A 275074-nucleotide genomic window follows, 5' to 3' on the forward strand; every position below is an offset into this window, starting at 1 on the left:
GTTTCGTGCCAGACAGTGCAAAAAACAGTGTTACAGAAACAGCATTAATAACATCTTTATGTGAAAGACAGAGCTAATAAATAAAAAAAGAATCCAGAAAAAATACACATCTCCAGAGATAACAGAAAAAAACTCAACTTATTATGGCTTGACTGTTTGTGTCCCCCTAAAATTCCTATGTTAAAGCCCTAAGCCCCCCACTGTATTGGGATTTGGAGATGGGGCCTTTGGGAGTTAATTAGTTAGATGAGGCCATGAGGATGGGGCCTCACAATGGGATTAGAGTCCAGAGAAGAGAAGACACTAGAGAGACTGCTCTCTCCCCCAACACGCACATACACAGAAGGCACCCGGTGAGCACAAAGCAAGATGGTGGCCGCCGACAAGCCAAGAGGCCTCAGAATGAAATCTACCTTGCCGGTATCTTGATTTTACTTCTGAGCCTCTGGAACTATGAGAAATAATTTCTACTGTTTAAACCACTTAGTCTATGGTATTTTGTTATGGCAGCCTGAGCTAACAAAAACTCCTATAATTAATACTTCAGGAAAGATATTGAACTTATGAAATAAGAACAGAAGGCTATAAAAAGGGAGATCAGAAAAGAAGAATGAGCTTTCGGAAATTAAAAATGTGATAGCGGACATACGTTCAAAATGGTCACAGATAAAAATCAAGGAAAGTCTTGCAGAAAGCTAAAAAGGCAAAGAGATGGAAAGCAGGAGAGAAAGATAAGACAAAAAGAAGATTAATGCTGGAATTCCAGAAATAAATAAGAGAAAAAAAATAAGTGGCAATCATTAAAGAAATAATACAAGAATTTCCTAGAACTGAAGGAAATGAGTCTGTTATCAAGAAGGCCTGCCAAATGCCCAAAACTAATGAGAACATACACACCCTGACCAAGGCACTGCATGGTAAATTTTCAGAACAAAAGCTCCAGAGGGGCAGAGAAATGGATTACATATAAAGATGTTATCAGAAATGGCAGGTTATAAGACAACAAAACAGTGACTTCAAAATTCTCAAGGAAGGGGCTGGCCCTGTGACCGAATGGTTAAGTTCGTGCGCTCCACTTCGGCGGCCCAGGGGTTCGCCGGTTTGAATCCTGGGCACGGACATGGCACCGCTCCTCAGGCCACGCTGAGGCAGTGTCCGACATGCCACAGCTGGAAGGACCCACAAATAAAAATGTACAACTATGTACCGGGGGCTTTGGCGAGAAAAAGGGAAAGTAAAATCTTAAAAAAAAATTCTGAAGGAAGATAATTTCCAATCTAAAATCCCATACAATCAATTAAATATGAGACATTTTCAGACATGCAAGTTCTTAAAAAATCTTACCTCTATGTACCCTTTCTCAGGACACTAGCAAAAGAGGTACTTCTCCAAAATCAGGGGATAAATGAAGCCAGACGATGATATGGTGTTCAGGAAGCAAAGGATCTAACTCAGGAGAAAAGCGAGCTTGAGTTCAGACGCTAGAGGGGCAGGAGGCCTGGAGAGCAACAGTCCAAACTGGAGCCCCAGCAAAGTTTCAGGAAAGAAAAAGGAACTGTCATTATCTGAGACCAGAAAATAGTCTTCAAAGGGCCTTTGTAATTTGGCAGCAAACTTAGGAACATAAAAACTTTCAAAGGAAACAAAAAGACAAAAATTAACAGGAAAAGCAAAGAGTTGTAAAGAAATGACATGTAATGATAATAAATTACTTGACTCAAGTGAACAACACTCCCAAGTAGTCATAAGGTAAAAACTGACTGCTAATTGAATAAAAAAGTACCTTAATTGGCAGTCTAGAGGGAGTAGAAATGGGAGAATGGGATGGTATGACAGTACTCAAATTCTCAACTGTCATAATAGGAAGTTATTAGATAAAGCAAAATATAGAACTGTCAAGAAATAGCTGTGTAAATATATAACTTAGATGTGAAGATTAATGCATGCTAAAAACAGCTCAGAGCTGAAACAGATGCCTCTGTGGAGCAAGACTTGATTGTGGGAAAGTTCAGATTTTTTTTTTTTGAGGAAGATTAGCTCGAGCTGACTACTGCCAATCCTCCTCTTTTTGCTGAGGAAGACTGGCCCTGAGCTAACATCCGTGCCCATCTTCCTCTACTTTATACGTGGGACGCCTACCACAGCATGGCGTGCCAAGCAGTGCCATGTCCACACCCGGGATCCGAAGCAGCGAACCCCGGGCTGCCCAGAAGCAGAACATGCGTGCGTGCTTAACAGCTGAGCCACCAGGCCGGCCCCATTGATTGTGGGAAAGTTTAAAGCTGGGGACTGGCATTGTTTGTTATCACAGCTTCTTTAAGATTATTCCAGTTTTTAATCTATGTACATTACTTTGTTCAAAACCTAAAATAACCAGGCCCAGAAAGACCTTTCCCTTCATTGTTCTCCTCCTCCTCAAAAGACAAAACCTGCTAAATATTTTAGCATAAAAAATAATTCCCTAATTTAAAAAAAGCCACAAGTACCAAAGTAGTAAAGTATACATTAAGCTCTTACAAAAAGTGCTTTTCAAATCAATCATCCAGTCATTTTTTTAACTTTTTTTAGGCAAATATGTTGAGCATTTGCTATAGTTTACAGACATACAAATGTTAGAATAGCACTGACAGGTTTATAGTGTAACAAATCTTTTTTCTGTTTTGCTGAGAAAGATTAGCCCTGAGCTAACACCTGTGCCAAGCTTCCTCCACTTTATATGTGGGTTGCCGCCACCACACGGCCAACGAGTGACGTAGGTCCACACTCGGGATCCGAACCTGCAAACCTGGGCCACCAAAGCAGAGCACACCGTACTTAACCACTACACCACTTGGCCGGCCCTGTAAAAAATGTGTTTAAGCAGTCATTGCCTACACCCTCGATTCCAGGCTAACACATGTCTAGTTTTGTCTTTTTGATGGTGAACTCTCTATATTACAGCTGTTCTCCATGTCTGGGTATCCAACATTGCTAATGAAATGCATAAAATGAAGAGACACCCTGCAGTACTGCACTTTTAAAGATCTCTTGGTGCATTTAACACAGAAACTCTGGTAAGATTCTTATTCCACCTGCCAGGAAAGCACTAGAATTTCAGGCCAAGTTACTGGAAACATTCAAACAGATCAAAGTGTTTCCCTGGGTCTGATCAAAGCCGGAACATTTGTAAGAAATTTATTCTTAACATGGTTTAAAAGAGGGGAGGCTCATGCTTACTAGCCATAAATTTATGGAAACCTTTCTAATTTGGAGCTTTGCAATGCATTCAAAATAGCGCCATGACATGTTCAAAAAACATTTACCCTTAAAAATACTAGAATGCTCTTTGAAAACCTATTATGCTTATTCTTTTAAGCGACTCTGACCTAAAGAAAGAATTAAAGTTTAGGAAAGGGAGAAGTGAACATAAAAAAAAGTTTATTTCTAGCCCTGAAAGAACAAAATTATTGAACAAGGTCATCAAATACAGCAGTTAATGTCAATGTAACAATTAAATAATTGAATGGGATTAAATTAAAAATAAAAGTCAATATAAAATTTGAAGACAAAACAGTAGAGACAAGTTACTTTCACTTAATTCCATTTCTATCTAACCAGGAAAAAAAAAAAAAAAAGCAACACATTCTACCCATGATGTTCAATTTCAAATATATTCCTCTGCTTTTCTTAATACAGAATGAAAATTTGTTTGACAGAATTATCATACATTTCTTTCTCCCTCTCATTTGGCAACATTCTAGAATGGTGAATGAGAAAGACTTCAGTTCTCTCAAGGCCAGGCCAGTGCTTGATTTCTCCTTTGTAATTTCCACAGTGTCCACCACAGTGTCTTTGCCAAAGTGGTCAATAAGTGTGTTGTCGAGTGAGACCAAAAAAAGGTGTGTGTGTGTGCATATATTTTTCCTTTCTTATACACACACATATACGTGCACTGTGGAAAACTGATTTTAATTGTTTAAGTCTCTTTTGTGGGAGCAGTGGAAACAAGGAAGGTGATCTGCTTTGTATATTACTATGAAATTCCATTATAAAAACACGAGCATTAATCTAGATTTTAGCTATAATCTATATGATTTATTTCACCGGATATGGATCTCAGTATATCTTAAAACTTTTAGATTAAAAAACTGATGCAAATTCTTCAAGCATCCACTTTTTCTAACTATAGCTACTGCCTGATCGGATCTAAACTTCTTCTGGCTAGAATACAGTATATATAAACAAACATGTATTTATGTGAGCCCTACAAAGAAATACTCATAGGTAGTTTTAAATTGCTTATTAAAGGCACAGGTTCGTTTAGGACTGGTGGTAACTAGATACATTTTAAGCAGCTTAATATTTATATGTTGAAGGGAAGAGAGTTGATACTATGTGCCAGGCACTCAACACAGGGAGATGGAGTTGTGTTAGCCTTGGTTTCTTATGCCATCACACTCACACTACTCGTTTACTACTCTAGGTAGGATAAAATATTCATTATTTTCAGTTTCCCAGTTTTAACTGTACCTAAAAGCAGCAAAAGGAACAAGAGGAGGAGAAAACTTTAAGACCGTCAGAGAGTCTGAAATATAATAAATAAGTACTATAGCAATATTGTCCTAGAACACAAGAGGACTACTAAGGTAACTTTTAGATTTAAATGGGAATTTTCATTCTAAAGTGATGACAAAGAGGGTGATTACAAAAAGCAGCTATTAACAAAACATGAATCTTGATTCAGATATAATTTTTCTTTCAACAAGATCTGAACATTTTAATTTAAAATTAACTAATAAATCACAATTCCGTATTGCTTTTAAGATTATTTAAGATTATTTAAAAATGACACATTTCAGAATTAACCAAAGTATATTTCTATTACAAGTTAGTTTATCCAAGTAAGTAAAGAATAAACCACAGTGTAGCTCCCTTAACCTAGGAGTCAGGTTTCAATGACAAAGTCCGTTGCCAGCAATGGACGTGCAGGTAACCATCAAAGAAGTTGTAAATACAAATCCCAAACTGCTTCTATAAACTGAAAAGATCTCTTTGAGTCACAGGCATAAAAATGGGGCATTGGCACTGTATTCAGTGAATATGGTCTTTATGACTCATGTATGGAAGTGCCTTCGAGAGTGGTTATGACGATCACAGTCTTGGCATCTAGTTGGCTTTCTATTTCATCGATAGCATCTTCTTTATCATAATCCATCCAGAAAACTATTTACAATGTTCAAATCTGGAACTCAAGAGACACTGTAGCTTTCCACCAGAAATAAACAAGCTTGTTTCTGTAATTTAGTAATGGCTGTAGAAGGCCAATATAATCCAGAGAAAAATGAAATCAAGAATCAAATTGAAAACAGAGATCATTAAGTGCTCTAGATGTAAGTTTCATTAATTATTTTACTCCTTTTTGTAAAAACCTTCCTGCATTATCAATAAACAGCCATTTCTATCCTTATACCTGTATCTTAACACAGATGTGATGGGAATGATAGGAAATAAAACTCTATTAGTTCCCCTAATGTACTACAAAACATCAAAATTATTTTTATTCATGCTTTGTACTATTGCAGGATGGTGAGTAGATGTGAAGTTAATTAGGAGCAAACGGTGGGAACAAAATGCCGGAACCAAACCACAGAATCTTCTCCTTTATGTGGCTTTTGGTATGTCAGAAGGGACCATACTACCTCCAGAGGCAAAACAAAAAAAAAAATAAGGAGAGAAGAAGAGAGAAAGAAGAGAAGGGGATGGAAAGGGAGGAGAAAAGGACTCTAATAATTAATGCTACAGGTCACAGACCTTTTTTAAATCTTTAAAATAAAAAAAGTATTGCTATCAACAAGCACATTTCACTTTTCTTCCTTCCTCCAGTTTTTTTTTACATATTATTTATTTATTTGAAAAACATCTCAAATAATCCATGAATTTATCAAGGACTTTGTCATTTAAGTACTCACAGACAGTATAATGTTGGTAATGGGTTGGGAACAATGTTTATAACAAATCTCTACATTTTACTGGTCAGAAGCTGCATCTCGATGTAACTGACATTTCTCTTTCATGAATATAATCTCATCTAATTATTTTACAGCTCACCAAGGTTCAAGTCGGCCACTCTGTCTCTGCTAGCTCCAAATATTTCTCTCCTTTAAATGGGGAAAAAAGTTAACTTTTAAATTCTGAAAATTCAATGGTTATTACATTATTTACCATGGGGGGAGGGGAGGAGCCGGGTGAGAGTTAATTAAAAAACAAACAAACTAACTAAAATTACAACATATACAGAAACTTATTTCCAAAATCAAGGGAGAAAATGGGGAAGGAGAAAGTAGTGGCCCCAGCCCAAGTTGGAACAAGGACAAACCACTTCGGTTCCTGAAGCCAAATCTGAAGAGGAAACAGTCAGAAAGGAAAATGAAATTCTAAGGATGTAGAGTCAATGGGATTCTTTTTCTGTCTCAATGATTTAGTCATAAATATAGATCATTAGTCTTCTCTCTTTATACATGTAACAAATGGCAACCAACTCACTACCATGAAATTTCTAAAACTGACTCTTTCACATTTGTTAAAAAAGGTAAAAATCACATACTTTTCTTCCCTTCCTTTAAGTTCAAATTCTGAACTATTACATGTAACAACAGCTGGTCCTAACTTCTATACAAAGTTAAACCATATTGAGCTCCTTTGCCAATTTAAGGAGCCACATAATTTCTCTCACATTTGCCCCGAATTTAGGCATAAGAAAAATTTCTCAAAGCAACTCAAAAGAGCAAGGTCAAGGAAAAAGAAAGCTATGAAGGAGAGAGAAAAGAAGAGTAGCAGATGAAACAAATACTCTGAAAAACTCAAATCTGCATTCAAGTACTGAAAATACTCCAGAAGGGACAATGAATGGGATCTACTACAATGAAATCAGCAAAATAAAATGCAAATCTCAAGCATGATAAATGGCCCTGCTGGGCTGTCTGCTGAAAGAAGTAAGGCTCGTGATTCAGTCTACAATTCCTCTTGGACCCTACAGAAGGGATTCAATAGAAAGTTGTCATTCTGTTTTAGAATTTTCTCTTGGTTGTCTTCAGGAAGTAATAGCTTGCTTTTTTCCTCCATGTTATGCAGACCATTTCTTTAAACCCCGAAAGAGTAATAATTTTCATATATTAAAAGACTTCTTTTAGAAAATGGAAAAAACATGAGGCCACGGCAGTGATGCTAACGGTTACTCTTCATCGCTTCTTTGGCTGCCATGATCAGCGGCGTCAAGCTAGACAATGGTTTGGCCAGTTTCAGGAAGGGATGCTGTCAGAAAGAGGGGGAAAAACAAATGCACGAACGTTACCAGTCTAGAAGCTCAACATTTCCTTTCAACTAGGCCCCAAAGACTACTTTATGGATAATTTATTTAATAAAAACATATTTAAATATCTATACAAAATCAACATAATCAATCTATCACTTTTACAGTTGAAAGCATAGTCTTTTTAGTTTTTCAAATATTATAAAATCTCAGTTAAATGACCAAGGTATCCATGCCAGCAATGAATTGGTCTGAGAATTTATAATGTACAAAAACTCATATACTTATTATAATATTATGGGTAGTTTATTTCCAGCAGATGAAATCCTAAACTTCAGCAGCTGACCTGCTGATAGTGATGAATGAATAGTGAATTGTATTTATTAACCCTACATAACCAACTTTCTGTTGGTTACTCAAAAAAGTCAACTTTTTCTCAAAATAGTATAATTTCTAAATTTACCTGTAACAATTCTTTGGCTGAACCTCTTTTCTCCACATCCATCTCCAAACATCGATTTAAGAAATCCCGAAATATTGGAGAAAGCTTCTCTGGATTCTGAAGTTCTGGGGTTCCATTAGTTGCTATCAGATACAATGCCTAAAAGCAGAAGAACATCTGTGACATACTGAAGGTAGCTCAACAAAGTGGGAGAGCGCTCCATAAAGTGTAGGGATGTTTAACTTCTTATTTACTTATTTATTTTATTGAGGTAACACTGGTTTATAACGTTATATAGATTTCAGGTGTATATCATTATATTTCGATTTCTGTGTTGGATCTTTAACTTCTTTACAGACAATCACCATAAATACTAAAGTGAGGTTATCAGTGTTTCTACCCGTTTGGATTAGAAATTTCTCCTTTATTTTTAGATGTTACATTGCCCTAATTTCTTTTTCAAAAATTAGCTTCATCTTTTTTTTGGATTATAAATGCAATACATATTGGTAAAAGAACTATAATACATAAAGGTGTAAAGAAAAATGACAATTCTACCATCAACATATAATATCCCTTTTACCTTTCTTAACCTTTTTTCAAGTCACACCACATTTCAAAACAATGGGATTTGTTGAAACCTTCTTTACAAAACTAGCTGCATCTATATAGCTATAGATGAAGAGGTGGAGCACAGAGGATTTTTAGGACAGTGAAAATACTTGCATGATACTGTAATGATGGACACATGTTATTCGCTATACATTTGTTCAAACCTGCAGAATGTACAGCACCAAGAGTAAACTCTAATGTAAACTCTGGACTCTGGGTGACCATGATACATCAATGTAGTTCACTGATTGTTAAGAAATGTACCTTCTGGCGAGGGATGTTGATAATGCGAGAGGCTATGCATGTGTGGGGGAAGGGGGTATATGGGAAATCTCTGCACCTTCCTCTCAATTTTGCTGTGAACCTAAAACTGCTCTAAAAAATAAAGTCTTAAAAACAAAAACAAAAACAAACAGAGGCTGGCTGTGTGGCTCAGTGGTTAAGTTCGCACACTCTGCTTCGGCAGCCCAGGGTTTCGCCAGTTTGAATCCCGGGCGCGGCCATGGCACCACTCATCTAAGCCATGCTGAGGCGGCATCCCACATGCCACAACTAGAAGGATCCACAACTTAAAATACACAACTATGTACTGGGGAGCTTTGGGGAGAAAAAGGAAAACTAAAATCTTTAAAAAAAAAAACAAACCCATCTATATCCTGGCCTAATAAAAGATTAGATCTGCAAAATTATTTTAGTGGCTGAATTGAATGGTGCCTTATTATATGGATGTTTCATAATTTAGTTAATCCCCTTTGGAAAATTCTTGTATTCTTTATGTAGTTCGCTGATTATTTTCTTTAAATTCCTAGAAATGGAAATTAAAACACTTTATTTTTCAGAAGTTTTGGATTTACAGAAAATTGAGCAGATAGTACAGAAAGTTTCCATATAACTCCCTCCCACAGATTCCCCTATTATTAATACCTTACGTTAGTATGGTACGTTTATTACAAGTGATGAACCAATATTGATACACTGTCATTAAACAAAAGTCTATAGTTTACACTGGGGTTCACTCTTTGTATCGTATAGTTCTATGGGTTTTAACAAATGCACATTGTCATGTATCCACCATTCCAGTATCATACAAATACTTTTACTGCCCTAAAAATCCCCTCGCTCCACCTATTCATCTTCTCCACCTCCCTAAACGCCTGGCAACCACTGATCTTTTTCACACATTATTTGGAATTATATAGTATCTGGACTGGATTCTTTCACTAAACAATATGCATTTAAGATTCTACTGGGGCCGGCCCCATGGCCGAGCGCTCTGCTTTGGCCGCCCAGGGTTTCACCGGTTTGAATCCTGGACACGGACATGGCACTGCTCATCAAGCCATGCTGAGGCAGCATCCCGCATGCCACAACTAGAAGGACCCACGACCAAAAATATACAACTATGAAGGAGACCTGGCATGAAATGTGGTTGTTCTTGCACGCGAAGCAGCCACAAGACTGGCTGGACTTTTCGGCAAACAGAATGTTCTGCCTGGTGAACTCACAAGGCCCCAGGAAAAACACTGTTTTGCAAACAAGAATGTTTTATCAGCTCCTCAAAAGGAGCAAGCCTGGGACCTTGGGAGTTTGAAACATTATGAAGGAACCTGTTATGAACAGATGTGTAGGGGAAAGGTCATTATTGTGGGACGCTTGCGCAGGTTTAGGTCGCTGACTCACTGCTTTGGCAAAAGGCCGGCTTTGTTTAGGGGCTATAAGAATAAAGAGCCCGGCTACTCGGGGTATAGTATAGAATAGAGAGAAGACTACTGCACAGCAACCGGGGTTCGTGTATTCATTTCGTGGGCAGCACAACTATGTACCAGGGGGCTTTGGAGAGAAAAAGGAAAAATAAAATCTTTAAAAAAAAAAAAAAGATTCTTCCATGTCTTTTTATAGTTTGATAGTTCATTTCTTTTTATCCTTTTAATGTTATGGAATAACATTGCATTGTATGGATGTACCACAGTCTATTTATACATTCATTTTTTTTTTTTAAGATTTTATTTTTTCCTTTTTCTCCCCAAAGCCCCCCAGTACATAGTTGTATATTCTTCGTTGTGGGTCCTTCTAGTTGTGGCATGTGGGACGCCGCCTCAGCGTGGTTTGATGAGCAGTGCCATGTCCGCACCCAGGATTCGAACCAACGAAACACTGGGTCGCCTGCAGCGGAGTGCACGAACTTAACCGCACGGCCACGGGGCCAGCCCCTACATTCATATTTTTTATACAGCATCTTAGCTGCTTCCAATTTGGGTCAATTATGAATAAAAATGCTATAAACATTTGTATATAGGTTTTTGTGTGAATGTAAGTTTTCAATTCATTTGGGTAAACAGTGGGCACAATCTGTAACTGTCTTCCAAAGTGGCTGTACCATTTTGCACTCCCAGCAGCAATGAATGAGAGTTCCTGTTGCTCCATATCCTCACAGGCACTTGGTATTGTCAGCTTTTTGGATTTTAGGCCATTCTAACAGGTGTGTAGAGGTACCTCGTTGTTTTAATTGAGCAATTCCCTAATGACATGATGTTGAACATCTTTTTATATGCTTATTTGCCATCTGTGTATCTTCTTTGCTGAGTTGCCTGTTCAGATCTTGTGCCCATTTTTAAATTAGGTTGTTTGTTTTCTTATTGTTGAGTTTTAAGAGTTCTTTGGATGTTGGGTAACATTCCTTTATCATATAGGTGTTTTGCAAATATTTTCTCTGTGACTTGTCTTTTCATTTTCTTAATTGTATTTTTCTCAGAAAAGATTCTAACTTTAATGCTTTTGATGTTGTTTCTAAAAATTACCAAACCCAAGGTCTAGATTTTATACTGAATTATTAGAAGTTTCTGCTGTATTGCCAAAATGCCATCAAAAAAGGATATCAATTGGCACTCAAAACATCAGGATATGAGTGTGCCCATTTCCTTGTCACCTAAGTTCACTTCTCTATACATGACATTTCTCCTCAAATTTTCATTTAAAAATTCCATCCTAAAAAAATTATCTCTGAGATGGCAATTAATTTCAAGTTAAGATCATAAGATTGTTCTGAGCCTCCACACTTCCGCCAGAAGGGATTAAGAGGGAAGCCCACAAAAACAAGCACTCTTGTCAAGTACTCCTCTCCAAACACTTAGCAGTCTTTCCCCTGCTTTGGGATACATCTTATTACACTCATTCTATTATGTTAGTGATTCTAAGCAGCCATTCCCTCAGCTTCTCCATTCTGATGCCCGTGTGGCTCTGTACATTACCCTCTCTGGACTTAGTTTTTTCATACATGGTTTCCCCTCCCCATCTCAAATATTCTCCTTATCTACTGAGGCCTGACTCTCCCAAGAGGATTCTCATGGGCCTCACCAGCAGCGCTCTCTAGAGGTAGCTTTTTCTCTCCCCTACCTTTGTATCGCTGGGCCCGAAGATGGAGTGTCCTTTCAGCTCGTCATTGCTACTTTGAGATCTCCTTCTCTATAACTCCTGGGCTTTCAAACTCATATTGACCTTTCCTTGTCTCAAACATCTACCAAACACTGTTATCATCTCTAACATACTCATAATTCACAGTGATTTCAATAGCTACAAAGGTGCCTGTTAACGTTCCTTGACCTCCTCTTCTCTGATGTTCTTGTCCCTTAGGCTTCCTCAGCCACACACACCCATGGTCATGTCCTACATCTTATCAGTACCAATAAGAGCAACTCTTAAATCTCAGCTGCTCTCCACACCTCCTATGTTTTTCACTCCTAGTACCCCAATGCCAGCAATCCTTTGACTATCCTGGACCCAAATAAATCCCATTGATCTTCCAGTGTCCATCATTCCTTTCACATAATCACTTCTTTGACCCCCTCACACTTCACAGCATTCACTTGACTAGATGGGGTTAAAACTCTGCCTACTCCTTGCCTGTACCTATGCAGCTAAGGACGGTGGAAAAAGCAGCTAAATCCCTGGTGACTGGCATCACTAACCTCACATGAGCCCGTCGTCTGCAGCACTCCTACTGGATTCCCCTATTTCACTCGCTCTCCCACTCTCCTCTTTCTGTCTCAGGATACTAGACATCACATTTAGTTGTCATGTCTCCTTAGGCTCCTCTTGCCTATGACAATTTCTCAGACTTCCTTTCCTTTAGATGACTGTAACAGTTTAGAGGAGCACTAGTCAGGTGTTACACTGTAGGATGCCCCTCTGTTGCAGTCTGTCTGATGTTTTTCTCATGATTAGACTGAGATTATGGGTTTTAGGGAGCAAGATCAGAGTCAGAGTGCCATTTTCATCACATCCTACCAAGGGTAGATGATTTATCACTACTGATGTTGCCCTTATCACCTGGCGGAAGCAGTGTTTGCCAGGTTACTCCACTGTAAAGGTACTCTTCCCCCCCTTTCCACACCATGCTCTTTGGAAGGAAGTCACTATGTTCTCAAGGAGTGAGAAGTTAACGCTCCATCTCCTTTAGGGTGGAAAAAGGAAATAAATTATCTGGAATTATTCTGCATGGGAGATTTGTCTCTTCTGCCCTATTTATTTATTCAATCATTTACTTGTCTAATTACAGACTCATAAATATTATTTTACACTTTGGGATATAATTCCATACTACTTTATTTTGTTCAAATTGTTGCATCTTTAGCCACTGGCGCTCTTTCAGTTGGCCTCTGTGCCCCTTTGACATACCCCCCCATCAGTGTGGGCTTTTTTCTTTAACTCAGCATTATCTACGATTCCATTTTATCTCCTTAGTTGAGTTTTATTAGGTAAAACTCCTTCTTTCATGATTTAGTGTTTCCTTAAGGGTTTTATAGCATACATCTTTCAATTTTCACAATCATCATAATATTATATCACTTCACAGAGTGTATAAGAATCTCACAGTTCTCTCCCTCAGCCCTAGGCTTTTGTTGTCATTTTACTTATATATAAGTTCTTTTCCTCCCTCCATTGCTATTATTTTTATTTAAACTTTTATCATTTAAAGATATTTATATTTTTAAAAATCTGGTATATTTACCCAATAGTTTCTATTTCTCATGCTCTTCCTTTCGTGTGGAGCCCTATTACTTTCTTTCTGCTTGAAAGACTTACGTTACCATTTCCTGTAGTGTAGATTCGCTAGTGATAAATACCGTCAACTTCTGTATGTTTGAGAAATCTTTATTTCACCTTAGTTTTTAAAAGAAATTTGTTGGCTGCAGAATTCTCAGTTGACTGATTTTTTCTTTCAAAACTTGGTTACACATATATTAGAACATTTGAAGTTGTCTCACAGTTCACTGACGCTATTACATTTTTCAAAAAACTCATTTTAGTCCCTATGTTTCATTTTTGATAGTTTCTGTTACTGTGTCTATGATTATTAAATCATTAATTGTTTTTTCTGCAATGTATAACCTGCCACTAATCTAATCTTAAACACTATAGCTTCTATCTATAAATTTAATTTGGGTTTTTAAAAATATATATACTTTCCAAATATCTCTACTTAACTCTTTTAACCTCTGGAATGAAGTCATAAAAACTCTTTTAATGACCCTGTGTGCTAATTCTTTACCTGTATCAGTTCTGGGTGAGTTTCAATTGATTGATTTTCCTCCTCATTATGGGTTGTGTTTTCCTGCTCTTTAGCCTGCCCGGTAAACTTCGACAGGATATTTGGGTGCTTGTTGGGTGCTAGAAATATCTGTATTCCTATAAATATTCTTGAGCTTTGTTCTGGGACACAGTTATTTGGGAACATGACCTGTTGGGTCTTGTTTTAAGATCTGCTAGGTGGGACCACAGCAGCATGCGGTCTAGGGGTAATTATTTCCCATCACTGAGGCAAGACTCTCTTGAGCCTTCTATTCAATATCCTGAGAATTACAAGGTTTTCCACTGTGGCTGACAGAAGCAGGCACTGTTCCCAGCCTGTGTGAGCACCAGGCACTGTTCTCTGCAATCTTATCAGATGGTTACATCCTCAGCCTTGGGTAGATTCCTCACACAGGTGCGCCAATCTCTGTTAAATGCTCAAAGGGGACTCTCTGTAGATCTCCAGAGCCTTCTCTGAGAAGCTTTCTCCTCTCCCGTACTCTGTCTTGTGAACTCCAGCTGCCTTGGTCTCCCCACATTCTCAACTCCATCTCCTCAACTCAAGGAGTCTATTGTGCCCCATCTGGGTTCTCCCTCCCTGTACATGTCCGGGAAACTCTCAAAACATTAAGTTGGGGCAATCACAGGGCTCACTTCATGCCTTTTTGGCCTCTGAGATCACAGTTCTTCATTGTTTCATGTCTAGTGTCTTGAAAACCATAAACTCTGGTTTCATATGCTTTAGTGTGGGTTTTTTTTCTTTTTCTGCTTTTTCTCCCCCAATTCCCCCAGGATATAGTTGCATATTTTAGTTGTGGGTCCTTCTAGTTGTGGCATGTGGGACACCGTCTCAGCATGGCCTGATGAGTGGTGCCATGTCCATGCCCAGGATGTGAACTGGTGAAACCTTTGCCGCCAAAGCGGAGCAGGAGGACTTAACCACTCGGCCACAGGGCCGGCCCAAGTGTGGGGTTTTTCGTTTTTTCAAGATTGGCACCTGAGTTAATATCTATCTGTTGCCAATCTTCTTTTTCCCCCTTCTTCTCCTGGAAGCCTCCCAGTACACAGCTGTACACTGTAGTTGTGGGTCCTTCCGGTTGTGCTATGTGGGACGCCGCCTCAGCATGGCCTGATGAGTGGTGCCATGTCCACGCCCAGGATCCACACTGGCAAAATCCTGGGCTGCCAAGCAGAGCGTGCAAACTTAACCACTTGGCCACAGGGCTGACCCCCTTTTTTTTGTTATTTCAGGCAAGGAGGGTTAATCTAGTCCCTGTTATTCCATCTTGACAGGAAGCAGAAGTTCCCGCTTGTCAAGTTTTCACCAATTTCCTCCACATTGCCAACTCCAGCGATCAAGTCTCAGTCCTCATATCTTAGTGACATAACTGTAATTTCTGACAAGCTGATCTCTCCCTCACTTTTGGCATGTACATTCCAGGGCATGTGTTTATTTGGTTTTATCTACCTCTCTGGCCCTTCTTTTTCAGTCTATTTTCCTGGTCTGCCACACCAACTCTCAGCTATGGACTGCCTCAGGGAGCAAGCTGAATCTCTTCTCTTGTCTGTCCATGCCCACTTAACCTGGTGATTTTGTCTAGTCTCATAACTTTAAGTAATGTCTATAGTTTACAAGTCTCAATTTATATCTCTAGTCTGGATCCCAGACTTGCATACCCAACAGCCTATTCCACATATCCACTTTGATGTCTTAACAGGCACTGCAAACTTAACATGTCTAAAACATGTTAAAATGTTATCTCCTGATCTCCCACCTGCCACCCTACTCCACCTGCAGTCTTCCCCATTTCAGTTAAGACAAACTTCAATTTCATCATTCTAGCTACTTAGGCCAAACTCTTGGAGTCACCTCTCCCTCTCTCAAAATATATCCTTTCAAAATATATCCAGAATCCAACTCCTTTTTCCCACCTCACCGATACCATCCTGGTCTAAGCTACTATCATTTCTGGCCTGGATTATCGCACCAGCCTCCTAACTGGACTTCCTGCCTCTGCCTTTGCCTCCCTCAAGAATCTCTTCTCAACAAAGCAGCCAGAGTGATCTGCTGAAATGCAAGACCATTTTGCTTCTCTGTTCAAACTCTGCAATAGTTTCCTCATCTTACCTGTGTAGAAGCCAGAATCCTTACAAAGGCCTAATAAGGCACGACAGTTGGGCCTCATTTCTTCACTGATCTACCTGTTTTCTCCAGCTGTGTGCTCACTACATGCTAGCCTTAACGATCTTTGAATGTATCAGCAATGCTCCCGCTGGAGGGTCTCTGCATGTGCTGTTCTTTCCGAGAAATATTCTTCCCTTAGGTAACCTAGTATCACTTTCTTACCTCCTGTGTTCACAAGTCACCTCAGTGAAGCCTCTCCCAAGCTCTCTTGAAATGGAACACTCTTGACTCCCTCCCAACCAGTCTCAGCACTCAGAGTCCATCATTTAATATGTTACATATTATTCTTATTTATTTTGTTTACTGTCTCTCTCCTCCTTCTATGAGGGCAGGAATTCTGGTTGGTTCTTTTAGACAGCACCTTGAACAGTGCCTCACACAGAGCAGGTACTCAAATCAATGTTTGATGAACAAATGAATGAAACTAGAGGGTTTTAAAAATTATTCTGAACAGTGTTCTAAAATTAATCATCACTATACAAGTACTTTAATTGCTCACTTAAACTGGAATCTTTGCAAGGGGATGAAGAGCATCAGGAAAATCCAATGCCATGCAGACAGAGCATCTCCTGCACATACTCACTACCTTGGCATTCTCTAGCCCATTTTATAGCATGTCCAAGCTATTTTGAATAAAAATTTTAAAAAATTTCTGACAATAGTCAAATATGGTTATATGCAGTCAAATATGGTAATTTTAAAACTTTCTTTCAAATAACTGCTTGAGATATAATTCATATAGTATAAAAATCATCCTTTTAAAGTGCACAATTCAGTGTTTTTAGTATATTCACAGGTTATACAACCATCATCACTAAGTCCAGAGCATTCTTATCCCTCCAAAAGAACGCCAATGTACATTATTAGTTATTCCCCATGCCCTCCTCTCCTCAGTACCTGGAAACCCTTAATCTTCTGTCTCCATGTATTTACCTGTTCTAGAGATTTCATATGCAGTCGATCTTCATTATTTGCAGATTCCATTTTTGCAACTTCGCCTACTCGCTAAAATTTGTAACCCCCAAATCAGTACTCTCAGAGCTTTTGTGGTCGTTTGTGGATATGTGCCGAGAGGTGAAAAGCAGAGCGCTGAAGTGTTGTCTAGTGTTCCTAAGTGCAAGAAGGCAGTGATGTGCCTTATGGAGAAAATACACGTGTGTGATAAGCTTCTTTCAAAAGGCATGAGTTATAGTGCTGCTGGCTGTGAGTTCAATAACACTGAATCAACAATATATATTAAATAGTCTCTAAACAAACACACATAAAGCAAGGTTATGTACTGGTCAGTTGACACAGGCTTGCAGGAATCTAACCCTATATTTCCTCTAGAAGCAATGATTCAGTATTAATTCAGTGTATGTGGCTTTACAGAACCTAACTACCATGAACAACAGAACTGACCCTAAATAGAATCATACAATATGTGATCTTGTGTGTCTGACTCAGCATGTTTTCAAGGTTCAACGTTATATGAATCTGTACTTCATTCCTTTATTATGGCTAAATAATACTCCATGGTACAGATGTACCACTTTTATTCACTTATTCATCAAGTGACAGACATTTGGGTTGTTTCCACTGTTGGCTATTACGAATAAGGCTACTGTGAACATCCGTGCACAAGTTTTTGTGTGGATGTATGCTTTTAATTCTTTTGGGTAAATACCTAGCAGTGGAATTGCTAGGTTATAGGGTAACACAATGTTAACTTTTAGAAACTGTCAAATTGTTTTCCGAAGTGCTGCGCCACTTTACATTTCCACATGTATGAGGGTTCCAATTCCTCCACATTCCCATCAGCACTTACCATTGTCCATCTTTTTGACTATAGCCATTCTTATAGGTGTGAAGTGGTATCTTGTTGGGGTTTTAATTTGCATTTCCTTAATAACTAATGATATTGAGCTATCTATGGTAACTTAAAAGTAGAAGTTTAAGAGAATAAATGAACAAAAAACAAAACAACAAGAGACAGACAGACAGGGGCTGGCCCAGTGGCGTAGTGGTTAAGTTCATGCACTCTGCTTCAGAGGCCTGGGTTCATGGGTTTGGATTCTGGGTGTGGACCTAGACCACTCATCAAGCCATGCTGGGGCAGAAATCCACGTATAAAATAGAGAAAGATGGGCAACAGGTGTTAGCTCAGGGCCAACCTTCCTCAGTAAAAAAAAAAAAAAAAAAAAAAGACAGACAGAAAGTACAGACCCCAAACTCTCCACCTCAACTAAGGGCGTATTTAATGGTTCAAAGTCTACTGACCTCCTCTGTATCTCAGGACCCTGTCTTTTGAGTGAATCTGGGCTTTAACACTGTTATCTATACAGCTTTCTCACAGATGTGATCTTGTTTTAGCCTTCTCTGTACCTGGGGGTACAGAGGCCAAGGTTCAAGTTGATAACCTGAAGGGTATATCTAGGGACTCTTCACTCTGTAGAAAAGTGAGCAAATTCTTACTTAGGCACACGATTAGAAACCATATATCTTACTGAAGATCTATAGACTCTTTACCTAACACACTTAACTGAACAACCCAGAAGCAAATGATTTTAGATGCAGAGTGAGGGCAGAGATTAGGTTTTATCAACTTTGTATCCTAAATTCTTGGCCAGTGCCTGGCATAAGCAGGTTCTAAATGTTTTAAATGAAAGTATTTTTCTTAAAATAAGGCTTGTGTCTAATTGGTCTTACCCTCAAGGGATTTTCGTTGAGGTAAGGAGGCTCTCCTTCCACCATCTCAATAGCCATGATACCCAGAGACCATATGTCCACTTTAGGGCCATAAGCCTTCCGTGTGACCACCTCTGGTGCCATCCAGTATGGCGTTCCAACCATGGTACTTCGCTTGCTCTGCTCAGGGGTGATCTGGGCGCAGAAACCAAAGTCAGCTGTAAAACAAAACACCTAGAGTTAATGGTGTCCATAGATGGTTTTATCTAAGAGCTCACTTTGTATGACTTAATTAATTACATTTGACTATTCAGTCTCTTGTTTCTTAAGACTGTATTAATACAGCAGAACCAGAATGTGTTTACATACGTTTTGATGATGTTACATACTCTCACTGGTTTATTTTCACTTCCCACAAGCAGACAGTAAATTATCAGGATGTTTTTTCTTCTGAATAATTAATTCTATCCTAAAAATTGTAATACAAGGAGGCTGGCCCTGTGGCCGAGTGGTTAAGTTCGTGCGCTCTGCCGCAGGAGGCCCAGTGTTTCGTTGGTTCGAATCCTGGGCGCGGACATGGCACTGCTCATCAAACCACGCTAAGGCAGCGTCCCACATGCCACAACTAGAAGGACTCACAACCAAGAATATACAACTATGTACTGGGGGGCTTTGGGGAGAAAAAGGAAAAAAATAAAATCTAAAAAAAAAAAAAAAATTGTAATACAGTTGAAAAAGATCTAAAAGAAAAAGTTGACCAAAGGTGGACACCAAAACTAAAAGCTATGAATCAGGCAAAGGCCAGCAAGAGGTAACTACTTTTGAAGAAAATAAACAGAAACTAGAATTACAAAGCATCTAACTTAGCAGACAGCAGAGAAAAAGAACACATTTAACTCCAACTGTACCTACGAGGTGGTCACCAGCATCACTCTGCTCCAACCACCTCACTGTGCAACCGAGGAGCAGAAGACCCAGCTGAGCAGACAGCGTTAATTTAGTGGGAAAGTCAGGATGAGAATCTAGAGTTTCTTCCTCCATTCTACTGTTAAAATTCATTCTACTACATATGTAACTAGTGTTAACATTTAGGTTTGTAAGCCTCAGACTTGTTGTTACACATTTACATACATATATATAAGATTAATGAACTGCTTGGTCTACCTTACCTAATTAGGATATTTTGTAGACTGTTTTTTAAAATAACTTATTTTTAGAGATCTTTCCATATTAGTACATTGTTCTCTTTCATTATTATAATTATACATTACAGAATATTAAAATATCCTAACACTCAACCATTCCCATAGTGCTGGACATTAAATTTAAGAACTTTTTAATTTTTCTTCAGAATGTTGGAGAGAAAAATCTTTGTACTTATTGTTGTGCATATGCTCAGTAATACTATAAGAGAGAATCCTAAAAGAGCAATTGTTAGGTCAAATAATAATATTTATAGCTAAAATGGGTGGTTAGAATAAACCAGGCACTGTTCCAAGTACCTTATAAGAATTAACATACCTAATCCTCATCATAACTCTATGAGATAGGGTCATTATTACTACTCACATTTTACAAATGGGGAAACTGAGGCATACATATTTTTAGACAACTTACCCAAGATCATTCATCTAGTAAGTGGCAGAGCCAGGATAAAACATTATCCCCAAAAGTCTAATTCAGTTTACATGTGTATCCACCAAAAATGTATGAGAATACCCATTTCTAACTTGCTCATTAAGATTAGTAATCTTATATTTTGTGATCATCTGATAGAACCTAAACCCCCTTTCTTATGGTTGGATAACCTTTGGAAGATGTATCTTAAAAAAGAGATGCTGAAAAAGGAGCCCAACTCTCCAGCAGAACAGAAAAAAAGTTTTTGGTATCTTGATCCAAGAAATGCTTTGAATTTTCCATAGTTGGAGAAACCTCAGTAGAAGTTCTTCTTGAATCCTCCAGGGGGCAGGGTTGGAACTGACAGACTACAGCTGGCAGAGGAAAAGGAAGCTTAGGATTTTTTCCCCCATGACTTTACCATGTCTGATTCAGAAGATAATTAGTGAAAAAAGTTTACACGGGGTTTTTTTTCCTTGTCGTCTCTGAAGTCAGGGTCATACAGCCCTCCCCCAATCAGGCCATGCTCTACCAAATCCAAAGAAAGTTGAATAGCACAAGGAGAAGAATCTAACCTAACAGATGGCAGAGGCAAATTCAAGTTTATCTTTGGAAGACAGCACACACATTATGACAGTCCCAGGCACCGTTTCTCAGTGCTTTACATTTTTAATCCTCAGAAGAATTCTCTGAGACAGGTACTATTATTTTCCTTATCACACGAATGAGAAAATAGACACAAAGAGATTAAGTAACTTGCCCCAAATTATCAAGCAACTAGTAGCAGACCTGCTATTTACACTCAAGCTGTCCGGTTAAGAGTCCATACTCTTTATCACTCTTCTCCCTCCCCCTCCATATATGAAGTCATAAAAATATTAATAGCAGAAGAGATTATTTTACTTAAACAAAAGGCAGGAAGTTATAATAAACAACAATAAATGGTATTTGTTCATTTGTTACTCACTAAGTTTAACTGATCCTTCCATCCCCAATAGCACATTGTCACTTTTTATGTCTCTGTGGATCACTTGATTAGCATGTAAAAACTCCAATGCCTGTAAACACTGAACAGAAGAAAAACACCAATCAATGAAACAGTCCCTGAAAAGTCTAAAGGAGGCTCACATACAGTACTTAGGACCCGAGCACCGCCTCTGGTATCCAGAAGACATTCCAATACTTAGGTTTCAAAAGAAAAAACACCCTCTCATGTGCAAAGTTACGAAAATACGATACCTTAATTAATTAGCTGCCCCTCCTCCCACCCTTTGGTCTTTCCCAGAGACAATTATTAAATGATGTCTTATCTAGTCCTATCTCTGGCCAAGGATTATGTAAAATCCCACGAATATCACTCTGTCTTCAATGATCTCATCTATAAAATGACGGGTGGGTCTACACAATTTCCAGGCCTTTTCAGGTTTAAGTGCCTGGAGGTACGCAGCACTCAGTAAACATGCACAAGGCTCTTTAGAAATGATTTCAACAGTAAAGGATAAACTTGTGATCATTCCCGCTTGAATCTGAGACACTCAGAAGTCTAATCAACGCAAACCACTGAAAAGTGGGTAAGATCCTGGGTGTTTGGCTCCACTCAGCTGTTTGTCAACGTGACATAAGGTATTTTCTTCATTTCTTCTATGGTGGATTTCTCATAAAGCTATAGCTATGACCCAGACACCACTGATGAAAGATTAACTTTACTCTTATGCCATGTTTCAGAAAGGACTGAGTTAAAAGTGAGAAAAGACTCTTCCCCTTTCCTGAAATACAAGAACGAGATCAGATTTTTAAAATCTGCTTGCCTCTATGTTTTTTAACATAAACTGAGCATAAATTGTAAACATGGAAAAAGCTGTTTTTATTTCTTACCCTGATCAGAGAAGAACAACAAATACAGTCTGTATATCATTAATAACAACTAAAAATCTCATTTAAAATATTCTACTATTCATTCAAGGAATAAACCTATGTATTACTGCACTACATTTACCAAAAATTTAAGCCGATGATTGAAAAAAACAAATCCCAGGAAAATACTTGTACAAATAAATAGAAACAAAGTTTTCACAATTAGAAGAACTCCTAAAATAATTTTTACATCAATTATGAAAAAAAATTAGAAAAACAAAGTAAGTGTAAATTCTTAAGTTTTTATCAGCTTTTAAGCCATCAAACACTCTCTGATAAGGGCTGTCACATTATTAACCTATCGTATTCATAACTGTTAAGGAGTTCTTAGTTCCGTCTCTCCTCAAACGACCAAGGGCTCTCTCTTTAGGGGGAGCATTATTAACTCAGAACTAAAACTTTCAAAGAATATTTTGTTAACACCTTAATTAAAGCAGAAAAAGGAAAACATCAATGTACTATCTTTATATGAACAAAGTTTATAATTCACTTTTGTATCACTGTAAAAATGCTGAAAGCCAAACCATAGGAAACACAATAGTCTCAAGAATTTTTACAATTTTGCCCTTTGTGACAAAGATTCCTAGGAAAGTATCTCACACAACATAAATTACGCAAAAATCTTCCCTGCTCTTTACCTCCTGCTAACCAGACATCACCGTAACTTACCAAAAAGGGAGCCAACTCACCTCTCTGCATACGGCAGCGATCTGTGCTTCGTCCATGCAGGTTTCTGTTACAACATCAGTAAGCGATCCCCCAGCAAGGTATTCCATCACCACAAACAATTCATCTCCCATCAGGTAACTAAACAAAGAACAGGCAAGAGACACTCGCGTTTTTACTTTTTTTAAACACATGGCCTCTGTGTTGAAGAATTCAAATGTTAGGCGCCCTAATAACAAAACAAGAAAGCCGGCAGCTTTGAGAGCTAGGAAGAAAGTTGCTACATAACAGCACAGAAAAGTAACTGAGGATCACATTATGATTCTCCTGGATCACTCGTAACTTCAGTGTGTACACAGATTATTCCACTTAAAATAACCCTGCGAGGCAGGAATTACTCGTCCTGTTTTACAGATGAAGAGAGAGGCTTGAAGAGGTTAAGTAACTCATCCAAAGTGACATAGCTGGTAAGTGACAGAACCAGAACCTGAAGCCAAGTACAACTGATTCCAAAGTGTATGGCTTAACCACCATGCTATAGCAACTTGAAATACTATTTTAAAAAGTAGGGAAATGTACGTGGAAAGTTTATTTCTATGAACATGGTCCCTATAACTAGGGCTAAAGTCTAAAAATGTGTTATCTTTTTCCCATTCTAAACAAATTGAAATACGGAAGTAAGAAAATCGCCTATAGTCCTCTCTCTCTGAAACAATCACTATTACAATTTTCATTTATTTTTCCACTATTCTTCTTTCATTCACATAAATGTAATTACTTTAAAAAACCCACATACTTGCAAGATACAAAATTTTCTATTCTGCTTTTTATTCTGCTATTTAACATCAATTTCTAAATTAAAATAAGGTTTTGATAGACATACTATTTGCCCGTGAAAAATAGCATCTGAAATAAAAATTAATCCAAAAGTTTAAAAACCGTGTGGCCAGTAACCTCTATCATTCAAGACACGAATCACAGCCAACCTTTCCCTCATGTTTCTGCTTCTGATCATTTGTAACTAATAAGAGCACCAGCAGCAATGTCCTTCATTTAACTGCCTTCTCTCACTTGCCAAGTGATATCTACGTAGAAAAAGGGCCCGCTAAACTGTAATGTGCTATTTTTCTCTCTCCTCCTCCTGCAAGCTTCCATTTCAGCACTGACATTCTACTCTAGTCTAAGTAAAGCGGCTACCCCCAAAACCATGAGACTTAAAATTTCCACATCTGTCCCAGTGTTTACGAAATATTCATATTTACCTGTCCAAGAAGTTAACTATGTTGGGATTCTTTAATTCTTTCATTACCAGAATCTCATTAATGATCAATTCCTTCTTTGGCTGTTTCTGTAAATTAATTTGTTTGATAGCAACCTATGATGGAAACAGAATTAAAAAAAAATCAAAACAAGTTTCCCAATTCTCTTAGAAAATTACAAACACTAGTTAGTCATTTAATTTACTGCATATATATCACATATACAATGAGATAACCTACTCATAGGGAGTACTTTTACTTCCACGTGGCCTATGCACAATGCTGTGTAATACACAGAGCCTAATTATTTTTAGATTTCTCTTGAAGCTGACTAACCAACCCAAGGTCAGTCCAGTGCCAGGAATGAATCCTCTTTTCATTTCAAGCTGTAAAAATACTTTTTAAAATATTTGCTTATTTATGAAACAACACAAAGTTCCGTTCCTCCAGTTAATAAGAAAAGTGCTAGGACATTATGCAGAGTAATTCTTCCAGTTAATAAGATAAGTGCTAGGACATTATGCAGAGTAATTCTTTTGACATGTTCCATTGAAAAAGAGATTTCTATTGATTATTCACAGGTTTATCTAGTTTGTCCTATACTAAAATCTAATGGTAACACCCAGAAGTATGAAAAAGTAGCTACCTCCTGCCCCAATGCCACATCGGTAGCAGTGAAAACTGTACCAGAAGCCCTGGGGGGAAAAAGACACAACAAGATTTAAGGTTTATAAATCACTATCATTTAAAACATCCAAACACTTTATACTTAGAACTACTGAAAAAGAACTAAAGAACATTTAAGACCTAACATCTTTAACAGCAGTAAAAGTAAAAACAAGAGAGAAAAAAAAAATAAGAAAAAGAGGCAATTCTTGTGGCCAAAATTTAGGTTAGAAATTTGTCATAAATTTCCTTCCTAAAAAAGTAGGAAAAAGATAAAGGAAAGAAAAAAGTAACGTCTATTTATGGATCCACCTCCCTGCTCAAGAAACAAAGAACTGCAAATACATTCGAAGGTTCTTACGTGCCCTTTCCAAGGGCATCCTCCCTCCTCCCCAAAGTAAGCTGTATTTGGTGTTTATTCTGCATTTGATGCGCACTATTTCCATGTAGTTCTCCATACTTTAACTACAAGGGACACAGCTGTGTATCACTATAGAATATATTCAACATACTTTTTAAACTTCATATAAACTGTTTCATTTTACGTATTTTTCTTTTCTTTTCTTTTTTTGAGGAAGATTAGCCTTGAGCTAACTACTGCCCATCCTCCTCTTTTTGTTGAGGAAGACTGGCTCTGAGCTAACATCCACGCCCATCTTCCTCTACTGTATATGTGGGATGCCTACTATAGCATGGTTTTTGCCAAGTGGTGCCATGTCCGTACCCGGGATCTGAACCGGCAAACCCCGGGCCGCCGAGAAGCAGAACGTGCGAACTTAACCAATGCGCCACTGGGCCGGCCCCAATTTTATGTATTTTTCTGCAATTTGCTTTTTTTTTTTTTGGCACCTGGGCTAACAACTGTTGCCAATCTTCGTTTTTTTTTTTTAAGGATTGGAACCTAGGCTAACAACTGTTGCCAATCTTTTTTTCTTCTTTTCTGCTTTATCTCCCCAAACCCTCCCTGTACACAGTTGTATATCTTAGTTGCACGTCCTCCTAGTTGTGGGATGTGGGACACCGCCTCAACGTGGCCTGACGAGTGGTGCCATGTCCGCGCCCAGGATCCGAACCCTGGGCCGCTGCAGCAAAGCACGCGAACTTAACCACTCGGCCACGGAGCTGGCCCCCAATTTGCTTTTTTAATTCAACATTGGATTTTGGAAGGTTATCCATATGGATAGGTGTTATTCATTCATGACTATTATAATAATATATATTATTCAACATATTACAATTTATCCATTTCAAGTTCAAGACTATTAAGAAGATTTTCAATTTTTCGTTATTAAAAACCAGTGCTGCAACTGAATTTAGTTTTTAAAAAGAAAGAAAGTTTTCAAAAGAGACTTAAGCTCTCTTTCTAAATTCACGGAACACTTTCCAGAGATTAACAACATTAAAAACTCAAGATTTTCATTTGCTCCCAAGCAACAGAAAAAAAAGTTTAGTTAGTTAGTTTAAAAATACAAATTAGTGGACAAAAACAGAAGATCAGTAGATTCAGAGATCAATACTCAATCACATGACTAAAATGCATGTTTTTATTGCCTATAATCTTATAGTAAAAGTGTTCTTATTGTCTTTTAAATATATTTGATGGGCAATTTTTCCAGCCATCTAATCTCTTACCACGAATGAGAAATAACATTTAAGAAGAAATAACGTACAATCATTGCTAAGTAATACAGTTTTTAAAATAGCATCTAGAAATAAATGCATTACTTATTTACACAAATCCAAGGATATCACTCATAGGATAGTGTAAGTGCTCTATGTCAGCAGGCAAAGGAGATACCATGCTGTACACCTAAGTATTGAATATTGTGGTGATACAGTCACAAATACTTACCCTTGCCCAATTTTCTCATATCTTGTATATTTTTTCTTAGGGTCACCTATGCTCACGATAGTTCCTATTTTAAACAAAAACAACAAAAAGTTGGAAGCTCAGTCAAGCATTTTAAAATTGTAAGTTAATTCTAATATCATTATTCCTTATAATAAAACACTGATTTTAGAACTGTGGTTTTCAAATGTAACACTAAATTTCCAAAACAAAATACTAAAGAAACTTAAGGAATAAAAATAAACAGTATCAGAAGCAAAAAGACACATTATTGCCATAAGGTTAGACCTCCTAACTAATGTCTTGATTATCATTACTTTAAAAAGTGATCACGTTTTAAAAAGACCAACTGTAGAAGTTTGCCTGAAACTAAGGGGCTTCTCAGGATGTGGGATGCTCAGTCTTAAAACCGGGACATTTCTGGGGAAAGGATGAGCCGGTCATTCTACTTTTCATATTCCACTGAAATGTATTAAACCAATAATAAGTTATGAAACTACTTACTATCAAAAATAATATATAAATGATACCCAAACGAATAGCCCTAAATGGCTCTTCTGACTCTTTGCATATATCTTCTTTCAATGTATTTACGAAACCACTTATTACTACAAAGATGACTCTACTTTAACATGAACTAAGCATACATCTATTTTAGGAAAGTTCACAAAGTCACAGCTAAGAAACAGGTTTTAAAATTAGGATACTGAACATAAAACCATACCTTATATTCTTATTACTGGTAAATCAAAATATTAGAGACCATACTAAATTTTTACTTGCTCAAGGTAAAAGTAGACAGGGGCATATCAAGGAAACGCACATAAATAATCCAATTTTATCTAGGAATATCAAATCTACAGCCACTATAGTTAGAGTATTTTTCCTTGATTCCTCTGGGTCAGTGTTCTTTATAGTTGCTATAGACTTCTCATCAGACATTACTGCTATCCTCTTCCTGGCACTGTGTACATTATTTCCAATGGTTGATCCAGGCCAGTGAGAGTTGATGGATGAAAGGGGAGAAGAGGAAAAAAATACATTTTATGCCTACACATACATCTACACAGGAAGGCCATTTCGTTTAGTTATTTAGGGACATTTGGTATTCTCACACTGAGAGGCTACAGTTATACATAAACATATACAAACTTCCTTTGATAAAGTCTCCAACTATGACCCTGAGATTTGGCCCTTCAGGAAAAAGTACTGCTCCCAAAGGTACTGACTATTGCAAAGACACTGCTCACTAGTCAACACATAATAATATGCAAAGAAGAATATTGGCTTCACTAGATTTTAATTGAAGCTATTGCTCCTAGAAGAAAATAGTTTATTCTTTATGTGTTAAGCCAAAATATAAGGTATAAATTAAAATCCATCTGGGCCAAATGTTTCAAGAGCTGTTAACAATTTAAGAATAATATAAAAATGTAGCTAACATACTTAATTTCTCCATAATCTCTTCATCTGTCATTTTGGTCTTCTTTTTCTGTTTGTCAGAAGACTTAGGACCACCATCAACACTAGATTCACCAACTGGTGCAGGAATAGGGTCTATTACAGACCGTGTATAAATCTGCAGAGAGACAGTTAATTACTAAGATTTGAGGAAAAATATTTTTACGTATTCTTACTGGCACACTATGCAGTTTTTTGATTTTTAAAAAGAAGTACAAATTTAAAAATCATGCTTTTACAACAAAAGGGAAATAGAGAGCAAAATAATAGAAACCTTGATGCTGAAATAACTATTAATTCCCACAAAAATTTTTACACAAATACGATATCTACCATTTCATTTTGAACAGCCAGTTCTGGGAGATAAAGAAAGTAGAGACCTCTGTCATTCGATCAGGATCCTCAGAGTGTCACCTGCCAGTTGTGCCACCACTCCATCACACACACTGCAGAGCCTCCCCCACGCTCTACCTGTGTTAATACAGGCAGCAGGACAGGACTCTTTCTGTCTCTACCTGAGGTCACTGTTAAAATCCTCCCATGTTGGGTTAGGAATTTCACTCTCAGCAGCCTCCTGAATGACAGCAAGGCGTTGAGGGAAATGTAAAATGGGAGATAAAATACATAATTTGGGTAAAAAGGAAGGTCCAAGTTTTAGACATAGTAGTTATAGTTTTCTGCATTGAGATAACAGAAAAAGCCAGAGAAATAGATGAATTCTTGGGAAGAGAGGGTGTAACACAGAAGAAAAAACAATGAGATAAGTATTTTAACTTTTAAAGAAGCCACTTGATTTTAATTTTTCAAACACTAGGTTTTTTTGACGAGTAATCTTTAGGTAAAGGTCTCCTATTCAAATTTCCCGATACTAAAATATCTTAAGTCTGAGGCCTTTTTGAAATTAATCATTGGAAGTCAAATACAGATTGCTGTTTTTTAATAAAAAACACACAGGCACAGACACACACAGCCCAGTTCACGTACTGATTTTGTATGATCCGGTCGTGGGGCAATAACAGGGGGAGCAGCCTCTTCATCATCATCGTCCTCCTCTGTTACTACTGCTGGTGTCTCTGATCCCTTGGTATTCAGCTGCATTTATTACAGGAGCAAAGTAAAGAAGACAAGTCAAATATAGTAACACACTAAAATACGACACTCTCTTTTTTAACATACCTGAAAAAAATGTATTTCTTTAATACTTCATTTCAAGATGATAAAATCTCACTCCTAATCTAATCATTTAAAAAGTAACGGCAATTTTGTAAGTTATAAAAAGTAAGCTTATGAAATAAATGTATATGGTAAATACCAAGTATTTTTAAGAGAGAATTTATACCCTTTCTATAGAGAATTTTATACCCTTTAAACAAGCCCTAAAAGTAAACAATCACTTTATTTGTTAAGACCAAAAACAAAGATCCCGTAGGCTTTGTATAAGTCAGAGTCATTTTCAGTCATTTAAAACAGTCAGATTCACCAGAAAAAATGGTGGCTAACGAAACAAAAGAGGAAGGCAGTAACCTTTAGACAGAGCTTATGATATGCCAGGTGTGTGCTGGGGAGGTGCACTCTACATAGCGCGTTTAATCTTCATATAACTCCAGGGGATTATTTCCTCCCAACTGAGGAAACGAAAATAAAACAGTGACTGTCTGCAGGAGGTGACTGTGCTCACACAATAACTTAAAGTTTCAGACAACTCTGAAGACTCTGACAGGCTTCTCTTGTTCAGTATGTTCCCATATTCTATATTCAATAAAACAGCGCCAGGGGAAAATGCTAGCAAGTTCTTTGTATTCATGCTTGTATATGGCAACATTATCAAAAGTAGCTAAACTGCTCTAAAGCTCATAAGTTTTGGTTACTTTAAGTAATGTATCAAGGAAATTCTATTTGCTTAATATGGCTTCCTCAACTAATCAGATGGCCAGCTAAGAACGTACAATAAGTAGTTATTTATTTATGATGGCTGTAATTTATTTTAGAAAGCAAAATAAAAACAGGTTTGTTTTGGGTAACAAATTACAACAAGAGCTACAAGAAATAACATATTAACTTACTGCTGGTGTTCCAGAAGGGAAGCCATCCTTCTCTGAATATGAGACAAAAAATAACGCCAAGTTAACAATTCAAAAAATAAAACTTCTATATAATAAAAGGAAGAAAATAGAAAGCAGAGCAAAAAAATGTTTATAAATTGATTTCATTTTAAGCTAAATTAAGTCTTGAGGAAAATGACAACATCAGTATTCAAACTGGAATTCATACAACATTGAGCTAACAAATCTCAAATCTTAATGCAACTTTAAATTTACTACAAGTCACTGAATTGTATACCTCAAAAGGGTGAATTTTACAGCATGTAAATTATACCTTAATAAAGTTATTAAAATTTATTTGCAACTATACCTGTCAATCTGGGTTTATTAAAACAAAACAGAAGTTTATTTGTAACAATATTTTCTCCTGAAAAATCCCTGAAGGCAAAACAGTTTATGAAGACTCAACGTCAAAACGCTCACTCCGGAGTTCAGAAGAGCAAGTTTTGTTTTGTTTTATCTTTTAAGATGCCAAGAGACTTATTATATATATATGTAAAATGAAAAGAACATTCTGGTCGAACACGGATTTAAAAAAAGAGATGACTGACTGACAAAGATTTGCTAGTTGACACGAAAGTTCTAGGGGCAAGGCTGACCTTTTGCTAAGGATGGACTAGGCTAAGCAAAAAGTTCACATCTGCCAAGTTGTCTCTATCCATTCCTTGAGCACAACCCTTATTTCTGCAAGGATGCAATCAAATTAAGTACAATTAATTAAAACAACATGTATGATTTTAGCACAATCATATTGTTTTTAAAAACTACGTGTATGACTTTAGGGAACAGAGAAACATATTAATGACACCCTGAGGATGTAATCAGCAAAGTCTACACTGGGGGAAAGGGGACAAATGATCCTGTTTCTTTAACAAATAAACTGCAAGACAAAGAGAGCATGAAAGAGGGGAAGCCTAAATATCAAAAGGCATTGGACAGAGAGAGCAATTAACTGTAATGTATGGACTTTATTCCAATCCTCACTTGAATAAACTATTTTTTAAAAATACATTATTCTCCAATTCTTACCTGACGATATCCCAATTCTGAGGTAAAAATTCTTTTAGTTCTGTTTGCTTTATGTTTATATATTTGATGTTTCAATTTTTGAGTGGACTTAAACATTTTTTACTTCAAAGTCTGTGCATTTATATAGTGAAACAACCCTCCTCCTGTCCCACTAACAATAAATATGTTTCTAGTATGAACATGTCTATAAATCAGCACCTTTCTTTCCCTTCTATTGCTGGAAGTCACTCAAAAGCAGTGAAAAGAAAAGACAATATAAACCAAAGGCCAAAACATTCACTTTTGGCAAAACTAAGAGGTTAATATAATCTGGAGACTCCAAATCACGCGCAAGAGCTGTCCCAATCAGTTGACAAAAGGCAGATCCATGCAGGGGAATAAGTAGATACAAGAACCATAGCTTAGCTTCTTATTTTTCCAGAAGCAACCTTTTTATCTAGAAGTATAACTCTGCAATCCCATTTGAATCAGCCCTTTAACGTTGTCTGATGTCTTACCAGGAGGAGTAAAGCTCAGGTATTTCTGTTTCACTGTGTTGGAGTCATAGAACTTTAAGACATCCAGCACAGCCTGAGGATTCTTCTTTTGCTCTAGTTTGGTGATATTGGAGGTCTGTAATAATCGAGCCCACTGTTCTGGCATGCCCTAATGAAAGGATATTCAGGAAATTAGTTGTTTTGAGTTGCTCTAACAAAGTCAATTTCTAGAGGTAAATGACAAAATACATAAAACAAATCAGTGTACACAATTGTAGGTTTGACTAAATTCGAAAAAGTCTAGTTTTGTAAAGGTCTATTTTTCTAAACATATTTTGCATACTTATAATTAACGGGCTTAGCTCCCTAGGAAAAAGATACCCCCAACCAGAAACACTTTTATAAGAATATAGAGAAAAGCACTTAGAATTCACAGTTAACATGTGGATAGAAAAGCTAACTTCGAACTTAATACTGAAAGGAAAGGTTTAAGCGCTGACATAAGTAAGCCCCAATTCGGCAAACTTACTGTGAATTCTCCAGTAACAGCATCAAAGCCAACATGGATAGTGTGCTCAAAATCAGATGGAGGAGAAATTTCTGGCCGTTCCTTCTCTTTCTTCTTACTTCCTAGAGGGCATTAAAAAAAAAAAATCAGCCTATTTAAACAAGATTAATAAAAATACTCATAATTGTACGTTTGTATTTTTCCTAAAACAGATTAGGAACAAAGTTATTCTAGAAAAGAGATTTCCCCTAAAAACACTGGCTGATAGGAAACTGATACAGGAAGCACAGTGAGCTATCCTGTCATCAAGCAGGGGCGGAGACAAGCAGTGTCCTGATTAAAGAGGCGCACAGACTGAACCAGCTCCAGGCCTGAATAAAAGGACACAGCAGGACAGACAGCCCTTACAAGATGCTGGTTCTCTCATAAATAGAGGCCTACATCGCAGACACCAAGCAATTTGGAAAATAAAGCCTATCCAATCCTATTTCTATTTGGCCATGTTCATCCAGAAAGAACAATGTCCATTACTATGACCATGTAAATAATATGCACTGTACAGAAAAGTAGTACAAAGACCGCGTCACCTTCTTGTGCAACGCTAACCCTTCTTTCTACTGAAGTTAATAAGTGCTACATTTTAAAGTTTCCCAGTTTTTTTGTGGCTCCACCAATTACTTTTGCAACATTTCTGCCACACACCTATCAATAACATCCTCTGTAAATTCAAACACATTGGTTCCTTTTTTGCCCCTGGCCTCCTTGCTCTCAGATCCTCCTGCTCTCACCTGCAGTAGTTTATGTCCAGGCTGTGGAATGGCTACCATCCTAGAACCTTTCTTTCTTCACTTTTACCCTGTGCAGGAATCTATTTTTTGGATCCTATGTTTTCTTCTTCTTGGTTTACCCCTTGAAAATTCTTGACCATATATATATTTTGGTTGAAAAAGCTTTTTTCCCCCCCTTCAGAATTTCTTCTAATCTCCAGTGTTGCTATTTAGGAGGCCAATGCCATTTTGAACCACTGTTGAAAATCAACTGTCCATACATGCATGGGTCTATTTCCAGACACTCAACTTCGTTGCAATCATCTCTGATTTTTATGCCAATACCCGACTGCCTTGATTACTGTAATTGTAGAATAGGCATTGAAACTACAAAGTATAAGCCTTGTAACTTTTTTTCCCCCAAAACTCTTTGGCTAGTCTAGGTCCTTTGCACTTCCACGTGAATTTTAGAATAAGCTTGGTAACTTTTACAAAAAGCCTGCCGGGCTTTTGACTGGGATTGCATTGAATCCTCAGACCACTTTGGGGAGAACTGATTTCTGACCAATACTGAGTCTTTTAATGCATGAAAACAGTGAATTTCTTTGTTTATTTAGTCCTTTGTTTTCTCTCAGCAATGTCTTATAGTTATCAGTGTACAGATCTGTCACTGCTTTTGACAGATTTCTGCCTCAGTATCTCAAAATTTCTATTGCTATTGCAAATGGTACAGCTTTTAACGGCTACTTTCAATTACTAATTGATGGCATATAGTAACACAGTTGATTCTTGAATATCAATCTCACATCCTGAAATCTTACTGTAGCTACTTTTTAGTTCCAGTACCATTTTTGTAGCTATCATAGAATTTCCCTTAAAAATCTGGTTATGTTGTTGGTGAATTAAGACAGGTTTACTTCTTCTTTCTCACTCTGGATTCCTTTTACTTCTTTTTTTTGCCTTACTGCACTGACTATAACCTCTAGCACACTGTTGAATAAAAGTGGTGAGAAGGGAAATCTTTGCATTCTTCCTGATCTTAGCGGGAAAACAGCCATTTTTTTCACCATTAACTTTGATGCCAGCAGTAGGTTTTTCAAAGATGCCCTATATCAGGTCAAGGGCATTTTCTTCTATTGCAAGTATGCTTAACGATTTTATCAGAAATGGATATTGGATTTTGTCAAATGCTTTTTCTACATCCATTGAGGCGAACATGTGGTTTACCTTTTTCATTTTGTTAATAGAGTGCACTACACTGATTTTCAAATGTTACAGCAACCTTGCCCTCCTGAAATGAAATTCACTTGGTCATGATGCATTACTCTTATTAGACACTGTTGTATTCTAATGTTAAATTCTTCCTAAGATTTTGCATCTATGTTCATGAGCAATTTGGATATGCAGCATTCTTTTCTTGTAAAGACTTTAGTTGGGGTATCATAAAATGAGTTCGGAAGTATTCTTTCCTGTTCAGTTTTCTGAAAGTTTGTGTAGAACTGGTGATATTTCTTTCTTAAATGTTTGGTGGAATTCACCAGTGGTGCTATCTGGGTCTGATACTTTCTCTGTGGAAAGGCTAGTAACTACAAACTAAATTTTCCTAAGAGATACAGGGTTTTCAGGTTACCTATTTCTTCTCAAATGAGCTTTGAAAATTTGTGTCTTTTGAGAAATTTTTCCCCTTTATCTAACATGTTAAATTTGTGTATATTTGTTCATAATATTACTTTATCATTTTTTTAAGGAAGATTAGCCCTGAATTAACATCTGCTACCAATCCTCCTTTTTGCTGAGGAAAACTGGCCCTGAGCTAACATCCGTGCCCATCTTCCCCTACTTTATATGTGCGACGCCTGCCACAGCATGGCTTGCCACGCAGTGCCATGTCTGCACCCGAGATCCAAACGGGTGAACCCCAGGCCACCAAAGCAGAACGCGCGCACTTAACCGCTGTGCCACCGGGCCAGCTCCTTACTTTATCTTTTTAATATTTGTAAAATCTGTTAAGGATGGCACCTCTCTCATTCTCAATATTGGTAATTTGTGTCTTCTTTCTTTTATCCCCTCATCAGTCTGGCTAGAGGTTTATCCATTTCACTGATATTCTCAATGAATCAGCTTTTGGTTTCACTGATTTTTCTGTATTTTTCTTGTATTTCGTTAATCTCCACTTTGATTTTTATTATTTCTTTTATTCTACTGACTTTGGATCTCACCTGCTCTTCCCTTCTAGTTTATTAAGATGGCTTTGCTGAAGTCATTGATCTGAAATAATTTTTTTCTTTTCCAACACAGGTGTTTAATACTATAAATTTTCCTTTATGTATTGCTCTAGGAGCCTCATACAGATACTGACATTTTCAATTTTCATTTTCATTCATTTCATATACTTTACTTTCTAAATATTCTTTTGATTTCTTCATTTATTTGGAAGTGTTTTATTTACTTTCCAAATATTTCCGGAGATCTTTCCATTATTGATTTCTAATTTAGTTACACTGTAATCACAGAATATACTTTGTGTGATTTGAATCCTTCTAAATTTATTGAGACTTTTAAAAATGATCTTAGAATATGATTTATCTCAGTAAATGTTTCATTGTTTACTTAAAAAGAATGTGTATTCTGCTGTGTGGAATGTTCCACAAATGCTAGTCCATCCAGGTGGTTGTGGTTTTAGCAGTTTTCTGTCCATTTGTTCTACCAATTATTGAGAGAAGTGTACTAGAATCTCCAACTATAACTGAGTGTCTATTTCTCCTTGAAATTCTGTTTTTGCGTCATGTATTTTGAATACCTATTATTAAGTGTGTACGTGTTTAGTTCTATTATCTTGATGAATTAACCCACTACCATTATGAAATAACCTATACCTTATCCTTATCCCTTAAATATTTACAGCGGTATTTTTCACCCTAAAATATACCTTGTCTGATATAAACAGAGCTAGTGCAGGTTTCTTTTCACTATTAGCATACTTTTTTTAATCCTTTTATTTTAACCTATCCTTTATATTTTTTAAGTGGATTTCTTGTAGGTAGCACATAGTTAAGTCTGCTTTAGCAATTTTATAATCTCTGCCTTTTAATTGGGGTATCTAGATCAGTTAGATTTAATGTGACAGCTGATATAGTTGGGTTTAAACCCACTATCCTATTATTTGTTTTCTAATGGTCTCTATCTAGTCCGTTTCCATTTTCCTCTTTTTCTTCTTTTGGATTAACTATTTTTTAAATAATTCCCTTTTATCTCCTTTGTTGGTATTTTAGCCATAACTCTTTACATACCATAAAGTTCACCTGTTTAAATTGTACAATTCGCTGGATTTTAGTATCTTTATAGAGTTGCAACCATCACACAATCTAACTTTAAAACATTTTCATCACCCCTAAAAGAAACCTGTACCCATTAGCAATCACTCCCCATTGCTCCTTCTCCCTGTCCCCAAACTCTAGGCATACATACTTATGCCTCTACATACTTACCTATTCTGGCCATTTCGTATAAATGAAATCATATAACGTGGTCTTTTGTAAATGGCTCTTTTCACTTAGTTTAGTTTTGAAGTTGATCCACATGATAGCATATATCAGTGCTTCATTTCTTTAAAACTCAATTTCTTATCTTTTAAAGAGATTTAGATTTTTAAAAATTTACCATTTCCAGTGATTTTCATTCCTTTATGCAGATCCACATTTCCCTCTGACATCATTTTCCTTCTGCCTAAGGATTTGGTTTAACATTTCCTATAGTGCAGCTCTGCTGGTGATAAATTCTTTCATCTTTCACACATTTTAAAAAGTCTGTTTCCCCTTCATTTCTGAAAGATATTTTCACAGGATAGAGAATTCCAAATTGACCGATTTTTTTCTTCCAGTACTTTAAAGATGTTCTTCCTTGTCTTCTGGTTTGCATTATTGCTTACATAAAGTCTGTTGTCATTTTTTGTTCCTCTACATGTAATGTGTCTTTTCCTTCTGACAGCTTTTTACTTTTTGCCTCACAACAACAAGCACTGTTTTTTCTTAGTAGATTTTATTTTTTATAGCAATTTCAGGTTCACAGAAAATTGAGCCAAAGGTCTGGAAGCTTTTAAGATTTTCTCTTCATCATTGGTTTTAAACAATTTGATTGTGTGCCTTGGTGTAGTTTTCATCATGTTTCCTGCGCTCAGAATTCACTCAATTTCTTGACTTTATGGGTTTACAGTTTCCATTAAATTTGGAAAATTTTCAGCCATTTTTTAAAAAGTAATTTTTTAATGCTTCCTCTTCCCCTTCTTTGGAGGCCTCCATTACACTTACATTAGTCTGCCTGAAGTTGTCCCCACAGCTGTTCACTTTTGTTTCAGGCTTTTTTCTCCAAGTTTCATTTCTGATGATTTCTATTCACATAGTCATTTAAGTGTTTTAAAGTTCTTGCCTACCTGTGCCATTTCTGGATTGATTGCAATTGACAGATTTTACTCATTATGCCTGGAAAACACTGATTGGATGCTAGACTGAAATTTTTTCCTTGTTAGGTGCTAGGTATTTTTTTTTTTTTATCGAGTTCATAATGGTTTACATCAAGGTGAGATTTCAGTTGTACATTATTTCTTGACTGTCACCACATAAGTGCTCCCTTCACCCCCATGGCCCGCCCCTCTTCCCCTGGTAACCACTGAACTGTTTTCTTTGTCCATGTACTTGTTTATATTTCACATATGAGTGAAATCATCTGGTGTTTGCCTTTCTCAGATTGGCTTATTTCGCTTAGCATAATTCTCTCCAGGTCCTTCCATGTTATTTTGGTGCTAGGTATTTTTATACTCCTATAAATATTGTGAGCTTTGTTCTGGGACCTAGAAAGCTGATTCTTAGCTGTTTACTCATATAAGAGAAAAACGAATTTAGAAATACTTGATCCTCTCAGGTATTATTTTTTAAGTTTTCTTAGGATCGGAGCACATCTAATCTAGGGCTAATTCTGCCCCAAGGCAAGAACTCTTTCCAATGTTTTGTACTCTGAAGCGTAGAAACAGGATATATTCCATGTCCTGCGTGAGCTTTGAGGACTGTTCCCTCTAATCATTTCCAGTGGTTCTTTCTCCAGCTTTGGAGAGTTTCCTCACATGCATGTGCTACTAAGGACTTGAGGGAGAATTGCAGATCTTTCTTTCCCTGTTCAGCTCTTTATTCTCTGGTATCTGTATTATAAACCAGCTGCTTTGGTATCCCCCAATTCCCAGCTGTATTTCTCAACTCTAGGAGACTACCTAATTGCCCCTTCCTGTGCTGCAGCCTGGAAACTCTCTCCAGGAATTAAGCTGGAACAATTGTAGGACTCCTCAATTGTTTCCCATCTCTTAGGGAATCACTTTCCTTTATTGCCTGATGTACAATGTCTTGAAAACCACTGTTTTGTATATTCTTTCCCAGCGTTCTGGTTCTTTCAGTTGGAGGGGTAAATCTGGTCCCTGTTACTCCATCTTGACTGGGAGTATAACAGGTTTTGCTGTCCTATCTGTGGTATTATGATATCTCAGGATGATGTGATTTGATGTGGTCTTCATTCATTCATTGTGCTGAGTACTCAGTGGGCCCCCTTCCATCTGGAAATCATATTCTACACATCTAGAATTTTTTTTCTATTATTTCTTTGATTAGTTCCTTCTCTCTGTTTTCTTTGTTCATTATTAGTTAGATCAGTCCATCTTGGTCTGATCTTAAACCTGTTATCTCTTCTCTCATATTTTCCATCTTTGTATTTTTTTTTCCTCCCCAAAGCCCCAGTACATCCTACTGTTGTATACCCTAGTTGCAAGTCCTTCTATTCTTCTATGTGGGATGCTGCCACAGCATGGCCTGATGAGTGGTGTGTAGGTCCACACCCAGGGTCTGAACCAGCAAACCCTGGGCTGCTGAAGCAGAGTGCATGAACTCAAGCACTGCACACCACTGGGCCAGCCCTATCTTTGTATTTTTGTTTAACAATCTGGGAGAATTTTCTTGACTAACTTCTAGTCTTCTGCCTACTGATATCTTTTGTTTCTTTTGATAATCTTAAATGTTTACCTTGCAAGAATTATTTCTCATTGTTCTCTGATTGTTCTTTCTCTAAGAACACTTTTCTTGTTTCATGGATGCAATTTATCTTCTCTCTTTGAAGATTATATAGTTTATGTGTGTTTATAGGTTAGTTTATTTCTCCCTACACTGTCTGTTTCTTCTACATTCTTTTTTATGCCCTGTTGTTTTGGATTTTCTTATGTTACAGGTTTTTCTCAAATGTCTGGTGATCCTTTGCTGTCTACTCACGTAGAAAAGTATTAAGAAGTTAACTGGGAGATAAGTTGGCCTTTGCACTAAAGATGGGGGAAGGATATGGGGTATCTAAAGTATTTTTTTCCGGGGCATTTTGCTTATCCAGAGAAAAATCTTCCAATGTCTTGCCTAAGGGCTTTGAGTCAAGAAGAGTTCTGAAAGCAGGGCAGAGGAAAGGAGTTTAGTATGTTAACTTTCATTGATCCTGCCTTTTTTATTCTGGTGGTACACCTTTTCCTGGCTCCTCTGACAAGAATAATAATGGGCCTCTCAGGTTTAATTTCTCCTCAAATAAATGTAAACATCAGTTTGTTCTTTTGTTCTCTCAGAGGACGGGAGTTATATCTACCTGGCTGTATGTGGTAAAAATGGGCTCCTAAGGGGCCTTAGAAACTTCCTATATAGATTTTCAACTAATTTTCCCTTTTCAGCCTGTGTATTACACTCCCCTCGCCCACCATACACAAACACACACACAAAAACACATTGTGTGATTCTCAATCCTGAGCCTTGGAGATTTTGACAGGGAAACTGGTTCACTTCTCACAGACATTCCTCTCTGCAAATGCTTAGGACATGTCTTCCTCCATTCTGCTTAGTCAGCTGCACTTCAATCTTCCAAATATGTACTGAAATCTCTTGTATACTACTACTGTCTCCTCTCCCATTCTCTTTGTCCTTGTGATACACATATAAAAAAATTCTTTTTTTTTTTTTTTTTACTGTCATTTTAGTTAGGGTTGGGGAGGGAGAGTAAATAGAGACATGTGGTCAACCTGCCATGGTTAACCAGAAGATTCTCCCAATATAAAATAGCTAAAAGTTTTGTTCGTTGATAGGTCTGCACATAAAAAGTTGGAACATTACTGTACATTATTCTTTGTTTACAAAGATGCTATTGACCTAGCATTAGTAGGAAATATACTGTTTTTTTGACTAGTGATGATATATTTGTGCTCAAATGTCCATCTCCTCTCTAGGTCTCCTAGGCACATATAATATTTGTTTACAAGAGATCTGACTATAGTAGAGGGCAGGGCATTTTGGTTGTGGAAAGGAGCAGAGAGAAATGCAACTGTTAAGCCTAGTATAAAATTTCCTTTCTTTGCTGCAATGCACAATTACATCTATCATAGACAACCTCTCATTTTCCGTTAGATTCTGAGTAATCTGAGGTGATTCTCTCTCCTCTTCACATCCCTTGATTCTAACTCAGTATCCTGCATATAGGAGGAAATATTTATTAACCAACTATAAACGAATAATTTACTTTTTACATGGCTCTGACAGAAAAACATACAATTTCATGTACTATAAAAGTACTTGTTCCGGATTCTTTCTAAAAAAAATCTGCTCAGCATCCCACTTCTGATATGCATATGGTAAGAAAGATGTTCTTCTCTTATATGACCCTGATTACAGATGACTGGTCCAAGGCAGGCATCTAATTCAAGCTAGGTCAGCCACAGCTCCCCACACACTCCCAGCCAATTAGATTGGTTCAGGGTTGAACACCTAAACTAAGCCAGACTTGGCACCCTGAGAATCAGTCTCTCACCAGTGAATGAAGTTTTGAGAAATAAAGCCCAGGAACTGTTGAGGGCTATACTACCTAACACATAGAGAAAAACCAGTCTGAAAGAAATACAGAAAGGGGAAAGCCAAGACATATAGCAAGAGAATTCCTGGTTCCTATCATGTCTAAGGCTCAGCCATATTTTTAAACTTGGGAATGTTAAGAGTTTAGAGACATATTAAAGAAAGTTTCATGTATGTTAGGACTATAGAATAAAAAGTTAAAGAAGTGAAAACAATTAAGCAGAAGTTGAGACACATTTCCATACATTAGTCTACTTAAAAGAAAATGACACAATATCCTAAAAATCTGTTTAATCCCATTTGTTTTTACATAACACATATACATACACACAGATACCCCCTGTATTTTAGTAGTCCTTGTAGGAGGGAAAAGGGATATTAAAATTTTATCTAAAACAAAAAGATACTGAAGCACGTCTCCAATCAAACAACGAACATGCTGGAAGGATGTTGCTACATAAACAGAATCACTGCTTTATAACCCTGGAAGCCAAGAACTCTGAGGACCAACAACAACAAAAAGCCCCACAATCATCTATCTACAGGATGTTCATCTGGCAACTGGATCACAATGGGAAGTAATGGACCAGGGAAAGAAATTTCTTTTAATAAAATGCACAACTTGTCAGTGCACTAGGGGGAAAAGATTCTTAGCAACCTTTTCCAACCTCATCTGACAACAAAATAATCCGGTAGGTAGCAACCTTTGGCCAAGAGGTTGGGCCCCTGAGTCATGTGTTGCACAAAAGGTCCTTAAAAGAGTCCTAAGTATGCCACTGTCACATTCTTTCAGGCCATTACTCTTTTGGCTAGATTTGAACTAGAGTCTAAGGCTAAAAAACCTCATCTCTTTAAAAAGAAGACTCTTCTATTTCTAGTCTAACAGAATCAGTGATTATCCCTTTGTTCCTTTGACCCACAACAGCTTCAAATTGGTGAAACTAAACTTGTCCCAACACACAGAAGCATATTCTCTAGGAAATAGGCAGAGGAATATAGGCTACTATTATTAATCTTAGAATTAGATTTTTAGACCAGAAGGGCTATTTACAGTTCTAAGTCTATCATCCTCGTAACCAACCAGAAGTGACGGTGCGTACAGGTTGACTAATTAGAAGTGAAAGTTTTTTCAGTTAATAAATACTACCCCACTCAACACTGGCTAACTGAACAGAGTTTTAAAAAATAAGCCAAGACTCATTGGCATTTTCATTATCAAAACTACTAGACTTGTTAAGCCATTTCTCACCTGGACTACTGCAAAATCCTGCTAACTAGTTTCCAACTTCAGTCTTAGACCTCCAACAAAACCTACTTTCTATACATCCACCAGTCTCTATTTAAGACAGAAATGTGACCAGGTCTTTCCCCTGTTTGAAATTCTGTAATGGTTCCCCAGGAAACAGGATAAAATCTGAGCTCTGCAGCATGGCATACAAGGCCCTTTATGACCTGCTCCCTGCTCACCTCTTCAGCCTCTTTTGCTGTCTGTAGTTTCCTACATACATCATGCTATTATTCTCTCTCCCTGTCTGCTTTCAAATCACAGTGGACTGCTCTCAGCTCCATGAATGTGCTGTGAGCCCTTGTGTGGCTGGGCCACTGAAACTCTTCTCTAGGCATGGAACGTACTCGTTAACTATCAAAATCCTCCTAACCATTTTCACTTACTCATCCTTTAGTCTTCAGCTCCAGTGTCACTTCTTTAGGAAGACTTCTCAGATAGGACAGACGTCTTACACTATCCCTATTATCACCTTTCATAGTTTATACTTATTTGCTGAGGTTTTTGATTAGTGCCGTGGGGGCAGGGACACCATCTGCTTTGCTTATCACTGTATCTCTGATGACTTACAGAGAACATATGATACATCTTAGCAGCGAAGTGTAAAAGATTTGTTCAGTCCAGTTGTCATAAAAGGTATAATTCCTAATTTTCTTAATTTTTCCAGTGACACTGATTAAAACCAATAATGAATAACTGAAGATACTCCATAGTCTTTCTTTTTTTTTTTTTTTTAAGATTTTATTTTTTCCTTTTTCTCCCCAAAGCCCCCCAGTACATAGTTGTATATTCTTCGTTGTGGGTCCTTCTAGTTGTGGCATGTGGGATGCTGCCTCAGCGTGGTTTGATGAGCAGTGCCATGTCTGCGCCCAGGATTCGAACCAACGAAACACTGGGCCGCCTGCAGCGGAGCGCGAGAACTTAACCACTCACCCACGGGGCCAGCCCCTTTAGTCTTTCTTTTTTTTAATGAAAATAATTAGCTGCCTGTCAGTAAGGACAGCAATGAGGGATGTAAATTTGAGTAGAATAAAATGAATATCTTGACATCAGGCCTTACATTAGAGATGGCAAAAATCTTGGGGTCATTATGATTTTTTTTAAAGAAAAATAAAATTTTTTCCCTTCTAGACTTCTGTTTCAAGATGACAGACTAAGCACATATTGTAACCCTCCCCTTCTACACCAAATCTATTTATCATGGAATAAAATCTATGAGGAATGCCCAAAGATGAAAAGTAATTAGGATAAAACTAAAGACAAACAGCAGCTCAGGATATGGGCAGGAGAATGCCACTGAAGAAATGCTGGGAGCCGTTAAACGGGTAGATTTCTGTGTTTCAAATAAGCATGAATGTGCATACACAGACAGGGTTCTCCCTCATTCCTAACCCTCAAAGCTTCAGGCCACAGTTGTGTCAGATTCCAGGAAGGAAGTTGTATCAGATTCCAAGAAGGAACAGAAAGTGTGGGAGGTTGGGTTGGAAAAGGAGGGAAGAGCCCCAGGGATAGGAGGAATGAAGGAGCACCCTACCCTCCAAACATCGCATCTCTCTAACTGAAAACCATACCATGCTCCTAAATCTTCCCTCAATAGGCTATACAAACACACTCTGCAGGTGCTCTACTCTCAACTACAAAGCTGAATGCAATGCTCTCCAACTTGCCCTACAAATTCAATGCAATTCTAATCAAAACACCTACAGGGTTTTTTTTTAGCACATGATAAGCAAATTCTAAAATTTACAGAGAAGAGCAAAGGGCCAAAAGATCCTGAAGAAGAACCGGGTAGCAGATTTGCTCTATCAGGTACTAAGAATTATAAGCTATAGCAATTAAGGCAGTACAGTATTAGTTCAGTGCAGACAAATAAGCCAATGCAATAACAGAGAGAACACAGAAACAGACCCTGGCATTCATGGAAACCTGACAAGTCATGGCCAGTACTGCAGGTCAGTGGGGAAACAAAAGTTTCAACGAATGGTCTGGGACACTGGTTTAAGAGAAAGTGAAAATGGTCTCTCTCTACAGATGTACAAAAACCAAATTCAGATAGCTTAAAGGCTTAAATTATAAAAGGCAAACGGTAGAACTTATAGAGAAACATAAGAAAGCATCTTTGACCTCTAGTTTGGCAAAGATTTCTTAAAACACAAAAAGCTCAAACCATAAAGGAAGGAATTCATCAATTCAACTACATCACAATTAGTTATCTTCTAGTCATCAAAAGATATCACTGAAATGGTGAAAAGGCATATCACAACCTGGAAAACTATATTTAACAACATATAACTGACAAAGGATTAGTATATAGACTATAAGAAATGCTTATTAATAAATAAGGAAAAACCAAACAACTCAAGAGAAAAATGGAGTAGAGAACAGCTACGTCACAGAAAACACAAATGAATGGCAAATTAACATATGAAAAGACACTCAATTTCCCGTGTCATCAGGGAAATGCAAATTAAAACCACAATGAGATACCATTCCACACCTGCCAAGTTGGCAAAAATTAAGGTCCTGTAATACAAGAATTGGCAAAGATGGTCACAATGGGAACACTCACGTTTTGTGGGTGAGATTGAATATTAAAAAAACTTTAGAAAGCAATCTGAGAAACCTAATCAATACAAACATGGGAATACCCTGCAACCCAGCGATTTTACTCCTAAGTATATACCTCAGGGTAATCTTTAAATCTTCGGCAAGGACATACATCAATATATTTTACCTCCTGACCCAACACACACATAACTGAAACAAAAGTTTCATGAGACAACTCCTTCACCATGTGCAATATACTCTTATTATTTCTATTCTATTTCATTTAGTGTCATCTGCTATACAGATCTCATAACCCACTAATACAGTGGTTCTTAACATTAGATGCATATTAGAATCAACTGAGGCGTTTAAAGAATTAAAAACAAAAACAATGCCGAGGTAAGCTCCTGAAAACTCTGGTTCAATTGGTCAGGGATGGAGCTTGGACACAAATTTATTTTTTTAAGCTCCCCAAGAGATTCTAATAAGCAATTAGAATAGAAAAGAACTAAACTAATGGGTCACCTGATAATGGAAAAGCAATGCCCTAGAGAAGTACTTGCACATGTCCACCAAGAGATATGTTCAACATCACCCACAGCAGTACTGTTCATGAAAACAACCAATCTGTCTACTGATAGGAGACTGGTTAAACAAATAGCCATACATTTATACAGTGTACTAGTATCAGCAGTGATAACGAACAAACCACAGCCGTGCATACCAACATAGGCAGTGCAAACAAACTACAGCGATACATATCAGCATGAATCTCAAAAACATAAAGTTGAGGGAAGAACAGAAGTCCTGAAAACAGTGCAGAGAGTATGCTCTAACATGCTTCCAAATAGGCATATGTTTTTTGTGGATATTATGTCATAAAATTAGTACAAGGGTGTTTTTATTAAAATGTATACATTGTGTACACTATACTCTTGTGGGTATGATGTCACCACAAAACTAAAAACTTAAAGCAAAATTCTGTTTATATAAAGTTCTAAAACAGGCTAAACTGATCAAAGGTAAAAAATCACACAGTAGTTGCCTGAAGGCAGGGGAGGAGTAGACTGTTTGGAACAGGATGTAGACGAGTTTTCTGGGGAGATGGAAATGGTGTATAATGTAATAGGGTGATAATGATTACAGCTTACACAGGTGTACCCATTTGTCAAAACGGTACAGTTAATTTTGTGCATTTTAATATATGTAAATTTTACCTAAAAAATAAGTCAAGTGGAGGCAGAATCATAGCTGTTGAAGCTGGTGAAGCTAAACGATTATTCTGGGTATGTTTGACATTTTCTATGAAAGAATTTTTTTAAGAGAAAGAAAAAAGGAATTGGATAAGAAAGGCAAAATTTGCTTTTAAAAGAGCTTGCAAAGTTTTAAGATTAGCCCTAAAAAGGTATTAGATCTTGAATGTAAAAAATACAAAAAAAACAAATGACTTCAGAAATCACACAAAAAAATTAAATGGATAGTAATTACAGATCTCAAGAGCTGATAAACCTAAATGCAATCAGAGCCATTCCTAGGACACCAGTACCCTCTCTCTCCCTTTGTTAGTGGGAGACCCTGAGTTAGTTATAGCTGATAAGTAATTCTGGAAGAAAGGAAGAGAAAGGGTAAAATAAAAGAAGGTAAAACTGGAAGATTCTCAGAATGATCAGAGAGATGGGTCTGCTCTTTCGCATTTATGTAAATGATATTCAATGTGCTCACAAACCCTACCATTACCCAAAGTACTGGACTGTCCACACATTCTCTTTCATTTCTTTTCATTTTGTGTTCTTCTTTTCCCCTTTCTTAGGCTGTCCCCAAGGACATTTTATCCTATCTAGAGCATTCCCCTGACCCACTTTGCATTCTGCTCTCCACAGGCAAGTAATTTCAATTCACTCAGTAATTTCTGCTGGTACTAACTTCATAAATTTTTTTCTAACCCCAATAATTATAAATACTGTGTTTACACCGCTATTTCAGGTTTTCCTACTTTAAATATACTGACTTACTACCATGGAAGATGAGGAGTCAGTGCACTCCAACACACACACTTCTCCACCCCATCCCATGCATACTTTTTGGTTCCTTTCCTAATTTCCCCCTTTATCTTTTACCCATTCCAGTCTATTTTTCATTCTCAAACATGCCAAATACACACCCTATCACTTCTGTTAAATAAACTTAAAAAACATACTTCAATGGAGCTTTTCAGTTACAACTTCACATGAAATCTTAAAAATAAAAGCAAAATTAGAAACGAGAGATATACAATAAAATGAACAGGTTTTTAACTGTTCAATGATTATGTTCTGTCTGCAAATCTAAATTCTCCAAGATTTGATGCTTTGTTAATATTAACTATATTGCCTCATTCAAATTTTCACTGATTATACATTTTTAACTCTCAAATTAAATATGTATTTATTATTATATAAAAGCACCATTCTTCTTCCACTTCAGTTTACCTCTCCATGTGTACTTAGATACATAAGTGGAAATATATCTTTATCTCCACTTATATCTATCACTACTATCAGAGCCATTTTGCCATGCTTAATACAATTAAATAAACTAATCCCTAACCCTTATTCTAAAACCCATTATGTCATAATCCCTTACCCAATTCTAAAATCCAGCCCAGTGGTGTAGCAGTTAAGTTCATGTGCTCTGCTTCAGCGGGCCGGGTTTTGCAGGCTCAGATCCCTGGTGTGGACCTAGCACCATTGTCCAGCCACCCTGAGGCAGCATCCCACACACAAAACAGAGGAAGATTGGCACAGATGTTAGCTCAGTGACAATCTTCCTTAAGCAAGAATTTAAAAAATTAAGAATATGTAAATAAATGAAATCCAAAAAGCTCTGAAAACTGAAAGGTTTGAGACCAAAACAAATTTAGTGACTTCAACTTATATAAGACTACTTATATAAGACTACTTATAGTCTTTATCCCACTTTGTGATTCTGAGCAATTACTAGACTGGAGGCGATTTTGCCCTACATGGGACATCTGGCAATGTCTAGAGATATTTTCAGTTGTCACAAGTGGGTGGCAGGTGCTACTGACATCTAGTGGGTAAAAGCTAGGAATGGTGGTAAACATCCTATAATGCACAGGACAGATTCCTGCAACAATGCACTATTTGGCCCCAAAATGTCAATCTTACTGAAGTTGAGAAACCCTGGACTAGACTTATGTTTGCAGAAGAGGATTAAAGTGTTGATTACTGAGTCTTGCCTCAGATGCTCATAGGATACACGATAAAAAGAAAGTATTACTACTACTCAAAAATCAGAAAAACTCTTAATCCCAAAACACAGTTGGCTCCAGGGAGTTCAGAGAGATATTGTACTCTATATCAACATTCTTATAAAAGTAGGTCTTTCTCAAATATCAGAAATCTCATTAAGGTTGGGAAGGCAAAAACTATGGCCCAAGTCTTAGAAATTGAAGGAGATGAGTACAGAAATTCATTGGATGTAACCAGTAGGATGAACAACAACTTTAGTTTTACTTTTTCTGTCACAGTTAAAATAAACCAGCCTTTCTAATGGTGCCTCTATACCACCACCAATTGTTTTCCTGGATCTGTTTATTGTTCTCACCATAAAAGATATCAACTTATTATATTTTAATTAAAAAGCTATCAAAATCAGTAACATAAAATAACAACTGACACTCTTGAAACCACAGCAGCTATTTACCTTTTTCTGTGCCTGAGAAGATAGAGATGATTTTATTCCTGGGCTTTTTCTCCTCTGGAACAGAGGGCAAAGGTTTCAAACTGTGATTAGCTGACAAAGGATCTTTGCTTGCAGTGCTAAAAATGGTGCTGCTCATTCGCACGGGAGGCGCCGGAGGCTTGTCTTCCAGTTCTCCGTTATCAGACATGATTCAGAATTACAATATGGCCTGAAACAGATACGCAAACACGCACAGTTAATAACAAGGTAAAAAATAGTATGGACAAGCACAAAATAGTAATGATCTCCTCCCCAACTTCGAATTAGAAAATGTTATCCATTTAGAGTGAAATCTGCAAAATTTGTAAAACTCAATGAGTAAGAGAGGAAATTGGTTATGAATACAGATAGCCCCCTCTAACAAAGGTGGTAAACGGTTAGCTGAAGGAATGTTCGAAAAGCCATGTCCAGTTAAGAAGTCTACAGTAGTTTCCGGAAAGCAAGATGATACAAACATATCAAAAGATATTCACCTAATCAATTGATTCTAAGAGTAAATGTTCCAATGAAAAGACAGACAATATGGAGTCTTAAAAAGAGAATTTCAAAGGGGAAGATTATATCCTGACCAGCCAATCAAACGACATGTCCATTTCTAGAGCAGAGATAGGACACGTGCTACTAAATACATCAACCAACACCCCCTCGAAATCTGATTCCATGCTCACCAATGTTGTGATTATAACTTAGCCTTCATATAAACTTTCCTAAAGGATGAGAAGGTGTCACTGATGCAATATTTGGTCTCTCTGAAAATTTGACATTCTAATTACACATGTTAGTCCCTTGCGAGTTTTGCAGACAGTCACATAGAACTTGATCCATCTGGGAACACCGACAAAAGTAAATCCAGAGTTTGGCTGAAAAACAGAATATGGCTAAATCCCCATGTTCTGTCACGCTGTGAGGCTCCATCCAGGCAGTCAAGTAATCCCGCTTATCCACATGGCTACTTCAGTGGAAACTTCAATCTTGTTTACATATACTTATACATATACACTATATGTCTTTAAAAAAAAGTGGATTACACACATTTAAAATCAGCAGTAAAGGGGAGGGAATGCCTAACTTACAGGTGAGTCCTGATACAAAAATATATGTTAGGAAATAACACTTTTCCCTGCTAAACAAGGTTTTGATTGGTAATTAGACCTTGACTTGACTGTAAAGTTATTTAATGCATGTAAGTGAACAAACTTTGTATGTATACAATGAAAAGAATGCCAACTGTATTTAGATAAAATTAAAAATAAATTTATTTCATCTTTTATTTAGTGTGAATGCTAGTACCTGAAGAAAAGCAGGTATAACTTGAGAAGAACTGAGAGATGAAGAGATTATTATACTTAATTTCATTCCACATTCTATAGCTTTTGTTTTCCTTGCTAGGATTATGTCCCTAGCACTACTGTATATTTTACCTGCCATAATGACAGTTATCTTTCAGCCTACAAAAGCGGAAGAATAAGAGAAGGTAAAAGGGGAAAATAAACATTTCTGGGGGGTAACTAGTTAGAGGTTAGAGAAGGGCTGGGAAAAGGGAGTAAAGAAAGATCTGTATCTGTGTGTGAAAAAGACCACCTGAAGTGAAATTAAACTACTGGTGGTCAAAGGAAGAAACAGGGATGGGATCTAAGGCGATAAGGTTGACAGCTGTTCATATCACGTGGGCTTTGTTTTGTTTCGGGGTGAGATGTAAGCAGGATGCAACTGGCTGTTCTTAAGTGTGGGCTGTCAGGTGTGCATTACCAGAGGAGACCTATCTATTGCTACAAATGGAAGAAAGATAAGGCTTAGTAACAATAATTTGAGGATTATTTGATGAATTGATAAATCAAGACAGATGTTTATCTCTTACGTGACCATAATATTAAGACAAAACAGATGAACCGTAGAGCAGCTCACTTTCATCTTAATCACCAGCTATAACAGAAACGACACATTCAGATTTTGGTTACACTGTGAATACTACAATATTAATGTATATTAAACTAAAAAATCAGGATAAGGTAATAACATTTCAAAATATATTTGCATGCATTTATATAGGGAAATGCACCAAAATATTGACACTGGTTAACTGTGGCTAATTTTTAACTTGATTATAACTATCACAATGGTGGTGAAAGAAAAAAATGAATATGAAACAGTCAGGGCACAATAATTATTTAGTGTAAACTGACTACAAATTCTATCCTTAAGGATGGCTCATAGATGGACCACGACTAGAAATTGCCAGCGTACCTTCAGCAGCACGTCGTCTAGCATCATGGTTAAGAGCATGGGCTGTGGAATCAGATTGCTTTGACTGGAATCCTGGTTCCCCCCTTTACTTACATGTGTGATCTTGGGCAAATACTTAACTGTGCCTCAGGGCTCCTTGGAGAAACGGCCGGTTCTAGGCCCAGGAGAGGGAAAATACAAACTGAGCCCAGAGCATCTTATAGTGTCAGAGGTAAGAAGTACTTAACAAGGACGAGGGCATATCAAAGGCACACAGGAAAGAGTTCCCAAAAGCCAATCCTGGAACGATTTGAGTAACAAAACTAATCAAGTAGTATTAGATTATAATCCAAAGTATAAAATAAATATACATAATTCATGTTGAAACAAATAAAATGGGGTGGCACAAATCTTCCTTACAAAAGAACTCCAAATAAAATACTTAGATACATCTCCTTCTAGGAGTTAGAGCTTAACGTCCCTCCCCACTTGAGTATAGGCTGGACTTAGTGACTCATTTCTAAAGAACAGAATATGAAAAGGGAAAAATAACTTCATGGTGGAAAAAGCTGGCAAACACTGCATTAACCAAGTGATCGAGGTTAACATTGCCAGTGATATCATGTTGACATCACTCACCTCTGATCTAAAGTGGTGAAAAACACATTTCACTTCTGTGGTATTCTTCCCCCAAACCCATAACCCTAGTCTAATCATGGAACAACATCAGACAAACCCAATGTAGAATGAGGGACATTCTACAAAATTCCTGACTGGTACTCCTCAAAACTGTCAAGGACATAAGAAATGAAGACTGAGAAGTTGTCACAGAGCAGAGGAGTCTAAGGAGACAGGACAATGTGGCATCTTGGAAAAGAAAAAGGGCATTTGTGGAAAAACTGGTGAAATTGAAATAAAATCTAGAATTTAGTAACATATCAACTAGAAAATAGTAACGTACCAACGCTGGATTCTTTGCTTTCACATACATTTTATGGCTTACGTAATGTCAACACTTGGGGAAAATGGGCGATAGCTATTCAGGAATTCTACTATCTTTGCAACTTCTCTGTAAATCTAAAATTATTACAAAATAAACTCTATTTAAAAAGGTATTAATAAGCTCCTTAAAAAGTTAATTACCTACCAGATGTTCCACTCCCTGTACATCAGAAGAGAACTGAAAACATATGTCCACACAAAAACTTGCATATAAATATCCACAGCAGTGTTATACATAATAGCCAAAACATGGAAAAAACTAAAATATCCATCAACAGATGAACAGATAGACAAAACGTCACATATCCATACAACAGAATATTATTTGGCCACAAAAAGGAGTGAAGTACTGATATGTGCTATAACAATGGATGAACCTTGAGAACATAAGTGAAAAAAGCCAGGGGCTGGCCCAGTGGCGTAGTGGTTAAGTTTGCGTGCTCCGCTTCGCTGGCCCGGGGTTTGCAGGTTGAGATCCTGGGCATGGACCTAGCACTGCTCATCAGGCCATGTTGTGGTGGCATCCCACATAAATAGAGGAAGATTGCACAGGTGTTAGCTCAGGGCCAATCTTCCTCACAAAAAGAAAGCAAGCAAAAGCCAGACACAGGAGCCCACCCAGTGGGGTGATGGTTAAGTTCACAAGCTCTGCTTTGGTGGCCTGGGGTCTGCAGGTTTGGATCTCAGACACAGACCTACACCCCCGTTCATCAAGCCATGCTGTGGTGGCATCCCACATACAAAGCAGAGGAAGACTGGCACAGCTGTTAGCTCAGAGACAATCTTCCTCAAGCAAAGAGAGGAAGACTGGCAATGGATGTTAGCTCAGGGCCAATCTTCCTCACCAAAAAAATAAAAAATTAAATACATATGTGCATACCAGACACAGAAAGATCACATATAGTATGATTCCATTTATATGGAATGTCCAGAATAGGCAAATCCATAGAGCCAGAAAATAGATCAGTGGCTGCTAGAGGGTGAGGGGAATGGGATGTGACTGCTCATGGGTATGGAATTCCTTTGAGGAAAAGAAAATGTTCTGGAATTAGACAATAGCAATGGTTGTGCAACTTTGTGAATATACTAAAACCAGTGAACTGTACACTTTAAGATGGTAAATTTCAGCTATGTGAATTATATCTCAATTTAAAAAAGGAATTAATAATATTTACCTCAGAGAATAAAGATTAAATGAGCTAATAAAGATTTAATGCTGTGCTACTATCATCAAGATTATTATTTATCAGATTTCTATGCTAGAAGTTGGAGAAAATAAAAGAGGACGTAGTTCTTCTCTAAGAGTTCATAATCTACTGGGAAAGACCAGCATATAGGGACTTGTTTAAGCGAGGTCATGCATGGCTTTTATCAACATCTGTTCCTAGCACATACGTGTTAAAAGCCACTTAGTTTCTTCAAAGTAATAGTTCTGTTTTGGCCTCAAGACCACTTTATACTCTTAAAAGTTATTGAGGATCCCAAATAAGTTTTGTTTATATGGATCATATCTATCTATATTTACTATATAAGAAATTTAAACAAGTTATTTAAAAATTCATTTCATTAAAAAAGCAATAATAAACCCATTACCTGTTAATATAAATATTTTTTTAAAAAGTACTTTCTAAAATAAAATAAATTTAGTGAGAAGAGTGACATTATTTCACATTTCTGCAAATCTTTTAAATGTCTGGCTTAGTAGAAGACAGCTGGATTCTCATATCTGCTTCTGCATTCAATCTATTGCATTATGTTTTGGTTGAAGTATATAAAGAAAATCTGGGTCTTCCACAGATATGTAGCTGGATAAGGGAGTATTTTAATAGCTTTCAGATAAGTGTTATTATTCTTTGATATTACACCACACTTAACCTTCCTAAAAGTTAGTTGTGGAATCTGAAACCACAGCAATACATTTTTTGTACTCTGTTACATTAAACGCATTGATCGAATAAATCTTTTACTCATGCATGAATTTTGTAACATCATGAATTGACTATTTGGTTCACTGAATTATAAAGATATTCCAAATGTTGACACATTTCATTGTACAATAAAAATAAAATCACATTCATTAATATCACCACTGATGTCATTAGAAAAATCTCAGTATTGGGAAATTGTCAAATTCAAGAGTAGACACAAGTTTTCTAAAATTCTAATTTTCACTTGAAACAAATTTTACCAACAGCAACAATTCTGTCACTTCATTCATTTCTGAGAAAAATGTCTGCCAAAAACCTAAGTTTAAAGAAAAACCAGAGTTTGTGTGTCAATTGTTCTTTCTAATTAATACGCTGTTCCCTGAAAAGGGGGCTAGTTTAGCTCAATCACATAAATGGTTTTCTGCAAGACAACCATTTACACTTCCCAAGTTTCTTATGAGTACTTCCCATTTTGCTATATAAAATACGTTAAAAGTGAACTCAGAAGTAGAGATATAATAAGATTAATAATTTTATGTATGCTATAAAGTCTCATCAAGTACATTCCTAGGTGAAACTGGTTTTTAAAAAAACTACAAGCACACGGCTACTGCCTTGATTTGTGTTAAAGTGCACGCAGTTTCACCACCACTGCTTTTCCACCATCAACACAAATGTCAATAGTGTAAAATGCAAAGAATGTCTTAGTATTATTATGAAAACAGGTTTTGACCTCATGGACTGCAAGGGTACCATAGACCATACTTTGAGAATTGCTGCTCTAAGTGTACCTCAGCTCTACACTTTACCCTAATATCCTCAATTCTTTCTTTTATTTCGGAGGCAGAAGACCCATATTTATTTCATATTTCTCTACAGAACACATTTTTAACATAGGAAAAAGTAATCAATGGCTAGATTTCCAAGCTAGAGCACAAAAACCTAATCGAATCTTTAACATGGCTGAAAATCTATACATGTACAATGGTGTTTACTATATTGTTTTCCATAACAAAAATCAGAAAGATCAGTAGGCTTTCGTGGGTTAGCCAAAGAGACTAACTGCCATTTATATGAAAAACAACACCAAATTCTAAGCAAACAATATTACGTGGCAACTTGCAGAACACAGCCTTTCCTTATACTGTGGTTATACAAAAAAACTTCTTTACTGCTCTATTTTAATATACTGTGCAGTAACTTTTTTATTTTCTGCACAAATTGAGTCCAGTAGAACTAAGGAGGAGCTAATACATTATTTATCTGTTTCAGAACTTTCTTTTTGGTGATTGTACATTATAAAGTTGAATTAGCTATGTCTCAAGGAAATCCCAGTTAACATGATGCACCTTGTAGGTGACACATGCCTAAACAAAACCCAAATTTAATATTAAACATGAGTCACAGATGTCCGTAATGAAATTACTCAAGATGACAAAAATGATAGCAACAATTCTAAGTAATATGCCTCATAAGTGATTAGATCTTTGTAAACATAAGCATGACCCTTGATACAAGTCTGATGACTACCGCCAGCTGAGCTTGAGGACTTTCATCACTTCATCTCAGGATTTCTCTAACTACCCTCTCTGCCTTCAGCTGCTGTTTAGAGGAAGAGGACAAAAGCAGCTCTAACCAGCTTCCTAGAGAGTTTCTACGCATACAGTTTTTGTTTGGAGAACGAAGTTAGAATTGGTTAAACACATAAAGATGACTAAAAATAACACATGCTATCACTGGCTATACTTTCCTCAGCAGCTACTGATAACCAAAAGGCTGAGGACTAAACGCTGGCATTTAGGGCCACTTATGAATCAGTCTGATCTCATCTGGATGTACCACATAAATCCTAGGCTTCATGTTCCCCAAATAGACCAAAGACTTTCCTAGCCTAAACCATCTTTGTGTATATATTTCTCTATTCTGAAATTTTCTTCACTTTTCTCTATCCAACCAAGTTTCAATGCTCAGTAAAAATTTCTTCCTATGTAAGGCCATTCCTGACTACCCCTGCTCAAAATGACCCTTTACATCCTCTGAATGCAAGTTACATAGGAAAATAAAGTCAGAGAGTATTAAAAAGTTAGATTAGAATTCATCTGGTCCATCTTCCTTATTTTATAGGTGAAGGAACTGACTCAACAAAAAGTAAGCGGTTTGCAGAAAGTCACACAAATCTAATTACTAAGAGAACTAAGACCAGAATTCAAGTTTACTAACAACTCTTAACCTCATGATCTTTTTTAAAAATTATGTTAATATACTGGACCTTTCTTTGGCAATGAATCACAACTGTGCATCATTAATTATTATTTTAGGTGTCTTTCCTGCCCAAGACGTCAAAGGCAGGGATTACACTACAGCTATTTTTATTATACCATTTTACTATCTCCTTTAACGTTTAACACAAATTCTTGCATGTATTAGACAATAATGTTTACTGATTTATGGTACTACACTCTGTCCCCAGATGAAATATTATTTTTCCTGAATTTATTACTTCTCTTATCAAACAGCATCTCACTAGACAACATATACTACTCTGTATTAACAAAAATATCTTTGGAAAGATTTATATTTTTCCGCTAACAGCTGATTCATGGCTTTAGTCTTCGATCCCTTTCCATAAACCATTGCATTTTTTCCCCTGCTTCTAGTGATGGTGTCAAATGCCTAAAAAGTGCCAAAAGAGGATGTGATAAGTTTCTTTACATCTTATATTTTAGCCAGAAACAATAAAGAATGTAAAAACTCATGATAAAATACTGATTTACCAATATTTTTCTCCACCATTTTCAAAAATGTTTTGTAAAAAAAGAAAATAAGTAATGCCTCTTTCCAAATCTGTTCACTTTTTGCTATTTTTCAGTGAAAAACAAGTAGGCAAAACAAAAAGCATGCCCAAAACACACTGTACTCTTCTAACAGGCCCATTGTTTAATTGTGACACGACTCAAAGACAAACAATTCCTCAATTGTCTACTGAAGGAGACTAGGGGAGGCTAAATATACAACAGAAATGAAAAAAGGAGTGGTATCTGGAACCAGTCAGTCTAACTAGTAGAAATCACTGAATTTATTATAATCTACTCAGATCAACTATGGTACTTCAGGTACAAACCACATACTATTGAAAAGCATGATGATTTAAACAGCACAATTTTGCTCTCTATTTTTACTCAAATTTCATGTAAGTAACAAATGAACCTTAATTTTTCAGTACCTTATGAATGTACAATACAACATTATTTGGTAAGACTTCTAACAACCTCTCAATCAGCTACAAGAGCCCCAATGCCACTGGGCTTTCTTCCTCCTTTCCCTCCAAAAAAGCCTCAAATGCCTTTGAGAGCAAAAGTCTCAATGAAAATATCCCAAATACCTTAAGTGGACAACATATAACATGAAAAGAAAGTTCACAAATTAGAAGGAAAGGAGTGTCTTCATTTGGCGACAACAGCCGTAACATCAGGCCCATCAGTGGCAAAGCCAGAAATGAAAGAGGAAGAGATGTAGAAAACACAATAGAGGCACTGGTAAAGACTAAAGACAGAAAATGAAAAGAAATTTTGCTTTAAACTCAAGTAAATAAAGGACTGAACAACATTTCAAATCTTTAAAAATGCATGGAAAAGCTAGTTAAGATGAAAGGGATGTTTCCACAGAGCCCAAAGCAAAGTGAAACCAGGAACAAGAGAGTAAGCAATTTCCTAATCCAGTTATTCTCGAGGGATTTTTAACTACCCTCTGGAAACCTCAAACTTCCACTTTGATGGATGTCACAGGGACAGGTGATAAAACCCAGAGTCTGCCAAAATGAAAAAATCTAATATGAGTTCCTCCCACATAAGGCTAGGACCTAAAAGCTACAGTCTATACAAGAGTAAATAAGGAATAAATCCCTGTGGGTAGAGGGAACAAGAAAATCTTAAGTATTTGAGTCCAGTGATAACAAGAAGGGGGAAAAAATTTCTGAGAAATCCTAACAACAAAATGCATATTTATGATCTGAATTCATTCCACCTATGAGGTCCCAGAAAATTCCAAGCAGGTTTAATTGAATGTGGTCATGTTGGCAGCACTTCCTGGTGAATGGGAGAATAAAATATAAATACAAAGCCTCCCTGGGAGAAAAAAACTTCAACATAAGTCTCAAATAATACCCAAAGATAAAATTCTAAGGAAAAGGAACACCTCATAGTGAAGATTCAGAAAACAAACAACGCACCACTGATTGAGAACTATCTAGTTAAAACAGACTAGTGAAACAGATGTGGAATGATCTGACAGAATATGAACAAGAAGCTTGCAAATAAAAACAAACAAAAAGGCAAATATGAAAAACAACCATACAGAACTTTCAGTATAAAAAAAATACAATACTTGAAAATTAAAACTCAACAATTGAAGTAAAAAAGCACTGTAGACTCAGCGGAAGAGATAATTAGTGAACCATGAGATGTATCTGAAGAAAGTACCTAGAAGGCGCACAGAGAGACAAAGACAGAAACTATAGAAGAAAAGTAAGATGAGTAAGTCAGATGATCTAAGATACACTTATTTGGAGTTCCAGAAGGAGATGATGGAACAAATGAGGGAACGGTTCACTGGATAAACTAGTAGCTGAGAAATTTCTAGAACTGATGAAGGACACAAATCCTTAAGTTGAAGAAATTTAATGAATCAAAAGCAGGATAAAAAGCAATCTATGCACAACAAAATGAAGACACATCATAGTGAAATTAAGATCAAAGATGAAAGAATTCTTAAAATTGGCCAAAGGAGAAAAAAGGGCAAACTTCACAGATGTGGTAGTTGGGACTTTCAGCTTACTTCTTGATACCAACAATGAAAGCAGGAAGACGCGGAATCTCCTCAGTGTACTGAGAGAAAAAGCTGCAAACATAAATTACAGCTTCACAAAACTATCCTTCAAGAATGAGGTCAGAATGAAAACATTTTGAGACAGAATATTTTCAAAAGATTGGAATTACTCTATACTCAACTAAAATCAATTAAGTTGGAAATCACTACCAAAAAGATAAACTAGGAAAAAACTCCATAGGTTTGGGAATTTAAAACACTTCTAAACAATTTATGGTTAAGATATTACAATGGAAATTAGAAAACACTTAGAATTGAATGAGAATGAAAAAACTATGTATCCAAACTTGCAGGACTGGATAAACAAAATGTAGTAGTATTCATACCGTAGGGTATTATTTATCTTTAAAAAGAAATGAAATTTGATAGGGGCTCTAACAAGGATGAACTTTGAAGACATCAAGTAAAATAAGCCAGACACAAAAGGATAAATGCTATATAACTTCACTTATATGAGGTATCTAGACAGGTTAAATTCATAGAGACAGAAAGTAGAATAGAGGTCATGGGGGTCTGGGGGGAGGGAGAAATGGGGAGTTACTGTTTAGTGAGTACAGAGTTTCTGTTTGGAATGATGAAAAAGCTTGGGAGGGGCCAGACCAGTGGTGCAGCAGTTAGGTTTGCACATTCTGCTTTGGTGGCCTGGGGTTCGCCGGTTCGGATCCCGGGTGCAGACCCACGCACCACTTGTCAGGCCATGCTCTGGCAGGCGTCCTATGTATAAAGTAGAGAAAGGTGGGCATGGATTTGGCTCAGGGCCAATCTTCCTCAAAAAAAAAATTTAGGGGTTTGGAAATGGATAGTAGTAATGGTTGCTCAACATTGTGAATGTACATAATGTCAATGAATTGTACACCTAAAAATGGTTAAAATGGTAAATTTTATGTTATGTATATTTTACCACAATAAAAAAACCTTGCAGGATGTGATTAAAGTACTTAAGGACACTTACAGTTCTGAATTTTTACTTTAAAAACGAACTAAAAATTTATCTAAGCATCCAAGCTAAAAAGCAAAAGTAAAAACAAACAGCAAAATAAACCCAAAGAAGGCAAGAAGAAAATATTAAGATAAAAGCAAAAATTGCTGAATAGAAGACTACTATACAATAGAGAAGATCAATAAAAGTAAAACTTGGGTCTTAGACAAAACTAGTAAAATACCTCTGGCAAATAATCCAGAAACAAAGAGAGAAAGCACAAATAAACACTAACAGAGGGTTCTACTGGTAATTAGTGAGCAGAGGTCACAGATACCACACCAATATTCTGCAATGTGAAAGCAAGTCCTCACAACCGTTGAATATTCCACCATGCACTGATTTATAACTAAAAATATATATACACAATTATCTGAAACTACAGCATAGCTCTCTTTTACATATAAAAGATATTTTTTACAGTTTTAACACACACTGAATTTTCCAGGTGTGCAACCACTATGAAACCAAGAGTACTTTGTACTTCGTTCAGCTTGGTTTCAACAAGAAGTTCATTCACTATTTGGAATATCATGTCACTGAATAAAATGTGCTCATGCTGGTTGAGTCGTCAATGGCAGTACACCTGCATGAGACTGCACTGTGGCCAAGTATATGTATAGATATAGACCTATAATCACTTCATACTGACTTTTAGAGTTGTCCCTCGGTATCTACAAGGATTGGTTCCAGGACCCCATGGATACCAAAATCAGAGGATGCTCAAGTCTTTTATGCGATGTAAATGCTATGTAAATAGTTCTTACAATGTATTGTTTAGGGAATAACAACAAGAAAAAAAAGTCTGTACAGGTTCAGGACAGCTGCAAGCATCATAGGTCTTTCCATACCCAGTTGGTTGAATCCACAGATGCGGAATCCACAGATATGGAGGGCCAACTGTATTTACAAATGGAAATATATATTTTTTTATAGTTTTCCTTTTATGTCTTTTTTATTCCCATTATATTGATTTTCCCCTTGAAATTGATTTAGAGAACTGAGTTAGGGCATTATATTGATTTTCTCCCTGAAAAGAGGAGAGGTTAAATAATCTACGATTTTTATTTCATAGGAAAGTTGTATAACGTAGTGTTTAAAAGTACAGACCCAGATATCCCACTTGTAGGAATCTATCTCAAAGACACACTGGTAAAAATACAAATAGACATATATTCTAGGCTGTTACTGTAGTGTTATCTGTAAGAGCAAAAGACTGGAAGCATCTCAAATGCTTCCGTAAATAGGGGACTGGTTGAACTAACTATGGTATACCACACACTACAGTATTAAGAAGTTGTAAAAATGAATGAGGAAATCACTCTAGATACTGCCATGGAGTGATCTCAGGATATACTACTGAGAAAATTAATAAAAGGAAACCTCATTAAAAGGGAATTGGCAGCCCAAAAGGCGGAGGTCTCAGGCAATACCACTCAATGTCAATTACAGGAAGAACTGTCAATTACAGACCCCCAAAAAATCCTCAACAGGAAAGAATCATTAATCACAGGCTCCAACAGGAAAAAACGTACATTACATCTCCTACAAGAAATCAACTACCCGAGCAACTCAGCCAATGAGAAACTGTCACTCTCGCTTTCCACCAATGGACTTTCATTCAAAACAACCCCTCCCAACTTCCCCCTTTTTCTCTATTAAACAAGGTTCTTCTCCTTTGCTGGTGGGACTTGCCTATGGCTTTTGCTATAGCTTGCTTGTCCTGAATTGCAATTCTTTGCTCTATTTGTTCCCAAATAAGCCCATTTTGCTGGTAAAATAACTGGCTGTTTTATTTTCTTCAGGTTAACAGTACTAATGAAAATGCAAGATGGAGGAAAAATATATGTATGGTTTGCTATCATTTACCTAAGGGGGAAAAAGGTGTATCAATACACACACACACTCTCTTATTTTTTTTTTTAAAGAGAAGGATGAACCATAATTTTTTAACAGTTACTTTAGGGAAGGAAGGGAACAAAATGGAGGGGACTGAGTTCAAAGTTAGACTTCTCTGAATCTATCTTGCTTTGTTATTTGATTTTGGAATTTTGTAAATTACATAAAAACACCAGCAAAAGTAGAATGAGTAATACTGCTTGTAATAAATGAGATACACCACAGAGACCCAATCTAACAATCCACTGCCACTAAAAATATCCTTGTATTTTTCACTTTGTAGACAACACATGAACCCTATTTAGCTTTACAATTAAACTAAACAAAGACCAAAATACTGAACAGAATTAAATATAAGTTGGCAGTGGTTGAAAATTTGCATTTTCTTCTTATATCTTTAGGTATTTAAGACATCTACAATGAGAACTTTCCACATTATTATATGGATTAAACATTCAGCAAATACTCATTAACCAGATTACGACACTGCCTATATTATTGCCTATTATGATATATGATATTTCCTCTACTGAACTCTACTCCTTCTGAGAAGGCACTAATTTTACATTTCTTTTTATTCCCCAACAGCATACAGCAAAGTTTTATATATATCATAGAAACTTAACACGTGCTTTTCTAATAAAGAGTGTTGGCCAGTTTAGGCAAATAAACTACTACTACTAATCAAGTTGTATACTGAAAGCCAAATCACTTATCTTTTTTAGTCCCTTGATCCAACCACCTATAAATTGGAATAATACCCAAATTGCTAATCTCACAGGGAGTGGGGATGGGAGACAGCAGGATGTGAAAAGTGCTTTGAAAAATTATCTGAATTTATTATTATCATTTATTCTTTTTTCTCCAATGTTTTGCTATACCAGAAGAAATGTGTCATTAATTCCAAATGATAAGACTCTACAAAATGAAAACAAAACTATGATAAATTATTAGGATAAACGAATTTAACAAATTTGCAGGATAAAGAAGAATATACAAAATTCAATTACATTTTTATACACTAAACAGAAAATGAAATGGGAAGGGAAAAAGATACCATTTATAACATCATTAAAAAAATGAAGCTCCTAGGACAGAAGTTCCCAAACCTTCTCTTTTCATGGTGTCCTTGATATTCTCAGTAATTAATTCACAGTGCCTCTAGGCCAAAAGAAATTCCTAACAGTTTTATTTATTTAGTAGTTAGATCCAAACAACTTCATTAGTATTCATGTCCTAAAAATTTACTAACTATTTGAAAAAGCAATACACATAAATTGAAAAAATAACAGCTTTAATTTCTTTCTCAGTCACTTGTTGTTGTTAGTGCCACTGAGTGGATTCCGACTCTCAGTGACCCTGTGCACAGCAGAGCAGAACCCTGCCCGGCCTTTTTGCACCATCCTCTCCCCTAACGGCGCTATATCAGACAATGCCCTGCTGCTATTCATAGGGTTTTCATGGCCAATTTCTTTGGAAGTGGGTGGTCAGGTCCTTCCTTCTTCCTAGTCTGTCTTAGTCTGGAAGCTCTGCTGAAGCCTATCCACCATGGATGATCCTGCTAGTAATTCAAAACCGGTGGAGTAGCTTTCAGCATCACGGCAACACGCAGTGGCCAAGGTAAGACAATTGACATACAGGAGGTGTGGTTCTCTGACTGGGAAACGAACCCGGGGCCTCAGTGGTGAGAGCACTGGGTGTTAGGCACTAGGCCACCAGGGCTGGCTATGTATATTTTACCACAATTAAAAATTTAAAAGAAAAAAAAATTTAAAGCTGAGTGATGGTCACATCAGTGTTCACTAGACTCTTCTACTTCTGAATGAACTTGGCATTTTCTATAACAAAAAGAGAAATGTGGGGCCAGCCTGGTGGCATAGCAGTTAAGTTCACGCGGTCTGCTTCGGTGGCCGGGGGTTTGCAGGTTAGGATTTCAGGCATGGTCCTATGCACCACTTATCAAGCCATGCTGTGGGAGGTGTCCCACATATAGAGGAAGATGGGCACGGATGTTAGCTCAGGGCCAATCTTCCTCAGCAAAAAGAGGACGATAGGCAGTGGATGTTAGCTGAGGGCTAATCTTCCTCAAAAAAAAAAAAAAGCTAAATGTGTTTCATAACACACCATATGTTCCTATAAAGAAAGACAAATAACTCAATAAATAATGAGCAAATGACATGAACAGACATTTCATAGAAGATGACAGTGAATAAATACATGAGAACATGCCCAACCCTCATTAGAAATTGTGCAAATGTAAATTAAGACCATTATCAGAGACCATTTTACACCTTTTAGATTAGCAAGAATTACAAAGGCTGAGCAAAATCAAGTGTTAGCAAGGAAGAAGAGCAAAGAGAATTCTCCTACACCGCTAGCAGGAGTATAAACTGGTGAAACTACTTCAGAAGACAATTTGGTATTAGTTTGTAAAGTTGGTTGTCTGTATGTTCTGCAACTCAGCAACTTTGCTCCTGGATATAAATCCAAGAAACTATTGCACATGTGGAAATTATAAGAACACTCATAGCAGCACCGTCATAGCAGTAAAAGACTGAAAACATACCTGTATTAGGCTAGCTAGGCTGGGCATTGATAACGAACATTCCAATCTCAATGGTTTAACACAATAAACATTTATTTCTAGCAGATACTAAGCTTGAGGAAGTTAGTTCTCCTTAAGGTGATTTACAGATCTAGGCTGCTGCTATCTTCAAGTTCCACTATGTTAACAAGTCACCACCAAAATGGGAGAGAGAGACTGAGGGGGCATGCGGGCTCTTAACCGTCTCAGTCCACAAGGGCCATGCCTCACTTCGCCCCTCACCGTGCAACACAACCTGGCATATGTGAGGCAACCAATAAACATCTGTTGAATGAACGCATGAGCACACAGCGGTAAGAAATCACTTCTATCACTTCAAAATCACTGTGAGAGCATGACTGGACTTGATAAACGACATAAAGGAGAGACAGTTTCCATAGATAAAAAGTCGGGGAAGGATACTCTAGGTACCATCTACAGGTCACAAACAGCAAGCAGGCTTCGCCTCACAGAGCCGCTCTGAATGATCCAGAGGGGCTGGCTGCGCAGTATCCTGTACGCTGTGAGAAGAATTCTGAGGCTGTATTCCACTTATGGGAGGGTGTGAAATAATAATCCAGCAAAGACAGAGAGGCAAAACTCTCTCTCTACTTTACGAAAAATGTCTTTTAAAAGGTGAGGCAAGTTTTTAAAAAGAATATTCCTAATCAGTATCAAATTGCATACAGAAGTTTAAAAAAAAGTGAACATTTAAAAGTTCCCCCTTACTCTCATCTTCCTCTCCCTTAATCCCAACTAGACTAAACTGCTAATGACAGCAATTCTGCCTTATTAATGTTTGTAGGCCCGGCACATAGTACAGAGCTCGGGACACAGTATGTGCTCAAAAAATGCTTACTAAAGTCAACTGAGACTAGGCGGGTACGTAAAGTTACAGAAACAGACATCACTGGGGGATAAGCATTTTAAAAAGACACTTTAAAAGGAAAAAGGGATCTCAGTCAAATTTTAGTAATTACATCAGTGGTATGAAAAAAAATTTGAAAATATCAAATTAAGATATTTTGGGGAAATAGAGTGCTCTCATGTATACAGGCCAACCCTGAATGGGAATTTGCTCTTAAAGTCACCTCCAAATTATCTGTCTTCTTTAAAACTTTTTTCCTTATGAACATACCATTCTGTAAACTGTGCTATCCAATATGGGTGGTCATGCTAGCCATATATGGCTACTTAAATTTAATTAAAATGAAATAAAAATAAAATTCAGTTTCTTAGTTGCACTGGTTATATTTCAAGTGCTCAGTAGTTAAGCTTTACCAGTAGAGGGCACAGGAGAGACACTGCAGGAGAAAAGTTTTGCTTCCTGGTTCCGGGCTGGCTCACCAGGCTTCTACACAGCAAGGTGGTCAGCAGCATACCCAGCAGCCAGGAGGTTTCCCCCCGACCCTCTTTTCTTGGGAGGTGTTGTAGCCCAGTTAACACCTCCCTGTAAACAGCACACTGGAGGGCAGATGTCAAGCATGTTCGGCCACACTACAAGCACCATGGCTTCTGTGCCATTCAGTGATCCACAGCCACATTCTCTCCAACAAGGTTTGGATCTCAGCTCTGGAGGAAGGAGGGCTCTTCCTGAGTGCTGATATCAGCCCTTGGGGTAGCAGCTGCTCCTTATTTGTGCTATTGCTATGTTCTTTAGACTTCTATTTACTTCTTACTAGCTAACCCCTCATTATTCCATTCTTCCATTAGAGTCAATAATTCTTTCCATGTTTAACTTACTGTGTACTTTCTCTTCTAATTGGACCCAGGGTGATAAAGTCTCATCCATTAATTCAACCCTTACACACTTCCTTGAATTTCAGTCACCTGGCTTCTAACTTTTCTTCTTTCTACAAGATTATAAACTCCTGGCTGGCAAGGAACACTTTTCATACTTCTCTGTGTCAACCTGATACTGTCTAACATAATGCTCTTAACACAGAGGCACCAACAAATGTTTAAACTCACACTTCAAATGATTCACACTCTATCCACCTTCATTAGTTTAAGGCCACTATAAAATAAAACACTTTCTAATGACCCACGTTGTTTCAGAATTTTCACACCAAAAGCATAAATAATTAGGATAGCATAAGAATGCATTTCTCAGTGTCCTCAGACTATGAGGTTTCAAAGTCAGGACCAGCCTGCATGCTTAGCCCTCCTAGACCTTGTAAGACGGGAGATAACGAACTGTTCATGCTCACAGACTGTTCATGGTTACAGACTCATAAAGGGGCTGAGCGTGAATAATGCTTATTTTTGTATAAATGTAAACAATGAGGAAAGAAATTATGCTCAGAACAAAGATGTAACAGCCAAGTGACAAATTACTTATTTACAAACAAATAATTAGATTGGAATCTCAGGGTGACATGGCTGGAAAGTGTAACAGGCTTTATGGTAAGCCTCCACTCCGTGCTTCTGAGAAGCTACCAGAAACTCCCCTTCAACAAGCACAATATCATCAACACTGAGGGTACCGCTTATGAGGAAAACTGGGAGAGGGTCAGAAGGCTAGCCCTCATTGGCCCCAAACCCAATTCGCCTTGTTATCTTTTGCTGAAACTGTACCTTCCAGCTTATCCCAATAAAATGTAACTAGCTTGAGTAAAATCTGTATCAAGTGCTTGCTTTCATCAAGCCTCAAAACCAGTCCTCTGTGGGATTATCTCACCAGCAAATGAGAATTGGGAGCCGTAGGTGCAAGTGCAGAAAATACAAGAATTGAGCAATTGCCTTGAGTTCAGACATGGAAAAAGCTGCACTACTTTTCAAATGCCTTTTAGTAATTTAAAGCAGCATCATTCAAAGAGTGTTATGGGGACTGGCTATTTAGTACGAGCACTTAATGAAATATAAAAATTGAGAAAAAGTGCTTAGAAACTTTTAGAGCAATTTGAATGAAATAATTTGCTGTTGACCCTAACAACAACAACAACAACAACAGATGGGGCTTGAATTTTTATGTTTGATTTTGCTTTCATACCCACTATATTTTACAAAAGTTGCTACTCCATTACAGAAAGTTTCTGAGAAGCACTGATCTAAAGCACTCAATTCTGAACATAAAATACTTTCCCAAAGGATCTGAATACACATTTCTTGAAAGATATACAAATGGCCAATAAGCACATGAAAAGGTACTCAACATCATTAGCCAACAGGGAAATGCAAATTAAATCCATAATGAGATACCACTTCATACCCATTAGGATGGCTATAATCAAAAAGACAGAAAATAACAAGCGTTAGCGAGGATGTGGAGAAAGCGGAATCCACATACACTGCTGGTGGGAGCGCAAAATGTTGCAGTCACTTTGGGAAACAGTCTGGTAGCTCCTCAAAAGGCTAAACATGGAGCTAACATAGGACTCAGCAATTCCACTCCTATGTATACACACAGAAGAAATGAAAATATGTCCACACAAAACCTCTACACAATGTTCACAGAAGCACTATTCATAATAGTCAAAAAGTGAAAGCAAGCCAAGTTTCCATTAACTGACGAATGGATAAACAAAATGTGTTTATTCCACTCCATTCCATACAATGGAATATTATTCAGCCATAAAAAGGATGAAGTACTCATACATGCTACATATGGATCCACTTTGAAAACACTGTGCTAAATGAAAGAAACCAGTCACAAAAGACCACATATTATATGAATCTGCCTACATGTCCAGAATAGACAAATACAGAGAGAGAGAAAATAGATCAGTGGTTGCCTAGGGTGAGAGGGCACAGTTTGGGATAAAATGAGTGCTACTGAGTGCAAGATTTTTCCTTGTAGTAATGCAAATATTCTGGAATTGAATAGTGGTGACGGTTGCACAATCTTGTGAATAGAGTAAAGAAAACATTTAATTGTACACCTTTTAAAGTGTGGATTTTATCATATATGAATTATATCTGATTTTTAAAAATTTAAGAAAAGAAATCACAGTGGGGCAGATGTTGATGCAGAAAGCAACAGGGACTGACACAAACAAAGGCAGAAGCAAAGACGGAGGGTTTGCCTCTGGTGAAGAAGATACTCTAAAGAACATGCCCCAGTCTCCTTGAGGGAAGTGCTCTAAAAAGTGACCTGGAGAATGGAAGCGTTACTGGAATAATGACAGCCTTTCAACGGGACCACTTTGAAGGTGACAAAACCATTCAAAGTTACACTTTTTGCCATGTTCAGGAAAAGAATCACTTCCATGACTTCAAAGACATGCCTCCTACATTCTATGCTCCTGTTCTTCATATCTGAAAAAAGGCTGACAGTCATCCCTGAAAAAAAAAAACCTGCCATCTGGATTATTTATTCTGCCAGTAAAATTTCTATGCAGTGACAGAAAAATGTGAGAGTAAAAAATAGTTATTTTCTGTCTTTAAGAAATTAACCTTCTCGGAGGAAAACAATTTTTGAAAATCATTTGTTTCAGTTTTTCACACCTCTATAATAACACCCCAATTCTCCTAACTATCCATGCCTCTCAGAACAGCTTCCTCAGAACTTTTAAGTCAGTGCAGCCTATGACTTAATCATTGTTATTATCCTCAAATCCACTCTCGGTCCCTCCCAGCCTATTTTTCACATGGCAGGCAGCAACCTTACAATATATTAAATTTCATCACTTCAGTCTCCTACTTAAAGCTTTTAAGCAAGATACTTAAGATAAAACCCAATACAGTAGGTCCCCCTTATCCAGCAGGGATACGTTCCAAGACCCCCAGTGGATGCCTGAAACCATGGTACCATAGTACCAAACCCTATATATACGACGTTTTGTCTTATACACATATACCTATGGTAAAGTTTAATTTATAAATTAGGCACAGTAAGAGATTAACAAGAATAACTAATAACAAAATAGAATAACAACAATATACCGTAATTAAAATTACTGTAGATCTCAGAACCTCAGCGTATGATTTTCTTTCTTTTCCTCATTAACTTAAGAACTTTCATCTTTTCACTCAAAGGAAGCACTTTTACAGCTTCTCTTTGGCATATGTGAGTTGCTAGCATAACTACTTGTGCACTTTGAGGCCATTATTAAGTAAAATAAGACTTTTAAAATTTATTTATTATTTTTTCCTTTTTCGCCCCAAAGCCCCCCGGTACATAGTTGTATATTCTTCGTTGTGGGTCCTTCTAGTTATGGCATGTGGGACGCTGCCTCAGCGTGGTCTGATGAGCAGTGTCATGTCCGCGCCCAGAATTCGAACCAACGAAACACTGGGCCACCTGCAGCGGAGCGCACAAACTTAACCACTCGGCCACGGGGCCAGCCCCAGTAAAATAAGACTTTGAACACAAGCACTATGATACCATGACAGTCGCTCTGATACCCGAGACAGCCACCAAGTGACTAACGGACAGGTAGCAGGTAGCATATGCAGTGTGGATACGCTGGACAAAGGGATGATTGACGACTTGGGCAGGATGGAGAGGGATGGTGCGAGATTTCATCATGCTACTCAGAATGGCGTGCAATTTAAAACTTATGAATTATTTCTGGAATTTCCCATTAAATATTTTCAGACTGAGGTTGACTGCAGGTCTCTGAAACCACGGGTAAGGGGAGCCTACTGTAACACATGATCAGGCCCCTAACTTTTCAGACTCCCCTTTGTAGTCTTTTCCTCTACAGGCTTTAAGTTTTATCAGTCATTTCAGCTCCTCTAATAGCCATCTCAAGCCCTCACACATGACCTTCCTGCAAGGTTTTCTGATCAGTGACCAAGCATCCCATTTCCCTGGGACACAGGGCTTTCAGTGCTAAACCCAGGAGAGCGCTAGGCAAAGTGGGATTGAGTCGGTCACTCTACTTTCTATCTACCACTTCTGTTTGACACCTACTTCAAGTATTGGCCTTAAAGTCACTTTTTAAGGAAACCACCTCTGACACCTCCTTACTCCCGTCCCATGCACATTACTTTATTTCCTTTGTCTTAACATTCATCACACCGGATTTACTTTTTTAACGTCCATCTTCCGTGTGTTATAAACCCCATAAGCATGAATCCAGTGAGCATTTCGTTGACCATTATATCACTAACACCTCACACTGTGTATAGTTCATGTGTCTGTGAAATGAGTAACTGGTGAATGAATAAATCAACCAATGAAAGGTTTATCTGTGATGGCCTCCAAGTCAAGTAAGTTTTTTCTTTTTTAGGCTAGGAGAAATTTGAAGATACATGGACTATTCTATCTCCTTTGAGGTCACTATTCTAGAAAACTAAAACAATTAAATGCTCCATTTATCTTGATCCTCACAACTGAAGAACTGACCAAGAACCTCACCTTAACCACCATATAGTCAGGATAAGAGCAGCAGGACAAATGGTCTAAATTCTCACTACTCAATCCCTATTACAAGTATTCCTCAATTTACAACAGATCTTGGTCCTACCCAGAAGATGGGATTCTAAGCAACAGGAACAATAAATATGATCTAGTTCATGAGACAGCAAGGAGACAAGAGGGCATACGGTACCAAGTAGTGGGAAATAGACTGGTAAGTTCAGTGGGGCCAGAAAGTCACTGGGGCAAGAGGGAGCACCCTGAAGTTTGAGAGGTTTGGTTTTAAGTGTTTTTTATTTTAATAATAAAAGTAGTACACGATCATTACAAAAAAACTCAAACTAGAATAAAATCTAAAGAAAAAAGAATATCCAGAAAGACTTGTTTTTTATATTTTCATACTAGAAGCAGGGAAATGAAATGGTGGAAGGAAAAAAACCTCTTAGTAAGTGTCTTCTAGGTCATTCAAATATTTATTTTGTGCCTACAATGTGTCCGATGCTAGAGATCAAAGATAACTAAGATTTAGTCTCAGCTGTGAGCACATCAGTGAGAAAACAGTAACAGATGACTACTCTGCAGTGAGCTCAGAGCTGAGAGGGATGAGTGGCATACAACGGAAAAGAGGACCCAGAGCTCCTATTTATGGGAGTAATTAGGCAAATAAATCAGAACTGGCTTTTGAAGGATGAAAAGGAATTTGCCAGGCAAAGAAAGAGAGGAAGGTCTCTGTACAGAGGAAGAAGTATGTGTAAAGAAACTTCGTAATCTAAATGTGGTCTTTTTTTTTCTTTTTCCCCTTGGCCTTCACCCAATCACTATACTAAAAAAGTGAAACAATAACCAAGCATGAGAGAAGTAAAGGGGTGAGACTCAGAAAATGCTTCAAAACTGCTGATAAGGTAGGGAATGGGGAAGCAAGGGACAACAACAAAGATTACCAAAAAAAAAAAAAAAACAAGTAGTAAGAAATGTGTTGAACAGTATGAAGTCTAGCTTTCCCCAAGTTTGGTCACAAACCCCAAACGGCAATTCGAAATGAAATAAGGGGAGAGGGGCAATAAAGATGAAAAGTGTTCAACCTGCTAGACATCAAGGAGATGCAAAGTGGAACAAGATACCATCTATCACTCTAAGATAAGACCTTTTACTGGAAACTGAAGGTCAACAGCAGACTGATTATTTAATTACTTATATGGTTATCTAAGTTAAACAGAAGTTGGGACCAGCTTATTCTAATAAAAAATGTCAAATCAGAAATTATCCATGTACTTTATCCCAAATTTCCATGAAGACAATTTATATCAGATCTTTGAAGGATTTTCACTAGTTATAAAGTCACTCAATCTTAACCGAGAAAAGATTCATGACCCAGCCATGCTCTGCTTCATAAAAGACAGTTCAACCATCTGCATAAAAGAAGATATGAAGAGGGGTTGGCCTGGTGGCGTACTGGTTAAGTTCACATGCTCTGCTTTGGTGGCCCGGGGTTCATGGGGTTGGATCCCCGGCGTGGACCTACACACCACTTGTCAAGCCATGCTGTGACAGCGTCTCACATACAAAATAGAGGAGGACTGGCACAGATGTTAGCTCAGGGCCAATCTTCCTCATTGGGAAAAAAAAGATAAGAAAGATATGAAGATACCTTGTCTCTCTCTGCTAACCACCCTTTTATTTAGAGACCCAAAGTCTGCCTCAAAGAAACAAATTAGTCAGTCACCCTTGCTAAGCCATTTCTTGCTATGCAGAGGCAGGTTTGGTGGCAGCCAGAGTTCCTTATCTTCTCCTCTGATCTGTCTACATACATTTAGGAGACTACCATGCAAGTTCCAGAAAACAAGCAAGGAGTGTCTATGTGCCCGCGTGTACGTGAGGTTCAGGTGGAGCTGTGTGAGGGCAGAAAAACCTGAATTGGCACACAGCTTCCTGGGAGGTGGAGTCATATGTGCAAAGTGCTGTGTTGAAGACACAAGGCTAGAATCAGGAAGAGCCCTAACAGCAGCACATGCTAGAAACCAGGGTAGGATAAGAGCCCACCATCCTAGCCTAGAACTATCATTAGATAAATGTCTATTAATCTCCAGAACTCAGGCTAGGAGCTGCATATTTATCCTTCAGCAATACACCTAACAAGAAGCTTCGACCAGAATTTCAGTCAACTGTAGAGGCAAGGACAGTCCACAAACATTTCTGACAAATGCACATCAGGTAGTAATATGTAACAGTTATCATTCAAGGATGAACAAGCAGAAAAGAAAAATCCACCACTGATCCCAACAAAAAAATAACGCAGCACAACGAAGAGGGAAAATTATAGACTATAAAATATAGAAGCAGAGCCTGACTTAGAAGGTGAATTAAATTACTTCAGGACACAGAACTAACTTCCAAACACTGCTTGGCAACTCTATGGAACAGGCATCCATGGAGAGAACAGACCAAGACGAGAGTAATTTAGGAAGAAAGGGGAGCAGGGTAAATTTTTAAAGCATGCGCAACTAAAATTTCAACAGAAATAAGGCCTACACTGGAGGTGATAAAGGAAAATCAAATGACAAATAAGGAAAAACATTTGAGAAGCTCACACAAAGGACAGAAATGATAAGCCAACCTAATTAATACAAGTGTTTTCAAGGAAGAAAACAGAACTAAAATGAAATAACCAAAAATATCTCTGGAAATGTGAAAGAGCCAGCTATGCACACTGCAAGGAGCTAAAGTACCAGGCAACATTAATGAACACGTACAAGACACGATCTGTCAAAATATTACACCAAAAGACAATGAAATATTCCTACCACTATCAGGCACAGGAAGCTCCAAAACAAAATGATCAATGCAAGATGACACAGAATTTCTGAGGACCTCAGTGACCTAATAATTATTAAATATGCCTTTCAGTTACTCTTACTAAAAATATTAGCTGAAATGTATGCTAGCTGACATACACGATGAATCAATTTAAATGTAAGATTGAGAAAAATGGCAATGACCACCAAATCCATGTAAATAAAGTTTAACTAATTTATGTTAACACAACATAATTACTAAGATAAAAGTAAAAAGATGAAGTTAAAAACATAAAATGCACAAAAAAATATACTAACAATATTCTAAGGCCCCAAACTCACTGTAGAAGGGAAAAGTAGATAAAGTGAGGGTAGGTTAGGAGAAAAAATTAGTCTTCAGAAATAGAAGGAATCAAAGTATAATTTTCTTTTTCAGCCTGACAAATCATAAAATTTTATTCTTTTAAATTTAGATTTACACTTTTATTCATTTAAACTATAAATTAATAGACTTTAAAAATAGGATGTATACATTCCAAATACCTGAAATAAAAGCAAACCAAATATAATTCACAAAGCAAAAAACAGAAAACATCAACAGATAACTGGATAAACAAAATGTGGTATATACATACAATGGAATATTATTTGGCCATAAAAAGGAACAAAGTACTAATATATGCTATAACATGGATGAACTTTAACAACATTATGTTACATGAAATAAGCCAGACATAAAAAGGCAAATATGGTATGATTCCACTTATATGAATCGTCTACAATAGGCAAAATTGTTAGGAGACAGAAAGTAGATTAGAAGATTGGGGGCAGAAATACAGAAAGCACATTAGGGGTTGGGGGTGGGGAGGAATGGGGAGTTAGTGTTTAATGAGTATAGAGGTTCAACTGGGGAAGGAAGATGAAGAAGTTCTGGAGATGGACAGTGGTGATGGTTGCACAACAATGTAAATACACTTAATGCCAAAGAACTCTATACTCAGAAACAGTAAAGACAATAATTTATGTTATGTATATTTTATGACAATTAAAGTAGCAACAATGAATCATTAAAAAACAAATCATTAATTAAGATGATAGAAGAAACACTCAACAGAATTCATTATGACAACAAACATAAATGTTTTAAGCATTCATTTTGAATCAAAACAAAAATAAACTACATGTAATTTAAGAGAGACATAACTGAAACAAAATGACATGGAAAGACAAAGTTGGATAATTTATTGAACAAAAATAATACAGACAGGAATTTAAGATAAGTAAAACACAAGGACTCACAAAGATTAAATATGATAACATGTTTACTGATTAGGTGTAATCCATACTGAAGATCTTCAGCAGCATAGAACTCACACATGCATCATATAATACTGCATCAAAACACACAATAAAAATTAATAGTCAAGAGAATGAGAAGACATGCCACAGACTGGGAGAAAATATTTGGAAAAGACACATCTAGGTGTGTAGTAGGCTATACCATCCAGGTTTGTGTAAGTACACCCTGTGATGTTCACACAATGATGAAATTGCCTAATGATGCATTTCTGAGAAAGTATTCCTCTCATTAAGCAACATGTGACTACATATATACTCAACACATTTGGTTTTGAAGATATTTATACCCAAAATGTGCAGTTTAATTAACAATATATATATATATATATATAAATCTACCCTACGGGGCCATCCCAATGGCATAGTGGTTAAGTTCGCGCACTCTGTTTCAGCAGCCTGGAGTTTGCGGGTTCGGATCCTGGGCACAGACCTACACACCACTCATCAAGCCATGCTGTGGCACCATCCCACATACAAAAAAACAGAAGAAGATTGGCACAGATGTTAGCTCAGCAATAATCTTCCTCAAGCAGAAAGAGTTAAGACTGGCAACAGATGTTAGCTCGGAGCCAATCTTCTTCCCCTCACCCCCAAAAAAACCATACTCTGCAAATAGAAAATGTTTTTTTCAAGTTTTCACATAACATTTACCAAATTGGATTATGCTTTAAGTCATAAAGAAACCCTTGATAAATTTAAAAGATATTTTAAAAGACCATAGTCACTGACAACAATGAAAGAAAAGAGTGAACAGAACTGTCCTAAATACCTCAAGTCAAAGAGAAAATCAAACTAGATCAACTATTTGAAAAGAAAAGAATATAAGAACATCATTCATGTAAATTATAGAGTGCAGCCAAAGCTGTACTCAGAGGCAAATTAAGAGCATTAAATGTTCTTGTTATTAAAAAAAAAGAATCAAAAATGTATTGCATTATAAAAAGTATAACAAAAAAAGAAAAAAAGCAAGAAGAGGAAAATAAAGAGAAAAGTTTAGAAATCAAGGAATCGCAAAGCAGAAAGCCAACAGAATAAATCTCACAGCTGGTTATTAAAAACCACTAAGTAGATAAACATTTGGCAAATCAAATCAAGAAAAATAACAAAATCACTAGCAAAAGATGGAAATGAACACCACAGACTTAATTATAAGAAAATATTACACACATCCATATAATAATAAATTTTAAAACCTTAAAAAATACAATCTTGGGAAATACAACTTATCACAATTGACTCATGAATAAGTAAGGATTCCCCAAGAGACTACAGAAGTAACTACAGAAGCTACCATATGGCCTATATACTCTTATTACACTAAATTTCTGAGAGATCCTCTTCTATCCTTCCAACAAATTCTGTACATTTGACTAACATGAGTAGGGTTTTGGTTCCTCATAATATACCCTTTAGGGTACCTTTGGTTATTAGCAAATTTATTATTATATGTTCTTATCAGATGTAGTTAAAAGAAGAAAAACTTTATCACCTAATTAAGTATTATAAAAAATCTGAAAAAATTCAGAAGCCATTCTTATTTTTTGTAAAGTAGAAACAGAATAAAACAATATATCTCTGTAAAACCAACAGCTGACATCATCCTTAACTGTAAAATTACCAGAGACATTCCAAGACAATTATTACCTCTCTTACTTAACTGTGTCTTGGAGATTCTGGTCAATGTAACAAAGACTAAAATAGAAATAAATATTGTGACTATTCAAAAGGAAGTAAAAGTTACTACCATTTTCAGATAAGACAATGAACCTGGAAAACAAAAGTAAATAAAATTTGCAGGTGGGCCTGGTGGGGCAGTGGTTAACTTCGAGTGCTTTTGCAGGTTCGGATCCCGGGTGCGGACCTATACAATGCCCTCAAGCCATGCTGTGGTGGCATCCCACATACAAAACAGAGGAAGACTGGCACAGATGTTAGCTCATGGACAATCTTCCTCACCAAAAGAAAAAAAAAGTAACTGAAATTTTATTAAAGTCCAGAAAGATAATAAAAATAACAGTAGGCACAAAAATTTAGTTACTTCTGTGTACTTATTATAAATAATGAAAATAAATCAAATTAACAAAAACAAAGCAAGTTATAATTTAAACAAGAAATGGAAAATAAATTATATTTTTTATTTGCCTAGTAATAAGAAAATTTTATTAATTTCACTAAGAATGATGGTCATTTCAATAAAGATAGCAATAAAATGGGATTCACATTGCTAGTGACGGTACACATGAAACCTTTCTGAAGGGTATTTTAAGACTTTTAAATGCTTATACCTTTTCACTCAGTAATTCCACTTCTAGGAAAATATTCTAAAGTAATATCAGGGATAAATAAAAAGATATTTACTATAGTATTATTTATATAAAATACTGGAAAAAGTTACACATTCAGCAATAGGAAAATAGTGAAGCTAAGGTACAACTATACAACGGAATGTTGGTAAAGATTTTTTAAAAAAAGTATTTTTAAGGAGAACAAAGGGAAACCTTCAAGGTTGAATGTTAAGTTAAAAAAATCAAGATAGCAAATTATACAGAATATGATTTCAATTTTATAAAAGTAAACTATGTCCATACATATATATAAAGAAGAAAAAGTACTGGTAGGAAACATAGCAAAATATCAACAGTAGTTATCCAAAGGTAATGAAATAAGAAGCAAGTTTTTTAAACTTTATGTTTTCAAATATTTACTCAGGAAGATGAAAAAAGTTCAGGAAGAATTTACAACAGAGACAGGTTATCAAACATCTGGCTATATTTCCACTATTACAGCTGCCAATGTACCTCCTTATTCTTTAATAATTTGCTTTTTATAGCATTTGAAATTTTGTATAACTACTTTCCCCATCTCTTGTTCTTCATGTTTATTATATAATAATTTTGCTTCATTCATAAGTCTATAAGTTACTAAAAAAATCTCAAAATTAAAAGGAATAGCAATTTTTTTCAAAGCTGAGATTATACCTTAAAATACACCTTGTTCTTATTAAATAAATGCAAGACCAAAATAAAACCTTCTATCTTTCCAGAAGCTATTAAACATTTACATGAAAAAAATATTACCAGTATAATACCTTGATCAGAAAGATGTAAGGAAGAACTCAGTAATGTGGGTTAAAAGTGCCCTGGACTCATGTGTATCTATGTGCATCACTTAACCAACACTACTGAGATCTTCCTTGCACTCCCCTCTTTGATGAGTTTCCACCGACAAAGATTGAGAAATAACTCTCATTTCCAGATGAATAATTTATGCATTTAGTATACTGCAAATAAAAATTATGGACTAACATGTTAAGAAAATATATAATAAGAAGAATATCGAAATTATAGTGGAAATCAGGATAGACTCCCAAAGAAAGCTACACTGAGAAGCTGAAATTTGAAGGACGAGGATGAAGTAGGTGGATGACATGAGATAGCAGTCAAAGATGGGCGTTTTTTTCCTTTTCAGATGTGATGCTTACAACAACATCACTACAGTACTTCTCTCTGCATCTCCACAATGTGACTTATCTTCACATCAACCTCAAGCTTCTAAAATACTTTTATACCTGTATTTTATTTCAGTAGCCAAACTATTCAATATTTTTAAAACTCTTACCTGAACCATGCACACACACAAAAAAACCCCACAAGAATTTAGATTAAATTACAAGAATTATTAAAGTACCAGAAGAAAATATAGAAGAACGCTTTCTGATAAAGGTGAAATGGCGAAGACCTTAAACAGAAGGCAAAGGATTAATATCTATTATGTATGAAGAGTTTCTATAACTCAATAAGGAAGTATAGATTGGTGTAGCCTTTTAGGAAGGCACTTTGGCATCTACTGAAACTTAAAATACACACTTAAGAATCCTTTTAATGGAGATACTTGTACACATACGCATGTACACAAAGACAGAAGGAAGTTCATTAAGGCTCTGGTTTTAGTTGCTCAAAATTGGATACAACATAAATGACCATGAATAATTAAAGTACAACCGTTTAATGCAACATCTCACGACTGTTAAAAAGATGAGGTACAACTATATGTATTGAGATGGAAAATATATAACAATCAGACTTTTTATTTTAAAAAACAAAGGTAAAAACTACACATACAGTGTTTATTTCTAATTGCATAAAGACAACAAAACTGTCTAAGGAATGGGACTAGAAAGTGAGGAAAGAGTAATTTTCACTTTTACTCTCAATAATTTACTTGCTTGAACCTTTTATGATAAGCAGGTACTCCCTTTGTAATTTTAAAATTAGGAAAAAACACTATTCCAGTCTGTTATGATGATTATCTCTGAGAGCTGAGACTAAAGCGATTTTTATCCTGTTTCTTAATAATTTTCACTACTTTCCAAATTTTCTTTAATATGCATACATTTTAAATCTGACAAATTTGCATTCACAAAACCTGTATTTTATTTCAGTGGTGAAATTGGTTTTTTCCATGAAAAATAATTTTTAATTTAACAGTTATGGTCTCAGAAACTTGGCTGAGATTCCAACCTCTTTGAGAAAGCAGTCTTAAATCTAAGTTTAGGAGTATAACATTTACTGTAGAAGCAATTAAATGTAAAACTTATTTTAGAATGGAATATTAACTAATGTTTATTAAGTACTTCCTTACCGCGTTTGCTAAGTACTTTACCTGCATTATCTCATTGGCTCTAGATAGCCCTATGAAATTCGCATTATATTGTTGTTATTATTAACCCCCATTTTACAGAAGAAAAAAACAAGTTTTGAAAAGAATGTGTACCTTGCCTGCGGTCAAGCAGAAGAGCCAGGATTCAGTTCAGGTCTCCAGCTCCTCACCACTAGCGATTCATGGAATGATAAGCACTAATGCACCACAGAGATAACAGGCTAGACTCTGAAATCCTGCATGATGTTCAGGTGGACTACTCTTAATCAGGTTAGTGAGCCTAAAATGAAGAATTCATTCTGATCACAGAAGAAAACAATCAGTATTTCTTCAGGGCAATGGGGGCTGTTTTTTCCTTCTCTTTCTCCTTCTACCAAGGTACAAGAAGGATCCAGTGGACAGCCCAGATTTGTAAGTAACTTAACACCCTCCCTCTGATTAGTCTGGAATTAGCCCTCTAACTGCAAGGGCTTTTGAAAACATAGTGATCAGAACCCCAAAGCCTTACTGTCTTGAACAAGGCCAGTTTCTTTTTTTTTTTTTTTTAAAGATTGGCACCTGAGCTAACAACTGTTGCCAATCTTTTTTTTTTTTCCTGCTTTATCTCCCCAAACCCCCCCCTGTATACAGCTGTATATCCTAGTTGCAGGTCCTCCTAGGTGTGGGATGTGGGACGCCTCCTCAACGTGGCCTGACTAGCGGTGCCATGTCCACGCCCAGGATCCAAACCCAACCACTCAGCCACGGAGCCGGCCCCAGGCCCAGTTTCTAGTTTTAACCAAAAGTACAAAATTGAGAAAGGCAAAAGAAATGTTATACTCAATATTAGAATGATCAGTATTGACAGATGAAACATATGAAGGATTTAACAGCAGTGACTTATTTTATCCTTAGCTACCTGAACAAGTTCTAAATTTTCTCTTTAAAAAAGTATAATTGAAAAGAAATACACACCGCTGTTAACCAGGTCTACTTGGAAACCTGCCTATCACGAAGATCAGAGAACCAGAGGTGCCCGTATTTATATACTTAGTAGATATCGCCAACTACAAACTTACTGTCACTTTATGAATCTGAGTTTGCAAGGTGAGTATTAAATGTCACAAAGTCCAGAAGAATAACCCTCTTTGGATAATGGTAAAGCAGGAATCAAGGTGCTAAGGCAAGTAGAATACCCAGGAACTCTCCCTTAGTACAAGTATCTGCTTACAGAAAGAAGTGGCAGAGAAGCTGACATCAACAGACCCAACATTTCTATACCTTAACCCCTTAAACCTACACAGATTACAGATCGAAAACCTCTTAAGGTTCATTTTTCATAATGCAAATCAGTTCGTGGCTGCTACAAGGATTTAAAAAGCAAAGATAAAAGAATTGCCTTAAATCAATACCCTTAATAGAACATAAAGTCTTTCATTTTTATATATATATGTAACAAGTATACAGAAGTTGGTATGAGTGTGTTTCACAAATACCACAGAGCTTCTGGCAAAGTAGACAAGTTCCAACATGCTTTAAAAATTACTGTTCACTGCCTTCATCCCAGTCTAACTTCGATGTTATTCATGTGGATAACCCTGCAAAAACAAAACCCCCAGAGCAAATTCTTGTACGTTTCAATATCCTGCCTACTTATAAGAGCGGAAGAGTCAAACAGAGCAGGGGAAAAAACGCGACGTGCACAACCTTGATCCAAAACACAGCTCGTCCTAGTCTAAGTTTAGGCCTAACCATTTTGATTGTCTTTTTACACAGGTTAAAGAAGAAAACAAAAAAACTACAGATCTAACTACAGATCAAAACTACAGATCACTTGTAAAGTAGAGCTGAGATGATTATATCAATGGGGGTTCGCATTATTTATCAAGGAGGAAACAAATCATGCTCACAAGGCCCAGAGTATTCCCATCAAAATTAAGATACAAGGATGGGTACCGACCTCCCAACAACTGACCATGGCAATCACTTTCACACTTCAGTTCTTGGATAACTTCACCTTTAAAGAATCAGTCAAAAGGTGGAGTCCACCGAGGAATCTGTGACAACGTTTTGCGAGTGTTTAAAAAAAAGCCAAACATGGTGAAAAGCCAACCTTCACCTAAGTTACCTAAAGAAGAAAATATTCACCTCCTGGCTGAAGATCAAACGAAAATCACGAGAAGATCTGAAAGTTCTGTTTTTAAGCGGAGGCCCTGAAACCCTCAGAAAACTATACTTTTCCACTAGTGCGGAATATGGAAGAGATTACAGATTGTAGTTTAGAAAAAAGTAAAGGGACGCGAGACAATATTCCCGAGCAATGAAACTGGGATGAACTGAGGGGTAGCAAAGAGGGGCCGGGATGCAGAAAGAGAGGAAAAATCGAGGAAGAAACCCCGAGACGTTTGGTCGAACGCTAAAGTAAGCGGAGGAGAGGAGGAGGTTGAAACGCGAGGGAGACCGAGAGAGGCAGAGCCTGTGGCGCGACACGGTTCAGGCAGGGCTGAGTTCAGGAAGAGTCAGAGCTCAGCAGCCCAGCAAGCTCCCCGTGTCGGGCTCCAGCGGGAGAAGAAAACAGCCCTAGGGAGCAGACAATGAGCCACCGCCCCAGGAGCGCGGCTCCAGGCACGCAGGTGGCCGCTTCCCCGGCCCTGCGCGGGGCGCTCGGCTGCCCGGGCCGCGCGCGCCGGCCAGGCCGCGGAGAAGGAAGGAGGAAGGGAGAGCGACGGCCGCGTCCCGGCCCGTCTGCACACTTACCCCAGGCGAGGGAAGGTCCCCGCCCCAGCGAGGCGCCTCCGTCCGAGCTCCCGGCGGGCTCTGGAGCCGCCCCGGGCAAGCGCGCGGCGCGGGGCGGGGACGGGAGGGAAGGGGAAGCGGGGCGGGAAGAGGAGCGGCGCTGGAGCGCAGCCGCTGCAACCGCTAGGCCGAGAGGCAGCAGAGCCCGCGGGCGCCGGGAGGGGAGGGCAGGGAGCCTTCGGCAATGGCGACGGCCCGGGCTGGAGGGGAAGCGGAACCTCCACCGCCGCCGCGCGTGGCCACAACCCTGGGGGAGGGCGACGGCGGGGAGCGGGGAGGGGCGGGGCGGGGCGGGGCCAGGACCCCGCCCTCCCGGCCCGAAGCCCGGAGCTGCGCCGGGCGGAGACCGGCACCGCCTCCCAGGGGGCGGGCTCGCGCGGGGGCTGCTGAGAGTTGTAGTTTGAAGACGTGCGGGGCCTGTCCTGTTTTGTGTAGGGTTCTTTTTTTTGTCTTTATATTGAGAGAGACAGCCAGTTCCTCATTTAATTCGGCATTGTCTCCAGTCAGGTCTGTGCCAACCAAAGATGCTGGTAGACGACTGCGGCTATATGAATCTGCGCCAGGACATTTGTTTCTAGGAATTCATACATTATCCATTTTGCTTTTTACCTACAAACTCTATATTTTCCCGCTGAATTAAGTCCCACCTCCTTGCAAATTAAGGCCTCCATGTTTTATCCATGGAGGGGTTCATCAATGTATTCATTAATTCTACAAACATCTGAGTGTCTTAATACATATCAGATACTATGTGTCAGGTCATCAGGGACCCAGGGAGTGAACATGAGTTACTTTGCCTTTGTGGAGCTTACAAATATGAAAATGCAATAATTAAAATAGTGATACGTAGTATGAGGAAAAAACTGCGGAGATTACTTTGGATAAGGCGGGCAGAAAAAGCATCTTTAAGAAGGTGACATCTAAGCTGAGAAGAAAAAGAGAGAGCCATGAGAAGCACCCAGGAGAAAGCATTACAGGCAGGAGGAAGAAAAAAGGCCTTGCTATGGTCAGTTATGAAGGCCTGGGTAGCTGGAGCTTAGTGCAAAAAAGACAGCATATATGAGAAAACACTAAGAGTAGACAAGATTCAGGTCAGAAAGGATCTTGAATGCCATGGTAAGGAATTTGGACTTTATCCCAAGAAGCTATTAAAGAGTTTTAAGCAAGGAAGTGATGTTATCTGGTTTAGACTTCAAGATCACTAGATTGCCATGTGGAGAATAGAGAGATGCAAGAATATAAGGGAAATGAACTAAGAGGCAGCAATCACAACTGACACTAGGGAGATACTGGTGGAAATGGACAAAGGTAGCCAGATTGTCTTTATCTATAGATGTAGAACAAAAAACTCAACTGATATGGAGAGTATAAGAGAGAAAGAAATCAAGGCTATGTCACACTATTAAATAACCTAAAAAATAGTCCCATTATTAGACACACAGAAATGCTGAATTAAATAGAACATCCTTTCAAAGGCGTAACTAAACTTTCAAGAAAGAGGAATACCTCTGACAGTTTTCCAAACTCTACCCTCAACCCAAAAATGGAACAAGAAACGAAAGTGGTAAGCAGGGCAGTGAAGCCACGGTTATGTTGAGCGTATTTACTTATCTCAGCAATCTCTATGCTTTTACTGGCTGCACAAGAGACAAGAGACCAAAGACAAGGCCTTGGGCCTGTCCAAGGAGTTGGGACTGTGATCCTGCATAAGGTTGGTAACTCAGAGGGCTTATACCCTCCAAGAAGAGACTAAAAGAAAAAACCCGAAATCCCCTGGATCAGCCCAGGGAGACAAATTGTATGTTTTAGCCTAGACTTGGCATAGAGGGGGGAAAAATTTCCCTTTAGAATTCATAACCACAAACTTTCCCTCCCATGGGTTTGAAAGTTCAAATTTATAGAACGTACACTGTCCAGGAAACTTCAAGTCAAGAAAGGTGTCCCACGCTGGTAGTGCTTGGAGGCCTAGAAGAAAAACAATACAAATCCTCACTGCACGGGTTCACTCTCAAGCCAGCTCTGAAAGGATTTCCACAGATAAACAGAATTTTAAAAGCTAAACATAAGCACCAAAATATAATTACAATACACCTGAGAAAATAGCCACCATGAGTGAATCCACAGAAACCAGGAACAGAATAATGAAGCCTATGAACTTTAGATATTGGAAGTATTGGCTACAGAATAAAAAATAAGTTTATTAAAATGATTAAAATACGACAGGAGCAAGAAACAAGATACTATTTTCAAAAAATGACCAAGTAACTTTGAAAAGGAGCCAAGTAGAACTTCTAGAAATAAAGAATATAATAAGTGAAACCAAAGCCAGTGTTTGGGTTAAATAGCAGGTGACACACAGTTGAAGACAGAATTAGTAAACTGGAAGACAGATCTAGAAAAATTACTGAGAGCAGCCCAGAGACGTAGCATATATGAAAGAAAGATTTAAAAACACGAGGATAGATTGCAAAGGTCTACCATATGCCTAATGAGAGCTCGAGGAGAGAGAGGAGAGAAAGCAGAAGCAGCAGGATATGATGAGATAATGACTAAACATTTTCCGGAACTGATTAAAGACAAGAACCTTCAGATTCAGGAAGCAAAGTGAATCCCAACCTGGAAAAGTAAAGGAAATCTTCTCAAGTACATCAAAGTGAAAATGCAGAATTCCAAAGATAAAGCAACCAGAAAGAAAAGACATGCCCTACAAAAAAACAACTATTAAAATTACTGCAGATTTCTCAACTGCAACAATGGGTGCCAGCTGAAAATGGAAAAATATTTTCAAAGTAACGAGAAAATAACCAAATTTAGAAGTGTACACTTAGCTAAATTATCAGTCATATGAGTGCGGCTGAAATAAAGGTATCATCAAACAAAAACCGAGATCTACTAAAGGAACTCCTTAAAAAGATACACTCCAGGAAGAAAGTGATCCAGTAGTAAGGTCTAAGATGCAAGAAATCACATAGCTTAACCCACCATCCTTTGACTGACTAGGACAATCCTGAAGGGCATACTTAGTCCATATTATTTCATTCTCCCACAGTCTACCAAACCCTACTTTCAACTACCTGTAGAAGCATATTTTGTAAGTTTGGGGGATAATACAGATAGGTGTTGGTCACCTCACCTTAACTTCTTTATCTCCATATTATATCAATTAGCATTAATTATCAAAATATAAATGAGTAGCTTGAAATGAATACAATATCTGACTAGAGTAATCCTTAAACTCATTAAATTCTGAAATCATTAGAGCCACAATAGATCTTTCCCGCCCCCGCATCATGTATATGCCATCCTCCATGAGGTCTAGTTAAATAATCTAAGTTCCCGGCAGAGTGGCTGAGATGCCCACACAATAGTCTGTCCTACCACCACCCTCAGCTGAGGTAACCTGTGGCTGTTATTTTTATCCAAAAGAACATAACACAATACTTTAAGAAAAATAAACCATAAAAGTGGAACAAATACTGGAACTTACTAAGAGACCAGTACCCATTTTCTTGGCATTAAACAAAAAAGACTGTATACAGAATTATAAAATTGATTTTAAAAATAAAGCACTTGTTCATTTTTTAAGAATCCAAAGAAGATAATATAAACAGTTCAAAACCAGCAGTGGTCTGTTATAAAACTGATGTCATCTGCAACCATTTCTCAGGCAAGAAAAGTCATATTAAAGTATTCTTCACTCACATTCACATTTTTATTACACTTCTAAAAACCTGTATAAATGAGTAAATGGCTGAATCATGTTCCAAGCCACAATCTCAAATATGAATTTGAAAACTAATTTAAATATTGATGAAACTTCCTTCTGATGTGCAATAGAAAATAGATATAGGGCCAGCCTGGTGGTGCAGCAGTTAAGTGCACACATTCCACTTCGGCGGCCCGGGGTTCACCGGTTCAGATCCCGGGTGTGGATATGGCACCACTTGGCAAGCCATGCTGTGATGGGCATCCCACATAAAAAGTAGAGGAAGACGGGCACGGATGTTAGCTCAGGGCCAGTCTTCCTCAGCAAAAGGAGAACTGGCAACAGATGTTAGCTCAGCGCTAATCTTCCTCAAAAAAAAAAAGAAAGAAAGAAAATAGATATATATACACACACTATATATATATATATATATATATACACACACACACACATCCACCCCCATACATACTCTTGAGAGGTTAAATAGAACCATGTTCCCCCACCTGTCTAACCATATTCCAAAATGGTCTGTTGATGTTACTGAATTTTAACTGACATACAATTCTATTTCAGCGCCATTATATTAAACCCATTGTGAAGGAAATGCTTGTAAAACACGGAATTCTTTCTTATAAGAAAACACTAAACAGGTATGGAACTAGACTGGGTTGAAATTTTAGTTATTTTAAAGATCTCTAATATTTCTGCTTTATGGCATTGGGTTGCCTTTTTCAATATATAAGTTCTCAAACACACCATCAAAAAGAACTGTTATGACTAGTCAAGCCATACATGTCAAATTATAAAAGATTTATTCCCGTAAAAACATCAGACTGTTTTAGGACATTAAGCAGCGATAGCATACATACACATATATCATATCCCATAACTCTATATAAAACAAACAATGCCAACATACCCTGGTTTATTGGGTTCTGTTTTGGAACATGCTTGTCCTGAATAAATAGAAGAGTGTGCTTGCCCTTTAATATTTTTAATTAGCTTATGGCACTTACTTTATTTACTAATTTCTAAAGAAAAACAGTAAATCATGACCTTTTGTTTAAAAAAAAAAGTCACCTGAAGATACAAAAAAGATTTTTTGTAAATGTACAACTTAATAAAATATACTCTTCAAAACAATCTGAATTATCTTCCTCACAAATTCAGTACTAAATCAGAACTAAATCATAGTACTTAGTTTCATTAAGCCCTGTGCCAATTCATATATTCAAAAGCAGTATTATAAAATATAAAAGGAGAATGGAAATATTTTAAGGAATAATCAATTTTTATATTAGCTGTTTTAATGATTTTCCTTGAAACTCTGGATAAATGACTTTAATATTTTCATAAAACTAATGTTTAAATAAATTCTGATTTATCCAAATTATTTTATTCTTATTATAATGATTTTCTCAATTTTAGCTTAAAGAGAAATGTTTCTATTCACAAAATGAGAATAATTTGTAATATATAAAGTACTCAGTTTTCTAAATCAAATGAAGATAAAGTCACTTCTCACAAAATAAATATTAATTTAACAGAATTAAGTTTCTTCTATTGGCACTTGATGCTTGAGGATTATCAAAGGTTTACACAATAGAGCACAAAAGTTTGGAATTAGTTGAAAATGAGCCAAAATTCCGTCTAGTAAACACAATTTCAGCCATAAATGAAAACAAAAGACAAAAGTAATGACCTAATTCCAGAAGAATACTTCTAGTCACAAATGAATTACGTCTTATTTAGGTTTATGGAAAGCATTTAACTGCATAAAACCTATAGGGAAAGATGGCCATATCTCAAAACAGCCCCAAGGATCAAAGCCGAACACAGGATGGTAATGAGCAGAGTCACAGAGCATACTAAAGAGGTGTGTATAGTCAGTCCCACTGGAACCTGCAGAGTCACATTCTTATGCACCTAGGAGAGATGGAGACAGAAGTTAGAGACATTGCAAATGCAAGTCCTAAGGTGAGACCACTATTTCTTTGATTTTTAGTTTTTCTTTTAAATATCTTTGTCAGTGCTACACTACATGTAACATTATTGTTTGAATGATTCTTTTAGATTCAACATTTCATTTAATATAACAGAATCAGACTCAATTCCTACAATAAATCTTAAATTCTCATTATTTTTTACTTTTTCTACTTTGTGCATAGAGTTGAATGTATTCTTTTAAAAAAATGCCAGCTATGTCCCAATGTCAACCTCTATAATCAATATAAAGATTTATTTCCTTATTGTGTTTCATATTAGAATATAGAATTCTAAGTTGAAGCCCTAAAGGGAAAATATTAAAACAACAATAAAACTAAAGTATCCATTCCTTTCTGTTTTCCTGTTTCTCTCCCAAAATAGCTTTTAGGGGCTGGCCCCTGACCAAGTCGTTAAGTTCTCGCACTCCACTTTGGCGGCCCTGGGTTTCGCAGGTTTGAATCCTGGGCACAGACATGGCACCACCTCATCAAGCCAAGCTGAGGCGGCCTCCCATATAGCACAACCAAGAGGCACTCACAACTAGAATATACCACTATGTACCCGGGGGCTTTGGGGAGAAGAAGAAGAAGAAAAAAAGAAGATTGGCAACAGATGTCAGCTCAGGTGCCAATCTTCAAAAAAAAAAAAAAAAAAAGCTTTTAGAAGTTTGTTATTCACAAATTACACAACTGAATGTGTCCTTTACTGTTACCACAACATCAACTTAGTTGTGATACTGACTAACAATGCGAATGTTCTATGTTCAACTTAGTTTCTATTTTCTATATGGTTTTGAAGATAAAGGGGTTCAATTAGAAACCTTGGGAAATATTAAGGTTTAAAAATAGGTTTGTAAAAACATTAAAATTTAGGTAATTTAGGAATACTTTTATTTTTGGTTTCTTTCTACAAATACCTGAATTATAATTTCACATCCAAAAATAAATGTTACCAACACAATCTGTAACAAAGCGCCATCTGAAAATTATCTTTCAAAAAATGTCTTAAACAAACAAGCCTTAGTGTTGATCACCACCTTAGTAATGGTCCCCTATTTCTCTGGTATATATAAACAAGAAATGTAACACAAAGTAAAGAAAAAAAATTCAAAGTGTTTAATTATAATCTTTTATTTCAAGTTACACGGTCTTGAAGAGAACTGAATTCAAAATGTTTTAATAGGGTAATTAGTTATTTAATAGGGTAAGTACTTATTGTAGCAATGCACACTACCTATTTTTAAAATCAATAAATCATAAACACTAATCATACTCTTCATTCACATAAGAAAATCAAATGCAATTCTCTAGACGTATTTTAGAGTTTGAAAAAAAGTCAGGTACCATACGGCAATGGCAATCTACTCAAAAGCAACTCTACATTGCCTAAGACCTCAGCAGAGTCACACATCTTCCCAACTGCCAGTTCAAAGAAAGTTCTCCAACACAAAATAGGAGTGCTTTGTGGGAAGTCTTCACCATAAGTACGTAGTTGTTTTTTGAGCTAGCTGGGAGACAGACCACAAGGAAAATAATTCAAATCTAAATATCCTCAATATGACATATGAATAAATCTGCTTTATGTTTATCTGACTGACAGCTATGTTGTCTGCTGCTTTAAATTTTTATATTTATTGTATTTTTGTTGCACCTCATTTGACTCATTGTAAAAGTAAACCATAAAAATGATGACATAGATTATGCCATTCCACCAAAGAAACAGGCCTTAAAGAGAATTAGGAACAAAGAGAAACACACATACTACCAGCATCAGTTAAAAGGCAGCTCAGAAAAAGAGGAACAAAAGGATAGAAAAGAAAGAGACGCGTTATACAAAGACTTCACCACTCCGAAGAAAGGAAAGAGGTAGACTGTGTTAACCAAAGAAGGTAAGTAGCAAACCGTAGACTCCTTAGACAAACCCAGTGTTAATGATTAATACTTAACTAATTTAATAACTGAAAAGAAGTTGGGAGGTCAAAACTATAAAAATAAACTGAAACAGCCTAAATTTAGATGTATAATAGCAATACAACTGTTTAGAAACTTTATCACAGTTGAAATGATACTACTTGAGTTTTATTTTCCTTTTGTTCACTTGTTCTGTACAATATAATGAAGTCAACTAATTTATTTTGTTGTTCAACTAATTTATTTTGTTCAAAAACTAGTAAAACGTTCTAAGCAAAGTTCTACTGATTAAGTAAAAACAGATAAACACACCACTGTTTTCTTTGCCATTCCATACCTTTAAAAAGCATATGAGCCATACTTAAGCTCTGGACCACTGAGGCAGGAGACGACCCCTAAATCTCCAGCCCTCCAATTAAATGATTGTGTGACTTCATAGAAACGAGGAAACACTGTTGCCATCAGCAGCAAAGAAACACCATTACAAACAAACAAAAAACAGCTTTCTATGGTCGAATATAAAATGCTAATCCCTTAAACGTAGCAGAAACATTATAGAAAGAGTTTAAAAAGAGGCAGCATGATCTAAAAACAGAAAATAATAACTTACTGATTTGTATTTCATATTGTTCCATTGGCAGATATCCTTATTCTTCAAAGCACAAGGAGCTGCCACTTTTGACTGAGCCCAGCATTTCAAAATTGGAAACTCTGAGAAAAAGTGGTAGAACATCGTATCAGAAAACCTGTTTCTGCACTAGAGGCCAGGCCAGTCTTTCATGTTGGGCTATGAGTATTTAAACATTTTAATATATGACGCATATGATTTGAATCCATCTATCACATGCTGTTTTATTTCAGCAGCCTGTTTTAAATGGCCTGCTTAAGAAATTATAAAAGTACAAAGACTCTGCAGAAGTTGAGCATGACTTCTTAACAAATTCCATTATGCTAGGGGCCACTTTTTTAAAAATTTAAACTCTTTTTCAAATATATATTCAGAAAAGAGAACAGATTTTAAGCATATGACTCGAAAAATTTCCATAGAGTAAACCCACCCATACAGAGAGAACTCAGACCAAAAAAACAAAACATACCAGAACCCCAGATGCTCCCTCAAGTGGGGGCACTTTTCCCAACTTTATTTAGGGTAAGTAAAAGGTACCATTTAGAAACAGAAAACGAGGTTGAATGAACAAAGTTAACATAGTTGAACACTTTTTTATTTTCTCACCATGAAATATATGATGGCAGCAAATGTATGATTACAAACTTCCTACTTTAGTAACAGTGTTACTGACTTTCATAAACATTCTAATCAGCCCAAATTTAGAGGCACAAAGAACCAAAATTTGAAAGGGGCTTCTTAAAGAAAAGTCTTGATTCTGGGATGACTGAAAATGGCGAAAACGTAGCTTTTCAATTTACTTAAATCCACACATAAAAACAAAAAAAAACAATTACACACAAAACCAACAACTCATGGACAACATTTACAACCAAACTAGGTGATAAAGTATCCCCTCAAATACCAAACTACATGCAAGTAGAGACAAAACACCAACAGCTACAAGTCCTGAAATATCAGCATGAAGAAAGAGAAACAGCAAAGGGGCAGTGAGGATCAATGGCTGAAAAAAGAAACACACCAGATATTCTATGCCTACTCATAAAAGAACAAAGCACCACCTATGGTCTTGCCAAAAGAATCAAACCTGCATCTGATCACACCTCTGGAACGAGCTGCCAATTTCCAGGAAATAGAGAGGTCACATGAACTGCATGAGTACAATCACAAAACCCCAACTACAATAAACTTCACAGGCCAAATGACCCAGCTTCTTCAACAGATAAATTTTAAACAAAGGGATAGAGGGGAAACCTGTAAATTAAGAGATTTAATGGAAATAATTTTTTTTAAATGGGCAAGACGAAGCTATAGTGTCTAAGAATGCCCACTTGGGTGATAAAAGTATAAAGAAACATAAGGAAGTGACTGAAAGTCAGAATAGTGGGTTAGTCTTAGAGGAAGGGAGAAGGCTGTGATTGGGACAGGACAAATGGAGCTGCTGCTGGGGTGGCTGGCAAAGTTCTATATCTTGACCTGGGTGGTGGTTACAAGGGTATTGGTCTCATAATAATTCACTAAACTATATATTTGTGAAGTTTTTCTATATCTGTACTTTAATTTACAATGAAAAAGTTAAAAAGAAAGAAAAAAGAAACGTGCTTTTGTCATCCCTGTCCTTGACTTCAGACTTGCCACCATACTTTCATTTTTATTTTCAACCCTCAGAAAAGACTTGCAACCCTCACCTTGGTCACAATACATCAATAAATCAGGGTTATTAACCACAATAAATGTTTCTCCATCTTTGCTATGTGGCCGATGATAGCGGTAGTGCACAGGCAAAAAAGCTTGGAAACAATCAATGCACTGTGAATCTTGTCTGGCATAAATGAGAACTTCAGATTCCTTGGACAAATAGTCGGGAGCTTCTATATTAAAATTTTCTGAAACCATCACTGCCTGTCAAAAAGAAAATAAGTATTAATCCAGAAGAAGAAATGAATAAGGAAAGATTTAAAAAACAAAAATAAAACAAGAAGATTGCTAAACAGATGAACAGAAATGTCAAATTCATCCCCCTTATATTTCCATTCACCTTCCATCCTCGATTTTAAGTAAAAAAACTCAAGAGGTTATGTGTGTTTAATAAAAGTTTGTTTACTAAAAGTAAACTGAGGAAATTATACTCTGGGGTATGAAATTTCCCCCTAATAAAAATTATTTCTGGGGGCCGGCCCCATGGCCTAGGGGTTAAGTTTGGCGCGCTCCACTTCAGTGGCTCGAGTTCAGTTCCTGGGTGCGGACCCACACCACTTGTTGGTGGCCATGCTGTGGCAGGTGACCCACATACAAAATGGAAAAGGACTAGCACAGATGTTAGCTCAGAGCAAGTCTTCCTCAAGCAAAGAGGAAGACTGGCAATAGATTTTAGCTCAGGGCAAATCTTCCTCAGCAAAAAATTAACTAATAAATTCATTAAATTGTTTCTATGTAATTGCTTTATCAACCTTCGTTTAGGTGACAAAAAAGGTACCAATAAAAGAGAAATTTTTTGAATAAATATAGCATTATCCAATAAGTATGAAAACTATGAAAAAACAGTTAACCCAGTATTGGGTTAGAATGATTAGTATCATTCTGGTAATTTCCTGTTCTTCAAAGAAGCAAGTAAGATAGCAGTGAGTAAGATAGAGCACTGTGGTCAGGAAGTCAAAGCAAAGGTCAGCACTCTTTCTAAACTGGGTATAAAAAGTTAATGGAAAAAATGGCAAATGATTCTTTAAAAAAAATGGTAAATGATTCTTTAAAAAAAATGGTAAAAATCATTTTGAAATAAGTATTTTTCACCAAAAGTAAAACTGCACACATGGCAGAAATTAGTCTTAAATTATAATGTGTGCATTTATATATATGTATCCATATATACATACATATTTATATATAAAAACATATACATAAACACACTTACACACACATGTATTGAGGCATTATATATATAATGTGTGTGTATATGTGTGTATGTGTGTGTGTGCAGTAAGCATCCTAATTCTCTTATTTGACAGTGACACCAAGTGCTATATTTTTTTCACATACTGTTCCTTCTCTGTTAATCACAGGAGTAACCGAACTCATTGGCAAAGGTCAAGGAATTATATAATCTTATGAGTCATAAGGAACCTGAGAGACGATCAAATTAAACCAATGTCCCAATGAGAGTGTTTTTCAAGTACCCAGCCACCGCTTGAATACTTTCAATGACTAGAAGGGAGCTCATTACTGTGAGTCATCTCACTTTATCTACCGTTAAAAGGTTATTCCTTTTTTATGAGTAGAAACTTGATGATCTGGCCTATAACAATCACCAATTGTCCTTGCTTACAGTATCTGCAATAAATCTGTTTCTTGTTTCACGAAGGGCCTCTCAAATATCAGAAGGCAACCACGCTGCCTCCACTAAGTTTTCTCTTCCCCAAAGACATATTCACAGTTCTCTCAGCTTCTCATGACGTGGTTTCCAAACCATTCATCATATTAGCTGCCTTTGGAAATACTCAGGGAGTACAGTAGCAGAATTACCTTCTTTAGCCAAAAATTGCATTAGTTTTTTTTTTAGCAGCCTTATTTCAATGTGATATATATCTCTCTATATATTTTTTAATTAACAAACTTTATTTTTTTCTAGCAGTTTTAGCTTTACAGAAAAACTGAGCAGAAAATACAGCATCCTCATATACCTCCCTCACCCATTCACACAGTGTTCTCTATTATTAACATTGCTGTGATACATTTATTATAACTGATAAGCCAATATTGATACATTACTATTAACTAAAGTCCATTGTTTAAGTTAGGGTTCACGCTTTATGTTGTACGTTCTATGGATTTTGACAAATGTAAAATGACATGTACCCACCATTACAGTATCATACAGAACAGTTTCACTGACCCTGTGCTCCACCTATTCATCCCTATATTTTTCATTTGAACTTTTAGCAGAAATGTTTAATTCCCATCCTATTCTTTCCCATAATGGGCTTTTTACTAATTAAATGCAGGGCTTTAGATTTATCCCTACCAAATTTTATTTTTCTGGCTACAGTCCATTTTTTCTGATCGTCTCTCAGGTTCCTTATGACTCATATGTTGAGATTTAACTGAAATCCTAATCTGTCAATCAACATTTATGAATTTGATAATTATGTCTTCTGTGTTTTTATCTAAGGATAAAAATGTTGATCAGGAAGGTCAACAGCAAAGTCCTAAGAAATATTACTAGAGACCTCCTGATAGAAATTTATTGATGAATTCTCTTTGGGTACAACCAGATACAAATCAAAATAACACATAGCCCAAATTTTTCTATCTTGTCAACAAGGATGTATATATGACCTGATAATAATAAAGGTAACTGTCTTTGAGTATTTACTGTGTTGCTAGGTATTTCACTAAGAGGCTGACATACATTATTTCCTTTAATTTTCACACAAACCCTATCAGGTAGGAACTATTAGTCCCATTATATAAATGAACAAACAAAATATTGGAGTGGATAAACAATATAGCTAGCAAGGAGAGGAGTCAAGATTCAAAGCCAGGTCAAAGCGACTCCCCTATTCGATTAGGGTAAACAATATAAAACAGCCAATATTTGACTAGCTGAAAATTAAGCATAATAAGTAGAACTGACATAAAATATATTACTGATTGTGCTATTTAGAATTTGTGATGGTACTATGACCTTCAATTTCTCTAATTATTGAGTTGTTTTGTCTACTTTTTCCACAGAAATAAAAATATGATAACCTGCCAAAAACTGAAAATACTTTTTTATAAACTGGGATATAATGAAAATGAAGCAGGTAGAAATGGCAATTTGGCTTTCAGAGAGAGCTCTGTTGGTTAAAGGATTATTTGGTGATGGTTCAAAAAATTTTACTCCGGGCATCTGAATCTCAAAAATCAGCCTTATTAGGGGTTTCCTCCTTTTGCAAGTGATGAAAATATTCTGGAATTAGATAGTGGTAATGGTTGCACAACTTTATGAATATACTAAAAACTACCAAATTGTACATTTCAAAAGGGTGAATCTTATGTGAATTACCTCTCAAATTTTTAAATGAGGATAATTATTTTTTTTTAATGAACCTCAACAGAGACCAAAATCCATTTTAAACCAAGATGAATTAAGAACCAGCAGAAGCTAATCCACAAACAACAATTTGAGGTCTTAGAACCGACAGGAGTTTTGGCTATTTCTTGAAACTTAGTTACAATAAGGAAGGGGAAAAAAATTGTACATGTAGGTACACCAATTGACAGGTAATCAACAACGCAGACAGTTGGAGGTGTGTATATCACTTTAGATTTAAAACGACAGAAAACCATTTTTGGAGTTCATAAACTGACAATCAAAAATGATCTGGAAAGTGGCTGCAAGCTGGTAAATCTCCCAAACATGTGCCAAAAGCATCAGTGCAAGCCCAAAATGTCCAGTGACTATATGCTGATCTGCAAAATCATAATTCATTATTCCATTTTCACCACAGATAAAACAACAGAATAGCATGTTATCAGAAAATTAAAATTATGCATCAAAAATTAATCCTAAAGCAACATGCATTGGTTACCAGATATGTACTTATACTTTTTCACAACACTCAACTACACATGTCACACACCACCATGGCAAACTTAAATGTATTAAGCCACAAAATTGTGCCATAACTCTAACATTTGCCAGAATCTTTCTCTCAAGGATTAGAGGTCTTTCAAACAGAACAAAACATTCCCAAATTAAGACAAAGTAATTGGTGCTTTTGAACAACTTATAATCTAAAAACGTAAAACTTTATAAAAATGAAATGTATAATAATTTTCTGACACTGGAATGTTAATTCTAACAGCACATTTTTTTATGATCAGTCTGACTAAAGGTTTATTCATTTTATCCATCTCAAAAAACCAGCTTCTGGTTTCACTGGTTTTCTCTATTGTGTTTCTATTTCATCGATTTCTGCAACGATGTTTATTTACTATTTCCATTCTTCTACTTTGGTTTCATGTGCTCTTCTTTTTGTAGTTTAAGGAGGCTTAGCTGAGATCATTGATTTGAAACTTTTCTTCTTTCTAAAATAGGTATTTTAGTGCTGTAAGTTTCCCCCTAAATACAGCTTTAGTAGCACCCCACTAATTCTGATATGTTGTGTTTTCATTTTTATTCAGTTCAAAATAATTTATTTCCCTTTTGATTTCTTCTTTGATCCATAGATTACTTAGAAGCATGTTTTAGCTCCCAAATGTTTGAGGCTTTTCCAGAGATCTTTCTGTTCTTGATTTCTAATTTAATTTCTCTGTAGTCAAAGAACATACTTTGTAAGACTTGAATTCTTCTAAATTTATTGAGACTTGTTTTACAACTTAGAATATGATCTATCTTGGTAAATGTTCCACGTACACCTAAAAATAATGTGTATTCTGTTGTTGGGTGGAGCATTCTATAAATGCCAATTAGGTCAAGTTGGTTGATAGTTCTGTTCAAATCTTCTATATCCTTACCAATTTTCTGTCTACTTATTATATAAATTATAGAGAGAAGGGTACAGAAATCTCTAACTGTGGATTCATCTATTCCACCTTACAGTTCTACCAGTTTTTCTTTGTGCATTTTGAATCTCTGTCAACACGTGCATAAATGTTTAGGATTATTATTTCCTTCTGATGAGCTGATCCCATTATCAAAATGACCTTCTTTAGCTCTAGTGATAGTCTTTCCTCAGAAATCCACCTTGCCTAATATTAATATAGCCACTTCAGTTTCCTTTTGATCGGTATGAACATGTTATATCTTTTGTTTTAAAATTTAAAGTTCATTTCTTGTAAGCAACATACAGTTGGGTCTTACTTTCTTATCCAATCTGATGATCTCTGGCCTTTTAATGGGGATATTTAGATACTTATATTTAATATAACTACTGATATGGTTAAGTTTAAATCTGTCATCTTGTTCTTTATATCCCACATCTATTCTTTGTTCCTTTATTTTCTTTCTCTGCCTTCTTTTGGACTAATTGAATGTTTTTTGTTTTGTTTTGTTAAATAGAGTGTGGTTTTATTTTTTATCTATTTATTTTTGGTGAAGAAGATTGGCCCCGAGCTAACATCTGAGCCAATCTTCCTCCATTTTGTATGTGGGATGCTGCCACTGCATGTTTTTGTTTTTTTTTTTTCGATGAGCAGTGTGTAGGTCCATGACCAGGATCCGAACCCCAAACCCCGGGCCACCGAAGCAGAGTGTGTGAACTTAACCACTACATCACCAGGCCGGCCCCAATTGAATGTTTTCTATAATTCCATTTTATCTGCTTTGCTGGCATATTAGCTATAACTCTTTGTTATTTTTGTGGTTACTTCAGGGTCTACAGCAAACATCTTTAATGTATCACAGCCTACCTTCAAGTGATGTTAAACTACCTCACATTTAATGTGACAATCTTACAAAAGTATACTTCCATTTTCCCCCTTTGTAATATTGCTGTCATATATTTTATTCTTACATATGGTATGGATGCTACACTACATTGGTATTATTTTTGCCAATTATCTTGTAAAGAAATTTAAATAATAAGGGAAAGAAGTCATATATTTACCCACACAGTTATCATTTCAAATGCTCTTCTTTCCTTGGTGTAGATATCAGTTTCATCTGGTATCATTTTCCTTCTGCCCAAAGAACCTCCTTTAACATTTCTTGTAGTGGAGGTCTGATGGTGATGAATTCCTTCAGCTTTGTTTGTCTGAAAGACTTTATTTCATCTTCACCTTGAAAACATTTTCAGTGGATACAGAATTCTTCATTCACAGGTTTTTTCTTTCAATACTTTAAAGATGTGCTGCACTGTTTTCTTGTTTGTACTTTTGACGAGAAATCTTCTGTTATCCTTATCTTTGGTTCTCTTTATTTCACATGGTTATTTTCTTCTTGCAGCTTTTAAGATTTTCTCATTATCATTGTTTTAAACAATTTGATTATCATGTACCTTGGTGTGGTTTTCTTCATGCTTCTTGTACTTGAGTATCTTAGATACGTGGCTTTGTAGTTTTCATCAAATTTGGAAATTTCTCAGCCATTATTTCTGCAAATATTTTTTCCATCTCCATCTCTCTTTTCTCCTTAGGGATTCCAGTTACACCTTTTTCCTCCAGCTTTATTGAGATATAATTGACATATAACATTGTGTAGGTTTAAGGCATACAACACAATGATTTGATGTACATTTATATTGCAAAATGATTACCACAATAAGGTTAGTTAATACATCCATCATCTTACATAGCTACCTTTGTGTGTGCGTGTGTGTGTGTGTGTGTGTGTGTGTGTTTGGTGAGAACTTTTAAGGAACACTCTCTTAGCAACTTTCAAGTACACAATAAAGAACTGTTAACTATAGTCACCATGCTGTACATTAGATTCCCAGAACTTATTCATCTTATAACTGGAAGTTTGTACTCTTTGACTACCTTCACTCATTTCTCCCACACTCCTGCCCCCCGCAACCACCAATCTACTCTGCTTCTGTGAGTTCAGGTTTTTTTCAGATTCCACATATAAGTGAGATCATACAGTATTTGTCTTTCTCTGTCTGACTTATTTCACTTAACATAATTCCCTCAGGATTCATGTGTGTTGTTGTAAATGGCAGAATTTTCTTCTTTTTTATGTGTGAATAACACTGCATTGTATATATGTATATGTATGCGTGTGTGTATACTTGTATATATATATCTATATAGATATATAGATATGTCTCACATTTTCTTTATTCATTCATCCATCAATGGACACTTAGGTTGTGCAATGAACATGGGACTGCAGATATTTCTTCAAGATAGTCCAATAAACTTATAGTAGCCCACCTGAAGATGTCCCACAACTCACTAATGTTCCATTCACATTTTACATTTTTTAAAATTTTTTTATATTTTTAGCAGTTTCTATTGCTATGTCTTCAAGTTCATTAATCTTTTCTTCTGCAATGTTTATCTGCCATTAATTTCATCCAGAATATTTTCCGTCTTACGTTTTGTAGTCTTAATCTTTAAAAGTTCTATGTTGTCCTTTTATACATCTTCCATGTCTGACTTAACTTTTTGAATATATAAGATATAGTCATCATAACTGTTTTCACGGGCTATCTATTAATTCTAACATCTGGGTCAGTTCTGGATTGGTTTTCATTGATTCATTTAGCTCCTCATTACAGGTCATATTTTCCATATACCTGCTAATTTTTTAAGAGGGTCAAGACATTGTGATTTTGATTTTCTTGGGTACTAGGTATTTCTGTATTCCTATAAATATTCTTGAGCTTTGTCTGGAATGCAGTAAAGTTATTTGCAAACAGTTTGATTTTTTGAAGGTGTTGCTTTTAAGATTTGTTAAGCAGGACTGAAGCAATGTTCAATCTACGGTAAGTATTCCCTAGTACTGAGTAAAAGTTCTGTTTACTCTGTCCAACGCCCAATGAATTATGAGGCTTTTCCTGGTCTTATTGTTGGGAACAGGCACTCAGAATTTTTTAGGACAGTTCTTTTCCTGGCATCAGCTAGTTTCCTCACATGGATGCACTAATCAATATTCAACCATATACTTGAGCAGAACCTTCCATGGATCTCTGGAGTTGCCTCTATGCAGTTCTCTCCTCTTTGACACACTGTCTAGTGAATTCTCGTGATCTTGGTCTCCCCAGAATCTCACCTTCATCTCCTCAACTCAAGAAGTCCACCAGGCTCTGGTTCAGTTCCTCCTCCCTGCACTATAGCCTGAAAACTTGCTCAAGGCAATAAGCTGGAACCATCATAGGGCTCACCTTATTTATTTCCCATCTCTCAGACACTGTTGCCCTCACAGCCTGATATTTAATGCTTTTTCCATCATTTCATATATTTTGTCTACTTCTTGGTTCTTTGAAGTGGGAAAGTAAATCTAGTCCCTGTTCTTGGCGAGGGCACAAGTCATAATACTACATATTTTGATTGAGTAAAACTTACGAATTCAGAAACACAGCATTTCCATTCTGACCTACAAAACAGCAATTTCATATGTTTCAATCTAATATTATGCTGTTTTGAAAGAGTGTGAGAGATTTTGATTAAATATATCTAATAGCCCAACCTAAAAATGAGGTGAGGTGCATTTGATGAACCTTATCCATGGTGAACCTATTTAAGGCTTGTCTTTATTTTCAAATTACTCAAAAATCATCACAAACTCCTTACAAAATATTTTGTTGCCACATCACCCATTTGATTTGGACCTACTGTTCTACTTGCTGCAACCAAAAATTTTATCTCATGGAAAAAAGTCAACATTTCAATCTAAATATACAGGCACATCTTGGAGATATTGCAGGTTCGGTTCCAGACCACTGCAATAGAGCAAATATTGCAATAAAGCAAGTCACACAAATTTTTTGGCATCCCAGTACATATAACAGTTATGTTTACACTATCCTGTAGTCTATTAAGTGTGCAACAGCATTGTCTAAAAAAACATACATACCTTAATTAAAAAATACTTTATTGCCAAAAAATGCTAACCATCATCTGAGCCTTCAGTGAGTCATAATCTTTTTGCTGGTGGAGGGTTTTATAAAAAACGCAATATCTGGGGGGCAGAACAAGGCAGAGTGCAATAAAATGAGGTACACCCATATAAGCTTCAATCATTCCCTACATATAAATTCCCTTCTATCCAGTTAAACTCATCATGTAATACTACTTCTCATGACAAAGTTTCTCTGCACAAAGAACTGGACCACAGTTTCAACTCAGCTAGGCAGAAGGAAACAGCATCTAATACATCAGGATACCAACTTTCAGTTATCTATATGTCACAAATGAGACATCTTTTTTCTAGAAATTTCCAAAATGAAAAGGTAAATTCACTTAAAAGACTTATACTTAGGGATCAGAAGATTAGGAAGCACAAAATTAAGATAAAGAGAAATTTGTCAATCTATAGTGGTACTGATTACTCACCCCTTTTTCTTGTTACAGTCAACCTGCACACACCCTAATCTCATCCCAACCAAAGGTGTGGGCATGTGAGCTCTTTTCGGGTACTCTTATGCAAAAAATTCCGCTTTTTTAAAACATGACAGGTAATCTTATTAAGCAGATTTAAATGTGATTCAAATCCTTGTCACTACAAGCCAAGAACTCCATTTAAATTTGAAACCTATTATTTAAAATTTTAAAAGCCTTAATCAGAATTCATGACTCAGTGACAAAAAGAAAGAAATGAGAAAAAATGCTATGAGGTCTTTGCATATGTGTATACGTATCTAAACTGCCATATATGTGAACATGTGTATCTAAACTGCCATACATACACAAAAACCAGAACACAGGAAGAAATTTGGTGACTGAGAGTTGAGATAGGTAGAAGTTTATTATTGTATACCTTTTCATATCTCCTGAATTTTGAACCATGAGAATGTAATTATCTATTCAAAAAGAAATTTAAATAAATAAAACTGGTGAAGAAATTTGCCTAACCACAATTAGAAATAAACTGCCATGATAAATGACTCCAAGTGTATCTATTTTACCTTTTTTTAATTCAATATAGATTATAATCTTATGAACTAAGATAGTGTTTCCCAAAATTTCTTAACAGGAATCACCTGAGTTGTTAAAAACAGCTATCTGGATCCAATTTAGATAGACCAAATGAATTAAGACAATCTGCACAAGGAAGACAATAATCTGCACAAAAAGTGCCGCCAGGTGATAAATTAGGAAAACCCTTAACTAAGGAATGAGATTAATCTCTGGAAAGAACAACAACTTTCCAATTAGACAACCCTAGATTCATTTCTTGGCTCTTCCATTTACCTGTGTTATCCCAGATAAGTTACTTGGCCTCTCTGGGGCTCAGTTTCCTTATCTATAAAATGGATATAATACTTCCAGGGTTGTTATAAAGATTAATCTATGTAAGGGGTGTGGGACATAATCTTTCTTTAATGCTTAACTTTACCTTGGTTCTTTTAGAAAAAAATGAAGATATCTGGCATGTAGATATCCAATAAATATTACTTTCCTTTCCTCTCATGCCAAATTATATAGATATTGGGGTATGTCTCTCTAATTTAACAAAACTGCTGTTGAAGCAGTATTTATTAATCATTAATCTTCTCAGACATATAAAATTTTCTTAGTCACTAAACTAAGAACCATCCTGCCAAAAAGGCATTTAACTAGGTCAGTTTAGTTGGCTTATTACTGACAAGTAGGATAAGTATCACTCACTTTTTAAAGAATACTCCCATCCTATCTCAAAGATGTTACTTTATACACTTTAACAAAATGAATAAAAAATATTAAAATGTTGTCTTGTCGACTTTTGCCTTAATCCAAATTATACCATCCCTAAAATAATTTCTCTCAAAAAGAAAAATCGTCTAATAATTGTACCTCTGTTACGTTTCTCTCTCGTAAGGAAGCCAACTCATATGGATCCACAAAAAGTCCTGTCGGGATGTACTGTTTAATTAAGAGTCGGCAGGTCTGAAAGTCCTCAATGCTTTCTCCAAATTTCACTTTTATTAAAAGGTCTCTGTAAGACAAGTATGTTTAAAGTAAATTTCTTCATTCAATTGTTAAATGAGATAGCATAACATTACATTCAAATTAGTAGAAATACCATATTTCAAATTCGTTTTTTAAAAGATTATAAAGTCAAATGAAATATTTGTATCATGTCAGAACCACCCATTAGATCGTGCATAAATTCATGTCATAAGCCACAGTATAGTACTAGTGTGAAACAGACAATGGTCAATGGAAAGGGATAGAGTCCAAAAATAGATACACACAAATTTTTAATAAAGGTGCCAATATAATTTGATGGGGAAAGAAGAGCCTTTTAACCAATGGTACTGAGGGGCTGGCCGGGTGGCACAGTGGTTAAGTTCACACATTCAACTTCGGTGGCCCGGGGTTTACCAGTTGGGATCCCGGGTGCGGACCTACACCATGCTGTAGCAGGTGTCCCACATAAAAAGTAGAGGAAGATGGGCATGGATGTTAGCTCAGGGCCAGTCTTCCTCAGCAAAAAGAGGAGGATTGGAAGCAGTTAGCTCAGGGCTAATCTTCCTCAAAAAAAAAAAAAAAAAAGAAGGTACTGAAACAACTTGATATCTATACAGAAAAAAATTAACCTTGACCTCTACCTCATACCATATACAAAAATTAATCTGAAATAGACTATAAACCTAAATATTAATTGCCCCAGCATTCTGTCTGGAGGCACATTTTGGACACAAGTGCAGGAAAGAAGAGCCAAAGCACAGCACGGTGGTTTTGCTTAAGTGAGAAAATACAGACGGAAGTTAAGGGAGGCTGAAGTGGCTGGAAGTCACAGTGCTAAGTTCCAGAGAAGAGGGAACTAAGTAGAAAGAATTCTAGAATTCTGAATTGGAGTCCCCTGGAGTTTTGTTGAATACTAAGATAAGTGCAAGAAAGGTATAACTCCAAAGGACTGGGCAAAGGATAACCAAGAAACTGTAAGATGAGAAATTCTAAAATTTCACACAAGGTTGGGAGACACTTACATTCCAACCAACCAAAGCACAGAGACCAAAGCTTTCGGTAGAGATCCCAATAGGGTAAAGCCTTAGTAGCTAAATTAACCTTGCAATAAAAGCCACTTTAACTTTAGACTTACACAAAAAAAAGTTAACAGGATCAAGTTGATAAGTAATCTAACTGCTAACAGAAAAAATAAGTCCAACACCCTTTAAAAGAAGATAAAATCTGCACACTCAAAAATGTACATCTCTATAAAATTCACAATGTTCAGTATCCAATCAAAAGTTACTAAACATGTAAAGAAGCAGAGAAATGTGAACAATAACCAAGAAAAAAATCATTCAATAGAAACAGACCTGACAGAAATGATAGTGATAAAAGTGACAGAAGTGATAAAATTAGCAAAAGACACTAAAAGTCATTATAAATACCCTACATGTTCAAGGATTTAAAGAAAAACATGAACATTATGAGGGAAAGAGAATATATATATATATAACTGAATACAACTTCAAGAGATGAAAAAAAGATTTCTGATATAAAAAACTATCCAGATATGATTAAAAACAATTAGACACTGCAGAAGAAAAGATCAGTGACTTGGAGACAATGCAAGAGAAACTATCCAAACTGAAGCATAAGAGGTAAAAAGATGGGGTGGGGGGGGTGGAAGGCAGTTTCACTGATCTTTAAACAATATCAAGTAGTCTAATATTTATATACATATATAGTTAGAGTCCCAGCAAAAGAGGAAAGAACATAACAGAGAAAAATGTTTGAAGACATAATGGCTGAAATTTTCTGAATTTCACGAAAACTATAAGCCCATCAATCCAAGAAGCTCAACAAAACCCAAGCATGATAAACTCAAAGAAAACCACACTAAGACATATTATCACCCAGTCACTGAAAAAAAAAATCTTAAAAGCAATCAGAGGAAAAAGGAACACTATGCAGAGAGTAACAAAGATAAGAACAAGCCAGAGGACTATGGAATAAGCATGAAAAGTATTTAAAAAAAAAAACAAAAAACTGTTAATCCAAAGAGAACAGACTAGTGGTTACCAGGGGAAAGGGGGGTGGGAGGGTGGGCACAAAGGGTGAAGTGGTGCAACTATAATATGACTGACAATGTACAAGTGAAATTTCACAAGGTTGTAAACTATCATAACCTCAATAAAAAATTTTTTTAAAAACTGTCCATCTACAATTATGTATCCATAAGGGAAATCCTTCAAAAATAAGGTAAAATAAATTCTAAGACAAACACAAACTAAGAGAATTTGTCACTCCAAGAAATGGTAAAGGAAGTGCTTTAGGCAGAAGGAAAATATCAGATGGAAACATGAATCTACAAGAAAGACAGAAGAGCAAATGGTTAATATGTGGGTGAAAATAACTTTTTTCTCATTTTTAATTGCTTTAAAATATGATTGATAGAGAAATTGGAACTCTTGTACACTGTTGGTGGGAATGTAAAATGGTGCAGCCACTATGGAAAACAGTATTGACTACTGCACGAAAAATTAACATGGATGAACCCTGAGAACATTATGCTAAGTGAAATAAGTCAGTCACAAATACTCTATAATTCCACTTATATGAGGAATCTAGAGTAGTCAAATTCATAGAGAGAGAAAGTAGAATGGTGGTTGCCAGGGGCTGGAGGAAGGAGAGAACGGGGGGCTCTTTAAGAGGTACAGAGTTTCAGTGTTGCAAGGTAAAAAGAGGTCTGTGGCTGGATGGTGGTAATGATAACACAATGTGAATGTCCTTAATGCCACTTAAGTGCATAATTAAAAATGGTTAAGATCGGGGCCGGCCCCATGGCCGAGTGGTTAAGTTCGTGTGCTCCACTTCAGCAGCCCAGGGTTTCGAATCCTCGGTGTGGACATGGCACCACTCATCAAGCCATGCTGAGGCGGCATCCCACATGCCACAACTAGAAGGACACACAACTAAAAATACACAACTATGTACCGGGGGCCTTTGGGGAGAAAAAGGAAAAATAAAATTAAAAAAAAAATGGTTAAGATGGTAAATTTTAAGTTATGGGTATTTTACCACAATTAAAATATGCAATAATATAAAAAAATATGACTGACTATTCAAAGCAAAAATAACAATATATGGTGGAGTTTATAACATATGTAAAATGTAAAGTTAATAAATGTATGGCAACAATAGCAGAAAGGAAAGGAAAAAGAAATGAACTATTCTCATGTAAGATTCATACATTATTCATGGTGTGGAATAATGTTATTTGAAGATAGATGTGATAAGTTAAAACTGCTCATTGTAAACCCCAGAGTAACCAATTAATAAAAAGAGAGAGGTATAGTTAATAAGCCAAAAATGAAGATAAAATGGAATGCTTAAAAAACGTTCAATTATCCAAAATAAGAAGAGAGAAAAGACTAGATGGGACAAATAGACAGAAGGTAGCAAAATGGGGGGACCACCTCATGGAGTAGTGGTTAAGTTCAGGGCACTCTGATTCGGCAGCCGGGATTTGTAGGTTCAGATCCCAGGCGCGGACCTACATCACTTGTCAACCATGCTGTGGTGGCAACCCACATTCAAAAGAGAGGAAGACTGGCACAGATGATAGCTCAGGGCTAATCTTTCTTAAGAAAAAAAAGAGAAAGATTGGCAACACGAATTTTGAGAGAGTACCATTCATTTGGGCTGCTTTTCTAACTGAAACTGTGTGTCTTGATGACACAACAGTAAAGTTTCAAATATGGAATATAGCTGGTCAAGAATGATAACATAGCCAGTACCAATGTACTAAGAGGAGCACAGGCAGCCATAGTTGTATATGATATCTCAAATGAGGAGTCCTTTGCAAGAACAAAAAACTGGGTTAAAGAACTTCGGAGGCAAGCAAGTCCTAATACTATCACAGCTTTACCGGGAAACAAGGCTGACCTAGAATAAAAGAGCTGTAGATTTCCAGGAAGCACAGTCCTATGCAGATAATAAGTTTAGTATTCACAGAGACATCAACTAAAAACATCAATAAACATAAATGAAATATTCACAATAATAGCTAAAAAGCTGCCAAAGAATGAACCACGAAATCCAGGAACAAACCGTGCCAGAAGAAGAGCAATAGACCTTACCGAGCCCACACAGCCAACCAGGGGTCAGTGCTGTGGTAACTAAACCTCCAGTTTGAACTAGATGGAATATTCTTCTGCTTCCTACATGTAAATAACAGTGGAAATGGAGCATTTAATCAGCCCAGTATGATTTTCAAAAAGAAGAGACTTATGATAGAGTCAAGTTTCTAATACAGAATTAAGTGTTTTGAACTTAATTTTTTAACATTCATGTGTCTCTCTAACGTTTCAGCAGAAGGAGAAAATGAGAGCTGTGTGTCCACCTGTTTTCTTGGAAGGTTGGGGGAATCACTTCTCATCAATAGAGAGATAGACAAACGACTATCTGGACCCACAGTTAACTAGACAGTTCCGTGAAAAAGTCTATGAAAAAGATTTGTAACTTATTAATTTAGGCTTTTCAAAAACATCCTTTTTTTAGGAAAATATTCTAAAGATAGTTATCCTTTGTTACAGCATTCAAGCAAACAGTAATTTCTCCTAGTATCTATATTTAAAGCGTACATTCCACATTTTAACAAATTAGCCACAAGGAAACAGTCCCATATCTTCAGGGGGTAAAAAAGTAACATCAGTGGCATCTAGACTATAGTCAGTCCTGTTATTTTTTAATGGGGTTAAAAAAAATCAAATGTAACCTTCTCTTGTTTTAGGAATACGAAAACTGATAAATGCATCGTTTTTAAGATTTTATTTTTCCTTCTTCTCCCCAAAGCCCCCCCAGTACACAGGTGCGTAATTTTAGTTGTGGGTGCTTCCAGTTACAGCATGTGGGATGCTGCCTCAGCACGGTCTGACGAGCGGCACCATGTCCACACCCAGGATCCGAACCAGCGAAACCCTGGGCAGCCGAAGCAGAGTTCGAGAACTTAGCCACTCGGCCACGGGGCCAGCCCCTGATAAACACATCTTAATGAACAGTGCTCCCTTCAAACATGTGAGCTCTTCAACAAAATAACGAAACAAACCAGGTGTCCGTGGTTCTGTTTAATCACTGCTGGCCATTACACAGGTTTTGCTGTTTAGGGACAGAGAAGAGGCTTTTGTTCTCCTTGGACATAATACAGCTAACGCACTAACAATTATGTACATTCAAACTTATTTTAAATTCAATCCTCAGCTGTACTGTAAGTAGGGTACTGCATTGCAGTTTCCATATGTTTACTACTTTTCTGTATCATTTAAGAGTTGCTTAAAAGTATGCAAATATACAGTTACTAAAACAGCTAATTACTTCCTTCTCTCTCTCTCTCTCTCTCTCTCTTTCTCTCTCTCCCCCCTGCCCCCCGCCCCCCTTGTGAAAGGAAGGGGCTTCAGGTTGTTCCTACACGGATAGAACCATAAAGAACAACTTACCTGTAATTCGTAATATTAAATATTGCGATATGTTAGTAACTATCTTGCAGCCTTGTTTTCCCAAGTTCATTTTATTTTGATTGGTTGAGCATACTGCACTACTTGTTTTAGGTATTTTCATTATACGAAATCTGCCATGTGTCAGAGATGATTTAATCTATTTAAGTGCTGAACTGCTGGCAAAACTTCTACATTTATGGAATTCAGAAGTAGTTAAGGCAAATAGTTCACCAGTGTGTAGTTTTATATTGAGGTGCTCAGGATGGAATAAAGTGGCTATTAAAGTAAGAAAAAAAATCAATAAAACATAGACTTCCAGGGGCTGGCCCCGTGGCCGAGTGGTTAAGTTCGCGTGCTGCGCTGCAGGCGGCCCAGTGTTTCGTTGGTTCGAATCCTGGGCGCGGACATGGCACTGCTCGTCAGACCACGCTGAGGCAGCGTCCCACATGCCACAACTAGAAGAACCCACAACAAAGAATACACAACTATGTACCGGGGGGCTTTGGGGAGAAAAAGGAAAAAATAAAATCTTAAAAAAAAAAAAACATAGACTTCTGCAAAGTCCCCCAAAACTTTAAAAACAAACAACATACGTCTAAATAACTGATGTGTCAAAGAAATCAAAAAGTAAATTAGAAAATATACTGAACTAAATGAAAATGAAAACAAATATGTCAAAATTTGTAGGATACCACTAAAGCCCTGCTTAGAAGGAAACCTATAGTTTTAAAGCAAAGACACTTACATTAGGAAAAAGTCTCAAATCAATGACCTAAGCTCCACCTTAAAAAACTAAAAAGGAAGAGGAAATTAAATTCAAAGTAAAAAGGAAGGAAATAAAGAGCAAATATCAATGAAATAAGTAGACAAATGATAGAGAAAAGTCAATGAAATATTTTCTTTGAAAAGATCAATAACATTGATAAATCTCCAGATTGATCATGAAAGAAAGAGAAAAAGAAGATGACCAGTATTGGGAGTGAAAGAGGGAACATTACTACACAACTTCTACATATAAAGAGGACAATAAGAAATATTTAAATAACTTTACTCCAATAAATTAACAACTTAAATGAAATTGACAAATTCTTGGAAACAAAAAATTACCAAAACTAACAGAAGAAAGATAATATCTGAATAGCTCTATATCTTGTATTTATAATAAAAAAAATTTAAAGCCTTCCCACACAGAACACCTCAGGCCTACATGGCTTTATTGTTGAATTCTGTTAAACATTTAAAGGAGAAATAATACCAATGCTACACAATCAGAAAATAAAGAAGGAAATATTCCCCAACTTATTTCACAAGGCCAGCATTGCCCTAACACCAAAACCAGAATAAGGTATCACAACAAAAGAGAAGTACAGACCAGTACCCCTCACAAACATAGACGTAAAAATCCTTGACAAGATATTAGCAAATCAAATCCAACAATATTTCAAAAAGATAATACATCATGACCAAGGGGTAGGTTTATTATTGGAATTATCAATATATATAATTCACCATATTAACAGAAAAAGTAGAAACATCATACGATCCTCTCATAATAGATGCAGAAAAAGCATTTGACAAAAGTAACACCCAATCACAAAAAAAAACTAGGAAGCTAGGAACATAACAGAACTCCTCAACTGATAAAAGCCATCTACGAAGAAACCTCACATAGAGCAGGCCCAGTGGCGTAGTGGTTAAGTTCACACGTTCCACTTTGGCAGTCTGGGGTTCACATCCCAGGCACAAACCTGTACACCACTCATCAAGCCATGCTGTGGTGGCATCCTGCACACAAAGTGGAGGAAGACTGGCACAGATGTTAGCTCAGTGACAATCTTCCTAAAGCAAAAAGAGGAGGTTTGGCAGCAGATGTTAGTTCAGGGCCAATCTTCCTCACAAAACAACAAAAACCTAACACAAATATCATACTTAATGGCGAAAGACTGGATACCTTCCCTTTAAGATTAGAAACAAGGCAGGGATATCTGCTCTCACCACTTTCACTCAACATTGTCTTAGAGATTCCAGCCTGTTCAATAAGGCAGGAAAAGGATATTAAAAGCATACAGATTATCTTTATTTGCAAACCCATGATAATCTATGTAGAATACCCTAAGGAACCTACAAAAACTACAGGAATTGATAAGTGATTTCAGCAAGGAATCAGGGTACAATGTCAATACACAAAAACCAATTCCATTTTTATTACTAGCAACAAATAGGTAGAAACGAAAATCTTAAAACAGTACTCTTTACATCAAAAAAACATGAAATACATGGGGGTAAATTTAACAAAACATGTGCAAGACATACTCTGAAAGTTACAATATTGTTAAGATAAACTGATAAAACCTAAATAAACGAAGGTGCCATATTCACGCATTGGAACCCTCATTAATGTTAACGTGTCCGTTCTCTACAAATTGATCTAGAATTTCAACAGAATCCCAATAAAAATTTCACGAAGCTTCTTTGAAGAAATCTACAAGTTGATTCCAAAAATTACATGAAACTGCAAAGGATCTAAAATAACCAAACCAACTTTTAAAAAACAGTTGAAGGACTCAGACTTCCTGATTTGAAGATGTAATATCAAGCTACAGTTATCAAGATAGTACTTTACTGGAATATGGATGAGTGTACAGATCACGGGTTGGCAAACTTTTTCTGTAAAGATCCTAATAATAAATATTTTCGACTTTATGAGCCACATAAGGTCTCTGTTGCATATTTTTCTTTGCCTTTTTTTAAAAATGTAAAAATCATTTTTAGCTCAAGAGTAGTACAAAATAGGCCACACACAGGATTTGGCCTAAGGGCTATAGTCTGAATAGAGTTCACAAACAGATCCTCACATATAAGGTAATTAATTTTAAACAAATGTGTCAAGATAATTTGATGAGGAAAGAACAGTCCTTTCACCAAATGATGCTGCATCAATTGGATATCCACAGGGAAAAAAATTAACCTCAATTCTTACCTAACGGTATACACAAAAATTAGTTCAAAAGGGCTCACACCCCATATAACACTTCTAAAAGAAAATTTCCATGGTCTTGGAATAGGCATAGGTTTCTTACACAGAATACAAAAACCATGAACCATAAAAGAAAAAACTTGATAAACTGGACTCCATCAAAATTAGAATTCTTACAACTCAATAATAAGATGACAAACCACCCAGTTTAAAAATGAACAAAAAAAGGGCCAGCCTGGTGTCGTAGTGGTTAAGTTCACACACTCCACTTCAGCAGCCCGAGGTTCGTCAGTTCAGATCCAGGGCACAGACCTGTGCACCGCTTATCAAACCATGCTGTGGCAGGTGTCCCACAAAGTAGAGGAAGATGAGCACAAATGTTAGCTCAGGGCCAATCTTCCTCAGCAAAAAGAGGATTGGCAGTGGATGTTAGCTCAGGGTTAATCTTCCTTCAAAAAAACAAAAAAAGACTAAAGATTTAAGCAGACACTTTAAAAAGGAAGATACTCCAATGGCCAATAAGCATATGAAAAGATGCTCAACATCACGAGTTATTAGGGAAATATGAATTAAAACCATGAGATACCATGACACACCTACCAGAATATCTAAAATAAAAAGACTGACCATATGAGTGTTGGCAAGGATGTGGCAGAAATAGAACTCTCACACATTGCTGTGGGAGTGTAAAACAGGACAAACAGTTTGGCAGTTGCTTAAAAAGTTCAACACGTATCTACCACGTACTCAGCAATTCCGCTCATCCATATTTACCCAAGAAAAATAGAAACATGTCCACACAAAGACTTGTATACAGACGTTCACTACAGCTTTATTTATCATAGCCCAAACCTAGGAACAAGCCCAATGCCATAGATATGTGAATGGATAAACAAATTCCAGTACTTGGCAACAAAAAGGAACAAATTACTGCCATGCAGCACATGGATAAATCTGACATAAGGCTGAGTGAAAGAAGCCAGATATCAAAAAGTATATACCCTATGATTTCATTTCTGTAAAATTCTAGAAAAATCCATATAGTGACAGAAGGTAGATCAGTGGTCGGCTGGTGTGGGTATGGGTGAGGGAGAAGAACTGCAGGGAGCACATGCATATTTCTGGAGATGAGGGAAATGTTCTCTATTTTGATTGGGGTAGTGGTTACATGGATATATATAACTGACAAAATTCAATCAAGTTTATTTTTAAAAAAATACCACTATGGGGCCGGCCCCGTGGCTGAGTGGTTAAGTTTGCACACTCTGCTTTGGTGGCCCAGGTTTTCACGGGTTCAGATCCTGGGCATGGACATGGCACCACTCATCAAGCCATGCTGAGGGGGCATCCCACATGCCACAACTAGAAGGACTCACAACTAAAAAACATACAACTATGTACCAGGGGGCTTTGGGGAGAAAAAGGAAGAAAAAAACAACACCATGAAATAGTACAGCTATAATTTCTATTTTACCTGTAAGAAAACAGAGCACTGGGGTTAAAACACCCATGTTACTTTCTTCATAGAAAAACTGTCACCTCTAACTCAAAAAGTATGGGGAAACGCTTTCAGGCTTTATATGATTGTATGATATTAGTTTTTGGTTCTCAGATAATCAATAAATTTATATGAACTCATTGCTCCAAGAACACAGCAATTTCAAGAATTAAACATCAAATCAGCTGTCTAGATCTTTGTTTTGCTTGCATTCTTTCAAGTAGTCTGAGGTAATTTTACAAATAGCATTTTATTTTCCTAATAATTTGCATTGAAAGAATTCTGAATAGTACTAGTGGCATTGTTTATTTCATTTTTTGTCCAAAAATATAATTTTTAGTGATGTAAAAGTTAATCATAGAATATGCAAATCAAATCCAAAAATTCTGTATTAACATGTGAATAAACAAAAATATTTTCCCTTTCAAAAAAAACAAGAAAGAAAACCAAAGCTCTGAGAGACTAAGTAACTCATCCAAGAGCCAAGATTCAAACCCCAGTAGTTTTACTCTAAAGCTCACATTCTTAGCCACTATTTCATTCTATCTCTATAAAAGTGGAATATATCTATAATCTCTTTTCTTCTGGACACTATATATGTATTTATGAACATGTAATATTTTATAATCAGAAAAAAGATATATATTTAAAAAGACAGAAACTCTTCAGGACCTCCCTCCCAGATGACTTTCGATCCATTAACCAGAACATGTTGAATGTATCAGCTAATCTTAATCAAGTCATTCACCTTTATTATCTTCTACTTCATATTCTTCATCTTGTTCATAAATTAACATGTACAACTTTGTCAAAACTCTTGCAGGGGGCCAGCCCGGTGGCGCAGCGGTTAAGTATGCACGTTCCACTTTGGCAGCCCAGGGTTCGCTGGTTCGAATCCTGAGTGCGGACATGGTACCTCTTGGCAAGCCATGCTGTGGCAGGCGTCCCACATATAAAGTAGAGGAAGATGGGCACGGATGTTAGCTCACAGCCAGTCTTCCTTAGCCAAAAGAGGAGGACTGGCAGCAGATGTTAGCTCAGGGCTAATCTTTCTCAAAAAAAAAAAAAGTCTTGCAGAAAATCATACATACTATAGCTATAGCATTATTCTGATCCACCTATCTAATAACTCTATAAAGGAAATAAACTTGTAACAAATACATGCTAGTTCCCAGAGACCACAACTTCCTCTTCTGTATTCACAAACTATCCCTTTAATAACCTGGTCTAGAATTTTGCCCAGAATCTACATCAACTAACTCCTAGATTATCCAAAGATTACAAACAGAAGTTCAGCAACTGTTAAAGCAAGTTCTCCTACTGCAGTGAGATACAGTTCACCAGAGAGGGGAGACCCTAACCTCATTTAGAGTAGTAAGGCCCTTTTGTATAATTCCCCTATGTATTCTGCACTTCAGTTTCCTACCAGCAATATCTACTTGGCCCTTTCCAGAGTGGAAGTCATTCTTCTTGACCAAGAAGACAGAAATAAGAGGAGCTAACACATTCTACTTCCTATAATCTGTTCATGTTTCCTCATCCACCCTAGCAGCAAGACTATACCTGCTCTAAACATAGCTAAAAAGTCTTTTTTAAAAAATGATAACTAGTATTTTCTGAAGGTCTCAAATAACTCAGATTTCTAGTTTCTGAAGCTATTCTTGTGGGTTCTGTCACTCTTCATCCTTGGTTTATGTCCTGCTTTTTATCTTCATAATTTATAATTGGACAGCTGCTTTTGCCCTTGAGAATACATCCCAATTAGTTTAAAAAGAGAAACTACATACTTGGCCTAATTACCCTGACATTGCTTAAAATGTGTCTGGAACTCTACCAAAAATTCCTTTCAGAAGTGACTTCCCTCCCAAAATCAGCTGTATTACTTTATAGTGACATCTCCTCTCTGAGTGAAATATTGCCCAGCTTGATCACCTATTATTGATAATAATAATAGTGAAAATTTCCCGGGTATGTACTATGTGACAAGCACTACGTTAAGGAGCTTTCCATACAATACTTTCTGATTTAATCTTTACAACTCTAATGAGGACACACCATCACTATCCAATGTTACTCTTAAGGTAGCAAAGACCTAAGTAACCTGACTAAGGCCACATAGATACTAAATAATAAAGCTATATTTTGAGTCCAAATCCATCTGAGTTAAAAACAAACAAAAATTCAAGTTCCTTCTACTGTACCTCCTAGCCATTCACATATAGGCTACTTTTGAAAGAGAGGAGAGTAAGATGTTTTAGTTTAAGTTCAGTGACTTATAAAATGAAGTAATTTTAAAAATAAACGTATCAGAATTTATAAATCAAATATCTGAGAATCATTCTAAAGTAATCACCCTGAGAAGCTTCAAAATTTGGGAAATTTTCTTATGGAAGAGTTTTTACAACTTTTTACCAGTCTTTTAAATATCTTCAATACTGGCAGATATTTATTTTTGAGGATAATTTCTATTTTGGAAACAGCTTGGTTATTTGAAACCAAGTCTTGTAAAGAAGCAACAGTGATTTAGGGTTGCACACTATCTGAGTACAGTCACGCATTGCTAAACGATGAGGATTTGTTCTGAGAAACACATTGTTAGGGGATTTTATCGTTGTGTAAACATCACAGTCTACTTACACAAACCCAGATGGTATAGCCTCCTATACACCTAGGTCACATGGTACTAATCTTACAGGACCACTGTCATATATATGGTCCATCACTGACTAAAATGACCATGCGACGCATGACTGTACTTCAGAACATGGCTTTGGAGTATGATAATCCTAAATTTGAGTCAGAGCTCTATCACTCCAACTTCTACCAAATTACTTAAATTCTCTGAGACCTAGTTCCCTCATCTGAAAAACAAGAAAGGTATCATCTATCTCACAAGATTAAATGGACTATCATATATATAGCTTCTGGCACATATAATATATATGAATAGTAAATAATAAACATTTGTTCTCTCCTTCTCTTCTCCACTGTTATTTTAATCATTATTTCAAACTGTGAACCACATGTGATAAATCTGTCACTTCAGAAAGCAAGTGTTTTTTCAATTTATCCATTTCTCAACTATTTTTTGCTCTAAATTATATGAAACAGTATTTTGACATAAGTAGAAGCTGATGGGCAACTTACCTGTGGAAACCATCTTTCAGAACTTCTTGCCTCAAAATAATATCAGAACAAGTAGCCCTTATGCCTATAAGAACCAAAAGATTTTTTTAAAATAAGCACTCAATGAAATAATATTTAAATAATTAGAAAATAATTGTCTGAATAGGCTTTACTCGCCTGGAAAATCTAATCAACCTGAAAATAAAAAATTTTAAAACTTAAGCAATTTGAGCTACATATAAATCTACTTTTAGTATAGCAGAGGGGTTAAGTACATTGACTTTGGAGTTAGAGTGCCTAGTTTCAAACCCCAGTCTGTCAGCTAATAGCTGTGTGACTGTGGGCAAGACAGTTTATCTCTCTGCTAGTTGTCATGAGAATTTAATATGTGTAACTTAGCACACGTAAAAGCACTTAGAACAGGGCCTACCACATAGTAAGTGCTCTATATAAGTTTTTGATGTTAATATTACTTTATTCAGGAGATCCCAGGACACTGAAAAGAACAGAACGGCTGAAGAGTCAGGAAATCTCAGTTTTAACCCTAGCTTACTGCCACTGTGTATCAGATACATACTAGCGACTTCTGTATTCTACCATCCACACCTATAAAATGGAGAAGATGGGACATTTACGCCTTGTGGAGATGCTGAGAGAGTTAAAAAAACAAAAAACTGGAGGCTTTTCAAAGGTTCAAAGGGTTCCTTTATAAACTTAGAATAACCAGAAATCTCACTATGTTGACTCCATGCAGAATTCAGACATTGAAACTATTACTCCATGTCAGCATCACAGAATTAAAAATTCAGTTACTAATGATTACCAACTCTGCCAGGCACCCTGCTGGGGAACTTTACTCCATCTTCAAAAGCTGAAAGTTGTGTGGGAAGAACATTAAAGCACAAAGAAAACTACATACCATTCTATGTTGCTAAGTCTATTAGATGCAGTCCTGAAAAGATACATGAAAAAAAAATGGAGACGAAAACATTTGAAATATACAAGGAAAGGAAGGAAAAAAGTACGGGGGGGTAAAAACATTAAATAATATCTATTTGACAGATTCTCCAGGTAGGGCTTTCACTTGTGTTTTAACTTTCACAATCTAGCAAAATAGGCAGGCAAAATTACTGCAATTTGTACACAGGAGGAAACTACAACTTATAAACAGTTACTATCTGGCTCTGGGTCACACAACCAAGTAAGTGACTGATTTCAAGCAAGATCTGCCCGACTTTTAAAGCCGAAAGTTTTTCTATTCTCCTAGCTATTTAAATAAACACTTATTTGCTTTGGAGAAGCATATATAATCTTTTCCGAAACAAATAACTTAGAGTATCTCTTGTACAAATCCAGGCGTGTCTTCATCGTGTTAAATTTCAATGGGGGTGGGGTAGAGAGTAAGGGTTTCTATCCATTCCTAAATTAAATTTGATAAAAAGGGTCAGATTAATAGGCGTAAATTCTATCAGGATATACACTAGAGAGTAGTAAATCACATTCATCTTGGGATGGTAGAAAGGCTAATTTATAAACAGTATAGCAAATACTAGATTATGATTTTTAAGGCAAAAGTACCATTTCAAAACGAATTAGTTGTACCTAAATTCATCTCCAAGATTTTCCTCTTGCATACGACTTTTTTGAGTTATTGTGGCCTGAACTGGCTCGAAATTGACCCCTTTTTAATCATAAATGCCAGTAGAAATCTTTAGAGATCACCAAGTCCAGTCATTTATTTTGGCCTCATAATCCTTTCTTCAAATAAATCTGGAAACCTAATATGTAAACGCTGAAAAGCAGACGGCACTGATTGTCAGATACGAGTCTAAGATCTTCATTTCACAGATGGAGAAACTCACCTGGTTTGTACTGACTTCCCTTTCCCTATCAAACATTATCGCTGTTTTGTAATTACTACTGCACGTATCCGCCTCCACGAGGGCTGAGCACCTAGCGCAGCACTCCGGTCCACGGACTCGAGCTCAAACAAATCAATCCACTCCTTGCGCAGCCGGGAGTCATACAGAAACCCCAGCCCAATCCAGTCTATTATCAAAAACGTTAGTAAAACAAAACTAGTTGTCTTCTCCCCTCACGCCCCCCGAGTCTCTTTATTCTGGATTGGGATTCTCAACCCTCACAGGGCACTGAGGCCTTGCAGGCCCCTAGGTGGTCAGCAGCTTCATACATCCCAAGACGCCTCATGGCTGCGCCTCCTTTACAATGTTTTACTAAAGCGCGGCCAGTCCCGCCCCTGAACGACAAGGTCCGACTCTCCAGAAACCCAGGAGCGGCCACAGAGCAATGCAGGGGGTCGTGGGGAGAAGGAGGCACATGGCTTTTGTGTTTACCCTCCTCAAGCTCACCCTACAGTTCTAGGGGCGCGCGCCGGGGTACAGTGAAGCACCTCTGCAAGCCGCGGAGAGGACCCGGGAGCCTGGACTGTTCCCCAGCCTGTGGGCCCCCAAACCCCGCCCTCACTCCCGCAGCCCCGCCCCCCTTTACCGGCGTCGGTCGAGTCGGAGGGGCAGGCGGTGGGGGGCGTGCGTGTGAGCCCAGCCACCTGCCAGAGGAGCAGCCAGGCGACCGCCCGGAGGGTCACGGCCCGGGCAGCCAGGACGCCGGAGAACGCGCGCCACACAGGAGCGCGCGGGGACGAAACGGGGACGGAGGAGCGTGCACCCGCCTCACGCCGCTCCTACAGCGCGCTGCCACGGAGTTTGCGACCAGGACGGAAGACTCGGTGCGCGCACGCCGGCGGCCCCACGGTTCCCCCGCTCCCCGCAGCCCCGGCCCCCGAAAGTTCCGGCGTCGCGGGAGGCAGCCGCCCCACCCCCTCGTTAGCTCCCGTCGCTGCCCCGCCCCTCGCCGTCCCGCTCGGGGGCGGGGCGAGGGGCGACGCAAGCGCCGTGGCGTGCGCCGGGGCTGTTGCTGTGGGGACGGCTCCGTGGGCCGCCAGCCCGGCCCTGACCCCAGCATGCCGTCCTGGGAGCCCGCCTCCCGAGCTCCCGGCCTCCAGCTCCACTTACAGGTATTCGCGGATCTGGGTCTCCTGCCAGGGAGTTCACCCCACAGTCGCGTCTGCGGGCTGTGACTGTCGCCTCCTCCTGCCGCGCCAGGCTCCGCCCGGCCTCCGAGTCAGGTTAAGTGCTTCTCAGTGCACGCAGTTGGGTGAAAACAACCCCCTCACGGCGGTTTGAGACGTCGGCCTGCAGGAGAAGATGCGCTTTCTCTACTTCTGTTAGGGTATGAAGGCCAGCCTTGCACTAGTGGGGACGTGAGCAGGCAGAGGATCCTCTACCCGTTGTCAAAATCCTTACAGTTCCAGGTGCTGGGGGGGTGGGGGGGGAGGATGCTTGGCGAGATTATGGCAATCACTGATCCCTGGGGTGATAAGTGTGAATGTCTAGGACGAAGAGTTAGATAAATGTGTCGTCCGTCTTCATGAGTTGAATTGAACCTGTAAGTGGGCCTAGAGAGTATCCAATACAGATTGGAGCCGAACCGAGGGCCCTAAGACAGATGTCTCAAACAGGAAAGATGTCCGAAGGTACTATCTAACACTGAACATGTCAGTATAAGCATCCTATTAAGAAATATGGAGATGAATTTTGGAAGAAACACTTAATTGAAACCGGTTGCCTATGGAGAAGGGAATATCAGAGGACAACAGTTTTTTGTTGTAAGCCTCATAGAACTAATTTACATTTTTAGACAGAATACAAACATTAGTAAAAATAGAAGTTAAATTTAAAAAGAAAGAAAAGAGTGTAGTCAAAACACTGCATTACTGAGTATCAATCACATACATCATGCGTGAATACAGCCATTTGCTTGAGTGTGTGGAATTTATATTGTGCTCATTACGATCACCTAGAAAGTTTACTAACAGACAAATTTTAGTGAGGTGAACTGGGAGTGTTAATTGTTACCAAAAAAAATAAATAAGAAGAAAGAGGGAGTGGGGTGGGATCATTGCATCAGATCAGAGGCAGAGCACAGTAATTTGAAAAAACAGTTCTTTATATGTGGTTAATTTCCTAAGAGTAAAAGTTCTCACGTCCAGCAATAAGGGGTGAATAATATATAGATTATGGTATATCCATAGGACAAAACACTTGGCAGTTGTATAAAAATTTGCATTTTAGTAAAACATTTAATGACAAGAACCACATAGGTTGTTAAATTTAAAAGGCAGGTAATAATATGTACAATGTAAAAAAACATGCTGTAGTTTAAAAAATTAAAATATATTCCTAGAAAAAAGATTGGAAGGAATTAGAGTGATTATTTTATGTGTTTCCTCCTGCCTCTCCCCCATCCTCACCCCTAGCTTTCTACAATGAAGGTGTATTAAATAACTATGTTCCTATAGTGATTCTGTAGCAGGACTGAGTTTATGAGGATATTGTCACCCTCTGTTAGTTTCCTCGATATTTGCAAATCTTCCTGAGAATATCATAGTGACATCTAAAGCAGTCCCTATAATTAAGTGTATTTTGGCATTGGTGACAGGGAAGGGAAGAGGGAATAGAAAGTATTAATCTGCAATATAGCTGTGTTTCTTGTAACTGAAAAAACAATCATATAGTGAGACAAATAAGTTGAAATAAAAGCCAGGTAAGCTTTGTTGCCTTGTTTATGTAGAAGCTGATTACTTAGAGGAAGTACAGGGGCTGTGTCTTATAGTAATACATTGAATTAAACAAGTATGTATAGAGTGCCTACTACCTTCCAGGTATTTGTGCTGGACATCGTGGTGAACAATGAATATGTTCCCTGCCCTCATGGAGCATATAGAATAGAAGGGAAAATAAGTAATTACAAAAAGCTCAATGAGTAAAATGATTGGGAAAGTACAAAGGAGACAGATCTGGTCTGGGTGAACCTCTCAAGACATAATGTTTAGGGTTAAAAAATTCTTACTACCTTGACATAGAGGATGCTTGTACATACTTGTTTAATTGGTAAATAAAAAAGATCCTGTAAGTCAATTCTTGGGCTGACTCAGGGGTTCATATACAATCTTTGGTTAAGTGTATAGTACACTGAGGTCCAAACTGAACTACATTTCTAGGCTCATGTGTGAACAAACCTACACCCCTCAATGAACCAGGAATCAAACAGACTAAGGATAACCAAGGCCAAACTGGACTTTCAGGGTAGCTCTCCAAATAGTGAGCTTGATAGGCCGAGCACACATCTTTAGAACTGGACTAGTGCCAGACCTGCTGGGGAGGAGGGGAAGAGGTGGGGGTGGTTTATCCAACACTTAATTTTTTTTCCCCTTTAGCAGGAAGTCACTATATGACTAACACATCTTCATCAGATTTCCTCTGATTTACCCTGAAGCGTATGTAATAATGACATGCACTGCCAAGAAATGTGGAATTCGGTTCCAGCCTCCAGCTATTATCTTAATCTATGAGAATGAAATGAAGGGAAAAAGTCGCCAGCGCATCATGCCAGTCCGAAACTTTTCGAAGTTTTCAGGTACCTCGTGTTTTATCTTGCCTATCTTAGATATTCTCTAAACCACTTAATAAGAATGATTTGAGTCTCATGCATTAGAGTGACGTGGCCTTCAGAGTTAGACAGATCTAGGTTCAAATCATGACTCCATCAGGGTAGATGTGTGACCCTGGCTAAATTGCTTACTCTCAGTGAGCTTCCATTTCCTAACCTATAAAAGGAAATTGATAATCCCACCCTTTCAGAATTGCAGTGTGGGTTAAATAGGATAACATCATTCAATAATATGAATTCCCTTCTCTCCCTCCAAATGTGTTTTTTATTTGTAGTCTTGATATTTTCTTAGTAGCAGTACTGATACCTAAAGCTGTAATACTACTTTCTCTTTTTTGTGTGTGAGGAAGATTATCGCTGAGCTAACATCTGTGCCAGTCTTCCTCTATTTTGTATGTGGGATGCCACCATAGCATGGCTTGACAAGTGGTGCCAGGTCCTTGCCTGGGATCCGAACCTGCACACCCCAGGCTGCCAAAGCTGAGTGCACAAACTTAACCACTATGCAACAGGGCCGGCCCCTACTTTTTCTTCTCAGGCATTCTCTCTAGTTGAAAGTGTTTAACATCTTCTCAAAGTAATTTTAAGTTAAGGAAATAAAAAATACATCCCTCTTGGGGCCAGCCCAGTGGCGCAATGGTTAAGTTCACACCTTCCACTTCGGAGGCCCGGGGTTTGCCAGTTCAGATCCCGGGTGCAGACGTATGCACCGCTTGGCAAGCCATGCTGTGGCAGGCATCCCACATAAAATAGAAGAAGATGGGCACGGACGTTAGCTCAGGGCCAGTCTTCCTTAGCAAAAAGAGGAGGATTGGCAGCAGATGTTAGCTCAGGGCTAATCTTCCTCAAAAAAAATTTTAAAAAATAAAAAAAAATTCCCTCTTTCCCCCACCACACTCAAAGCTTGATGTAAAAGAATAGTTCTACAAAATAATTCATTCCAAAAAAGCCACTTAGCTACTTGGCTATAATGGCAGATAATGCTTTCAGTAGTTTGTGGTGTATATGTTGTGTGTGGCATATAGTTTTGTTTCTCTCTCCTAGACTGCAGCAGAGCCGCTGAACAATTAAAGAATAATCCACGACACAAGAGTTACCTGGAACGAGTATCCCTGAGGCAGCTAGAGAAGTTATTCACTTTTTTACGAGGTTACTTGTGGGGCCAGAGTTTGGCAGAAACAATGGAACAAATTCAACGGGAAACAACCATTGATCCTGAGGAAGACCTGAACAAACTAGATGACAAGGAACTTGCCAAAAGGAAGAGCATCATGGATGAACTTTTTGAGAAAAATCAGAAGAAGAAGGATGATCCAAATTTTGTTTATGACGTTGAAGTTGAGTTCCCACAGGATGAACAACTGCAGTCCTGCGGCTGGGACACGGAGTCAGCTGACGAGTTCTGATATCAAGGACTCAAAAATTCATTGAGCTAGCAGAAAATTCGTGTTTGTGCAAAGAATGTAGATTGGTTCTGGAAAAATCTGTAAAGAACACTAAATGTACGTGTTGGGTCGTATTTGGATTGACCGTGTTACTTTTCAAAACCAAGACATGTAGAACATCTACTATGTAGGTGCATGAGGAATATAGGAAAAACTGAATATAGGAATCTGCCTTTAAGGAGCTTACAATCTAACTGGGAGATAAGCCAAAAACTTCTGAAAAGCTAATTAACAGTATTACGGGCAGCAAAAAGATTAGAGCCAAATGCTTGATAAAGATTTCAGAAGGTCAGAGCCTAGACTACTGTAGGGTGGAATGGTCAGGGAAGACTGTCCCGTAGTGGTGAGATAGGACTTTGCCTGGCCCTTGAAATGGTAGTATTTGCATAGAAGCTTATAGAGGATTCCACATGAGAGAAATTGGGAGGAAAAAAGGGAGGGGGCAGGATTTGGTAAAGAGATAGGAATCAGAACATTTTATTTGAGGAGCAATAAGCAAATTACAGTTTGAGAAGACTGGAGGACCTGGTTGGTTACCAGGGGCTTATCCCTTCTGCCTTATGTCTTTGTCTGTATTTGACTGTGGAGTAGAAGTGTGCCCCTGCAGAATGCCCTGCAGCTGCAAGTGTGTGGCATTTGATGGACAGCGGGGGAAGGCTGCCCCTCTGGTATCAGGAAGTATATAGGAAAGACGTTCCGAAACCCCGAACCTCTTCCCATAAATAAGAGTTTTGTTTGTCAAATGGGAAACCTACCCATAATAAATGAAGACGAGATACTGCCAGTTTAGGCCTATTCATGAGGTTGGATCTACAAAGAGAAGATCTTTGTTGAGTAAGGTTATATGTGTACAGATACATCTTTCTTCATGTTAGAATATTATTTAATTGGTAGAAATCCTACTTTTCTGCAAGGAAATTATTACTCATTAAATAAAACTAAAAATTTTTCACACTGGGGGCCCGGCCTGGTAGCGCAGCAGTTAAGGGCTCACGTTCTGCTTCAGCGGCCTGGGGTTCGCGGGTTCAGATCCCCGTTGTGGACATGGCACCATTTGGCAAGCCATGCTGTGGTAGGCGTTCACTATTACAACCAAAAACCACAGCAAATAACCTTGTATATTCTCTGTTTGCACATGTCCAAGACCACAAGTAATGCCTAGAGGGAAATCGCTGGGTATGTGCATTCTAAATTTTAGTAGTTACTGCTAAGTTGTCCTCCAAAGAGTTTGATTCATTCATTCATTCATTCATTCAGTATATGTACTTAATCAGCAACTACTACATGCTCAGCCTGTGTGTGTGCACAGCAAAGTCCTTGCCTTTACAAGGTTTACAGTCTAGTTGGAGTGGAGAGACAAACATAGATGCGTAAGATAATGTCATGATAAGTGTCCGGAATTAAAAACAGGGTAAAAAGAGAATGATGGAGGGGATGGGAGTCACTGTTTTCAACAGGGTGTTCAGAGAAGGCCTCACTGAAGATGTGACACTGGAGCAAAAGCCTGAAGGAGGAAAGCAAAACTTGATGTGCATTTCAGGGGTAGTGGAGAAAGGTGAGTGCATAGGCCCCCAGGAGTGTGGAGTGTGCTTGGCATATTTGAGGAAAAGCTAGAAGGTCAATGTGGCTAATAGAGATTGAGCAAGAGGAAAATGGTGGGAGATGAAGTTGGAGTGTATTTTACTTGCAAAGTACTTACCATGAAGGTTGTACCCACTTAAACCATCAGCAGTACATGAGAGTGCCTGTTTCCCCACATACTCATCAACAGAGGGTGTTAGCAAACTTGTTGATTTTTGCCAATTTTATAATTTAAAAATGCTGTGTTACAGTTTAAATTTGCATTTCTTTTATTATGAGTGAGACTGAGTATCTTTGTACATTTAAGAGCGATTTTTTAATGAAATAACTGTTACGTCCTTTTTCTGTTGGGTTACTGGTCTTTTTACTGATTTGTAGAAAGTTTTTTATTAAGGAAAATAGTGTTTGGTCTATATATGAGTTGCAGATGTTTCCACCTTGTCATTTGTTTATTTACTTTGTTGATGATATTTTTTCCAGGCAGTTTTTTTCAAGTCAAATTGATCAATCTTTTTCCCTCCGCCTCTGCATTTGGTATCAGAGAGAGAGAGGCATTCCTCACTCCAAGATTTTTTTTTAATCCCATGATTTTTTCTGGGAATTTATTTTGGTATGAGATGTGAGATATAAATCCAACGTTACTCTTTTCCAGATGCCCATCCAACTGTCCCAAAACCACTATCTGTTGAATTACCTATCTTTTCCCCCATTGATTTGAAATGCATATACCAAGTTCCGACATGTATCAAATAGTTACCTTTTGATTATGTTAATATCATCTGCAGCACACTTCCCAATCCATGTGTTTTTGAGGTGTACCGAGCACATCTCGTGTGTTCACTAAATTAAGAGCTATAGAAAGATACAAAATGGGCCATAAATTTATGTTAACAGAGTTTAGCCAAAGCAACAAAATTAGCATATATGAGATGGATATATGTAATTGGAGCAGAAGGGGAGATCACGGAAGCTGAGCAGTTGTGGGTTTTTTCCCCCATGTATCTTGTCCAAAGCTAATTCTGCTGATCTCTTTTAAGTTTTTTTCCATTATAAAATTAATACATATTTAATATTCATAATTTTTAAAATTTAGACAAATACCAGAGTGTAAAAGTGAAATGGGAAATTCTCCCCTTCTTCTCTCTATTCCCAGTCCACAGAGAAATTGGCTTCCCTAGAGGACTCTGGATCCCATCTTGGGACCTCGCTTTATCAACGATTCATCTCTTTCTATGCCCCTGTCTTTCTCATTTTCAAGCTTCATTCTTTGCTGCCTCATTCTCTGTAGTCTATAAACATATGTAAGACCCTGCCATATTAAAACAAGAAAACACTTGACATCTCCTTGTCTTTCTTTTCTTTTCTTTTCTTTGAAGATTGACACCTGAGCTAACAACTGTTGCCAACCTGCTTTTTTTTTCTCCCCAAATCCCCCCAGTACATAGTTGTATATTTTAGTTGCAGGTCCTTCTAGTTGTGGCATGTGGGACACTGCCTCAGCGTGGCCTAATGAGCAGTGCCATGTCCTCACCCAGGATCCAAACCCTGGGCTGCTGAAGCGGAGTGTGCGAACTTAACCAGTCGGCCATGGGGCCGGCCCCTTGTGTCTTTCTTTTCCTAATACAGTATCCAGCCAAATTTTATTTTATTTTATTTTTTTTGAGGAAGATCAACTCTGAGCTAACGTGACAATCCTCCTCTTTTTGCTGAGGAAGACTGGCCCTGAGCTAACATCCGTGCCCATCTTCCTCTACTTAATATGTGGGACTCCTACCACAGCATGGCTTGATGAGCGGTGCCATGTCTGCACCCAGGATCCAAACTGGCGAACCCCGGGCCGCCAAAGCAGAATGTGTGCACTTAACCACTGCACCACCGGGCTGGTACCCGTAGCCAAATTTTAGCTCATCTAGTTGTTGGCTAAATCTAGCCCTCCCCACCCCTCACTCACCTAATCTTTAGAGCAGATCTGGTTCTAGTCCAATTCTAGAGATGCATGCTCAGCCTATGAAGCTCAAGACTTCATCAGCTGCCTGAAAGTTCAGTTCAGCCCTGGATTATCCTCAGTCTGTTGGATCGCTAAGAGTCTCTGCTTCATTGAGAGGTGTAGGCTTGTTCTCACGTGAGCCTGGAAATGCAATTCAGTTTAGACCTTTCAGGTACTGTACACTTAACCCAAGATTGTATACGAATCCCTGAGTCAGCCTAAGAGTTGACCTAAAGGGTCTTTTCCATTTATCAATTAAGCAAGGATGTATCAAGCACCCTCTATATCATGGTCCTGGGAGTGGTCACCTTAAACAATATGTCCTGACAGGTTCACCAGATATGCCTCCCTCGTACTTTTGCAATTATTTTATTCGAGTTTTTTGTAATTATTTAATCGCCTCCCTAATATTTTGACAAAAGTAGTGGATGAAAATTGAGAAGAGGCCATTGGATTTTGCAACTAGTTCTCTTAATATTCAAGAATGAAGTTTGAAGGGAGTGATTAGGATAGAAATTGGGGGAAAAGGAAACAGAGGATAATAGACCTAAATGAAAAAGCTAAAACTATACAACTTTTAGAAGAAAATAAAGGGGAAAATCTTCATGACCTTGGTACCTTAGTTAGCTTGGGCTGCTATAACAAAATACCATAAACTGGGTGGCTTACAAACAACCAAAATTTACTTCTCATTGTTCTGGAGACTAGAAGTCCGAGATTGGGGTGCCAGCCTAGGGGGTTTCTGGTGGGAACCCTCTTCCAGGTTGCAGACTATCGACTTCTTGTAGTATCCTCACATAGTGGAGAGCAGAGCCCAGCAAGCAAGCTCTCTGTGATTCTTTAAGTGCATGAGAGCTCCACCCTGATTACCTCCCAAAGGCCCCACCCCCTAATACCATCACATTGAGGAGTAGGGTTTCAACATACAAATTTGGGAGGACATAAACATTCAGTCCATAACACTTGGGTTAGACAAAGAGGTCTTAGAATTGTCACCAAAAGCATGATCTAGTAAAGAAAGAAATTGATATATTGGACTTAATTAAAATTTTAAAATTTTGCACTCCAAAGACAACATTGAGAACATAAAAAGACAGGACACAGACTGAGAGAGAATATCTGCAGATCATCTATTGGAAAAAGGAGTTGTATCCAACATATATAAAGAACATTTACAACTCAGTAATACGAAGAGAAAGAACCCAATTTAAAAGTGAGCAAAAGATTTGCAAAGACATTTCATCAAAGAAGATATGCAAATGATTAATAAGCACATGGGGAGATGCTCAACATCATCAGCCATTAGGGAAATGCAAATTAAAACTACAATGAGATACCACTTCACACCCACTAGAATGTCTGTAATTAAAAAAGCTAATATGTGTTAGTGAGGATGTGGAGAAATTGGAACCCTCATACATTGCTGATGAGAGTGTAAAATGGTACAGCCACTTTAGAAAACAGTTTAGCAGTTTCTTAAAAAGTTACACAAAAAGTTACTATAGTACCCAGCAATTCCACCTCTAGGAATATAAACAAGAAAAATGAAAATGTATGTCCACCCAAAGACTTGTACTTGAATGTTCATAACAGCATTATTCATAATAGCCTAAAAGTGGAAACACTCCAAATATCCATCAATTGGTGAGTGGAGAAACAAAATGTGTAATATGCATACAGTAAGATACTATTCAGCAATAAAACATTATGCTAAGTGAGAGAAGCCAGACACAAAGGACTATATATCAGATGAGCCATTTGTATGAAATAGCCAAAAAAGGCAACTCTATAGAGACAGAAAGCAGATTAGTGGTTGCCTGGGGCTGAGGCTGAGGAATAGGAATTGACTGCAAATGGCCAGCAGAGACATTTTAGAGGTGATGAAAACACTTTAAAACTGGATTGTGTGCTGTTTGCACAATTCTGTAAATTCACTAAAAATCATTGATTTGTGCACTTAAAAACAGGTGAATTTTATGGTATGTATATTTTAGGGTATATAAGTTATACCTCAATAAAACTGTTTAAAAAAATGGGAAACAGAATAGAATCACTATCTACAGATCATTTGTTCTAAGAATGAACAAGAAGGGTCAAAGATACATGTAAAACCTCTGAACCCACATAGAGATGGAGATTTAAAAAGGTTGGAGAAGGGACTGAATAAATGCATTCATTCAATAGACAGTTTTTTAAACCACATTTCTTTTTCTGAGAAAGACTCACCCTGGGCTAACATCTGTTGCCAATCTCCCCCTCTTTTTTTTTGCTTCCCTCCCCAAAATCCCAGTACATAGTTGTATATTCTAGTTGTATGTCCTTCTAGTTCTTCTATTTGAGCTGCCACCACAGCTTGGCTACCGACAAACGAGTGGTGTGGTTCTGCGACTGGGACCTGAACCTGGGCTGCCACAGCAGACAGTGCCAAACTTTAACCACCAGCCCATCAGGCTGGCTCAATAAATACTTTTTGAGTATCTACTCTGTGGAAGCTCCCCAGGACATCTGAAAAGGGACAGCTTGAAAGAAGAGAGAACAAGAGAGAAGGCTGATAGAAGCCCATTATGATGCCAGGAGCAGGTTGAGGTTTATGATTTCAGTCCTCTCCCTAATGAACCAGGCAGAGCCATCTGGTCATAGTGTGACTGAAGAGGAGTTAGGGGAGAGAGTGAGGAGACAGGGTGGAAATGAGAAGTGAGCAGAAGGACCGTTGTTCGGATGAAAGGGGAAGGCTGGATGTGTTCAACACAGATGGAGAAAGTAGACTGTGGGGGTCAAAGGAAAATCTACAATCTAGGAGTACAAACTAAAAAGGATCCCCCCATCCTTACCTCCTCTCCCCAAAAAACAAACTAACAAAAGAACTTCCCGTGGTCAAATTAACAATCAGCCTTCAAGCTAAAAAATTTCAGCTTTTATGGCTATAAAATCCTTCTCTCAATGGTTCACCATTTCACACTATAGCAGATACTATTGATTACCTACACAGCATCCTTTTCCTCGTCTTCATTGCCTGCAGAAGTCCAATATTGTTTGTTCAGGTATAACCCCTCGCACCTAAGTCTCAGATCCAGAGGCAAATCCTGATTGATCTCAATAAATCCCAGTCATCTCATTTTGTTGTCTATAATTGGTTTAGAGATGGGCACGCTACCCAGTTCTAGCCAATGAGACATGAAGGCGGATCTACAAGAACTTGTGAAAAACGTGCTCTCAATTTGTTGGAGAAAAGAAAAGTCCCCTCTGTTTCTCTGGACATGGTTGTATCTGCATGTGACACCTGAAAATACCGCAGTAATTTTGTGGCCAGCCTGAGGAGGATGCTAAACATTAACGAGGGCAGAACAAAGAGACTCACAGGGAGATGAAGCCAGAGCCCTGGCATACTGCACCTGGAGCCTGCCCTACCTTTGGACATTTTGTTATATGAAATAATAAATTTCCCCATTTTTAAAGCCAATTTAAATTCATGTTTTTCTGTTTTCACAGCCAAAATACTTGTGACTGTTAACAAAGGAACAAGCCTCTTCCGCTGGCTTCTTCCATTTCTGGACCCAATATGGACTATCTGTGTTTCAAGGATAGGCCCAGTGTCCTCTGGGAAGAGACTGATACAGTGGACAGAGCAAAGCGTAAGGGACTGAGGAAGCCAGGCAGCCGGCAAAGGCAACACAGAGCAGTGAATCGTGGAATCTAAGCCTCCACAGAGTCCCGTGGAGCCAGGAGGAAACTGAGTCAAATGGGAGGGGCTGAGCAATGACAGTACTAGAAAGGGTGGCAGCAGAGGGCGGGTCTGGCAAGTTGTGACAGGTGAGCTTGGGAGAAAACAGATAAAGTAGTTGGGTCAGAGAAGGGAAATGCTGAGTTAAGAGATCTCAGAAGTTTAGCAAGTCCTGGCAGTGATGAGTTCCAGCATCTGAACTTTGCAGATCAAGACTGATAGAGAAGTCATAAAATGAAAAAAGTTATGGAGTCTCGCAAAATTAAGGAGTCTGGAGGAACAATAGCTCAGATGATGAAAGATCCTGGGAACACTGATGAGGGGCAAAGAGGAGAGGAAAATCAGCCAGATCCTGAAGTCGCTTTAGGTATATGATGCTTACTATGGCTTTGGGCAACTGCATCACTAATTTGAAGAACAAAATGTAAAAGGATGAAATTAATAGTAAATGTTTAGAAAGAGGGAGAGGAAAAGTACAGAGGAGAAAAGTGATAAAAGATTAGAGGGTTTGATTTTTTTTTCAAAAAAATCAGAAAAAACTTCCTATATGTGCTCCACCAAAAGCGGAAAAAAAACAAACAAAAAGTTGACAGTACGTGTTCAAGACAGGCAGGGTATTCTTTAAATTGCGGCTTGTTCCTAACCTAAATACGGACACTCTAATGTATGATTATGGATGCAGGAACCTTTCAGTTTCTGGTAAGAAACTCTTAGGTTAGCAAATTCCATTAGGGCTGCCTTTTTGACTTTGACTTTGTTAATAGTAGGCTTATATCGTTGGGACAGTAAAATTACCATATGCCTCAATACTTAAAAGGAAATTTTAACCAGAGCCAAGCATCTATCATCACTACTATTAAATATTTGTTGATTCCCTCATCCAGCTTCCCTGTTATTAGATTCTGGGTACTACATAATTCTCACATTTTTGGCCCGACACATTCTCCACCGAAAAGAAACTTACAGGTGTCCATTATTTCTGTAATGAACTGCAGAAGTAGAATGGATAAATTAAAATCCTAACATAATCCTCAAAGTTCATTTTATCCAAAGCTTTTACTCTCTTTCCTCATTTTACCTCTTTTCCTTTCACTCTACATCAAACACTCTCACCCTGAAATTAGAGTTATCAACATAACAAAAGAAGTTTTGAGAGATTTATGTTTTCTCTCTCTCATATCCACTGTCTGATATTTGAGAAATACTAACACACTCCAAAACAGGGAAAAGACTAACAGGAGAAATATATGAACTTTATATTAAAAAAATATAAAATTTATATAATATATATGAAAAATACATAGATGTATTAATAAAAATTATTCAAATCTTACAAATAAGGCAAAAGGTGAGGGCCACATGTCTTTTCAATATTTTCCTGCAGCATTTTTTGAAAGCTTTCCCAAGGATTACTTAATTTTCTAGGATAATGTATCTGTGTTTGACTTTGCTGTTTACTATTTAATTAGAACCCAGACACTGTGCAGTTACACGTCAACCTGAAAATTTCTGTCCAGTAGAGAAGATAACCTTAGATTGATTTCTCCATATGATATTAACCACTTTTGTATTTAACCTGGTCATCTTATTGTATCACTTCTCTGTGAAAGCCTATAAATACTTCGTTCTTCAAAATAATTTTTAAAACAGCTTTGCCATCTTATTAGTCCCCCTCATCAATGAGTTAATGTCTTAGTCATGTGTGTATCTTATATTGGTACAAGAGTTTGGTTGTTTTTTTTTTTTTGAAAATTATAGTTTGACACCTGATAGCCCATGTGGCAAAAGGATTAACATCTTTTTAGTCATTTGGGGCATGCTTTTGATACAATGGGATGACATATTTTAAACTTTCAACTTTTGACATTTCCACCTGCAAGAGGAGCCGGGAACAGGAAGCAGGAAAGAGTGGAAAGCTTGAGGCAAAAGAGAAAGAGGCCAAGTTGAGAAGTCAGACAAATAAAGGACAATTGCCATATGAGGGGTCATCGCCCTTTGGGTCCTAGCTGTCCCACGCAAGTAAGCTTTGTCACTATTTTCCTGATGCTACCTCTGGGCAGGCCCACTCTAGCTGTGCCCAGTTAACCAGTGGGCCTCCAGAATAGGAGGCAATCTGGTTGGAAATGTTGGAGGTACGGGTAGTAGCTAGGACAATTGTCCTGAATATATACAGCAAGTGCATTAGGCGTCTTAAAGTCCCTCCAGCCACTCCTTGGCTCTGCCATTACTCGCAGTCATAGTTTGATCTTAAGCGAACTAGGACATCCAACTATTGCTGCTGAAATTAAAAAGAAAGAACCCCACTACCATCAGAGGGCAGTATTTGTTTTTTCAATTCATCAATTTTTCAATTTAAGAGGTAACTTTGGCTTAGTACTGAAAGGATGTTAGTAATATTTTCTTAAAATTTAAACAGTGTGCCCACATGCAAATCTAGGGTGAGTGCTGGGGTGAGCCTTGCTCAGCTTTTACATTATTTTTCAATAACTTTTTTTAAATGCTAATTTTTCTGTGTCATACTTAGAGTCATTCATTTTAAGCACTTAATATGTGCCAAGCACTATTCTAGGTAATAGGGGTACAGAGGAGAACAAGGCAGACAGGCTCCTGCTTTCATGGAGCTCACATTTCAGTGGAAGAAATAAGTAAATAAGAAAAACATCCTACAATCATCAATGCTGTGCAGATGAATTAAAGTAGGGTGATATGGGGTTAATCCTTCACTTAATGATCATTCTTTCCTGCAGAATCTAAAAAGGAAGACAAGGGAAAAAATTCTGTCAGCCTGATAAAGCCATGAATGCAAATCCCAAGGTCATATAACTAAAGCATCTATATGACCAAGTTCCATTTCATAGCATAATATGCCCAATAAGCTATATTTTAAAAATCCAGTTTCATCTTTTTCTGTTTTCAATTTTTGTCCATTCCTTTGCTTGACTTCGTTTTCTTCAAAAGGCTGATGGGGCATCACCCTAAGAAGAAGGAGCCAGGAGTTAGTTTTTCTCACTCCCTTGGGTCCAAGCCTTTCAGCCACAGCTAAGCCCAAATCTCCTTTAGGACCATGGGGTAGAGCTGACGTGGCTTGTGTGTGTAGGAGCATCTGCGTGCTCATTCATGACCGAGACTGATGACTGAGAAAGGTCCCTCAGACAAGGGAATACCTTCATCTGTGTCCCTTCCCCTCAGTTTCCTCATTTGCAAACAGAGATATTAATACCTGTTTTCACTGGGCCAGTGTAAAGATCAAACAAGATAGTGTATGTATATAATACACTATCAGCAAGGAGTAAGTATTCAATAAGTGGAAGTTTAAAAAAACATCGCTCGCCATCGCCTCTCTCCTAGGCTCCAAACATATGTTAGCCATCTTCCAGATGTGCAGAAGTAACACTAAAATTCAAGGCACCAAAGGCTGGGAAGGAATAGCCCACTGAACAGAATCAAGATTTTGAGTGACTGGGCTAAAACCAACAGGATGAAATATTATGTAGTTAAAAGCAAAGTCCAGCACTTACATTAAGAAATATCAACTACAGGAGAACAGGAGGGGAAAGAATTCACTTACTAGCAATTAACATGAAACAGAGGGGGCTTAATTGACAGCAGATTCAGTAGGAACAGACTGTAGAGTGGCCGCCAAGGAAGCTAATGTAATCCCACATGCACTAATTGAGGTTTAATGTCCAGATCAAGGGAAGGAATGGCCCCACTGTATGCTGCCCTGGCCAGATCCTGTCTGGAGCCATGTTCTCTTTCAGGAGGCTCATTTTAAGAGGGACATTGACAAAATGGAATATGTCCTGCAGAGAGTGACCATGTCACATGAGAATTGTTTGGAAGACATGATGAAGTTTTTGCCTGGAAAAGAGAAGATTGCTCTTAACCGATATTTATTTAAAGACCTTTCATATAGAAGACCGTAGCTGTACTCCAGGGGGAAAAACTAGGCACTCTGGGTGGAAGTTTAGGGAACAGCCCTCAGCTCAATAAAAGGTGAGAGGTGAGGACCAAAGCTTACGGCAATAGGAAGGGTGATTTTGTGAAGTAGTGATCTGGCTGTCCGTGAAATCTAGCAAGGCACTGGATGTGAGGTCAACCAGGTCAGTGCTTTTCAAAATTCTATCCATGGAGTGGCATCCGAGGGAGCCAGGGGATGGTAGGGGGTGGGGGCGGTGAGGAATGGGAATTGTTGCCGAGTGATAGAAAGGAAGGAGCCTAAGGAGTTTGGAACTGGACCCCTAATTTAACCATAGAGCTCAGTTCTTATGTTTCTAAGTTTTCTCCATGTCAGAGTTCCACTTAAGATGTTTGTTAAGGGCTGTATACTAAAATCAAATTTTGAAAACCATTGGAGATGATAGCTTTCTCCCCAACTCAGGTGGCGATACAACACCCCTTCTCTTAGGCCCACGACTGTCAGAGAGCACTCTACAGCAGAGACTAGTCTTAGCTCGATCTGAGCTCAACCTCTTCTGGGGCTTTCTAAATGGTCCTCTCCCTTCCCTTAAAAAACAACAACAAAAAAGCAGAATTGGTCTTTTGGCTGGTAGCCTTTGAGTCTCTAAGGCCCAACAATTTGCTGGCTACCTGGCATTACCTTTAAGCCTTTCCTCACACGCCTTCCCCCTTTGGTTTGCCTCCTCACGCAGGCCTTCCTCCTGTCCTGCCTCCTCCATCAGTCTCCCCGTCTGCAGACAAGGCTTGCCCCTCCATCCAAAGGGGAGAGAAATCCTGGGGCCAGGTTTCAGTCAGAACTCTAGCCCTGGACATCTGTCCTTCTGCCCCAGCAGGCCCTCCAGGAGACACTTGACTACACAGGCCCTTGGACAGGAGCTCCCCACGTAGCAGGATCCCTTCCTGTGAGCTGGGGTTTCTAGCCACCCCAGGCTTGAGTTCTCTCCTGTCTACTCAGAACTTCCTCATCACCATTATTTAGATCAGGGCTTCTCAAACCAGGCTTCTCTTTACAGTTGTCATAAAAAGTTGGGTAGCTTTTTAAAAGTATAGCCTCAGTCACTCCTCAGATCTCCTGAAGCACAATCTCCCAAGGTGGGATCTAGGAAGATGGATTTGGAACAAGCTTCCCCTGGGAACCCCATTTGGGAACCACCGCTCACTTTGGCACTGAGTCCATGTTACCTTGTATGATTACTGTCTTATTTATGTATCCCATCTTTCCTTAAAGTGAAGGATCATGGGTTGCTTGGATTTGTTCCTCCGTTTCCTACCACCAGGTCCAGATTGCAGCAGCTGACAATGGGGTGAAGCATGAGTAACACCTGGAGTCCTCTCTATTTGGTTTACATCTCCTGAGACTTTCGGTTGCAAAAGTTTCTTCTTTACTACCAGTGGTTCTCAAACTTTTGTGTGCATCAGACTCACCTGGAGGGCTTGTTAAAACACAGATTGCTGGGCCCCATGCTTGGAGTTTCTGATTCAGTAGGTTTAAAGTGGGCCTAAGGATTTGCATTTTTAGCAAATCCCCTTGACTGCACTTTGAGAACATCACACTAGACTCTCACTTTCTTTCTTCTTCTTTTTTGTTTTGGTGAGAAAGAGTGGCCCTGAGCCAACATCCGTGCCAGCCTTCCTCTGTTTTGTATGTGGGACACCTCCACAGCATGGCTTGATGAGTGGTGTGTAGGTCTGCCCCCAGGCTCCAAACTTGCAAACCCTGGGCCACCAAAGCAGAGCATGTGAACTTAACCACAATGCCACCGGGCTGGCTACTTGCTTTCCTTAATTTCTCTGTGGTTGTTCCTGTTTCTAATCTACAATTCCCTTTTGTTTGTATGGACTCCAATAAATTCCATAGTGTCTCTCTCTTTATAGGCCTCTCTTCTTACAATAACATTATTTCTGTGAAATTCAGGTATACTACGGCTTTCAGTTTTAAACCTTCCCATAACCCCTCCGTGGCCCAGGAATTCACCGCCACAAGGTGCTATGCACTTAGAAGGCATTCTTGCTGAAGAAATTCAGAGAAGGGAAGGATTAGCGTAGGCTGGAGCAACAGCGAAAGCTTCAAAAAAGGGGTCAGATTTCAGTTCATCCTCAAAAGGAGATTTGTGTATTTAGAAGGGAGAGAATAGAGCATTTCTGACAAGGGAACCATATCGCCAGTGACCCCTGAAAAGAAGAGCACATGCTGGGATGACACTGAGGAGACAGACTCACCCTGGAACACACATCTCCTCAACAAGGTGGTGATGTATGTCACAGGAGGACATCCTGTCTGCTGCCAGAACTATTATAACTTATTAAGTGCAATCAGGCGCACTGGAGGCACAGTGATGTTGATTTTGTTGTTTCAGGATACTAAGCCCTTTGGGAGCCCAGGGGCAGCAGGGCTGTGTGGGCCAGGCCACGTGGGCATCTCCATCAAAGGAATGAGAGTGTGTACTCCTACTGCCCAGGATAGATAATTCCACTTCTCCTTTCTGTGGAAAAAGCCCCCAGCCCTGCAGGCTGTGGCAAGAGCTGACCTGAGGAAGAAGCTTTGCTCAATAGGAAACGAGCTCTGATGGTGCAACGAGGAAACCCTGCAGGGCTTCAGCTGGATGGTTCTGAATTACAAACAGAAAAAAAGAGGTAAAAAGTGAACTTTTGAGTGGAAGATTGGAAACAGCCCAAAAAGCCATCAACAGAACACCGATTAAGTAAATTGTGGAGTGTCCACACCGTGGCACACTGTGAAGCCCAGAGGAAAAAGGAGGTAGACCAGTGACCTGGGAATACCTCCCAGTTACAGGATTAAGTGAGAAAAACAAATTGCCAAATAGTGAGTATACTATAATCCCATGATTTAGAAAAGATATCGGTAAAAATGTGTGAAGGATGATCACAAGGTGACTGTAACAGCTGCCTGTAGAGAGGGGAGTAAGGTTACAGTGGGAGGGGAGAAGCTTAAGCGGGATTTTTTAATTTTTAAAATTAAATTTCTGAACGGTTTAAAGTTTTTACACATTATAATAATAAATACTAGGTAATCCTAAGTGCCAGACACTATTCTAAGTGTTTTAGACCTATTAACTTACATAATCCCCCCAACACACCTATAGAGGTAGGTATTATTAATTTCCCCCATTTTATGAATAAGAAAACTGGGGCACAGAGCAGTTAAATAGCCTGCACAAGGACACACAGGTAGTAAATGGGAGAGCCAGGATTTGAACCAAGGTCATCTGGCTCCAGAATTTGTGCACTAAATCCCCTCACTATTATGTCTCTCAATGGACCACGCTGGTCCATTGGATGTTAACTGTAAATGCATTATGATCCCAATTAAAAAACAAACTATACGCATAGAGAAAAAAATGGAATTTGGGCCAGCCCCGGTGGCCTAGTTGTGAAGTTCAGCACATTCTGCTTCGGCGACCTGGGTTCGGTTCCTGGGTGTGGACCTACACCACTTGTCTATCAGTGGCCATGCTGTGATGGTGGCTCACATACAAAATAGAGAAAGATTGGCAGCAGATGTTAGCTCAGGGTGAATCTTCCTCAGGAAAAAAAATAGAATTTAAATCTCAAAGCTGTCCCTTTAAAACACTGATCCAAAGATTCACTCTGAATTTTAGCTTAGATGGAACAATTCAGGCATGAAATAAGTGCTTTCTCTCCCCTACCCCACACTGTCAGTCAACATTTTTTGAACAAGGGCTAAATGTTTTCACCACCCAAATAGAGATAAGATTTAATATGCAAACATCTCTGCTATCTCGGATTTAATTGTATAAATCTCTGATTTAATACTATTAAGGTGTAATAGCAATTACATACAAAGAACAGGTTGTAACAGGGGAAGAGAAAAGGGGCAGGAAGGAGAGAGCCTGACAGGACCGTAGAGTTCGTGTGGGGAGGGCAGGAGGCGGCCGATTGTTATACACCAGCTACTAATGACACTGCTTTAAATGACACAAGCCTTACCTTGTAGAAACCCATGTATTTTATACATTTTATCCTTCCTATGAGCCACAGAAGACAGATATAACCATTCTACAGGTAAGGAAACCAAGGCTCCGGGAGACTCGTTTGGTAAATTACCAAGTTGGAGCTGGAACCCAAAACTCCTAATTCTCCTTCCAGGACTCTTGAATCACACCCAGATACCTCAGCCACATCACAACCTTACCCAGGGCCAGGCCCGAGTCAGCCTCAGTGAAAGAAAGTGTAGCTGAGCAAAGATCCAGATGTTAAAGGTAGCGATGGGGCCCTGGCCAGGACCCGCTGAGAGATGTCCAAGTGGATGATGGAGCAGGAGTCCTGGTCAATCAAGAGGCAACACGAGGGTGCTGAGGTCTCAGGTTGGGGAAGAAGACCCCGGGGCTGGCACCGAGTCAGCCAAGAAGCAGGCCAAGCGCTGATTCTGGCATCTGTAGGCCAGGACCTGGCTCCCATCCACCCCCGTTTCTAGGATCTTGCTCCTACTCCTTTCCCTTCTCTCTTTGCTTCCCTCTCCCACTCTAATGCCAAACTCACGTTTACAGTCAGGAAAAGCAGGAAAATACATGGTATTTTTTAAAAAGAAATTTGTCCTGCCAATGGGGTTGGATTCATAATCCTGTTCTTTTGAGTTCAATTAAAAGCCCTACTAATTCTTTGACTTTCTTTCCACTTTATCACCTAAATAGGGTAGGTGAAGTTCCATAACTCAATCGCTTCGTTCCTTAATTAAATCCAATTAATCTATTTACAGCTTCGTTCACTCTTGAATTCTTTTCATATCCTCTTTCTCTGCTAGTGCTACAGCAGTTTTAGATATTTAAATTACCTCCAGCTGGATTTTGTATATCTCCCACGGTTTTGTTTGACTCGGTGGTCACATCTCCTACAAAGGCCACGCTCATGACCCAAAGACATGAACATGCTCCGCAAATCCATGTGCTCCGGAGAAGGAAAAATACAAATGAATACAAATATCGTACAATTCCTCTGGGGTAATTGGATGCCTCCTGAAATTTCCTGCTGTGTGTTTGGACTAGTGATAGCAGTAGGAGGAAAAAAGCACTGGGGAGGCAAGAAAATTAACACAAAACTAGCGTGCATTACAAGGAAAGCATCTCATGAGTTTTGTTTTACGAATTTCCACGTTTTATTTTTGCCCTGACGACAGCCCGGAGAGTTCTAAAAGTCGCCACCAGGGGTCAGGAGTGTGCCAATGTCAGATGCCTGAACCTGCTGAGTTTGGGTTTCTTTTCAAAGAGTTTCCTCACGGAGGAATTACTGTTCCTATTATACAGATTAAGAAACTAAGGCAGAGTGAAGAAATAGTAGGCAATTTAGCATCATGTGAGTGGCAGGGGTAGGATTTGAACGCTAGTTTCGGCAATCCATCCGGTAGGCTCTTTTAGAGCTCACCTCAGTGTGTAGCTATGATTTCCACAATTTTTTCCAATGTCTACAACCCCCTATTTAAAGGCAATAAATTAAGGAAACTTTAAACAACGTTGCTATAACTGCTTTTTTCCTATTTTCTCTCACATATTCCTAATTTTTGTCATTCATAATCCCTCTTTCATCCCTGTGCCCAATGTCAAAGAGAACGCTTGCTCCCTTTCTCTAGCCTTGACTTTTACGTCCCTCCATTAAGAAATCATTTCTGTGACAGCTTCTGGTCTGTTGTCTGTAACTGAGTTTAAAGACTTCGGCAGAATCACGGTGATATAAATGCGCGTGTGAATTAGATTTGATCTGTGAGCTGGGAATGGCTAGGAGTCCTAAGCAGGAAGGCATGCTGGACTGGCGGGGAGCAAAGCCCGTCACCAAAGGCTTCTGATACTTCTGTGTCCAGTTCACACCAGAGGTTTTGTTAACCAGCATAAGGATGTGAGAAAGGTTTCACTGGTGAAATTAGTGGTTGTCCCAAGGTGTGTGGTTCTCTGGGAATATTGAAGAGCATGCCTGCCATCACATAGTCAGGGTCACAGACCGGTGGCCCCCACCCTGGAGAATGGCCCTCTGGGCTTGTCTCCTAAATGGTCCTACAATCCAGCCCCTGATTCAGAAGAATCTTGGCCCTTTGAGTTCGACAAGCTGGTAGCTGGATCCTCATGGGAGACCAATGTTTCATTTGTTTCAAGAGAGATGGAGTACTTAAAAGGACAGAGACCTGGAGCTTCATCAGGTCCACAGAATGAGTTTTAAGACTGTTTCCATACCTGCTTGATAATAAACTTTATGTGTGTGTGTGGCCAAATTTTGGCTGAGACTTGCTTCCGTTGTCTCAGCAAGGACGCAGGTCAGGAGACCCATGGACCTCATCTGTTATCTGCCAAATAGACCCTAATAATTGTACACAGCCCAACTGCCTTAGGTTGGTTCACAATATTGTGTTACAGCCTGCTTTAGAGAAAACCCCTCAGCAAATATATGTGCATCTCTCCTTCTTCCAGCAGGGAGAGGATAGGCACTTACATCCTTACTCCACACTGGAGGAAACATCTTTCCCTCCTTTCCGTTAGTCAGAGGCTGGTTTCCCACAGCGTCTTTTTTTTGTTTTCTCACAGGTGTAGCATGTGTATTAGGTAATCAATAAGCCCCTTGGCAAGTTTTCCTAAGCTAGGTTGTAACACTTTGGCAATTCACTTTCGGAAAAACGTTTATATCAAATGTTTAAAGCAACAGTTTCCCTTAAAATACAAGATAAAATTGAAAAGAAAATAATTGTATTTAGTCCTTATAAGGTGGCTATTTTTACATCTTTTGTTCTTTCTGATATGTCTTCTGATTCTACTAAGGCCTGAAGAGTCAACCCAGAAATTACGCCCCTTTCCCAAACATCCATCCTTTGGTCCAGACTTTCATCATCTGTTGTCTGCATTGTTATTATTGTTTGATTGGTTACTATTGTTGTCCATAGTTCTTTTTATTTTACTGAAGTGTTGCAAAGTGCCTCAATGTTAAATGTACAGTTCAAGAATATTTACCTACGTATACACCCATGTAATACTGCCAAGATGGAGGTACAGCACATTTCCAGCATCCCAGAAGGCTCCCGTATGCTCCTTCCTTGTCAATACCCAACCCCCCAAAGGTTACAGCTACTCTGACTTCCATCACCATAGATTGCTTCCATCTTTTCTTGAACCTAATTGAATCAAACTGTGTGCGCTCTTTGGCATCTGGTTTCTTTACTCAACATCGGGTGGTGAGATTAATCCACTGTGGCATGTAACAGTAATTCACTCTTTTATATTGCGATGTGGTATTCTATTTTATGAATATGTCACAATTTGGTTATCCAGCTCTCTGTGGATGGACTTTTATGTTGTTGCCAGTTTTTAGTTATTCTGAATAAAACTGCTAGAATGTTCTTGCACATGTCTTTTGGTGGACTCATTTTCCTTAGATGTTTACTAGGAATGGAATTGTTGAACTCCCCAAAGTTGTATAAATTTACATTCCCACCAGCAATGGATCGAGTTCAGTTGTTCTATATACTCATCAACAGTTGATATTGTCAGTCTTTTAAATTTGAGTCATGGTGAATGGGTATTAGTAAATTATTCTGGATTTAATTGTGTTTTCCTTATTTGAGCATCTTCTAATGTGCTTATTTGTCCATTTGGGTATCCTCTTTTGTGAAATCTTCTTTGTGGCTTTTGCTCATTTAAAAAAATTATGTTGGGGCTGGCCTGGTGGCGCAGTGGTTAAGTGCGCACATTCCAATTCAGTGACCCAGGGTTTGCTGGTTCTGATCCCGGGTGCAGACATGGCACCGCTTGGCAAGCTATGCTGTGGTAGGCATCCGCATAGAAAGTAGAGGAGGATGGGCACGGATGTTAGCTCAGGGCCAGTCTTTCTCAGAAATGAAAGAGGAAGATTGGCAGCAGTTAGCTCAGGGCTAATCTTCCTCAAAAAAAAAATTATGTTGTTTGTCTTTTTCTTATTGATTTGTAGTTCTTTATATATTCTGATGATGAGTTGTTTGTTGGCTATGTATATTGTGATGATCTCTAGTACAAGGCTTGATTCTCATTCTTTTTTTTTTTTAAAGATTAGCACCTGAGCTAACATCTATTGCCATTCTTCTTTTTTCTTTTCTTTTTTTTTTTTTCCTTCTTCTTCTCCCCAAAGCTCCCCTAGTACACACTTGTATATTCTACTTGTGAGTGCCTCTGGTTGTGCTGTGTGGGATGCCACCTCAGCATGCCCTGACGAGTGGTGCCACGTCCGCGCCTAGGATCCGAACCAGCGAAACCACGGGCCACCACAGCGGAGCGCGCAAAGTTAACCATTTTGCCATGGGGCAGGTCCCTGATTCTCACTCTTGATAATGTCTTTGATAAACAGTCTTAATTTTAATCAATCTAAAGCATCGATTTTTTTCTTCTGTGTATTGCTTTGTGTGTCCTGTCTAAAAATCTTTGCCTACCCCAAAGTCATGATGATATGCTCTTTTTATCCTACAGAAATTCTATCGTTTTAGTTTTAACATTCAGGTCTATGATCCATTTCAATGAAACGTTGTGTATGGTGTGAGATAGAGGATCAAAATTCTTTTTTTTTTCCTCCCGTAAGAATATCCAGTTGCTCTAGTCCCATTTAGTGACAAGACCATTCTTTCCCCATTGAATTTCAGTGGTGCCTTAGTCATGCATCAAGTGTCCATGTATGTGTTGAGTTTATTTCTGAAGGTTATTCTCTTCTATGGAAATATTTATTTGTCTTTACCCCCATACAATGCTGTCTTGATTAAGTGTCCCTTTCTACTAAGTCTTGAAATCTAGTAGTGTAACTCCTCCAACTTTGTTCTTCTTGAGTATATCTTGAGTCTTCTAGGTCCTTTGCATTTCCATCTAAATTTTAGAATCTACCCATCAATTTCTACAAAAAGTCTGCTGGGATGTTGATTGGGATTGCTTTGAATTTATAGATCAATCTGGTGAGATCTGACATCTTTGCAATACGAGTCTTCCAATCGATGAGCATCACGTATTCCTCCATTGATACGCCTCCCTTAACTTCTCTTAGCAATGTTTTACAGTTTTCAGTGTAGGGCTCATGTACATCCTTCATTATATTTATCCCTAGGTGTTTAGTGTTTTTATGTTATTATGAATGATATTTTTAAGATTTTCACTTTCTAATTGATTGTAGAAGCATATAGAAATACATTTGGTTTTGTATATTGATTTCCTATGTAGCAACTTTACTTAATTCATTTATGAATTCTAATAGTCTGTTTGCAGATTCTTTTGGATTTTCTTTGTATTTTATTATGTCATTTGTGAATAATGACAATTTTATTTATTTATTTCCAATTTTTATGCCTTTCCCCCCCTTGCTTTACAGTAATTGCTAGGACCTCTGGTACAATATTGAATACTGGTGGTGACAGCACTGCCAGTCAGTTTTGTTTCTGATGTCGGGGGAAAGTCTCCAATATTTCAGCTTTAAGTGGGATGAAACCTATAGGCTTTTTGTAGATGGACACCATTTATTAGATTAAAAATGTTTCTCTGAATTACTGGTTTCCTGAATGTTTTATCATTAACAGGTATTGAATTCTGTCAAATGCTTTTTTGCATGTTGAGATGATGATACAGTTACTCTTCTTTGATTTTTGATGTAGAATTTACATTGATTGATTTTCAAATGCTGTACTAATCTTGCCTTACTAAAATAAACCAGGCATTACAGATCAACATCTGATTTCTTTTTTGTATATTGCTGGATTTGACTTGCTATTATTTTAGTTAAGATATTTATATCTAGGTTCATGAAAGATATTGTCTAATAATTTTCTTTTTTTATAACGTAACGTAATTTTCTTTTTTGATATCAGGATTATCTTAGCACATAAAACAAGGTGCAAAGCATTCCCTTTTCCTCTACTTTTTGAAAGTATTTGAACAATATTGATATTGTTTCTTTCTTAAATATTTTGAGTAACTCACTGGTGAAGGCATCTGGACATGGAATTTTCTTTGTGGAAAGATTTTAATGACAGATTCAATTTATAGGACTATTTCTTCTTATATCAGTTTCCTTTACTTGTAGTTTTCAAGGAATTTACTAATTTCATCTAAATCATTAAATTTATTGCACAAAGATAGTTATATAATTTTATTATCTTTTTAATGTTGTCCGATCTGCAGCAATATTCTTATTTCATTCCTGATATTGACCATTTGAGGGTTTTTTCCTCTTGAGCAGTCTTGCTAGGATTTTCTTAAAATAAGCTTTTTATTTTGGAATAATTTTAGATTTACGGAAGAGTTGCAAGGATAGTACAGAAAGTTCCCATACCCTTCTCTTCCAATTTGTTTCCCTTGTCGAAATAAGAAACCAACATTGGAACATTACTATTAGCTAAACTCCAGACTCATATTTCACCAGATTTTTTCATTAATGATCTTTATCTGTTCCAGAATCCAATCCAGGATACTACATTGTGTTTAGTTATTAGTTTCTTATTCTTTCCTTGTTTTTAATGACCTTGACACATTTGAGGAGTACTGATCAGATATTTGTAGAATATCCCTCAAATTGGGTTTGTGTTATGTTTTTCTCATGATTAGACTGGGTTATGGAGTTTTGGAAAGAATCCCACAGAGGTGATGTGCCCATCTCACCACATCGTACCAGGGGTGCATGATAGTCACATGATACCCATTGATGTTAACCTTGGTCACTTGATCACGGTAGTGATGGCCAGTCCCTCCACTGTAAAGTTGCTACTTTTCCCTCTCTGTACTCTATTCTTTGGAAGTCCAGCTCATACTCAAGAGCAAGGGGGACAGGAGGAGGCTAAGCTACACCTCCCAGAGTGGAGAGTATCTACATGCATTATTTGGAATTCTTCTTTAAGTAATATTCGTCTCTTCTTCTCCATTTACTTATTTAATCACTTCTTTATATTAGGATGAATGGATACAGAGCAAAGCAGGGAAGGGTGAAGAAAGGATTTGAAAGTAACTAGGCAGTTGACGGGCACCAGGGTTCGAGCCAATATTACTTAACTTGTTTTCGAGTTTCTTTGAGAGTTTGAGGCTCAGAGCCTGGACTAAAATGTCTTTTGGATGACTGGATCTGTGACAGATTGATGTTCTGAGTCACCTAGCTTCGGAATCAAGAATAGAAAGGGGCCATTGCAGATGCATATTATGTGGCAAATGCACAGTTAACACAGGAACAGAAACTGTTTCCTCTCTCAGGAGCACGTTAAATTAAGAAATCTGAAGACAGAGAAAAGAACTTATATTACACATGTGCCACACCCTTTCTATAACTGCCCAAATTTAGCAAGGAGTACCTCAGCCCTGTACTAACCAGAGTCTAGTACTCAGCGCTCAAGGATACCAAGGATAGTCAAGGACAGTGGAGGGTCCAGGAGACGGATGTGAAGAAAAGTAATTATAAGTGACAACCAGTGAGAAGAAAAATAGCCTTGTATGTATTCCCAGAGCTAAGTAGTGCCTGGCACATAGCAGGAACTCAAGAAATAGCTGCTGAATGAGTGAATGTTTTGGGGAGCTGTGCCTGTCCCCTCACTGTAGAACCCCGAAGGGCATGGAACAAGGAGTCAGGTATTTCTGTGCATCTGGACTTGAAACAAGCTCCAAGCAAATGAATAAATATTCTTAAAAGTTAACAAACCTAAAAGCTCTATGATATTGAAATCATAGGGAAGATACTGAGCTATAATTCCCTGATTAGGACATCAGCTTTGAGGATGTGGGGGTGGGATGATGAAGCTGTTTTTTTTTTTTTTTACAGCTCCAGTTGACTGATACCAAGAAACCTGTGGGCAGTTCTCCAACAGAGCACCCTTGGTCACACTTGGTAACTTCTAACCTTCCTCTTGCCCTGTCCTCCTTGGTTGCTGACAGTTGGTTTGTGGCAGAGGGGAATTCCAGCCCACTTTAGGGGAATGAAGAGGTGGGTTCCTGGTGAGTATCCCTTAGGTGGATGCTGGGACCCTGATGAGAAGGGTAGAGCAGACACACACAGCAGTCTCAGAGGGTTAATGGACCAAAAATGTATATGAGTTGGCTAAAACCCTCACAGACAACAAACAAAAACAATCCATGTGAGTGTTCTCACGAATTTGGAAGCTCGAGTTCTACCCAATAAGATAAAAGCGGGTAACAGAAGATAAAGCTGCTTCATCGTCATCTTCGGGCCAACAGCAAACTGGGCACCTCCATATTGCTCCATTTCTAACAAGGCTGACTCCGACTCTCACTAATTTTATTTTTAATTAATATTTTGTCTATAAATATTTATAGTATTTGCCAACCTCACCGAGATCATCAAACAGAAAGCTCCTTAGAATAGCAGAATGTTAGACTCGTAAGGCGCTGAGAGATGATCCAGCTCAACCCCCTTTTCCGTAGGCGCAGAAGGTGAAGTCCAGGAGGGAAATGCGCGGCTTAAGAGCACATGCTGTTGAGTTAGAAACCAAACTGGGACTATGACCTCAGCTCTAACACTGAGTGGAAGGCTCTTTCTGTTCCTCTCATGCTGCTCTTCCACCGTGAGTAAACTCAGAGTAGATTTGACAGCAAGGTCTAAGACCTACCTTCCTACCTATCAAAACTCAGGCACTAACAGTGGAAAAATTTATCATCAAATAGTTGGGTTTAAAAAAAAATCATATATGTAGAAAAGAGCAGCTGGGGGGGGGGGTGGGAAGAAGAATATGTCCCATGAAAGAGAAATTGTTAGCCATTGAGGACTCTAAGAAGCAGGATGGCTCACCAAGCAACCCTCCTTCACTGATACAAGCTCCCAGAAGAAACTATGCTCAGTTATCTCAAAGGAAGTGATGAGCACTGTCAGCCCCCACCAGAAATTAAGCAGGATCTAGAATTTAATACTGAAACCCAGTAATATGAGAACCCAGTAGTTTCGGCTAGCAACTCAAACTTAAATTGTCCTCTGAAAATGAACAACCCTTACGGACATGAAAGTTCAGGTACCAGTTAAGTCCTAACAAACAAGCAACAGCAGTCACCGTCTTGGTTACCATGTAACAGGAATACAGCTTCCCAAATGACTCAGTGACCATAACTACAAACAAAATACAAAAATAAGCAGTAAGTCCAGCATTTTGCAAGGGGAAAGAGACATATTTAACGGGGCAAGAAATCAACACTGGAGGACTAAACTCCCCAAAATAAGTAAAATTTCATCAAGAATTCACAAAAATACATCCAAGAAAAGCATCTAAAAATGAAAGAAGAAGGGGGTGAGTGGGTGCAAACTGGGGAGAAAAAAAAATGAAATAAACCCAGGAAGGGACAAGATGGTAAATTCAGTGATGATCCAACGGAATTCAATGCCAGCCACTAGGAACTGAGCATCTCAGATAATTAAAGTATCAGCAATATTCTTCCTTTGAAGCCTGAGAAACAAATTGTACCTATTTACAAGATCTTAAATGCCAAAAAAGGGGAGAGTATTCAAGTTAATAGCTATCAAAAGAAAAAAAATCCAGTTGTTAAAAGATTTCACCGTTGGTCTGAACAAATTTAAAATTTAAAATTTAAAAAGTACAAAGGTATCCTGCCTCCTGGGAGGGTGGAGGGGTAAGTGGGAGACCCCAAAAAGTCCAGAGAAAGCTGCATAGTTGCAGGAACCCCTCCGCGTCTTGAGAACCTCAGTAAAAATACCAGCGGCCAAAAGTAAATAAAGCACATTTTAAAAGACTTTGTGCTTTCATTCCTCTCACACGCAGGATTATATTCCAGTGACTGAGTTCATAAATATCAATTGCTTGTTTCTGAACACATTCTGTATGCAAACAGTTCTTTCATTTCGAAATGCAACTGTCTTTACGAATTCAAATATTTAACTTTCTTCCCCTTTTTAACCTTTTTTTCTGTAATCAGTTTGCCCTACTGACAATATCCCCACTGAACTAATTCATACTTTTGTACATTTTGAATTTCTACTGTTCTACTAAGCTTTTATTTCTTTGGTATTTATAAAATGGTGATATCTCATTCTTTTTCCACTTTTGGACACTGTTATTTTTTTCTTATGTGAAATTTCTTCATTTCTCTATCCTCACACACATATCCAAATGGCATTAAAGTTCATAAGAAACAGGAGCTTAGGTAAAGGCCTATGTGTCTTTGCTTTATCTGGGCAATTAGTTTCTCTAGATCTGTTAAACAGATGCATTCTGTAGATCCAACAAATGGATTGATTTTGCTCAATAAAAATTTCTCGTGCCTCATATGCCGCATTGTATTAACATTTCTATCTAATCCGTATAATATTAAGTCTCTTTCCATCGTGATCATTTAAGCTTTCGACTCCCAGGTTGCATCTGTACTGTCTTCTCTTTCTTAGTGAACACTTGCCTTGTATTTGTTCTGATCGATGCTTTAGTAGAATTTGCAGGCATTTTTGCAATTAATGACAGGTGTTTTTTTTCAACAGTGAAAAGGAAAAGAAGACCTCCCTTAATCCCTGTCACACGGCTCCGCGCTCCCAAGAAGAGCCAGCTGACAGAGCCCAGCACCTCTTGTTGCAGGCCTTCTGCACTTCAGGCTGTCACCTGACACTCATGAAAGGTCCTTTCTCTGACGTATGATACATATTGCAGAATATATGACCGTCTTTCATAAAAATCGATCCAGAAGACAATTTAAATAATGTTGGAACTTCTAGTAAAGAAGAGTGAAGTAGGAAAACATTATCTTTAGAACCACAACTGGATGTAACAAAAAAAGACCCTACGGTGATATTAGCCACAAAGATGTCTGTGCCTCTGCTTTTGTCTCCATCCACCAGGCAGTCAATATTTACCTGTTAGGAAAACTGCAGGAAATAGAGTTGGAGATGCAAAAGTTTATTCATATTTCAACGGGGCAAGCATAACATTTTTGAAAAGTTAGAAAATAGGCAGAGGTTTCCTTTTCTGATTGACCGTTACGATCAAAGTGGAATTTTTGTTGTTATCTCTCTTTTGGAGGAAGGATATTCTACAATGTGACACAGACAACAGCGGAAGATAATATTGTTAAAGAAATCTAGTTCAAGAAAGTCATGGTTGACTTGGAAAGTTTCAGAGAAGATGTTTCTTGCATAATCTCAAAATCTTAAGAGGGGTGGCATTAGCAGACTGCAATTTGAAAATAGTCTTTCCTACAGATCTCCAAAAAACATTATTTAAGAGGAAGGCTTGGGGAAGGAACACGGCCAAACCAAATTTTAATGGGGATAAAACTGGCCTTTTGAAGAAAAGAAAAAAGTTGGCCAGTGAAAAGCAAGGCAAGGAGCAGCTATTTTGCTAAGTGATAAGTTATATGGCAATATAAATAAACAAACATATGAATATATGACAACTAGTTGGCACCACCTGTGTACTCCACCCCAGGGGCCAGGACCTTATTTCAGCTAAGTCTCATGAAGTATCTCATAGATAACTAAGATGCTCATAGCAGCAAAACAGAACAGAATCTGATATTAACATGATTGTTTCCAACATTGCAAAACTTTGGGGTAAAGTCTCACAGGCAGAAAGATTTTAAGGACATTAAGTAGTGGATAGGTGTATTTCTTTGGCAGTATCTCCCTCTACATAATTCCTTAGTCCTCCTTTTACGATCTTCAAGGTTGTCTATTCTGTCATTTCTTCAAAATGTCCTTTTTATAGAGAGAGATCATTTTCTGGATCCTGTTTGATTTGAGAAGCAGCTGACATCTGGGATGAGCTTTCTCCTCTATGTCTCCAGGAAAAAGTAAGCTGAGTTTTCTCTTGGGGGCTGGCATCTCTGACCTAGCCAGAGGAACTTCCCATTTTTTCCCCTTTTCTCTTTATTTCTAACTTGCATTGTGCCGCATTGGTAAGACAACAGGAAGCTCTGGGCTTCCTCTCCAGGGCATTCAGCTGAAGGGATGTGCTCACCACATTGATAACAGTAGCCGGAAAAGAGAGAAACACACCCACCCTCCAGAAAGCATGGCCCTCCTGCTCACTCTCCGTGCCCTCCCCATGCTGACCTCGCTTCCTCCTCAGAGCCTGGGAGGCCCCATTGGGGTTGTGCTGTTCAGGCCACTCCAGCGTTCAAGCCAATTTTATCCTTATTGAAATATAACTTATCACTTAGCAAAATAGCTGCTCCTTGCCTTGCTTTTCACTGGCCAACTTTTTTCTTCTATCCTTCAAAAGGCCAGTTTATCCCCATTAAAATTTGATTTGGCCATGTTCCTTCCCCAAGCCCTCCTCTTAAATAATGTTTTTTGGAGATCTGTAGGAAAGACTGTTTTCAAACTGCAGTCTGCTAATGCCACCTTTCCTAAAATTTTGAGATTATGAAAGAACCTTCTTCTCTCAGTCTCAGCAACACATGAGATACTGTTGTCTAAAGTCACTAAGAGTTAATCAGTGTGGCACGGACTCCACTGGTATCAGTATAGCTATGCATGTTCTTGTATGCAAAATGGTTTGTTGTGTTGCCCTTTATAAGCTAAACATCCTTGAAATAAGCAAAGAGAGGGATTATTGGTTACAAACTCAATGTGTCCAGATAAAGGGTTTTATATATGACAGAAGTTTGGAATCTAGTTTTCCATATTTTTCATATTAAGGATCTGGAGATGGTGGGAGTGCGGAACCGAGCGCCTGAGAAATGACCACAGGACCAAGAACAGCCAACAAGCTGCTGGGGACCGTCATTGCACCGGCCTGATGATGGGATAATTAACACAAAAGCCGTGTCTAGGAGCGAAAGACACAAGCAGCTCTTGGGAGCGGTCACTAAAGGCAGTTTCTTAAAAGCCCTGAGAAGTATGATTTGAAAGAGACTGCTTCTGGAATGTCGAGGCCTATATGTTGCAATACTCATTTTCTAGTCTTTTCTGGGGTTTAGCTGGCCCTTGTCTTCCATTCATGGTAGCACTAAGACCAAGAACTACCTGAGCTCTCAGAGGTCCTGGAGTGAACAGGCCAGTGTTTTAACAACTCATAAGTCTCTGAGTGGGTGCTGTGTCGATGGACGTTTAAGCTAATCTTTCATCCCCGAGAAATTGCATCTATAAAAGTTGGGTTCTGCATTTGAAAAACTTGGATCAGTTGGTTATCCCAGAAACAATACCCCCCCACCCCTCCCCGACAATGAACCTTTAAAATCCTGGTAAAAACCAGAGTTCTCTTGCATCAACCTTTTGTCCTGAGTGTTGAGCAGGAAGATGCTGCCTGGTGGAAGGAGGAAGGAAATGAGTGAGATTCCTCTTGTAGATTACCTCCAAGCTGTCACCAAACCATGCTGCTCCCTTCAGAACAGCCTCAGAAAGACGGGTGACCTTCAACTACCCAGGACTTCCCCACTATGCCCCACATGAATCCTCACCATGTTTGCCATTTAATCAGTGTGCTGTTCAGCAACTACTAGCTGCCTGTAAGTTGCTATGGGTTGACAGCTTGATAGACTTGATAAAGACAATCAAGCTGTTGAAGCTGCTTTCTCTTCTTCAGCTTAATGCTCACGTCTTTCTCACAGTTCTGTATGACCTTGGGCACATCTGAAGTGCTGTCAGCCTAGAGTTTTCCCAAATTAAGTGAGGTTATCCATATAAAGCACTTAGCACAAAATAAGTATTCGGTAATTGTTGATGAGGATGGAGTAGAAGACAACAAATAGTGAGGAGTATTTTTCTCTTTCTTTTCTTTATAACACTTTTTCCCTAGTCCCATTGTCTGTTTTCCGTGGCCCCGTACCATCACAGCGCCCACACTCTTAAAGAAGGTCTCCAAGGCTGGAGACTTCTTGCTCTCTAATTCGGGTAAAATCTGAATATATTTGTAAGATGATGAGGTGTGCCATCTTATTCATGTCCAGCTTCTTCTTCATGTCCACCCATAACGAATCAGAGGGACAACCATCTCCAAAGGATTTGCCTTTACACCTCTTGCTGCATTCTTAGCCTTCTGTGGCTCCCTGATACAAGTACTGGGATTTCTCCACTCAGCATTACTAAATAAATAACCAACTGCACCTCTCAGGGTCCCAGCAGAAACAAGATGGGTGAATATAAGAGCCACATTCACACAAGGATAACTCAAGGAGGATTTATAGAGGCACTGTTACAAAGGGGTGGCCAGAGAAAGGCAAACCACAAGGGATAATGCAATTACGTGGGGCTGGCAAACAGAGCTGTTACCCATCTCTCGGCCCAGAGAGGAGGGACCCATGGAGTGCGTGGTTCCTAGAACCTTAAGGCAGAGATTTGTATAGAAAGGGCCACCTTGAGAGGAGTGTGACTTTTGATTGTAAATGCAGCCAGTTTGAGACAAATCCATAGGGAAGAGTCAGGAAAATAAACATCCTGACCTCATTTTCCTCCTTCTCTCTAATCTGCCAAGGCTCCTTCTTAGCCAAATACTATTGGAAGCCAGAGGACAAGGGGAGCCCGTTGAGGTCAGCCTCCTAGAGCAGGACAGAGAATAGTGGAGAGTGGATCTGGAGGGGCAAGTGGAAGATATCTGGCATAGTAAATAAATAAAGGTGGGCCATGCACGGATCAATGATGACCAAAGATGAACAACGATATGAACCAAAGATTGTAGTTTATTCAATTCTTTAGGACTGGAGTCCTTAAAAAAATCAGTTTACTCCTAATAACTTATTTTGTGCCTCTAAAAACCCTTCAGCTTTTATTTTATGACTAGATTCTCAAAATCTGGATTACTGTTACTCATGTTAACAGTCCAGTCTCTGACATCATTTATCTTTGGTTCTGAAAATTCTCTTGTTTGAATATTCTGGCATGTGGCCACTGGGGGTGGCCACTTCTCACCCACTGAGGAAGAAATCAGCTGTATGGAAGGCCCTAGGCAGACGCCACTGTGGTCCCAGCAGGGAACTCTGGGAGCAGGCTCTGAGGGACCTCCCCTGTCTATCACTTTCAGAGTGGACATTAGAGTTAACTCTTCTCCTGCAGGTGGAGGTAGGGGTGGGCAAAGCAGTACAGAGGTATAGAATTTGCTGGAGAAACCACAGCTCAGGACTGGAAGCAGAACTCCATCTGCTCTCCCCATGCTTCTCACCATACTGAAAGAAACCTGGGAAATAGCCTTTGGATCCTAGGGATGGACAAACCAACTGAGAAAAGCCCACAGCCTGCTATAGTCCTAACGGCTTCTCAATTTGACATTCTGCAAGGCTGGGCCCTAAGAACAGGTAGAGCGGGTGGGGAGCTCTGTGGTATGACTTGAGGGGCTTCACAAGGCTTGCCTGACCCCAGACTATCTCCCTTGCTGGCCTGAGAGTCTGTCTGAAGTTTCCATCATTCAAGTCATTCTTTTATGCTAAGAACTTGCTTCAGGAAGTCCTTTGCTAAAAGGCACATGCTGCCTAAAAGGGTGTGGTGCACATTTGCCTTTTTCTTTTTGCCTTCTCAGTGTCAAACTTGCCTTCCTGTTTTGAGTATTTCGAGTATTTGTAGGAAGAGAGCCCATTTTCTACATAAAGACACTTTACCAGAAGGTACAGCACTTATTGTCCCAGCCCTTCTTGTAGCCAGGGCAGTGGCACATGACCTCAGGTCAACCAACTGGTCCAATTGCTCCAGACTGTGCATCAGGAGCTAGCGACACAAGATAACAGAATTCAGGAGAGTGTTCATTTTGGCACTGGGTGGCAACTGCAGCAGTGATCCTTGGGGCATTGGCTCTGTCCAGAACTGGTGGTGGCAGCAGTGCAAACTGTGGTGTCCAGGAGTAAGGGTTGGCTACAGTCGTGTTCTCACAATTACCGTTTGTGGCATGATTTGGGCTGTGGTCCCCACGGCACATAGCATCCCCTGTTCCTGCCCATTTCCCAAGCATGTGCCTCAGCCTTCCAAGGGAGTCTGGAGCTTCCCAATATCCTTTTACTAAATCCCCAGGATGCTTAAATCAGGCGGTAATCTTCAGTTGCAAGAAACTAAGAACACTGACCAATGCAAGGGGTGACACATTAACTCAAGAGAAGCCGTAAATGTACCAGCCACAGCTAGATTCACTAGTCTAAGTAGCTATTTGTCACCTTGGGAAACGGCAGGCCCCCAGGAAAGAGTTTTTGTTGATGGGGGAGGAAATCAAGAGAGTCTGGTCTCATGGACATTGACTGATGGGGCTTTCCCAAAAGGACACTGGACAGAGGCTTCAAGTCAACCTGAGGGACATCCAGGACACCAGGGAGGGGCAGGCAGGAAGCAGAGGGACATGTTGACAGGAAAGGTGGAGGTGCAATAGGGGCAGTCGCTAACACGGGCTGACACCAAGGCTACTGAGAGTGGAGCCTCACTGCAATGGCCTTCATTATACCCTTGTGGAGAGTCAAAGGGAAGTTTCTGCCTTATCACGGTAAGACCACTGACTTTATCTCTTTGATTTGCTTAAACATTTCTCTGACGTTTAGTCTCCATGGTAATAGTAATCAGTTTGAGGGATTTCCATCCTCTCCCCACCCCACCCTCACCCCCAGCCCTGCAGGTGAACCCTCTAAGACTTAATAAGCAGGGACAAAAAGTGCAAGGACAGCGTCAAGTCTAAACTACCGAAAGGACAAGGGCTGTGTCTTTATTACCTTTTGCTCCAGAGAGGAGCACAGAAATTGCTCACTATTCACGGAGGAAAGGGAGGGAGGGTCCACGTGTTCCATCAGAAGAGGGTTGAGAAACACTGACATAGAGACATCACTGCGCAGTGGGAAGAGCAGTGGTTTGAGAGTCAGTGCAGACAGGAAACAGGAATATAGGGAACACAGATACTGACCATCTTCTGAGAAGCTGTTTGTGTTTTTTTGTGAAGAGTAGGAGTAGTCTACAAGTCAGCAGAATTCACTCCTTTCTTTTTCTTTTTTTTTTTAAGGCGATTAGACCTGAGCTAACATCTGCTGCCAATCCTCCTCTTTTTTGCTAAGGAAGACTGGCCCTGAGCTAACATCTGTGCCCATCTTTCTCCACTTTATATGTGGGACACCTGCCACAGCATGGCTTGACAAGTGGTGCCATGTCCTCACCCGGGATCCGAACCGGCGAACCCCGGGCCGCTGAAGCGGAATGCTTGCACTTAACTGCTGTACCACCGGACCGGCCCCTGAATTCACTCCTTTCTGCAGTCCTCTTTACTTTCCTTGAGAACAAGGACTGTGCCTGGTATTTGGTTTACTGCATGAATAAACTCAGGGCCCAGTCATTGTTCCCTTAAGTTTCCCATGGAAGGGTCACGTTTGCCCTCTAGAGACCCCACGTGGGACCTCAGGACACCCAGAGAGGACCTTACTGCAGGCCCACTCTGGCTGCAGTGGCATGCGAGCCAAGACAGGAGGTGAGAGTTCCCATCCCAGACTCTCCAGCTTGGCTCTGAAATTCTTGTCCCTGGTACACCCTCAGGGCACTGACTCTCACCATCCCCAGGACCTGCTCCCGGAGTTGTTTACACTGGAGGGTAGCACAGCATCGCTACCCTTTCTCACTAGCTCCATGGATGTCACCAAAGGAAGGGCACAGAAGAATAATCTAAGTGAAACTATCAAAAAACATTAAAGAAAGAAAAAACACAAACTTTCTTTGATTTAAAAAACATTTGAGACACATTTTTTATTTTCATAGAATGTCACTTAATAAATATTTTCCCAGGATAATGAGGATGAATCATAATGATGGAGGAAGAACTTGGGTGATTAAAGGATGGAAACATTCCAAACTTTAATTTAAATCTCAATTCGTCAGATAGGTCCTCTGCATCAGATCTTGAGATCTGGCAGAGAAAGTGTCTTTACACGCACAGACCAGATTTCTAACCGTGGCACGTGGCCAGGTCAGTATATGGAGGACCAGTGGCAGCGGCTCTTAATTACCTGAAGCAGAGGCTGCCTAAAAGTGAGGAATATGATGGTGCAGGCCACCAGCAGGGTGAGGCAGCTGGGAAGAATGAGCACGAGGTACAGCAGGCCCATGTCTACCTGCTCCCACTTACAGTCCTGAGGCACACCTTCAGGCAGCTCCATCAGGCGAATCACCTTGGAGGAGAGGTTGCAAGTGACCATGGCCAAGTCGACGATGGTGTGCAGGCTCCGCAGGGCCCCCCAGCCCTCCACCCTACAGCAGTCATACGGATTCTGACTGAGGTAGACGGTGTGCAGACTTCTCATGAGCTGCTCAGACACAGCCCCCTGGGGAAGAGCTGTGAGCAAGTTTCTGCGGAGATCCAGGGTTTGCAGGGCCAGGCTGTCCCTGAACCTGGGGAAACTGGTCAAGAAATTTCCTGACAGATCCAAGTCCCTCAGACTGCCAAATCCAGAGAAGTCCAACTCTGTGAAGCCGGAACTGAGGCCCACATTCCTAAGAGACAGGACCTGTAACGTGGGGGCAATACCCCTGAGAGGGGCAATGCTCCCATTCAGAACCCCCCGATTGCCAGACAGGTCCAAGTGGGTGAGGGCGGTCCCCTGGAATGTGCAGTCTTGTAAGACCTCCAGCCCACAGCCCTCCAGAGAGAGGCTCCTCAAAGATGCCACATTCCTGAAATCCACACAGCTGGGGGTGTCCACGTGGTCTAAGCCAGGCGGCTGGGGACAAAGTGAGATCTGATTGTGGCTCATGTCAACTGTAGTGATGTTCCTGGCATCAGCGAAAAGACCAGCGGGGACACCCAAGAGCTGGTTGAAGCTCAGGTTGAACCACCGGAGGCTCCTCAGGCAGCCGGGAAGCCCCGGAGCCAAGTGCAGCTCTGACAGCTGGTTCTGGCTCAGGTCCAGCTCCGTGAGCGCCCCTGGGGGCTCATGCTCCCGGATGTGGAGCGTCATCAGGCAGTTCTGGTTGAGGTTCAGGCGGGAGAGGGAAGGCATTTTCTTTAGGAAGCCGTCTGGCAGGTATTGGAACTGGTTCTGGCTCATATCCAGGAAGCGTAGCTCTGAGAGGTCACTGGAAGCAAACTCTTCCCAGAGGTTGACGGTGGTGATGTTGGTCACGTTGCCATCCACAAGAAGGAACTGGGCCACCATCTCCCGTGGTGACGAGGTGTTGTACAGGTCCCTGTAGAAGCCCATGTTGTTGTCCCGCAGCAGGAGGGTGTGTAACTTGCTGCACTGGGGCAGGAGTGGGAAAAACAGCAGCTGGTTGTGAGAGAGGTCCAGCATCTCCAGCTCAAAGGCCGCCTCTCCACCTGACGCCAGGAACCACTCCAGGGCGTTGTAGCTGACGTTGAGGAACTGTAGCTGTGTGAGGCTAAAGTCCACAATGCAAGGGAGGTTGTTATAGGCCAGGTTGAGGTGTCTCAGCTCAGTTAAGCCATCAAAAGCACCCCCTTCAATCTCAAAGATGTAGTTCCTCTGCAAATCCAGCTCCTTGAGGTGCCCCAGGCCCTCAAAGACTGAATCATCCAGCCTCATGATGGTGTTCCTCGCCAGGAACACAGACTCCAGGGAAGAGAGATTCTGGAGCATGAGGGCTGCCATGTCTTCCGTCAGGGCGTTCCCTGACAAGTCCAGCCTCCGCAGACTCTGCAGGCCGTGGAGGGCAGCTGCCGTCTCCTTGTAGCTCTCCGAGAGGGAGTTGTCAGGCAGCTCCAGGCTGTGCAGGCGGGCCTGCTCCTGGAAGGTGCCGCGGCTGATGCGCTCCAGGTGGCAGCTGTGCAGACTGAGGCTCTCCAGGAGAGGGTAGTGCTGGAGGGAATGATTCCACAGGGTCTTCAGGGGGTTGGTATCCAGGATGAGCGTCTGGGAGTCGGGCGGGAGATTGCTGGGCACTGAAGCAAGGTTCCGCCCTCGACAGTCAGCGACTCCATCCACCTAGGTCCAAAAGACACTGGTGAGCAGGGAGGAGGCCTCGGAGGCACAGGTTTATGTACAGAAACTTAGTTCATTCATCAGACTATTCCTGGATCTGCTGGGAATGCTCTGGAGATGAGAATTTTTAAAAAGGATAGGAAAATGTAGAACAATTTGTGCTTTAGCTTCACACTGAAATAGTCAGCTGGGGGCTGACTTCCAGGCGCCACTGAAAACACACAGCGTGTTAGAGAAGATCCGAGCACCTGTCCATCAGGTGCTGAGTGGGGCCAATTGGACCTGCATTTGTTTTCAACTTTGAGAGGGATGGAGGACCAGGTCTCTACCTGGGTCTGAATGTCACCTCTGCCATTTATTCCCTGTGTGACCTCTGGGAAATGATTTAGCCTCAATCTGTTATTTCCTCTGAAGAATGGAATAAAGAGAGGGCCTACATCAGAGGACGGCCATGAGATTAGACGAGAGGCTGCGCCGTGCCTGACACACCGGGGGCACTATCAGTGCCATGGTCACGATGGCACTGTTATCACTATTATGGCACCTGTGTGTCTAACAGGGACACCGCCAAACAATCAGCGGTGCTGTGGCATCTTCATTTCTCCCAAAGGGATTCTGCCTGAGTCTCTCCTCTACACTCCAGATTGAAAAATATTACAGCTTAAAGGACTTTAGAGCTCATTACCACCCTGAATGGTACAGAGAAATGGAGTCTGCAGAGGAGAAGTGAAGAGCCAATGGCAGAGCTGGGACTGGGGCCCAGAGCTCTTCATGCCCCATTCAGTACTTTTCCTGGATGCTGTTCTGCCGTGACTGCAGTGGGAGGAAGCAGGAGGGATGGGGTGACCCTGTTCTTGCTGCAGAAATCACACAAGCCTTAGGATACTTGAACTCAGCCCAATATTTTACGAGACTGGAAAAAAACAATCAGCCGCAGGATGTCATTAGGTGCCCAGGAAAAAAGTTTTAAGTGATAAGATAGAGGAGCAATGGCATTCCTTTCCACAGATTGGTCAGGAGGACAAGGCCAGGGATTGCCTAAAATTGTGGGCCCAATCTCAGGGGGAAGAGGAGTGGTGGGACAGGGAGGAAAATCCTGACAGAGGGGGAAGGACGGGTTTGAAGAGATGACAGACTCAAGTCTGAATCTCGGCTCTGCCACTTAAGAGCTTTGGACCCTGGGCAAGGAATTAAGCTCTTGAAGCCCCAAGTTCTTTATCTGATTGTTAAAATAAAACCTCCTAATAATTAAAAATTGATACAGAAAATTAAACCCTTAGTAACCTCAGCCTTCCCCTCAAAGAAATGCCACTAACCTTTGGTTACACCTCCTTCTGGACTCGTTCCTAAAGATATTATCTATCTTTAAAATTTCTTTTTCTTAAATAAGACTACACTCTACAAATGTTCATTAATCTACTTTTTTCCCCTCAATATTATGTGATAGATATATTGCCTCAGCAATCAAAATAAATTCGATCACATTCTTTTTAGCAACTGCATATTAGTTCGTCCCGTGAATAGCACAGTGGTTAAGGGCAGGAGTTCTAGGGTCCGTCCATGTTGGTTCTGCTTTTTATCAAATGGGTGACCTTGGGCTAGTTACCCAACCAATTGGACCTACATTACTCTACCTGTAAAATGGAAATTATACTTGTAATTTTCTCAAAGGTTTTTTTTTTTGAGGTTTCGATGTGTTTATGTAAAACAATGCAGAAGCTGGCACATAAATGCTTAATTAAAAGTTAGCTATAATGATTAGCATCATCTAATTAATTCATCTCCTATTGTTGAGCATTTGAGTTTTTTCTAGTTTCCAGATGAACATTAGAATGAATTTGTCAAGTTCCTTCTACACATCACCCCCGCCCCCAAAGTCTTGGGAGTTTTGATTAGGATTGCATTATGATTATGGGCTAATGTGGGGAAGAACTGACAGCTTTACAAAAGTGAATGTCCCCATGCAGAAATAAGGTGTATTTCTTTATTTGAGTAAGTGTGGGTCTCCCTCCGACAGTGACTCTCTGGAGAACGCTGTGGTTAGGGGCTTTCCTCGAGCGGTGAGACCCTGTTTCACCGCAGCTGCTGCAGGCGTGGGGGCCACATCTCTGCAATTCCCTACGGCCCCACTGAAGTGCCACAAAAGGACCACACAGCCGCCAGAGTCCAAGAAAACCTCACCATGTCCGCTGTATGATAACATCTCATGGCTAATGCAAGGAGGGGCAATGGAGGGGACCTGGACTCTCACACTCTCAGCCCTCAATTCAAAAGAGCCACAGAAATCCACTCTTTGAGTCCACTTACAGCCAAGTCCCTATTCCTGCCCACCAGGCTGGAAGGGTCAGGCAAGGAGTCTAGCCTGAACCCTGAAAGGCTGTGGAAGGACTCTCGCTTTATCCCCTCCTCTTCCTGTGCCTGGTAACTCCTGAATTAGTTATGGTGAAGTTAATCTTTCATGTGAGTGAATAATGGAAGTATGTGTAGCAGAGACTAACAACAACAATAACAATAATAATAACAATAGATAAAACACATAGCATTTACTACACACAAGACACTGTTTTGAGTGCTTTGTATACATTAACGCATTGAATCATCATAACAACCCAGGGTATGGTATTATTGGTTGGTACTGTTATTACCACCATGTTTTACAGATGAGGAAACAGAGGCACAGAGTGGCCCCAATGTCACCAGCAGGTAAACGGGTTTAAACCTGATCTGGCTCATAACTCCTATCCCATACTGGAGTACACTGCAGAATAGTGGTTAGTGGTTACTAAAAGGGGTTAAGAACCATGATCAGCTGGGTAGTTAAGATTCATCAGCTTTAAGAACAAGTTTTTGGATGTAAGTATTAACCCCGACATCCAATTTGTCTTCCCAGTGCCTAGTATATAACAGGATTCAAGGGATGTTTATTAATGTATATTTCTCAAGCAGACTTTTGATATCACTGAGTTGCAGGCAAAGGAGAAAATTTCTAGAAATGTGCTCAGTTGTTAAGAGCCAAGTCTGTTTCCACACACAGACTGAAAGCCCTGGAGATGGTAAACAATAAAAGCTCAGGGATCCACTCCTGGATGCTCTTGATCCTGAGCGTGGTCCGGGATGTTGTTCTGCAGGGCAGTGTGAGCAGCGTTCTCTTCAGTACAGTTAAGCATTTGCTATTGGCTCATACACAAACTCTCAGGCGAGGCTTCTCCAACTCCACCCAGACATTCTGATACCATTAGTGGGACTCAATCATCCAGATTTTTAAGGAGGTATTCTTGTTCCAGGTAGCTGACCTAGGCCTGTCTCTGGGGCCCCCTGTCTTCAGCAGGTGTGAAAAAGGAGGGGCAGGGAGTGCCTGGCTTTTCCCAGGCATCATCTTAACTTTCGGTTAAAGAGCAGCTTGCACATGGTATCATGCTAGGCAGGTACAGTGATTCAGACTGATTCATTCCCAGCTCTCCTTGATTGACAATCCATCAGCTTTCCAAATGGACCAAACCTTGTCAAGACAGGAGCAACAGATAACTCAGAGTTCCCAGGAAAACTCACCAACTCACAGCCCCCCTGGGAAGCTGCTGTGGCCATTCCACTTCGGTTCCTCCATTCCACTGTCAAGGAGTGAAAACCCAGGCAGAGCCAGAGGAGCAGTAACTCCATCTCAAGTGCAGCACTGTGGACAGAGGACAAGGAAGAAGCGAGTAAGAGAAGGACATCCTAGAAGGCTGCTTTGCATTCTCAGTAGAAGGAGCCAGTTCCCAGTGATGTCTGGTCTTGGGGGCCTGGCGACAGGGAGGTGGAAACCCACAGATTATTCAAATACCTCAAGGTAGCCAACACTTTCAACCTTTCACTGCAACTGTCAACAAGAACTCATTTTCCTTTCGCCTCTACCATTTGATGGACAAGTGGCTGAACACTGAAACTCCCAGGAGTCCAGCAATGGAAGAGAGAAGCAAAGGATTTGAGGAACCAGGTCTCAGGTCACCTAGGGTTTGCCATGTTTTGCAGTTCTGTTGAAGTTTTCCTCCCAAAGCTCGAATCTGCCTGATTCATCGCCTGAGCTCAATAAATATTTGCCGAATGAATGTGAACTGGGTTTGAAATATTAATTGTAGCCTCTGGTCCCATAGAGCTACTAAGTGCTGTGTTGACATGAAGCTTTTAGAAAAGAGTTGATCTCATTGGTTAACTTATTTGAATATAGCCCTTTGAAAAAGGATGTTGATATTTTTCCTAGGTGAGAGAAAAAACTAAGGGAAAATGAAAGGCAATCTTCAGATAAAATGAGGATTATTGATGAAGTGTGGTTACCAGCCCTCTTGCCTGGCCAGTGAGCACAGAACAGGAGTCATGAGAAGGCTTAAAACTATGCATCTACCAACAGAACTTTAGAACTAAGACAAACTATAATGGAAATGTAATAAATTCTCCACCATCACATTTTTCCAGGTGAACACAGAAAGGCCCAGAGACAATAATGGCTTACTCAAGATTCCAGATGATTTAGTGGTAGGGCTGGGAGCAACCCCCAGGACTCCCTCCCTGAGCCTGAGTAACCAGGGTAATTTCTCTCCCTGCAGGTGCTGTTGAATTGACTACCCTCCTGTTGGGAGAGTTTATAGCCCAGTGGCATCCCCTGCTCGCTCCGCATTCCTCAGAATCAGAGGCAAACGCCTGGTCCCGGCCTTCCTCCTGCCCCATCTTCTCCTTGATGTCCACCAGAGAAGGACCTCAGGGTCTGCTCTGTGGTTTTCTCTGAGGCCAGCAGCAGCAGCAATAACGTGAGCCTCCTCACCTGTTCCGCGGGACCCTCAGACCTTTCTGCCTGATACGTCCAGGCCATCTTGGGCCCCTTCCTCTTTCTCTTTCTTTGAATAAGTTTACACATCTCTAAGGCTAATTTTAACTTACTAGTCAGATTTGAATACTCACCAGTGACTACTCACCACAGACTAACAGAAAAGCTAAGTGAAACCAGGTAAATCAACTTTAGCCTTCACTTCGGGTCAGGCTAGGTCTCCTTACCACAGCGGGAACCTCCAATTCAGAATTCATCAGTATTTGTCGGACACTGGGAATCCCCTGCCAGACCCTCCTTCCGCTTCTGCACCTGTGCAGGAATTATTCCCTCATGGCATGCACAGGGACAGATGGCAAAACGAGAGCCATATGGGCTCCTTCCTCAGTATCCTCCCAACACACACACAAATACACACACACACACAAAACCTTGGGATCATCTGCCCACTTTGAGATAAGGTCGCCAGACTTAGCAAATTACAGGATGCCATTTGAAGGTCAGGAAAACGACAGATAATTTTTTAGTGTAAACATGTCCCATTCAATATTTGGGGCATATAATAAAAAAAATCATTGTTTATCTGACATTCAAATTTCACTGAGTGTCCTGTATTTTATTGAAGAGAGACAGGGAGATAGGAACCATGGACCTGCTCCCTCCCTTCCTCTCTCACCCCACTATTGGGCTTGGGATGGTACCCACTGCTGTGACACTGACCCTTCTAGAACAGCCAGCCCATATACTGAAATACTGAATCTAGATGTGTGCAGGGCAAGAGTGCGACTTCCTCAGGGAGATTGTAACTCTTCAGATTGGAATGCTAGATAGGCCTGGTGTCACACCCAGAGTGTAATTTTCATTTCTGGGTCAACAAGAAAACGTTTGCAAATTTAAAACATATTTTCTCCTTCCTCCTAAACTCAGCCAACCAGCCCAGAAAAACTCTTGCTATGCCCTCTGGGCAACTCCTTCTCCATGAGGCAGCATGGGAAAATGAGAGGATTTGGAACCGGACAGACCAGGGTTTGAATTCCAGCTCCAGTATTTGCTGTTCGTCCTTGAGAAATTCACATAAAGTCTCCAAGGCTCAGATAATCCTTCTATAAAATGAGATAATAATAACTATTCAGAATTTTTATGGGAATCAAATAGTATATGCGAAAGTGCTTCATTAACTATGAAGGTAGTTAATAACATAATTAGTATTTATGAGTTCCAAACACCAATGAGCCGGTAACGTGGTTGTTATTCCTATGTGTAATCTCCAAGGTAATTCAACAGCTACATAGGCTCTGGTAACACCATTCTTCCTCTTATCCTTCCCATACTTAGGGGAGGTCGCAGCTTCCAGAAGTTGCTAATTTCTGGGTTGACTGTCTATTCTCTGGTTGATTTCTCAGCCTTTTCCATCATGTGTAGCCAATTTCCTGCATTAAATTTCCTGTTTTAAATAATCTGGGTTTCTCTGTTTCCTGGTTGGACCCTGACTGACACAATGATGTAAGTGAGAATGGCCTTGGAGCAGTATTAAAAAAAAAAGATCTGTAATGACTCTGAAAAGAAATAAAGGACTTTCAAAAGAATAACCATTCAGGCTGAGAAACACCATTCCTGGAGTGTGCAGCTGCAGGAGGCTTCCTCAGAGCCATGGCACTGCAAAGAGTACAAGATAGACAGTTGGATGCCAAATCTCCTTGGAAAATCCAATGAACCCTCTCGTGTGTGCATAGGGCTACTTCCCCTCCAGCTGGGTAAGGACCACGCAACAGTGCTCCAGCTGAAAGAGAGCATCTAAGTGTGTAAATAAGTAACTGTCCCACTTTACTCCAATCTCTCTGGCATCTTCTGAAAAATACATCCATTTTTTAAGCCAAATCATCTTAGATACATTTTTGGTGGAGAAAGGGAAGTGAATGAAAAACACTTATGATGGAAGGCACACACGGCAGTATGACATTAATAATTTAAAGGAGGTAACCTGGAAGCTCCCCTCATTAGAATTAAAAGGGCTCGGATCAACGGTTCCCATTTCATGGACTGTGAACCACTGCGGGGGCCACAGGGTTGACACGATGGAACTGCAAGTCAACCCAGTTCCAAGAGGGTCTCAGTAAGTACTGGGTCTCCTACTGGTCTGGGTGACCACTGGGAAAATACTTTATATGAGACCTGAGATCCTGACATGAGAAGCAGGTGGCATTAACAGACTCTGCTTAAACTAGATAACAAAGTTGAAGAGTTTCTTCCTAGTGTGGAGGCAGAAAATGCTAAGTTCCATTCTCTTTTAAATAGTCTATACATTGTATATTCTTTTGTTCAGTTAACAATTTCTATAAATTCTCTCTACATCTTTTATCCAGTCATGGTTATCATGATCATGGTTAAAGCCAGAGACTGTAAGCTTCTAATTAGCGAAAAGCTTTGAAAGACAAGACACTATTGAACCAGGTGCTATCAAGAGACAAGATTCTGTACTGTGTCTGTAACGTATCTGACTTGGAGATATAGGATTATAAATCGTACGTCCTGTCAAAGTGAAGTCCTCTTAGTGTTGCATTTATATTTCTTCTTTATCTTCTAACTATTCTGTTTGCGTCCGGTCATCACAAACGTCCTCGCCGGTTCTTCTCTAAGAAGCCCTTGAAATATTAAGATCTCAAATGCTTAATGGTATTCCCTATGTAACCATTAGTCTTGAGACTATGCATTCTAATTGGTTATCACGGAAACCTGGGATTCAACCCCATATCCATCCCTTCTCTATAAAGAGCGTTCCTTTTTAGGCAGAAAGACAATATGGCTTTTTGTCTGGCTTTTCTCTCTCTAGATCCGGTCATAATAAATAAGTGGTGAAAACAGATTCATTTCACAAAAACAACATGAATTGAGTCTGTTTTCCAAAACAAGAGAACACTAACAGTTAGGAGGAAGAATGCACATCGGTTCTGGGCTCAGGATTGCTTGGATGGAAGATGACAGCCACACGCAGGCTAAGAGTGGCTCCAATCAGGGGACATATGCCTGATGCCTGCTTTTGCAATGGACAGGGAAGAAAGGGTGCGTGAAACCTTTTCAGTGGGCTCTGCATCTTGAAGTCCTGGAATTTCCATGTCCCTCTCATCACAAGAATCAACATAGTTCAGGAGAGCAGCAGCATCCCTATTTTTATCAGGTTCTCTGACAAACACACACATATATACTATTTTTCTCAAACGTATGTACATTTTCCGATATTAATAAAATATAGCTTCTTTTTTTAAGGGTTATTAATTCCAAGTAGCTTTCTGTCGTTAATGTAATGTCTTAATCAGCTGACAGGAAAATACAACCATCAGGTAAGGGCCCAGCCACAGGTATTTTTGCCCACAAAAGGGTCTCCTTGTACTCAAGGTTTGGGAGTACCAAGGAGTAACTCTGACCTGAGTTTTGGTTTTGTTTCGTTGGGGTTTTTTGAATTGCTTTCAGGAGAGGGTGCTGGATTTCTAGTATTCAGGGCACCCTGAATATCAGCTCCTCCCTCCCCGACTCTCTGACCTCCCCGCCTTCTCCAGCTGCTCCTACTACAGCAGCTGCCGCCAGAGCTGGACCGCAACCTCTTTGCTAAAGGCGCTATTAGCAAGTGTTACACATATATTAGCATGTAATTAAGGATTTTCTCAATCAAATAAGCTGAAAAAGCTTTAAAGAAAGAGGTCTTTGGAGAAAGTGAATAACCCTCCGAGGTATTTGGTGTTAGAAAGAAATATTTACAGACTGGTCTCGGGGGAAGGAACCTCTAGAAGCACAGGATGCACAAGGGTGGGGTGTGAATGTGACACCATGAACACAAAAGGCACAGGTGCTCGTTAGAGGGCTCCACAGAAAGCGTGTGTGCTTTAAAATAAAGGAGCAAGGGGCCGGCCCAGTGGCGCAGTGGTCAAGTTCATGCGCTCTGCTTGGGTGGCCCTGGGTTCACGGGTTTGGATCCTTGGCATGGACCTAGCACTGCTTGTCAAGCCACGCTGTGGCGGCACCCCACATAAAATAGAGGAAGACTGGCACATATGTCAGCTCAGTGACAATCTACCTCACACAAATAAATAAATAAAAGAGCGAATTCCCACCTGGGATCCTGGGAGAAAGGGAAGGGCAGCTGGTCACAGACCACAGAGAATAGAGAACAAAGAACAGAAACCCAGTGTGTGACCACTTCAAACAATTCCTACTACCCAGTATTTGAGAGCCTCAGGCAAGCAGCTTGGGTCTCTTTGATTCTTGGCAAAAAATTACAGTGACCTCAACCTTCACCAAACGTTGAAACTTAGCATCTCCCATGGGGAGTCCACCTGCACCCTGAGCCTCCAGGGGCGGTGCCTGGTGAACAGCTCCATCTCGGTAGGACCCTTGCCAGCAATGTTTGCCCTGAACTCTGTCATGAGGAGACAGTCTGACAGATCCAGGCTGCACGATGTCCTACAAGACAACTGGCTTGGACTCTTCAGAAAAATCAGTCTTGAAAAACAAAGAAAGACAAGAGAGGGGAGAAGGGAGAGGTCTAATCATAAGTGACTAAGAAAATCATAACCAAGCACAGTGCATGTACCTTGAGGAGATTTTAGATTTAAAAAAAAAACTCTAAAAGAAAAATTTGAGGCAATTGGGAAAATTTACATGTATACTGAATGATGTGTTTTCAGATAGTATTATGTACAGATACATTATCAGATTATTGCTAATTTTCTTAGGCATGATAATGATGCTGTGGTTATGTACCAAAGTGTCCTTATTCTTAGAAAATGCATGCAGAAGTAGTTACGGGTGAAATTTCATGATGTCTACAGTTTATGTAACCTACTTTCAAATAGCTCAATAGAGAGAGAGAGAGACAAAATTAAAGCAAAAATATTACAAACCAGCAAATTTAGCATTGTGCTTTCTTTTAACTCTTCGGTAAATTTGAAATTTTTCAAAATTAAAAACATGGGGAAAATGAAACAAATGTTGGAGTTCTTAAAAGGAGAGGGGAGGGGCCAGCCCGGTGGCATAGAGGTTAAGTTCATGTGTTCCATTGGGATCCTGGGGGCAGACCTATTCACCACTGGTCAAGCCATGCTGTGGCATCATCCCACGTGCAAAATAGAGGAAGATTGGCACAGATGCTAGCTCAGCGACAATCTTCCTCAAGTAAAAAGAGGAAGACTGGCAAGAGATGCTAGTTCAGGGCCAATCTTCCTCACCAAAAAAAAAAAAAAAAAGGAGAGGGGAAATTATGGTAACCTCTTAACCCAAATTTCCAGGAATGTACAGTTTTCAAATATTCTTCACAGAAAGGTGCTCAGTAAACATTTAAGTTTAAAATACATATACACATAAACCTTAAAAATATCTTGAAAATTCTAACATTTTGACATTCAAACTAGAGCTTTCAGACAGCTTCTCACACCTGGAAGGAGCACAGAAGTGTTAGATCACATGTCCTGATTGTGGTTCAAGTAATATGGTTGATGTACTAATGTAACTTCCACTGTCAAGATCGACTGCTCTGTCCATCACACCTAGTGTCCCTCTGGAGGGGCAGCCCTCAGGAGCAGCACATGACCTCACCACCACCTCCACCTCCACCAAACTGACAGAATCTTGGGGAAGCACCTGACCAGAGGAGGTCAATCCTTACATGCGGCCAACACCCTGTGAGTGATCCCCGTGCAGAGAGACAAGGGAGAGACTTAGGTAATTAGCAGTGGAAAGTGGAGTCAAGAGACACAGAGAGAGAAGGTCAAGCTGAGTTTTTGAGGGATCCTACCATGAGGAAGCAGACACTATGAGGTAGATGACAAGGCATGTGAACAGAAAAGAATGAACAGTCAACAGAGGGCAGAGATCAGAGAAGATGGAACAGAAAGAATAAGAGGGCGGACCACGCAGGCTGGGAGAGAGGGTGGAGAGAAGGGGCTCTAAGGCTGTTTCTCGGGGTCCCTGATGGCCGTTTACAGCACCGGGTCCATTTCCAAGCTCCTCGTTTTCTCATGATGGTATCCCCCACCACCAGCCCCAGTAGCTGGCCCACGTGTCGCATTTTGCCAACAAAAGGGACCTAACTAAAACAGGACTTGCGTTCTTTAATAAGCTTAAACGCAAATGATGAAATTCGACATGATATTTCAAAAAAGCACAAGCAAGCTTTATGATGCTACCTGAAAATTAGAGAAAGTAGCTGAAATCTGAATCCAGGAATGTATTTTTCAAAGTGCATCCTACAGGCAAGAATCATCAGGGGATGGTAAAGCTAAAGAGTGAAAATTTGTTGGGAAACAAGATATTAACATAGTCTTAAAGAATCTCCCTACAAGTTACTTATTAATTTTACGAAGACGAAATTAGCAGCTTTATAGTGGAGAAACTGGCAGACACCTCCTTAACCAAATGATCACACTACTGTGGGGCCCTTACTGGGGCACCGGGCAAGACTGAATACAGACAATGGATGAAATAACGGTATTATATCAATGTTAAAATTCCAGATTTTGGTCATTGTAAGAGACTATCCTTGTTCTTAGAAAATATGCACTAATTATTTAGAGATAAAGGGGCATGATGTCTGCAACATTACCCTCAAATCATTCAGAAAAAATTATGTGTATATGTATATTTAAAGAAATTTCATATATATATATATAAACAAAGAGAGAAAGCAAATATGACAAAATGTTAACAATTGGTGAATCTGGGTGAAGAATTTATGGGAACTCTTTGTATTGTTCTTGCAACTTTTCTGTAAGTTCCAAATGATTTCAAAATAAAAAGTTACAAAAAACTAGCAAGTAGAGGCACAAACTGTTTTTAAAAAGTGCATTCTAAAACAATTAGATTCATGAAACAGGAAAATTGATTTCTTTTGGGTACTGACAAATCATTTTGTTAGATGATTGTAGACATCATCTCTATTTTATGAGAATCTGCACATAAAACTAATTTGATTTGCATGATTTCTGCTTGGAGAAATTGGACTTACACCAAGCAAATAGTTGAGTAATATGTATTTAATGCTTAAAATATAGCCTGAAAAAAAGAGAGAGGATAGGGAGAGAGAGAGAGAGAGGGAGGGAGAGAGCGAAGGAAAAAAGCCAGAATGACACTTTGGCTTAAACTTTAAATTCAAGGTGAAAACTGTCCAACTTTTGAATAGTGAATTTAAGATCACTTTGATTACCTAGACATCTAAGAAAGACGTCTACAAAATTTTAAAGATACTCTGTGCCCACTTTCCCTACAGGCAAGCCAAAATGTGTATTTTTAAAATTGAGATATAATTCACATACCATGAAATTCACCTTTTTACAGTGTACAGTTCAATGGTTTTTAGTATATTCACAAAGTTGTGCAACCATCACTACTATCTAATTCCGGAACCTTTGCATTGCCCCAAAATGAAACCCTATACCATCAGTCACTTCCTTCATCTTGGCAACCACTAATCTAATTTTTATTCCTATGGACTTGCCTATTCTGGACATTTTATTTATATTGAATCAGACAACATGTGGCTTTTTGTGTCTGGCTTCTTTCACTTAGCACAATGTTTTCGAAGTTCATCTGTGTTGTAGCATGTGTCAGTATTTCATTCCTTTTTACGGCTGAATAATATTCTACTGTATGGATAGACCACATTTGTTTATGCATTCATTAGTTGATGGACATTTGGGTTTTCCCACCCTTTGGTTATTATGAATAATACTTCTATGAATATTCATGTACAAGTTTTTGTATGGACATATGTTTTCAGCTCTCTTGAGTATATACCCTGGGAGGGAAATTGCTGAGTCATTCGGTAACTCTGTGTTTAACTTTGAGGAATTGCCAGACTGTTTTCCAAAGTTTCTGCACCATTTTATATTCCCTCCAGCGGGGTATAACTGTTCCACTTTCTCCTCATCTTTACCAACGCTTATTTTCTGCCGTTTCTATTATAGCCATTCTGGTGGCTGTGAAATGCTCTCTCTTTGTGGTTTTGATTTGCACTTCCCTTATAACTAATAATGTTGAGCATTTTTCATCAGTTCGTTGACGTATTTCTATACCTTCTTTGGAGAAATGTCCAAAATGTGTACTTTCAAATCCAAAGATTTTTTAATTTTGGTTTTGGAATTTCATGTGAAAGAAAGGGAAGAATAGTTATAAAAGTAAAGAACCAGTTGTATTCTTTGGTTGAATTAACACGACCCTAAATTTTACAAAGAATCGATATTTAGATGGTGGATGCATTAAACAAGAACTTGCAAATTGAGGGTTGGGGCAACAGAGCGCTCAGAAAGGCAATGTGTGAATTCAGATCTCATGATTTGCTTCTCTGTCTTTCTCTCTTAATAATGAATTTGTTAAAATATAGGCAACACAATGGCTTTTGAATCTCCCTCGCACCCCGGAACTCTCTTACACCCTAAAGGTAGGAGAGCACATTGGCCCACTTTTTCTGAAAGACAATTTAGAACAATCTATCAAAGACCTTGAAAATGTAGATTATTTTTATTCAGTAATTCCACTTCTAGGGATTAATCCTAAAGAATTAAAATGTATGTAAAAATATTTTTACAGAAATATTCCCTGCAACATTAGCAATAATAACAAAAAAGTGGAAGCCACCTAAAAGTGCAACAATGGGAAGATTGGTTCAATACATTATGATACAACGATATCATAGGAATAATGTGCCGCAGTTAAAAATGCTTTGGCAGCAATATATTTATTGACATGGAAAGATGTTCATAATAAAATATTATTAAGAAAAAAAGGAGAGTACAAAATAGAATATATAGTGCAATCTCAAGTTTGTCCAAAGAATATGCAGGCAACTGGACGTGCACAGAAAATACTTGAAAGGATACACACTAGCCTCTTAACAGTGGGGGGAATTACACCTGATATTTACTTTTTCCATATCTGTATTTTTGCATCTTTGTATTTTATGTTTTCCCAAGGATCAACTTCAATTACTGTATTAAGACAAGTTTTAAAAGAGTAGAACCAATCTATTATTACTTAAAATATATGTCATAACCAGAGCCTAATAAATATCACTAAAATAGAGAATTCCTTATGGGTACTTAGAACTGAAATTATCGCGAATGTGCTTAAAACGATCATGTTTGAAGTAAATGGAGAAAAATATCAGGACTAATAACTCAGATATGTTTTATTATAGGCATTACTTTTCTTTTTCAGAGTTCAGGAGTTTCTATTTGGGGTTGCACGTTCTTAGCCCAGCCCCTGGACAGGCGCTTAAGGATGAAGGAGGAGCCAGGCTAAGGGGCCAGCTGGAATGGCTTCAAAGTCTGGCTCTGAACTTGGGTACATCACCCAACTTCCTGGCCTCAATTTCCTCCCCAGTAAAAAGGCAATCAAAACGCCTGTGTTGCAAGGTTGTTACCAGATTATGACAAGTTTTAAAGCAAGTTAAAAAAATAGTCTTTGTCATCATTACAGCATCCTTGTTCCCAGCAGATTGTTCAACCTGCTTGTGCTTAAACACACCCAGGGTGGGAGCAAACTGCTTTGTAAGTGGCTGGTTGTACTATTTGGGCCCCTTTACATTTGCCTGGATCCCCCACTAAGCCTGGACAAGTTAGTGAGGAGTTATGTCCTTTGAATTTGTCGGGATGCTCCTTGCATGTGTGGTCCTGAGAATCTGCGTGAGAGAGGACAGTTCTGTTGCACATGCCTCTTCTGGCAAATGCATTTTCATTCAAATTTAGTGACTGACCATCCTCTTGAGAAGAACTGTAGTGTTTCTGTAGGGACTGTCCCCCACGATTTTGGAGGTGAGAACACTCAGGCCAGAGAGATGACTGATACGGACAAGGTGCCACAGGGAACACAGCACAATGGTTTCCAAGCACTGGTTTAACACCCAGATCTCTTGTTCTCACCCTGGGCTAGCACACCTGGTCGGCCAGGGCTCCCTGGCTTGTAGAAGAGTCTTGTCTGGGAAGGGTGGAGGCTCTGCCTCTGGCTGGAGGGCAGCTGGAGGACCAAAGCAGGTCTTCTCCCCTTGGGTTCTTCCTACGGAGACTCCAGGCAGACGGTGTGTGGAGCTCCACTTACAGCCCCTGTCCTGCTCAACTTCGTTTCCTCGGGGCTACAAATGAGTCACTGCTTCCCTGTGTGGTCAGGGTCAGCCCTTTAGAACCAACAGAGGTCAGTTCGCTCTGTCCAGTTCCACGGCCACAGGCTGCATCTGGCCACAGGTCTTAAGTAATGCAAATCTGCTCCCACTGGGGAGGTAACACCTTGCTCTCACATGGCTGGTGGTAGTTCCATGGTGTCACCTTTGTATACAAGAGACCCACACAATCTCGGTGGATAGGCACCCAATCAATAATGCTTTAGCTTCAACTTGTCATTTCCTTTCAGTGTCGCAGGTTATTCTGTCAGGTCACTTCACTCCCATGGTGGTCATGGGTGACAACAGCCCCGCCCCCCTCACAGGGTTGTGTCAAGACCGAATGAGAGAATGTGTGTGCAAAAGCTTTGTCCACAAAAGGAAATGCTGTGGATTTCATTTCAAGTGTGGGAAGGAGGGTGACCCCAACCAGTTCCTCCAAGGCCCGCGGGAGCTCCCACAGCGGGGCGGACACTTTCTGGGGTAAGACAAGGTAGTGTTGGAATTACGGGGAAGGCAGAGTTCCTCTGTGCAAACAGGGAGTTGGTGCTGAAACAAACGAAATAGTGCCGTGGCAGTCCCTTCTCCCATCTGTGGGAGCCGCAAAGTGTGGACCTGGGGATGTTCAGAGGCGAGGCCACCCAGAGTCTGGGAGACGATGGGCAGGGGTTACAGGTGATAACTGAGGCTTACTGACCAGAGTGGAAATACGCCACCCCCATTCCACCTTGGTTTCCTTGAGAAAGAGCAAAACTGAGGAATGAAACAATATGGATTCCTGAGAACTGACCAGCTCAGTGGGATAGCATTTAAGCGCCCAGATTGCATTCCAGGTGCTTAACTGTAACAGTTAATGTTTATTGAGTGTTGACCTTAGGATAAGTCCTGTGCCAGGTGCTTTCCATATAATAATCCTCACAAAATCATCACCATTTTACACACGGTACAGTGAGGCTCACAGAGCTAATTATATTAGGCCATATAGCTAGAGGATGTGTGAGCTGCAATTTAAACCTAGTCTTGTGGGTCCAACAAAACTCAACCTCAATACCACAACCCCAGCCACCCTGGAATACTTGCTATCCATCACTAAATGATAAATTTTCACACACTGTTTCCTCTGTGGGAAAGGCCCTTTCTCTGATCTTTTCCTACTGAACTCCTATTCATCCTTCAAGGCCCAGTGCACGTGTCACCTTCTCATCACATCCTAATGGTTTATTTGAGCAATAATCCATATAATATGGTAGCATATTAGACATAGTTATAGCTCCTATGGAAGTTTTTTGTTTTTTATTATTTGGTTTTTATGTTTATGAAAATGAATGTGAGGAGCTACTAGGTACTCTTAGTAATTTAACTTTTCCCCACTATTTTATTATGAAAAATTTTTAACGTACAGCAAAGTTGAAGAATTTGACAGTGATCATTGGTATACCCACCACCTAGATTCTACTATAACTATTAACTTTTTATTACACTTGTTTTTATCACACATCAATCCATCTAGCTATCCTTCAATCCAAGTTATTTTTCATGCATTTCAAAATAGATTGCAGTCATCAGTACACTTCCCCCTAAATACTACTGAAAGCATATCCAGTGATTTAACTTGAAAAAAAAGTTCCTACTTTTTCAATCTTCTGAGATTAATTAATTTAATCTCAACTTGATTGAGAATGCAAAGTCAGCTATTCTATTTGGGGGATAAAAGTCTGTCTTATTAAAAAAAAAAAGACTAGATAATCACTGCCTTAGTGTTCTAAGCCAGAATTAGGAGGAAAGCAGCTTACACTAAAGTGTGAATGACTGATATCCTCTTTCCTGCACTGCTCTTCAATGGGAATTTATACAGGTAATGACGAAAAATAATAAAGTTTTCATGGTATAGTTTCAAGCTGATGGGGAGATAATTTCATCCTTTTCAAAATTTCTTGAATTGTACTTGCAAGGTGGCTACCTGTTCTAGGGCTGATTTTTTTTTTCTCTAAAACTTATTGTGTTCACAGAGGAATGGGATTTTTTTTTTAAAAATCCCCTCCTTCCCCCAAAATAATAATTTCTAGGGAATTCTACAATAATAGTAGCACTTGAGTTTACAAAGGCTTCTGATGGACATTTGATCTCACTGAATACTTGCAACAGTTCTACAGAGTAGGCATTATCATCTCCATCTTTTCTTGTGGTAAAATATCCATATAATTTACCATTTTAACTCCTTTTGAGGAGCATGAAGCACATTCACATTGTTATACAACCTCACCATTACCCATCTCCAGTGCTTTTCCACCCTCCCAAATTCAAACTCTGTGCCCATTGAACAGTAATGCCCCATTCCTCTGGCCCTTGGCCCCTGGCAACCACTATTCTTTCTTCACTATATATTTATCTATTCTAGGTACCCCACATAAGTGGAAACATATAACTGGAATCATGTAATATCTGCCCTTTTTTGTCTGATTTATTTCACTTAGCATGTTTTCAAGGTCCTGCCATGTTATAGCATGTATCAGAATTCCATTCCTTTTTTATGGCTGAATAATATTCCACTGTACGCATATACCACATTTTGTTTATCCATTCATCCCTCAGTCGACATTTAGGTCGTTTCCACCCTTTGGCCATTGTGAATAATGCTGCTATGAACGTTAGTGTGCAAATACCTATGTTCCAGGCTCTGCTTATTATCTCCACTTTACAGAAAAGGAATCCAAGACTTGAAAAGGCCAAAGGGAACTGCTCAAGTCACATAGCTTGCAGACAGCGAAGCCAAAACCTGGGCTGAGTTCTGGCCCAGGTAGAGGTGCTGGCAATGCACCTGTCTGGGGAGTAGATGATGAGTGACTGTTCAGCTGGGTTGCACCGGTAGGTACTTGTTCGTAAACAGCTACCCCTTGAACCTTCACTCCAGCTGCCTGGCCCCTCTCAGAACTCCCAGGGCCCCAGCCACGATCCAGCAACCAAGGAGGTAACACCTGACCCAGCTTCTAAAGACAAGGTCCATTCTGATTGGCCAGTGCCTGCCTGTACCAGGTGGTGTTTGATAATCTGAATAGCACCCCTGAGTGTTCACGGGGTCATGGTCTTTCGTGGGGATGAGGCAACCTGTCGATGCCATGGAGTGTATCTATGACAAAGAGGAGGGCCTTCAGAGGTTCTGCAAAAGAAGTTAGAAAGCCCAGGAAAAACTGGCAATTTAGAAGGAAATAAGAAGTCAGTATTATTAGCTAAAGTGGAAGCTTCAGGTTAGGGACCTGGGGATGCAAGAGCCTAGGAAAAGAGAAAGGCCATCAGGGGAGTCCCATGAGGAGGTCTCAGGGTGCCAGGCTGGGCAGCGAGAGGATGACCATTAACACGTCTGAAGCTGAAGAATGGGGCCCAGGGCCAGGCCAGGAAAGACCTGCTAGCCACTGGCCCTGCAGGCAGAGGGAGAGAGCTCAGCCTAGGCGTCTGGTGGGACCACCAGGAGACAACACTGAAAAGGCAGGAGAGACCTGCAGGATCAGGGCTGGACCAGAAGAGGGGCGACATCAGGGAGAATCAGGAGGAGCCAGTGTCCAGCCCGACAACTCAAATGGAGTGGCATGAGGTTACTGGAGAAATGACGTGGGCCCCTACACTGGGGTGCTGGGCTGCCTCAGACGCTTAGGTCCTGCTTGAGAAGAGCCAGGCTGGAAAGGCAGAGCCCCAAGTGCTGTCTCCAGGGGAGAAACCCCCTTCTGACTCCTGTCTTTCTTGGAGTTGGCAGCAGAAAGCTGCTTGGGGCACAGGGCACAGCATCGGATCAAGGAGACCTTGTCGGTTGGGGCTGGAGGTGGGAGTCCCTGTGTCCTCAGAGGGCTTTGTGGCCGCATTTAGCCCATCACTGGGACCAGCCCTGCTCCTCATGCCCACCTCCCTGGTGAGAACCATGACAGGGTTCTACTTCCTCCTGATTCCCTTTGTTCAGTGTGAAGTCACTCAGGCACTGAAGTGAGAAGACACACGTGGTGTGGCCTCAGCACCCGACTCCATTCGCTCTGGAAATCAGTTGCTTTTGCCCACTCGCATTTCTCCTCTGTAACAACTCCTCAATTCCTCTTTGAGGAAACCACCCCTTCCTTCCTTTCCTTTCTTTTACTTTTAAAACTTTTATTTGTGGTAAAATACACTAAAAAAATTTATCACCCTAACCATTTTTAAGTGTATCGTTCAATAGTATGAAGGATATGTACATTGTAGTGCAACCAAACCCCTTCCTTTCTGAAGAAGTCCATGTTCTTTTGGGTCTGATCTCAACTCCTGGCTCCAGTTGGGGCCTCTGAACAAGACTGGGCCCATAGTAACTGGTTTATAATAGGTACATCAGAGGCGCCAAGTTCATGAGCATCAATCCAAGGGTGGTTGTTAGAACTATTGGGAAGGAGGTCTTCTTTTCCTGCTTCAGATGCCAAGCTGGTGGAAATTAAGCTTGGAGCTGCAGGCAGCCATCTTCGCCACCAACTTGAGGACCTGCCTGATAATGAAGACTATGCAGAAGAAAGTAAAGCTGAGGAACGAAGATAGATAGATTCCCGGCAATGTTTGAACACCTGGATCCAGCCATGCCTGAAGCTATTTCCCATAGACTTTTTGGTTATTTGAAACAATAAATTTTCTTTTTTTGCTGAAGTCAAACTCAGTTGAGTTTTCGTCATTTGCAACTAAAAGACCCTGAACTTGGGTTTACTCTTGCTTGTGAGGCTTAATAAGATCCAAGCATCAATGTCCTTTTTTCCCTTTCCTCACCTCTCTGAGCTTTCAGAGATCACCACCTAAAGCTAGCCCAGAAACCCCCACACATTGAACACATGACATTTGTTTGAAGATGAAGTTGAGAATAATGGTTTGCGGGGGAGGGAGGGTGATGAGTATAATAAAGAAATTCTGCCAAAGGCAAAAATATTTGTCACCGATGTGCAGACACATGAGTGAGCATCATTGAGCATACAAGCACGTCCTGAGAAAGATGATGTTTTTCAGTCATGGTTGAAAGCCCACCCTCCCCTCACTTATGTGGTCACAACGTGATCTGAGCAAGATGTGAGGCACAAGAAGTTGTCCATCCGAGAGTCCAGTTTCCCCTCTGTGATGGGAATGCTCACTGTGGCCGGGATGCAGGTTATAATCAGTGCCAGCATCACTCTTCCAAAAAACTCAACAAGCCCAGAGACAGGTCCACGCATTCCCGACACAGGCCCCAAGACAAAGACACCAGGAGCCTGCTCTCCTGTCTGGGAGGCTCCTGTTCTCAATGACGGGCTTAAGGACAATGTGGGATCAGGTTTATATGGGTTTTCACGAAGTTCCCATCTAACGGGCACCCGTTAGATGAAAGCACTCTCTTTGTGAAACAGGTTTTTGTTTTCGTTTAACCTAGAGGCAGGAGTCGAGGGTTTTTTCTAGGCCCATCATTCTATAATCCGCTCTAGGAACCCTGAGACATACATGTACAAACCTCCGGAGTGTATGAGGAAAGTAAATAAGCCTCAGGGCTATGAAACCCAGCCAACCATCCACATCCACAGAAACAGAGAGCAGCACAGCCAGTAGGTGAAGGCGCACGGGAGCTCTTGGAAGGCCAGCTCTATAGACTCGGGAGTCTTTCGACCGTCCAGACTCCCAGTAAGTTGCACCCATCGTGGCAGAAACCTCCAGGGGAGTCCCGTCACTCCCCCGGGAAGCGCACAGCCAGGCACCAGCCCTACCCAGGGGCTCCATTCTTAGGACCCTGCCTCAGCCTTCTAGAGTCCCAGCCACCGCTGGGCACGTGTTCACCTTCTCTCAGGAGAAAAGTGAGCTGGCAGCCTGTTCTGAGGGCGGCATGGAGGCCGGTCAGTGGCTCCTTACTTCTGCCTAACTCCTGAGTGCATGGGGATATACACTGAACCCTCTAGAATCTGGCCCACATGGAGAGGCTGCAAGGGCCACAGAAAAGCACTGAACAAGGGGTCACAGAGGCTGGGGATCTAGTCTCCCTCTGGTACTTACTGACTGTGGGTCCAAGTAAGAGACCCCTAGGGACTCTCCCAAGGACAAACGGTCTGTGGGGAAGGGACTTCGCCTGCGTTCTTCACAGCTCTGTCTCCAGCCCCTGTGAACACGCCTGCACGTGGAAGGCATCCACAACGATGTGTTGCTGTTAATCAGTCTCACTGTCTTCCTATGACATGGTGACTCTCAATTCATGTTGCAGAGCAAGAAAAAAAAACCCAAGCGCTCAGCGTGCTGAGCGTTCACAGAGTAACCTCGTTACATCCAGGGCACCCAGGGAGGGAGCAGGATCGTTCCCATTTTGCAGATGAAGAAACTGAGGTTCAGAAATTCTCCCCATGGAGCCGGGAATTAAACCCAGGTTCGACTCTGTAGCCCAAGCTGTCTCCACTACATCAGGCCACCTTTCTCAGCGCTAAGTGCTCCTAGAGAGAGGACTTTCCACCCCCACCCAGAGCTGTACCCCTGCACCGAGCACGAAAGCAGCGGAGCTTGAATGCAGCAGCCACAACTTCCCCGTCAGCCCCAAGCTGTGGGCCACACACGCTGACCTCCTACCACCCAACCCCTCAGAGCTCGCCCACCTCCAGGAGGGCCGCGGCTGCCCCGCGGGGAGGCGGCCACGCAGGAAATACTCACGGCTCCTGCAGGCCCAGGCGGCTCCGCGGGGCGCATCCTCTCCCGGGGCTCCGGCCTCCTCGAGAGCAGCCGAACGCGGGGCTGGGCTGCCTCCTGTCTCTGGAGCATCAGATTATTTTAGCACTTGCGGAAGGAACGGACGGAAACTGAAGTCACATGGAGAGCAAGCGGCTCAGCGGCTCAGCACTCAACAGAGAGCAGGCATCTTAGAGGGAACTGCGCTGCGGGGGTGGTGGGGGGGGAGGGGTTGGGGCGGTGGAAGAGGGCGGGCTGGCCGGCAGGAAGGGGTGGCCAGCCAGACCACCTGCTGGGTTAGTCTCGAAGGAGGTCAGATATGTTTATGGTCTCCCAGCAGTGCTGACCAAGGTTCCCCAACCTTTCTTGCCTTAGAGATTTCAAGGGATGGCGAGCTGGGGGCTCTTGCCTGTGAGCTCTGCGACTTTGGGAATGAGTAGGACACGTTTTCCAACTGGGAGAGAGTCCACCTTCTGGGAGAGTCATCCACTCAGCTGGTTTTTATGAATAATCTCCTCTTCTGTGTCCGGCCCATCAAAAAAAAGAAAAAGAAAAAGAAATGGAAATTGCTTTGTGGTGCACTGTCAGAGTGCCATGAACCTCTTGATCATAGGTTGCATGGATGAATTTTTTGTACTGGATGTGAACGATAGTCCCTGTGAGCTCTTGCCAGGAGTTCAAAAGAATAATCGAATTGATCATAGCCACCATCAAAGGGGTGCCAATCACCAGGCTAAGAGCTTTATATGCATTGTCTCATAGCTCTTGTTCTCAAGGAGCTTATATCTAGGGGAGAAGGCAAAATATTTGCGGTGTTTGCTGCATGCGGATGAGTAATGCAGACAACCACACTAGGGTAGTCAGAGAAGGGATATCCAGTTCTGCTTCCCGTCAGATCTGGAGAGCTGAAGTGTCCTGCAGGATGAGCTCCAATCTCTTGTAGCCTGTTGATTTGTGATTCTGTATAGCACTGTTATCCTTTTTTTTCTTATTTTGTTTTGTTTTATTACTCTTTTTTAAATTATATTATTTATTTATTTATTGCAGTAACATTAGTTTATGTTATATAAATTTCAGGTGTATATCATTATATTTCAATTCCTGTGTAGCTTACATCATGTTCACCACCAAAAGACTAATTACCATCCATCACCACACATATGTGCCTAATCTCCCCCTGTCCTCCTCTGGTGAAACATCAATCCAATCTCTGTCTCTATGTGATTGTTTGTTGTTGTTTTTATCATCTACTTAATGAGTGAGATCATAACAGTATTTGACTTTCTACCTCTGACTTATTTCGCTTGGCATAATACCCTCAGGTCCATCCATGTTGTCACAAATGGCTGGATTTCATCGTTTCTTATGGCTGAGTACTATTCTATTGTGTATATATACCACATCATCTTTATTCATTCGTCCCTTGATGGGTACCTAGGTTGCTTCCAAGTCTTGGCTATTGTGAATAATGTTGCAATGATTGTGAATAATTGCAGTGAACACAGGGGTGCATGTGTCTTTACACGTTCGTGTTTTCATGTTCTTTGGATAAACACCCAGCAGTGGAATAGCTGGATCATATGGTAGATCTATTCTTAAATTTTTGAGGAATCTCCATACTGTTTTCCATAGTGGCTGCACCAGTTTGCACTCCCCCCAGCAGCGCAGGAGAAGTTCCCTGCTCTCCACATCCTCTCCAACACTTGCTGTTTCCTGTCTTGTTAATTATAGCCATTGTGACGGGAGTGAGGTGATATCTCATTGCAGTTTTGATTTGCATTTCCCTGGTAGTTAATGATGTTGAACATCCTTTCATGTGCCTGTTGGCCATCTGTATATCTTCTTTGGAGAAATGCCTGTTCAGATCTTTTGCCCATTTTTTAATTGAGTTGTTAGTTTTTCTGTTCTTGAGATTTATGAGTTCGTTGTATATTTTAGATATTAACCCCTTATCAGATATATGGTTTGCAAATATCTGCTCCCAATTGTTAGGTTGTCTTTTCGTTTCATTGATGGTTTTCTTTGCTGTGCAGAAGCTTTTTAGTTTGATGTAGTCCCATTTTTTAATTTTTTCTGTTGTTTCCCTTGCCCAGTCAGACGTGGTACTTGAAAATATGCTACTAAGACCAATGTCAAAGAGCATACAGCCTGTGTTTTCTTCTAGAAATTTAATGGTTTCAGATCTTACATGCAAGACCTGATGATTTTGAGTTGATTTTTGTGTAAGGTGTAAGATAACGTTTTACTTTCATTCTTTTGCATGTGGCTGTCCAGTTTTCCCAACGCCACTTATTGAAGAGACTTTCCTTTCTCCATTGTATGTTCTTGGCTCCCTTGTCGAAAATTAGCTGTCCATAGATGTGTGGTTTTACTTCTGGGCTCTGAATTCTATCCTATTGATCTGTGTGACTGTTTTTGTGCCAGTACCAGGCTGTTTTGGTTGTTATAGCTTTGTAGCATATTTTGAAATCAAGGAGTGTGATACCTCCAGCTTTGTTCTTTTTTCTCCGGGTTCTGTTGGCTATTTGAGGTCTTTTGTTGTTCCATACAAATTTTAGGATTCTTTGTTCTATTTCTGTGAAAAATGTTGTTGGAACTTTGATAGGGATTGCATTGAATCTGTAGATTGCTTCAGGAAGTATGACATTTTAACTATGTTAATTTTTCCAATCCAAGAGCATGGAATATCTTTCCATTTCTTTGTGTCTTCTTCAATTTCTTTCAACAATGTTTTATAGATTTCAGTGTACAGATCTTTCACCTCTTTGGTTAGTTTACTCCTAGGTATTTTATTCTTTTGTTGCAGTTGTAAATTGGATTGTATTCTTAATTTCTCTTTCTACTACTTCATTGTTAGTGTACAGAAATGCATGGATTTTGTATGTTGACTTTGTATCCACTAACCTTACTGTATTCATTTATTATTTCTAAAAGTTTTTTAGTGGATTATTTACCGTGTTCTACATGTAGAATCATGTCATCTGCATATAGTGACAGTTTCACTTCTTCCATTCCAATTTGGATCCCTTTTATTTCTTTTTCCTGCCTGATTGCTCTGGCTAGGACCTCCAATACTATGTTACATAAGAGTGGTGAGAATGAGCATCCTTGTCTGGTTCCTGCTCTTAGAGGGATAGTTTTCTGTTTTTCTCCAATAAGAATGATACTAGCTGTGGGTTTGTCATAGATGGCCTTTATTATGTTGAGATACTTTTCTTACATACCCATTTTATTCAGTTTTTATCATAAATGGATACTGCATCTTGTCAAATGCTTCCTCTGCATCTGTCAAGATGATCTTGTGATTTTTATCCTTCATTTTGTTAATGTGGTGTATCACACTGATTGATTTGCAGATGTTGAACCATCCTGCATCTCTGGAATAAATCCCACTCAATCAATGCATTGTTGTATTCGATTTGCTAGTATTTTGTTGAGGATTTTTGCATTGATGTTCATCAGTGATATTGGCCTGTAATTTTCTTGTTTTGTGTTATCCTTGTCTGGTTTTGGTATCAGAGTAATGTTGGCTTCGTAGAATGAGTTAGGAAGCTTCCACTCCTCTTTGGTTTCTTGGAAGAGTTTGAGAAGGATAGGTGTTAAGTCTTCTTTGAATGTTTTGTAGAATTCACCAGGGGAACTGTCTGGTCCTGGACTGTTATTTTTGGTGAGATTTTGATTGTTGTTTCCATCTCCTTACTGGTGATTGGTCTATTCAAATTCTCTATTCCTTCTTGATTCAGTTTTGGAAGGTTGTATGAGTCTAAGAATTTATCCATTTCTTCTAGATTATCCAATTTGTCGGCATATAGCTTTTCATAGTATTCTCTTATAATCTTCTGTATTTCTAAGGTGTCTGTTGTAGTTTCTCCTCTTTCATTTCTCATTTTTTCTCTTTTTTTCTTGGTGAGTCTAGCTAGAGATTTGTCGATTTTGTTTATCTTTTCAGACAACCAGCTCTTGGTTTCATTGATTTTTTCTATTGTTTTTTAATTCTGTATTTCATTTATTTCTGCTCTGATTTTTATTATTTTCTTCCTTCTACTGATTTTGGGCTTTGTTCTTCTTTTTCCAGCTCCTTTAGGTGCACTGTTAGATTGTTTATTTGAGATTTTTCTTGTTTGTCGAGGTAGGCTTGTATTGCTATACACTTACCTCCTAGAACTGCCTTCCCCTTATCCCATAAATTTTGGCATGTCGTATTTTCATTTTCATTTGTCTCCAGGTATTTTTTTTTTATTTCTCCTTTGATTTCCTCATTGACCCAATCGTTCTTTAGTAGCGTTTTGTTTAATGTCCACATATTTGTTGCTTTTCTGATTCTCTTCCTGTAGTTGATTTCTAGTTTCATAGCTTTATGTTCAGAAAAGATGCTTAGTATTATTTCAATCTTCTTAAATTTATTGAGACTTGTTTTGTGGCCTGATATGTGATCAATCCTGGAGAATGTTCCATGTGCATTTGAAAAGAACGTGTATTTTGCGGTTTTGGAATGGAATGTTCCCTATACATCTACTAAGTCCATCTGGTCTAATGTGTCATTTAAGGCGAATGTTTCCTTATTGATCTTCTGTTTGGATGATCCATCCATTCGTGTAAGTGGGGTGTTAAAGTCCCCTACTATTATTGTATTACTGTCTATTTCTTCTTTTATGTCTGTTAATAATTGCTTTATATATTTAGGTGCTCCTGTGTTGGGTGCATAGATATTTACAAGTGCTATATATTTACAAGTGTTATTTACAAGTGTTATATTTACAAGATGGATTGCTCCCTTTATCATTATGTAGTACCCTTCTTTGTCTGTTGTTACAGTTTTTGTTTTAAAGTCTATTTTGTTGATATAAGTGTTGCTACCCCAGCTTTCTTTTCATTGCCACTTGCACGGAGTATCTTTTCCATCCCTTCACTTTCAATTTGTGAGTGTCTTTAGGTCTGAAGTGTGTCCCTTGTATGCAGCATGTATATGGGTGTTTTTTTTTTATCCAAACTGCCACCCTATGCCTTTTGATTGGAGCATTTAGCCCAGTGACATTTAAAGTAGCTATTGATAAGTATGTACTTATTGCCATTTTGTTACCTTTTTTCTGGGTGTTTTACTAGTTCTTCTCTGTTCCTTTCTTCTTTTGCTCTCTTGCCTTGTGGTTTGATGGCTTTCTTTAGTATTATGTTTGGGTTCCTTTCTCTTAATTTTTTGTGTATTTATTATAGGTTTCTGGTTTGTGATTACTATGAGGTTCATATATAATAACCTATATACATGGAAATCTATATTAAGTTGATGGTCTCTTTAGTTTGACTTCTTTCTAAAACCTCTATTTTTTTTACTCTCCTCCTCCCACATTTTATGTTTTTGATATTGTATCTAACCTCTGTTTTTGTGTGTGTGTGTCTGTTACCCTCTTATCATGGAAAAAGGTAATTTTAGTACTTTTGCCTTTTGACCTTTATGTAATCATAGGTGATTGATCTGTTATGTTTACTGTATTTTTGCCTTTATCAGTGATTTTATTGCCTTTTTTTGGATAATTTTCTTGTTCCTATTTTTGGTCTTCTCTTTCCCTCTTAAACAAGTCCCTTTAGCATTTCTTGTAAAACTGGTTTCTTGGTGATAAACTCCTTTAACTTTTGCTCTTCTGGGAAACTGTATCTCTCCTTCCATTCTGAATGATAACCTTGCTGAGTAGAGTATTCTTGACTGTAGGTTTTTTCCTTTCAGCACTTTAAATATATCGTGCCACTCCCTTCTAGCCTGTGAGTTTTCTGCTGAGAAGTCAGCTGATAGCCTTATGGGGTTTCCTTTGTATGTAACTTGTTGCCTTTCTCTTGCAGCTTTTAGGTTTCTCTCTTTATTTTTAATTCTTGACATTTTAATTATAATGTATCTTGGTGTGGACCTCTTTGAGTTTCTCTTGTTTGGTGCTCTCTGTGCTTCCTGTACCTGGACATCTGTTTCCTTCCTTAGGTTAAGAAAATTTTCAGCTGTTATTTCTTCAGATAGATTCTCTGCCCCTTTGTCTCTCTCTTCTTCTTCTGGGACACCTATAATACGGATATTAGTGTGCTTGATGTTGTCCCAGAGGTCCCTTAGATTGTTCTCATTCTTTTTAATTCTTTTTTCTTTTATCTGTTCAGCGTGGGTGATTTCCTCTAGTCTTTCACCCAGCTCACTGATCCGTTCTTCTGTATCATCTACTCTGCTATTGAGTCCCTCCAGTGAATTTTTCATTTCCAGTATTGTATTCATCATTTCTGATTAGTTCTTTTTTATATTTTCCACTTCTTTGTTGAAGTTCTCACTGAGTTCATCCATTCTTCTCTCAAGGTCAGTGAGCATGCTTATGACTTTTTTGAATTTTTTGTCAAGTAGATTGTTTCTGTTTCACTTAGGTCTTTTTCTGGGTTTTTGTCCTGTTCCTTTACTTGGAACATATTCTTTTGCCTCCTAATTTTGCCTCTTTCTCTGTGCTTATATCTGTATATTAGGTGGGTCAGCTATGTCTCCTGATCTTGGAGAGGTGGCCTTATGTACAAGATGCCTTATGAGGCCCAGCACTGTGCTTCCCTCTCTTCACCATTTCCAAATGTTCCAGGAGTGACCCCTGTGTGGGCTACATGTGTCCTTCTGTTGTGGCAGGGTTGTTCTTGCTGCAGGTGCCCAGGGAGGCTAAGCTGTCCTTCTTGTTGGCTGGTTGTAATGCACAGTCGTATATGGCTGCTATGGATCCTTCAGTCACTTTACTGGGTGTGGGGAACCCCAGCACAGTTGGCTTCAAGGTCTAATAGCACAATCTTGTTGCAGTTTTTCTGTTAAGTGATTAGGCCCCCAGTGTGGCTGGTTGCTAGGCTCAGGGGCTTACAATTGCTGTAGGCTTCCAGCCTGCAAGCCTGTTGTCAGCTCTCTCAGGATTGCAGCTGAGTGGGGCTGGCCTCAGGCACAGGAGTACCCAATTGTTTCAGGCTTTGGAAGGTGGGGCCAACCCCCTATGTGGCTATTTAAGAATCACAAGTCTTCTGCAGATGACAAGCCCCACCTCCCATAGGGCCACACACACTGGCTGCCCCATGTGCATGCCCTGATCCTCTGAAGCAGAACCAGTCTCCCTACTGCAGAGGCCCCACACACTCTACCAGCTCCCCACACACTCCACCTGCTCCTCACACATGCCCTGCCCCACAGAGGTGGACCCACTCGCCTGACTGCAGAGGATCCAGGCACCCAGCCTAAGGAGGCCCACACGTTGCCTGAGGGCTTGCTGTTGGGTGGGGCTAGTCTCTAGGGCAGGCTGCCTGCCCTGGCTGAGCTGGATTAAATCAGTCTTCTAATGGGTGGGGCAGACCCCCAGGCTAATAGGCCAGGGGAAGAACTCCAATGTTGTCTGGCAGGTCTGTGTCAGCTCACCTGTACTAGGTCATGATAATGGCTGCCACCAATGTCTCAGTCCCTGGAGAGGTCTCACCTCTTACTGAGATGCAGCCAGAGCCTATCAGGTAAGTCTCTTTTCACCAAAGGACTGTGCACCTTTCTTTCTGGTGATTTTAGGTTGCTTTCTGAAATGCGTGATTTTGTGCATGGGCCCTTTAAGAGCTGGCTTTTTTCCTTTGTGTCTGATGGCTTTTCTAGGGATATTCCCCATTGTTGTAGTAACCAGCAAATCCAGATATTATGAGACTTGTCTTGGTTGTACTGAGCCCAAATGATGCTTATAGTGGTAACACTCCCCCGTTCAGCTCCTCTGTTCCTTCAGGGAAGGCTGCATACCTTAGGATTGCTCCCGGCCAGCCATGAGATGCCACGGCTTGTGAAGCTGGCTTTTTTTCTCTCCAGAAAGGAATTTCTGCCTCTTCCACCTCAGTCAAGACTGTCCCTTGTTTCAGGGGTTCTTCTTAGCCAGTTTTCAGTTCTCTCTCAGGAGTAATTCTTCCCAGAGTAGTTGTAAATTTGTTGTGTGTGTGGGAGGAGGTGACTTCAGAGTCTGCTTATGCCTCCCTCTTCATACCTCTCCAGCATTGTTATCCATGGCACGTCCATCCTAAGAGGACAGGAGCAAGTCCTTCCTGCTCTGAACAACCAGCACATTGTCTCTGCTCCCTAAAATATTCATTCGTAATGGTGATAATGCTGACATTACTGGAAAAACTAAATGCAAGCCAGGGGCTGGCCCCATGGTATAGTGGTTAAGCTCGTGTGCTCCACTTTGGTGGCCCAGGGTTCACAGGTTTGGATCCCAGGTGTGGACCCAGCACTGCTCGTCATGCCATGCTGTGTCCATGTGCCACATAAAATGGAAGAAAGTTAGCACAGATGTTCGCTCAACAACCATCTTCCTCAAGTGAAAAGAGGAAGATTGGCAACAGATATTAGCTCAGGGCCAATCTTCCTTACAAAAAAAGAAAAAAGAAAAAGAAAAGCCAGATTGTCAAAATGAAGGTTCTCTTTCAGGGCTTTTTCTTCTCATGGTATACACATTTTTTACTCCCATATCTTCTATGTCTACCAATATGTTGATAACTCCCAAATTTTAATCTCCAGCTCCAACATTCTCTCCCAAGAGAGAAGATTCAGACTTATGTTTTTAACTGTTTACTAGTCAGTCAACTCCTACATGTCACAGAGTGGCCACAACACAATATACCCTAAACTGAACTCTTATCCTTTGTTCTAGCTGGTTTCCCTCCATTTGGCTGTCACTATTTATGGCATGCCTCACAGACCCCACCTCTCACATCCTATTGGTCACTCATTCCTGCTGATTCTAACTAATTCTAATGTTTCTTGAATCCAAACCTACTCTTTATCCTTTATCAATGCATATCTGGGCCATTTCAGAAGCCTCCTTAAACTGGGCTTCCTGCCTCCAATGTAGATTCCATCCAGTGGCCACGGGCATCTTTCTAAAAATATTGGATAATCTCACTCCCTGCTTAAAGCCCTTCCATGGCCTGCCATCACCTCTCTTACCTGGATCAGCAGTTTAAAACCAGGTCCAGCAGGTTCAGGGGCGCCTCAGTGCTGCCTGAGGACCTGGGTGGGACTCCAGCACTGCATCCCCTCCTTAGGCCAAGCAATTCCACTTTTACATGTTTTACATTCTCTATAGATTTTCTTTTGAGAAAAGCAGCTGCTACCTCTCCAAAAAACAGAAAACTAATGGTCTTGATAGATGCGTGGAGACAAGCTGGTTTGTTGGCAAATGGTGCCAACAGCTCTCTGTCTAGTCTAGCAGCAAGCTGGCTCAGCACAGAGGACCTAAGACTTCCAGCAGAAACCAGTGCTGATTTGCAGCTGAAAACACAACATTTTTCATGCCAGCCAGGTTGCACCCCTGACTGCACAGTTCAGGATTCTCTGTCTTGGTTGGGTGCTCTGGACCCCCTTCCATCCATGCTGCTCAAGGCAAAAGAGATCAGGGAACTTCCTCTGGAACAGAACCCGTGGTGCATCCAGCCCTGTCCTGACTGAGCACATCCCTCACAGGATGGTGAGAATCTGGGGGACTGTGTGCCTCTTTCTTTGAGCCTGCTCCACGTGTTGTGGAGTTTGTACCCACCCCCGTGCAACTGTAACAATGCCAACTTTAGTGTCAAACAGCACATCTTGCTCTCTGAGGAGATCTGAGGTGGAAGCAAGGAGCTGGGCACTTCCCAGTGGAGCAGACAGTCTAGATGCCTCATTCAGCTTGATCTTGCCTCCAGCCTCTCTTCATTGTTACCTCCACATTTCAACACGTTGTCCAGAAGTGAGTTTCATCCAGTCTTACCTGCTCACAATTTCCTTAAACACAGAAAAAATGCTCCCCACTCTTGCTCTGTCAGAGTTTCCCTTGCTTCTGTGGCATCTCCTCTGCCTACCCCAACTCTCCCCAGCCTGAAGGCGTGGCTTGGGCTCCCCCACTCTGTGGAGCCTCCCCGGTGAGATCTCCACCTCTTCCTCTGAACATGTGGTACCAAGTATCTACAATATCCATGGGCCTCATGACATCTTTTGTATTGTGATTTAACTTTTAGGATTTCTGTTTTCTTTCCTGAACTGTGCCATAAACTTCTTGAGGGAAGGGGTCCTGTGTCTATTGCCCCATGTACACAAAGGGGCTTAGTAAATATTTGCTCAAAGAAGGAAGGAGGGAAGAGAAGGAAGAAGAAAGGAAGGCAATAAACCCACCTGTCTGATTCTCTAGGTATGGCCTCCTGAGGGTTTTTTTTCTTTCTTAGACTAAGCTTCATAATGGTGTGTCACGGTAGGACTTTTCAGTCTCCCAAAGAGATCAAAGGAACTTTGGCTTCTGCCTCCCCTCCCAGTGCTTTTCCACATGATGACCAGACACAATTCAGGACTAGGGGGTGGGGAGACCTACAGCAGAGACTGTGAAGGGAGACACATCCAAGTCGGGGGGCAAAGTGTGCAAGGGATTCAGTGGGAGAAACAAGGATCGGCTTCCCTCCTCCAGATGGGTCTGTGAGAGAAGAGGACAATCCGTTGTCCCCACAATGCAGTGGTGGGGTCTGCCTCTGGAACTGGCAGGTCACCCTAGGTCCAAGATCTTGGTCCTCTCCCTTTCACGGTGATGTTTTCCACTCTGCCTTGGTTCTCAGCCCCTGGCCACAGACAGGGCAGCCCTTCCCTCCGGCCCTTCATCTCAATGGCTGGGCCTGGCCCAACCGTGAATGAGCGCCTCCCCCGCTTTTCCCGGCACCAGCACATGACAGGGAGGGGATTTCCTTTGGGGCCTTAACTAGGAATTGTTCTCTTGCCCCACGTCAGCTGGCTGCTGGGGGAGAGTCTTCAGTAGTTTCATTTCCCTCATTTGGAATGTAGTTTTTAAGAACCAAAAATCAAAAACGGAAAGGGGAGAGGCCACCACCCACATTGGTACTGCTCAACCCCTCATGATGCCCGTCCTGGAAAAGCTGAGGGGTCAGTGCAAAGACTGAGGGCAAGTGAGGGTGGCTTGGCTAAAGGTCCTTCCTGGCAGGTTTCCTCCTCTCCTCTAACCGTCTTGGGGAGGGAGGGTCTCCAATCCTGAGCTCAGCTCCTCTTGCTCCTGTTGCCCAGGCAGGTGGGCACTTGGGCAGTTCACAAAGCTCTCCCAGGATAATGAGCCGATGGCCTCCCTCAGCCACTAATTCCAGTGACTGACCTCTGTGGGGACCCTGCCTCTTCCTTTTCTGGAAACACTGACAGTATCAACATATGAGCAAAGATTTCATGTTATGCAGAGACAACAAGATGCTTGCAGACGTAACCTGTCAGCATCGAGGCATAACTGGCTGTGGGCAATGGACAGGAAGGGGCACACCCAACAAACAGTGGTCCAGTTAGGGCAGAATGGAAGGGAATCATGGAAAAACAGAAAGGAGGTACTGGGAGAATCATGGGAGGAAGAGCGCACAACTAGTGGGAGACTTCCAGGAAAGCTTTCTGGAAGAGGTGGCATCTGACTGGATCCTCACAACATGGGCCTGGATGCGGGGTCGAAGTCTGAAGAAGAGGTGAGGAAGATGATGAGTTGGGGTGAGGCCTGTCAAGGTCTAGAGCCTGTAAGAGAGATGATGGCATCTCTGTGTCTCCACAAGACCTGTTCACAGTTCTGCCCAGTGCTGCCATCATCATTCACGTGTTACAGTTCTGTCTTTCCCCAAGGGCACTGAGTCTTGGCAGGCAGGAACTATGGTTTTAAACATTTGTATGTATCCCCATCAAAACCTAGTCTATGACCTCGTCAGTGCTCAACAAAGGTTTCTAAAATGAAGATTAAAGTATCATTTGTTCTAGAGTCACCTGGTCTAAGTCACTTGCCAAATGACTTGGGAAAAGTCATTTGTTGGTCCTTGAGAAGTCCTTTTTCATAACTGATGAGTATAAATCTGAGTCCTTACCATGGGCTCAGGGCCCTGCCTGATCTAGTCCCCTCTCTGCTCCATCTGACTTCCCTACCACTTTCCTCTTCACTCACTCCACCCAAAGCATGAAGTTCTCCTCCAGCTCCTCTGTTAAGCGAAGGCTTCTGTCTCAGGACTTTTGCCATTTGCTCTTTCCTAGGCCCAGAATGATCTCCCTCTCTCTCAGATATCCATACAGCTCACTCCCTAACTTCCTTTAGGCCTCTGCTCAAATGTCACCTCCTCAAAGAAGGCTCCCCTGACCACATCATCTAAAATAGCACCTCTCCATCACTTTCTTTTCCCTTGCTTTACTTTTTCTTTCTTTCATTCTTCTTTTTTTTTTTTTTTTTTTGGTGAGGAAGATTGACCCTGAGCTAACATCTTGCTGCCAATCTTCCTCTTTTTTGCTTGAGGAAGATTGGCACAGATGTTAGATGGCTTGACAAGCAGTGTGTAGGTTCGTGCCTGGGATCTGAACCATTGAATCCTGGGTCACTGAAGTGGAGTACATAAACAACCACTACACCAGCATGCTGGCCACTCTTCACAAAATTTTTTCATTCATGTCACTGTCTGATATCTTATTATATACTTACTTGCTAATTGTCAGCCTCCCCAACTAGATGGTGTGCTCCTGAGAGAAAGAACTTTGTTTATTCACTGCTCTATCCCAGAGCCTGACACACATGAGGTGCTTATAAACTTATGTGGACGATATGAGTGAGTGAATGAGTGACCTTAAAAAAAGAGCAGTTCAAGAGCCAGCCCTGTGAGTCTAGTGGTTAAAGTTCAGCACTCACCACTTCCGTGGCCCGGGTTTGTTTCCCAGTCACAGAACCACACCAGCCATCTGTCAGTTGCCATGCTGTGGCAGCAGCTCATATAGAAGAACTAGAAGGACGTACAACTAAGGATATACAACCATGTATTGGGGATTTGGGAGGAAAAAAAAGGAGGAAGGTTGGCAACAGATGTTAGCTCAGGGTGAATCTTTCCCTGCCAAAAAAATAGCAGTTCTGGTAGAGTGCTGGGGTCAGGAGCCGTATTGACACATGATAGTTCATTAGTGACTGGGGTTACAGAATTAAACAGAGAGAGGAACAACTGCTTTCACAAGAAATAAGGTAATGAAGGGAAAGATTAGTGTGTGAGTATCCTTTGTAAACTGTGCAGTGCTGTATAAATAAAACTATTTTCCTTGGCAGAACAGGTCAGGGAGAGACGAGAAGAGATGGGGTCAAGTCCTTAAGTGGAGGTTGGCCTCGGCGAGTCTTCCGCATGTGGCAGAAATCAAGGCAGTGTGATGGGGACGGGGCAAGACAGACCTGAAAGGACTGTTGATCATCTGTGTTTACAAGGACGCACAGCAGGCGACATGGGGAGGACTCGGCTGTCCCCGACTCTTGTGTAATGTCAGTGGGCAGCCCAGGCCTGGAAGAGGACAGCAGACCTTGACATGGGCCAGTACATATGGTCACAGCTAATCAAAGCCCAGGTACATTCATTATCCCTCAGTGACTCAGTTAAGTAGGTACTAATAGTCTCAATTTGCAGAACAGAAAATTAGGCTCAGATTGATCACAAGATTTGCCCAGGGCCACACGGTAGGAAGTGTCAGTACCAACTTGTTTTTAGCAACAGTTACTGGTTTTTTAAAAAAATTTCTGATTATAAAAATATTACATAGACACTGAAAAGAAGGGTAAAAAGAAGAAAACCAACCACAGACCCACAAGTCAGAGAAAATTCATTGTTAACATCATGGTGTATTGCACTCCAAGGTTTTTCTAGGCATATGTAATATGTTTGGGGTTTTTTTAAAATAAAGTTAAGATCAGATTTCACACAGTCTTTTGTAAGTTTACATACATAATTTATAACAATATATTGGAATTTTTTCCCTAAGTCCTTAAATTTTCATGACATGATTTTGACTAGCTCTATATTATTCTGTCACTTGGATGCCTATAATTAATTATCCAGTCTTCTTTTGTATGGCATTATAGTACAGGCCCAAAATCCCTTATCCTAAAGTTTGGGGCCAGAAGTGTTTCAAAAATAACAATATTTCATGGTTTACAAAGGTAACCTGATACATAGGCCATAAATTACATAATTCCTCCAGCAGCATCTAGAACCACACCCCAAAATCAACACATTAATATTTTGGCCACAAACATAAATGTTCACATTAAGTGGGCAAAAGATAGAGTGGCCAAAATAGGTCTTTGCCAGTCCAGGTCAGGTTTTGCAGCCAAATGAGATTGTGCCAAACTCACCAAAAAAGCCTTTGGTTTTCAGAGCTTGTTGGATTTCAGAATTGTGGACTCATATCAGGCTTTGAAGCCTGGCTTGTTCCACAGCCTGACTGTGTTTCCCAACAGCTGTGACATTCTAGAATGGCAGCAGAATGAAAGACATAACCATGAGGCAAAGTTCTAGCTGCTCAGGGGGGCCAAAGAAGCAAAAAAGTGGTGGTGGGATCCCTCGACAGGGATGGGTGCAGGCCTGGAGTCAGCTAGCACCAGGAGCAGGTTCCTAAGAAGTGAGGGAGTGCAGGAGGGAGGAGGAAGTGTTGGTGACTGAGACCAGAGACGCCTTGGCCGTGGGGCGAGGTGCAAACTGCCACAAAGCACAAGTCAAAAGCTCCCAAATTCACTTCAGATCCACCTACCCTCAGAAGCTCTACGCGTCAAGGGGAAGATCTCCAGAGCGGCCCGTGTGGGGCTTCCTGACACACTGGGAGACAAGAAAAAGGGTGCACGGCTCAGAAGCAGCTTGCTGTGGGAGAAGGAGCACAACCTCGTTGATTTTGCAGAGGCCCAGGGCAGTGGGCCCCCTTCTCCTTCCTGTTCCTGCATCAAGTGTGGTTTGCTGTCAAGTGGTAGCAGGTTCAGCCACAGTGAAGGGAGGTAGAGGGAGAGGCCCCTTGAGAGCGAGTGGCCCTGCGGTGGGAGCCCCGGATCTGGAAGGTGACTTGCTAGAGCCGCTCTCAGCTGGGGAGCAGAGTGAATGGTGGGGACTGGGGCTTCTGGGTGGTGCAAGGCATGCTGGGAAGTGTGGGTTTTAATTGGCAGTTGGGCAGTTTAGCCACAAGCTGGGAGCAGGGTGGAGTCTGCGGTGGTGGGGGAGGCTTGTAAGGCAGAAACGGGGAAGAGTGATTTTTTTTTTTTCTCACACCAGCAAACCAGAGGAAGATTGGCCCATCAGAACCAATTGTTATCAGCCTAGCACTGAGTTCAAAGGCTGCATTTAGACTCTTCACCGCTCTGAAGGAGATTCTGTCTCTTCATTGCCACTCGCCATAGTTACCAGATCAGTCACACCAACGACGCATTTCCCACACACATCTTGCAAATTCCCTCCAACAGGAATCTCCTCTTCTCTGCCAGGTTATCGTAACTATGTTCTTGGGGATTTCACGAAAGACTCATCTCCTCAAAGCCTGCCCCCATTAATCCCATCTTATTCAATTTACTATCTCTTCTTACATAAAATGCCACCTAATTCTTCCAGAAATCAGATTCCTGGCAACTATAATTACCCAAAACACTGCAGCAAGCTGTCTGAAAGCCCAGGCACCTCATTCATGGGATAAGCTGAGTCATCCTTGGCCTCTACCTAGAGTAATAAGAAATATTTAGAGCTGTGAGAACAAGGGATGATAGCAGAGAGTAAGAAAAAAGATCTACACAAATATATGAGGACATGCTCATATAACTGCTTTTTAGTTCTGCCTGACAGCATCGTGTTGCCTTTTAGCATAGGGTAGACAGACCTGCTCGGGTCTATAACCCACGAGAGCCCCTCCGTATCTCAGTGAACCTCAGCCACTGATGCTCATAAGAAGGCTCTAAGTCATCGAGAATGGACTAACTCATGTAAAGAGTTCTTAGAACTCAATAATAAAAAGACAGATAACCCAATTAAAAAGCGCAAAGGATGTGAACACACATTTCTCCAAGAAACATGCAAATGGCTGATAAGCACATGAAGAGATGCTCAACATCATTTGTCATCAGGGAAATGCAACTCAAAACCACGATGAGATACCACTTCACACCCACAAGGATGGCTAAAATAAAAAAGACAGATAACAAGTACTGGCGAAGATGCAGAGAAAGTGGGACCCTCACATACCACTGACAAGAATGTAAAATGGGGCAGAAACTTTGGAAAATAGTCTGATGGTTCCTCAAAAGGATAAACATGGAGTTATCATATAACCCAGCCATTCCATTCCCAGGCACTCAAAAGAAATGAATACACATGTCCACACAAAAACTTGTACACGAATTTCATAGTGGCATTATTGATGATAGCCAAAAAATGAAAACAACCCCAATATCCATTGAGGGATGAATGGATAAACAAAATGTGGTCTATCCATACAATGGAATATTATTCAGGCGTAAAAAGGAATGAAGTACTGACACATGCTACAACATGGATGAACCTTGAAAACGTTACACTAAGTGAAAGAAGCCAGTCATAAAAGATCACTTATTACATGATTCTATTTATATGAAATGTCCAGAGTAAGCAAATCTATAGAAACAGAAAGGTTAGTGGTTCCCTCGGTCTGGGGGTTTGGGGAAAGTTAGGGAGAGACTGCTAATGGGTATGGAGTTTCCTTTTGAAGTCATGAAAATGTTCTAAAATTGATTGTGGTGATGGTTGTACTCTGTGCACATGCTTTAAAAAAGACATTGAATCATATGCTTAATATGTGTGTCCTGTGAGTTATACCTCAACGAAGCTTTTAAATAAAAATAAATAAAACCAGGAAAAAAAATGGAATCTGTAGACTTAAGTTTCTTGTATAAGAAAGGGAAGTAGATGATTTGCTTAAGAAGTTTTTAAAAATCAGAATGAAAAAACTTAGTGCTTAAATTTATACTTTCTGGTTATCTGGAAATATTTCTATGTAAAACGTCTTGTTTCTTAAGCATTGCTCTCTAAAGCAGATGGGATGTTAGAGCAAGTGTCAACGTCTTAAAGCTTGAAAACCTTCTCCGAAGTGACGGAGTGGCACAGCATTTTGGCCATGATAGCTTGAATTTGCAGTTTCTCCACAGCTGTTGAGTGTTTCATGTATATATATTTAGCTTTTCAGAGTAAAAATATTTCACTGCTATTGAACTCGCTCTATCAAACCTGTTAAAATGTTTTTAAATGTTATGTTTTGAAGATTTTGAAGTTATAGGTTTCTTATTTAAAATACAATTACCCGGGGCTGGCCCCGTGGCCGAGTGGTTGAGTTCGCGCGCTCCGCTGCAGGCGGCCCAGTGTTTCATTGGTTTGAATCCTGGGCGCGGACATGACACTGCTTATCAAACCATGCTGAGGCAGCGTCCCACATACCACAACTAGAAGGACCCACAATGAAGAATATACAACTATGTACCAGAGGGCTTTGGGGAGAAAAAGAAAAAAAATAAAATCTATTAAAAAAAATTAAAAAATGAAAAACAATTAGCCTTAATTTTATGTTGGAGATGGTTGCTAAGGAGATGATTAACATGTATTAATTATTGTAAACTATACTATTTTATTATTATATGTTATATACTTATAATAATAACATAAAGATAATAAAATACAAAAATATAAATATATAAATATTTATAAATTTAAATACATGTTAATTATGTATTATTATACATCAGAAAACTCCGGGCAGCTAGTAATCCTAGTTATAGAGAAAGGGGCGCACAACCCTTTGAGAGTAGAAATTAATGCCTTTATCTGTTTGTTTTTATCCTAGGGCTTGGATCTATAATAGTCAATATTAGCTGGGTTGTTTTTGAGGGGTGATCAGCATCCAAACCCCCTTCCTGTTTAGGGGAATCTTTCCTTGTATGGTCATGGTGGGAAACTGAGCCCCACCCCTTGGAAATTAGGGTAGGATTGCATGATCCAGACTCAACCATCTGAATCTGTGCTAAGAACCACGGATCTGGAGCAAGTGATGCAAAGAAGCTGGCTGCTCCAGAGGCGGCAGCAGCAGCCTCTAATATCTGGCGCAGTGGTGGCAGAAGTGCCAGGGAGAGCATTCAGCAGCCACAGTGGCAAAGCCTTTCAACTAGGCTGTCCCCGTGGCGAGGCCATGGCTGTACTTACAGCTGCCCATCTCCCCTTGGTGCTGCCCATTTGCCCAACTGGATCTCCAGCTTTCACATTGACGTCTACCTACTATCCTTCCTAGGATTCCTTTCCTGGTCAAGTGAGCCAGAATCAGTTCTGTTGCCTACAGTCAAGATCCCTGACTCATTCTCCACCTGGGAAAAGAAAAATACAAAAAAACTCTTGGAGTTGAAAGAGGTGATGGACAAAGGAGGACAGGCAGGGGAAGTAAGGAGGCACTGTGATTTAAAAAGGTAAAATAGGACTTTTCCTGGAATTAGCAGAAAGCAATGACAGCAACGTCTTGTTAGAGCCAGACCACATTACCTGCAGCTCTGAGTAAACGTGCTGGACCCCGGGTAAACCAGGACTGCAATTCAATTGGCACAAGTCAAAAATTACAGTCCACGACCCTAGAGGGAGCTGAGTCACTTGAGTGACAGAGTGACAGAATTCTTTTCAGAGACAGACAGTAGTAGCTGATATTCTGAAGTGATGTGTTTTGGTGGGTGTGCTTTAGGATAAGTTAGGCGTGGAAACACACAAAAGAACAGGAGTTAAATGTTAGCCAAAACTTGAGAATAATATGGGAAGAACTGAAATATTTAAGACATGCCAAAAATGTTAGTGGAAACGTGAATAAACAATACATTTTTATGGGTGAAATAACCTCAGACCAAACTTAAAAATAAGAAGTGAGAATATGAATCGGCTTATGATTATGTGATATAAATACTTGCAATTTGGGTTCTAATTACTATTTAAACCATTCTAAAATTACAATTCTGTCTAATTATAATAACTAATGTTACAGTTGGAATTATTGACAGGAAAATAACACTTTCTAAGCTCACAGTCATTTATCAGTTAAATTTGATCATCTGAATTAAAATCATCTCATGAAAGGATTCTTCTTTCAATCTTAGGATCCTTTCAATCATACGAATTATCTGAAAATAATTAACAGAAAGTTTGTGAAAGAAACGGATTCTTAGAGGCTTTGTTCTAGTTTACGTACAAAGTGGACGATTACTGGCAGAAATGAGCTACTCAGTAGTTGTGTAGCTGCTCTGTGCCTCAGTTCCCTCACTTGTAAAATGTTCATAATAATAGTACTTACTTCATAGAAGTGTTCTGAAAAATTAAATAGTTAATCCTGTAAGCCCTTGGTGTTCTTATTACTTGAGGTAAAGTCAGGAATACGCCCAATGACAATAGAAAAGAAAGCAGGCTCGGGCAGCAATTTAATTCAAACAAGATTACTTAAGAAACCCAAAAGGTGCAGCATTCCCGAAACTTATCTAACTTTAGGGAAAAAAAATAACAACTGTTTAGAGGAGGATCCGCAAGGAATAACCATCCTACTTGGGAACCCACCACTAACCTCAAGTGGCCCCCAGAGGTTGCCACCATTATCTTTTCGCCTGCCATGTCTGTAGGGAGTACACGATGGTCCACGAGCAGGAGGCGGCGAAGGTGTTTCAGAAAAGCCTCTCTGTGTGACCTGTCAGGGGAGAGGATGAAGACATCTGGGAGGGAACCAAGGAAACTCTGCTAGGAATGGAGAGGGTGTCAGGTTGTAGGTCACAAGGATCAAAAGCTGAGGTTGGAAGGAGAGGAGAGATCCAGAAAGGATATTGTGGTGGGCATGACCACAGCTCTCACAACCAGGTGCAGGAAATGGACCACGGCCTCTCCATTACAAAAGCAGCCCAGAGGCAGGGAGGTGCTGACGGGAGGTCTCGACATCCTGGGGCGTGCTGGAAGAGGGTCTGGCTAGACCGCCTGATGAGCTCTTAACCAGAGACAGAACTTGGGCTCTGGAGTCAGAATCTGGCTCTAACATCCATGCTCCACCATCTGCCAGATGGATAAACTTGAGCAAATACTTAGCTTCTCTGGGCCTCAGCTTCCTCATGGGGAAAGGTGCCTTTCACACAGCAAGAGCTCAGTAGAACTCAGCTATTAACATTGCTTGCTGACAATTTCATCTTCCAGAGAGTAGAGGAAGTAATAAGGGGAACTGCCACTCTGAACCTAAATTTGGCCAAAAGGAGGAATTGGTTGGCAGAGTGGAAGTGACAGGAACCTTGGGAGAAAGCAGCTGTGTCTTCTTGAAGTTTGTCACGGTGAGAGAAACGGTAGGGCACAGTTAGATGTGTTCCCCAGATTTTAACAATTACAAGAAAATACCATGGCTTGAGACTCTAGAAAGACTCTCAAGAATTTAGTAACTTCTCAAGGACGTTCATTTTTACCTGTGAAATCTCAAGTCAGTGAAAACGGAGAAGGGACTTAAAGAAACCATACAGTTACATATATGTTTGTTATTTAATTGTAAGAGGAAGTAAGCCTAAGATGGACAGAGGGGTGCGTAACCACTGATGAACCTAAGAAGGTGGAACAGATGCCTAAAGTCCTTTTGAGAAAGTGAAAGCCTCACATGAACCAAGGCCTGTAAAGGGCTTCATAAAGTCATATTCAGAGCAAAAAAGGGATACGCTGTTTGTGGTCAATGCTGTCATGTTGGCGGGTGACAAAGAGAAAGCAGAACTCAATTTGTATTTTGCTTCTGTTTTCTCCGTCAAAGGGAACGTTCTCAGAACAGAAAGGCCCAGAGGAAAAGTTAACCCAAGGTGGGAGAAAAATTGCAAAAGACAACCCCAGTGTCTTTATATGAAATTCAGGGATCTGACCAGACAAATCATTTTCCAGAGTGTAGGGAGACTTGCAAATGAATTTCCCTTGAGGCATTGTCTAAGGGACAGACCTCTGGAAGGCAGGAACTTATTACGATTTTCAAAACAGGGGGAAATTCACTTTTATACACCACAAGCCATTGTGTTTATTGCAAGTCCCAGAACGCAAAAGGGGTTATTAACAAGACAGCTGGTGGGTACCTCCCAAGGGCAGTGGTCACGAGGAGTCAGTGTAGGGGGCTGGAGGACATGATCATCCCTGTCATTTCATCCCCAAGGAGGTTTTCAATACAAACATTTCAAATGAATTATACCAACATTAATTTTCATCCAGAATGTGTTCTCTGGAACAAACTCTGCTAAGTCAATTTAATTCCTTGATCATCTTTCTATGACACTCATTTGAAACATTTCCATTTTTATCTATTTTTATTTTTATTCAACTGAAATATTTTTCACCAGGATCCATGGTTTTTCATTTAAATTTTCAAATTATGTTTTGTCTCATTGCTTGGTTTCTTGATCTGTATCAGATCTGTATCAAATTTTACTAAAGTTTCTGCCATGTTAGGTGACATTGTGGTTGTCCGCACACCACACCAACATCCATTTCCTCATTCCTGGTGACTACCCCAACTTTCGTTCAGGAACCGTATCTCCACCGGGCAATCCAGGGGCTTTGAGGAAAGCTAACTCCACCACTGGAGCTGGGACTATGGCTCAGACCAAGGCTCATCAGCAAAATCCCATCTCTAGTGAACTGCTACTATTTCAGGGGGAAAGACACCATTTAATTCAGGCCAATGAGGTTGAAAAGAGACTTTTGGTGGGGGCTTATGGGAGAGTAGGCCCCTTGTCTTCTTTTGACTAGTGTGGTATGAAGATGTGAAGCCTGGAATCACTGCAGCTGTTTTGCTGCCACGAGGGAGGGCTGGCTGAGAGCTAAGCCATCACACGGAGCAGGGGAGAACTTAGAGGCCACCATGTAACTGAACTGAAGCCCTGATCAAACTACATGGCAAAGAGCTATTTATGGACTTGACAGTTATAGGAGCCATTAAATTCCCTCCCCATTCCCCTTTTTTACCCAATTTAGTTGAGCTTTCTGTTCCTTGCAACTAAAAATGCCTTAACTGATACACCCATTGTGAGTTTTATTTTATGGCCATTATTTTTATCAGGTCCAAGTTTTCTCACTCAAATTTTGCTGGCCTAAATGTTGTCAAGGAGGTTTTTACTTTTCAATTTTTAACTAAAAACAAAATTTTAAATGTTTCAATATAAGCAGTTGTCAGTTTTAGTTTCCATTGATTGTGTCTACCAGTGATATTCATTATGAATTAGATAAAAGATTTAAAATAGTTTATTTTTATTTCTTGGCTAATCCTTGAGGATATTGCAAGCGATGTGTATTCAAGAAAGAAGGAGAGAGAGTGAGAACCTAAATGTATGCAGGGAGGGTAAGGTTGAAGGAGCTCAAAATACCACGCCTATTCAGAAGGGATTGGACATGACATTAGAAGTGGGGATTAGATTAAATAACTATTCAGAACTTCAGAACCCCCAACCCTGAGGCCACGATTCTGTGAAGGTTAAACCGCACAATGAAATATCTGGGGAGGGGTTCATTACTGGGTAGAAAGCACCCCCAGTGGCTCTGGTCCAGGGTTTCTGCTATACAATGTCCTTGTGTGAGTTAAAAGAGACGACCCTCCAGTCAGACCCGGCCCATAGTAAAACAGAGGCTAGACTTCAGCCTCCCCTCCTCCCCCCTACTTAGCACTCTTTTGCAGTGATCCAGCACAACTATATGGCGTGGTTCTCAGCTTAGCAGAGGCTTTGGGGCCCAAGCCACGTGACTAGGAGCACCAGCCGAGAGATCCAAAGTCTCGGGGTGACCGGTCTGTGTAGTGTAAGGGCTACGCGCTGAGTACAAAGCAATGACTGGCCTAGTGGGCTGGCTCAGGGCTGTGTAGCTTCCAAAGGGCAGGGCAAGGATGAAGAGGCCCAAGCATTGGTCTACTGGTCCAAAGATGGGTGCAGTGCTGTAAGGTGAGATCAGAGAAAGGAGCCAGGGAGAATCTGTGTTAGCAGCAACCAGGGAAGGGATGTGGCTGTTGCTACTCTGCCTGAAAGATGGCTCCTATCATCCGAGCTTCATGCTGCCTAAAGAGGTCCCTTATCTGCAAGTTCCTTGCTGGTTTCTGCCCCAACTCCGTCCTCTATGCCCTCTGCAACGTGATCAAAATGGAGAGGGCTCCCTGCCTCTCTGAGGGAAGTGTCCTGGTAACCAGGATCCTTGCAAGACTTGTGAAGCAAGGCAACCCCCTTCTCAGCTACACCCTGGGAAACCCAAATGGCTGGCTGGCTCCACAAGGGAGTCTTAACCTTCCTTATGCCACACACCCCTCGGGTGTTCCGGAAAAGTGCATGGACTCCTCAGAATCATGTTTTTAAATGTAGAAAATAAAATGCATAGCATTATAAAGGAAATAAACTATACTGAAACACAGTTCTGTGCACAGACCCCTTGGATCCATGGACCCCAGGTCAAAAAGTCCTAAGGGGGTAGAAGATGGTAGTTTGGAATTGTTAAAAAAGAGGTAATAGTACTATTGAAGGTATTTGTTTTCAGAAGGGTCAACTAAAGTGGAAAATGAAAAGTTATGCTAAATTTTTTTCATATTCAAATTTTATTTTATTATTAAACATAAGAATTTCCTGTTTAGCTTTGCTTCAACTAGCCCATTTCCCTCTCTCACATCTTGATATTAACCTGAAAATTCAAGCTTCCCTTCGTGATTTTAAATTCCTTAATTTCTGTATTTAAACCACTTTTGGAATTGATTTCTACTTTCAAATCATACCATCTCTTGGGGTAATGCATTTCACGAGAGTGTACAGGCCTCTGCATGAAGTAACACTTCATTTCATTTGTTTAAGGCATATCTCTAGGTTCAAAATGTGCTCCCAATACTACTATTCTATTCTATGATCTAATCTGTAAGTTATTCATTTAAAGATTTCATGCTCAGGCATTAGATTTTGATTTGTCCCCACATGACTATTCTAGCTCTCACTCCCAGCCCCCTGACCACTTCTGTTCCCCTCCTTTAGACTATTCCTACTTTCCCTGTATTTTTCTTGAGGCTCAGCGATCAGAGCCAAATGTAATTTTCCAGGTGTGGACATGCTATTTGTATAAGACAGGATCTCAGAAGCAAAGACTTGGCATGTGCAAATTAGGCAGTTAGAGGAGGGTTTCCTAAAGGGACAGGTACAATGATGTGATCATGGTAGTGCAGGGACCCAGGACCTGCCACAAAAGGCAGATAGTGCCCCCAGGTCTGAGGGGAGGCCACAATGATCGGAACCCAGAGGTGAGAGTTCAGAAGCGACGTGGAGAGGGCCTTCGACCCAGGAAAGCCACCTGAGGAAACTCTGACAGGAGGAAACCAGAGGAATAAATACCCTGACTGTTCTCTCCTTCCTGCCTCTAATCTCTCATCAGGGTTCCCTGTTAGGGAACCTGCATAGAAACCAAAGGACCCGGGACTGCTGATGTAGTCATTACAGGTCAGCTGCCCTGAGCAGAAAGCAGGGTGGACGAGGGTGGAGAGTGGATCTGGAAAGTGAAACAGAATAAATCCTGCACACTGTCGTTCTACACAAGGGTGGAATCAATCATGTTAACTGTTAACTGGGTTTTTAATTTTTCTATTACACTTTCCCAGTATATCACCGAGATGGTAGCACCTTGGCACAATATGTTCTTAAAGAGCCTTTAAGGCCTCTCAGTCTTTGTCTTGTAACTTGTCATGTATAAACAGAATTTAAGTGATTGTTTCCTAAATGTGTTACCAGCCATTTGCTTACACTGAAATCTAAACTTAACAATTTTCTTTTTTTTGTTTTTTTTTTAAAAGCATTTTTTTTTTTAAGATTTTATTTTTTCCTTTTTATCCCCAAAGCCCCCCGGTACATAGTTGTGTATTCTTCGTTGTGGGTTCTTCTAGTTGTGGCATGTGGGACGCTGCCTCAGCGTGGTCTGATGAGCAGTGCCATGTCCGCGCCCAGGATTCGAACTAACGAAACACTGGGCCGCCTGCAGCGGAGCGCGCAAACTTAACCACTCGGCCACGGGGCCAGCCCCATAAACTTAACAATTTTCTTACCACTAACATAGTTTCACACAATTTCCCTACAGAATTATTCCCATCAGTTTGACCTTTTATTACCTAAAAGATTTTAATATCGGTCTCACTATTTGCCCATTGTTTTTATATCCTCCTCCAGATAATTCACACAAGTATTTTAAAGTACAATCTGGAATAATCAGGATTCTTTTAATTATTAGTAATAGAAATCCAACTCAAACAGGCTTAAGCAAAGAGGGGAATTTATTGGCTCATATACCTAAAAAGTCTGATTTAAGGCAAGCCTGGATCCAGGTGCTCACACAACGCTTTCAAAAATCTGTCTCTCCAGGGGCTGGCCCGGTGGCGCAGCAGAAGTTCGCACGTTCTGCTTCTCAGCGGCCCAGGATTTGCCAGTTCAGGTTGCGGGTGCGGACATGGCACCACTTGTCAAGCCATGCTGTGGCAGGCATCCCACATATAAAGTAGAGGAAGACGGGCACGGATGTTAGCTCAGGGCCAGTCTTCCTCAGCAAAAAGAGGAGGATTGGCAGCAGATGTTGGCTCAGGGCTAATCTTCCTCAAAAAAAAAAAAGGAAATCAGTCTCTCCAGCTCTCAGCCCTGCCCTCCTCTGTGTGGCTCCACCATCGGGCAGACTCTTCCCAGGTGGCATCCAGGAAGGCTACTGGCAGTTCCAGGCCAATATCCTACTAGCTTAGCCCTCCCAGGGGAAAGAGGGGCTCTTTCAAAACAGCCCAGCAAACGTCCCAGGACTGAGTCTCCTTGGTGCAACGTGGAGTCAGGTGTCTCTCCCCTCATCAGTCACTGTGGCTGTTAGATGGAATGTGCTGGTGTTTGTGGACTGGGTCATATGCCACTCCTGAAGTTCTATCCAAACCACGTGAACTAAATATGGAGGAGGAGTGGTGGCCCTAAAGAAAATCAGATTGCTTTTATCAGAAGAAGAGGGATGGAGGCTGGGCAGATCAAAAATAATGGCCATCCTCTCTACAAGTTTAGTGCTGGTTCCTTGGAAATGCTGCGAGTTACATTTCATGTGGAGAAGCCCACTGATCTGCAGCCCTTCTTCCTGGTCTCAAAGCTATCTCCCCACCTACCAGAAAACAGCACTCAAGACCCTAAAATTTGGATAATTGCTTTTAGAATGTAAAAAGCTTTTTGAATATGTAAATAGATTACATATAACAAACACATGAGTATTTCTCCATAGCAGAGTTCAATAGAATAAAATTCCCTCTTAATAGCCTGGCTGTCTTTCCTATAATTGGTTATGTTTCCTGAGGAGTTCATTAAAGTGACCAGTAGACTCGTAGAGCTGAGTCACAACGCTGATGAAACAGAAAGAGCACTGCATAGAGAAGGAGAGCCACATTTTTAGAGCCAGCTCTGTTTCTAACAATGGGCCCCAGTTTGCCCATTGGTGAAATGAGGTTGGATGAGACCTCTAAGGTCTGTTCTAGCTGTAAGAACTTAGAATTCTATTCTGAGATACGAATCATCAAAAAAGCAGTAAGATAGAAATACCACTGATTTAGGGGAGAGAAATTAAGGTCCTCAGGCAGCAGCTATGGGCCAAAGAGGAGAGGAAGAATTGCAGCTCACGTTTTATAGACTTAAAGAAATTTATGTGCATCAAAGGACACAACCAACAGAATGAAAAGGCAAACTACGGAATGGGAGAAAATATCTGCAAATCGCATATCTGATAAGGGGTTACTATCCAGAATATATAAAGAACTCCTACAACTCAACAACAAAAAACACAAATAACCCAATTTAAAAATGGGCAAAGGGGGCTGGCCCCGTGGCCTAGTGGTTGAGTTCAGCATGCTCCGCTTTGGCAGCCTGGGTTTGGTTCCCTGGCGTGGACATACATCACTCATCGGCAGTCACAAAATAGAGGAAGATTGGCACAGATGTTAGCTCAGGGCGAATCTTTCTCAAGCAAAAAGAGAAAGATTGGTAGCAGATGTTAGCTCAGGGAAAATCTTCCTAAGGAAAAAAAAAAAGGGCAAAGGACTTGAATAGAGATTCCTCCAATGGAGACATACAAATGACCAAGTATATGAAAAAATGCTCTACATCACTAATCTTCAGGGAAATGCAAATCAAAACCATAATGAGACAGCATCTCACACCCACTGGGACGGCTCTGTCAAAAAACCAGAACACCACAAATGTTGGCAAGGGTGTGAAGAAATTGAAACACTTGTGCTCTGCAGGTGGCAATGTAAAATGGTGCAGCTGCTATGGAAAATAGATCCTCAAAATATTAAAAACAGAATTACCATCTGATTCAGCAATACCACGCTGGATAAATAGCAAAAATAACTCAAAGCAAGGTCCCTAAGAGAGATTTCTACACTCATGTTCATAGTAGCACTACTTACAATAACCAAAAGGTGGAAGCAAACCAAGTGCCCATCTACAGAGGAATGGAGAAGCAAAATGTGGTCTATACATGCAATGGAATATTATTCAGCCTTAGAAAGGAAGGAAATTCTGACACTTGCTACAATATGGATGAACCTGAAGGACGTTATGCTAAGTGAAATAAGCCAGTCACGAAAAACAAAATACTGTACAATTTCACTCATCTGAGGTATTTGAAGTAGTCAAACTCATAGAAACAGAAAGTAGAATAGTAGCTACCCAGGGACTGGGGGGAAGGAGAATGAGGAGTTGTTTACAGGGTACAGATTTTCAGATCTGCAAGACAAAAAATTTCTGGTAATGGATGGTGGTAACGGTCGCACAGCAATGTGAACATACATAACTCTGAACTGTACACTTAAAAATGGTTACGATGGTAAGTTTTGTTACGTGTATTTTACCAAACTTGAAAATTTTTAAAAAAGTTTAAAGCTGGAAGAAACCCTAGAGATCTTTTAGTTCAAATCCTTTATTTTACAGACAGGAGAATGGAGGCCCTGAGTGTTAAATGGTTTACACACAAACAGAACACAGTAGCAGAAACGGACACTCATCCATCTCAGCCCTTCCTTTCTTTTTCTTTTCTGATCAGTTGTGACTTTAAAATACACCATCACTTGACATTTGTATGGTGCTATAATACAGCAACCACACAGATTTCTTTCTGGTCACAAGGGGAAAAAAACACTATGAAGGGGTCAAACTTGTCAACACCTCATCCAGAGGTTAATCTCAGCACCACTGGTAGTAGGACAACCAGATGCATCTCCCCATGTGAGGCAACATGAAATCCCAACATCGCCAAGGATATATCCTTGCCAAGAATGTTTAACTTGAATTGAGCTAAACCCTAAAATCTAACTCACCATTTATAGGAAACGAAGGGCATAGAAGAACACTACAACAAGGAATAGGTCAGATAAATCTAGAAGATGGATTTATCCCTTCCACTTACATCAGCAATATAATTAAAAGAACTTTAAGTCAATAAATACCAGATGCAATGCATGGTCCTAGATTGGATCGTGGTTTGGACAAAACAGCAGTCAAAGACATTTTGGGAACTATTGGGGAGACTTTGAATACAGATTAAGTATTCAACGATGTCAGGAAATTATAATTAATTTTGTTGGGTATTATATTTTGATTTCAGCCCTGCACGAAAATATTCTTATATTTTAAAGATATATAATGAAGAATTTAGGAACAGAATGTCACAATGTCTTTAAGATACTCTTAAATTATTTAGCAAAAATTAATAAAGTGAGCTGAATGGGGAAAAACCGCTTTCCGGAAGACACTGGGCACACAGGAAGGGGAAAAGGCAGTATGTCAAGGTTGTGGTAAACATCGGGTAAAACACTCATGTCTGCTTGGCAAGGAAAGGGCCCGTTAACGGCATTGTTCCAGCATTTCCTTCCTGCTTGGGTTCCCCTCCTGATTCCCTTTGGGTTAGTAAGTTTCTGAGAAACTCATGCCTGTATCAGGACCTCCTCTGGGGGGTCAGCCTGGAGACTAAGGCATCTGAAAGGCTGTGTCAGGGAGGGAGAGAGGCCCATGTGGGCCGGTGGGGACAGCTGGAGGAGGCAGATTTCAGCTGGATAAAAAGCAAAATGGAGCTGATTTCTTGGGGAAGCAGCAAAATTCCCGTCTCTGGAAATATCAAGTATGGGCTGGAAGACTTGGCCGTGTTGGCCTTGATGTCTTCTACAGTCCCTTTCAGCCCATATGCCAGGACCCAGGAAAAGGATAGGTGGGGCCGGAGGTGGTGAGAACAATTCAGAATTTCAGGGAAGGAGGTGGGAGGGCGGGGGGCAGGCAGTGACAAGACTGGGCCTTGAGCTAATTCTCTGGTTTCCCTCCCCGGACCCTGTTTCTCAGAGCTGCTTCCTGTCTCTTGCAATCTGGAGAAGCCAATTTCCTTCAGTGGCCGATTTCATTTGATAAGGAAAGGGAGGGGAGCCCAAGCCAAGCCATCACAGGGCCGTCCTTGAGCAGAAATGTGGAGCTCGGTCTTGACAGTTCCTACCCCCATCCTGATGAGGAGAATTAGGAGAGAAGCTGCAAGCCAAATTATTGCAAAGTTTGTTTTGAACTTTGCAAATACTGTATTTAAAGCCGACAAAGAACAATGACCAGTGTATTTCCAAGCTCCAGTGAGGACAGAACAATACAGTTCAGGTCAACAAACTAGATCCCAGGATCACGTTATGCTCCACTTGGATGGGATATAAAGATGGTTAGATGCTTTCTTTGCCCTCAAAGCATTCAAGACCTTCAACTGTGGCCAAAAGGCAAAAAATTAAATATAAAGAACTCACTGTAAAACATCCTTAGTTCTGATTTACCAGAAGAGGATATGGAATTTCCCGGGAAACAGTGAAGAGACCATATGCCATATTTTTTCTTATTTATCTGGGGTATTTAGATGCAGCCTCAGGTGAGGGCAGAGAAATGGCCTAAGACCATGATCCTTCGGTAGTCTTGTCTAGACCCAGAATTCTACAGGTAAATCTCCCTATTAGTCTCTCTCGGCTCCAGGGAAAGAAAGAAACCCCCTCCTCTCACAGAGGGCTGGGAGCCAAGTCCCTAGAAAAAGTCTTACTCTGCTCTGTCTTGTTTTGCCTCTCAGTCACCCTGGAACCCTCAAGAATCCAATTTGTCCCCAAACCTAATTCTGTCCCCATGAAATAGGAGCCAAAGTGCTCTTGAAAAAGAAATCGTCGTGATACAAGATGTTTTGAAAGCATTCTATTGTTTATACAAACCATTTCATATCATTTTCTTACTTGAGTAGCTCACTTCTGTGAGGTAGGTATGGAGGGCATTATTAACATCCATGTGCAGATGAGAAAACGGAGGATCAAAGGTTAGTGACTTGCCCAAAACCACACAGCAGTCAAATCAAGTACATGGCCTGGGTCCTAGTCCCACCAGGTCCAAGTGATAAACTCGCACGTGCTTTCCACTACACCACACGCCTCTACTGTAATACGCCAGGGAGAGAATATTGCATAAGGGTGTTGTAACGGTCGATTTGGGGAAAAGCAAGAGAGAAGGTACTAGGGTCACATTCTTTTGGGATCCCTGCAAAACTATCCCTCTGATCCCCAACCCCACATGTTCTGCCCTCAGGGAGCCCTTCCCCAACGTGGCATGCAGGTGTAGACCAAGTTACAGGCCAGATTGCAGGTGGGTGCCCCTGTTCTCATCCTTTCAGGGCAGAGGATCCAGCAAGTGAGTAGGAAGATGAAGATGTGTAAGAGATTGCTAGATGCCTTTGATGCAGGTGATTAGAGTCTCGAGGATAAATGTAATGCCTCTGAGAGAGGTGAGGAGCTGGGGGAGCCAGGCAGCTTTGTCCCTTCATCACGCTGCATCTCTCATTCCCAGAGTGATTGGACGTCAATGAGGTGATTGTTTAGATTGGCCCATAATCATAGTGATGGAAAAATGAAGGAAATGAAAGAATGGGGAGAGGAAAGCTGGAAGTACTAGAACTTTCATGAGCAAAAGCAGAGGATAAAGAATTAAGAAATAGCAAAGAACAAAAAGCCATGTCCTCAAAAGTTTCTAGAGCATCCTCCTACCTCCAGAAGAAAAGACTCTGTCAGCTTTACAGAAAACACTGTTTGTGGCTCAACTCGCCACAGGGTGTGGGTTTGGCTCTGAAGTGGGACTGAGGAACTAGTTAACTTTTTCCACCCTATGGGTTTCCTCCAGTAAGCTCCTCCCCACAGGTCACCCCCCAGCATCCTGCCCTCCCCATAGCACCTGCAGTGTGCCGCTGCTGCCCCCTGCTGGGAGAACACCGCGGGACCCAGGGGAGAGGGATGCCTTTGGAGAGACCCCTGTCCACAGCAGGGGCCGGAGAAGAGGGCACTCTAAGGAGTAGGCAATAAAACAGAGTATTTAAAATATAGTCAGACACTAAAATTAATCTTTGCAGGAAATTTCTGAAGCCTCTGGCTTATAATCAGCATGTAGGCCTATTAAAGACGTCAAGGCAGGGCAAGAGGGGAGTACCCACCTGAGACAGAAGGCTGCCCATCTTCTCTCTTTGGCCTATCTGAAACAGATTAATCGTAAAGCACAGTGTTTGTTCTGTGGAGAAAAAGTCTGCAAAGACTACATGGCTAAGAGAATAAGGTACAGAATCTTCAATTATCCTTTTGTTCCAAAGTCCACAGACTGACCCCAACCTACTTTTTCAGCCTTGCCTCCCACTAGACTTCCTTGCATAGGCTGCGCCTCTATCAAACTGGATGCTTCACTGTTCCCACACTCTCCCTCTTTCCTTCCCTTTGTCACTTCAGTGTCAGTGCTTCTCTCTTATCCCTCCCACTCTTCCAGCTCTATGAGTAACATGCATTACACAGATGCAAAATTATGAAACAAAAACTGACAAAATGAAACAAGAACAGGTAGGTATAAAAAAAACCCAATAACCTCTTCATTATATTTTATATCTTTTGAATTTTGCGCAATGTGCCTATATTGTATATTCAAAAATAATACATTAATTAAATGGGTTATTTCTTAAGCAGAAAAAATTAGATTAGAAATTTTGGAAATATAATATTTATTCAATGATTTAAAGAGTTCAGCAGATAGAAGTGCAAAGAGAAAATTTATGAATTAGAACAGGATGGAGGAGTATACACTACAAAGAAATTTTTTAAAGTAAAAAACATGTAACAGCAGCCAAGTGACATGAAGAATAGTCTCTAATCTCTTTTAAAAGTCTCATAAGAAAAGAATGGAGAGAGTGGTGAAGAAGACTTTTTTAAAATTAATAGTTCATGTGTATACCTGTATGCAAAAGAATGAAGTTGGACCCCTACCTCACACCATAAACAAAAATTAACTTTAAATGGCCATAGACCTGAATGTAAGAGCTACAGTTATCAAACCCTTAGAAGAAAACAAAGGAGCAAATCTCTACGACCTTGGATTAGGCAATGATTTCTTAAATATGACACCAAAAGTCCAAATGACAAAATAATAAATAAATAAATTGGATTTCATCAAATTAAAAATTTTTTTACTTCAAGAGGACACCATTATTCTAGAGTGTCTAAAGAATGCCTACAATTCAACAATAAAAAGATAAATTTTCCAATTTAAAAATGGGTAAAGGATATGAATAGACATTTCTCCAAAGAACACATATAAATGCCAATAAGTACATAAAAAGATGTTTGACATCATTAAAAACCATGAGATACCACTTTACACTCACTAGGGATGCTAGAATTAAAAAAAAAAAAGTATTGGCAAAGATATGGAGAAATTAGAACCCTCATATGCTGCTGCGGGGAATGTAAAATGCTGCAGCCACTGTGGAAAACAGTTTGGTGATTCCTTGAAAATTTAAACATAGGGTTACTATACGATCCAGTAATTCTACTGCTATGGAATTCCACCTCAGGAAATTAAAAGCGTATGTTCATGCTTATGTTCATATAAAAGTGTGGACACAAATGTTCATAGCAGCATTATCCATAACAGCCAAAAAAGTGGAAACCCAAATGTCTGTCAGCTGATGAATGGATAAAGAAATGTGGTATGGACACACAATGGAATATTATACAGCCATAAAAAGGAATGAAGTATTGACACATGCTGTAACATGGATGAACCTAAAAAATTTTATGCTAAGTGAAAGAAGTCAGACATAAAAGGTCACATATTGTATGATTCCATTTATATGAAACTTCCAGAATAGGCAAATCTGTTGAGATAGAAAGTACATTAGTGGTTGCCAAGAAATGGGGGAAGGAGGGAATGGGGAGTGACTGCTAATGGGTATGGGTTTTCTTTTGCTGTGATGAAAATGTTCTGGAATTAGATAGTGGTGATACTTCCACAGCTTTGTGAATATACTAAAAACCACTGAATTGTGTACTTTACAATGGTGAATTTTATGGTATGTAAATTATATCTCAATAGAGCTATAAAAAATGAGTTGAAATTTTCTAGAATTGAAGAAAAATGTGAATCCTCATATAAAAAGTGCATGCTAAGTACCAAGCAAGATAAATAAAAATAAATTCATATCTGAGCACACTGAAGTGAAACGTGGAATAATAGGATGAAGAAAATATTTTAACAGCTATCAGAGAAAAAAGATTAACCATAGAGAGTGACAATTAGACTGATAGTAAACTGCTTAGCAGCAGCCACTCACACCAAAAAATGATGGAGTAATATTTTCAAAGTTCTAAGGAAAAGGAACTATTAACTTAGAACTTGTTTCACTAGTCAACTTATTCAAGAGTGAGGGCAAAATGAAGACATTTTCTAGACATTCAAAGGTTAAGAGCACCTCACTAAAAGATATGTTAAAACGCCTTGATATTGGTTTCTAAACACCATTCCCCACTAGAAGAAACTAGGCTCCTTGCTGAAGCAACAGATTCCACGTCTGGGGCAGGAAAAGTGCAAGATGAACCTAGGACATCTGGTTATGCTAGAAATTCATCCCACATGTGTTTAAAATGACATATATACAAGTTTATTCATGTGGTGTGTCTGTAATAAGGAAAGACTGGGAATAAACTAAACGGCCATCAATAGAAACTAAATCAATCAATCATTTATAAATAATGAATAAGCAAGGGGTCATCCATACGATGGAAACTATGCATTAGTGTGAAAGAAGTTTGCATGGGGATTTCGAGCGATGACGGTGGAATCAGACTGCCAAGACCAGAGCCAGACTCTACTGCTTTCTGGGTCTGTGACCTTGAGTTACTTAAACTCTCCATTCCCTCATATTCTTCATCTAAAAGAGGAATGATAACAGTACCTATCTCACAAGGTTGCTCCAAGTTCGCTGAAAATGAGTTCATACAGATAAATCTGAAGAATCCCTATGAGAAATAGAAATGGCAAGCAATAGGATATATTGGAGAATATGAGGAAGCCATTTGGTGTAAACCTAATTCGGCCTGACTTTGTTTTTTCCAAAAGGGGCTGACCGTGCCCATTGAGCAGGCATTGTGTATCTGCTTTAAACATTTCCTATGGCAAGAACAAATGGCCTTAGGATAAAGGTGCAACTTCCCCCCACATTGGCATTTCCTTAAAGATAAGCATCTTTCCTTAGGCTAGGAACTGATTGCTGTGCTCACCTTTGACCACCCAGCTCACCTGTGACCACCCAGCTCAGGACAACAGACCTGCCACTCTGCTGTGTTCACCAAGACAGCGACCTACCTGCTGAGTCCATCAATCGCTGTGCTGACAGAGCAGTCACGCGACTACTGTAAAAGGGACATTTCAATCATATGTGAAACATCCTCTTTGGGGGCATATAACCACTCTGTGCACCCCACTTCTTTGGTGCCCTTTCTTCCTTTGGGAAGAAAGTCCCCGGGCCGTGGTCCTCACATTTTAGCTCAGAATAAATTCACCCAAATTTTCATTTATAGATTGGTTATGGATTATTTTCGTCAACACCTATATATCCATAATTACCAATGAAAAAATGTAATGGGAAATAAATTCCATTCTCAATTAAGAAAACCAAACACCTCAGGTGTGTGTAATGAAAGGATGCTTCTTTCCTGTTTGTAAGATTCCGTCCTTTTGAAAGGAGCTCCACTGGTGTGACCCTCTCAGTCTGTCTGCCTCTCTATGCCTTCTGCTCCTTGGAAAACAGAGTGACATTACATAATCAGTAAATTTGGTAACAGTAATGCTGGGCTCAGTTCCGCTTTCTTCTTCTTGGGAGCAAGCTGCTGACAGTGTCCTGTAGATAGTTATACCTATTAGACTGTTTGCATGAGTCTTTTGAATCCTTACTAATATTTGTTGGCTTGATCTACCAAGCGCTTGGCTATCTGACCTAAAGCCGCGTCCTCTAACCCGGTTTCTATCAGCAGTAAAGGTAAAATTTTGGCCTCCCAGATACTACTCCTTTATTTCTCAGTTTCTTCCAAACCCAAGTGGGGAGGCCTATCTTATTATAGTACTTTTGAAGATAATACTGAAAGATAAAAAAGATGGTAAGATATGCCAAGATGGTGGATGAGAAGGCACTTTATCATAAAGACATCAGTTCTTCCCAAATTTATTAATTCAATGTGTATATTGATTTATATGTTCTATTTTTGATACAAATCGCGACAGAATTTTCAAGTAACTTGACAAGCTAGGTCTAAAATTCATATAGCAGAGCAAAGGGCCAAGAATAGCCGAAAGCATTTTTAAAAATCACAAGACTGAGGTGCTTGTTCTTTCAAAAACTAAGACAGATCATAAGGGAAGAATAACTAAGAGTGTGTAGTGTTAGCTTGTGTGTAGATACATCCACCAAAGGAATAGAACAGGAAGCCCAGAAACAGACCCACGTGTATCAAGGAAACTTGACAAGTGACAGATGGCGCATTGCAAATCAACGGAGGAAAGCACAAACTATTCAATTAATAAGACTAGGATAACATAGTAATCATATTTTTTAAACAAGAAATTTCTCCTTTCTCAATAACAAAAACAAATTCTAATAGATTAAAGGCCTATATTAAAATTTTTTTAAACACTTTTTCCCTTTGCTTTATGGACAAGAAGCCCCTTTTTATATGTTTCACAGCCCAAGATGCAAACTTGTCACATTGTTGTCAACTAATACGGGCCCTGGGGTGAAAGGCCTGCATTTAATAAGCCCCCAGGGCCAGAGGTGTGACGTAGAGCGAGAAACCAGTTTGTCAACAAGCGACCTGGTGAGTCTCACTCAGGTAGCCTAGCAATGAGTTGGCTCTTCAGAGAGGGCTGCAAAGCCTCCCTTCTATAAATCCTCTGAATTATCAGGCCGTTTCTAACACATTTCTCATGCCAGGAAGGCTGAAACCTTAATCAAAAAGCCAGCTTGGTCTGATGGGCCTGATTCCTCCACACTCCTCTATAAAAATGTGAGGCAACAGAAATCTGGACTCCCTCTCCTGTACGCCATTCATGATGCGTCCGGCTGTGCCCGGCCGAAGCTTCCCCAGGAAATGGTCAGAATCTGGGGTACCACATGCACCCCTTATGCTTGCAGGTTGAAATATGCCTTTACCGTGTATTATCTGTGGGGTTTGCCCTTGCCCTTGCTTGATAAACAGAAGTATTGCTGGCGAGAGTAAATTGGTCTAAATATTTTGATAATCAGTTAGGCAATACCTAACAAAGGGGAAGATGAGCACCATCCATCAATCAATGCCATTCCTAGTAATATATTCTAGAGGGATCATAGCATATGTACAGAACGCTTTGTTTGTAATAATAAAAAATGGAAATAACATAAATGGTCATCAACAGAAGAATACATAGAGTGCAATATATTTGTAAGATGAAATACTGTACAGTAATTTTAAATGAATTAACAGCTCTGTGTTTAAGTATGATTAAGTCACAAGGCATAATGTTAGAGAAGGACATAAGCAGTATTATGGTATATGTATATGTATATTTGTAAATAAGCAAAACAATGCTAAACCTTCTTTATGGAATCAGGCATGTGTAGAAAAACTTAAAAAAAAACCCATGGGAATGAAAAGTGCCAGATTCTGGAAAGAAATCAAATGCCAGGCAGGGGTACATGGGGGCTTCAACTCTACGTGTAGTACTTTGTTTCTGGGAAAAAATTACCTGAAACAAATATGGCAAAATGTGAAGATTTGTTAAAGCTGAACAGTGTGCACATGAGTGTTTGTTGTTATTCTCTTTACTCTTCTGCTTATTTCAAAGATGTCAAAATTACAAAAGGAGAGTCACAAGACAGAGAAAGCTTCCAGCATGTGTCTGCAGAAGGGGGTACCTGTGGGAGTCAAGTCAGTGGAGTCACGGAAGCCCAAGGAGGCAATAACGTGGGTTTAAAATTGGGAGGAAGACAGAAATCAATCTTAGAATATTTTTGACATTTGGGACATGAACAATGCCTGAGATTTTTAAAAATAATAATAAACAGAATATTTGGAAGCCTTGGTAAAAACCAAATTGCTATAAATAGTTAAAAGAAACAAAGTTTTAGCGAGTTGGTCATTTGACAAATTGTAAACTGCTATTAATGAATTAGCATTTAACGATTCGTTACTTAGCAAATTGAGAGAGATGTTTAAATACTATTTATCCTTTGAGGGTCTGCTCAAATGACACCTCCTCCATGAAGTTGCTTGGATTGAAACACTGCCTCATCCCAAAATGCCCTCTGCTTGCTCTGAAGTCCCATAGCATTCTCTCTGCACTGCCCTCGGGCATTATCATTTTCTACCGCATGTTACAGCTATTTAGACATGTCTTGGCTTCCTTGCAGGACCATGAGATCCTTGAGGGCAGAGTTTTACTTGTCTCTGTCTGCCTGGTTGTGTGGTGCTTGGGGTGGGTCCTTAGGTATCCAAACAAGTGAGAGGAGAAAGAGGGACCAGGAGCCCTCACTGGGGAAAGGATCAAGTAACTAAAAACAGCCACTCCTTCCAGCCTGCAAAGTGAGGGTATTTATAACGGTCTGGGCTTTGAGTTTAAGCCACAGACTTTTGCTGTTTCAACATTTTTGCCTCTTGGGCCATTTCCTTTGAGATGAAGTTCTGCCAATTTCTACCTTCAGACTCAGCCCATGGTGCCAGCCTGCCAGTGTGGTGCCAGGTGCTCTCAGAGGAAGGAAAGCAAGAAAATATGATGGAAGCTTTTCTCCGCAGCAGCAGTAGACCCAGCTCTCACGCAGATGAGGAGTGCTTGGGCGAGGACCAGGAGCCCAGAGCCAGGCTGCTCTCAGGATGCGACACGGAAAAGCCAAGGGTTCAGAAAGGTAAGGCGGCTGACAGTCAGGACTAGACAAGAGGCCTCTGGGTTTTAGGGTTGTGAGATTTAGCAAATAAAAATACAGGACACCCAATGAAATTTGAATTTCAGATAACAATGAATAGCTCTTTAGCGTAAGTATATCTGATGCAACATTGTGGGTCCCTAAGTCAGGGACTTGGTGCCAGGGTGGCAGGCCACAAGAGGTCATGAAATCAGGGCCACATACAGGCTCGGGCTGGGAGGAGTCTGGAGGGTGCAGTAGGTCCTCCTGAGCTCCCTCTGGGCAGATGCCTGGCTCCATCTTCCTGCAAGAGCTCTTTTTGTACCTCAAAACCTAAATTTCACTTAGAAACTTAGAGGGAAGGTGTCTCTAAGTGTCTAAACCATCTTAGGAAAAGACACGGTCTTTTCCCTAAAATACGCCCTCAGTTCACCTCATTACTGAACCCCCCTGCAGGCTGTGACCCTCAGTTCACTTCAGTACTCCAAAAGCAACCAAAATTCAACTCTGGGGTCTCCAGGAAAGGAGTGCGGGGAAATATGTAAGCACGATGCCCACAGGAGAGGGAGCAACTTATGACCAATGCAATCACCCTCGTTTTTAATGCTCAAAATGAGCAGCTGGATGCTAAGGATTCAAGATCAGCCAAACAAAAAGCAGACCACTGAGCCAGCTTTCCTCTGAATTTCGAACCTCACCGTCCTATAGTGTGTCTCTTAAAGCAGGGGGCAGAAGCCTGAGGCAAGAAGCGTAGTTTCTTTTTACAAGATCCAAATGACCTGAGCTTTTTATTCTTGCCCTTGAGTTAGCAAACCAGCTCCTGCCGCCCAAGCAGCGTCTGTGGCCTCTCGGAGCTGAATCTGGCACCTCGGGCTGCTGTCGTGCTGTAAGCCTCCATGCCTTTATGGGGTTGCCTTGCTCTCCTCTCTCTATCTTTTTCTCCTTACCCCTTTCAGCTCCTCTCTTTTTCCTCTTCGATTCTCTAAAAGTGCTACCCTTTATATGGCCAAATTTTGAAATAAAAGCCTGTTTGTTTGCGTCTTCGTGCAGTATCCAGCCTCTCTCCTTTGTGACTGGCTCCTACCTACCCTACCCTCCAGCCCCAGCCACCAGGTACAGAGGTGGGACCCTAGCGACTTCCTAGCTGCCATGTGAAGCCGCTCCCCACCCCTTGACATGACCACAGCTGATCAGACTAGCAGTAGAAAGTGAAGTCCCTATCTTCAGAATTTGGTATTGGGACTAGGAATCCAGTCTCATCCTGGGTTCATCTTTTGAAAGGAGGAGAGACAGAGGCAGCCATTTTCCACACTGCGGACCATGTGGAAGAGAAAGTTCAGGGAAAGAACGAAGAGACGTCTCAGGAACAAGGAAGAGTCGACACTCTCAGGCTCCTGATGACTTCCCATTGCCTTGTCCAGGTCCCTCATGAAGCCCAACTGCATTCCCGCCACTCACCTCTGTGAGATATCTCCGTATCTCTATAATCACCTCCTTTTGCTTAAACTACCTCAAGTATCTGTTGCTTCAAATATTTTTTTTTAATGTTTCCTATTCCTAATTTTAGGACCAAATGAGCTAAAGGTTTTATTTTTCACGCACATGCACAAACAAAAATCCCACACAAAAAAATTGCTTTTCTCTCCTGGTTGCTTCCTAATAATATTTCCCCATTCTAGGACAGTTCAGTAATAATAGCAAGAAATGCCTGGGGCACTTACTATCTTCCTGGCACCATTCTAAGCAGTCAATGTGCCTTTCATTTCAACTTCACAATATCCTTTAAAGGAAGTAGCACTCTTCCTCCCATTTTACAGATGAGTGAACTGAGGCACAGAGAAATCAAATGTCTTCTCCAAAGTTACAGAGCTAATAGGTGGTGGAACGGGGGTTTGAATCCAGGTAGTCTTGCCTCCAGGATCCATGCCCTTAACCACTACACTATGTACCTTACAGACAGCAGGTTACCAATCAACCTGACAAAAGACCTTCCAACAAATCTATGACATCCCTGAAACAGTACGCAGCCTTCCCCCTCATTCCGGTGGACATCCAAATACAGCATCAAAGTTGCCTCCCAAGAGAATTGGAGAATTGGCGGAGAGAAAACTTACCAGGTGTGTCAGTTTCCTACAGCTGCCGTAGCAAAATACCACACACTGGTTGGCTTAAAAAACAAAAATTTATCATCTTGCTGTTCTGGAGGCCAGAAGTCTGAGACCAAAGTGTGGGCAGAGTTGGTTCCTTCTGAGAGCTGTGAGGGAGGATCTGTTCCATGCCTCTTTCCTAGCGTCTGGTGGTTTGCTGGCAATCTTTGGCTGCATCTCCATGTGGTGTTCTCTCTGTGTGCATGTCTGTGTCCAAATATCCCCTTTTAATAAGGACACCAATCACATTGGATTAGAGGCCCACACTACTCCAGTATGGCCTCAACTAATTACATCTGCAATGACCCTATTTCCGAATAAGGTCACATTCTGAGGTACTGGGGGTTAGGACTCCAACATACAAATTTTGGGGGAATACAATTCAACTCCTAATACCAGGTTTTATTATTTCTTTCCTGCAGCAATTTTCAATGATTATATCTCCTTTTTTTTTCAAAGAGGTAAAAATTTTGAATCTAAGATATGACAAGCCACGGGTGCGGCTTCTTAGCTTTGGTTTAGCGCTTAAATTTCCTCGTCACCTTGATTCATGATGGATACCAAATCCACTACCCCTGAAAGAATCTTGTTAGGACATTGTCCTCCTTTCAATGACTGCATTAACGTAGCTCACTAAGGTGAAGGACGGACCAACAGAAGAGGTACAGATGCCTTAGGTAACAGCTCTGGCTCTGCCATTGATTTGCTCTCGGTCTGGGCTAGAGGTTTTCTTTCTATATCTACTTTCCTGGTTATAAAACAGAGATTTCGCCTGCATTCTCAGGCTCCTCAAAAGCCAGTCCTGAATAGTGCTCTCCTAGCTCAGGGGAGAATTACCTGGGAACTTAAAGAAAAATACCAATACTGATGCCTGAGTCCATCCCCCTATTCCACCTGATTTAATTTGCCTGGGCATCTTGTCTTTCCCAGGTATCTATTATCTTGATTGTGATGGATGTAGACATATGTCAAAACTTATCAAACTGTACACTTTAAATATATATAGTTCACTGTATATCAATTATATCTCAATAAAGCTGTTTAAAAAATAAAAAGCTTTGAGGCCGCCCCGTGGCATAGTGGTTAGGTTCATGTGCTCTGCTTTGGTGGCCCCAGGTTCACGGGTTTGGATCCTGGGTGTGGACCTACACACCACTCATCAAGTCATGCTGTGGTCGTGTCCCACATACAAAACAGAGGAAGATTGGCACAGATGTTAGCTCAGGGCCAATCTTCCTCACCATAAAAAAAAAAAAAAAAAGCACCTTCCAGATTCTAGCAGGCATCTCAAAATGAGAACCACCAAGTTAGGTTAACCTCTTCCTTTACGCAGATAAAGAAACAGCCCTAGAAGGGAAGGAATCTGCTCAGGAATCATGTCATGACTGGCAGTACTGCCAGGACTTAGAACCTGTGACTAATGAACTGAACTCCAGTGTTCTTTCCTTAAAACCAAAATGAGAGAAAATTACTTAGCTCCTCGAAAAATTTAAAATGAGGCCCTTGAAAAATTTGAAGTGCTAGGATTGTTACTCAGGGGTGTAGGGCACGAGAGCTAAAACAAAAAACAAAAACCCACTAGCCTTTTCTTGGTAGAGTCACCACTTAGAGGTCAGCTGGTTGTCCTGTGATCGTATTCCAGGCCCACCCTCCCCTCACTCTGCCCACTTTCATCACAGTCCAGAGGAGCCGGTAGAGCCAAAGAGGAAAGCAACACGTCGGCAGCTCTCATGCGCTGTTCAGTGGCCTGTTGGCTTCCTCTTTCCTTAACTCCAGACTTACTAGTTCCAACCACCTTTTCAGTACTTTTACCTCAGAGTCAACATGTTCAAAACTGAACTCGTCACCTCCTTCTCCAATTTATTCCTCCTTTTCAATTCCCTATCTTAATAAAGAGTACCATTATTCTCCCAAACAGCCACATCAAAAAAAGTGCTTCATCCTCCACACACAAGTGGTGTCCATTTATCTCCCTGAACCTCTCCCAAGTACATCCTTCCTCTGCTTCCTTACAGTCACCTCAGTGTAGGTCCTCGTCATTTCCTGCCTAGACCTCCCGACTGATGGCCCATCTTTCTATTGCTGCCTCTTGCAGCTAGAATAATCATTGAAAAACACCACAGATCATGCCATGCCCCGGCTTGAAAACCTTTGAATGATTTCCTCACGAAAAACAGGATGAAGCCCAAACTCCTGAGCATGACAATTACCATCTGGTCCCAATCTCCCTGTTTCATATCCTCTCCCACCCCTCTTCCACTATGCACGCTGGGTTTCCATACATACTGGATCCACTTACGACTCTGTGTCATCATACATACTATTCCGTCTGCCTACAGTAGTGGATCTCTCCTCACTAACTCCTAGCTAAGAGCTGAGTCTTAGCTTAAATATCACTCCAGATTAAGTTAAATACTCCCTCTCTCCTATGCCACGCTGGACCTCATACACAACTCCATTAAAGCAATTATTCCATTGTTTCATGGCAGTCTATTTCCACATTTGCTTTCTCACTAGCTTGTGAACTTTAGAACAGGCCGTGTTTTTGTTTTGTTTTGTTCTCATCTCTACATCCCTAGGACCTGGCAAGAGTCTGGTATATATAGGTGTATAAAAATATTTAATGAATTATGAATTTCTTTTATGCTTCTTTCATTCTTTCTGAACTACTGAGTGGGTGACTAGCAGCTGGGTGGGCAGGAGGATCATAATTTAGGAAGCCATGGTTCAGCTCCGGTCACATAAAACCCAGAGTGACCTAGGGAGTCACTCTTGGTTCCAGGCGGCTCCATCAGCACTTAAGTTCATTATTCCTGTAAGCTGTGCTTGGAAGGGTGGATACATTTAGCTGCTCCAAAAACTCAACGTAGCCAGTTTCTGCTATCAACATGCCTTTCAGCAAGTAGTAGTCTGTCCAAACTCTTTATTGCTCTGGGCAACTTAGTAATGAATTGTATCACTCTTTGGCCTGTTGAAAGGGGGGAGTGAAGTCAGTGACTACTCTCACTCCAACCTTAAGCATCCTTTCCTTCAAAAGTAAAGGTGATCAACAAAGGGGCACAGACGAATAAAAAATCTTTTAAACATTGGTTGGAAAATGTGAACAAGATGGCTACATTAAAATAAACAAAGATAGCTGGCCTATTCCTATTACAATATGCCTCTAATTAATCTAACTTTGGATATTAACATTTTAACAAATTATTTCAGGGAGCCTTTCTCAAGGGAGATAGGACCTCAGAACCATTCCCATTACTCAGTTGAATCCCTCATTTTATTTTGAGAGGAAAGGAGGGAGCAGAAATACCATATGACTTACTAAGTAGCGTATCATAGACTAGGTAGACAGGACTTGACTTCCCTAATCTTTTTCTTATGTGTTTTCTTGTTTAAAAAGAAAGAGAAATTAAGGACTGTCAACAGGGTGACTGAAGGAAAATTCTCTAAATGATTTTTACTTCTTGAGTCACTCATCATGAAATCCTATACACATAAGATGATTAAGGACAAACCTTAACTCCTGAGAAGCTACTTCTTTTAACAAACTATATTCTGAAGAGTAGAGAACATGTTGCTCTCAGCAATATTTTAATGAATACATTAAATAAAAAACAAACAGTTTGGGGGAGGATCCAAAAAAGAAATTAGGACAACAGACTGGTAAAGCTGTCCCTGGTATCTCTTTCCACTAAATAAAAAGATAAATACAGAAATTTTACACCTACTTAATTTTCCTTTAGAAAATTAAAACCCTTTGTATAAATCTTAAAGATTTTATTTTTTTCCTTTTTCTCCCCAAATCCCCTCGGTCCATAGTTGTATATTCTTCGTTGTGGGTCCTTCTAGTTGTGGCATGTGGGACGCTGCCTCAGCGTGGTTTAATGAGCAGTGCCATGTCCGCACCCAGGATTTGAACCAATGAAACACTGGGCTGCCTGCAGCGGAGCCCGCGAACTTAACCACTCAGCCACAGAGCCAGCTCCCCTTTGTATAAATTTTAACATACTAATACATCAAGCAACTTTTACCAACATGATCAATTGACTCTCTTTTAAGCTTTGGATCACAGAAACCATTTGTTCAGCCACGCCTGCCTCTGTAACTCTTGGCAAACAACTGTATTATCAAACAATTGTTAGCTGGGGGCAGAGGCAACAGGGGACAGAATCCTGGTGAATTACTATTCCCCGTCCACGTTCCAGTCTAAACATGGGAAATGCGGATTCCATTATTAAAAGCCACGACACTTACAGGTAAACTCCCTCACCACATCTGGTTACTAAGGTACCCCACTTTTTCTCTCTAATGTATAAGCAAGTCCCTTGTTTTAAATGTAAGCAATCACAGGTTAATATTTGTTTTAACTTTTTATTAAGAAACTAAAGCAAAACACCAGAATTTCCAAAAATTAAAATACAGAATTCTAATTTTAATTCTAAACAAGTATGAAATCTACATCAAGAACTAAAAATCAGAGTTTACCAATATTTAAGAATAAAGGGGAATGGCTAAAATGCATCCACAGTCATTATTTCTTCCTTATTAGCCTCAGATTAGCATCCCTTTCCTTTGTGCTTCACTTGGACAGAATACAGAAAGAATTCTCCCTCATCTATCTTTTGTTACTGTAGTCTGTAACTTCAGAGTTTGTTTTCCTACATAGTTTTTTCTCTGTTCCTTCAGCAAATACGTGAGTACCTGCCTAATGGGCTAAGATGATGTGGGCATAAAGATGAATCCATCAGAGATCCTGTCCTAAGGTGTTCAGGGGAGATAAAACACCAAGAAATAATCAATAAATATAAATAAATTTATACAAGGTATAAAGTAAAACAGCACAAGTATAGATAAAATATAAACATAGGGAAATTTCAAGGAAAGAGAGATTACACTCAGCTAGAGGAGTTGAGGAATGCTTTATGAGGGTAGTATTTGGGTTGGGAAGGGAGTATTCCTTCCAGGAAGGCTTCAAAGTGGTCCTGATTGTGGTGGTTTTGACTTCTGGGAAGTAATCTTCTCAATACTAATCTTTAAAATAAGGTCCTTAAGTTTCTATCTCTTCAAACTGTTCATTTTTTTTAAATGATCAAAAAATATTAATATTACAGTCTATATAAACAGCAGTTTGGGCACTTAAAAAGTTAATTATACCTACTATATGGTTTAGGGCTCTGTTGTTTTTGAAACTCTTTCCCAGGTCAAGTCATATCTGAGAGGCGAAAAATGTCTAATAATTGAGCCATAACTTTAAGTCTTCAACGGCAAAACCTACTTGCTTTTGGTGCTTACATGAATAAGAAAAAGGAGATGAAATAAATGGCTTAACATTCAAAAGTCAGACAACGAAAAAACTAGCAACTATGAAATGATATATATTAACAACAGAATTCTTTGTATGAAAAGTTTTAATGAATTATTAGCCATTGACCATTACAGACTTTAACCCTTAATATTTCTTCTTTCCTATGTAAAACCAGATAATTTAAAACAGCCTATCTCAAGTATGACAGAAGACCATAGTATGAATAAGAGTAATAGTAATGTTTGCTTACACATCTGCATGCTTCACTAAAGTTAAGAACCAAAGAAAATGCTCCCAGTTTCCCAAGTCAACAAAGCAAACTCAATTACACATTTTTTCCTGATCATAGTTTCAGCTGAAAGACAACAAACACTACTTTGCCTTTCAATAGCACTTATTATCCATTGCACAAACATTTTCCCGTTATTTTCTCCTTTACCCTCAATATCCTTGTGAGGTAGTGAAGGGAGGGAGCAAGGATTTCTTTAAATTTTGCAGATGAGAAAACTTAAGGTGAATTTAGAATGCAACCTTGGCAGCAGATTGAAATCACCTGGGAAGCAGACCAACATCAGAATCTTAGGGTATGGGAGCCAACATCAGTATTTTTCAAGATGCACATGACTCCAAAGTACAGCTAAGGCTGAGAACCACTGGTTTAGAGGAGTTATACTCAGTCTTCAGCTGTGACTTCTACCTAAACACTCAGCACCAATGAAAAAGAGATTCCATTTCCTTGAACGCTGTAGCTGTTTAACATTCTGTGCAGCTACTATTGGTCTCCAGTAATGAATCAATCAGGTTAGGTATGAAGGCTCTTCATTCCCCTGATGTTTAGGGTAAATATGAACCTCCATTTTATAAAATTTGCAAATGGGATATTAGGAAATTTAAATTTTTGAGATAAGAATGGCTTGTTAAATATTTAGGCAATTCTTTGATTCTAGGTTAAATACGCACTCACCATGTGTTTCTGTGTTCCATTAAGCACCTTCAAAACTTTGTTACAAGTGAATGTTTACCAATAAGACAAAACAGAAGTTATAAACAAAACTCTCAGTAACAGCTCTTGGAATTAGCTGTATCACAATCTGAAAAAGAAACAAGTACTGAAAGGACTTTATAGTTTTCTAAATAGCTCAATCTTCATCCTGAACCAGTTCTCTTCTTTACTTAAACTTTAAACTTTGCCAAATTGAGTTGTTCTACACCAAGAAAAGTAAATTTCTGTAGCAGCTATATTGTCTAATATAATTTCACTCTGTACTATTAAATATGGTCTCCAGGAGATTTCTTCTTGACATGGGTATCAAAAAGGATCTGTAACAGATTTCACCTTTAAGCAACATACCAAATGCACAATAAATATTTGTAAACCTGTCAGGTGGCAAAAAAAATCTTTGTTCATGACTGAAATCCCCTGCTTCATAGGAGTACTGATAATCTTAACTCTCAAGGAGCAACCCAAGAACCCCAGCCAGCTGCTTGCTGTCCCTAATTTTATTAGATTTAAAACAAAATACACATACAGTAATAACCTAAAAAGTACAAAGATTCCACTTGCCTTAGTCAATTCTTATCACAAAGATGTATCTGAAACCATACAATTTATACTTTCATACAGAAAGATGATGCTGTTTCTCTTCTAACAAAAGAAAATCTCAGCTCATGTATGTTGGATTATTAATTTAAAAGAGTATTAGTGAAATCAGATTTATTAGTCAAAAATTCAGAACAGGAATTAATGTTAAGTTCTTCTACAATGAAACTTTCAAAATATTGCCAACCTGAAGGTTTCAGCACAAGGTGTTTTATTTCAAGTCCCATGGGGGCAATTATCTATAATGAGATTAAGAACACATTCTTAACCTGGGTTCAGGTTGGCACTGTTTCAGGTGCATGAGTAAACATTTTTTGATAACCCCAAGGAAGAGTTTGAGGCTTAGACTGTTGCATGATGTAAACAATATGAAATTAAAAAAAAAAATTATAATATCTGCAGCATTATAAAGTTACAAAATAAAGGGACCAGTAATCAATTCCTTTCCTAAAGTCTGTGACTAACAGCTTCCTTACTTGAGTCCTATAAGAGCAAATGGCAACATTCGGTGTTGTTATGAGACACTTTCTCAGAAGGCCAAAATATAAAACCAGATACTACAAGATGCACATTATCATTACTATTACTGACATATGTATGATTAGAAATAGACTCGCCTTCCCTCATCCTTAGCCAGGAGATGAGGGATTTTAACAATAATTTTGATCTCTAAAAAAAAGACTGTAATAGCTATGGAAACTGTAAACCAAATATAATACAGAATCAGCCAATACAACACATCTCCTCTTAAAATCCTCTTCTTTGTAGTTACCCAATTGTCCCTAAATGTTACTCTAATTTTGTACCATGTAGTGGTTTTTAAGAAACTGAACTAGAACAAAGAAACCCCTTTGTCCTGTGTTTTTTTATACAGTTTTTTTACACACATATTGTATATACAACTTTTAAAATAGCTGCACAATTTTACATCTCACTGTTAGAGAAGTGCAGTCCAGGCAGACCATGCTTCTCAATATATTAAAAATATTAAATAAAATCCAACCAGTTTCATACTTTTCTAATAGTCAAGCTGGCTGGAAAAACAGGTCTGGAGAAAAAACAGGCAGTTGTAAAACAGGATCAGTCTTTCTTCACAAACACACTACTTAACAATCTTGCTATTTCCTTATCTTATCCCTTTCATAGCATCTCTAAAATCTCACCTTAAAAGTTGGAAATAACACACTGCTGACTTAGAGACAAAATCTGTTGCAACATGCATATGTCAACTGCCCACTCAACCAGCTGCAACCCTGAGGATTTTTCTGGCCCAGTAGAAAGAGGAAACACTAAGATAATCTCTGCTGTAAAGCTGCTTCTCCAGTTAACAATTTCGTGTGTTTTTCAGGATGTTTCTTGGGCATGCATGTATGACACTGTCACTTCATGATTCTACTTTCAACAAGCAGATATCTCCTCCACTCTGTCTTTCACCCCAAGAAAGCCACTGTCATCCATCCAAAGGTTTTCCAAGGTAAACCAAAGTCACTTCTGTGTTGCCATATACAGCAGAAACTGCTGGATATAAGCAGGCCTTGGGAAGTCCTCTAAAGGCCACCCCCAGGAACTCATATCCACGTTCAAAAGCTAAAGTCTTATCTTCCATGTCCAAGATGACGCGAATTCTTTCTCCTATCTGCAAAGACATCAAAAAAAGGTTAGAAGAAAACCCACTACAGCTAGAAGAAACATGATACAAATCACAATATATCCTAAAAGTTATCTAGAAAAACCAGAAGAGAACTTTTCAGAAGAAAAGTATTCTGGTCAGGGAGAAACATCTAGAAGAAAGAACATTTATCAATTTCACCACAAATGCTTCTTTTGATAGTCTTTTTTTTAATTTTAAGACTTGCATGGGATCTACATTTAATACTGAGTTTAAATGTTCTCCCGAATAGTCCCCAGATTTTACTTACTCTGTTTATAGGCTTTTCTTATGAAGGTTACCACTAAAATCCATAACTTGGAATATTTTACCAAAAAAAGGCTATCTAAATAACCTTTTCAAATTATTACAGTATATATATATACATACAATGGAATATTATTCAGCCATAAAAAGAAACACAGTTTTGATATGTGCTACAACATTGATGCACCTTGAAAACATTATGCTAAGTGAAATAAGCCACACACAAAAAGATAAATATTGTATGATTCCACTTATATCAGGCACCTAGAATATTCAAATTCATAGAGTCGGAAGTAGAACAGAGGTTACAGAAGCTGAGAGGAGGGAGAAATGGAGTTATTGTTTAATGAATACAGAGTTTATGCTGGGGATGAAGAAAAATTGGGGGTATAGAGAGTGGTGATGGTTACACAACATTGTGAATGTATTTAATGCCACTGAATTGTACACTTACAAATGGTTAAAATAATAAATATTGTTGTCTATACTTTACCACAATAAACAAATTACTATAATAAAACACACAGCATTTAAAGTTTACAAAACAGTTCTATATACAACGTGGAACTTATATAATCAAGAACAGCCAAATCTGACTCCAGATTCTAAAGATGCAGAATAGGTTTATTAAATAGTCACTTTGCAGGCAACTGCTCTGAAACATCTGTTTGTTATAAAAACAGCAGCACTGATTGTTAAACTAAACTGGAAGCATAACGTATCCAGTTATTTTCCCATTTGGAAAAGTAAGCAAAGAAATAAGGATGTTTTATCTTCATAATTTGCATCTATAAAAAGTTGTTGCATCTACATACTTAGAAGCAGAAAGTCCTAACGTTTGCAATCAAAAGTCATAATACTTCCCAATCATGGTAACTCCTGCTGTTGTCATTACTTCCCTTCATTGTATTTCCTGTCACAAACTACAAACATCTGCTTTTTTCCTCCCTTTGCCCAACTCACAGTTTAACCCACACCCCATTTTATGGTCCTAATCATCATCACCACTACTGCCACCAAAAACCTTAACAACAACAAAAAAATTGAAACGAAAAGTTAGTGTTTTGTTGGGTATTCATTTTATGCTTTATTTGCATTATTTCATTTAATCCTCAGATCAATCCTAGGAATTATCCTTATTTTACCAAAGATGACACTAAGAAGACAGAATGGCTTCTGGTGAAATTTGCAAGTCTGCTTCACCTTTGACTGAGCACATAGCATGCACCCAGCACAGGCAGCAGAAAGCAGACGTCTTAGTAGCTCTAGGTGTCAGAGGGCAAAGCTTGGAGAAGGCAAAGCAACTGCAAACTCAGAGAAGGAACTCCAGAAGTAACGGAAACACAAAGAGGATGAGCCCCAAAATCTGAGGATAAACTGCCCAAATTCTTGTGTGACCGCTGTTTTACACAGACATAGGGGAAACCCTCAGAGAATCAGGCTGAAAAAGTAGCAGCTAGAAGACCAAAAACCTGAATGAAGACATTAGCTGCTGCACACCATGGGGGAGACAGGGTTTACAATTTGAGTCCAGGCAAGTTAATTGCTTACTAGAACACGAAAACTTACACTTTTCAGAAAAGCAAAGTAATTTCTAGAAGAAAAAACATTCCAGAGTTACTACTACATATTACCTGCAACGTCCAGTTTTCAATTCAAAAATTACTGGAAAGTGCAACTCATTCTCAGGGGAAAAAAGCAGTCAATAGAAGCTGACTCCAAGTGGGCCTAGAGGTTGGATTTGGCAGACAAAGACTTCAAAGCAGTTATTATCAATATGTGCAAACAATCAAAGAAAAATCTAGTATTAATGAATGGACAGATACAGATTCTTAATAGAGAAATGGAAACCATAAAAAAGAACCAAATAAAAATTCTAGAGCTAAAGAGCACAATAACCAAAATTCACTAGCCTGACTTAATAGCAGAGTTGAAATGACAATAAAGAATCTATGAACTTGAAGACAAAGTAACAGAAATTATCCAATCCAAAAAATAGAACAAAGATTTTTTAAAAAAGAACATTGCTTCAAAGGCATAGAGATATGGAAAATATCAAGCAGTCCAACAATTATATTAAATTTAAATGGATTAAACACTCAAAAAGGCAGAGATTATGAGATAGGGTTAGATAAAAAGAAAGACCCAATTATACACTGTCTAGAAGACCCACTTTAAATACAAAGACAGATTAAAAGTAAAAGGATGGGGGAAAAGAGGTACCTTGCAATAGTAAGCATAAGAAAGTTAGAGTGGCTATAGTAGTATCAGACAAAATAGACTTAAAGACAAGCAATATTACTGGAGTCAAAGAAAGTCATTTCACAATGATAAAAGAGTTCATCAAGTGGGGAAATATAACAATTATAAATGTATATGCACCTAATAACAGAGCTCCAAAACACACGAAGGAAAAACTGACAGAACTGAAAGAAGAAATAGATAAATTAGCAAGTATAGTTGGAGATTTCAATATTCCTCTCAGTAAATGATAGAACTCGTAGAAAGAAAAATCAGTAAGGATATAGAAGACTTGAGCACTGTCAACCAATTTGACCTAATTGTCATTTATAGAATATTCCATACAAAAACAGGATATACATGCTTTTAAGCACACATGGAACATTCATCAAGATAAACCATATGTTCGGAATAAAACAAGTCTCAATAAATTTAAAAGGACTGAAATCATACAGAGTATGTTCTCTGAAAAACAAAGACTAAAGGACTTTCACTACAAAATCACCACAAGGCTGGTCATAGGACTTTATCTTCAATGATTATTAAGTCCAAACACCCTTCTCCTTAGGGTAATTCCAGAGCCTGAAAGGACAGTGAGGAAAGGATTCTGTGAAAGAAAATCGTTCCAGGCTTTTATACCTCAGGAAATGAGATATATTTTTAGTTCTTCTACTTTAGTATGCCTGACTTGAGGTCATTACTAAGGCTAGAGCTTTCAGGCCACATGTTCCACTGAAATATGCAATCTATAATTCCTTAAAATTTCCAATTTCTTATCAGATTATTTTAACATTCTTATCAGATTTGTTTTAGACTCTGCTAAATCTATGGTAATCATATAGCTTTTACAAGTAGGAACTATAGTTATGACCCCAGAATCAAATGAGTATGGCGTAAGGCTAAGATGAAAAGAATAAAAAATACAGTAGTTTGCCTGAACTTGTCTGTCTTCACAGAAATCTTTGACACAAACAGATTAATAAGTAGCAGAGGGTGAGTACGTGTGTGTATGCACATAGGCGCGTTTGTGGGGGTGAGATGTCTAGAAAAAGTAGATTTGGATGTGCCATGATATAGGAAAGATGACAATCTAGAACATGAGTTGGTAAACTATGGCCCCTGGGCCAAATTTGGCCTGCAGCCCATATATAGGTTTTATTGTAACACGGCTATGCTCATTTATTTTCTTATTATCTATGGCTGCTTTTGTGTTATAAAAAGAATTGAATAGTTATGACAGAGATCATATGGACCACAAAGCCTAAAATATTTACTACCTGGCCATGTACAGAAAAAGTTTGCCAACTTCTGATTTAGAGCAAAGATGGACTGCTCAAGGTCAAATATGTATTAGGAAACAAATATTGAGATGCTAAAACATTATTATCAGGGTGGCAAAAAAGGTCAGTTACATTATTTATTTAAAAATTACCAAAAATACACAAAGCTATATAAAATTTTGTAAATTTAAAATAAATTAAGTCATGAATTGACAAAGGCCCACATCTGAGAAAATACCCAGTTTCTCACCTGATATTTTGGTGCATTGTTGCATTGTGGAAAACTGCCATTGACTTCTCCATTATGTAGCAGATTATTGTCCACCAGATTCCAGCCCCAGCTCTGGTCATCACTGCCCAGCAACGCCACATAACCTTGGCACTGCATGGGGGCCCGTTTTGTGGCAATTCCAATCACTGCCACAGTGCCCAGAGGGCCCTCCCACCACACCTCCCACGCATGGCGGCCCTCACTGAAACCAATCTTGGTCCTTGCACCATCAGTGCTCTGAGCAATGGGGTTTCGATGTAAAGTAAAACCATTCTTCTTAATGTAGACATTCCTGGAGCAGTCATTAGTGCTGAAGGCATGTTGGAAAGCACGTATCTGAAAAGATGAAAAACAGACGAAAAAATGGAAATTTGGTTTTTCTTAAATATTAAAAAGTACCCAAACTATAGGCTACATGTTTTTAAACAATAAAGTTATATATTTTTAAACAACACAATGAGTATTTCCAAAAAATGGCTGAAGTGTCAAGATGGGATACTAACATAAATTGTATGACATTTAAAAATAACTGCCAACCGTTTCATTATTGACCAAAATTCTAAATGTAGTATAATTTCTCCAAATAGACTTCTTAAAATATCAAGATATACACAGAGTCCTTATAGAGATAACACTGAAATGTTTATGGATGACATAATGATATCTGGCAACTGCTCTGAAATATCCAGGTTTGGAGTGGGAGAGCGGGTGGGGTAAACAAGAAACCAGACTGCCCATGAATTAATCATCAGCAAAGCTTGGTGATAGGTATTGGGAGGGTCATTATTTTCACTACTCTTGTTTACATTTGATATTTTTATATCAAAAAGTTAAGAGATGCACAGTTTTCATGTTGGCAATGTTGTCATTAAAAAGAATATTTTAAGTAAAATAGAAAACTTAGTCATAGCAGCTCTAAAGTCTATGAAAAATTTTAATAACCACAAACTATCTTAGATCCTCAGCCTCCTTGCTAGGTATTACTCATACACCCAAACAGCACCACTCTCATTTTACCAAATCAAATAATCCCCTAGATAGCATCTAAATGCAACCACTAGAATTTAGAGAGATAGTCATTAAGAGCAGCTACCAATGATGGGCCAGATTAGCTGATATTCAGTAATTATCAGTTTTTTAAGCTTCCAAAATAAAGAGAGTATGAAAATTGCTCCTCTGCACAAAACATAGCGATTCCTCATGTTTTAATAATTTAAAGCTTTTGGTTTGTATGTTTTTTAAAAATCCCTTCTTGGGGCTGGCCCTGTGGCTGAGGGGTTAAAGTTCTGCATGCTCTACTTCGGTGGCCTGGGTTTGCAGATTTGGATCCTGGGTGCAGACCTACTCCACTCATCAGCCATGCTGTGGAGGCATCCCACATACAAAAAACAGGGGAAGACTGGCACAGATGTTAGCTCAGGGCTAATTTTCCTCAGGCCAAAAAAAAAGGAAGATTTGCAACAGATGTTAGTGGGGGTGAATCTTCCTCACCAAAAAAACAAAAACAGTCACCCAGTACAACTCAGGATGAGGACGCAGACCCAAAAGTCAATAGCTTGTTAGAGCAAGAGCCCCAAACAGAAGCCAGGTATTCAGTCCCCTCATCCAGTGTTCATGTACTCCTAGCCAGTACTTCACTGTTTCATTGCTGCACTCCACAGCAGAGAGATTTGAAACAAAAACAAAAACACCTGCTTGTTTCAGGTATCTCACATTTTCATAGGGAGGCTGTAAAACCGAAGTATTCCTACATTTTTCCCTATCTGATCCTATTTATAATACACTTTTAAGCACCTAAAAGATCAGAAGATAGGAATAAATGGAGGAGTAAAATGTCCCCAAAATATTAAATATTGCCTAAATAACTCAAAGATTACTCTCAAGACAATTCACTATATTTAATACTTATCTATGCCTACTTCTCAATTCTTATACATACCAATTGCTTTTGCTCTATTCTTATTCTCTTTGTCACACTGACCCTGTTACAATCTCTTCCTCAAACTTTTATGACATCTTCCTATTATCCTGGACTGATCCTTCACTGTATCCTTTTTTGGTGACCATTCTGCCTCTGCCTCCCAAAACTCTCCAGAACTCAATCCTTAATCCTCTCCCTGAATTCTTTCCATCCAGACTTGTCTTTCTAAAACAGCACCTTTATTACAACTCTTCACAGTTCAATAACCTTTGATAGTTTCATACTATCACATCAACTATAAATTCTTCTGCCTGGCCTGCAAAGCCCTCTAGATCTGGTTCCTCCTATTTCCCTTTCTAACTTCATGTTGTTCTCCTTGTCTGTAGTATCATAACTGCTTTCTCCTTCCATGTATCCTCTAGGACCAGCTCTAGTCTTACCATCTCCATGAGGCTATTTTTAACCAGGACCACCCAACCTCCCTCATTTCTCTCTTCTGAATTCCTACCCACAATATTCTGCACCATACAACACTTGATTCTGTACACACCTCAACCACTTGATTCTTGTAAAAAATATCTTGCCCTCTCAAAATCTAATCTAACCTAAACTGATCAAACCTCAATAGGAAATACAGAAGACAGAAGAACATGTTAAGCAACACCATGAGAATGAAAACTGTGAAATCCAGACTGAAGGAAACACTACAGGGTAAACAACCGGATTTCTTCAACAAATAAGTTGTAGGGGTAGGAGGTGGGGAAGATGGAGGGTAAATTTGTAGACTAAAATAGCGTTAAGAGACACATAAAGTGTTTGCCATGGGAACTTTATATAGATCTTGATTAAATAAACTGAAAGTTAAAAATACAACATTTGACATTTATGAGATAATTGGAAATTTGAACACTGCATTTTTTATATAAAGGAATTATTGTTAACTTCTTTATACTTTAGACGTGATGATGATATTGTGATTATGTTGTGTTCTTATCTTTTAGAGATGGATACTGAAAAATTTAGATGAAATGGAAAAATAAATACACAAATTAATAAATAAAAACAATCTATGTCTCACAGTCTCATGCACAACCTGGATTTTACATTATAGCAAACAGATTTAAAATCTAGTTTAGGATCTAAGTCTGAAATTTAGAGAATTATAGTTAGCTGCTAAGTATGACTGGAAAAATTCATGTTACCTGGCGACATGTAAAACTAACTTTTAAAAAGAAGACAAATCCTAAACAGATTGACAACTCCAAATACTTTCCAGTTTTGTGCTATCCCAAACCTGTTCCCATCATTCTCTCAGTTACCCAGCTTCCCTGGAAATTCTATCTGATTCTTCCTTCTTCCTCATCTCACTCATCTAGTCAGCTGTCCACCTAGCTGGATTTGTTCTCTGTAACTGCTCTCCCAGCCATCCCCTTCTCTCCTCTACACACTTGTTCAGGTCCTAAGTATCTGTGGTATAGGCACTAACCCCTGCCCTCTCCAAGTCATCTTATGGCCTAGTTTTTCTAAAGCACAGCTCTTCTTTTGTCACTCTTCTGTTCGAACTTCTGTGGTTTCCAACTGTCGAACAAAGCCAAAACTATAGACTGAAGGTTGTATTTCAAGGACCTCCACGATATATCTACTTTCAGCTTACCTTTACAATCATATTTCCCACTACTTCAATTCGGTCTAACTAAACTATTTTCTATCTCTTTAGCCTCTCCTCTAAGCTCCAAACTGTAACAGCTGCCTATATGAAATCTCTTGGATGTCTCAAAAACACTGTAAATTCTACTCTACCAAAACTGAACTTGTTATTCCTCCTAAATCTTGTCCAGGTGATTCCTATATTATGTAAGCCAGATCCTAAGAGTCATCCTTAGCACCTCCCTTTTCCTCACTCCTATTTCAAATCGATTGCCAACTCCTGTAGATTTTACTTCCTAAATCTCTTCTAAATTTCCCCTCATCTCCTCTACTACTTACTTCCTAACTGATCTACCCATATTTCTAAGGTCCCCACTGAATCTGTTCTCCACACCTAAAGTTAGAAATAACCTCTTAAACATGGAAAATAATCATATTACCAATCCTGACTCTCCTAACCCCTTCTTGCTTACAATTCAAAATGGCTTCCCCATAGTTTGGCCACAGTCCACCTCTTCCATCTTATCTCAAATCTGCTTCACCTTTGCTCTCTATGCTCCAGCCACATTGATGTATTTTCTGTCCCTCATACTCATCAGGTTCCCTTCTAGAAGGCTCTTCTCTCTCCCCTTGGCCTATTCATCTTTATCCTTCAGGTCTCAGCTCATGCATTATTTCCCCAGAGAGAGCCTTCCCTGACCCTCCCACCTAGGTCAAATCTTCCATTACAGACATTCAGAGCACCATGTATTGTGCCTTCACAGTACTTACCACAGAGGCAATTTTACAACTGTGTCATTACTTCATTAATATCCATTTTCCCCCTACTAGACTGCAAGCTCCACAGGGCAAGGCATCTGTAAGAGTTTGTGTCTGGTTTTATTCACCTTTGCATCTGCAAAACTGAGCATAGTGCCTGGCACTCATATTGTTTTAAATAAAAATATATACTGTACATATATTTGCTTTCCTCTTGTCCTGCTTTTGTTCAGGGTATTTCCTCTTACTAAAATGTTCCTTCTCATCTTTTAAATTCAGCTCAAATGCAATCTCAACCTCAAACCTTCTTCAATCTTCCACTCAACATGTAAATCTCTCCTTTCAATGAACTTCTAATATATATTTTTATATCTCTAACAATTAGGAGCAATTTCTACTATGTGTTAGTTCTTTCTATAGATTCTTTTCTCCTCTACTAGACTGAGGACTTCCTTACTAAGCTATCTGACTTCTTTTGAATTAATCTTTTTATCCTCAAGATATTCAAAAAAGTCCTGCAATATCTGAATGAATGTGTGATTAGTAGAAGCCTACAATACCTACAGCACATGTAGTAGAAAGACACACAAAGTATTAAAAACTTAAGAATCCTAAACTATCTCTGGACTGATACAACAGAAATAGGTAACACAGGCTGCCTTCACGAAGGGAAACTGGGTGGCTGGGGGACAAGGGCAAAAGGAAGACATTTTGCTTTACACTATTTTGCTTCTTTTAAATGTTGACTCTCATGAACACATGATCTATTACATATTATTACATGAATCTTGAATCATGTGAAACATATCAATTACAGACCAATTACAAAAATGTCTTAATTTAAAATAAGTAAAAACAATAAACTTATTGGAAAAATAAAAACTAAATAAAACTTAGGAAGACTATACGTTTATCAGGCCAAGTAGGACAAAACCGCAATCTTCTGCACCCAGCTATATAAATTACACCTAGTACCTTTTGAGCATCTACCACGTACAAATACTGTCCTAGTAAATTAACATGCTATTTCACTTAACGGAAAAACAATTTGACAGGTGACATATTTAACAGCAACATTCTTTATCTTATTAAAACCTGCTTTATTACAGAAGAATAAATTTTACACTATTTCACATGGAAAAAATAATTTACTTCTTACTCTGACCTCCGTTGTCAGTCTGGCATTAAAAGGGGACGTTTTCCCTTTCTAGTTATTATGGTTTACTACATTCCACGCCTGACTTTATCCTCTCTCAGATATGCTCTTGGTGACTGCTACACTAAATAGCTGTTATCCATCCAACTGAATTCAAGCTGAAGACCTTTTGTTTATATTGCCTGAAGAATCCTCTCAGCCCTGCCATAACCTGTCATTTGACATTTTTATCTGTATATGAGGAAGGCAGAAACACGCACAAGAATCTACAAGGAAAAAAGGCAGCAAAACTGGAATCAGCACGTTAGATGACAAATAGAACAGAAGAGACACACTATCAAGGTGGAACTATGAAAAAGTTGGCAAGGCAGTAGCCAATAATAGTGGGCAAAGCAGTATTATGACGGTTAAGTGGTGCCGATGGGAAGATGTTCTGTTAAAGCCTTATCTTGAAAATTAGTAGGATGCCTAGAACCACACTCACTTATAAGCCTGAAATACAGTAGAGTCAATTAAAGAGAACTTGAGCGAAAATAAAGAAAAAATGGTTATGACTCAGAACTTGGAAAGGGTGAGGTGAATGTGGGGTGAAAGCAAAAATGTTCGAAACAAAGCCGATGTTAGAGGCAGCCGAGACGATGTGAGCCTATCTGGAGGGCAGGGAGAAAAAATTGGATGAGAGTATCGAAAGGTGCAACAATGGGGGTGGTCTGTCTGGAAGGGGAAAGACTGTGCAAAGTAGGATGAGTGATGGAAACCAGGGATGGGAAACCGTATGGTCCTTTAAAAAGTGTATCACGGAAGTGGGATGGGTTGAGGAGCAGAACTTCAATCCTAAAAGAGGATCATTATGGAGGGGGAAGGTGAGGGAAGGTATTGACGGGAGCCGTGGAAAGGCGGGATGGTGAAGCGAGGCGTCTGACTCAGAAGCTTAGACTAGAAGCACTGCGAGGGGGCTGGAGGAGCGGGACTGGGGGCAGCGGCGTGGCCCGGGGCTCCCTCACCTTGGCCTTGTAGCTGGGCAGGTTGCAGAGGATGTCCGTGCGCAGAGCCTCTTCTGCCAGGCTGCGGGCGCACAGGCTCCGCCACACCTCGCTGTTCTCATCGCCGTGCAGGCAGCGGTACCAGTGCTTGCACACCAGGGCGCAGCTCCGCAGCTCGGACAGCTCCAGGTAGGAGAACACCAACTCCAGCACCCGGCTGGGCAGCCGGCCCCCGACCCCCGCGGACCCGGAGCCCGAGCCGGCGCCCGCGCCGCCGCCGCCGCTACAGCCAGCGCCGCCCGAGGCTGCCCCAGCCCCAGGGGCCGGCGCCGCCATCACCTCACCAGCCGGCCCGAGGGCCGCCGCCACCACCGCCGCCTCCCCCCGTCTCTGCTAGGGAGGCCAAGCCTCGCCTGGAGACCAGAGCAGCTCGCTCACCGCCCCTTTCACAGCCAACCGCCCGGCCGCTCCACCACTCCCGCCCCTGCCCGGGGGCGTCCGCCGCGCGCCCCGCCTCACTGAGGGCAGACGCCCGGGCCGCACGGGCGTCCCCCGCCCCTCCCCCGCGGCTCAGCGCGGGCGCCGGAACCGCCCGACTCGCACGGCCTCCCAGCGGCGCGCCCGCGGCTCCGCCATGCGGGTTGAGGGCACGAAGCAAGGGCGCACGCCCAGCTCGTCCGCGGTTCCTCTCGGCCCCGGATGTGACTGTTTGGCTGAGGCGCCGGGCGGCCAACGCTAGCTGGGATTGGGCGCTGGTGGGTGACGTCATCACGAGACGCCGAGGAGGCAAGCGGGAAGCGCAGGTATGAGTCTGGCGCCGGTGGGTTGGTGGTTGTCGTCTGGTGCCTTTTCCTCTTTTTGGTTGCGCGGTCCCTTGTAGGCTTTCCTGGGCCTCTTTTCCTGTGAGGTTTCCCTGTGTCAGCTAGGTCCCAGCTTCAGACTCCAACCTAATGTAGGAAACTTCTCTTACCTTGCTAGCCAGTTCCTAGCTCCGCCGCCTTTGGCTTGAGTTGGATCTTTCTTTACCTTTGGCAGCTAAGGTCATCTTTTTCCTTGTCAGGCCCTCTCGTTCTCTCTAAGTACCGAGATTTAGCAGCACGTGTGTCCCAGCGTATATTCGGAAAATGGGGTGGCTGCATTTGAACCTCCCTTCCTCCCTACCCCTTCCCCCGCCCCCGCGCGCAAACGTTGGCTAACCTTAAAGTGCCGTTAAAGTGCTTATTAAGTGCTACGTTCTTTTGGACTAAACGTAGCCTATCTCAGTCTTTCGTGCATTAGTAGGCGGATTAAGGCAATGTGTTTTTATTTAATTAGACAGTCCAATCGGGAGAATGACGTGGAAGCTATAATTATAGATGGCTTTTTGGAAGGGAAAGAATTTCAGCATTATTCGATCAGACTGCGTTTTCCTGGGTGGTCCAAAAAGTTTTCTGAAAGCCTTTAAAGAATGCTTAGTAAGAGAAAATAATAACTATCATGTGAGCCAGGCAGTCTACTAGGGTCCTTTATGCGAATTTTTATATAATTCTCAAAACGACTCTGAGGTAAGTAATAAGCAATTATTATAATAATAGGGTTCACGAGACAGTCAACTCCACTGTCTCGTCTTTTTCTTTTTTTTCTGCTTTATCTCCCCAACCCCCCCCCCGCCCCCCCCCCCCCCCCCGCACATAGTTGTGTATCTTAGTTGCGGGTCCTTCTAGTTGTGGCATGTGGGCCGCCTCCTCAAGGTGGCCTGACGAGCGGTGCCTATCTGCGCCCAGGATCCGAACTGGCGAAACCCTGGGCCACCGCAGTGAAGCGTGAGAACTTAACCACTTGGCCACAGGCCGGCCCCAATGTCTCGTCTTTATGTAGTAAGAAATCTTTCCAGAAGCTCCCCTGCTGTGTATAATCCATTTCTTTTCTCCAGTAAAAACAAAAAATAACAGCTACCTTCTGTACTCTCTGATATATGGTGTTTGATTGTTACTTCCCTTCCCTTCTTCCCAGATGTTTTTTTCTCCACTCTTAGTAACCCAGATTCTTTTTATTCTTGCTAATGCCAGTGCTGCAGCCCTTCAGTCACTTTGGTTGCTATCCAGTTTCTCCACGTCGTGGCCAACTTTAGAAAATCCAAACGTGAAGAAAAGTTGACGTGTAGTTATAGTGATTGTAACTCTCCCTCACTGTATTATTTGAATGATAGTGTGAACTCAGACTAGGGAATTTTATTCATTTTTCAGCTTTCAGCCATAGGACATCCAAGGAAGGAAGACCAAGTTTTATCTGGAAAGACACTTAGGTTTCTTTTAAGTCTTCAAGGATAAGTAGAGTTGGTCCCTCTGTGAAGGGGGCAAAGAACCAGGCAGAACGAACAGCTTTAAAAGTACAGACACTTAAAAAAGATGGGTGTGTGGAGATAAGACTGGAGCAGAGTATTTAGAGTAGAGATCATTAGCTGTTGGAAGGAATCTATTATCTAATTGTAATTACTCACAATAGGATATGATTAATTGTTGTGCTTGGTTCTTTAGGCATCTGCATATGTGAAGAGAAGCTTGTTGACTTGATACCTGAATGTGGGAATAGTGGCATGTAGCTATTTCTGATGGGCTTTCCAGTCCCAGCAAGAGAAAAATAAGAAACAGTTGCTTGACAGCTCATTTCTGAAAGACTGTTTTGATTTAACCTAGATATTAAATCTACATTTTTTCCCACTTCCTTCCACCATAGCAGTCTGATTGTTTAACACTTTTTGATGGTGGCCTTTGCATGTGTTTCAAATAATTTTAATTTTGCAGACTAAGTGAACAGTGAGTGGAGGGCTCTGGTTGAGTCACTAATAAACACTGCATGGTAAATATTGATTGACTAAAATTAAAGCATCAGAGTGTATGGATTTCTGGGGCTTTCCCAACTCTTTTTCTTAATTTTCCCCATAGTAGGTCTTTATTTTTATTTTTCCGACTAGCTAGGTGATCAATAGATATTATCTAATGGGTGATGAGATTAGAAGTTTAGTATTTTTTTTCCCTTTTTTTCGAGGAACATTAGCCCTGAGCTAACTGCTGCCAATCCTCCTCTTTTTGCTGAGGAAGACTGGCCCTGAGCTAACATCTGTGCGCATCTTCATGTACTTTATATGTGGGATGCCTACCACAGCATGGCTTGCCAAGTGGTGCCATGTCTGCCCCGGGATCCGAACTGGCGAACCCCGGGCCACCGCGAAGTGGAATGTGGGAACTTAACTGCTACGCCACCGGGCCAGCCCCAGAAGTTTAGTGTTTTTTACTCTTAAGTGCACAAAGGTTAAGGTGGAGCTGGCCTTGGTCTTGTGAGATTAATAGACCAAGAGTTACTACTGGTTCCGTTATGGAAAAATTTACAGGACCTGTGTTGTTGTCTATAATAGTCCCTTTAAGTACAAAATCCATTTATTGCCTGACCTAACATTTTGGGTTGGAGCTTAACCAAATGTATCTTTAAAATTGAGTTAATCTTTTCAGAAAAGAATTATATCAGAGAAAAAAATCTGCTAAAACTTACCTGCCAGTCAACATTTACTTAGTCCGCTGTGGGTAGATCTGAGATGGAGAAATACAAGTACTAGAAACCCTGCCTCATCTTGTCTTAGAGAAAACCTAAACTCCCAGCAGGGATCTAAAATCTGTATTCACCCCAAATCCTAAAGCTGTAGAGGGCCCACTTCCGGACTTGAAAGTTGATTCACCTTAGAAAAATTAAAACTCAAACTTAGGAAATAAGTGATCAGTACTCTAAAATTCGTAACAGAATTAAAGTTATTTGTAACTTGGCCTTTTCAGTGGTTAATTCAAATTTCATATTTTAAGGTAGGATATCATCTTCATCGTATGATAAGTCAATAGTCACCATAGATGGCTGTTCCTAAGCCTAAATAATATGAATACCTTTCATCTTAAATCGTTTTTAGTATCCTTTTTCTTGGTTTATCTGAAACATTTGGCAAGAATCTTTGTTATGGTAGCAAATTATTTAACTAGTATTTCAGTACTTGTCAGCAAAAATCAAACCACCAGGGTTCCCTGTCTTCACCTTCCTCTGAGTCATTTCCTCTCCAAACCTCTCCATTAAAACTTAGTTGCTCAAATTAGTTTCCTCTAGATGCTACTTGAGTGCTTCTGCTGAAATAAAACGTGTATCTTTTTGTCTTTTTTCATTTTATCTTTATGAAAATTGCTGTATCTGATTTTGTGACCATGTTTCTGTTACCTTGATTACTAGTAGATTAGTGATTTTTTGCAGTGTAGTTAGTGATTTTTTTGTGTTTGGCTAAAAGTGGGAGGAAGTAAGCTTTGTGTTGGGAATAGAAACTTTAGGCAGATTGCCAGATTATTTTAAATGCTTTTTCAATATTAGAAAATTTATCTCTGTGTCATTCAACTAAATTCGAGTATCATGTCTGAAAATAGTAAAGCAATTATGGCAGTTTTTCACTAGATAACTCTCCCTTGGCTTGTAAAAGGAAAAATTAAATTTATCCAGATCGATTTCTTTGCTTCCTTTTGTGTGACCATTTAGAGTTGTATAAATTGCCCTGATTTCTTGTTTGTTTTGCCCAATAGGTAGTTAAGGCAGGTAAGTATTATATGGCAATTCAGGTTTATAGATCTGGGATGCCTGGCATACGGAATCTAAATCTCAAACATAGCTACTACTGTTGTATAAACACAAACAGGTGATAATGTGATTAAAAATTTGTGAATACATTTAAAAGCAGTAATTACTAGTAGCTTTTGGTCATTTTCTGTACTTTCAAAGAATACTAACAAGTAAAACTGTTGTCAAGTGGAATTGTTAGAAAAGAGTCTTTGTTATTTAAAAGTTTGGGGTCCCTTTATGTTGGACCCCATATACAAATCCTAAGGGCAAGATGACTTTACGTAAATTACTTAACATTTCTGAGACTCAGTTTTATCATCTGTAAAATGGAATAATTACCAGTTAGCAGGGTTGTTTTGAGAATAAAATTAAATAACCTACTGATTAGCCTCTGGTGGTAAGACCCAAGGGTTCCAGTTCCCTGGATGGTTCTTGGTGTGGTACAGGTTTTCCACTTCCAGCATGCATCAGAACCACCTGGAAGACTTGTTAAAACACATCACTGGGTCCCTCCCCCAGAGTTTTTGAGGGGTCCAGCACTTTATATTTCTAACAAATTCCTGGGTGATATGCTGCTAGACTGGAAACCATATTTTGAGGACCATTGGTGTAGTATATATGATGCCACTTTGACCAGCCTAATAAAAATAGGAAAAATGATAATGGTAATATTTGTCAAGCACTCATTGTGTACCAGGCACTATTCAATGTGCTGTACGTATATTATCTCATTTAATCCTCTCTGATACTATGAAATGGGTGTTATCATCACCCACATTTTATAGAGAAGGAAAGTGAACCACAGAGAGCTTCAGTAACTAGCCCAAAGTCACCCAGATAGGAAGCAGATATTTAAACCCAGAGATTAGCTCCAGAGCTCACTCTCTCAAACATTATTCAAATAAAAGATAAATCCTGATGATTGTGCAGCCCTCTCTTAAAAAGAATTTTTCCTAACTTAAAATAAATATATTTAATGTTTATTCTTATGTGGGCCTCATATCACAGGCTGAAGAACCTAGCTTACCTGGGCACCTGATTGCAAGGGAAGCCTTAGGCATGTGCCAGCCAGGTGCCCCTCAGCCCTGTGTTCAGCTAGGCTTTTGTGGACTTGATCTTCAAATGTCTTTTTTGGTTGATCGAGTTTTCTTAGATGTCTTTTAGAAATATTTAAATGATGTGTTGCTTATTGCATTTGTCTCCTACTGTCAAGTTCTTATATAAAACATGAGATTATAGTTTTTTCTCTCTCTTCACAGAGTCTGCTGGGCCATTATGGCACTCAAGTGGACTGGTGGACATTCTTCTCCAATTCTCTGCCTGAATGCAAGTCAAGAAGGGCTAGTGGCTTCTGGGGCAGAGGGTGGAGATCTCATGGTTTGGGGTGAAGATGGAACCCCATTAGGACACACACACTTCCAGGGGGCTAATGATGTTACCAGTGTCTTATTCTCTCCTTCCTACCCCACGAAGCTCTATGCTTCACATGGAGAAACCATTAGCATACTGGACGTAAGGTCCCTCAAAGATTCCCTGGACCATTTTCATGTGAATGAAGAAGAAATCAATTGTCTTTCATTGAATGAAACTGAAAACCTGCTGGCTTCTGCTGATGACTCCGGGGCAATCAAAATCCTGGATTTGGAAAATAAGAAAGTTAGCAGATCACTGAAGAGACATTCCAATATCTGTTCGTCTGTAGCTTTTCGGCCTCAAAGGCCTCAGAGCCTGGTGTCATGTGGACTGGATATGCAGGTGATGCTTTGCAGAGAGTACTTGAGTAATTTCTAAATGGAATTTGCTAACTGAATCAAATTATTGATTGGGCTAAATATATCTCTGCATTTTCTATTCTCTACTAAGATGTCTTACCTATTTATGAACCATAAGCTTTACTTCTACTGCATGTTTAATATTAACTTGACAAAGCCTAGTAGATTTTATTTACAAAGTAATTATTAATCGTTTGGTCTTCCTTTCTTTATGCTTTAATACATTCCTAAAACCTGAGAGTTCAAATATTCTAAACATCTGTTCAAATGAAGGGGCACGCTGAAGGCAGAGTTTATCACTCTCTGCAAACTCTGTGTTTAAAAAAAAGTTGGACTGGATCTGTTGTTTTTACTTTAAAATTCTGGAGTGCATTAATTGAAATAGTGTGTATTGGTGACCAGGATCAGAGCATTGTATTCAATGCTGAGTTTTGAGGGGAACATCACAAATTAGCCCAAATTCAGAGGAAGGCCATCAGGAGAGTAGATGTATTTAGAAACCCCATTGTGTGGGGAACTGGAGGTGTTTAATTCTTGGTTTTCATGAGGGGAAAAAGTGGAATATGCTGGTCTAAGTAGAAGTCATAGGGAAGCTGATTTTGGTTTAATAAAAGAAAGGTTTCAAATAGCTTCCACTTTCCCACAGCAAATGTGCTTCCTTCTGAGAGTAAATCTCCTATCACTGGAGTGAGAAGAATCACGGCGTCTCTTTGGTGAGCACTTAATACTTGCCAGTGCTTTACATAGATAAGTCTGCATTCTAATCACATTGTGATAGATAGTTATTATTTCTTTTTTAGAAATGAGGAAACTGAGATTCAAATTGTGTCCACACCGCTGCCTGAATTGGGATTCAAACCTCAATCTCTCTGACTCCAAAGCTTATGTTTTTTTCTCTGTGACACCAGAGATATTCAAGCAGAATATCATCAGTAATGTGGTAGAAAATCTTCTTGGTTTAGGAACAGATGGCTTCTAGAAAAAGAACCATTGTTTATTAATGACCTGTGTTCCCAGCACTGCGCTAGGCATTTGATCTACATTCTCAACTGTACACGGTATCTTTCTTCTAAGACTCCGTGATTCTCTAATAGCATCAAAGGCTTTGTCTTTCTGCCTTCTTGGCCAATGACCTTTCCCACTCCCTCCTCCATCCTCCACCCCGCTTCGTAATTTAGAAGTAGATGAGGCTGGTTTTTGTTGTTGTCACTATTACTGCCTCACCCCTCCCCCAAGTAGGCAGAATCAGTGGATATCCTGCAGTGCTAGGACAGTCCCTAAACAATAAAGATTTGTCCTGCCAAAAATGTCTATAGTGCCTCTATTGAGAATTATTCTGTGTTTATGGGGCACAGTGACCCTATTACCTCTAAACTTCTTTTCTGCTCCTAGATCTCAACCAAGTCCTTTATAAACCTCCGACGTTTTCTATCTTAGTAGTGATAATCTGCCTATTTGGTTGTTCAACCAGGTGGATATCTGTTTTAAGTAGGCAGACTGTACAGTGTCTCATTGTCTCTTGGATTAGTCGTTCTTTCATCCTTAAGCTATACCAGTTTTCAATCATTGGTTCATTAATCAACTACTAGGCATGGCAGTAAACAATTAGGTGTGCAAAAATGATCTGTATTCTTAATATTAGATAAGAAGTGGCATCCAGAATTTATCTTTTTGCCCTCAATTCTGGGCAAGATGCTTTAGTAGCAGGCAGCTGTTAGAGAATGGTATGGGAAATAAATATTTTCTGAAAGGAAAGCTTAGGTAATTGCTTATTTGATTTGACTGCCAAGAATTGCTAAAAGTTCACTGTAGATTAACTTCTGCACTGGGTTGTGGTATAAAAACAGTGGGTAAGACAGCACAACTATGCGTTTAAGAAATTGCTTCATTAACTGAAGTTGAAACTATAACTTCTTCCACAGTTTACTTCTTAAAACCTGGTTATCCAGTATTCTAAACTTGAAGAACAGCCCAGCTTGTGAGGGAGTCCAAGAATGTAGGCATAATTGTGGAGGGGAGTTGTTGTCAGGTTAATTTTGAGAGTTATTTCTCTCTGAGCAAATGCATTTTATCCCAAGGCAGGAGTTGAATTACTGCCACACACAATAGATATGTTCAACACACCTATCTTTGTCATTATAGAAATTATAAAAATTATATCCTTTGATTTAGCTAAGTTTAAATAATTAGGCAAAGCATGCCTAAAGAGGCAGGGACCTTAAGAACAAAGTGTAATTTATTAAGACATTTAAGACTGCTTGATTTTTTTGTTAAGTAAGTACAAAATAATATTTATAATACATAAATGTATAAAGAATAACATAACATAAATAAAGGTATAAAGAATAATATTAAATAAATACCTGTGTACCCACCACTCAAATATAGTTTTTTCTCATAAAGACCTTTGGAAATTTGAAACCATCATATATTTCTGTAACATACGTGTTGGTTTTTTCCCCCCTCACTTTCGCATCTGAAAATAAATGGTTCAAAGGTTTGTTCTTCTTTTTTTGGCATTTGAAAGATCACTGGTACCAACACTTAAGAATCAGGATGCTGTGGCTGGCCCCGTGCCTGAGTGGTTAAGTTCGTGGGCTCCGCTTTGGCAGCCGGGGATTTCGCTGATTCGGATCCTGGGCGAGGACATGGCACCACTTGTCAAGCCATGCTGAGGCGGTGTCCCACATATCACAACCAGGAGCACTCACAACTAGAATATACATCTATGTACTGGGGGTCTTAGGGGAGAAGAATGAAAAAAAAAAAAAGATTAGCAACAGTTGTTAGGTCAGATGCCAATTTTTAAACAAAGAAGAATCAGGATGCCACATGGAGGAGGCGCTTTTTTTTGCCATTGAATCTTTTACGTGGAAAGAAATGTTTTGGTAGGGAGAGAAATTTTTGAGCAGGGTCACTTTGATATGATTGCTTTCACTTCTGAACATTTGCCAATTGTCCACTTTCTCTCCCTTTAAAGTTTTATAGGACCAAAACCCCCAAGCTCTTGTATTCTTTCCTTCGGTATCTCTAGCTCTCCCACTTAGGGTGATACCACTTGAACAGGTAGTTGAGACGTTGTGAAACACCTTGGAATCTTTGGGAGTTAGGAAGAGTAAAGAACTATGAAGAGAATGTCCAGGCAGGAACAATTTGCGAATCTTCAGTACTTGAAAATGATTCTTGAATTGGTAGAATCTGGGATGGCTATCAGCACATTTAGATGATTTAAATAAATACAAAAATGTTTAAGCTGCTGAAAACATTTGGATGTACTTCATGTTTGGGTGTCTAAGGAGGACAAATATAATCCAGGCATTATGGGAGCTGTGCAAGAAAGAACTTGGGGATACCTGCCAAAACAGTTAAGCTAGCAGATTCTGGGATGTCCAATTTCCTTGTGTTCAGGTTTTTTTATAGAGGCTGTTTCCACATCAAGTTTTAGTACCATTCATTTTTGTTATATTTTTTGATACTGTTTTACTTTATTTCAGTTTGTTAGTATTTTGACTTCACCCAAATAGTGATTGCCGGCACTTAGTATAATGTTATAGATCCAATCCAAAAGGATTTTCAGTGCTTCTCCTACTGGAAACAAAATATAAGTGTTATTAGCTGTCACTTCTTTTGAAAGTAGGTGGAGTTGAGACAAGTTCCGCTGAACAGAAAACCAAATCCTTAATATCATCAGCAGTAATAATCTTGTCAATTCAGCTCTATGTTTTTGACTATCTGAACAAGGTCATGCTTATCCTAGTATCCATTTTAAATTATGAGTCATAATTCAGGGGTAATATGAGATGGTAAAATAAAGCTGTCTATTCTCTCTGAAAGTATGAAAAAATTTTCCTTTTCAAATTAGTTGCTCCAGGAAGAAAATGAATCAGTACATTATAGAGTAAAATCAATTCACGAAGGTTATTGTTTTGTTTTAAATACATTTTAATTAACATTTCATTTAAATCAATTTAGTAGGTCCAAGATCATGGTGGGGAACAAAAACAAAAAGCCAAATATACCAGGATGTCAAATTAATCAACACATGTGTTTGGAATTTCTCCTCTTTTCCAGGTATTATGCCAGGCATTAGCAAAGATGAATTAAATTTCAAGAAACCGACAAGTTAGTAGTATACGTCAACTAATAGAATATCAGTTAAATAGGGGGAAGAGAGAAGTGGGCTGGAATAGTTAGGAAAGCCTCTTTGAAGGGACAGGGACTTGAGCTAAGCCCCTAGGATGGATAATTAGGGTAATGTGAAAGGAAAGGAAAAGCATTCCAGATAGAAATTATTTCAGTGATATTCCAGATTTAGTTTATTTAGTTGATAGGCATTTTTACTTGTAACCAGCGTAGACTAAAATTAATAAATTTCATAATCTTTCATTTTACTTGCAGAGATGAGGGTAGAATGACTTAAAGAAACTGGCAACTGCTTAAGAATTTGGATTGCACTTTGATTTCTTAATCAAAAGTTATCCAGGAGCTTGTTTTCTAAAGTGTACCTTACTGCCAATTGGCATTCTAGGTTGGGTACCAGGGTAGCATTCCACTGGCATGTTGCAGTGCCATCTGAGGTGTTTTTTTTTTCATATTACTGGAAGTGTCTCCTACTAATCATTCTCAGGCTACTTTGATGGTTTTATTAGAAGTGGAATAAGCATGATAGTTGAGCAAAAAGGCTAGAACTCTGTTTGACTGTGTAACTTCTGTTTAAAGGTGATGCTCTGGAACCTTCAGAAAGCCCGGCCACTCTGGATTACAAATTTACAGGAGGAGGAAACAGAAGAAATGGAAAGCCCACAATCACCTGGTCAGCTTTTAAACCCTGCTCTAGCTCACTCAGTGTCTGTGGCGTCGTGCGGCAATATTTTTAGTTGTGGTGCAGAAGATGGTAAGGTTCGAATCTTTAGGGTGATGGGAGTCAAGTGTGAACAAGAACTGGGATTTAAGGGCCACACTTTGGGAGTATCCCAGGTCTGCTTTCTGCCAGAATCCTATTTGCTGCTTACTGGAGGAAATGATGGGAAGATAATATTGTGGGATGTAAGCAGTGAAGTTGAGAAAAAACAGAAGAGTCCTACAAAACATACCCACAGGAAGAAAACTAAAAGAGCAACTTATACCAAGCAGGGTGGAAACGCTAATGCTTCAGTAACAGATGAAGAGCATGGCAAAATTTTACCAAAGCTAAGTATTGAACATGGAGAAAAAGTGAACTGGCTCTTGAGTACAAAAATAAAGGGATGCGAAAATATATTAGTAGCTGATCAAACTAGCTCTATATCTGTATATCCCTTAAATGGGATTTAAATCCAATAAAAACATTTGAAAAACTGCAGCAAAACTTTTTTTAGGTTAAAAAAAATCCTGATTCTTTGTTTAAACTGTTTGTTGTATGTAGAATAATACCATTCCATGGTATAAATTTTAAGACATTTGAGCAAAAGAAAATAATTGGGTAATACTTCATATAGTAAATGACATATTAAAATTTGGGGGAAGAGAACCAGTATTCACTGAGTACAGACCAGGTACCAGCCATTTTACATATATTTCATTTCTTATTTCAAATCAGTGAAGTGGGTGATTTCCCCCATTTTATTGCCACAGGAATTGAGACTCAGAGACATTAAGGAACCTGAGGATCCAGGAAAATTTCAGGCACAATTGGGTATCTGCAGAGAATCTTGGTTGTCTTGTCAAGCCTCCTGCCTGAGGGAAACCCACATCCTGATCCAAATGTGGTTACCACATGAGTTATAACGTGAGTTAGTTTGGATCCTAGGATGTCATGAGGAGCCTTACCAAGTTGGAAGAGGAAACCTGTTCTTGCTTGTTCTGTTTAAAGCCCAGGAGGCTTTGCTGACAATTACCTTTTGCTGTTTCTGGGAAAAAGGTTCCGGGTCAAATCAGCTTAGGATATTATGTAGCAATCCAGATCATCATACAGGTGAGACCAAGAATAAGGTGAAGTCATGAATAAGCAGAAACTGACTAAGCAGAAGATGTAAGGTAGAGAAGTTATAGAAGAGGTAAAGATTAGAGGCCAACAGAGTGTGTCAAGAGTAAGTTCATTTTTATCATGGCCTGAATTGCTGCCTTCTCTGCATATTCTTTCAGCTTCTGCTTATACTACTTACTCTTACATTCAGAGTTTTGAAGGGAGCATCTCATTGGGTATCATTATCCTTGTGTCTTTGATAAACTCGGTTTTAGAATGCTTGTTGCAAGTGACAAACCAAATTCAAATTGGCTTAAGGGAATAAAAAGAAATTCATTGGCTCATATAACTCAGAAGTCCAAGGATAGTCGGCATGTACTGCTCAGGTAGCTAAGCTGATAGGATGTGAGTCTATGGTGCCCCACCTTGTGGAAAGTCTTTCCTAGAGGTGAAGAGATAGAATCTTTGCTTAAGCTATTTGAGCTGGATTTTTAACTTGCAACTTAGAGAGTCCTGACCAATTAAGCAGGCAATTGGTAAATGTTGTTTAGTGATCTCATTTGGAATTTAAGGAAAGGAAAATACCATCTTGGCCCCTGAAACATTCATTGGCAAAGGACCCTGGCCTGAGTATTGACAGAAATAAGGTTCTGATCCCAGCACTGGGCAAGATTCTTGGCCATTTTGGGCCTTAGTTTCCTTACTTGAAAGTGAGGGGGTTGAATTAGACATCCCCTAAGGTGCCTTGTGTGCCACTGTTTTATGAAATGAAAACATTATCATAATATTGTGCTTAGCCAATGATTATTAAAATGTCAGGAAGGACTAATAATCATGGGCAATCTCTGGAGGTTTTAGAAGCATCTTTTGAAAAATTACCCAAGTACAGCATCATTTTAGCTACTGAGCCTGAATAATTCTGTGGGTGTAAGATAAGAAGTACTTAAAGCAAGAGTGAAACATCAGTCTTAAACTTCTTTTGGTTGCTGATAATGGCCACTCAAACTGCCTAAGCAAAAAGGGAAATTTACTCTCAGGATTGCTGGGCTGGCGTGGTGGGGGTTATGCAGGGCAAAATTCTCTCTTAATCTAAAGCAGAAATGTAGCTGGGCTTCACTTGAGTCTCTAACCAGGGAAGCCATTAAGAACCAAGGCAGCTGCACTTTCTGTCTCTTGACGAGTCCCTGTGGTCACTTGTCTCTGCTTCTCTCTATATAATGGCATTCACTTGACAGAAAGATTAACCTTTCAGGGCTACATTGGCAGCCCATTTAAATTCCAGAAACAAAACGAGCAGTGTCTAAGTTCCAAGTCCCTGAAGAGAATCTGATTGGTCCAACTTAGTCAAGTGCCTGTCTCTGATCCAATCAGCTCTGACAGGGGATGCTGTCACTTAGTATCAACATTGCCAAAGGGGCCTACCCCCATAGATGGGGAGCGTGGACCGAACCAATAGTACCAAAAGATCTACAACCATTGAAATTTTGGTAAATTTACAGTGTGAAAATTATATGCAAAAGGAACTGTTCTTAGGTCAGCCATTTTGCTACAGTTTGACTCAATTTGCAATCAAAAGAGCCATGCCTAGGTTACTTTAGTTAATGAGAGGTTGAGGAAACAAAGTAAGCAAAAGAAAGCACCATAGCCTGAGCTTCCAGAGAATCAGGACATCATTTTGAATGTAGCCTAGGCTCTAGTAGTCAGCCAGCCATTCGGGTAACAAGAGCTTCAGCGGTCATTCTTAGAAGTGCGCTTCCGTGTTTCCCATCTGTGCTAGGCTGAAAATGTCCCCCAAAGATGGCAGGTCCTAAACCCTGGAACCTGTACATGTTACCTTATTTGGTAAAAGGATCTTTGTGGGTGTGATTGAGTTACAAATTGTAAAGGATTATGTTAAATGAACAAAATCATGGTAATTGTATACTTGCCTTTCTATTTTTATTAGTGTCAGGTGCTTGAGGGCAAGGTTTCTGCCCTGTTTTGTTTCAGAGCTTGTGGTGTGGCCTGTCCTGGATCCCCCAACTCACACGAACAGTGCTCATTAAATATCAAATGAATCAAGGGTGGCCCAGAAGTGGAAATGTTAAGAGATGTGGATAGAAAAGAATAAATAAAGGTCAACCTGAAGGAAGCTCTTGGCAGGCTTGCCTGGCAACCAGACTGAACCCTTTGCTCATGCTTCAGGTTATTTTAAACACCAGCCATCAGGGCTACACATAGCTTTCCCACCAATGTTCAATTTGCAGACACCCAGATATACTTATTTCACATTTGGTGTTCCCTTTCCAAATTACAATCAGTTTGTGGTCCAGGATAGACTATCCTGAGACTGATGCAATGCTGCCAGGTTGCTTCTCCCTGCCAGGAGCAGAAATCCCTTCAGGATTAATCTATCACCCTCTGGCAGAATTATGTATAATCCTGGTGCCTTAACCTATGAAGAGCTCCCCCCTTGGGGCTGGCCTCATGGCCGAGTGGTTAAGTTCTCACGTGCTCTGCTTCAGCAGCCCAGGGTTTCGCTTGTTTGGATCCTGGACATGGACATGGCACCACTCGTCAGGCCATTTTGCAGCATCCCACATGCCACAACTAGGGGGACCCACAACTAGAATGTGCAACTATGCACTGGGGGGATTTGGGGAGAAAAAGCAGAAAAAAAAAAGATTGGCAACAGTTGTTAGGTCAGGTGCCAATCTTTAAAAAAAAGCTCTCCCTTGACCTCAGTTTTCCTTTCCACAAGCAGAGAATTAGAGAAAAACAGAGTAAAACACTGCACATGGACTCTGTGTATGTGTATTTGGTGTCTGAACTTTCTGAAGATGAGATACCATGACACTTCATCACAAAATACTTCAATATGCATCTCCTGAAAAGGACACTTTCCAGTATAACCATAAAACTGATATCATATCTAAGAAACTTAGCAGCAATTTACCTTCTTGCTCTAGACCAGTCAGTTGTGACTTATACCATCCTTACTACACGAAAGTCCAGTAGTGGGAGAGGGTGGCGGCCAGAACTGCAGAGGACAGTCCCCTTGGCCATGGGCAGGGCTTATGGAGGTGAGATGCTGGGGACAAGAAAAATCTTGTGGCTCACTTGCGATCTGAGCAGAGGTGGGTCTCCTTTGTAGCCAACGCTCTTCCCATGGCTGTCCCCAGCAGGGAAGATTGAGGACCTGTGTCTCAGCTGGAGTGAACAAGGTACCTGCTATCACTGCCACCACCTGGGCCATACTCCAGCCAGAGGAGCAAGATTTAATCTAGGCCCAGGAGAGCATGTGGGAGAAGTTCAGACCACCTCCCCAACACCTGGAGAGCACCTGCTATACTTTGGTACTCTTGGTAGAGGAAAGGGCTGGGCTGAGGTTTAATAGAGCCTCCATCAGGTTCTCTTCTCTATAGCCATAAGAAATGCTTGGGGAGCATGACCCAAAGTTCACCTGGGTATGATTTTCCTGTAATCATTCTAGCCAATGAATGAAGAAGCATCCAGAGCTTGCAGTGGTCAAGTAAAAACAAACCCTATTGACTTAGAAATGTTAACACAATAGGTCACAGGTTGGTAGTGATCTAAAAATTGAGTGCATTTTTGAAAGTTTAGCTACTCTGTTTAATCTTAGAATTTCTGCAAAGTACATCATCAAATATGCCATTTATTATGAATGAAACAGTGGAAGTGTTTGTAAGAGTTGTGTGCCTTCTGAGTCGACAGACTACAAAACCTGCAGCTACTTTTCAAACCTGAATTTATTCGTAAATAACTATATGTTAGACTCTCAGGAGTTCAATTATTGGATTCATTAAGTATTATATGTGAGATGAGCAAGATTCTTCGTTGTGTCTCAAGCCAATGTGTGGCTAAATAAATGCAATACGTTAATATGAAAAGTTATTAAGATGTAAAAGACAAACTGTTGGATTTAATCAATGAGTTCAGTAAAGTTGCAGGATGTAAAATCAATACACAGAAATAAGTTGCTTTTGTATACACTAGCAATGAAGCATCTGAAAAAGAAAACTGTTCAATTCACAATAGCATCAAAAACAGTAAACTACCTAGAAATAAATTTAACCAAGGAAGTCAAAGATCTATACAAAGATCTGTACAAACCACAAGATTTTGCTGAAAGAAATCAAAGAAGATACAAACAAATGGAAGGACATCCCACGTTCATGGATTAGAAGAGTTAATATTCTTTAAATGTCCATAATATCCAAAGCCATCTACAGGTTCAACACAATCCCTATCAAAATTCCAGCGGCTTTTTTCACGGAAATAGAAAAAAGAATCCTAAAATTTATATGAAACCACAGAAGACCCCAAATAGCCAAAGCATTCCTGAGAAGGAGCAAAGCCATAGTAACACTTCCTGATTTCAGACTATGCTACAAAGCTATAGTAATTAACAGTGTGGTACTGGCATAAAAATAGACACATAGGCCAATGGAACAGAATAGACAACCTAGAATTAAACCCCCGTATATACGGTCAACTAATATTTGATAAAGGACTTGGGAACATCCAGCAGGGAAAGGATAGTCTCTTCAAAAAATGATGTTGGAAAAACTGGATAACCACATGCAAAAAAATGAAATTGGATTCCTATCTTACACCACTCACAAAAATTAACTTGAAATAGATCAAAGACTTAAACATAAGACCTAACACTGTAAAACTCCCAGAAGAAAACAGGGAAGAACCTCCTCAACATTGGACTTGGCAATGATTTTTCGGATATGACACTGAAAGCACAAACAACAAAAGAAAAAACCAACAGGTGGGACGACATCAAACTTAAAAGCTTCTGTACAGCAAAAGAAACAATCAACAAAATGAAAATGCCAAGCTAAAGAATGGGAGAAAATTTCGGCAAATCATGTATTGAATAAGCGGTTAATATCCAAAATTTATCAAGAACTCTTAAAACTCAATAACAAAAAAAAAAAATCCGATTTAAAAATGCACAGAGGAACTAAATAGACATTTTTCCAAAGAAGCCATCCAAATACACTAGCAATGAAAGTTATGTACTGACAGATACGTAAAAAAGTGCTGAGTATCACTAATAATCAGGGAAATGCAAATCAAAACCATGATGAGATATCACCTCACACCTGTAAGAATGACTACTGTCAAGAAGACAAGAGATAACAAGTATTGCCAAGGATGTGGAAAAGGGAACACGTGTGCACTGTTGGTGGTATTGTAAACTGGGTTAGTCATTATCGAAAACGTGATGGCATCTCCTCAAAAAATTATAAATAGAACTGCCAGACAATCTAGCAGTCCCACTTCTGAGTATATATCCATAGGAAATGAAAACAGGTTATCAAAGTGACATATGGACTCCCATGTTCATTGCAGCATTATTCACAATAGCCAAGATATGGAAACAACCTAAGTGTTCATCAACAGATAAATGGATAAAGAAGATGTGGTATATGTATACAATGGAATACTATTCGGCCATGAGAAAAAAGGAAATTCTGCCATTTGTAACAAGATGGATGGACCTTGAGGACATTATGCTAAGTGAGATAAGTTAGAGAAAGACAAATACTGTAGGATATCTCTTATATGTGGAATCTAAAAAAGATCAAAATCATAAATGCAGAGAGTAAAATGGTGGTTACCAGGGGCCCCAGGGTGGGGTAATGGGAGAGATGTTGTTTAAGGGTATATACTTGCAATTAGTAGATAAATAAGCCACAGAGACATAATATATAGTACAGTGATTATAGACAACAAAACTGTATTATAAACATTAAACTTGCTAAGAGACTAGATCTTAAATTGTTCCCAACACTAGAAGAAATGCTAATTATGTGATATGATAGAGGTGTTAGCTAACTCGCCAATGGCAATCATATTGCAATATAAACGTATCAAATCAATATGTTGTACACCTTAAACTTACAGTGTTGTATATCAAATATATCTCAATAAAAAATTATTAAGATATAGTAGAATATCAGATGTATGTAGACTATGGACTGATGAAGATAGCTTTTTTTCTGTAGGTCAGTGTGGTGTACTCGTGAAAGAAGGAAAGTTGAATAGATTGGTATTTGAACTGAGAACGTATTTGTCTGAAGGACAAAGTAAACAGAGCTGTGGCCCAAGATGCTGGGGGCTTCATCTTGCCATTTGGTGGGCCTTCTCTGCAGTTCTGTCCTTCTACTTGAAAACAGAAATTAATAGGTTGCACCCCCATCAGCCTAAGACCTTTCTTTTAGCATGTAGTCTTCTCTCAGCCCAAGCATTGGGACTGGCCCAGGTGTTCACAAGCATCCTAAGTGTACCTTTCAGATTCAGGAGCTAAAGACACAGCTGGAACAGTATGAGCAAGCACGTATACTGACGTTGTGAATTATAAAGGCACAGGTGATGGCACTTTCCTCCCTTCTTGACTATATCTTGATTCTTTTATATAGTTCTTGTTTGGAAGAAGGAACTTAACCTATGGAAAGTGTTTGTGTCTAACATAAAAATATAGGATGATGTGCAAGGAAAATTTGGAAGGTCATGAGATTAAGTGCTCCTATATTGTGGAGGGGTTTGGGGAGCAGCAGTCCTCCATATTCTCACTGGTCAGGTGGTACCCATGAATCAGGAGGAGAACCTGAGAATAGAACTGACATCTGAGTATGTATTCCCAGTGGTCTGCAATTTCTCTATTATACTTTATTTTTACTTTAGCTTGCTACTTTTTTTTTTTAAAGATTGGCACCTGAGCTAACAACTGTTGCCAATCTTCTTTTTCTTCTTTTTTTCTCCCCAAATCTCCCCAGCAAATAGTTGTGTATTTTTTTGGCTGTGTGTCCGTCTAGTTGTGGCACGTGGAACGCCGCCTCAACGTGGCCTGACGACAGGTACCATGTCCGCGCCCAGAATTCGAACCGGCAAAACCCTGGGCCGCCGAAGCGGAGCACTCGAACTTAACCACTCGGCCTCGGGGCGGGCCCCTAGCTTGCTATTTCGTATGTAACTGATGCATTGGTGAAATTTACTAAACTTTTTTTTTATCTTAGTGTGCTTGTGTGTGTGTTTTGTGACTGTGACTTTAGAAAAAGTTTTATTTTAACAATATCAGGAAGGAGACAGCCGCTGTTTTAAACACTGGAAATTGTTTTATGATACTGGTAGAGACAAGAATATAGCTTTAGGGAACAAAAATTTTAAATCAATTAATTTTTTTGGATTTTTAAAACAAATTTATTAAGGTATAATTCACATACCATACAATTCACTTAAATTGTCCAATTCAGTGTTTTTAAATAAATTGACAGGGTTGTACCACTGTCACCACAACCCCCTTTTAGAAAATTTCTCTGCCCTCAAAAGGAAACTCCATACCCATTAGCAGTTACTCCCAATTTTCCCTTACACCACCACCCTGCACGCACCCTAATCACTAGTCTCTGTAGGTTTGCCAATTCTATGCATTTCATACAAATGAAATCATATAATATGTGATCTTTGTGACTGGCTTCTTTCACTTTGCATGATGTTTTCAAGATTCATCCATGTTGTAGCATATATCAGTACTTCATTTTTTTTTTTTTAAGATTTTATTTTTCTCCTTTTTCTCCCCAAAGCCCCCTGGTACATAGTTGCACATTCTTAGTTGTGGGTACTTCCAGTTGTGGTATGTGGGACGCCGCCTCAGCGTGGCTGGATGAGCGGTGCCATGTCTGCGCCCAGGATTCGAACCCACGAAACACTGGGCCGCCTGCAGCAGAGCACGCAAACTTAACCACTCGGCCACGGGGCCAGCCCCAGTACTTCATTCTTTTTTGTGGCCAAATAATATTCCATTGTATGTATATATCACATTTTGTTTATCCACTCCTCAGCTGATGGATGTTTGGATAGTTTTCATTTTGGGGCTATTATGAGTGAAGCTGCTATGAACAAGTATATACCTAGGAGTGAAATTGCTAGGTCATATAGTAACTATGTGTTTAATATTTTGAAGAACTGCCAGATTGTTTTCCAAAGTGACTGTACCCTTTTATATTCCCAGCAGCAAAATATGAGAATCCCTATTTCTCACTAACATTTGTTATTTTCTATTTTTTTATTATAGCCATCCAAGTGAGTGTGAAGTGGTATCTCATTGTAGTTTTCATTTGCATTTCCTGATGATTAATGATCTTGAGCATCCTTTCATGTGCTTATTGGCTTGCACGTTTATGGCAAACAGATTTTCAGCAAAGGTGCCAAGGTAATTCAATGGGGTAAATTATGGTCTTTCCAACAAATGTCACTGGAACAACTGGATATCATATGCCCAAAAAAGGAACCTCAGCCCTTACCTCATACTATAAATAGTGGATCGTAGAACTAAAAATAAGAGTTAAAGCTATAAAATTTAGGAAGCATAAAAGAAGATCTTTGTGACCTTGAGTTAGACAAAGGTTTCTTAGGACACAGAAAAGCACGAACCATAAAAGAAGAAAAATTGACAAGTTATGCCTCATCAAAATGGAAAACTTTTGCTCTTCAAAGAAAACTATTAAGAAAATGAAAAAGCAAGCCATAAACTGGGAGAAAATATTTGTAGAACATGTATCTGCTAATGGACTTACATACAAAACAGATAAGGAGCTCTTACAACTTAATAAGAAGACAATCCAATTAAAGAACGAGCAAATGATTTGAACAGACACTTCACCAAAGTGAATATACACATGGCCAATAAGTCCATGAAAAGATGCCTGACATCCAGTAGTCACTAGGTAAACACAAATTAATACAACATTGTTATATCTATACACAACCCTTAGAATGGCTAAAATTAAGAAGTCTGACAATATTGGTGAGAATGCAGAGCAACTGAAACTCTCATACATTGTTGGTAGGAATGCAAACTACAGCAGCCACTTTGGAAAAGTTTGGCAGTTTTTATAAAGTCAAATATATACTTACTATATGACCCAGCAATTCCACTCCAGGATGTTTACCCAAGGGAAATCAAAACTTATGTCCACGCAAAGATCACTAGCCAAATGTTTATAGCTACTTTATTCATAATAGCCAAATGGGAAACAAACCAGATGTCCATCAACTGGTGACTATTTGAACAAATTGTAGTATGTCCATACACTGGAATAATACTGAGCAATGAAAGACACAAAATACTGATACATGCAACGACATGGACGAATCTCAAAAGCATTATGATATGTGAAAGAAGCCAGACACAAAATACTATTTGTTTCTATTTTTATGACATTCCAGAAAAGGCAAAGCAGAAAGCAGATCAGAGGTTAGAGGTGGGGTATAGAATTGATTGCAAAAAAATACAAGGGAAATTTGGGAAGTAACAGGAGATGTTCTGTAATCTTTATCATGTTTGTGGTGGTGGTCACATGATTGTAAACATCTGTCAAAGCTCATCAAATTGTACTTTTTAAATTGTTGAATTTGTTATAGGTAAATTGTATCTCAGGGCTAATTTTCTTAAAAGATTGCTTGCTATAAAAGTGCAGTTTCAAGATAGGTGTCTTAATGCTCTTTCCAAACCTGTTACCGCCCAATGCCCTTGTATGTACAAAGTTTGGCTTTCATGCCATTAATGTTTGTCTTGCTTTGATTTATCACCACTAATTTTTCACTTAAAATAAGCATTTTTTTCTTAGTTTTCACAGCTTAAGTTAATACTTTTTCCATCCTTTCTTTTTCTAGTTTAAAGGTTGTGATGTTAGAAAAAATAATACAGGGCTGGCCCAGTGGCGCAGCAGTTAAGTTCACACGTTCTGCTTTGGTGGCCCAGGGTTCACCGGTTCGGATCCCGGGTGCAGACATGGCACCACTTGGCAAAAGCCATGCTGTAGTAGGCGTCCCACATATAAAATAGAGGAAGATGGGCACGGATGTTAGCTCAGGGCCAGGCTTCCTCAGCAAAAAAGAGGAGGACTGGCAGTAATTAGCTCAGGGCTAATCTTCCTCAAAAAAAAATAATCATATCAATACAAACAAGAGTTTAAACTGGGCGTGTGTTCAACAGAAACACTTTGGTTGTTCAGCAGACACAGGTCCCAGAGCCAACAGAGTCACTCAACCAAAGTGTCAATAAACCCCTCCCCATAGTCCCCTCATGAATCCTCAGCAGCAGCAGCAGCAAAAGTAACAGGGAAACTTATCTTCTATGTCATGGTATAGAGAGTATCTTTGGTTTGAAAGAAAACTCATAAAAATCTAAAAATGTTTTAGAATAAATGGCAGGTGTAAATATTCAGGTTTTTTTTTTTAAATCTAAAATTTACGGACTGAGAATGCATAAACCAAGTGATGGATGTAATTCAATTAGAGAAAAGTTTTATAACTGAGTCATTACTCTGCCTCAGGTAGTAGTATGAACTTGCCAAATGCAAAAGAGCCTCCTCTAAAGCAGCTAGTGCCAAATCCATGATGTAAGAGGGGATTTAGTTTCAGCAAAACAGCATCAGCCATTATAACTAATTAACATTGACAGTTTACTTTTATTAGTTGTAATTTGGGTTGTATTTACTATGTAGGTTAGTTTTGATTTTATACTTGCATAAGAGTTATAAGAAGTTTATACCTAATATTGGATTTGGACATATTAAAGCAAGATTATACTGAAATAATTTTAGTATAATAATTATATAGTTAATAATCCTAGAAGTCTGATAATTTTTTCTTTTAAAAGTATACAGTACTCAAACTTGAGTGCGTGGGCTTGTAGATAGTGTGCTGAAAATCCTTTTGAGTGACCTTTAGCATCTCCTGGGGAGACTGGGACCTATCAGTGATGTTGCTGGGGAAGGTAGGGAAATAGCAAGGTTGGAACCCGTAGTTTGCTGTGGAAGAGAGTATTCTGGAGATGCACAGATCATTTCTCAGTATAAATTCAAAGGTAGCTAGGTAGGAAAACTAGTCACATTATCAGTAAGAGGTATTAGAGTCAAGGATAAAGCCCAGGTTTCTGGTTTCGATGACATGGGTGGATCCTGATGCCATAAATCCAGGTAGAGAGCACAAGAGGGTGAGCAGGTTTGACTACTTGGACCTACTTTGTCTGCCCTGACTGGCCCTGACTAGCCATTCTGATGTCATTACCACCAGTTCTCCAAAGCGGCACATGGCAGTTGCTCCTAGTCAGGACTCTCCAGTTGCACGTGACAGAATCCCACTGGAGAGGCAGGGATGATAAGCCGGGGGTGGATTAGGCAGACCCTTCTCTTTCTTTTTGTTTTGAAACCTCTTACTCTTAGACTTGCTCCTTTTTTAATAACATACTGTAGATTTCTAATTGATGTTACCTCTCTTCATGAGGCCTTACTTTTTTAGTTCTTAGAATTTTCAATACTTTCCCCTCCTGCATTGCTCTGTAGAGGTTCGGCTCCCCCTGGAGACGCAATCTACAACTTTCCTGGGTTGTCAGAAATTTTGATAGCCTCAAATTAATCAATTAATTTGATTAGTCACTACCTGAACTTTTTCTATTTTTTCTTTTCTAGGTGAATGGGGCAATTATACATCTTATCAACTAACTTATTTTCATTTCTTGTTAATAAGGAATTCTTCATGGCTCTAAGTAACCATTTATTATTTAGATATTCAAATTTAAAATTAGTTTTGGTCCAAGTAGTTCTTTTAAAAATTAATCTATTTGAATTTTCAAAAGTTTAAAAATTATTTTCAAAAAATGTTATTTTTCAGGGTCATAGAATCCTTGTGTATATTTCTGAAATGTCACTCAGTTCTATTATCCTACGACATATTTTCATTGTCTGTGACGTTCCCATCATTGGATATGGCTGTTTCTTCAAAGGATGACTTTTCCTTCAAAGCTTGTGGCTTGTGTCTTCTGAGACCAAGGTGTCTTCATAACCTTGGCTGCAAATCAGATTCACCAATGAAGATTTAAAAAATATCTAGATGTCTGGGTCCTATCCCTCGAAAACCTGATTCAGTATTGGTTATAGAGGTTTAATATGTTGCAGATTACCTCACCCTTCAAAAACACTAAAAAATCTGGATGAAATTTTTTTTTTTTTTAAAGATTGGACCTGAGCTAACATCTGTTGCCAATCTTTTTCTTTTTCTTCTCCCCAAAGCCCCCAAGTACATAGTTGCATATTCTAGTTGTAGGTCCTTCTAGCTGTGCTATGTGGAACACGGCCTCAGCGTGGCTTGATGAGTGGTGCTAGGTCCACGCCCAGGATCTGAACTGGGCTGCTGAAGCAGAGCACACAGACGTAACAACTTGGCCATGGGGCCGGCCCCCGGGGTGAAATATTTTTTAAATTGATTTGCACACTGATCAGAATGGCTAATATAGAAAATAGTGACAACAAATGCTGGAAAGGATGTGGAGAAAATGGATCTCTCAACCATTGCTGATGGGAATGTAAATGGTACAGCCACTCTGGAAGAACAGTTTGGCAGTTTCTTACAAAATTAAACATGTCACTACCATCTGACCCAGCAATTGCACTCCTAGGCATTTATCCTAGAAAAATGTAAATGTATGTTTACGTAAAAACCTGTCCACAAGTGTTTATGGCAGCTTAATTTTGATAGCCCCAAACTGGAATCAGCCAAGATTCCTTAAACAGGTAAGTGGTTAAACAAACCGTGATATATCCACACTGTAGAATACTACTCAGAATGAAAAGGAACAAACTATTGATACATGCAAAAACCTGGATGTTCATATAGATTTTAAAATTTATTGTCATGAATTTGTCTATAATATCTTCTTAGCTTCTTAATATCTGTTTATGTGTATAGTGATGTCCCCTTCTTCAATCCTGTTATTGCTTATCTGGTTCTCTCTTTTATTAGTCTTGTCAGGAGTTTTTCAATATTAATAGTCTTTTAAAAAAACCAATATTTGCCTTTGATAATACTTGCTATTATTTGTTTTCTGTTTCATTGATTCATGATCATCTTTATTATTTCCTTCATCTGTTATCTTAGGTTTAATTTGCTCTTTTTCTAACACCTTGAGATGGATGCTTAGCTCACTGATTTTTCAGCCCTTTGTATGTGTGTGTGTTTGTGCATGCATATGCATTTAAGGCTATAAAATTTCTTCTAAGTATGTCTTTAGCTGTATCGTTCTAGTTTTAAGTACCACACTTTCATTATTATTCCAATACAACATTTTAAATTTTCATTATGATTTCTTCTTTCAGACATGGTTTATTTAGAAACATGGTAAAATATTGACATTTTGTCCCCTCATATTGGAAACAAGAGAAGAGAAGATCTCTATCATTATTTCTATTTGACATTCTACTAGAGGTCCAAGATTGTAAAGTAAGGCAAAAAAAGAAATAAAAGGCATAAGAATTGGAAAGTAAGAAGTAAAACTATCATCCACAGACAACATGATTGTGCATGCAGAAAATCAGAAGACTCTACAAATGGATTACTAGAATTAAAAGTAGATTTAGTAAGCTTGCCGAATAAAAACATAAATATACAGGGGCTGGTCCCATGGCCTAGTAGTTAAGTTCGGGGTGCTCTGCTGCAGCAGCCCAGGTTTGGTTCCCAGACACGGACCTACACTGCTTTGCAGCGGCCATGCTGTGGCAGCAACCCACATACAAAATAGAGGAAGATAGGCATAGATGTTAGTTCAGGGTCAATCTTCCTCAAGCAAAAAGAGGAAGATTGGCAACAGATGTTAGCTCAGGGAAAATCTTCCTCAGCAAAAACAACGAAAACATAAATATACAAAAATTGATGGTATTCTATATAACAACAGCAAAAAGGGAAAATATTTTAAATACCATTTACAATAGCATCAAGGAACATCAAATACTTAGTAAGAAACCTAATGAAAGACATGCAAAAACCCTACAGAGAAAACTGCAAAACATGATTAAGAAAAATTAAAGAAAAATCTAAAAAGAAATCTAAAAGAGGGTTTTATCATATTCATGAATTAGAGGACCAAATATTATAAAGATGTCAAGGTAATTCTAATCAACATCCAAGTTATTACTGTTATAAAAATTAGTAAACTTGTTATAAACTTTATATGAAAATGCAAATGGTCTAGAATAGCCCAGATAATCTTGAAAAACAGAGATAGAGGACTCACACTATGTGATATTAAGGATAATTATAAAGCTACAATATCTAAGAGGGTGGTATGGGCACAAGAATAGATAAATAGACCATTGAGACAGGATAGAAGACAGAAATAGATGCTTACAAATATGGAAACTTGATTAATAACAAAAGTACACTGCAGAGCAGTGAGAAAGGGCAGTCGTTGTAATAAATGGGATCGTGTCAATTGTATATCCATATGGAGAAGAAATGAATCTTGAGTTCTTCTTCACACTCATCCAAAAATTATTTCTAGGTGTGTTGTAGATCTCAATGTGATAGGTAAAGTAATAAAGTTTCTAAAAAGAAAAAAATATTTTCATGACCTTGAGGTAGGAAAGATTTCACATATAAGACATCAAAATGAAAACACTGATAAATTGGACTACATTAAAATTAAGAACTTCTTTTCACCAAAATACACTATTAAGAGATTAAAAAGGCAAGCCACAGAGTGGAATAAGATAATGTGTAATATGTAACTGACAAAGGACTCAAATCCAGAATGAGTAAATAACTCACTCGATTAACTGGTCAATCAAAAAAGAAAAAAGTCAGACAATCCAATAGAAAAATGGACAAAAGACACGAATAGGCCGATAGATATCCAAAAGAGCAATAAACATGTGAAAGGTGATCCACTTCTTTGGAAGCCAGAAAGTACACCCACCATAAAGGCTCCCATTTAAAAAACTGACAATACCAAGTGCTAATGAAGTGTGAAACAACTGGGACTCTAATATACTATTAGATTGGTGCAACCATTTTGTAAAACTAATTGGCAATATGTATAAAACTGACTATAAGCACTGCCTATGACCCAGCAATTCCATTTCTGGATATATACCTAGCAGGAAGGTATGTACAAGAATGTTCATAGCTGCATTGTTTATAATAGCCTCCAAATGGAAACTACTCGAATGTCCAATAACAACATATTATATAGGTAAATTGTGATATATTCCTACTATAAAATGCCATACAGAAATAAAAAGCAAGCTCACTACTTCACTCAACAACAAGGATGAATCTTATAAACATAATGTTGAGCAAAAAGGAACTAGTCAAAAAAATAATACACATATCTAGGCAAGACAGAGTAACTGGTACCAGCCTAAATCTTCTGTCATAAGCAATTAGATAACTGTACGACATATATGAAATAATTGTTTTCAGTCATTGGACCACAGGAGCACAGGACAGTGATTACTGAGAGAAAGGGAAAAAGTGAAGTGAGCCCTACAATTTCCCCAGCTTTCTGCTTGGTGGCATTTCCAAATATCAGCACAAGAAGGGGTATCCCAAGGAAAGCATGACAGACTTTCTGAGCTGAGGAGAAAAAGTCAGAGGTTATAGAGACTAAGGCAGCTAAAATTTGTGGAGCAAAATACCAGAGAGATGGGAATTACACAGAGAACAAGTTTCAGAAATCTGCATAGGAGGTCCCTTGTGCCTTTGGCCAAATACAAAGCTGTGCAGGAGTAGGATGAGACTCCGTGAGGTCAGCAAACAAAAGCTACTGAGGAACTGGATGCTGGACAAGCATCAAAGAGACCTTGGTGTTGGGAGACGTGGTGTTGGGAGACCTTATTCACCTGATGCATTTAGTAGGGCTAAGTTAGACCTGCAGAAAAGGCTACTCTAGACCCATCATCACAAAGCTTAAAAACAAATAAGCCTTGAAAAGATCACTCTGATTCACAGTCAACAAACAGCCTACCAGAACAAAACTAAACATTTTTAAAGAAGCAACAAAATCCATATAATCAACAATGTAACATTCATAGTGACCAACATACAATCAAAATTATTAGACAATGGCAAGAATAGGCAAATCTATACAGACAGGAAGTAGATTAGTGGTTACTGAGTAATATTTCATTGTACGAATATACTACAATCTGTCAATCCATACACCTATTGATGGAAACTTGGATTGTTTCTGGTTCAGGCTATTATGAATAGAGCTACTATAAATACTCATGTATAAATCTTTTTGTGGATATACATTTTCATTTCTCTAGGGTTATATGGTTTATCAGTTCTTAGTGCTGCCATAGCAAAGTACCATAAACTTAGTAGCTTAAGACATGAAAGAATATATCTTAAGAATATTCTGGAGGTGAAAAGTTGGGAAACAAGGTGTCATCAGGGCCTGAAACCTATAGTGGAGAATTCTTCCTCCCTCTTCCTGCTTCTGGTGCTTTTCAGCAATCCTTGGCATTCTTTGGCTTGCAGCTATAGGACTACAATCTGCCTTTGTTATCACATAGCAATCTGCCCCTGTGTGTCTGTGTCTTGTGTTCTTCTCCTCTTCTCATAAGAACACTTGCTATAGTCTGAATGTGTCCCCCCAAATTTCAATATGTTGAAACTTAACCCCAAAGTTGTTAGGAGGTCAGGCCTCTGGGATATGCTTAAGTTGTAAGGGTGTAGGCCTCATGAATGGGATTAGTGCCTTTTGTAAAAGAGGCTCCAGAGAGATCTCTAGCCCCTTCCTCCCTGTGAGGACACAGCAAGAAGGGGCCAGCTATGAAAGAGGAAGAGGGCCCTCACCAGAAGGCAACCATGCTGGTGCCTTGATCTTGGCCTTCCCAGCCTCCAGAACTGTGAGAAATAAATTACTATTGTTTATAAGCTACCCAGTCTGTGGTAAATTTTTACAGCAGCCAGAAGGGACTAAGACATTACTAGTCGTAATGGATTAACAGCCCATACTACTCCGTTCTGATTTTTTCGTTCTCAAATATCTTTTTATTCTACTTTCAATTTTGAAGGATATTTTTGCTGGATAGAGAGTCGTGGGTTGATAGCTTTCCCCCCTTGTTTTTGTTCTATTCCATCATTTTCAAGAAGACAATTCAATTTCTCCTGGCTTGTATTGTTTCTGATGAGAAGTCAGCAGAAATGTTTACCTTTGTTCCTCTGAATTTAATGCATCTTTTTTCCTTTGGTGCTTTCAAGATGTTCTCTTCATCATTGTTTTTCAACAATTTGATTCTGGCGTGCTTTGGTATGGTTTTATTCTTTATTCCCCAGTGTTATTGACAAATAAATTGTTAAGATATTTAAAGTGTACAATGTGATGATTTGATATTCATATCCATTGTGAAAGGATTCACCCATCTAGTTAATTATCATATCCATCACCTCACATATTTATCTTTCTTTATTTTTTGGTGAAAATATTTAAGTTCTACTCTCTAAGCAAATTTCAATTATACCATACAGTGTTATCAACTATAGTCACCGTTGGTATGGTTTTCTTTAGGTATATTCTGCTTGGGCTTCTTGGAACTTCTTGGAATTATATGTGTCATCAAATTTGGAAACATTTCTGTCATCAAGTATTTTTTCTGTCTCCCTCCCTTGCTGGAACTCCACTACACAAATGTCAGAACTCTTGATGTTGTCTCACAGATTACTGAGGCTCTGTTAGTTTTCAGCCTTACTTCTCTGTGCTTCAGTTTAGAGTTTCTATTGCCCTGTCTTCAGATTAATTAATTTTTTCATCTCAGCTCCTAATTTATCCTGTGAATTTGTGATTTAAGATGTTGCATTTTTCAGCTCTAGAATTTCCATTTGGTGCTTATATTAATCTCCTAGGGCTTGGCAGAACAGAATACCACGGACTGGATGACTTCAACAGAAGTTTATTTGTCACGTTTCTGGACGCTGGAAGTCCAATATCAAGATGTTGGCAGGTTTGATTTCTCCTGAGGCCTCTCTCCTCGGCTTGTAAAAGGCTCCCTTCTTGCTGTGTCCTCACATGGCCTTTTTTCTTGTGCATGAACCTCCCTAGCGTCTCTTCTTCTTCTAAGGACACGAGTCATATTGGATTAGAGCTCCACCCTTCTAACTTCATATAACCTTTATTACCTCTTTAACGTCCCTGTTTTCAAATGCAGTCACATTGGGGGGTAAGGCTTCCACATAGGAATTTTGGGGGAACACAATTCAGTCCACGGCACCACTAATGGGATATTATTTGGCAATAAAAGGGAATGAAATACAGACACATGCTATAATATGGAGGGACCTTGAAAAAATTATGCTAAGTAAAAGAAGCCAGTCACAAAAGACTACATATCTTATGACTCCATTTATATAAAATGTCAAGAATAGGCAAATCTATAGAAACAAAAAGTAGATTAATGGCTGCTAGTGCCAGCGGCAGAGGGAGGAGAGATCAGGAAGGATTGGGGAGTGATTGTGGTGATGGTTGTAGGACTCTGTGAATATGCTAAAAACTCTTGAATTGTACATTTAAAATGAGTCAATTGTGATATATGAATTATATCTCAATAAGGCTATTAAAAATCCACACTGATTCCATTTACAAAAAGTTCAAAAATAGTCAAAACTAATGTATAATGAGACGTAGTGGTTACCTTTTGGGAAAACAGGGAGAGCAATAATTGGGAGGAGCCACAACGACTGTGCCAATTCTGGCATGTTGACAATATTCTATTTCTTGATTTGAGTTAAGGGAACGTGACTGTGTTCACTTTGTGATAAGTCATTAAAAGGAAAAACAAGTTCCTCTCTATACTCAATACGTCTGACACCATATGTGTGGGTTATCTGGTTTTTTGTTTTTTGGTTTTTTTGCTGAGGAAGATTTGCCCTGAACTGACATCTGTGCCAATCTCCCTCTATTTTGTATATGGATCACTACCACAGCATGGTCACCAAAAAGAGGTGTAGGTCCGGGCGCAGGAACTGAACCCAGGCCGCCAAAGCAGAGCACGGTAGACTTAACCACTAGGCCATGGGGCTGGCCCCCCAGTGTGGGTTTTTCCACACCAAGCAATTCTCCAATTCTTGGCAGACACTCACTGGGTGTCCTACTACTTACCTCAGTTCTAAAATTAACTGCCCAGAGTTAGCACAGACCCCACAGGTTAAGGGCACAGTCCCACAAGACTGCCCCTGCTGCAGACGTCAATCAGAAGTCCCAAGTTTTCACCTGTACTTCTGACTAACTGGCTATAAATCAGAGGTTTTCATGACCCCCTCCTCAAGTTTGATAATTTGCTGGAATGGCTCACAGAACCCAGAGGAACAGTTTTCCTGCTATTACCAATTTATTACAAAGGATGTATTAAAGAATACAAATGAGTAGCCAGATGAAGAGATGCATTGGGTGAGGTCCGGAAGGATCCCAACCATAAAATGCATGGAATTTTCTTTCTAGAATATGAGCTCAGACATTCTCAATGAATCCTTTTGTAGTCTTTATAAATTTGCAAGTGATATTGGCACAGATAAGTCTCTGGACTGAATGCATCTTCTTGAAGATTGAAGTATGAAGAAAGTACAAAGTGGGCAAAACCAGGTTGGCAGCCCTCCTGACAAAGTATCATTTTAACAAATCTTATTTCCAACCACATGTGCTACTGTTACAAGAACTCTTAGGGCGAGGTGGCCATTAGTAAGCTTACTAATGGTAACTTAATCTCTAACAAAAACTTCTGGATCTTTTTCCTGGGTCAGAAGGCTCTGGAAATAATATTACTCTGTTAGTATCTGTACTTTAAGTTCAGCACTCAAAGTATAGTACTTAAAGTATCTAATTGTTAGTACTCGATGCAGCTCTACAATAAACAACAAAAACCTGCTGGTGCTTTAGATCCTTGTTTTAGAGCAAAGTACTGTTTACTTCTTGGCACTGCTGTTTAGCTCTTGAGCACAGCATTCTTTTAAAGATTTGTACCCTGCAACAGAAAGCAGGCAGGAATCTAGGCTGCAGCTTTGTTATGAAAAGGTTTGTCTGAGAGAATATTTGAAAAAGACACAACTGATAAAGGACCGTTAGCCAGAATATCCAAAGAATTCTTAAAGCTCAATGATAAGAAAACAAACAACCCAATTTAAAAATGGGCAAAACGCGTAAACACACACTTCACCAAAGAAGATATACAGATGGCAAGTAAGCAGATGAAAAGATGTTCAACATCATTTGTCATTAGGAAATTACAGGTTAAACCAACAATGAGATACCACTACACGCCTATTAGAATGGCCAAAATCCGAAACACAGGCAACACCAAATGCCGACAAGGATGTGGAGCAACAGGAACTCTCATTCATTGCTGACGGGGATGCAAAATGGGACAGTGACTTTGGAAGACAGTCTGGCAGTTTCTTACAAAACTAAACATACTCTTACCATGCAATTCCGCAATTTAGCTCCTTGGTATTTACACAAATAAGCTGAAAACTTATGTCCACACAAAAACCTACACATAGATGTTTATAGCAGCTTTATTCATGATTGCCAAACTTGGAAGCACCCAAGATTCCTTCAGCAGGTGAATGGATAAAGACTGTAGTACATCCAGACAATGGAATATTATTCAGTGCTAAAAAGACATGAGTTATCAAGCCATGAAACGATATGAAGGAAACAAGTGCATATTACTAAGCAAAAGAAGCCACTCCAAAAAGGCTACATACTATATGATTCCAACTACATTCTTGCAAAGGCAAAACTATAGAGACAGTAAAAAGATCAGTGGTTTCCAGGGGTTTGGGGGAAGGGAGAGATGAATAGGCAGAGCGTACAGGATTTTTAAGACAGTGAAACAATTCTATATGATATTGCAGTGGTTGATACATGTTCCTACCCAGTTGTCAAAACTAATAGAATGGACACCAGGAAGAGTGAATCCTAATGTTAACTGTGGACTTTGAGTAATAATAATGTGTCAGTGTTGGTTAATCAATTGTAACAAATGTACCACTGTGGTGCAGGATGTCAATAGTGGAGGAAGTTGTGCATGTGTGAGGGTAGGGGTAAATAGGAACTCTCTGTACTTTCTGCTCATTTGGTTGGGAGTCTAAAACGGCTCTAAAAAATAAAGTTTATCAGTTTAAAGAGTTTGGAAAGCAATATGACAGGGGACAAGGAGAGTCCGGAAGATGAGCCTGGCAGAACAGATCAGGAAATTACAAAAGACTGGGCAGACAAAAGGCCAAATACCAGAGAGGCAATGTAAGATGGAAAGATCAGCAGGTACTATTTAGGTCTGCACAGAAAAGAGGCGGTCAGTGAAAGCCAGGAGAAAGAAACAAGTACTAGATCTGGATAGGCAGGCAGCAACCTAGAGGAAACAGCACTGGTGGGTGGAATTGGCAGGCTCAGCTCCTGGAGCAGAACTGTTTGCTTTTCGCTCTGTTCTAAATGTTCTTCCAGGAGCTGGGGGCTGGTCCCACATTGGCTTACTCTGAGTGGGCTGAAGACAGAGATGTGAGCATCAGTCTCCACCATTCTTTCCTTCCTTCTCTGTTTTATTTCCTTGTCAAGGTCCTGACCACAGATCTACCCATAAGAAAATTAATGTTAGCTCCAGAAAAACGAAGGGCTTCAGAAGAAACCTCAGCAAAGAAGAATCTGACATATAAAGTTTACTTCACTGAACTGTTAACTCCTTAAGGACAGAAATGCCAACCAGAAAAGGCTTAATCAATAAGGCAAAGTTGTTATTCCTCACAATAAGCATGCCAGCAATGGAACAGTTCTAGGGGAGGTTAATTCAGTGACAGGTTCTTTTCCTTTAAAAAAATTTTTTTCTTTACTCTTTTATTAACCTCTCCCGATTTCCCTCACTCCCTAGCCCCTGGCAACCACTTTTCTATTCTCTGTTTCTGTGAGTTTGACTTTTTATTTAGATTCCACATATAAGTAATACCATGCAGTATTTGTCTTTCTCTGTCTGGCTTATTTCACTTAGCATGATGCCCTCAAGGTCCATCCATATTGTCACAAACAGCAGGTTTTCCTTCTTTCTCAGACACTTAAGTTGTTTCCATATCTTGGCTATTGTGATGATGCTGCAATGAACATAGGAGTGCAGATAGCTCTTCGACCTCTTGTTTTCATTTTCTTTGGATGTGTCTACCCAGAAGAGGGATTGCTGGATCATGCGGTAGTCCTATTTTTTAATTTTTTGAGGAACTTCCATACTATTTTCCACTGTGATAGGTTCTTTTCATCTTTCTGCTCTGCTGTCCTGGCTTGCTCTCTGAGGCTAGTTCATCTCACGGTCGTAACAGGGTGGCTGCTGCAGTTCCAGGCATCACATGAAGATTCAACAATATTGAAGGACAAAGAAAGACCAGTCCCTCCTATATTTTGTTTTTTATCATAAGAAAAACTTTTCTCCCAGGCACAAACAGACAAATATTGTACAATTTCTCTTATATAAGGATCTAGAGTAGTCAAATTTACAGAGACTAAAAGTAGAAGGGTGATTTCAAGGGCTGAGGAGAGGAGAGAATATGGAGTTGGGGTTTAACGCGTACAGAGTTTCAGTGGGGGAAGATGAAAAAGTTCCAGAGATGGATGGTGGTGATGGTTGGACAACAGTGTAAGTGTACTTAATGTCACAGAAATGTACACTTAAAAATGGTCAAAAGTGGTAAATTTTTAAAATTGAGATGTAATTGATGTATAACATTATATTAGTTTCAAGCGTACAAAATAGTGATTCAATATAAGTATATGTTGAGAAATAGTCACCACAGTAAGTCTAGTTAACATCCATCACCACACATAATTACAATTTTTTTCTTTTGATGAGAACTTTTAAGTTCTACTCTCTTAGCAACTTCCAAATATACAATAAAATATTATTAACTTTAGTCTCCATGATGTTCATTACATCCCCAGGACTTATTTTATAACTGGAAGTTGATACCTTTTGGTACAAAATGGGTATGTACTACCTTCACCCATTTAACCCACCCCCACCAAAATGGTAAATTTTATGTTATGTATACTTTATCACAATTTTAAAAAAACTTTTCTCAGAAGCCCCACAGTAGACCTCCTCTCACATTTCATAGGCTAGAATTCTGCCACCCGCCCATTCCTAAACCAAGGATATGGCAACAATAATGAAATTACTATAATTGGCTTAGTCTAATCAAGTTCACCCTCCTGTGACTGGGGAGGGGCCCAGCCTCCCCTGAAGCACATGGCTGCCCAATACTCCAACAAAATTTGGATTCTGTTAATGAGATAAAAGTAGCTAGGTGAGGGTGGGGGTGGGATATGAAGGGTGGAGGTGGAGGTCGGAGAGGATGGCTACTTGGTAGGACACAAAGACCCTAGCAAGGTTTACCCTCTGGGGCAAGGAAGGACTTGATTCCCTCAGGACATTCGAACTTTTCTGAAGATTCATGTGAGACTTCCTGACTCCAGCCCCCAGGAGTCCTTGGGGGAGTTATAACGTCTCTCAGAGCTGTCCCTTTGCTTTTCCACTGCTAGGACCACCATTGTAACCTGGGCCCTCATCACCTCCCATCTGACTGTGATAGCAGTCTCCTGAGGGGCTTCTCTGCCTCTGGTTTTATTCCCACTTGGATCCATCCTAAACACCACTACTAGATTAATTTTACGGAACCAACAGCTCACATATGTTCAAACTCGTTACCAGGCTATGTAGAATGAGCCACTCTTTTGTGATCCATGTTTTCTGTCTCCCTACTAGTATGCTCCTTAGGGCAGAGTTCTGCCTTACTCATCATTGTATTCTCACTACCTGGAATAGTGCCGATCATTCATCCATAGGTTTTATCCATTCAGTTGATATTATCATGTTCAGTAAATATTGAATAAGTGAATAAATTATTCCATAAATGAATAAATCCACGACCTGGCTCTTATCAGTTTAAATGTTGTTTTTCTTTTTCTCACATGAATCTTTTGCTTAAGACATACTCATTCATTGTTCCCTGACCACATCATGTACCTTGCCACCTCTGCGATTTTGCTCACACTGTTTCTCCAGTTTGTAAACCCTTCTCTCTTTTCTCTAATAACCAAAGACTTACATTTCCTTTAAGGCCAAGCCCAAATCCTACCTTCAGTGTGAGTGTTTCTCAGTTATTCAAGGCTTCAGCAACCTATTCTCTCATCTTCTATGAA

The 275074-nt window shown here is 39.4% G+C and overlaps 6 protein-coding genes, 1 long non-coding RNA gene and 1 pseudogene across 24 annotated transcripts; 4 read left to right on the top strand and 4 right to left on the bottom strand.

Moving 5' to 3' along the window:
* Window positions 1–3400: 3400 nt before the first annotated feature.
* PAK2 (p21 (RAC1) activated kinase 2) lies at window positions 3401–82326 on the bottom strand. 8 transcript variants are annotated; one of them, XM_070583468.1, is made up of 17 exons: window positions 81300–81915; window positions 81112–81208; window positions 79287–79452; window positions 48521–48728; window positions 32331–32431; window positions 31823–31970; window positions 30258–30289; window positions 29179–29286; window positions 28180–28312; window positions 26737–26800; window positions 24865–24913; window positions 24222–24334; window positions 22983–23100; window positions 21347–21446; window positions 18784–18980; window positions 7752–7889; window positions 3401–7290 (listed from the first exon to the last, which is right to left on the bottom strand). In XM_070583468.1, exons 4-17 carry the CDS (start codon window positions 48705–48707, stop codon window positions 7204–7206), a joined length of 1575 nt encoding a protein of 524 aa, XP_070439569.1. In that variant the 5' UTR covers window positions 48708–48728; window positions 79287–79452; window positions 81112–81208; window positions 81300–81915; the 3' UTR covers window positions 3401–7203. The 8 variants fall into 8 exon arrangements, with proteins under 8 accessions (XP_070439569.1, XP_070439568.1, XP_070439567.1 ...); XM_070583467.1 differs by lacking the exon at window positions 81112–81208; XM_070583466.1 differs by having other exon boundaries at window positions 81112–81915.
* Window positions 82327–86448: 4122 nt separating this feature from the next.
* PIGX (phosphatidylinositol glycan anchor biosynthesis class X) lies at window positions 86449–118777 on the bottom strand. Its single transcript, XM_070582156.1, has 7 exons — window positions 118532–118777; window positions 118304–118496; window positions 115817–115880; window positions 102598–102739; window positions 91866–92079; window positions 90160–90260; window positions 86449–87579 (listed from the first exon to the last, which is right to left on the bottom strand). The coding sequence occupies exons 1-7, from the start codon at window positions 118775–118777 to the stop codon at window positions 87436–87438; spliced, it is 1104 nt and encodes a 367-aa protein (XP_070438257.1). The 3' UTR covers window positions 86449–87435.
* On the top strand, window positions 105359–107011 carry LOC103559949 (ras-related protein Rab-5A pseudogene; annotated as a pseudogene).
* Window positions 118364–125688, top strand: CEP19 (centrosomal protein 19). Of its 5 annotated transcripts, none has more exons than XM_070583474.1 (3): window positions 118364–119044; window positions 121092–121291; window positions 122369–125688. In XM_070583474.1, the coding sequence occupies exons 2-3, from the start codon at window positions 121162–121164 to the stop codon at window positions 122728–122730; spliced, it is 492 nt and encodes a 163-aa protein (XP_070439575.1). In that variant the 5' UTR covers window positions 118364–119044; window positions 121092–121161; the 3' UTR covers window positions 122731–125688. The 5 variants fall into 5 exon arrangements, with proteins under 5 accessions (XP_070439575.1, XP_070439578.1, XP_070439576.1 ...); XM_070583477.1 differs by having other exon boundaries at window positions 118367–118829; window positions 121095–121291; XM_070583475.1 differs by having other exon boundaries at window positions 118387–119044; window positions 121095–121291.
* A 29880-nt stretch (window positions 125689–155568) lies between these two features.
* Window positions 155569–193692, bottom strand: NRROS (negative regulator of reactive oxygen species). Of its 3 annotated transcripts, none has more exons than XM_008533786.2 (5): window positions 193557–193692; window positions 179804–179914; window positions 179380–179502; window positions 161342–161462; window positions 155569–157795 (listed from the first exon to the last, which is right to left on the bottom strand). In XM_008533786.2, exons 4-5 carry the CDS (start codon window positions 161447–161449, stop codon window positions 155825–155827), a joined length of 2079 nt encoding a protein of 692 aa, XP_008532008.2. In that variant the 5' UTR covers window positions 161450–161462; window positions 179380–179502; window positions 179804–179914; window positions 193557–193692; the 3' UTR covers window positions 155569–155824. The 3 variants fall into 3 exon arrangements, with proteins under 3 accessions (XP_008532008.2, XP_070439580.1, XP_008532009.2); XM_070583479.1 differs by having other exon boundaries at window positions 179765–179914; XM_008533787.2 differs by lacking the exons at window positions 179804–179914; window positions 193557–193692 and having other exon boundaries at window positions 178738–179610.
* LOC139077120 (uncharacterized) lies at window positions 192483–196041 on the top strand. Its single transcript, XR_011529419.1, has 3 exons — window positions 192483–192772; window positions 193942–194249; window positions 194461–196041. It is a non-coding gene; the product is annotated as an uncharacterized lncRNA (long non-coding RNA).
* Window positions 196042–225013: 28972 nt separating this feature from the next.
* FBXO45 (F-box protein 45) lies at window positions 225014–239037 on the bottom strand. Its single transcript, XM_008533792.2, has 3 exons — window positions 238723–239037; window positions 232215–232571; window positions 225014–228164 (listed from the first exon to the last, which is right to left on the bottom strand). Exons 1-3 carry the CDS (start codon window positions 239035–239037, stop codon window positions 227979–227981), a joined length of 858 nt encoding a protein of 285 aa, XP_008532014.2. The 3' UTR covers window positions 225014–227978.
* Window positions 239038–239176: 139 nt separating this feature from the next.
* On the top strand, window positions 239177–250437 carry WDR53 (WD repeat domain 53). 5 transcript variants are annotated; one of them, XM_070583484.1, is made up of 4 exons: window positions 239466–239504; window positions 244584–245079; window positions 245743–245809; window positions 249816–250437. In XM_070583484.1, exon 4 carries the CDS (start codon window positions 249819–249821, stop codon window positions 250407–250409), a length of 591 nt encoding a protein of 196 aa, XP_070439585.1. In that variant the 5' UTR covers window positions 239466–239504; window positions 244584–245079; window positions 245743–245809; window positions 249816–249818; the 3' UTR covers window positions 250410–250437. The 5 variants fall into 5 exon arrangements, with proteins under 5 accessions (XP_008532010.1, XP_070439583.1, XP_070439585.1 ...); XM_070583483.1 differs by lacking the exon at window positions 239466–239504 and adding an exon at window positions 239515–240245; XM_008533788.2 differs by lacking the exon at window positions 245743–245809 and having other exon boundaries at window positions 239177–239504.
* Window positions 250438–275074: the final 24637 nt, after the last annotated feature.

This window comes from Equus przewalskii, chromosome 18, assembly GCF_037783145.1.
Source record: "Equus przewalskii isolate Varuska chromosome 18, EquPr2, whole genome shotgun sequence".
In the NCBI taxonomy this organism is placed as follows: domain Eukaryota; kingdom Metazoa; phylum Chordata; class Mammalia; order Perissodactyla; family Equidae; genus Equus; species Equus przewalskii.

Excerpts from the sequence above, each read along its gene's own strand:
- PIGX (XM_070582156.1), bottom strand. The coding sequence starts at position 118,777 with ATGCTGGGGTCAGGGCCGGGCTGGCGGCCCACGGAGCCGTCCCCACAG. Across the intron at positions 102,740-115,816 it reads CTGAAAGATGGTTTCCACAG|AGACCTTTTAATAAAAGTGA; the intron begins GTAAGTTGCCCA and ends CTTGTCTTACAG. Across the intron at positions 90,261-91,865 it reads ATTGATGTATTGTGACCAAG|AGTTTCCAATTTTGAAATGC; the intron begins GTGAGGGTTGCA and ends ACTTTTTCTCAG.
- PAK2 (XM_008533782.2), bottom strand. The coding sequence starts at position 48,707 with ATGTCTGATAACGGAGAACTGGAAGACAAGCCTCCGGCGCCTCCCGTG. Across the intron at positions 29,287-30,257 it reads TCCCTTCTGGAACACCAGCA|CTGAATACCAAGGGATCAGA; the intron begins GTAAGTTAATAT and ends TAATAAATGCAG. Across the intron at positions 7,890-18,783 it reads TCAACGAAAATCCCTTGAGG|GCATTGTATCTGATAGCAAC; the intron begins GTAAGACCAATT and ends TTCTGCTTTTAG.
- FBXO45 (XM_008533792.2), bottom strand. The coding sequence starts at position 239,037 with ATGGCGGCGCCGGCCCCTGGGGCTGGGGCAGCCTCGGGCGGCGCTGGC. Across the intron at positions 232,572-238,722 it reads TGCCCAGCTACAAGGCCAAG|ATACGTGCTTTCCAACATGC; the intron begins GTGAGGGAGCCC and ends TCATCTTTTCAG. Across the intron at positions 228,165-232,214 it reads ACAATGCACCAAAATATCAG|ATAGGAGAAAGAATTCGCGT; the intron begins GTGAGAAACTGG and ends ATGTCTTTGCAG.
- CEP19 (XM_070583474.1), top strand. The coding sequence starts at position 121,162 with ATGACATGCACTGCCAAGAAATGTGGAATTCGGTTCCAGCCTCCAGCT. Across the intron at positions 121,292-122,368 it reads AAACTTTTCGAAGTTTTCAG|ACTGCAGCAGAGCCGCTGAA; the intron begins GTACCTCGTGTT and ends TCTCTCTCCTAG.
- WDR53 (XM_008533788.2), top strand. The coding sequence starts at position 244,600 with ATGGCACTCAAGTGGACTGGTGGACATTCTTCTCCAATTCTCTGCCTG. Across the intron at positions 245,080-249,815 it reads CATGTGGACTGGATATGCAG|GTGATGCTCTGGAACCTTCA; the intron begins GTGATGCTTTGC and ends TTCTGTTTAAAG.
- NRROS (XM_008533786.2), bottom strand. The coding sequence starts at position 161,449 with ATGGAGTTACTGCTCCTCTGGCTCTGCCTGGGTTTTCACTCCTTGACA. Across the intron at positions 157,796-161,341 it reads CCCAGGGGGGCTGTGAGTTG|GTGGATGGAGTCGCTGACTG; the intron begins GTGAGTTTTCCT and ends TTTTGGACCTAG.